General features: G+C 62.5%; 24 protein-coding genes, 2 long non-coding RNA genes, 1 pseudogene and 1 gene segment (V, D, J or C); 11 read left to right on the top strand and 17 right to left on the bottom strand.

The window, feature by feature from the left end:
- Window positions 1-2964: 2964 nt before the first annotated feature.
- LOC136789514 (interferon regulatory factor 9-like) lies at window positions 2965-4938 on the bottom strand (the record flags this gene model as incomplete). The annotated part of the gene is made up of 7 exons (XM_066989563.1): window positions 4843-4938; window positions 4468-4662; window positions 4143-4320; window positions 3644-3705; window positions 3516-3567; window positions 3255-3345; window positions 2965-3163 (listed from the first exon to the last, which is right to left on the bottom strand). Coding segments are annotated over exons 2-7 (750 nt in total), but the record flags the coding sequence as incomplete, so codon positions are not given.
- Window positions 4939-5125: 187 nt separating this feature from the next.
- LOC136789513 (E3 ubiquitin-protein ligase RNF31-like) lies at window positions 5126-23488 on the bottom strand. The gene is given in 20 exon segments (XM_066989562.1): window positions 5126-5269; window positions 5962-6075; window positions 6124-6203; window positions 7683-7796; window positions 8225-8343; window positions 8852-8966; window positions 9059-9148; window positions 9252-9350; window positions 10964-11137; window positions 11717-11926; window positions 12274-12456; window positions 13387-13666; window positions 15292-15968; window positions 17282-17983; window positions 20122-20211; window positions 21157-21200; window positions 21657-21707; window positions 23036-23069; window positions 23072-23190; window positions 23449-23488. Coding segments are annotated over 20 exon segments (3420 nt in total). The 3' UTR covers window positions 5126-5184.
- Window positions 6219-7647, bottom strand: LOC136789522 (shematrin-like protein 2; the record flags this gene model as incomplete). The annotated part of the gene is given in 4 exon segments (XM_066989573.1): window positions 6219-6664; window positions 6667-6969; window positions 6972-7043; window positions 7046-7647. Coding segments are annotated over 4 exon segments (1296 nt in total), but the record flags the coding sequence as incomplete, so codon positions are not given.
- A 4536-nt stretch (window positions 23489-28024) lies between the features above and the next one.
- On the top strand, window positions 28025-32628 carry LOC136789517 (mitochondrial inner membrane protein OXA1L-like; the record flags this gene model as incomplete). The annotated part of the gene is made up of 8 exons (XM_066989567.1): window positions 28025-28289; window positions 29177-29320; window positions 30062-30147; window positions 30250-30414; window positions 31127-31231; window positions 32035-32209; window positions 32321-32401; window positions 32491-32628. Coding segments are annotated over 8 exons (1122 nt in total), but the record flags the coding sequence as incomplete, so codon positions are not given.
- Window positions 32629-32756: 128 nt separating this feature from the next.
- On the top strand, window positions 32757-33991 carry LOC136789518 (large ribosomal subunit protein mL52-like). The gene is made up of 5 exons (XM_066989568.1): window positions 32757-32904; window positions 33251-33320; window positions 33423-33490; window positions 33614-33678; window positions 33784-33991. The coding sequence occupies exons 1-5, from the start codon at window positions 32772-32774 to the stop codon at window positions 33916-33918; spliced, it is 471 nt and encodes a 156-aa protein (XP_066845669.1). The 5' UTR covers window positions 32757-32771; the 3' UTR covers window positions 33919-33991.
- An 860-nt stretch (window positions 33992-34851) lies between these two features.
- On the bottom strand, window positions 34852-46608 carry LOC125181815 (matrix metalloproteinase-14-like). Its single transcript, XM_066989569.1, is given in 11 exon segments — window positions 34852-35982; window positions 37479-37527; window positions 37530-37596; window positions 38810-38960; window positions 39889-40027; window positions 40182-40339; window positions 40429-40590; window positions 41702-42009; window positions 43061-43183; window positions 44806-44954; window positions 46508-46608. Coding segments are annotated over 10 exon segments (2199 nt in total). The 5' UTR covers window positions 44862-44954; window positions 46508-46608; the 3' UTR covers window positions 34852-34996.
- Window positions 35989-37468, bottom strand: LOC136789519 (uncharacterized; the record flags this gene model as incomplete). Its single annotated transcript, XM_066989570.1, has 1 exon — window positions 35989-37468. A coding segment is annotated over exon 1 (1368 nt), but the record flags the coding sequence as incomplete, so codon positions are not given.
- A 2180-nt stretch (window positions 46609-48788) lies between the features above and the next one.
- LOC136789524 (probable RNA-binding protein 23) lies at window positions 48789-65318 on the bottom strand. Its single transcript, XM_066989576.1, is given in 18 exon segments — window positions 48789-48815; window positions 48817-48878; window positions 49537-49629; window positions 51195-51235; window positions 51237-51385; window positions 52810-52847; window positions 52850-52874; window positions 52975-53112; window positions 55179-55331; window positions 56998-57115; window positions 60280-60333; window positions 60428-60553; window positions 60651-60704; window positions 61370-61431; window positions 61549-61596; window positions 63018-63092; window positions 64629-64710; window positions 65207-65318. Coding segments are annotated over 17 exon segments (1299 nt in total). The 5' UTR covers window positions 64665-64710; window positions 65207-65318.
- Window positions 65319-67174: 1856 nt separating this feature from the next.
- LOC136789521 (protein arginine N-methyltransferase 5-like) lies at window positions 67175-84439 on the bottom strand. Its single transcript, XM_066989572.1, has 17 exons — window positions 84281-84439; window positions 84049-84167; window positions 82239-82324; window positions 81532-81666; window positions 81002-81114; window positions 80219-80268; window positions 79327-79490; window positions 77497-77658; window positions 76503-76580; window positions 76335-76393; window positions 74578-74700; window positions 72561-72738; window positions 71408-71518; window positions 70026-70119; window positions 69648-69764; window positions 69105-69169; window positions 67175-67351 (listed from the first exon to the last, which is right to left on the bottom strand). The coding sequence occupies exons 1-17, from the start codon at window positions 84397-84399 to the stop codon at window positions 67199-67201; spliced, it is 1926 nt and encodes a 641-aa protein (XP_066845673.1). The 5' UTR covers window positions 84400-84439; the 3' UTR covers window positions 67175-67198.
- Window positions 84440-85496: 1057 nt separating this feature from the next.
- Window positions 85497-88370, bottom strand: LOC136789538 (HAUS augmin-like complex subunit 4). Of its 2 annotated transcripts, XM_066989594.1 has the most exons (8): window positions 88262-88370; window positions 87326-87357; window positions 87021-87235; window positions 86840-86926; window positions 86497-86763; window positions 86289-86413; window positions 86127-86195; window positions 85497-85974 (listed from the first exon to the last, which is right to left on the bottom strand). In XM_066989594.1, exons 2-8 carry the CDS (start codon window positions 87351-87353, stop codon window positions 85737-85739), a joined length of 1029 nt encoding a protein of 342 aa, XP_066845695.1. In that variant the 5' UTR covers window positions 87354-87357; window positions 88262-88370; the 3' UTR covers window positions 85497-85736. The 2 variants fall into 2 exon arrangements, with proteins under 2 accessions (XP_066845695.1, XP_066845696.1); XM_066989595.1 differs by lacking the exon at window positions 88262-88370 and having other exon boundaries at window positions 87326-88089.
- A 694-nt stretch (window positions 88371-89064) lies between these two features.
- Window positions 89065-95464, bottom strand: LOC136789512 (proteasome subunit beta type-5-like). The gene is given in 7 exon segments (XM_066989561.1): window positions 89065-89205; window positions 90647-90825; window positions 90828-90967; window positions 92188-92379; window positions 92382-92493; window positions 95077-95297; window positions 95452-95464. Coding segments are annotated over 6 exon segments (828 nt in total). The 3' UTR covers window positions 89065-89205; window positions 90647-90675.
- LOC136789515 (RING finger protein 212B-like) lies at window positions 95379-100756 on the bottom strand. Its single transcript, XM_066989564.1, has 11 exons — window positions 100522-100756; window positions 99412-99464; window positions 98190-98258; window positions 97997-98112; window positions 97853-97913; window positions 96948-96973; window positions 96824-96870; window positions 96526-96568; window positions 96382-96434; window positions 95727-95754; window positions 95379-95639 (listed from the first exon to the last, which is right to left on the bottom strand). The coding sequence occupies exons 1-11, from the start codon at window positions 100637-100639 to the stop codon at window positions 95513-95515; spliced, it is 741 nt and encodes a 246-aa protein (XP_066845665.1). The 5' UTR covers window positions 100640-100756; the 3' UTR covers window positions 95379-95512.
- Window positions 98014-107607, top strand: LOC136789516 (dehydrogenase/reductase SDR family member 4-like). Of its 2 annotated transcripts, XM_066989566.1 has the most exons (9): window positions 98014-98138; window positions 102836-103103; window positions 103794-103971; window positions 104604-104705; window positions 104804-104874; window positions 104973-105024; window positions 106821-106955; window positions 107245-107300; window positions 107402-107607. In XM_066989566.1, exons 2-9 carry the CDS (start codon window positions 103054-103056, stop codon window positions 107514-107516), a joined length of 759 nt encoding a protein of 252 aa, XP_066845667.1. In that variant the 5' UTR covers window positions 98014-98138; window positions 102836-103053; the 3' UTR covers window positions 107517-107607. The 2 variants fall into 2 exon arrangements, with proteins under 2 accessions (XP_066845667.1, XP_066845666.1); XM_066989565.1 differs by lacking the exons at window positions 98014-98138; window positions 106821-106955 and having other exon boundaries at window positions 102947-103103.
- A 718-nt stretch (window positions 107608-108325) lies between these two features.
- Window positions 108326-113496, bottom strand: LOC136789511 (neuroguidin-like). Its single transcript, XM_066989560.1, is given in 12 exon segments — window positions 108326-108385; window positions 108469-108523; window positions 108603-108750; window positions 109306-109465; window positions 110435-110534; window positions 110618-110667; window positions 110797-110881; window positions 111977-112030; window positions 112032-112109; window positions 113247-113263; window positions 113266-113317; window positions 113446-113496. Coding segments are annotated over 12 exon segments (870 nt in total). The 3' UTR covers window positions 108326-108365.
- Window positions 113497-114590: 1094 nt separating this feature from the next.
- Window positions 114591-144422, bottom strand: LOC136789510 (apoptotic chromatin condensation inducer in the nucleus-like). Its single transcript, XM_066989559.1, is given in 24 exon segments — window positions 114591-114598; window positions 114994-115423; window positions 116332-116432; window positions 117163-117313; window positions 117316-117423; window positions 117426-117578; window positions 118876-118983; window positions 119342-119449; window positions 121032-121075; window positions 121078-121374; window positions 122454-122629; window positions 122950-123020; window positions 123076-123191; window positions 123194-123248; window positions 126610-126740; window positions 127159-127198; window positions 132018-132095; window positions 135810-135906; window positions 136000-136031; window positions 137488-138168; window positions 138258-138334; window positions 141200-141311; window positions 141423-141488; window positions 144138-144422. Coding segments are annotated over 24 exon segments (3378 nt in total). The 5' UTR covers window positions 144276-144422.
- LOC136789528 (shematrin-like protein 2) lies at window positions 117589-118594 on the bottom strand (annotated as a pseudogene).
- Window positions 144423-145877: 1455 nt separating the features above from the next.
- LOC136789525 (large neutral amino acids transporter small subunit 2-like) lies at window positions 145878-159222 on the bottom strand. The gene is given in 13 exon segments (XM_066989582.1): window positions 145878-146483; window positions 147784-147961; window positions 150063-150212; window positions 150953-151049; window positions 151883-151986; window positions 152073-152196; window positions 152270-152423; window positions 153735-153860; window positions 155552-155700; window positions 155983-156145; window positions 156148-156186; window positions 159083-159107; window positions 159109-159222. Coding segments are annotated over 13 exon segments (1596 nt in total). The 3' UTR covers window positions 145878-146310.
- A 6120-nt stretch (window positions 159223-165342) lies between these two features.
- On the top strand, window positions 165343-173346 carry LOC136789527 (polyadenylate-binding protein 2). Of its 2 annotated transcripts, XM_066989584.1 has the most exons (8): window positions 165343-165622; window positions 166834-166948; window positions 167097-167164; window positions 167324-167430; window positions 170697-170784; window positions 170869-171017; window positions 172188-172239; window positions 173337-173346. In XM_066989584.1, the coding sequence occupies exons 2-7, from the start codon at window positions 166867-166869 to the stop codon at window positions 172225-172227; spliced, it is 534 nt and encodes a 177-aa protein (XP_066845685.1). In that variant the 5' UTR covers window positions 165343-165622; window positions 166834-166866; the 3' UTR covers window positions 172228-172239; window positions 173337-173346. The 2 variants fall into 2 exon arrangements, with proteins under 2 accessions (XP_066845685.1, XP_066845684.1); XM_066989583.1 differs by lacking the exon at window positions 173337-173346 and having other exon boundaries at window positions 165344-165622; window positions 172188-172288.
- Window positions 173347-174315: 969 nt separating this feature from the next.
- On the top strand, window positions 174316-179959 carry LOC136789533 (CKLF-like MARVEL transmembrane domain-containing protein 5). 4 transcript variants are annotated; one of them, XM_066989588.1, is made up of 5 exons: window positions 174316-174415; window positions 176724-176863; window positions 179281-179356; window positions 179470-179554; window positions 179731-179959. In XM_066989588.1, the coding sequence occupies exons 1-5, from the start codon at window positions 174335-174337 to the stop codon at window positions 179754-179756; spliced, it is 408 nt and encodes a 135-aa protein (XP_066845689.1). In that variant the 5' UTR covers window positions 174316-174334; the 3' UTR covers window positions 179757-179959. The 4 variants fall into 4 exon arrangements, with proteins under 4 accessions (XP_066845689.1, XP_066845688.1, XP_066845691.1 ...); XM_066989587.1 differs by having other exon boundaries at window positions 176696-176863; window positions 179261-179356; XM_066989590.1 differs by lacking the exon at window positions 176724-176863 and having other exon boundaries at window positions 179261-179356.
- Window positions 179960-181588: 1629 nt separating this feature from the next.
- Window positions 181589-185457, bottom strand: LOC136789536 (uncharacterized). Of its 2 annotated transcripts, none has more exons than XR_010828228.1 (4): window positions 185194-185457; window positions 184966-185111; window positions 184779-184869; window positions 181589-181877 (listed from the first exon to the last, which is right to left on the bottom strand). It is a non-coding gene; the product is annotated as an uncharacterized lncRNA (long non-coding RNA). The 2 variants fall into 2 exon arrangements; XR_010828229.1 differs by having other exon boundaries at window positions 184794-184869.
- Window positions 185458-186586: 1129 nt separating this feature from the next.
- PCK2 (phosphoenolpyruvate carboxykinase 2, mitochondrial) lies at window positions 186587-206457 on the top strand. 2 transcript variants are annotated; one of them, XM_066989581.1, is made up of 10 exons: window positions 186587-186746; window positions 189560-189748; window positions 195783-195967; window positions 198517-198720; window positions 198811-198998; window positions 201423-201585; window positions 204527-204745; window positions 204826-204963; window positions 205050-205145; window positions 205867-206457. In XM_066989581.1, the coding sequence occupies exons 3-10, from the start codon at window positions 195910-195912 to the stop codon at window positions 206325-206327; spliced, it is 1527 nt and encodes a 508-aa protein (XP_066845682.1). In that variant the 5' UTR covers window positions 186587-186746; window positions 189560-189748; window positions 195783-195909; the 3' UTR covers window positions 206328-206457. The 2 variants fall into 2 exon arrangements, with proteins under 2 accessions (XP_066845682.1, XP_066845681.1); XM_066989580.1 differs by lacking the exon at window positions 186587-186746 and adding an exon at window positions 187047-187133.
- Window positions 206458-213291: 6834 nt separating this feature from the next.
- DCAF11 (DDB1 and CUL4 associated factor 11) lies at window positions 213292-216133 on the top strand (the record flags this gene model as incomplete). Its single annotated transcript, XM_066989558.1, is given in 6 exon segments — window positions 213292-213403; window positions 214755-214846; window positions 214952-215040; window positions 216015-216028; window positions 216031-216072; window positions 216075-216133. Coding segments are annotated over 6 exon segments (408 nt in total), but the record flags the coding sequence as incomplete, so codon positions are not given.
- A 9689-nt stretch (window positions 216134-225822) lies between these two features.
- On the top strand, window positions 225823-227359 carry LOC136789508 (spidroin-1-like). The gene is made up of 2 exons (XM_066989557.1): window positions 225823-226912; window positions 227331-227359. The coding sequence occupies exons 1-2, from the start codon at window positions 225850-225852 to the stop codon at window positions 227357-227359; spliced, it is 1092 nt and encodes a 363-aa protein (XP_066845658.1). The 5' UTR covers window positions 225823-225849.
- A 617-nt stretch (window positions 227360-227976) lies between these two features.
- LOC136789507 (spidroin-1-like) lies at window positions 227977-230850 on the top strand. Its single transcript, XM_066989556.1, has 2 exons — window positions 227977-229382; window positions 230838-230850. Exons 1-2 carry the CDS (start codon window positions 228013-228015, stop codon window positions 230848-230850), a joined length of 1383 nt encoding a protein of 460 aa, XP_066845657.1. The 5' UTR covers window positions 227977-228012.
- A 995-nt stretch (window positions 230851-231845) lies between these two features.
- LOC136789523 (mRNA decay activator protein ZFP36L3-like) lies at window positions 231846-242419 on the top strand. 3 transcript variants are annotated; one of them, XM_066989575.1, is made up of 3 exons: window positions 231846-231900; window positions 232255-232498; window positions 239285-242419. In XM_066989575.1, the coding sequence occupies exons 1-3, from the start codon at window positions 231861-231863 to the stop codon at window positions 240300-240302; spliced, it is 1302 nt and encodes a 433-aa protein (XP_066845676.1). In that variant the 5' UTR covers window positions 231846-231860; the 3' UTR covers window positions 240303-242419. The 3 variants fall into 3 exon arrangements, 2 of the variants coding, with proteins under 2 accessions (XP_066845676.1, XP_066845675.1); XR_010828227.1 differs by lacking the exon at window positions 231846-231900 and having other exon boundaries at window positions 232109-232498; window positions 239285-240781; window positions 240853-242419; XM_066989574.1 differs by lacking the exon at window positions 231846-231900 and having other exon boundaries at window positions 232109-232498.
- Window positions 242420-242839: 420 nt separating this feature from the next.
- LOC136789506 (proteasome activator complex subunit 1-like) lies at window positions 242840-253497 on the top strand. The gene is made up of 11 exons (XM_066989555.1): window positions 242840-242854; window positions 242969-243001; window positions 243135-243194; window positions 244657-244728; window positions 244865-244901; window positions 245697-245809; window positions 246210-246278; window positions 248104-248171; window positions 248269-248323; window positions 251390-251476; window positions 251586-253497. Exons 1-11 carry the CDS (start codon window positions 242840-242842, stop codon window positions 251664-251666), a joined length of 690 nt encoding a protein of 229 aa, XP_066845656.1. The 3' UTR covers window positions 251667-253497.
- A 1114-nt stretch (window positions 253498-254611) lies between these two features.
- On the bottom strand, window positions 254612-255029 carry LOC136789537 (uncharacterized). Its single transcript, XR_010828230.1, has 2 exons — window positions 254950-255029; window positions 254612-254883 (listed from the first exon to the last, which is right to left on the bottom strand). It is a non-coding gene; the product is annotated as an uncharacterized lncRNA (long non-coding RNA).
- A 285-nt stretch (window positions 255030-255314) lies between these two features.
- Window positions 255315-257199, bottom strand: LOC125181417 (immunoglobulin heavy constant gamma 2-like). The segment is given in 2 exon segments: window positions 255315-256320; window positions 256433-257199. Coding segments are annotated over 2 exon segments (393 nt in total).
- Window positions 257200-269229: the final 12030 nt, after the last annotated feature.

The following is a 269229-nucleotide window of genomic DNA, read 5'->3' as shown; positions in this document are numbered from 1 at the left end:
CGCCGGGTTTCGCCCCAAAGGCCTTCACCCAGCCCCGCACCGCCGCCTCCTGCCGCCGGTTAGCCCTAATTAGCCGTAATTAGCCGTAATTAGCCGTAATTAGCCCCAATTAGCGCTCAGGGAGCCTCAATCGGCAGCAAGGACCCAGCCCCCGGGGAGGTGCCGCCGGCGCTGAGAGGGCGCCCCGCGGCCGCCCGCTTTTATACCCGGCGCGGCGACCAATCGGCGGGCTGCTCGCCTCAGCGCCGCCAGCCAATCAGCGGCGCCGCTGCCGGCTCGCTAACCCCGCCCCTCTCCCGGTCGCGGCGGGAAAGGCGGCGGCCAATGGGGAGCACGCGGCACCTCACGCGGCGGTTGCCATGGGGTCGGCGCGGCCAATCAGAGCGCGCAGCGACTCGCGGGGGACTGTTCCCACGGAGACGGCGCGGCCAATGGGAGCGCGCAGCGCTTCCTGGGCAGTTTCCATGGAGACGGCGCGACCAATGGGATTGCAGCGCTTCACGGGCGGGTTTCCATTGAGACGGCGCGACCAATGGGATTGCGCAGCGCTTCACGGGCGGGTTTCCACGGAGACCGCGCGGCCAATGGGAGCGCGCAGCGCTTCCTGGGCGGTTTCCATGGAGACGGCGCGGCCAATGGGAGCGCGCAGCGCTTCCTGGGCGGGCCAATGGGAGCGCGCAGCGCTTCCGGGCGGGTTTCCATGGAGACGGCGCGGCCAATGGGAGCGCGCAGTGCTTCCTGGGCGGGTTCCCATGGAGACGGCGCGGCCAATGGGAGCAGCGCTTCACGGGCGGGTTTCCACGGAGACCGCGCGGCCAATGGGAGCGCGCAGCGCTTCCCGGGCGGGTTTCCATGGAGACGGCGCGGCCAATGGGAGCGCGCGGCGCAGAAACGGGGCGAAAACGGCGGAAAACGGGCAAAAAGGAGCGACAAAAAGCACCCGAGGGGGCGGGGCCGGCCTCGCGCCGGCGGCTCTTTAATTGGCGGGCTCCGCGGCGGACCCCAGGAGGCGCTGGGCCAGGGCCTGCTCCAGCTGGGGGCGGGGACAGAGGGAAGGGGGCGGGGCCTCAGCGGGACACGCCCACCCGAGGCCACGCCCACCTGAGGCCACGCCCCCCCCCGGAGGCCACGCCCCCGGAAGTCGAGGCCACGCCCACCCCGTGGGAGACCCATAGCCAGCCCCATAGCGCCCCATAACCTGCCCCATAGAGCTCCATAGAGCCCCATAGGGACCCATAGAGCCCCATAGGGACCCCATAGAGCCCCATAGCCCCATAGCCAGCCCCATAGCGCCCCATAGAGCCCCATAGCCAGCCCCATAGAGCCCCATAGGGACCCCATAGAGCCCCATAGAGCCCCATAGGGACCCCATAGGGACCCCCCATAGGAGACCCCATAGAGCCCCATAGGGACCCCATAGAGCCCCATAGGGCCCCCATAGCCCCCCATAGACCCCACAGCACCCCATAACCAGCCCCATAGCTCTATGCCCCCATAGAGACCCATAGAGCCCCATAACCAGCCCCATAGCCCCCCATAGCGCCCCCATAGCCCCCCGTAGAGACCCCACAGCACCCCATAACCAGCCCCATAGTGCCCCATAGAGCCCCCACAGCCCCCCCCGTGGCGCCCCCATAGCCCCTCTCAAATCCCACCCCCGCCTCCTCCCGCCCCTTAGTTCAAGCCCCCGCCCTTTCAAGCCCCGCCCCTTTCCGCCCCGCCCCCTTTGGCCCTTCCCCTTTAAGCCCCGCCCCTTTAAGCCCCGCCCCCTTTAAGCCCCGCCCCCTTTAAGCCCTGCCCCCTTTAAGCCCCGCCCCCTTTAAGCCCCGCCCCTTTAAGCCCCGCCCACTTGCCCCGCCCCCAAGCCCCGCCCACCTGCAGCACCGCCCCTGCCCGCCGGCCCCGCCCCTGCCCGCAGCTCCCCGGGGGTGGCCGCCAGCAGCACGCGGTGCTCGGGGGGGCGCCAGGCCCCCGGCGGTGCCGCTGCAGCTCTGGGGGGGGGGGGGAGGGGGCGGTTATGGGGCGCCGTGGGGTGGTGGGGGGGGGGTCATGGGGCGCTATGGGGCACGGATATGGGGCTAGGGTGGGTTACTGGGTGGGTGTGGGGTGTGGGGCGCTATGGGGCAGGGGCAGGGCCTCTGGGGTGACGTGGGGCCCCGTGGGGGTGCTGTGGGGTCTCACGGGCCTGACGGGGGCGCTGTGGGGCGCTACGGGGCAATATGGGGTGCGTATGGGGCGCCACGGGGTGTCTATGGGGCAGGGGGCCCACGGGGGGGGTTCTATGGGGCCCTGGGAGTCCCTATGGGGCCCTGTGGGTCCCTATGGGGCCCTGTGGGGCGCCATGGGGCGCTATGGGGCAGGGGGCCCACGGGGGGTTCTATGGGGCCCTGGGGGTCCCTATGGGGCCCTGTGGGGGCGCTATGGGGCAGGGGGCCCACGGGGGGGTTCTATGGGGCCCTGGGGGTCCCTATGGGGCCCAGTGGGGGCGCTATCATGGGCTATGGGGCAGGGGGCCCACGGGGGGGGGGCTGCTGTGGGGCGGGGAGTCCCTATGGGGCCCCAGCAGCTCCCCACCCCCTCCCAAGCCCCGCCCCTCCCTCAGGCCCCGCCCACCTCCCCCAAACCCCGCCCCCTTCCAAGCCCCGCCCCTCCCCGAGGCCCCGCCCCCCCCGAGGCCCCGCCCCCCGAGGCTCCGCCCCCTCCCCCGAGGCCCCGCCCCCTCCCCGAAGCCCCGCCCCCCGAGGCCCCTCCCCTCCCCCCGAGGCCCCGCCCCTCCCCCGAGGCCCCGCCCCCCCCGAGGCCCCGCCCCCTCACCCTCCCGGAAGCGCCGGCTGTCGAAGGCGGCCACCAGCGGCTCCTCCCCCGGGGCCAGGCCCCTCCCCCGGGCTCCCCGGCGTGGGGGCGCGCAGGGCCAGGCCCCGCCCCCGGGGGCGTGGCCTGAGGAAGAGGCCCCGCCCCCGCTGGCCGCAGCAGCCCCCGGCCCAGCCCCTCCCCCAGGGGCCCCCAGGGCCGGGGGCGGGGGCCGGGAGGAGGAGGCGGGGCAAGGGGGCGGGGCCGTGGGCGGGGCTTCCGGCGGGGGCCAGCAGGTATTCGCCGGCCGGGAGCCACGCCCTCCAGGCCAGGGCCCCGCCCACCCAGAGCGACAGCCCCAGCGCCGCGTCGCCTGCGAGGGGAGGGGGGCGGGGCTTGGGGAGGGGGCGTGGCTTCGAACCGAGGCCACGCCCCCTCGGCGTGGAGAAGGGGGCGGGGCTTACCTTCGGCCGGGGGGGAGGGGCTCCGGGCTGTCCAATAGGATCGCCAGCTCGCGGGAGGGGGGCGGGGTCACGGCGGCGGGAGGGGCTTCGGCTGCGGGAGGGGGCGTGGTCAGCGCGAGGCCACGCCCCCCTCCGACAAGCCACGCCCCCTCCGACAAGCCACGCCCCCTCCGACAAGCCACGCCCCCTCCGACAAGCCACGCCCCCTCGACAAGCCACGCCCCCTCCGACAAGCCACGCCCCCCGCCAAACCACGCCCACCTGGGCTCAGCGAATCAGCGCTCGGCTCCTCCTCGGGGCTGGGGGGCGGGGTCTGGGGGCAGAAGGGGCGTGGTCAGGCCCCGCGCCTCCAGCCCCGCCCCCTCCCTCCCTAGGCCCCGCCCCCTCACCGTGTCGTCGCCGCGTGGCTCCGCCTCCTCCTTCCGCCCCTTGCTGCCGCGCCGGGGGGGGCCTGCGGGGGGGGTGGGGGGGGGTGGGGGAGCACGCCCGGAAGTGGGGCCGGAAGTGGGCGGGGGGACCGGAAACGCGCCCCCCCCATGGTGAAACCGGAAGTCCGTACAGCAAACCCGGAAGTGAAACCGGAAGTACCCCAGGGGGCCGGTACGACGGGAACCACGGCCCCCCCATAGCAAGTACAGAACCCGAAAACGAAACCGGAAGTCCGTACAGCAAACCCGGAAATGAAACCGGAAGTGTGCGTAATAAGCGCAGAAGTGAAACCGAAAGTGCCGTGGGGAGGCGCGCGACATCTTAAAGGGCCCCCCCGGAACCACATGAGCAGGAACCAAGGTTCCGCCCCCCCAGGTTTCTGCCCTCTATAGCCCCGCCCCCTCACCTCCAGGCCCCGCCCCCCGCCCGCCCGCGGCCCCGCCCCCCCCGGCGACGCACCGTGGCGCGGGGGGCGGGGCCCCAGCAGGCGGTACACCTTGTAGGGCCGGGGCCCGTCGAGGCGGGCGCGCTCGGGCAGCTCCTGCAGCTCGGGGCTCTTGTGCAGGGCGCAGCGCAGGCGGGTCTTGCAGCTGGCCGGGCCCGGCGGGGGCGTGGCGCCTTTGTACTCCGCCCACGCCTGTGACGTCACACCGGGGGGGTGGGGTCAGACGGGGGGGCGGGGCCTCCGGAGGGCAGAGGGAGGGGGAAAAAGGAAGAGTGGGTGGAGGGGGCGTGGCTTGCCCAGGAAGGGGCGTGGCTTCCGGGAAGGGGGGGGCGCGGTCACCTGGCAGAGGGCGGCGGCGGCCCCGCCCCCGGCCCCGCCCCTCCCGGCCCGCTCCCAGGGCACCCTGAGGGCGCTGCGGGCGGCGTCGTCGAACTCCAGCCCCGGGAAGCGGCCGCTCTGCGCCTGCGCCAGCAGCCACGGCAGGAGGCGGCGCCGCCCTGACGTCATGTCCGCCGAAGCGCCTGCAAGAGGGCACTGAGAACCCGGAAGTGCCGCTGTGGGGACGCTGCGGGGCTTCGGGGGGGCTCCGGGGGGTCCCGGGGTGGGGTTTGGGGGGCTCGGGGGGGTCCCCCCGGTCCCGTTTCCCCTCCCCGCTTTCCCCTCCCCCCCCCCCCTCCGCCGCCCCCTCCCCGCCCGCCCGCCGCCGCCGCTCACCGCCGCTCCGCCGCCGCGTCACGTGACGCAGGAGCCCGCCCCCGCCACGTGACCGCTCCCCGCCCCTTTGCACCACGTGACCCCTCCTCACCCGCTCCCCCCCCCTCCCCTCCCGGACTCCCTGTAGCCCACGTGACCGCTCTCCCCGCTCCCCCTCCCCTCCCGCTTTAACCACGTGACCGCTCTCCCCCGCTCCCCCTCCCCTCCCGCTTTAACCACGTGACCCTCCCCCGCTCCCCCCCTACCCACGTGACCCCGCTCCCCGGAGACACAGGCGGTGGGCTGCGGGGGGGCGTGGCCTTTATTGCGCGTGCGCGGGGTGGGGGGGCGTGGCCTGCCCTTTTAGGGCCGCGGGGGCGTGTCCAGCGCCGCCGGGTCCAGCGCGTGCGCGTTGATGCGGGACACCAGGTACTCGGCGTAGTGCGCGCTGCGGGCACGTGACGCGGGAGGGGTCACGTGACGGGGGGGAAGCCACTCAGGAACCCGGCACGTGACGGGGGCAGCCGGGGACCCACAGGGGCCCCATAGGGACCCCCATAGGGACCCCAAGTGCCCCATAGGGACCCCCCCAGTGCCCCATAAGTGCCCCATAACCCCCCCAAGTGCCCCATAGGGACCCCAATTGCCCCATAACCCCCCCAAGTGCCCCATAACCCCCCCCAAGTGCCCCATAGGGACCCCAATTGCCCCATAACCCCCCCCAGCTGCCCCATAGGGACCCCCAAGTGCCCCATAGGGACCCCCAAGTGCCCCATAGGGACCCATAGCACCCCATAGGGACCCCCAGCTGCCCCATAGGGACCCCCCAGTGCCCCATAGCGACCCCCCAGTGCCCCATAGCGACCCCCAGTGCCCCATAACCCCCCCAAGTGCCCCATAGGGACCCCAAGTGCCCCATAACCCCCCCCAAGTGCCCCATAGGGACCCCCCAGTGCCCCATAACCCCCCCCAAGTGCCCCATAGAGACCCCCAGTGCCCCATAGGGACCCCAAGTGCCCCATAACCCCCCCCGAGTGCCCCATAGGGACCCCCAAGTGCCCCATAACCCCCCTCCCCACCCCATAACCCCCCCCCCACCCCACAGCGCCCCGTACCCGCCCCCCCAGCGCCCCCACTGACCGGCAGAGCCCCGCCTGCCCCTCGGGGGCGTCCCTGCCGCAGGCCTCGTCCCGCAGCCCCTCGGAGGTCTCCTTCTGCTCGGGCACCCCAGCACCCGCCTTGGGGGGGGGGGGGAGTCACGTGACCGGGAGCGCGTCACGTGACGGGGAGGGCAGGCGTCACGTGACACGGGGGGCGGGGCTTACCTTCGGCGGGGGCTGGGCTCCGGGCGGGGGCTCGGTCTCGAAGGTGACCCCGGCCTCCTGGGGGCACGGGGGGGCGCTGACCTCGAGTGACCCCGCGGCGCCCCATAGGGGCCCCATAGGGGCCCCATAGGGACCCCATAGGGACCCACGGCTGCCCCATAGCGCCCCCATAGGACCCCATAGGGACCCATAGGGACCCCATAGGGACCCCATAGGGCCCCATAGAGACCCATAGGGACCCATAGGGACCCCACAGGGACCCCACAGGGACCCACGGCTGCCCCATAGCGCCCCATAGAGACCCCATACGGCCCCATAGAGACCCATAGGGACCCATAGAGACCCCATAGGGACCCACAGGGACCCATAGGGACCCCACAGGGACCCCACAGGGACCCACGGCTGCCCCATAGCGCCCCATAGAGACCCCATACGGCCCCATAGAGACCCATAGGGACCCATAGAGACCCCATAGGGCCCCATAGGGACCCACAGAGACCCACAGAGACCCATAGGGACCCATAGGGACCCATAGAGACCCCATAGAGACCCATGGCTGCCCCATAGCGCCCCATAGAGACCCCATACGGCCCCATAGAGACCCATAGGGACCCATAGAGACCCCATAGGGACCCACAGGGACCCATAGAGACCCATAGAGAACCCATAGGGACCCACGACTGCCCCATAGCGCCCCATAGCGCCCCATAGAGACCCCATACGGCCCCACAGAGCCCCCAAAGAGACCCATAGAGGCCCCATAGAGGCCCCATAGAGGCCCCATAGGGGCCCACAGCTGCCCCATAGAGCCCCATAGGGACCCCATAGAGACCCCATAGAGACCCACGGCTACCCCATAGCGCCCCATAGAGACCCCATACGGCCCCATAGAGACCCATAGAGACCCATAGAGACCCCATAGGGACCCACAGGGACCCACAGGGACCCATGGCTGCCCCATAGCGCCCCATAAAGACCCCATACGGCCCCATAGAGACCCATAGGGACCCATAGAGACCCCATAGGGACCCACAGGGACCCATAGAGACCCATAGAGACCCCATAGAGACCCACGACTGCCCCATAGCGCCCCATAGCGCCCCATAGAGACCCCATACGGCCCCATAGAGACCCCAAAGAGACCCCATAGAGGCCCCATAGAGGCCCCATAGAGGCCCCATAGAGGCCCCATAGGGACCCACAGCTGCCCCCATAGAGCCCCATAGGGACCCCATAGGGACCCCATAGGGACCCCCATAGGGACCCCATAGGGACCCATAGGGACCCCATAGGGACCCCATAGGGACCCCATAGCGCCCCATAGGGACCCACAGCTGCCCCATAGGGACCCATAGGGACCCCATAGAGACCCATAGGGACCCTGTATCACCCCACAGAGACCCCACAGCACCCCCTAATGCCCCATAGCACCCCCATAGCGCCCCATAACCGCCCCAAATCGCCCCATAACCGCCCCATAGTGCCCCGTAGCGCCCCATAACCGCCCGTAGCGCCCCCTATCGCCCCCCAGCGCACCTGCAGCAGGCGCCGCAGCCGGGCGGGCTCCCAGTCGCGCAGGTAGAAGAGGCAGTCGCGGGGGTGGTGCCCGTGCAGGGAGCCCCGCAGGGGGCAGCCGGGCTCGGGGCAGCGCTGCCGGCACCATGACGTCATCATGATGTCATCGCGACGTCATCATGATGTCATCGTCCGCCTCCAACCCTCGGCGTCCCCCCGCAGCCCCACAGAAGGAGCCCAGCCCCATAGGACCCCCCCTTGCGCCCTGTAAGCGGCTCAGAGCACCGCAGCCCCCCCCACAGCCCCCCATATAGACCCCAGAGCCCCCAGTTCCGCCCCACGGCCGCCCCATAACCCCCCCACAGTCCCCCCATAGCCCCCCCAGAGCCCCCACGGCCACCCCGCATCACCCCAAAGCCGCCCCACAACCCCCCTATGGGGACCAATTCCGCCCCACAGCCCCCCCACAGCCTCCCCCCGGCCCCACATCCCCCCACATCCCCCCATAACCCCCCCACACCCCCCCACATCCCCCCCACACCCCCCCCCAGCCCCCCCCTCACCCCCTTGCCGTAGAAGGGCCCGGCGCAGGCGCTGCAGAAGTGGTGTGCGCACTGCGAGCACTGCAGGTGGAGGCAGCCGCCCCGCGCCAGCGCGAACCGGAGCCCGCACTGCGGGCACGCTGCGGGACGGGGGGGGTCGGGGGGGGCCGCGGGGGCACCGAGACCCCCCCCTTGGGCTGGGACCCCCCTCTATGGGGCTGGGACCAACCCCTATGGGGCTGGGACCAACCCCTATTGGGCTGGGACCCCCCTCTATGGGGCTGGGACCCCCCTCTATGGGGCTGGGATCAGCCCCCATGGGGCAGGAAGCCTTATGGGGCACCTGCTATGGGGCAGGGAGACCCCCCCCAGCTATGGGGCGGAGACCTCTATGGGACAGGGACCCACCTATTGGGCTGGGATCCCACTCTATGGGGCTGGGACCAGCCCCTATAGGGGAAGAGCCCCCTGCTATGGGGCAGGGAGCCCCCTATGGGGCTGGGACCCCCCTCTATGGGGCTGGGACCCCCCGCTATGGGGCTGGGGGGGGATCTGTGGGGCAGGGGGGGGATCCGTGGGGCAGGGGGGGGATCTGTGGGGCAGGGGGGGGGATCTGTGGGGCAGGGGGGGGGACCCGTGGGGCGGTACCGATGCGGCGCTCCTGCAGGAAGGCCGCCAGCCCCTCGGGGGGCTCCTGGGGGTCGCGGGCGCGCAGCCGGGCCTCGAGCTCGGCGCAGGAACGGCCGCAGTGCTGCGGGTCCCACTGCGGGGCGGGGTGGGGGGGGGGGTTAACCCCGCAGGGACCCCCCCGAGACCCCCCCCCCGCCGCCCCCCAGCCCCATAGCGGCCCCGTACCGGGCGCTGGCAGCGGGGGCAGAAGCGCTGCTGGCACTGGGGGCACTGGGCCGGGCCCTGCTCCGCCTCGAAGATGAACCCGAAGGAGCACTGGGGGGGGGGACAGGAGCCGGGGGTCAGCCCCATAGCGCCCCACAGAGCCCCCCCGGCCCCACAGAGCCCCCCCGGCCCCACAGGGACCCCCCGGCCCCACCTGGATGCACCAGAGGAACTTGGGGTCGCGCATCAGCTCGCGCTCCGTCAGCTTCTGGGTGAAGAGCTGGTACGTGCCCGCGTCCAGCACCTGCCGCAGCTGCGGGGAGCCCCACGGCGTCGCTGGCGGCCCCATAGAGCAGCCCCCGGCCCCACACATCGCCCTCGGCCCCATAGAGCAGCCCCCGGCCCCAATAACGCCCCCTAAACCTCCACAGGGCCCCAGCAGGACCTTAATAGGGCCCACCCCCCCCCCAAGGCCTCCTAGGACCCCTCAGGCTCCCGTCAAGGCCCCCGGCACCCCCCTAACACCCTTTAGGACCCCCCTAAGGCCCCGCAGGACCACACGGGTCCCCCTTAAGGCCCCCCAGGCCCCCAAAAGACCCCATTAGGGCCCCGTAGGCCCCCATTAAGGCCTCCCAGACCCCCATAGGGCCCCACTACGGCCCCACAGACCCTCAATAAGCCCCCCAGGAACCCGCTAAGACCCTTTAGGACCCCATAAGGCCCCCCCAGACCCCCAATAGCACCCCAATAAGGCCCCTTGGAGCCCCATTAAGGCCCCTTGGAGCCCCATAAGGCCCCCAGGACCCCCATAGGGCCCCACTACGGCCCCACAGACCCTCAATAGGCCCCCCAGGAACCCCCTAAGACCCTTTAGGACCCCATAAGACGCCCCAGGACCCCATAGGCCCCCATTAAGACCCCCCAAACCCCCAACAGCGCCCCACTAAGGCCCCCAGGACCCCCACTAAGGCCCCCAGGACCCCCACTAAGGCCCCCAGGACCCCCACTAAGGCCCCCATCAGGGCCCGCAGACCCCTTATAGGCCCCACTCCGGCCCTATAGGCCCCCATAAGGCCCCGTAGCCCCCCCCCAGACGCCATTAAGGCCCCCATCAGGGCCCGCAGACCCCCTATAGGCCCCATTATGGCCCTATAGGCCCCCATGAGGCCCCGTAGGCCCCCCCCAGACCCCATTAAGGCCCCCATTAGGGCCCACAGACCCCCTTATAGGCCCCATAAGGCCCTATAGGCCCCCATAAGGCCCCGTAGGCCCCCCCCAGACGCCATTAAGGCCCCCATCAGGGCCCGCAGACCCCTTATAGGCCCCATCCCGGCCCTATAGGCCCCCATAAGGCCCCGTAGGCCCCCCCCAGACGCCATTAAGGCCCCCATTATGGCCCGCAGACCCCCTGTAGGCCCCTATAGGCCCCATAAGGCCCTATAGGCCCCCATAAGGCCCCGTAGGCCCCCCCCAGACCCCATTAAGGCCCCCATCAGGGCCCGCGGGCCCCCTATAGGCCCCATAAGGCCCTATAGGCCCCCATGAGGCCCCGTAGGCCCCCATAAGGCCCCGTAGGCCCCCCCCAGACCCCATTAAGGCCCCCATCAGGGCCCGCGGGCCCCCTATAGGCCCCATAAGGCCCTATAGGCCCCCATGAGGCCCCGTAGGCCCCCATAAGGCCCCGTAGGCCCCCCCCAGACCCCATTAAGGCCCCCATCAGGGCCCGCGGGCCCCCCTATAGGCCCCATAAGGCCCTATAGGCCCCCATAAGGCCCCGTAGGCCCCTCCCAGACCCCATTAAGGCCCCCATCAGGGCCCGCAGACCCCCTGTAGGCCCCATTATGGCCCTATAGGCCCCATAAGGCCCTATAGGCCCCCATAAGGCCCCGTAGGCCCCCCCCGACGCCATTAAGGCCCCCCCCCCACCTGCACGTCGAGCGTGGAGAAGTAGCAGAGGCGCTGGGCCTCGTCGGCCAGGTCGGGGCGGCCGCAGGCGGGGCAGACGAGGTCGGCGACGCGGCGCTCCTTGACGCCGATGGTGAAGTGCTGGCGGAAGCACTCGGGGCAGATGGCGCACTCGCAGCCCGTCAGCGACCGCATCTGATTGGCCCGCGCCGCGCCACGTGGTCAGCGGCGCAGCCAATCCCCGCGAATGGCCCGCCCGCGTTGCCAGGGCGACGGGCGGGGGGGGGAGGGAGGGGCCGCGGTGACCGTTGCCGTGGCAACGCCCGCCGCGCTCAAGCTCCTCACGCGTTCCCATGGCAACTCCCGCCTCCCCCCCGCCTCCATAGCAACTGGCGCCGTCACTCACGCGTTCCCATGGCAACTCCCGCCTTTCCCCCCAGTCCCCATAGCAACTGGCGCTGTCGCTCAAGCGTTCCCATGGCAACTCCCGCCTCCCCTCACGCGTTCCTATGGCAACTCCCGCCTTTTTCCCCGGTCCCCATAGCAACTCCCACCTTTCCCCCAGCTCTCCATAGCAACTCCCGCCTTTTTCCCCGGTCCCCATAGCAACTCCCGCCTTTTTCCCCAGTCTCCATAGCAACTCCCGCCTTTTTCTCCGGTCTCCATAGCAACTCCCGCCTCCCCCCCGGTCTCCATAGCAACTCCCCGCCTTTTTCCCCAGTCCCCATAGCAACTCCCGCCTCCCCCCCCGTCCCCATGGCAACCCCCGCCCACCTGCTCCCTGGGCAGGGCCCAGCCGCACACGGCGCACTCGCAGCGCAGGCGCCGGCGGATGCTGGCGCGGTCGGGCGAGGCCCTCACGGCCTCCACCAGCGCCTCGAGCCCCGCACCCGCCGGCGCCAGCTCCCGGCCCAGCGCCGCCACCAGCTGCGCCCGGCCCCAGCTCGGCAGCGACAGCGACGCCAGCACGCGGCGCACCAGGGCCTAGCGGGGGGCGGGGGGGAAGCACGGTGAGGTGTCGGCACCCTCAGGACCCCCCAGTCCCCTCACAACCCCCCTCAGGACCCTCAGGACCCCCCTCAGGACCCCCCCAGTTCCCTCCCGACCCCCCTCAGGACCCCCCCGGTCCCCTCAGGACCCCCCCAATTCCCTCAGGACCCCCCCAGACCCCCTTAGGACCCTCCTGGACCCCCCCTGGACCCCCACACCCCCCCCCAGGACCCCCAACCCCCCCCCCAGGACCCCCCCCCACCCTCTAGGACCCCCCTTAGGACCCCCACACCCCCCCCAGGACCCCCCAACCCCCCCCCCAGGACCCCCCCCGCACCCACCTGCTGGTCGGGGCACTGGAAGTCGAGGGGGGGCTCGCAGGGCTCCCAGAGGCGCCGGGCGAAGCCCCCCAGGCGGGGGCGCTGCAGCTGGGCCAGCGCCGCCCCCAGCGCCCCCCCCCCGCGGCTCAGCGCCGCCGCCGCCGCCGCGCGCTCCGGGAAACCCAGCGCCGCCAGGGCCCGCAGCTGGGGGGGGACGAGGACGGGGACCAGTACGCACCAGTACGGGGAGCGGTACGCACCGGTACGGGTACCGCGACGCACCGGTACGAGCTGGCGCGCCCCGATAAACCACGCCCCCGCGAGCCACACCCCCCCGAAACACCACCGAAGCTCCCAATAAACCACGCCCCAATAAACCACGCCCCCATTAACCCCACCCCAATAAACCACACCCCCAACAAACCCATCCCCAATAAACCCTGCCCCCAGTAACCCACAGCCCCCAATAAACCACGCCCCCAACGCCCCCACCCAATAAACCACACCCCCAATGACCCCACCCCAATAACCCACACCCCCATTAACCCCACCCCAATAAACCACGCCCCCAACCGACCCCACCCCAATAACCCACACCCCCAATGACCCCACCCCAATAACCCACACCCCCAATGACCCCACCCCAATAAACCACGCCCCCAATGACCCCACCCCAATAAACCACGCCCCCAACGCCCCCACCCCAATAACCCACACCCCCAGTAACCCACAGCCCCCAATAAGCCACGCCCCCAACGCCCCCACCCAATAACCCACACCCCCAATGACCCCACCCCAATAACCCACACCCCCAATGACCCCACCCCAATAAACCACGCCCCCAATGACCCCACCCCAATAACCCACGCCCCCAATGACCCCACCCCAATAACCCACACCCCCAGCAAACCCATCCCCAATAACCCACGCCCCCAGTAACCCACAGCCCCCAATAAACCACACCCCCAAGCAACCCCACCCCAATAAACCACACCCCCAACGCCCCCACCCCAATAACCCACCGCCCTTCCACCTCCCCCCCCCTCCCACCCCCAGCCCCCTCCCACCCCCGGACCCCACCCCCCAACAACCCCCGCCCCCTTAAGCCCCGCCCACCCCCCAAGCCCCACCCACCTGCCTCCGGCGGGCGCCCAGGCAGGCCTGCAGGGCGCGCTGGGGGCGGGCGCGGGCGCGGAGCCAGGCGGCGGCGGCCTCGCGGGGGGAGGGGGCGCCCAGCCCCTCCCCCGCCCCGGCCCCCGCCGCCGCCCCCGCCAGCGCCGCGAGCTCCGCCCCCAGCCCCGCCCGCGCCGCCAGCACCGCCGCCTCCGGCCGGGCCCCGTCCCCTCCGGCCGGGCCCTGCCCCCGTGCCGCCTCCAGCACCGCCTCCGCCGGCACCGCCTGCGCCTCCGCTGCCTGGGGGGGGGGGGAAGGGGCGGGGACAGCGTCAGGGGGAGGGGCACCCCCGGGGGCCCTATAGGGCACCTGTGGGAACCTATAGGGCACATACGGGGCACCTATGGGGACCTATAGGGCATCTACGGGGACCTATAGGGCACCCAGGGGAGCCTACAAGAACCTGGGAGCATCTATAGGGCACCTGCGGACCCACAGAGCACCCCTGGGTGCCTACGGGGCATATACAAGAACCTATAGACGCCCATAGGGCACCTATACGTGCCTACGGAGCACGTACAATAACCTGTAGACGTCTATCGGGCACCTGTGGGGCGCCTACGTGAACCTATGGGGCACCTGCAGACCTACAGAGCACCCATGGGTGCCTATAGGGCACATACAAGAGCCTATAGGTACCTATAGAGCACCTCTGGGTGCCTATAGACCACCTGTAAGAACCTACAGGCGTTTATAGAGCACCTATGGGGCTCCTAGAAGAACCCACAGGAATCTATAGGCACCTACGGAAACCTACAGACCGCCTATAGATACCTATGGGAACCCATGCGTGGCTATAGGGCACCTATAGGACACTTCTGAAAACCTATGGATGCTTATAGGGCACCTATAGGTGCCTATAGGGCACCTATGGGACAACTATGGGCATCTCTGGGCAGCTAAAGTGCAATTATAAGGCCCTATAACGACCTGTACGCACTTATAGAATATCTGTGAGTATCTATAGGGTCTTAGACACAACTATACAGTACTCATGGGTCCCTATAGGGCACCTATAGACACCCATTAAGCACATATAGGGCACTTATGGGGCACCTATAGGACCTCACAGCCACCTATAGTGCATCTAAAGACTTATAACACCCTATAGACACCTATGGGGTATATATAGGACATCTATAGATCCTTGTAGGGCACCTAGAGGGACATATGGGGCACATATAGAGCAGCTATAGGTCCCCCAGACCCCAAGGGGCACCCAGGGACCCCCATAAGCACCATCTGTATGGCCCCAGCCCCGCAGGTACGGCCTGTAGGGTCCCCCACCCCATCTATAGGGTCTCCACCCCATCTATAGGGCCCCAGCCCCACTTCTATAGGGTCCCCAGCCCCATCTATAGGGCCCCAGCCCCATTTCTATAGGGTCCCCCACCCCACCTATAGGGTCCCCCCCCCATCTATAGGGTCCCCCACCCCATCTATAGGGTCCCCCACCCCATCTATAGGGCCCCAGCCCCACGTCTATAGGGTCCCCACCCCATCTATAGGGCCCCGCCCCATCTATAGGGTCCCCCACCCCATCTATAGGGCCCCCGCCCCATCTATAGGGCCCCAGCTCCATCTATAGAGCCCCAGCCCCATTTCTATAGGGTCCCAGCACCATCTATAGGGCCCCAGCCCCACTTCTATAGGGCCCCACCCCATCTATAGGGTCCCCACCCCATCTATAGGGCCCCAGCCCCATTTCTATAGGGTCCCCCACCCCATCTATAGGGTCCCCACCCCATCTATAGGGTCCCCACCCCATCTATAGGGCCCCCCCCCCACCTATAGGGTCCCCACCCCATCTATAGGGCCCCCCACCCCCTCTATAGGGTCCCCCCCCGTCTATAGGGCCGCTCACCCCGCAGCAGCTCCACCACGCGCTGCCCCTCGCGCCGCAGCCGCTCCTGGCGCCGCCGCTCGGCCTCGTGGGCGGGGCCGGGCGAAGCCACGCCCCCTCCGTGGGCGGGGCCGGGCTCTGGGGGCGTGGCCTCGGTGGGCGGGGCCTCAAGGGGCGGGGCCTCAAGGGGCGGGGCCTTGGGGGGGCGCAGGCACAGCCCGCAGCTCCCCGCCCCCCCCCGGTTCCAGTAGGTGCAGCGCCCGCAGCGCCAGCCCTGGGGGGGACAGCGGGGGGCAATTCGGGGGGGATTCGGGAAATTTGGGGAGTTTGGGGGAAATTCGGGGGAGTTCGGGGAATTTGGGGGAATTTGGGGGGTTTGGGGAAATTTGGGGAGTTTGGGGGAAAATTCAGGGGCGTTTGGAGGAAATTTGGGGGAAATTCGGGGAGTTTGGGGGAATTTGGGGGGAGTTTGGGGGGTTTGGGGAAATTTGGGGGGAATTCGGGGAGTTTGGGGGAAATTCGGGGGAGTTTGGGGAATTTGGGGGGAATTCGGGGAGTTTGGGGAAATTTGGGGGAAATTTGGGAGTTTGGGGGAAATTTGAGGGGAAAATCGGGGGAGTTTGGGGGAATTTGGGGAGTTTGGGGGAAATTTGGGGGGAATTCGGGGAGTTTGGGGGAAATCCAGGGGAGTTTGGGGAAACTTGGGGAAATTTGGGAGTTTGGGGGAAATTCAGGGGCGTTTGGGGGAAATTCGGGGGAAATTCGGGGAGTTTGGGAGTTTGGGGGAAATTTCGGGGGAATTCAGGGAGTTTGGGGGAAATTCGGGGAGTTTAGGGGAAATTCGGGGGAGTTTGGGGGAAATTCGGAGGAAATTCGGGGAGTTTGGGGGAAATTCGGGGAGTTTGGGGAAACTTGGGGGAAATTTGGGAATTTGGGGGAAATTCGGGGGAGTTTGGGGAAATTTGGGGGAAATTCGGGGAGTCTGGGGAAAGCTCTGGGGGAGCTTGGGAAAATTTGGGGGAGCTTGGAAAACTGGCGGGAAATTTGGGGAGTTTGGGGGAAATTCGGGAGAGTTTGGGAAATTTTGGGGAAACTCGGGGTAGTTTGGGAAAATTTTGGGGGAAATTTGGGGAGTTTGGGGGAGATTTGGGGGAGTTTGGGAAAATTTGGGGGAAATTCGGGGAGTTTGGGGGAAATTCGGGGGGAAATTTGGGGAGTTTGGGAAAAAAATGGGGGATTTTAAGGAATATTTAAAACAAATTGGAAAAAATGGGAAATTTTGAAAGAATTAGAAAAAATTTGGGGAGTTTGGGGGAAATCTGGGGGATTTGGCAAAGTTTCCAATAAATTTGAGGAACTTTGGAGAAACTTGGGAGAAATCCGAGCAAATTTGGGGGGGGGTTAAGCAAAATTATGAAAGAATTTGAAGAAATTTAAGGAAATTTTGGAAAAAAATAAAATTGGGGGAATTGGGGCAAAATTTAGACAAAATTTAAAGAATGTTGGGGACATTTTGGGAAATCAGAGGAGATTTGGGGACTTTGGGAAAAACTTGAAAGGAATTTGAGGAAATTTGGGGCAATCTTGGGGAAAATTAAAGGACATTTGGAGAGTTTGGGAGGAAATTGGTGAATTTGGGCAAAATTTAGAAGAAATTTCAATAACATTGGAAAAATTTTTAGGGAATCAGAAGGAAATCGGAGAGTTTTGGAGAAGTTTGGGAAAACTTGAGGAAAAAATTGTGGGAATTTGAAAATTGGGGAAAATTGGGGCAAATCAGAAAATTTGGGGAGTTTGGGAGCAATTTGGGGGAATTTAAGCAAAACTTGGAATAAATTTGAATAATTTGGGGAAGGTCGGGAGGATTTCAGGCCGATTTGGGGGAATTTCACCCAGATTCGGGTTGGGGCCGTCGTGGGGCGCAATTCACGGGGATTTGGGGGAAATTCACACCAATTTGGGGGCATTTGCGCCAACTTAGGGGAAAACTCAGCGATTTGGGGAAACTCTCGCCGATTCGGGGAAATTTGCCCAGATTTGAGTTGGGGCCATAAACGGGGGAAATTTGTGGGGTTTGCGGGGAAATTTGTGGGGTTCGGGGGGAAATTCGTGGGGTTTGGGGTGAAATTTGTGGGGTTTGGGGAAATTTGTGGGTTTGGGGGGAAATCTGTAGGGTTTGGGGGAAATTTGTGGGGTTTGGGGGAAATTTGTGGGGTTTGGGGGAAATTTGTGCGGTTTTGGGGGAAATTTATGTGGTTTGGGGGGAAATTTGTGCGGTTTGGGGGAAATCGCGGGGTTTGGGGGGAAATTTGTGCGGTTTGGGGAAATTCGCGGGGTTTGGGGGGAAATTCGTGCGGTTTGGGGGGAAATTTGTGGGGTTCGGGGCAAAATCCCCGGGGATTTGGGGGGAATTGGTGGGGTTTTGGGGGAAGCGCCCGAATTTGGGTGCAAATCCGGCGGATTCGGGTCGGGGCCGTACCTGCGGGGCCGGGGCGGGCGCGGGGCCAGGCGGGGCCGCTCGCAGACCGCGCAGAGGACGGCGGGGCCGGGGTTCAGGAAGGTGCAGGAGGCGCAGGCCCAGCCCCCGACGGGCTCCGTTTTTGGGGCGAATCCGGGCGATTTCGGGCGCGGCGCGGCCGCTGGCAGCCCCCGCACAGCACGGCCAGCCCCGCGTTCGGGGCGGCGCACGAGGCGCAGCGCCACGGGGGCGCCGAGCTGCGGGGCACGGCACAGCCCCAGACGGCCCTAAATGCCCCGAATCCACCCCAAAACAGACCCCCTGCCCCACGGCCACCCCAAAACCGCCCCGAATAGCCCCAAAACGCCGCGTATTGACCCCGAAATGCCCCAAAACGCCCCGTATTGACCCCAAAATGGCCCCAAATAGCCCCAAAACGCCGTGTATTGACCCCGAAACGCCCCAAAATGCCCCGTATTGACCCCAAAATGGCCCCAAATAGCCCCAAAACGCCGTGTATTGACCCCGAAACGCCCCAAAACGCCCCGTATTGACCCCAAAATGGCCCCAAATAGCCCCAAAACGCCGCGTATTGGCCCCAAATAGCCCCAAAACGCCCCGTATTGACCCCAAAATGCCCCAAAACGCCCCGTATTGACCCCAAAATGGCCCCAAAATGCCCCAAAACGCCCCGTATTGACCCCAAAATGCCCCAAAATGCCCCGTATTGACCCCAAAATGCCCCAAAACGCCCCGTATTGACCCCAAAATGCCCCAAAACGCCCCGTATTGACCCCAAAATGCCCCGTATTGACCCCAAAATGCCCCGTATTGACCCCAAAATGGCCCCAAATAGCCCCAAAACGCCGTGTATTGACCCCAAAATGCCCCAAACCGCCCCGTATTGACCCCAAAATGCCCCAAAATGCCCCGTATTGACCCCAAAATGGCCCCGAATAGCCCCAAAACGCCGCGTATTGACCCCAAAATGCCCCAAAATGCCCCAAAACGCCGCGTATTGACCCCAAAATGCCCCAAAACGCCCCAAAACGCCGTGTATTGACCCCAAAATGCCCCAAAGTGACCCAAACTGACCCAAAATGCCCCAAAAACGCCCCAAATCACCCCAAATGCCCCAACCCGCCCCAAAACCCTGCAAACCGCCCCAAACCTCCCCAAACTGCCCCGAAATGCCCAAAATGACCCCAAAGTGACCCCAAAATGCCCCAAACTGACCTAAAATGCCCCAAAGTGACCCAAAATGCCCCAAAAACGCCCCAAAACACTCCAAAACGCCCCAAAACCCCCCAAACCGTCCAGAAATGCCCGAAATGACCCCAAAGTGACCCAAAATGTCCCAAAGTGACCTAAAATGACCCAAAGTGACCCAAAATGCCCCAAAAACGCCCCAAATCACCCAAAATCCCCCAACCCGCCCCAAAACGCTCCAAAACGCCCCAAAACCCCCCAAACCGCCCCGAAATGCCCGAAATGACCCCAAAGTGACCCAAAATGCCCCAAACTGACCCAAAGTGACCCAAACTGACCCAAACTGATCCAAACTGACCCAAAACGCCCCAAATCACCCCAAATGCCCCAACCCACCCCAAAATGGTCCAGAACGCCCCAAAATCCCTCAAACTGCCCCAAAATGCCCCAAAATGCCCAAAGTGACCCAAAGTGACCCAAAGTGACCCAAAACGCCCCAAATCACCCCAAAATCCCCCAACCCACCCCAAAACGCTCCAAAACGCCCCAAACCTCCCCAAACCGCCCCGAAATGCCCGAAATGACCCCAAAGTGACCCCAAAATACCCCAAAGAGACCCCAAAATGCCCCAAAGTGACCCAAAGTGACCCAAAGTGACCCAAAGTGACCTAAAATGACCCAAAAATGCCCCAAATCACCCCAAAATCCCCCAACCCGCCCCAAAACGCTCCAAAACGCTCCAAAACTCCCCAAACCGCCCCGAAACGCCCGAAATGACCCCAAAGTGACCCAAAACGCCCCAAAATGCCCCAAAAATGCCCCAAAGTGACCCAAAATGCCCCAAAAACGCCCCAAATCACCCCAAATGCCCCAACCCGCCCCAAAACGCTCCAAAATGCCCCAAAACCCCCCAAACCGCCCCAAAATGCCCGAAATGACCCCAAAGTGACCCCAAAACGCCCCAAACTGACCCAAAATGCCCCAAAGTGACCCAAAGTGACCCAAAACGCCCCAAAACGCCCCAAAATGCCCCAAAACGCCCCAAAGTGACCCAAAATGCCCCAAAAACACCCCAAATCACCCCAAATGCCCCAACCCGCCCCAAACCGCCCCAAACGCCCCAAAACGCCCCAAAATGCCCCAAAACGCCCCAAACCGCCCCAAAGCGCCCCGCCCCGCCCCGTACCTGTCGCCCCCCTCCGGGGGGGCCGCGCGGCGCAGGCGGGCGCAGGCCCCGCAGGGCCCCGGGGCGCAGTCGGGGCAGGGGGGGGCGGCTCTGGGGGGGGCAGGGGCAGGGTCCCAAAACCGCCGCAAATCGCCCCAAAAACACGCGAGTCCCCCAGCGCCCCAGGAAGCGCCAGGAAATCCCCCCAAAACCCCATAATCCACCCCAAAACCCCAACAATCCCCCCCAAAATCCCGTAATTCACCCCAAATCCCCAATAATCCTCCCCAAAATCCCCGTAATTCACCCCAAATCCCCATAATCCACCCCAAAACCCCAATAAAGCACCCCAAAACCCCAATAATCCACCCCCAAATCCCCATAATCCACCCCAAATCCCCATAATTCACCCCAAATCCCCATAATCCACCCCAAATCCCCGTAATTCACCCCAAATCCCCATAATCCACCCCAAATCCCCATAATCCACCCCAAAACCCCCATAATTCACCCCAAATCCCCATAATCCACCCCAAATCCCCAATAATCCACCCCAAATCCCCATAATCCACCCCAAATCCCCAATAATCCACCCCAAATCCCCATAATCCACCCAAATCCCCCATAATCCACCCCAAATCCCCATAATCCTCCCCAAATCCCCAATAATCCCCCCCAAAATCCCCATAATCCACCCCAAAACCCCCATAATCCCACCCCAAATCCCCAATAATCCCCCAAAACCCCAATAATCCCCCCCAAAACCCCCATAATCCACCCCAAAATCCCCATAATTCACCCCAAATCCCCATAATCCTCCCCAAAACACCCATAATCCCCCTAAATCCCCAGTAATCCCCCCCAAAATCCCCATAATCCACCCCAAATCCCCAATAATCCCCCCCAAAATCCCCATAATCCACCCCAAATCCCCAATAATCCCCCCCAAAATCCCCATAATCCACCCCAAAACTTCCCCCCAAATTCCCTCAAAACCCCCCAAACCCCAATAAACCGCCCCAATTCACCCCAAAATCCCCCGCCCCCCCCCCCCACCTTCAGTCTCGGCCCCGTCCGCGTCCAGCGGCCTCCTCGGGGTCCTAGAAGACAAGCACCAGTAAGTACCAGTATAAACCAGTACGCACCGACATGAACCAGTACAGACCAGTACAGACCAGTACAGACCAGTACAGACCAGTACAGACCCATAAGGGCCAGTACAAACCAACAAAAAACAACGTAAACCAGTACAGACCAGTAAAAACCACTCAAACCCTGGGTGCTCCCAGTCCCTCCCAGTCCCCTCCCCAGCCCCTCCCAGTGCCCCCCAGTCCCCTCCCAGCCCCTCCCAGCCCCTCCCAGTCCCTCCCAGTCCCCCCCAGCCCCCTCCCCAGTCCCTCCCAGTGCCCCCAGTCCCTCCCAATCCCTCCCAGCCCCCTCCCAGTCCCCTCCCAGTGCCCCCCAGTCCCTCCCAGTCCCCTCCCCAGTCCCTCCCAGCCCCCTCCCAGTCCCTCCCAGTCCCTCCCAGTGCCCCCCAGTCCCTCCCAGTGCCTCACCTGCCCCCCCCGCAGGATGGCGGTGAAGAACTGGGGGTTCGGGTGCTTGTTCTGGAGGCGGGGGGGGGGATCCCATCAGCGCCGCCCAGTACAAACCAGTATAAACCAGTAACCCCCAGCAACCCCTAGTCCGCCCCAATCCCCCCAGCATCCACCAGGTACCTCCCAGTCCCTCCCAGTACCCCCCAGTCCCCCCCCACTACCCCTCCGGTACCGCCCCAGTACCTCCCGATCCCCTCCCCAGTCCTTCCCAGTACCCCCCAGTCCCCCTCCCACTATCCCTCCGGTACCGCCCCAGTCCCTCCCGATCCCCTCCCAGTCCCTCCCAGTACCCCCCAGTCCCCTCCCACTACCCCTCCCGGTACCGCCCCAGTCCCTCCCGATCCCCTCCCAGTCCCTCCCAGTATCCCCCAGTCCCCTCCCACTACCCCTCCAGTACCGCCCCCAGTACCTCCCGATCCCCTCCCAGTACCCCCCAGTCCTCCCACTACCCCTCCGGTACCACCCCAGCACCTCCCGATCCCCTCCCAGTCCCTCCCAGTACCCCCCAGTCCCCTCCCACTACCCCTCCGGTACCACCCCAGTCCCTCCCGATCCCCTCCCAGTCCCTCCCAGTACCCCCCAATCCCCTCCCACTACCCCTCCGGTACCGCCCCAGTCCCTCCCGATCCCCCTCCCAGTCCCTCCCAGTACCCCCCATCCCCTCCCACTACACCTCCAGTACTACCCCAGTACCTCCCGATCCCCTCCCAGTCCCTCCCAGTACCCCCCCATCCCCTCCCACTACCCCTCCAGTACCGCCCCAGTCCCTCCCGATCCCCTCCCCAGTCCCTCCCAGTACCCCCCAATCCCCTCCCACTACTCCTCCAGTACCGCCCCAGTACCTCCCAATCCCCCTCCCAGTCCCTCCCAGTCCCTCCCAGTCTCCCCCCAGTCCCTCCCCATTACCGAATTGTCCCCACAGACCCCTCCCACTCCCTAAGCCCCGCCCACCCCCAAGCCCCTCCCTCCCCATAAGCCCCGCCCACCCCATAAGCCCCGCCCACCCCTAAGCCCCGCCCACCCCCAAGCCCCTCCCTCCCCCTAAGCCCCGCCCACCCCCAAGCCCCGCCCACCCCCTAAGCCCCTCCCACCCCCTAAGCCCCTCCCACCCCCAAGCCCCGCCCACCCCAAGCCCCTCCCACCCCCAAGCCCCGCCCACCCCAAGCCCCGCCCACCCCCCTCAGGCCCCGCCCCCTCCCATGCAGCAGCCCCGCCCCTCCCACCCCTGTAGCCCCTCCCATCCTTAAGCCCCGCCCACTTCCGGCCCCGCCCCCTTTAGCCCCGCCCCTTCCGGCCCCGCCCCCCAAGCCCCGCCCCTTCCGGCCCCGCCCACTCACGGCCAGCAGCAGCCCCAGCTCGGCCCGCAGCAGCCGCCACGTCCGGCGGTGACGGCGGCCACGGTGGGGGGTGCGGGGCCGGCGCCCCCGGGGGAAGCTGAGCCCCTGCGGCCCCTCCTGCCGGTACCCCAGCAGCCGCAGCACCGCCCGGCCCCCTGCCCCGCGGAGGGGGCGGCGTCAGCGCCGGGGGGCGGGGCCTGGGGCGGGAGGGGGGCGGAGGGGGGCTATGGGGGGTGGGAGGGGCTTGGGAGGGTGGGAGGGGCCTGTGGGGAACGGAAGGGCACGTGCTGGGGCATACTGGGATGTACTGGGAAGGCGTTTAGAAGCATCGGGGTGTACTGGGGAAGGACTGGGAGAAGCGCCGGGGTATACTGGGGTGTACTGGGAGGGGACTTCGGGGCACTGGGATGTACTGGGGAGGGACTGGAAGGGCACCGGGCCGTACTGGGACATACTGGGATGTACTGGGAAGGCGTTTAGGAAGCATCGGGGTGTACTGGGGAAGGACTGGGAGAGCTCCGGGGTATACTGGGGTATACTGGGAAGGGATTTTGGGGTACTGGGGCATACTGGAGAGGGACTGGAAGGGCACCGGGCCATACTGGAGGCATACTGGGGTGCACCGCGAGGGATTTCCAGGGCACTGGGATGTACTGGGGAGGGACTGGAAGGGCACTGGGCCGTACTGGGATGTACTGGGATGGGATTAAGAACCATTAGGGCATACTGGAAAAGAATTTAGGAGCACTAGACCATAATGGGGAGGGACCAGCAAGGCCCGGGGGCGCACCGGGAGGGAACTGGGCCGTACTGGTTTGTACTGGTTTGTACTGGTGCTGACCTTGAGGGCGCCGACGGTGCTGCGGAAGACGGGGGTTGGTGGCGCGCACGCAGCGCCAGAAGGGGGGGGCCGCGGCTGCAGCAGGTTGCGGCCGTACTTCTCCAGGATGGCCAGGCGCCGCGCTCAGCGCCCCCGCCCCGCCCCGCCCCGCCCTGCGGGCGGAGCCGTCCCAGATTACAATCCTAATCCTTCAAATCTAAACCTAATCCTGCATAATCCCACATATTCAGATCATAATCCCACCAATCCGAACCGTAATCCCACAAATTCGCCCCCAAATCCTGTAAATCCAGCCCCAAATCCCAGACTACAGCCCTAATCCTTCAAATCTAAACCTAACCCTGCATAATCCCACACATTCAGATCATAATCCCACCGATCCGGACCGTGATCCCACAAATCCACCCCCAAATTCTGTAAATCCAGCCCCAAATCCTGTAAATCCAGCCCCCAAATCCCAGATTACAGCCCTAATCCTTCAACTCTAAACCTAACCCTGCATAATCCCACACATTCAGATCATAATCCCACCGATCCGGACCGTAATCCCACAAACCTCCCCAAACCCCCCAAGCCCAGCCCCAAACCCAACAAGCCCAGCCCTAATCCCACTCGCCCGCCCCGTAATCCCGCTAACCCAGGCCCCAATCCCACAAACCCACCCCCTCACCCCGCAAACCCGGGCCCAAGCCCCCTCAAATCCCCCCCCAATCCCACGTCCCCTGGCCCCGCCCACCCCTTAACCCCTCCCTCCCCTAGCCCCGCCCACCCCTTTTAGGCCCCCACCCACCCCCTTTAGCCCCGCCCCCTCTCTCGCCCCTCCCACCCCTTAGCCCCGCCCCCTTGTGGCCCCGCCCCCTTGTGGCCCCGCCCCCTTGCGGCCCCGCCCCCCGAAGCCCCCGCCCCCTCGTAGCCCCGCCCCCGAAGCCCCGCCCCCGAAGCCCCGCCCACCGGCGCCATGTTGTCCCGCAGCAGGCGCTCGCCGGGCACCAGGCGCAGCTTGGCGGGGGGGGGCAGGGGGAGGGCCAGAGCGGGCCCAGCTCCGGGGGGGCCGGGGTCCCCGGGGCCCGCAGCAGGGCGGCCTCCAGGGCCCCCCGCAGGGCGCCCAGGGACCCCGGGGGTCCCGGGGGGGTCCCGGGGTCCCGGGGGGGTCTGCGGGCGGCTGAGCCATGGCCTGGGGGGGAAAAAGGGGATTGGGGGGGTTAGGGGAATGGGGGGGTGGGGGGGTCCTGAGCCATTTTGGGGGGTCCCAGGGGGGATCTGGGGGGATCAGAGGATTTGGGGGTCCCAGCTCCACTTTGGGGGTCCCAGGGGGATTTGGGGGGGATCAGAGGGGATTTGGGGGGTCCCAGCTCCACTTTGGGGTCCCGGGGGGATTTGGGGGGATCAGAGGGGATTTGGGGGGTCCCAGCTCCACTTTGGGGGTCCCGGGGGGGATTTGGGGGGGATCAGAGGGGATTTGGGGGTCCCAGCTCCACTTTGGGGGTCCCGGGGGGGGGGATTTGGGGGTCCCAGCTCCACTTTGGGGTCCCCCAGGGGATTTGGGGGGGGATCAGAGAGGGGATTTGGGGGTCCCAGCTCCACTTTGGGGGTCCCAGAGGGGATTTGGGGGTCCCAGCTCCACTTTGGGGGGTCCCGGGGGGATTTGGGGGGATCAGAGGGGATTTGGGGGTCCCAGCTCCACTTTGTGGGTCCCGGGGGGATTTGGGGGATCAGAGGGGATTTGGGGGTCCCAGCTCCACTTTGGGGGTCCCGGGGGGATTTGGGGGTCCCAGCTCCACTTTGGGGTCCCCCAGGGGATTTGGGGGGATCAGAGGGGATTTGGGGGGTCCCAGCTCCACTTTGGGGGGTCCCAGAGGGGATTTGGGGGTCCCAAGCTCCACTTTGGGGTCCCAGGGGGATTTGGGGGGATCAGAGGGGATTTGGGGGTCCCAGCTCCACTTTGGGGGTCCCCGAGGGGATTTGGGGGGATCAGAGGGATTTGGGGGTCCCAGCTCCACTTTGGGGGTCCCAGGGGGATTTGGGGGGATCAGAGGGGATTTGGGGGTCCCAGCTCCACTTTGGGGGTCCCAGAGGGGATTTGGGGGGTCCCAGCTCCACTTTGGGGGTCCCAGGGGGATTTGGGGGGATCAGAGGGATTTGGGGGTCCCAGCTCCACTTTGGGGGTCCCCGAGGGGATTTGGGGGGATCAGAGGGGATTTGGGGGGTCCCAGCTGCACTTTGGGGGTCCCAGGGGGATTTGGGGGGATCAGAGGGGATTTGGGGGTCCCAGCTCCACTTTGGGGGTCCCAGAGGGGATTTGGGGGTCCCAGCTCCACTTTGGGGGTCCCAGAGGGGATTTGGGGGGTCCCAGGGGGATTTGGGGGGATCAGAGGGGATTTGGGGGTCCCAGCTCCACTTTGGGGGTCCCAGAGGATTTGGGGGTCCCAGAGGGGATCTGGGGGGATCAGAGGGGATTTGGGGGGTCCCAGCTCCACTTTGGGGGTCCCGGGGGGATGTGGGGGGTCCCAGGATGGGGTTGGGGGGGTCAGGAGGGGTTTGGGGGGTCCTGACCCGTTTTTGGGGGTCCCAGGAAGGATTTGGGGGGATCGGGGGGTTTGGGGGTTCTAAGGGGATCTGGGGGGTCCCAGCCCCATTTTGGGGGGCCCAGAAGGAACTGGGGTCCCAGGAGGAGTCTGGGGGGCCCAAGGGACACTGCGGGGGTCCCAGCTCCATTTTGGGGTCCTGGGGGTTTCGGGGGTCCCCAAAGGATTTTGGGGCCCCCAGCCCCATTTCGGGGCTCCCCGGGGGCTTTGGGGAGGTTTTGGGGCCGCCCCCCCCCCTCGCGCCCCTCCTCCCCCCCCCGTTACCTCAGCGCCCGCCGGCGGCGCCTCAAGATGGCGGCGGGGCCGCTTCCCGCCCGCGTGACGTCACGGCCCCGCCCCCCGACGGGCCGCCCGCCTCCAAGATGGCGGCGGGGCTTCAACCCCCCCCCGCGGGGGACAGCGCGCATGCGCAGGGGGCTGCGTATATAAGGAAGCCCCGCCCCTTCCGGTCTCCCCTCGGACGGCCAAGATGGCGGCGGCCCTGCGGCTCCGGCCGCTGCTGCGGGCCCTGCGGGAGCAGGTGGGGGGGGGTGCGTGACGTCACGGGAGGGGGCCGTGACGTCACGGGGGCTCTGACGTCAGGTCTCCCTTTCCGTTTCCAGTCCCTGCGGGGGCCGCTGTGGGCACGGAGCCCCCGGGGGTGCGGCCCCCGCGGCCTGGGCACGGCCGGGGCCCGGGTAAGGGGGGGGGGGGGGGGGCTATGGGGTGGCCATGGGGCAGCCGTGGGGCACTTAGGGGTGTTACGGGGCGGTTTTGGGGTGATACGGGGCGGTTTTGGGGCCGGGGGGCAGCTGTGGGGAGGGTATAGGGCACCTGTGGGGCATTCGTGGGGTGGTTGTGGGGTGGGGGGGGCTGGGGGGTGGTTATAGGGCTCCTATGAGGTGTCATGGGGTGCTGTGGGGCGGTTTTGGGGTGCTATGGGGCAGTTGGGGGGTCGTTCTTGGGTGTTACGGGGTGATATGGGGTGCTGTGGGGTGCTATGGGGGTTATGGGGCTGGGGGGGGGTTATGGGGGGCTATAGGGCACTTATGGGGCGCTTATGGGGTGTTATAGAGCGCTATGGGGTGTTATGGGGTGCTACAGGGCAGCTTTGGGGTGTTATGGGGGAGTTCTGGGGTGGTGTGGGGTGGTTATGGGGCGATATGGGGCTGTGGGGTGTCTGTAGGGTGGTTATGGGGCATTTATGGGGTGATATAGGGCACTATGGGGCAGTTATGGGCAATATGGGGCGTTATGGGGTAGTTATGGGATGGCTGCGGGGCTGGGGGGCAGCTATGGGGTATCTATGGGGCTGGGGGGCCACTTATGGGGCTGGGGGGCCACTTATGGGGGCTGGGGGGGGGGGCCACCCTTTTACCTCCCCCTTCCCTTGCAGGCAGCCAGCACGGCCCCCACAGCCGCTGTGGGGCTGGGATCCCCCACTACAGGGTCAGAACCTCACATTTTGGGACAAAATAACCCAATTTTAGGACAAAATAGCCCCATTTTAGGACAGAATAACCCCATTTTGGGACAAAATAATCCGGTTTTGGGACAAAACAGCCCCGTGATGGGGCAAAGTGAGCCTATAATGGTGCAAAATGGGCCGTTTTGGGGCAAAATGAGTCCATAGTGGGGCAAAACGCCCCTGTTTCGGGGCAGGGAGCCCCCGCTGCGGGGCAGGAGCCCGTTGTGGGGCCGGGCGACCCCGCCGTGGGGCCGGAGCCCCCCGAGGTGCTGCTGGAGGAGCTGGGGCTGGGGGCCTGGACCCCCGTGGGGCTGGTGCAGAGCGCGCTGCAGGGGCTGCACCTCCACGCGGGGCTGCCCTGGTGGGCCGCCATCGTCCTCGGTGAGCGGGGCGACGGGGGCGGGGAGGGGGCCTGGGGGGTCGGGGAGGGGGCCTGGGGGGTCGGGGAGGGGGGCTGGGGGGGATTTGGTGGGTAGGGAGGGGGGTTTTGGGGGTCTCGGAGGGGGTTTGGGGGGATTTGGGGGGAGAAAAGGGGGATTTGGGGGGGAAAAAGGGGGGGTTGGGGGGTTGTGGGGTCGGGGAGGGGGTCTGGGGGGGATTTAGGGGGGGGAAGGGGATTTGGGGGGAAAAAAGGGGGGTTTGGGGGGGGAAAGGGAGGATTTGGGGGGGAAAAGCGGGGATTTGGGGGGGGGAAAAGGGGGTTTGGGGGGGATTTATGGGGTGGGGAGGGGGTTTATGGGGCCAGGTACGGGGGTTGTGGGGTCGGGGAGGGGGCTTGGGGGGGATTTTTTGGGGAAAAAGGGGGATTTGGGGGGAAAAAAAGGGGTTGGGGGGGGATTTGGGGGGGGTTTATGGGGTGGGGAGGGGTCTTGTGGGGTTGGGGAGGGGGTTTGGGGGGGATTTGGGGGGGAAAATGAGGGGTTTGGGGGTGTAAAAGGGGGTCTGGGGGGTCGGGGAGGGGCTTGGGGGGGCGATTCGGTTGGGGAAAAGTGGCATTTGGGGGGGGAAAAGGGAGGATTTGGGGGGAGAAAGGGGGCTTTAGGGGGGATTTATGGGCCGGGGGGGCGGTTATGGGGCCTTGGGGGGGGTTATGGGGCCGTGGGGGGGTTATGGGGCTGGGGAGGGGGTGGAAAAAAGGGGTTGGGGGTGGGAAAAGGGGGGTGGGGAGGAATTTATAGGGTCAGGGCCAGACCCGGGGGCTCGGGCAGGACCTACGGGGCCGCGAGGACCCCTCGGGACCCTACAACCCCCCCCTGCGCCCCCCCCAGGCACGGTGGGCGCCCGCGTGGCGCTGCTGCCCCTGGTGCTGCGGGGCCAGCGCGAGGCCGCCCGGCTCGGCGCCCACCTGCCCCAGCTGCAGCGCCTGCACCAGCGCCTGGCCGAGGCCCGGCGGGGCAGCGACCGCCTGCGGGGTGAGGGCGGGGCCCAAAGGGGGCGGGGCCTAGCGGGGTGTGGCCGGGGGGCGGGGCTAAGGGGGGCGGGGAGGGGCTAAAGGGGGTGGGGAGGGGCTAAAGGGGGGCGGGGAGGGGCTGTGGGGGGAGGGAGGGGAAGGGAGGGGAAGGGAGGGGGGGTATTGGGAGGGGGAGGGGCTCCTAGGGGAGGTGGGAGGGGCTAAAAGAAGGGGGCGGGGCCTAAAGGGGGCGGGGCTTAATGGGGTGTGGTCAGGGGGTGGGGTTAAAGGGGGAGGGAGAGCCATGGGGGGAGGGAGGGGGGCGGGGAGGGGAAGGGAGGGGGGTTATCGGAAGGGGGAGGGGCTCCTAGGGGAGGTGGGCGGGGCTAAAAGAGGGGGGCGGGGCCTAAAGGGGCGGGGCTTAATGGGGTGTGGCCGGGGGGCGGGGCTAAAGGGGGTGGGGAGGGGCTAAAGGGGGAGGGAGCGGGGATAGGAGTCGGGGAGGGGGGCGGGGCTTAGGAAAGGGGCGGGGCTTATGGAGGGGGCGGGGCTTATGGAGGGGGCGGGGCTAATAGAGGGGGCGGGGCTATAGGAGAGGGGGCGGGGCTTCGTCTTGTGGGTGGGGCCTCAATGTGGGCAGGGCTTCGTGCAGGGGCAGTGGTGCTACCGGGGGGGGGGCCTTAAAAGGGGCGTGTCCCCACCCGAGGGGGCGTGGCCTCCCACCCGGGGGCGTGTCCCGCGCTAGCCCCGCCCCCTCCCGCAGTGACCCGCGCCTACGCGGAGCTGGCGGCCTACCAGCGGCGCCACGACGTGCACCCGCTGCGCGGCTTCCTCGTGCCCCTCGTGCAGGTACCGGGGGCGGGGGGCGGGGTCACGGGGTGTGGGAGGGCGCGGGGTCAAAGGTCGCGACCCCTCGCTGACGCCCCCCACCCGGGGGGGGGCTTCGCGCAGACCCCGCTCTTCGTCTCCTTCTTCCTGGCGCTGCAGAAGATGGCGGCGGCGCCGGTGCCGGGGCTGCAGCGGGGGGGGCTGGGCTGGTTCCCGGACCTCTCGGCCCCCGACCCGCTGTACGCCCTGCCCCTCCTCGTCACCGCCTCCACCTGGCTCGTCCTCGAGGTGGGCGGGGCCTAAAGGGGGCGGGGCTAAAGGGGGAGGGGCCTAAAAGGGCGGGGAAGGGGGGGCGGGAGGGGATTCATGGCCCCCGGCCCGCCGCATGTCCCGCCCCTGCTCGCCTACGTGGGGCGTGCTCGAGGTGGGCGGGACTAAAGGGGGCGTGGCTAAAGGGGGAGGGGCCTAAAGGTGGGTGGGAGGGGCTTAAAGGCGGTGGGCGGGGCTTAAATGGGGGTGGGAGGGGTCCCCGATGCGTTGTGTGTCTCGCTTCTACTCCCGTGTATGGGTTGTGCATGAGGTGGGCGGGGCCTAAAGGGGCGGGGCTTAAGTGGGAGGAGCCTCGGGGGGCGTGGCCTAAAGGGGGAGGGGCTAAAATCCGGGTGGGAGGGGCCTGAAGGGGGTGGGAGGGGACTCGGGGCCCCCGAGGGGCCGGATGTCCTGCCCATCACTGCCTCGAGGTGGGCGTGGCTTAAAGGGGCGTGGCCTAAGTGGGTGTGAACATCGGGGGGCGTGGCCTAAAGGGGGAGGGGCTTAAGTGGGCGGGGAATTGAAGGGGAGGGGTTAAGGGGCAACGTTTGGGTAGGGTCTGCGTAAACACACCGGGCTTACCCAAAGGCGGGCGGGGTCTTTGGGGGGGGGGAGGGGGGAGGGGGCGTGGCCTCCCCGCGCTGGCCCCGCCCCCTCCCCGTCGCTAGCCCCGCCCCCCTGCCCCTCCCAGCTGGGGGCGGAGACGGGCGTGTCCAGCCCGGGGGCGGGGGCGATGCGCCAGGCGCTGCGCGTGATGCCGCTGCTCGTCCTGCCCTTCGTGCTGCACTTCCCCACGGTGAGGGCGGGGCCGGAAGGGGCGGGGCTTGGGGGCGGGGGTGGGGCTTAGCCGGGCGGGGGGCGGGGCTTAGCCGGGCGGGGGGGCGGGGCTTAGCCGGGCGGGGCCGGGGGAGGGGCTTAGTGAAAGGGGAGGGGCCTCCTGGAAGGGGGAGGGGCTTGCTGAAAGGGGCGGGATCTCCCCAAAAGGGGGCGTGGCCTGATGGGGCGGGGCTCGGAGGGGGCGGGGCCTCAGCTGTTGCCGGGCAGATTCAGCCAATGGCGTTTCCCCGCTAAGCTGTTGCTAGGAAACTGGGGGCGTGGCCGTAGCGATGGGTCACCTGTTGCCGGGCAGATTTCTGTGCCCTGCTTGTAAGCTGTTGCTAGGCAACGGGGGGCGTGGCCCCACTACACGTCACCTGTTGCCGGGCAGATTTCTTTTTCAGTGCGCCTCCCTGCCAGCTGTTGCTAGGCAACAGTAGGCGTGGCTCTGGCACGCATCACCTGTTGCCAGGCAGAATTCCTTGCTGGTATAAGCCGTTGCTAGGCAACAGTAGGCCCCGCTCCTGTACGCATCATCTGTTGCTAGGCAGATTTACCTTGTAGCATCCCCACCTGCAAGCTGTTGCTAGGCAACAGCAGGCGTGGCCCTTGCACACGTCACCTGTTGCCAGGCAGATTTACCCAGCAGCGTCTCACCCCCAAGCCGTTGCTAGGCAACAGTAGGCGTGGCCCCGGTACGCGTCACCTGTTGCCGGGCAGATTTACCTGCCGGCACCAGCGGTGTGCGTGTCCCCGCGCTGAGTGGCCGTGTCCCCGCGGCAGGCGGTGTTCCTCTACTGGCTGACCTCCAACTGCTTCAGCCTGCTGCAGACCGGCCTCCTGCGCGTCCCCGCCGTCCGCGCCCGCCTCCGCGTCCCCGCCCCCCCGCCGCCCCCGCCCCCCGCTGGGCCTGGCTCTGCCCCCTCCGCCGAGGGGGTCCTGGCGAAGCTGCGGCAGAGTGAGTCTGGGGGGGGGGGGGGAAATCGGGGGGAAAAGGGGGAAAAAGGGGGGTGAGGGGGGTGGGGGAGGGGCTTGGGGGGTCTCACGTCGTTCTCCCCCCCCCGTTCAGACTGGCGGGAGGCGCAGGCGGCCCAGCGGGGCGAGGAGCGCGAGTGGCGGCTGCGGCACCACCTCGACCTGGCGGCCAAGGGTGAGCGGGGGGCGGGGCCTGAGGGGCGAGGGGGAGGGGCTTCCAGCAAGCCCCGCCCCCTGCTGACGTCACATGCCCCCCCCCAACAGGCCCCCTGCGGCAGACCTTCAGCCACAACCCGCTCGCCACCCCCGCCGCCCCCACGCCCCCGGCGCCCCCCAAGAGGCCGTGGAAGGAGACGCTGGGCTGAGGGGGGGGGGGGCCAATAAACCACTCCTTTACCCGAATTTCCGCCTCGTGCCTCTCATTTGCGGCGTTTTGGGCCATTTTGGGCGGTTTGGGGGGGGTTTAGGAGGGTCGGGGGGAGGTTTCCAAGCGCCTTTTTGGCCCCCCGCGGCCGCCGTCGCCGCAAAATGGCGGCCGCCACGAGATGGCGGCGGCGGTGCCGTACAACATGGCGGCGCCCGCGTGCAGCCGCGGCCACGTGGGGCGGAAGTGGGCGGGGCTGCGCCGCGAGCCACTTCCGGCGGCGGCCATGGCGGCGCGCAGGGCGCTGCGGCTCGGTACGGGGGGCCGCGGTTGCCAGGGGCGTTGCTAGGGGGCGGGGCCTGGGGGGTTGTGGGCGTGGCCAGGGGCTGTGGGCGTGGCCAGGGAGCGGTGGGCGGGGCCTGGGGGTCGGGTGCGGGAGGGGGAGAGAGACCGGGGGGGGTTGTGGGCGGGGCTACGGGGCGGTGGGCGGGGCTTGTGGGTGGTGGGCGGGGCTATGAGGTGGGCGGGGCTTGAGGTGGGCGGGGCTTGAAGGGAAGCCGGGGGGGGGAGGGAGGGGGGGAGATGAGGGGGGCGTGGCTTCGATTGGGGGCGTGGCCTGCGCGTGGCCACGCCCCCTTTTCCTCGCCCCGCCCCCCCCAGCCGAGCTCCAGGCCCGGGCCATGCGCCCCGCCCCCGCCCCCCCCGTCCGGATTGGCCAATGGCGCGTGACGTAAGCACTCCTTATATGGCGGTGGGAGGGGGAAGGGGGGGGGGGCGGGCTCCAAATAAGGAGTGGGCGGGGCTAAAGTGGGCGTGGCTTCGTCCCCCGTAGGCGTGGCCTCGCCCCCAGCGCCTCCGGCTACGGCCCGCTGCGCGACCTCCCGGATTGGTCCTTCGCAGGTAGGCGGGGCTTAGCGGAAAGGGGGCGTGGCCAGCACGGGGGGGCGTGGCCAGCACGGAGGGGGGCGTGGCCTGCTCGGTCTGACCCCGCCCCCTCCCTCTCTTTCACGGCCCCGCCCCCAGACGGACGCCCCGCCCCCCTCTGGCGGGGGCAGCAGCGGCGGCGCCGCGAGGACGAGGCCCTGGCGGTGAGTGGTCACGTGACCCCCCCCCATGGCCCCGCCCCTCCTCCCCGAGGCCACGCCCACCTGGCGGCCACGCGCAGCCTGACTCGGCCCCGCCCCCTCCCGCAGCGCCGCGCCCTCGCCCTGAGCCAATCCCTGGATGGGGCCCACGGCAGGGGGCGGGGCCTCGAGGCCACGCCCAGCCCCGCCCTGCGCCCCAAGGGGCCCCAGTACGGACCAGTACGGACCAGCAAGGAGCAGTAACCAGCGGTTTGGACCAGTTTGGACCGGTTCGGAGCGTCCTGGAGCGGAATAAAGCTGGGCCTTGAGAACTGAACTTGTGGTGATGTCATTGGTGATGTCATTGATGACGTCATCGCGTGGGGGAGGGGCTTGGAGCTCCCTCCCAGTGCCCTCCAGTCCCTCCCAGTCCTTCCTAGTTTGTCCCAGTTTATCCCAGTCCTCTCCAGTCCCTCCCACTCCCTCCCAGTCTCCCCCAGTACCCCCCCAGAAGCCCCCCAGCCCCCTCCCAGTGCCCCCCAGCCCCCTCCCAGTGCCCCCCAGTCCCTCCCAGTCCCTCCCAGCCCCCTCCCAGTCCTCTTCCAGTCTCTCCCAGTCCCCTCCCAGTCTCTCCCAGTCCTCTCCAGTCCCTCCCAGTCCCTCCCAGACTCCCCCAGTACCCCCCCAGAAGCCTCCCAGCCCCTCCCAGCCCCTCCCAGTCCCTCCCAGCCCCTTCCCAGTCTCTCCCAGTCCCCTCCCAGTCCTCTCCCAGTCTCTCCCAGTCCCCTCCCAGTCCCTCCCAGTCCTCTCCCAGCCCACCCAAGCCCCCTCCCAGTCTCTCCCAGTCCCTCCCAGTCTCTCCCAGTCCCTCCCAGCCCCTCCCAGTCCCCGTCCCCGCACCACACCCATTATCGTCCGTCAGTTCTTTATTAATTAATTAATTAATTAATTACCCCTCCCCAACCCCACCCCGGGGGCGGGGCCCGGTCGCCCCTCTCCCCCCCCACTCCCGCCCCGCAGGATTTGGGGGGGGGGGGGGTTGGGTCCCCCCCGGGCTCCCCTCCCCCACCCCCCCCCCCCCCCCCAAAAAAATTTCCCCAAAACGGTAAAAAAACAAGAAAAACGCGCGGCCCCTCCCCCCCCCTATATACACCGGGCCCCGCCCCCCTCGTTTGCATAGCCCCGCCCCTCCCTCAGAGCCCCGCCCCCTGCCATGCACCGCGCCTTGATATTTGGCCACGCCCCCCCTCCCTGCCGGCAGCCAATCGGAGGCCTCCGCTCTACGGACGGCCCCGCCCCCTCCGGCAGGCCCCGCCCCCCCGGTCCCGCGGCGGGGGCGGGGTCAGGGGGGAGGGGGCGTGGCCAAGCCGCTGACCTCGCCCAGCCAGGTCAGGGGGCGGGGCCTCGGGAGGAGGGGGCGGGGCCAAGGAGAGGCCCCGCCCAGAGCACCATGAGGGGGGCGTGGCCACGGGAAGCACCGCCCACAGCGGGCAGGAGAAAGGGGGCGGGGACAGGAGGGCGGGGGCGTGGCCTCGTGGTGGGCGGGGCCTCCGGGAGGGGGCGTGGCCTGGTGAAGTGGGCGTGGTCTTTGGGGGTGTGGGCATGGCCTGGTAAAGTGGGCGTGGCCTCCGGGAGGGGGCGTGGCCTCCCAGCCCCCGTTGCCTCCATATGTATTGGGGGGGGGGGGGTGGGGGGTGGGGGCAGGGCCATATATGGGAATGTGGGCGTGGCCTGAGTGATTGTGGGCGTGGCCTGATGAGAGTGGGCGTGGCCTTCCAGCCCCCATTGACTGGGAGGGGAGTAACGGAGGGGGGTGGGGGCAGTGGGCGGGGCTTGTGGCCGGGAAGGGGCGGGGCCTCCTGACGTGGGCGGGGCCTGTGTGCACGTGGGCGTGGCTTGCGAGGGCGTGGCCTGGGCGGGGTGGGCGTGGCCTGGGCGGCGTGGGCGTGGCCTGGGCGGCGTGGGCGTGGCCTAGACGCGGGGCAGCAGCGAGCGCTGGCAGCGCAGGAGCCGCTTCGGGGCCCCGCGGCGGCGGCAGAGCAGGGCCAGGGCCGCCAGGGCCCCCGCGCCCCCCAGCAGCGCCAGGGGGGCGGCGACGGCGCCGGGCCCCGCCCCCACCTCGATGACGATGACCTCGGTGTCCCCGCCCCCCGGCGGGCCGGGGGGGGGGCGGGCCCGAGGGGGCGGGGCCGGGGCCGGGGCCCGGGCGGGGCTCGGTGCCGCAGCCCAGCCAATCGCGCAGCGCCGACTTGGGGTAGCCGGGGGTGACGCGGAGCTGCTGGTTGTCGAACTGCCAATAGCGGCCGCCCTTGTAGAAGTAGGTGAAGGCTGGGGGGGTATATATCGCGATATGAGCCGCGGTGTCGCGATAGGGGCCTGGGTATCGCGATATGGGTCTGGGTATCGCGATACGGGCCCGGGTAGCGCGATATGGGCCTGGGTAGTGCGATATGGGCCCGGGTAGCGCGATATGGGCCTGGGTAGTGTGATATGGGCCCGGGTAGCGCGATAGGAGCCGGTATATCGCGATACGGGTGAGGGTATCACGATATGGGTGGGAGGGGGCATCGCGGTATGGGCCCAGGTAGCGTGATATGGGCCCGGGTATCGTGATAGGAGCCGGTATATCGCGGTATGGGCCCAGGTAGCGCGATATGGGCCCGGGTAGCGCGATATGGGCCTTGGGAGTGCGATATGGGCCTGGGTATCGTGATATGGGCCCGGGTAGCGCAATATGGGCCCGGGTATCGCGATATGGGCCCGGGTAGTGCAATATGGGCCCGGGTATCGCGATAGGAGCCGGTATATCGTGATATGGGTGAGGGTATCGCGATATGGGAGGGGGTATTGGGATACTGAAATATGGGCAGGGGTATTGCGATGTGGGTGGGGGTATCGGGGTGGGGGTGGGGGTATCGGGGTGGGGGTGGGGGTATCGCGATACGGGCGGGTATTGGGATACGGGGAGGTATCGGGGTCGGGGGAGGTATCGGGATACGGGGCGACATCGCGATATGGGATGGTATCGGGCTGGGGGGGGCACTGGGATGTGGCAGGATATCGCGATATGGGGGGGACATTGCGATAGCGGGGCATGGGGACGGAGATATCAGGATATAGGGATATCGGGATATGGGGATATGGGGATGTCGGGATATCAGGATATAGGGATATCGGGATAAGGGGATATCGGGATATCGGGATATGGGGATATGGGGATATCGGGATATCAGGATATAGGGATATCGGGATAAGGGGATATCGGGATATCGGGATATGGGGATATGGGGATATCGGGATATCAGGATATAGGGATATCGGGATAAGGGGATATCGGGATATGGGGATACGGGGATATGGGGATGTTGGGATATGGGGATATTGGGACGTGGGGATGTCGTGACATGGGGATATTGGGATATCGGGATATGGGGATGTCGGGATATGGGGATACCGGGATATGGGGATGTGGGGATATGGGGATACCGGGATATGGGGATATGGGGATATGGGGATATTGGGACATGGGGATGTCGTGACATGGGGATATTGGGATATCGGGATATGGGGATGTCGGGATATGGGGATATTGGGACATGGGGATGTCGCGACATGGGGATATGGGGATACCAGGATATGGGGATATCGGGATATGGGGATATTGGGATATGGGGATATCGGGATATGGGGATATTGGGACATGGGGATGTCGCGACATGGGGATATGGGGATATGGGGATATCGGGGTATGGGGCTACAGGGACACGGGGATATCGGGACACGGGGATATCGCGATATGCGCCCCTCCCCCCCCCCCCCCTCACCGTCGTCGGGCCCCATGAAGGCGCCGCGGGGGGACTCGGGGACCCCCCCCCCCAGACCTCGATGCCCTTCGGGTACTCGGGGTCCACAGCGCCGCGCTCCTCGCTGAAGCGGTAGTACCTGGGGGGGGGGGGGCGGGGGGGGTCACCGACGTCCTTACGGGGTTGGGGGCATCGTTACGGGGTCGGGGGCCTCGTTATGGGGTCAGGGGCCTCGTTACGGGGTCAGGGTGTCGTTACGGGGTCGGGGGCATCGTTATGGGGTTTGGGGGCCTCGTTATGGGGTCGGGGACCTCGTTATGGGGTCAGGGGCATCGTTATGGGGTCAGGGGCGTCGTTATGGAGTCGGGGACCTCATTACGGGGTCGGGGACCTCGTTACGGGGTCGGGGGCATCGTTACAGGGTCAGGGGTGTCGTTATGGGGTCGGGGGTGTTGTTATGGGGTCAGGGGCATCGTTATGGGGTCGGGGACCTCGTTATGGGGTCAGGGGCATCGTTATGGGGTCAGGGGCGTCGTTATGGAGTCGGGGACCTCATTACGGGGTCGGGGACCTCGTTATGGGGTCGGGGGCCTCGTTACGGGGTCAGGGGCGTCGTTATGGAGTCGGGGACCTCATTACGGGGTCGGGAACCTCGTTATGGGGTCAGGGGACGTTACGGGGCCAGGGACGCCGTTAACGGGACGGCCCGCGAAGAAGGTTCCAGAAGGCCCCAAAAGGTCCCAAGAAGAGGCCCCAGAAGGTTCCAGGAAAAGACCCCCAGAAGAGTCCAGAGGAGCCCAGAAGGTTCCAGAATGTCCCGGAAGGTCCCAAAAGGCCCCAGAAGGTTCTAGAAGGTCCCAGGTAGAGGCCCCAGAAGGTTCCCAGAAGATCCGGAAAGGCCCCAGGAGGTTCCCAAAGGCCCCAGAAGGTTCCAGAAGGCCCCAGAAGGTTTGCGAAGGTCCCAGAAAGTCCCAGAAGGCCCCAGAAGGATCCCAAAAGTCCCAGAAGACCCCGAAAGCTCCCAGACTGTTCCAGAAGACCCCAGAAGGCCCCAAAAGGTCCCGGAAGGATCCCAAAGGCCCTGGAAGGCTCCAAAAGGCCCCAGAAGACCCCAGAAGGCCCCAGAAGGTTCCAGAAGTCCCAGGAGGCCCCAGAAGGATCCCAAAGGTCCCAGAAGGTTCCAGAAGACCCCGAAAGCTCCCAGACTGTTCCAGAAGTTCCAGAAGACCCCCGAAGGCCCCAAAAGGTCCCGGAAGGATCCCAAAGGCCCTGGAAGGCCCCAGAAGGCCCCGAAAGGTCCCAGAAGGCCGCGGAAGGCCCCAGAAGGCCGCAGAAGGTTCCAGAAGACGCACTTGTTGCCCCGGAAGAAGTAGGTCTTGCCGCTGGGCAGCCAGAGCAGGGCGGCGTCGATGCGGTCGTGGGGCAGCCCCCGGCCCAGGTCCCGCAGCGGCCGCGGGTAGCCCGGCTCCAGCACGGCCTCGTCGAACACCCAGTGCTTGTCCCCTGCGGGCGGGGCGGGGGCGGGGTCGGCCGTGGACACGCCCCCCCCCCCCAAGGCCCCTCCCCCACGGCCTCCGTCCCCAAAACTCCGTCTTCACGGCCTCCACCCCAAATCTTCCGCCCCACGGCCTCCATCCCATGGCCTTCGCCCCATGGCCTCCATCCCCATGGCCTCCACCTCACAACCCCCACCCCACAACCTCCACCCCATATCCTCACCCCCACGGCCTCCACCCCACGTCCTCCTCACCCCCATGACCTCCACCCTACAACCTCCATTCCCACGTCCTCCACACCCCCTTATCCTCCAGCCCAAATCCTTCACCCCGCGTCCTCCTCACCCCCGCGTCCTCCATCCCCACGTCCTCCATCCCCACACCTTCCACCCCCGTGTCCTCCATCCTCACCCCCCACATCCTCCTCACCCCCGTGGCCTCCACCCCATGGCCTCTGCCCTACAACCTCCACCCCAAATCCTCCATCCCGCATCCTCCTCACCCCGCATCCTCCGTCCCCACGTCCTCCATCCCCACACCTTCCACCCCCGTGTCCTCCATCCTCACCCCCCACATCCTCCTCACCCCCGTGGCCTCCACCCCATGGCCTCTGCCCTACAACCTCCACCCCAAATCCTCCATCCCGCATCCTCCTCACCCCGCATCCTCCGTCCCCACGTCCTCCATCCCCACACCTTCCACCCCCGTGTCCTCCATCCTCACCCCCCACATCCTCCTCACCCCCGTGGCCTCCACCCCATGGCCTCTGCCCTACAACCTCCACCCCAAATCCTCCATCCCGCATCCTCCTCACCCCGCATCCTCCGTCCCCACATCCTCCACCCCGCATCCTCCTCACCCCCGTGGCCTCTGCCCCATAGCCACCCCCCCCCACCTCCTCCACCCCCCCCCCACCCCCCCAGCCCCTCCCCCACCTTTGAAGAAGACGAACTTCCCGTCCTTCCTCTCGTAGGCCGTGTTGATCCCCGCGGGCAGCCCCACCCAGAACTGCCCGATGGGCAGCGGGTACCCGTCCATCACCCGCCGGTCCCGCACGCGCCAGAACCACCGCTCCTATTGGCCGACAAACCCCCACCCCGCCCCATGACGTCACCGCCGTGGGGACACCCCCGCCGTGGGGACACCCCCACCGTGGGGACACCCCCACCATGGGGACGTCAAGGAGGGGGAGGGGGGGGTGGGAACGCTCCCCGCGCCCTGCCCCCACCTTGAAGACGAACATCTCCCCCCGCAGCATGGCGATGGTGTCAAAGTCCCCGTCGCAGATCCGGGGGCCGTACGGGGGGCCCGGGGGCCGCGCGGGGTCGTGGGGGCGGGCGGTGGTCCCGGGGCCGGCGGGCGGGAGGCTCGGGCCCATCACGGTCCCTGGGAAGGTCACAATTTGGGGAGGGGGGGGAGGGTCAGTGCCGAGGGCGGGGTTTTTTTTGGGGGGGGGGAGGGGGGTGGCGACCAACCGTAGAGCTGCTGGATGCCGCGTCGGTCGTCGTCGGGCAGGACGAAGGCCTCGGTGTCCATCCATTGGTAGAAGGGCGCCATGATGGCCGACGGGTCGCTGGAGTGCTCCAGGCCCAGCGCGTGGCCCAGCTCGTGCACGGCCACCAGGAACAGGTCGTTCCCTGGGGGGGGGGAGGGGTCGGCGGGGGTCAGCGGGGGTCGGCGGGGGTCGGCGGGGGTCAATGGGGGTCAACTGGGGTCAATGGGGGTCAATGGGGGTCATCGGGGGTCAGTGGGAGTCAATGGGGGTCATTGGGGGTCAACGGGGGTCATCGGGGGTCAATGGGGGTCAATGGGGGTCAATGGGGGTCAACGGGGGTCAATGGGGGCCAAAAGAACCCAATGGGGGCCAATGGGGGTCAATGGGAGTCAACGGTGGCCAATGAGGGTCAAAGGTGGCCAATGAGGGTCAGTGAGGGCCAATGGGGGCCCACGGGGACCAACGGGGGGGGGTCCTTAGGGGCCAATGGGGGTCATTGGGGGGGTCTGTGGGGGCCAACGGGGGTCAACAGAAGTCAACGGTGGCCAATGGGGGACTTAAAGGGGGTCAATGGGGCTCAAAGTGGGGCCAAAAGAGTCCGAAGGGGGCCAAAAGAGCTCCAAGTTGGCCAACAAAGCCCCAGGGTGGCCAATGAAGCCCCGAGGTGGCCAACAGGGGGCAATGGTGGCCAGCGGGGGTCAACAGAAGTCAACGGTGGCCAACTGGGGGGGAATTAATGAAGCTCAGAAAGGGCCAAAAGAGCTCAAAGGGGCCGAAAGAGCTCAAAGTGGGCCAAAAGAGCCCCAGGTAGACCAAGGAAGCCCCAAGGTGGCCAACGGGGGGGTCCATGGGGGCCAGCGGGGGCCAATGAGGGTCAACAGAAGTCAGCGGTGGCTGTTGGGAGGGATCAATGAAGCTCAGAAAGGGCCAAAAGAGCTCAAAGGGGCCGAAAGAGCTCAAAGTGGGCCCAAAGAGCTCCGAGTTGGGCCAAAAGAGCTCCAAGTGGGCCAAAAGAGCTCAAAGTGGGCCCAAAGAGCTCCGAGTTGGGCCAAAAGAGCTCCAAGTGGGCCAACAGAAGTCAACGAAAGTCAACGGTGGCCAACGGGGGAGAATCAACGAAGCTACGAAAGGGCCAAAAGAGCTGAAAGTGGGCCCAAAGAGCTGAAGGTGGGCCCAAAGAGCTCCGAGTCAACCAACGAAGCCCCGAGGTGGCCAACGGGGGTCTCCCAGCCCCCCCCCAAGCCCCTACTCACCGCTCAGGTCATCGTTGCGGGCGGTCCAGGGCTCGGCGCCGTCGAAGTGCGTGTCGCCGCCGATGTGGGGGCCGGGGAAGTAGGCGTGGGCCAGGAAGCCGCCCTCGCCGTCGAAGGGCGTGCTGTCGCCGTGGAAGCCCTCGGCGAAGAAGATGACGATGTCGGCCGGCGGCGCCCGGCCCCGCCGCACCTCGCCGTAGGGCACCTCGCGGAAGCGCAGCGGCGCGGCGCCCGCCCACACCGCGAAGGCCCGCCGGATGGCGCCCAGCGTGGCCGCCTCCCCCACCTTGGGGGTGTAGTTCTGGATGCTGCAGGGGCAGGGGGGGGGAGGGAGGACGGCCTCACCGCGGGTCCCCCCCCCGGCGCTCCCGGTGTCCAACGGCCACCGGAAGCGGGCCTCCCAGTGCTCCCAGTGCCCAAAAACCACCAAAAGGGGGCCTCCCAGTGCTCCCAATGCCCAAAAACCAATAGAAGGGGGCCTCCCAGTGCTCCCAGTGCCCAAAAAACAATAGAAGGGGGGTCCCAGTGGTCCCAGTGCCCAAAAACTATAGAAGAGGGCCTCCCAGTGCTCCCAGTACCCAACAACCACCAAAAGGGGGCCTCCCAGTGCTCCCAGTACCCAATATCCACCAAAAGGGGGCCTCCCAGTGCTCCCAGTGCCCAAAAACCAATGGAAGGGGGCCTCCCAGTGCTCCCAGTACCCAATATCCACCAGAAGGGGCCTCCCAGTGCTTCCAGTGCCCAAAAACCAATAGAAGAGGGCCTTCCAGTGCTCCCCGTGCCCAAAAACCAATAGAAGGGGGCCTCCCAGTGCCCAACGACCACCAAAAGGGGGCCTCCCAGTGCTCCCAGTACCCAATATCCACCAAAAGGGGGCCTCCCAGTGCTCCCAGTGCCCAAAAACCAATAGTAGGGGGCCTCCCAGTACCCAACGACCACCAAAAGGGGGCCTCCCAGTGCTCCCAGTACCCAATATCCACCAAAAGGGGGCCTCCCAGTACCCAAAAACCAATAGAAGGGGGCCTCCCAGTGCTCCCAGTGCCCAAAAACCAATAGAAGGGGCCCTCCCAGCTCTCCCAGCACCCCTCACCCCCCCCCCTCAGGCTGCCCTTCCAGTGCCTCCAGTACTCCCAGTATCTGCCCCAGTGCTCCCCGCAGCCCCTCCCAGTGCTCCCAGTAACCCCAAGGGTTCCAGTAACCACCCCAGTGCTCCCAGTGTCCATCCCAGTGCTCCCAGCAGCCCCCTCCCAATGCTCCCAGAACCCTCCCAGCGCTCCCAATGCTCCCCAGTGCTCCCAGTATCCGCCCCAGTGCTCCCAGCGGCCCCCTCCCAGCGCTCCCAGTGCCCCCAGTGCGCACCAGTAGGTGACCTCGCGCTGCTCCCACTTCATGCCCTGGATGGCGTAGCGCCGCCGCCGCACGTTGGCCTTCAGCTCGGCCCCGAACTTGTCGGGGACCCCGCAGCGGGGGCGGCGCATGGCCCTGGGGGTTGGAGGACCCGCGCTGGAGGACCAACACCCCCACGGCCATAGAGAGGACCCGCGGCCCCCCCAGAACCATAGAGAGCTGGGGGGACCCACACCCCAGTGACCGCGGAGGGTTGGAGGACCAGCGGCCCAGTAACCATAGAGGGCTGGAGGACCTCCGCCCCACCCACCTACCATAGGTGGCGTTTGGAGGACCAACAGCCCAACGACCATAGAGACTCGGAGGACCAACAGCCAGAGAGAGCTGGAGGACCAACAGGCCAACACCAACGACGGTTGGAGGACCCACACCCCAAGGCCCAACCACGGTTGGAGGACCCAAGTCCCAGCAACCGTAGGTGACCTCTGGAGGACCAACACCCCAACGACCATAGAGGGTGGTTGGAGGACCCACAGCCCCGCCAACAGCCATGGTTGGAGGACCAACAGCCCCAAAACCATCGAGGAGTGGAGGACCCACAGCCCAGCAACCACTGATAACGTGTGGAGGACCACCAGCCCAACAGCCATAGGTGATATTTGGAGGACCCACACCCCAAGACCCAGCCACGGTTGGAGGACCCAAGTCCCAGCAACCGTAGGTGACGTCTGGAGGACCAACACCCCAACATCGACAACGCTCGGAGGACCAACACCCCACCAACCAACAGGAACTCTTGGAGGACCAACACCTCTACTGTTATTAGTGAGGTTTGGAGGACCTACACCCCCCCAAAACCAACGCTGGTTGGAGGACCAACACCCCACCGGCCACTGGTGACATCTGGAGGACCAACACCCCGACGGCCACCAAGGTTTGGAGGACCAACAGCCCCAAAACCATCGAGGAGTGGAGGGCCAACCCCTCTACTGTCATTACTGGTGTCTGGAGGACCAACAGCCCATCAACCATCGGTGACGATTGGAGGACCAACAGCCCCAAAAACAACGACGACATTTGGAGGACCAACACCCCAACAACCATAGAGGCTGTTTGGAGGACCAACACCCCAAGAACCATAGAGGCTGTTTGGAGGACCAACACCCCAACAACCATAGATGATATTTGGAGGCCCAACGCCCCAAGAACCATAGAGGCCGTTTGGAGGCCCAATACCCCAAGAACCATAGAGGCTGTTTGGAGGACCAACACCCCAAGAACCATAGAGGCCACTTGGAGGACCAACACCTCAAGAACCATAGATGATATTTGGAGGCCCAACACCCCAACAACCATACAGGCCGTTTGGAGGCCCAACACCCCAAGAACCATAGAGGCTATTTGGAGGACCAACACCTCAAGAACCATAGAGGCTGTTTGGAGGACCAGCACCCCAAGAACCATAGATGATATTTGGAGGCCCAACACCCCCCACAACCATAGAGGCCGTTTGGAGGCCCAACACCCCAACAACCATAGAGGCTGTTTGGAGGACCAACACCCCAAGAACCATAGAGGCCGTTTGGAGGCCCAACACCCCAACAACCATAGATGATATTTGGAGGCCCAACACCCCAAGAACCATAGAGGCCGTTTGGAGGCCCAACACCCCAAGAACCATAGACGATATTTGGAGTCCCAACACCCCAAGACCGCAGAGGCCCTCTGGCGGCCCAGCGCCCCCCGGCCGTGCCCACCTGATGGTGTCGGGGTCGGCGGTGCCGGTGACGCGCAGGCCGTAGAAGCGCTGCATGGCCGCCAGCGCGGCTGCCAGCGAGTGCGGGGGGCGCTGGGGGTGGGCGCGCAGGTCCCCGGGGGGGAGGTACCCGTACTGCTGCAGCCAGGCCTGGGCGGGATTACGGGGGATTAGGGGGGGATTGGGAGGGAGATATGGGGGATTGGGGGGGCAATATAGGGAGCTATGGGGGTGATTGGCGGGATTATGGGGGGGGTATAGGAGATTATGAGAGGGTTATGGGGGATTGGGGGGATTATGGGGGGGCTGGGGGGGGATTATGGGGCATTATAGGGGGACATGGGGGTATTGGGGCAGGATATGGGGGGATTAGAGGAGATTAGGAGATGGTTATGGGGGATTATGGTGGGGCTGGGGGGATTATGGGGGGATTTGGGGGATACGGGGGGTTATAGGGGATTATGGGGGGGGGGTGGAAGGTTGTGGGGGATTATGGGGGATAGAGGGGGGATATGGGGGATTACAGGGGAGATTTGGGGGGGGGATTGTGGGGGGTTAGGGAGGCTTATGGGGATTATGGCGGGGTTATATGGGGGTTGTGGAGAGCTATGGGGGTGTTTGTAAGGGGACACAGGGCTTATAGGGGATTTTGGGGGAGGTTATGGGGGGCATGGGGGGGCTACGGGGGATCTGGAGGGGCTATAGGGGATTATAGGGGATATGGGGGGGGCATACGGGGGGGTTAGGGGGCGGATTATGGGGGATTTATGGGGATTATGGGGGATTTATGGGGATTTGGGGGGGTTATAGGGGATTGTGGGGGGATTTGGGGGGCTATGGGGTTATGGGCGGGGGTCTGGGGGGGGTTCTGAGCCCCCCGCCCCTCCCCATGCCTCTTTCGGGCGCGTCCGTCCCGTGACAGCCCCCCCCCCCGCCTCCCGCCGCCGCCTGTCCCGTGACTGGGGGGAGGGGCGGAAAATTGGGCGGGGGGGGGGGGTATGGGATTGGGGGGATTAGGGAGTTTTGGGGGGATTGGGGGGTTTGGGGGGATTAGGGGGTTTTGGGGGGGTTGGGGGGATTTAGGGGATTGGGGGTTACGGGGGGATTACGGGGTGGGGGGGATTAGGGGATTGGGGGGGATTAGGGGATTGGGGGATTAATGGGATTGGGGGGGGGGTTATGGGGTGGGGGAGGGGTTGTGTGGGGGTGTTGCGGGGGGGGGCAGGGAGAGCCGGCAGCCGGGACAAAGGGCCGGGGGCGGCCGGACACGTCCCGTGCTTTTTTTGGGCCGAAAAAGGGCGGAAAAGGGCAAAAAGCCAAAAAAAAACCGGGAAAGGGACCGAAAAAAAAAAAACAAAAAACGAGGAACGGGGAAAAAAAAAAAAAAAAAAAAAAAAGGGGAGAAAAAGGGAAAATTTGGGAAAAGGGAGGGGGGAGGGGGGCAACGTGGCTCGGGGGGGAAGGGACAAAGAAGGGGGGGGGAGACCCAAAAAGGGGAGAATCGGCCCCAAAATTGGGGGGTGGGGGGGGATTGGGGGGGGGGGGGGGGGAGGGGTTTGGGGGGGGGTCAAAGGGGGCAAAGGGGGGGGGTAAAGGGGGGGGGGGGGGTCCCTAAAAGTTTGGGGGGGAGGGAATTGAGGGGGGGGGGGCTGAGGGTGGGTGATGACGTCACGATGACGTCACCGCGGGGGGGGGGTCCTCACCTCGGGGCTGAAGCGGGGCTGGGGGGCGGCGGGGGGGGGGCAGCGCCCCCAGGAGCAGCCCCAGCAGCAGCGGCCGCGCCATGGCCGAATGCGGGGGGGGGGGGCGGGGGGGGATGAAGGCAGAGGGGGGGAGGGGCTTGGGGAGGGGGAGGGGATAAAGGGGGGAGGGGCCTGGGGGGGAGGGGCCTGGGGGGGGTAAAGGGGGAGAGAGAAAGGATGGGGGGGGTGAAATTGGGGGGGGGGCCCTAAAATGGGAGGGGGGTCCCTAAATATGGGGGGGGGGGCCTAAAATGGGGAGGGGGACCCCAAAAATGGGGATGGGGGGGGGTCCCTAGAAGGGGGAGGGGGTCCCTAAATATGGGGGAGGGGGTCCCTAAATATGGGGGGGTCCCTAAATATGGGGGGTCCCTAAATATGGGGGGGGTCCCTAAATATGGGGGGGGTCCCTAAATATGGGGGGGGGTCCCTAAATATGGGGGGGGGTTAAAATGGGGAGGGGGACCCCAAAATGGGGGAGCAGGGGGGGGGGTTCCCTAGAAGGGGAGGGGGTCCCTAAATATGGGGGGTCCCTAAATATGGGGGGGGTTAAAATGGGGAGGGGGGACCCCAAAATGGGGGGGGGGGCCTAAAATGGGAGGGGGGTCCCTAAATATGGGGGGGTCCCTAAATATGGGGGGTCCCTAAATATGGGGGGGGGTCCCTAAATATGGGGGGTCCCTAAATATGGGGGGGGGGTCCCTAAATAGGGGGGGGGGTCCCTAAATATGGGGGGGGTCCCTAAATATGGGGGGGGTCCCCAAATATGGGGGGGGGGGCCCTAAATATGGGGGGTCCCTAAATATGGGGGGGTCCCTAAATATGGGGGGGGGGCCCTAAATATGGGGGGGGGTCCCTAAATAGGGGGGCCCTAAATATGGGGGGTTAAAATGGGGGGGGGTCCCTAAATATGGGGGTCCCTAAGGGGGGGGTCCCTATAAAGGGGGACCCCAAAGTGGGGGGAGGGGACCCCAAATGGGGGGGGGGGACACCAAAAGGGGGGGGGGGCAAAATGGGGGCGATGGGGGTCCCCAAATGGGGGGGTCCCCAAATCTGGGGGTGTTGGGCCCCCCCCCCGCCCTGGGGACCCCGAAATTGGGGAGACCCCAAAAAGGCCCCGGGGGGGGGGGGGGGGGGGGGGGGGGGGGCCGGATGCTCTTCCCCCCCCCCCCCGCTGACTCAGCGCCCGGTGACGTCACCGTGACGTCATCGCGTCCCTCAGGAAGAGCGGCGGCGCTCGGGAAGTGCCCGGGAAGGGGGGGGAAGGGAAATTTTGGGGCCATTTCGGGGCTTTTTGGGGCCCTTGGGGGGGGGGGGGGGGGGGTTGGGGGGACCCCGGCCCGAAATCGGCGTTACCCCTTTAAGAAGCGGGCCGGTGGGCCCCACGCCGGGCCGGCATCGCCCTTTTAAGAGCGGGTCGGCGCGAGAGGCGTCGCCCCTTTAAGACTGACAGCGGTGGCCCCGCCCCCCCCCCCCCTTTCCCCATATTTGGCGTTTCCGCTTTAAGAGCGGGAGGCGGCAGCGCGCGCGGAGGGCGGGGGCCGGCTCTTAAAGCGGCGATGCCGCCCCCTCCCTTAAACGGGCAATGACATCACAGGGCGGGGCCGCCCCTTCCCTTAAAGGGGCCACGGCAGGGGTGAGATGGGGGGCGGGGCCCCCCCGGAGGCGCGAAAACGAGGCTGTGGGCGGGGCCTGTCGGAGTTTTTGTGGCTTTTTGTTTTTTTATTATTATTTCGAGTCCGAAAAAGAAAAAAAAAAAGGAAAAAAAAAAAAAAAAAAACCAATCCCGATTTGGAGATAAAAGGGGGAGGGGGGGGGAGGGGGGAGAAGGGGGCGGGGCCAGCGCCGGCCCCTCCCCCCGCCGCCCGGGCCCCGCCCCCCCCCCTTTTCCCCGCGAGGGGGCGGGGCCAGGCGGCGGGCAGGGGGCGGGGCTCCGTTACCTGCGGGGGGCGGAGAGCAGAGTTAGGCCACGCCCCCTCCCCCTTTAGCCCCGCCCCTCCCCTTTAGCCCCACCCCCTCCCCCAGGCCCCGCCCCTCCCCTTAGCCCCGCCCCCTTTAACCCCGCCCCCTCCCCTTTAACCCCGCCCCCTCCCCTTTAACCCCGCCCCCTCCCCCTTTAGCCCCCCTCCCTCCAAGCCCCGCCCCCTCCCCCTTTAGCCCCGCCCCCTCCCCCAGGCCCCGCCCCCTCCCCCTTTAGCCCCGCCCCCTCCCCCAAGCCCCGCCCCCTTTCCGCAGCCCCGCCCCCTCACATGGTCTGGGGGCTGAAGAGCCCCCGAGAGCTGCAGGCACTGCGAGGCCAGCGTCTGCGAGGCCAGGTTCAGCGCCGGGCTCAGGGCTGGGGGGAACGGGGGCACTTGGGGGGCGGCCCCACAGCGGGGACCCCCCGGCCCCACAGCGACCCCCCGGCCCCACGGCGGGACCCCCGGCCCCACAACGGGACCCCCGGCCCCATAGGAAGAGCCCGACCCCATAGGGAACCCCATAAAGGACCCCCCTTTAGGGGCCCCCAGCCCCATAGCGACCCCCCCAGCCCCATAGCACCCCAGCCCCATAGCACCCCCCAGCCCCATAGGAACCCCCCAGCCCCATAGGGACCCCTCCAGCCCCATAGCGACCCCCCCAGCCCCATAGGACCCCCCCAGCCCCATAGGAACCCCCCAGCCCCACATAACCCCCCCAGCCCCATAGCGACCCCCCCAGCCCCCCAATGCCCCCCTCAGGGACCCCCTCCAACCCCAAAGCTCCCCCAAAACCCCCTTAAGGCCCCCCCCCCGACCTCCCCCGCCCCATAACCCCCCCCAGCCCCATAGATCCCCCCGCCCCATAGATCCCCCCCCCCCCACACATTCCCCCCACCCAGCCCCCCGTAGGGACACCGCAGCCCCGCAGCCCCACAGCCCCCCCCCCCGGCCCCACAACCGCCCCCCGGCCCCACAGCGCCCCCCGGCCCCATAGCGCCCCCCCGGCCCCATAGCGCCCCCCCGGCCCCGTACCGGTGAGGGCGGCGGGGTTGAGGGCGCCCAGGGGCAGGGCCCCGTTGAGCTGCAGGGCGGCCTGGGCCGTGCTGGGGAGCTGCAGCCCCGAGCCTGGGGGGGGGAGGGGGAGAAAAGTGGGACCCCTGCCCCATAAGTGGCCCCCCCCCGGCCCCACAAGTGCCCCCCCAGCCCCATAACTCCCCCCCGCCCCATAACCCACCCCCAGCCCCATAACTCCCCTTATAGCCCCCCAACCCCATAAGTTCCCCCCAGCCCCATAACCAGCCCCATAACTCCCCCCACACCCCCCAGCCCCATAACTCTCCCCCCAACCCCACAACTCCCCCCCAGCCCCATAACCCCCCAGCCCCATAACTCCCCCCCAGCCCCACAACTGCCCCCCAACCCCATAACCACCCCCATAACCGCCCCCCAGCCCCATAACCAGCCCCATAACTCCCCCCACACCCCCCAGCCCCATAACCCCCCAGCCCCACACCCCCCAGCCCCATAACCAGCCCCATAACTTCCCCCCAGCCCCACACCCAGCCCCATAACCGCCCCCCAGCCCCATAACTCCCCCCCAGCCCCATAACTCCCCCCACCCCCATAACCACCCCCATAACCGCCCCCCAGCCCCATAACCACCCCCATAACTTCCCCCAGCCCCATAACTGCCCCCCCAGCCCCATAACCGGCCCCCAGCCCCATAACCCCCCCCCCATAACTGCCCCCCCACCCCCATAACCGTCCCCCCAGCCCCATAACCAGCCCCATAACTCCCCCCAGCCCCATAACCAGCCCCACAACCCCCCACACCCCCCAGCCCCATAACCAACCCCATAACTCCCCCCAGCCCCATAACTCCCCCCAGCCCCATAACTCCCCCCCAGCCCCATAACTCCCCCCAGCCCCATAACCACCCCCATAACCGCCCCCCAGCCCCATAACCACCCCCATAACTCCCCCCAGCCCCATAACTGCCCCCCACCCCCATAACCGTCCCCCCAGCCCCCCATAACCAGCCCCATAACTCCCCCCAGCCCCATAACCAGCCCCACACCCCCCACACCCCCCCCCCCAGCCCCATAACCAACCCCATAACTGCCCCCCAGCCCCATAACCACCCCCCAGCCCCATAACCGCCCCCCCAGCCCCATAACCGCCCCCATAACCGCCCCCCAGCCCCACACCCCCCAGCCCCACAACCCCCCCCCAGCCCCATAACCGCCCCCCCAGCCCCATAACTCCCCCCCCAGCCCCATAACTCCCCCCAGCCCCATAACCACCCCCATAACCGCCCCCCCACCCCCATAACCGTCCCCCCCAGCCCCATAACCAGCCCCATAACTCCCCCCTGCAGCCCCCCAACCCCGTAAGTTCCCCCCAGCCCCACATCTCTCCCCCAGCCCCACACCCCCAGCCCCATAACCCCCCCAGCCCCATAACTCCCCCCCCACCCCCATAACCACCCCCATAACCGCCCCCAGCCCCATAACTCCCCCCCCAGCCCCATAACTCCCCCCCGCCCCATAATCCCCCCCAGCCCCATAACCCCCCCATAACCCACCCCCAGCCCCATAACCCCCCCCCCAGCCCCATAACCCCCCCATAACCCCCCCCACCCCCCATAACCACCCCCCCCCAGCCCCACAACCCCCCCCCCCCAGCCCCACCTTCGGCCAGCTTGGCCATGAGCTGCAGGCGCCCGGCGGCCCCCCAGCTCGGGCTCGTCGCCCTCGGGGCAGGCGGCGTCGGCGGCGCCGTCGGGGCGCTCGCCCAGGGGCCCCACGCGCATCGCCCGCCCCGCCAGCTCGAAGCCGTTCAGCTGCTCCAGCGCCCGCCGCGCGCACTCGGCCTCCGCGAACTGCGGGGGGGGGACGGGGGGGGGCGTCAGGGGCATCTGTGGGGCTGGGGGGGTTGTGGGGTGATCCATGGGGCTGGGGGGCATCTGGGGGCTGGGGGGGGTGGGGGGATGTGGGGCTGGGGGGGGTGGGGGGGGGGGGGCATCGGGGGTGGGGGGATGTGGGGGTGTGGGGGGATGTGGGGGGTGGGGGGATTATGGGGGGATGTGGGGCTGGAGGGGGGTGGGGGGCTGGGGGCATCGGGGGGGATGGGGGGGTGGGGGGATGTGGGCCTGGGGGGATGTGGGGCTGGGGGGGCTGGGGGTGTGGGGGGATGTGGGGGGATGTGGGGCTGGGGGGCATCAGTGGGGTGATGTGGGGCTGGGGGTGTGGGGCTGGGGGAGACCTGGGGGGCTGGAGGGTTGTGGGGTGATCCATGGGGCTGGGGGCATCTAGGGGGCCAGGGGGATGTGGGGCGATGTGGGGCTGGGAGGGGGGTTGTGGGGCTGGGGGGCATCTGGGGGCTGGGGGGGGTGGGGGGATGTGGGGTGTGGGGGGATGTGGGGGTGGGGGGATTATGGGGGGATGTGGGGCTGGAGGGGGGTGGGGGGCTGGGGGGCATCGGGGGGATGTGGGGTGGGGGCTGGGGGGCATCTGTGGGGGGATGTGGGGCTGGGGGGTGGGGGGATGTGGGGCTGGGGCAAAGTGTGGGGCTGGGGGGCATATACGGGGCTGGGGGGCATCAGTGGGGGCATACGGGGCTGGGGGGATGTGGGGCTGGGGGAGGTGTGGGGCTGGGGGGGGGTCTGAGGAGCATCTAGGGGGCTGGGGGGACGTGGGGCGATGTGGGGCTGGGAGGGTGATGTGGGGCTGGGGGAAAGACGGGGGTCTGGGGAGCATCTGTGGGGCGGTGTGGGGCTGGGGGGTATGGGGATGTGTGGGGCTGGGGGAGATCTGGGGGGCTGGGGGGACGTGGGGCAGGGGGCTGTGGGGCGGTGTGGGGCTGGGGACGTGGGGCCGGGAGATGGGGTGAGGCGTGGGGCTGGGGGGCGAGGTGTGGGGCTCGGACACGCGTGGGGCTGGGGGGATGGTGTGGGGCTGGGATGTGGGGCAGGGCCGCGGGGGGCAGCCATGGGGCGCTGTGGGGCGCTATGGGGCAGTTATGGGGCGCTATGGGGCAGTTATGGGGCGCTATGGGGCGCTATGGGGCAGTTATGGGGCGCTATGGGGCGCTATGGGGCAGCTATGGGGCAGTTATGGGGCGCTGTGGGGCGCTATGGGGCAGCTATGGGGCACTATGGGGCGCTATGGGGCGCTGTGGGGCGCTATGGGGCAGCTATGGGGCAGCTATGGGGCGCTATGGGGCAGCCATGGGGCGCTATGGGGCAGCTATGGGGCAGCCGTGGGGCGCCATGGGGCGCTATGGGGCAGGCCGTGGGGCGCGCACCGTGATGAAGCCGTAGCCCTTGGACTGCCCGGTGTCGGGTCGCGCACCAGCACGATGCTGTCGATCTGGGGGCGGGAAGGGGCGTGTCCAGACGAGGCCACGCCCACCCCCTTTAAGCCCCGCCCACCCCTTTAAGCCACGCCCACCCCTTTAGGCCCCGCCCACCTTGCCGAAGGGCTCGAAGATGCCGCGCAGCATCTCCTTGGTGATGTTGCAGTGCAGGGCGCCCACGTAGAGCCGCATGGGGCCGCCGCTGCCCTTCTGCAGGTTGTTGGCCATGGCCGCCAGCCGGTTCTTCTCCGCCTGCGGGGGGTGGGGACGCGTCGGGGAACGCCCCCCCGGGGGCGGGGACGCGCCCCGGCGTCGCCCTCGGGAATTTGCGTGGGGACTCCGGGGATTTTTACAGCCCTTCCGGGGACTTCACAACCCTTCCAGGACCTCCTCATCCCTTCCAGGACCTTCCCATCCCTTCCAGGACCTTCCCAAACCTTCCAGGACCTCCTCATCCCTTCCAGGACCTTCCCATCCCTTCCAGGACCTAACTCTTCCAGGACCTTCCCATCCCTTCCAGAACCTTCTCATCCCTTCCAGGGCCTTCACAACCCTTCCAGGATCTTCCCAACCCATCCAGGACTTCCACATCCCTTCCAGGACCTTCCCATCCCTTCTCCAGGACCTCCCCATCTCTTCCAAGACCTTCCCAACCCTTCCAGGACTTTCTCATCCCTTCCAGGGCCTTCACAACCCTTCCAGGACCTTCCCATCCCTTCCAGGACCTTCCCGTCCCTTCCAGGACCTATCTCTTCCAAGACCTTCCCAACACTTCCAGGACCTTCTCAAAGCCTCAAGGGCCTTCACAACCCTTCCAGGACCTTCCCGTCCCTTCCAGGACCTTCCCAACCCTTCCAGGACCTTCCCATCCCTTCCAGGACCTCCCCATCTCTTCCAAGACCTTCCCAACCCTTCCAGGACTTCCTCATCCCTTCCAGGACCTTCCCATCCCTTCCAGGACCTTCCAAACCTTCCAGGACCTCCTCATCCCTTCCAGGACCTCCCCATCCCTTCTAGGACCTATCTCTTCCACGACCTTCCCATCCCTTCCTGGATTTTCCAACCCTTCCAGGACCTATCCCTTCCAAGACCTTCCCATCCCTTCCAGGACCTTCCAAACCTTCCAGGACCTCCTCGTCCCTTCCAGGACCTTCCCATCCCTCCCAGGACCTTCCACACCTTCCAGGACCTATCTCTTCCAGGACCTTCCCAACCCTTCCAGGACTTTCTCATCCCTTCCAGGGCCCTCACAACCCTTCCAGGACCTTCTCATCCCTTCCGGGGCCTTCACAACCCTTCCAGGACCTCCTCATCCCTTCCAGGACCTTCCCATCCCTTCCAGGATCTTCCACACCTTCCAGGACCTTCCCATCTCTCCCAACACCTTCCCAACCCTTCCAGGACCTTCCCAACCCTTCCAGGACTTCCTCATCCCTTCCAGGACCTTTGAATCCCTTCCAGGACCTTTGAATCCCTTCCAGGACCTTTGAATCCCTTCCAGGACCTCCACAATGCCTCCTCCACAACCTTCCTCTCCCTTCCAGGACCTTCCCAACCCTATCATGTCCCTTCCAGGACCTTCCCATCCATTTCCAACCCCACCGGGCCCCTTCCAGGACCTGCCCAACCCCCACTGTCTCCACGAGGCTCTTCCTCTATCTTCCAGGACCTTCCCAACCCCCAAGCATTCCCTTAAAAATACTCCTTCCCCTTCTAGGACCTTCCCAACCCCGCTGTGTCTCTTCCAGGCCCTTCCCTCCCTTCCAGGACCTTCCCAACCCCTTCCAGGACGTTCCCAACCCCCAAGCATTCCCTTAAAAATACTCCTTCCCCTTCCAGGACCTTCCCAACCCCACTGTGTCTCTTCCAGGACCTTCCCAACCCCTTCCAGGACCTTCCCAACCCCTCCCAGGCCCTTCCCAACCCCTTCCAGGACCTTCCCAACCCCTTCCAGGACCTTCCCAACCCCTTCCAGGACCTTCCCAACCCCTCCCAGGCCCTTCCCAACCCCTTCCAGGACCTTCCCAACCCCTTCCAGGTCCTTCCCCTCCCTTCTAGGACCTTCCCAACTCTATACCACCTCCTCCAATCCCCTCCCAGGCCCCTCCCCTTCTCCCTAAGCCCCTCCCCCTTTAGGCCACGCCCCCTTTAGGCCCCGCCCACCACCTGGAAGCCCAAAACGATGCCGGGAACCTCAAGGAGGCCGCGCGGCGAAGGCCGTTGGCCAACGTTGACCCTTCCAACCTCCTCCAATCCCCTCCCCCTTTCCCTAAGCCCCTCCCCTTCAGGCCACGCCCCCTTTAGGCCCCGCCCCCCACCTGGGAGGCCTGGACGATGATGGGGACGCCGAGCAGGCGCTGCCCGGTGAGCCCGATGGCCAGCGGCACCGACTGGATCTCGCAGAACTCCACGTAGGCGATGCCCTTGGAGCGCCGCGAGTTGCGGTCCGAGATGATGCGCACGTCCCGCACCTGGGGGGGGCGGGGCCTCGTCAGGGGGCGGGGCCTCGCCCCCGGGGGGAGGGGCTAGGGGATAAGGGGAGGGGCGGGGCTGTCGGGGCGGCGGCGGGCTGGGGGAGGGGAAATCCTATAAAGGTCCCGGCGGCCCTATAAGGGGCTGGGGGCCCTATAAGGGGGTTTTGGGGGGCCTATGGGGGTTTTGGGGGCCCTATGGGGGTTTTGGGGGGCTTATGGGGGTCCCGGGGGGCCTATGGGGGTCCCGGGGGTCTTAGAAGGGTCCTGGGGGCTTATAGGGGTCCCTATAAAGCTCTTGGGGGCGCTATAAGGGTTTTGGGGGCCCTATAAGGGTCCTAAAAGGGTTTTGGGGGTCCTATGGGGTTCCTGGGGGTCCTAAAAGGTCCTGGGGGCTTAAAAGGGTCCTGGGGGCTTAAAAGGGTCCTGGGGGCTTACAGGGGTCTGATAGGGGTCTTGGGGTCCCTATAAAGCTTTTGGTGGCCCTATAAGGGTCCTGGGGGCCCTATAAGGGTCTGGGGGCCCTATAAGGGTCTGGGGGTCTTACGGGGGTCCTGGGGGTCCTAAAGGGCCCTCGGGGTCTCATAGGGGTCTTGGGGGTCTTATAAAGGTCGTGGGGGTCCTGTAAAGCCCTTGGTGACCCCGTAAGTCTATTGGCGGCCCTACGAGGGTTTTGGGGGCCCTATAAGGGACTAGGTGACCCCATAAAGATCTCAGCGACCCCATAAGGGTCCCGGTGACCCCACAAGGATATTTATGGCCCCATAAGGGTCCCAATGAACCCATAAGAGTATTTATGGCCCAATAATGGTTTTCATGGCCCCATAAGGGTCCCGGTGACCCCATAAGGGTCCCGGTGACCCCATAAGGGTATTTATGGCCCCATAAAGGTCCCGGTGACCCCATAAGGGTATTTATGGCCCCATAAGGGTCCCAGTGACCCCATAAGGGTATTTATGGCCCCATAAAGGTCCCGGTGACCCCATAAGGGTATTTATGGCCCCATAAGGGTATTTATGACCCCATAAGGGTCCCAGTGACCCCATAAGGATATTTATGGCCCCATAAGGGTATTTATGGCCCCATAAAGGTCCCAGTGACCCCATAAGTGTATTTACGGCCCCGTAAGGGTCCCGGTGACCCCACAAGGGCTTTTATGGCCCCATAAAGGTCCCGGTGACCCCATAAGAGTATGTAAGGCCCCATAAGAGTATTTATGACCCCATAAGGGTATTTACGGCCCCATAAGACTCCTGGTGACCCCATACGGGTATTTATGGTCCTGTAAGGGTATTTACGGCCCCGTAAGGGTCCCAATGACCCCACAAGGGTATTTACGGCCCCGTAAGGGTCCCAATGACCCCACAAGGGTATTTACGGCCCCGTAAGGGTCCCGGTGACCCCATAAGAGTCCCGGTGACCCCATAAGGGTATTTATGGCCCCGTAAGGGTATTTATGGCCCCGTAAGGGTCCCAATGACCCCACAAGGGTATTTACGGCCCCATAAGGGTCCTGGTGACCCCATAAGGGTCCCGGTGACCCCATAAGGGCATTTATGGCCCCGTACGGGTATTTACGGCCCCGTACGGGTATTTACGGCCCCGTACGGGTACTTAGGGCCCCGTAAGGGCCCCGGTGACCCCGTGGGGGCGCTCCCGGCCCCACCTTGCCGACGGCGGAGAAGAAGTCCTCGAGGTCGCGGGGCCGGATGCGGGCGGCCAGCTGCATGCAGAACACCGTGCGCGCGTCCCGCTCCTCGGGGCTCAGGCTGCCCAGCGGCTCCCTGCGGGGTCGGGGTCACGCCGCGGCCCTCTAACCGCCCCCGAGCCCCCCGTAGCCCCCCGTGGCCCCCCATAACCCCCCACGGCCCCCAGGGCCCCCCAGGACCCTATATCCCCCCGTATCCCCCATAAAGCCTACAAAACTCCCAAATCCCCTATAAAACCCCAAATACCCCATAACTACCCCATAACCCCCATAAACCCCCATATCCCCTATAAAACCCAAAAATCCCCTATAAAACCCCAAAATCCCCTATAAAACCCCCAAAACTCCCTATGAAACCCCCAAAATTCCTTAAGAAATCCCCAAATCCCCTATGAAACCCCCAAAATCCCTTAAGAAATCCCCAAAATCCCCTATGAAACCCCCAAAATCCCCTATGAAACCCCCAAAATCCCTTAAAAAATCCCAAAAATCCCCTATGAAACCCCCAAAATCCCCTATGAAACCCCCAAAATCCCCTTTAAAACCCCCAAATCCCCTTATAAAACCCCCAAAACCCCTATAAAACCCCAAAATCCCCTATAAAACCCAAAAACCCCCTATGAAACCCCCAAAATCCCCTATGAAACCCCCAAAATCCCCTATGAAACCCCCAAAACTCCCTATGAAACCCCCAAAACTCCCTATGAAACCCCCAAAACTCCCTATGAAACCCCCAAAACTCCCTATAAAACCCCAGAATCCCCTATAAAACCCCAAAATCCCTTAAGAAATCCCAAAATCCCCTATGAAACCCCCAAAATCCCTTAAGAAATCCCAAAAATCCCCTATGAAACCCCCAAAATCCCCTATGAAACCCCCAAAACTCCCTATGAAACCCTAGAAATCCCCTTTAAAACCCCCAAATCCCCTATAAAACCCCCAAAACCCCCTATAAAACCCCAAAATCCCCTATAAAACCCAAAAAACCCCCTATGAAACCCCCAAAATCCCCTATGAAACCCCAAAATACCCTATGAAACCCCCAAAACCCCTATAAAACCCCCAAAACCCCCTATAAAACCCCCAAAACCCCCTATGAAACCCCCAAAATCCCCTATGAAACCCCAAAACCCCCCTATGAAACCCCAAAACCCCCTATGAAACCCCCAAAATCCCCTATGAAACCCCCAAAATCCCCTATGAAACCCCCAAAACCCCCTATGAAACCCCCAAAATCCCCTATGAAACCCCCAAAATCCCCTATGAAACCCCCAAAATCCCCTATGAAACCCCCAAAACTCCCTATGAAACCCTCCAAATCCCCTTTAAAACCCCCAAATCCCCTATGAAACCCCAAAATCCCCTATGAAACCCCCAAAATCCCCTATGAAACCCCAAAACCCCCTATAAAACCCCCAAAACCCCCTATGAAACCCCAAAATCCCCTATGAAACCCCCAAAAATCCCCTATGAAACCCCAAAACCCCCTATAAAACCCCCAAAACCCCCTATGAAACCCCAAAACCCCCCTATAAAACCCCCAAATCCCCTATGAAACCCCCAAAACCCCCTATAAAACCCCCAAATCCCCTATGAAACCCCCAAAATCCCCTATGAAACCCCCAAAACCCCCTATGAAACCCCCAAAATCCCCTATAAAACCCCCAAAATCCCCTATGAAATCCCAAAATCCCCTATGAAACCCCCAAAATCCCTTAAGAAATCCCAAAAATCCCCTATGAAACCCCCAAAACCCCCTATGAAACCCCAAAATCCCCTATGAAACCCTCCAAATCCCCTTTAAAACCCCCAATCCCCTATAAAACCCCCAAAACCCCCTATAAAACCCCAAAATCCCCTATAAAACCCCAAAAACCCCCTATGAAACCCCCAAAATCCCCTATGAAACCCCAAAACCCCCTATGAAACCCCCAAAATCCCCTATGAAACCCCAAAACCCCCTATGAAACCCCCAAAACCCCCTATGAAACCCCAAAATCCCCTATGAAACCCCCAAAACCCCCTATAAAACCCCAAAATCCCCTATGAAACCCCCAAAACCCCCTATGAAACCCCCAAAACCCCCTATAAAACCCCAAAATCCCCTATGAAACCCCCAAAATCCCCTATGAAACCCCCAAAACCCCCTATGAAACCCCAAAATCCCCTATGAAACCCCCAAAATCCCTTAAGAAATCCCAAAAATCCCCTATGAAACCCCCAAAACCCCCTTGAAACCCCCAAATCCCCTATAAACCCCCCCAAAATCCCCTATAACCCCCCCAAAATCCCCCATAACCGTTCCGCATCCCCCATAAACCCCGATATCCCCCATACATACCCCAAACCCCCCCAAAACCTCCCATATCCCCCAAATCGCCCTATATCCCCCCAAAATCCCAGAAATCCCCCCATAACCCTCAAAATTCACCCCTATAGCCCCAAAATCCCCCCATAACCCCCCAAAATCCCCCAAATCCACCCTATAACCCCCTAAATCCCCCCTATACACCCCAAATCCTCCCCAAATAAACCCCAAATCCCCAAATTTCCCCCCAAATCTCCCCCTATAACCCTCAAATCTCCCCTATAACACCTGAACCCCCCCCCAAATCCGCCCCAAATACCCCAAAATCCCCCAAATCCCCCCCAAAATCCCCCAAATCTCCCTATATTCCCTTAAACCCCTCCAACGACCCCAAAATCCCCCCAATCCCCCCCCAAATCCCCCGAACCTGCCCCAAATCCTCCCCATATTCCCCCAATGACCCCAAAATCCCCCCAAAATCCCTGAAATCCCCCAAAATCCCCCCCAAATCCCCCAACAACCCCAAAATCCCCCAAATTCCCCCAAAATCCCCAAATTCCTCCTCTACATCCCCTTATATTCCCTCAACCCCCCCCCATGACCCCATAATCCCCCGAAGGGTCCCCAAAACCCCCCAAATTCTCCCAAAAATCCCCCAGATCACCCCAAATTCCGCCGAAAATCCCCCAAATCCCCCGACGACCCCCAAAATCCCCCAAATTCCCCCCAAAATCCCCAAATTCCTCCTCTACATCCCCTTATATTCCCTCAACCCCCCCCCCAATGACCCCATAACCCCCCGAAGACCTCCAAAACCCCCAAATTCTGCCGAAAATCCCCCAAATCGCCCCAAACTCCGCCGAAAATCCCCCAAATCCCCCCGACAACCCAAAATCCCCCGAATTCCCCCCAAAACCCCCCCCGATGCTCACCGCACGGGGCTCTTCTCCCGGTAGAGCGGGCTCTTGCTGTGCCCGAAGCGGCGGCTGAAACGGGGCCGAAAGCGGAGAAATCGGTGAAAAAGGGACGGGAGTAGTTAAAAACCGGCATTTTGGGGCGAAAAAGGGGGAAATCGGGTACCGGGATCGCTCGTCGCGCCGGCGCTCGCGGCTGCGGGATCGGCGGCGCTCGCGGCTGCGGGATCGGTGGCGGCTGCGGCGGTCGCGGCTGCGGCTGCGGCGGCGCCGGTCCCGGTCCCGGCTGCGGCTGATTTGGGGGTTTTTAGCCCCAAAATGGGAACGGGGGAGGGGGTGGAGCGGTTGGAATCCCGAAACCCCGAGGTTCGGCCCCAAAACGCGCTCACCTGTGTCTGTGGTCGCGGCTCCGGCTCCGGCTCCGGCTCCGCTTCTTCCGGCTGCTGTTTGGGGGAGGGAAATCCTAAAAGCTGGGTCCCAAAATCCCCCTTTTTCACCCCAAATCCTCTCTGTCTCTCACCAGAAGCTCCTGGCCTCATTACCGGCCCCAAAACCCCCGGGTTTGGCCCCAAAACCCACCCCAAAACCTCCGAGATATACCCATAACCCCTTATCGTCCCCCAACCCGTCCTTTATCACCCCAAAAATTGCCTCCAAACACCTCGTATCCACCCCAAAACCCCCAATACCTTCCTATAACCCTTTATTACCCCCCAAAATCCCTTGTTTTTCCCCCCAAAATCGCCCCCAAACCCCTTAAATCCACCCCAAAACACTCAATGTTTACTCACAATCCCTTATTGACCCCAAAATCCCCCGTTTTTCCCCCCAAAATTGCCCCCAAAACCCCTTAAATTCACCCCAAACCCTTCGATGTGTACTCATTATCCCCCATCACCCCCAAAATCCCCCTTTTTCTCCCCAAAATCAACCCCAAATCCCTTAAACCCACCCCAACACCTTCGATCCATTCCCATTACCCCTCGTCGCCCCCAAAATCCCCATTTTTCCCCCCAAAAAACCCCCCAAACCTCTTCGAATCCCCCCGCAGGCCGCGGCCAAGGCCCCGGCGGCCCCAAAATCGCCGTTTTTCGCCCCAAAAACTCACCTGCTGCTGCTGCTGCCGCCGCTCTCCTTCTTCGCCTCTTTGCTCTGCTCCTCCGCCGGCGGCTGCGGGGCCAAAATCCCCCAGATTTGCCCCAAAATCCCCCAAATCTGCCCCAAAATCCCCCAGTTTCCCCCTCCCGGACCCAAAATCGCCCTTTTTGACCCCAAAAGCGGCCTCACCTGCGGGGGGGGGGGCTCCGTCTGCGGCTTGGAGGGGCCGGGCTGGGCCTGGAACGAGGGGGGGTGTCAGGGGGCGACCCCAAAACCCCAGGAATGGCCCCAAAATCCCTTTAAATGGCCCCAAAACCCCTTTAGGGATTCCAAAGCCCCTTTAAAAGGCCCCAAAATCCCTTTAAACGGCCTCAAAACTCCTTTAGGAAACCCCAAAACCGTTTAAATACCCCCAAAATGCCTTAAAGCGGTCCTAAAACCCCTAAAGGTGACCCCAAAACCCTTTACATTGCGTCAAAACCCCTTTAAATGACCCCAAAACCCGTTCAGATGACCCGAAGACCCCTAAAATCACCCCAAAAATCCTTTAAGTGACCCCAAAACCCCTTTAAGTGACCCCAAAACACCCTCAAACGACCCCCAAACCCCTAAAATGGTCCCCAAACCCCTTTAGGTGGCCCCAAAACCCTTTAAATTGGGCCAAAACCCTTTTAGATCACCCCAAGGCCTCTTTAAGTGACCCCAAAAACCCTTTAGGAACCCCAAAAACCCTTTATATGGCTCCAAAACCCCTTTAGGGGACCATAAAGCCCTTAAATGACCCCAAAAGTCTACTTAGGTGACCCTAAAAGCCCCAAAACGACCCCAAAACCCCTTTAGGAGACCCCCAAACCCTTCTAACTGACCCCAAAACCCCTTAAACAACCCCAAAATCCCCTTAAATGACCCCAAAACCCCTTTAGGGATCCCAAAACTCCTCTAACCGACCCCAAAACCCCTTAAACAACCCCAAAATCCCCTTAAATGACCCCAAAACCCCTTTAGAGATCCCAAAACTCCTCTAACAGACCCCAAAGCCCCTTAAATAACCCCAAAATCCCCTTAAATGACCCCAAAAACCCTTTAGGGATCCCAAAACTCCTCTAACTGACCCCAAAACCCCTTAAACAACCCCAAAATCCCCTTAAATGACCCCAAAACCCCTTTAGGGATCCCAAAACTCCTCTAACAGACCCCAAAACCCCTTAAACAACCCCAAAATCCCCTTAAATGACCCCAAAAACCCTTTAGGGATCCCAAAACTCCTCTAACTGACCCCAAAACCCCTTAAACAACCCCAAAATCCCCTTAAATGACCCCAAAACCCCTTTAGGGATCCCAAAACTCCTCTAACCGACCCCAAAACCCCTTAAACAACCCCAAAATCCCCTTAAATGACCCCAAAACCCCTTTAGGGATCCCAAAACCCCTCTAACAGACCCCAAAACCCCTTAAAGAACCCCAAAATCCCCTAAAACGCCCCCAAACCCCCCATAAATGCCCCCAATACCCTTCAAAAGCGCCCCCAAATCCCCCGGAATTGCCCCCAAAACCCCTTTAAAGGACCCCACCCCAAGCCCCGCCCCTCCCGACCCAGGCCCCGCCCCCCCTCCAGGCCCCGCCCCCCCAGGCCCCGCCCCCTCGCGGGCCCCGCCCACCTCCTCCTTCTTGTAGGGCGCCTCCAGCATGGCCTCGATGACGATGTCGAAGTCGTCCGACGTCATGGCGTCCGCCTGCGCCCCGGAAACCCCAAAATGGACCCAAAACGAGCGGGAACGGCCCCAAAACCGCCCCCAAAACCCCAAACGGCCCCGAAACGGACATAAAGGGCCCCGTAGTGGCCCCCAAAACCCCGAAATGGACCCAAATGGCCCCAAAACGGACCCAAAACAGACGTGAAATGACCCCAAAACAGCCCCAAAAACCCAAAATGGACCCAAAAATACCCCAAACGGCCCCAAAACCCAAAAACAGACCTGTAATAACCCCCCCCCAAAAAATGGACCCAAAACAGACCCAAAACGGACCCAAAACAGACCCAAAACGGACCCAAAACGACCTCAAAATGGCCATAAAATGACCCCAAAACAGACCCAAAATGGACCCAAAATAGACCCAAAACGACCTCAAAATAGACCCAAAACGACCCCAAAATGGCCATAAAATGACCCCAAAACAGCCTCAAAACCCCCAAATGACCCCAAAATGGCCCCATAATGAGCCCCAAAACCCACCAAACAGACCCAAAACAGACCCCAAACAGCCCTAAAGTGGCCATAAAGTGGCCCCATAATGGCCCTGAAAACCCCAAAATGGACCCAAATAGCCCCAAAACGGGCCCAAAACAGCCCCAAAACCCCCAAATGACCCCAAAATGGCCCCATAATGACCCCAAAACTCCAAACTGGCCCCAAAACAGCCCCAAAATGACCCCAAAATGGCCCCAAAACCCCCAAATGACCCCAAAACAGCCCCATAATGGCCACAAAACCCCCAAACGGACCCAAAATTGCCCCAAATCCCCCCCATCGGACCCCAAATGGCCCCAAAACCACCCCAAAACCCAAAAATGGACCCCAAAATCCCCGAACAACCCCAAAACGGACCCAAAATGAACAAAAAATGGCCCTGTTGTGGCCCCAAGAAAACCAAAATGGATCCCAAATGACCCCTAAAACCCCCAAAATGGCCCCAAAACGGCCCCAAAGCCCCAAAACCTCCCCATAAGGACCCCAAAAAGGACCCAAACGGCCTCAAAACAAACCCCAAAGCATCCCCAAACCCCAAACCGGCCCCACAATGACCCCCCGAAACCCCCAAACGGCCCCGAAACGGCCCCAAAACAGACCCCGAATGGCCCCGAAATGCCCCCAAAACAGACCCAAAGCCCCGAAGCGGACCCACAATGACCCAAAACACCCCAAAATGACCCCAAAACAGCCCCAACCCCCCCGAATGCCCCCGAGACGTCCCAGTAAACCCCACGGTGACCCCGTGACGCCCCCACAGCCCCCCCGTGACCCCGTAACCCCCAGCGACCCCGTGACCCCCCGTGACCCCGTGACCCCCCGTGACCCTGTGACCCCCCATGACCCCGTAACCCCTCCCTGACCCCCCACCCCCCTATATCCCCCCCCAACCCCATAACCCCCCCTACCCCCCCACCCCCCACCCCCATGACGTCACCCCGTGACATCACGCCCCCCCCCCATGACATCACGCCCCTCCCCCCCGTGACGTCACGCCCCCCCCCCCCCCCCCCCACTCACCGGGTCCGGCAGCGGGTTCGAGCCCCCCGCCTCCATCCCCGCCCGCTCCTGGGGGGGGCTCTCCCCCCCGACGGCTCCCCTCCTGCCGGGAAGTGACGTCACGCAACCCCCCCGTGACGTCACCCCCCCGGTGACGTCACAGGCCCGGTAGTGACGTCACACCCCCCTTTACACCTCCCCCCCCCCCCCCCATGGGCTAAGCCCCCTCCTCCCCCTCCCCTCCCGGGCCCGGCCAGGAGGCCACGCCCCCTCCAAGCCCCGCCCCTTTAAGCCCCGCCCTCCAGGCCCCGCCCCTTTAAGCCCCGCCCCCTCCAAACCCCGCCTCCCTCCCCCTCCCCTACCCCCCTCCCCTACCCCTAAGCCCCGCCCCCTCCCCAAGCCCCGCCCCCCTCCCTAAGCCACGCCCCCTCCCCAAGCCACGCCCCCTCCCCTTTAGCACCTCCCCCCGCGCATGCGCGCCCCGCTCCCCCCCCCCCCCACCGCCTCCGGGCCCCCTCCCGCTCCCCCCCCCGGCTCCCCCCGCCCCCCCAAGCGCTGACGTCACGCCGGGTGACCGTGACGTCACGCCCTCCCCTCACCGGGCCCCTCCCGGCTGTTGGCGGCGGCGGCGGCGGCCGGGACGCGGCGCTAAGATGGCGGCGGCCTCCAGAACCTTCCCCCCGCCCCCCTCGCCGCGCAGGCGCGGCCCGAGCCCCGCCCACGCCGCGCGCCCATTGGCCGCCGGCACCGCCCCGGCGCCCTTCCATTGGCTGCGGGCGCCGGCGGGGGCGGGGCGGCGGAGCGGCGCAGCCGATTGGCCCGCGCGGAGAGGGGGCGGGGCTAAGGGGGAGGAAGGGCCTGCGCGGTCGCCTTGGAGACGCGGCCCCGCCCCTACCGGTGCGCGGTTGCTATGGAGACGGCGCCCCGCCCCTCCCCTTGACGGCGCTCAGCCCCTCCCCGCGCGCTGTTGCCATGGAGACCGTGCCCCCGCCCCTCCCCTTGCGCTGTTGCTATGGAGACCGCTCTCCCGCCCCTCCCCGCGCGCTGTTGCCGTGGAGACCGTGCCCCCGCCCCTTCCTTGGCGCTGTTGCTATGGAGACGCGGCCTAGTCGCCCAGGTCGAAGCCTGAGCAAGGTGGCGGCGGCTCTGGGGGGGGGCAAAATGACCTCCCACCCACCCCAACCCCCCCAGCACGTCCTGGTGAACCCCCCAGTGTTGAAAACAGGCACAAAAACCCCACAAAACCCCCTTAAAACCCCCCAAAAAGCCCCCCACAAGATGGCCACTGCCCCCCCAAGATGGCCACTGCCCCTTCTTGCTTCCCCCCACCCAAAACCCCTCCAATTACCCCTTATAACCCACCCAGCGTTGAAAACAGTCCCAAAAATCCCTCAAAACCTCCTTAAACTCCCCCCAAAAGCCCCCCACAAGACGTCCACCCCCCTCCCAAGATGGCCACCGCCCCCTCCTGCTTCCCCCCACCCAAAACACCTCCAACCAGGACCCAAGCCCCCCCCAACAATCCCTGATGAACCCCCCAGTGTGGAAAATGGGCACAAAACCCCCCCAAAACTCCCTTAAAACCCCCGAAAAGCCCCCCACAAGATGGCCGCCACCCTCCCGAGATGGCCACTGCCCCACCAAGATGGCTACTTCCTCCTCCTGCTTCCCCCCACCCAAAAACGCCTCCAATTATCCCTTAGAAACCCCCCCAGTGGTTAAAACACTCACAAAAATCCCATAAATCCCTCATAAAACTCCCCAAAAAGCCCCCGCAAGACGGCCGCCCCCCTCCCAAGATGGCCGCCCTCCTCCCAAGATGGCCACCGCCCCCCCAAGACGTCCACCGTCCCCTCCCGCTTCCCCCCAGCCAAAAACGCCTCCAATTATCCCTTAGAAACCCCCCCCAGTGGTTAAAACACTCACAAAAATCCCATAAATCCCTCATAAAACCTCCCAAAATCCTCCCCCAAAATGGCCGCCACCCCCCCAAAATGGCCACCGTCCCCCCAAGATGTCCACCGCCCCCTCCCGCTTCCCCCCACCCAAAAACCTCTCCAATTATCCCTTAGAACCACCCCCAATGCTTAAAACACTCACAAAAATCCCATAAATCCCTCATAAAACCCCCCAAAAAGCCCCCGCAAGACGGCCGCCCCCCTCCCAAGATGGCCGCCCCCCTCCCAAGATGGCCGCCCCCCTCCCAAGATGGCCGCCGCCCCCCCAAGACGTCCACCGCCCCCTCCCGCTTCCCCCCACCCAAAAACCCCCAAGACGGCCGCCCCCCTCCCAAGATGGTCGCCCCCCTCCCAAGATGGCCGCCCCCCTCCCAAGATGGTCGCCCCCCTCCCAAGATGGCCACCGCCCCCCCCAAGACGTCCACCGCCCCCTCCCGCTTCCCCCCACCCAAAAACCCCCAAGACGGCCGCCCCCCTCCCAAGATGGCTGCCCCCCTCCCAAGACGGCCGCCCCCCTCCCAAGACGGCCGCCCCCCTCCCAAGATGGCCGCCCCCCTCCCAAGATGGCCGCCGTCCCCCCCCCAAGACATCCGCCGGGAGGCCGGGGGGTGCAGTGAGGGCGCTTTATTGGGCTCAGAGGCCGATGGTGTAGGAGCGGCCGGTGGGGTTGTGCAGGGCCGAGCAGGCGGGCGCCGTGACGGCCCACTCGTACCACACCTTCTTCGGGGTGGCGCAGCGCCAGAAGGCCACCGCCACCTCCTCGCCCGCCCGCACGGCCAGCGGCTGCTGCGGGGAGAGAAAAAAGGGGGGGGGGTTACGGGGGGGCGTCCCCAAGATGGCCGAACTCATGGAGAGCCCGATGGGGTCAGCACAAGATGGCCACCGTCACCCTGATGGTCAACGCAAGATGGCCAACGTCAAGGGGAACCCAATGGGGTCAGCACAAGATGGCCGACCTCTTGGGGAGCCCGATGGGGTCAGCACAAGATGGCCGACCTTATGGAGAACCCAATGGGGTCAGCACAAGATGGCCGACCTCTTGGGGAGCCCGATGGGGTCAACACAAGATGGCCACCGTCACCCTGATGGTCAACACAAATGGCCAACATCAAGGGGAGCCCAATGGGGTCACCACAAGATGGCCGACCTCTTGGGGAGCCCAATGGGGTCACCACAAGATGGCCGACCTCATGCAGAACCCAATGGGGTCAGCACAAGATGGCCGACGTCTTGGAGAACCCAATGGCGTCAGCACAAGATGGCCGACGCCAAGGGGAACCCAATGGGGTCACCACAAGATGGCCGACCTCTTGGGGAGCCCGATGGGGTCAGCACAAGATGGCCGACCTTATGGAGAACCCAATGGGGTCAGCACAAGATGGCCACCGTCACCCTGATGGTCAACGCAAGATGGCCAACGCCAAGGGGAGCCCAATGGGGTCACCACAAGATGGCCGACCTCTTGGGGAGCCCAATGGGGTCACCACAAGATGGCCGACCTCATGGAGAACCCAATGGGGTCAGCACAAGATGGCCGACATCTTGGAGAACCCAATGGGGTCAGCACAAGATGGTCGCCATCATGGGGAACCCAAGGGGATCAGCCCAAGATGGCCGCTGTGATGGGGGGGAAGATCAAGGGGGTCAACCCAAGATGGCCGAGCTCATGGGGGACCCAACGGGGTCACCACAAGATGGCCACCATCACCCTGATGGTCAACACAAGATGGCCGACCTCATGGAGAACCCATTGGCACCAACCCAACATGGCCGCCTCAAGGGGAGGAGGAGGAGGGGGTCAACACAAGATGGCCGCCATGATGATGGGCGAGCTCGAGGGGGTCAACCCAAGATGGGCGACCTCACGGGGAGCCCAATGGGGTCACCACAAGATGGCCAACGTCAAGGGGAACCCAATGGGGTCAACCCAAGATGGCCGCCAACCCAAGATGGCCACCAAAACAAGATGGCCGCCAACCCAAGATGGCCACCAAAACAAGATGGCCGCCAACCCAAGATGGCCGCCAACCCAAGATGGCCGCCGTGATGGGGGGAGAGATTAAGGGGGTCAGCCCAAGATGGCCGCCATCATGGGGAGCCCCAGGGGATCGGCCCAAGATGGCCGCCCTGGGGACTGGGATGTACTGGGAGGAGACTGGGAGGTACTGGGAGGGGCTGGGAGGGGCTATAGGGGGGTTGTGGGGGGCTGCTGGGGGGTTATGGGGGTGATATGGGGGGTTATGGGGGGTCTGGGGGGAACTGGGAGGGACTGGGAGGGGACTGGGAGGTACTGGGAGGGGACTGGGAGGTACTGGGAGGAGCTGGGATATACTGGGAGGGGTTCTGGGGGGTTATGGGGGATTATTGGGGTGTCATAGGGGGTTACGGGGGTGATGTAGGGGGGCTATAAGGGGTCTGGGGGGGACTGGGAGGGAAGCGGGGTGTACTGGGGGGGACTGGGAGGGACTGGGAGGGACTGGGAGGCACTGGGAGGGACTGGGAGGTGCCGCCCCCGCCCCGCCCAAGATGGCCGCCGCACCTTGATGGGGAAGAAGATGGGGAACCAGGAGAACATCCCCGGGGAGTGCGTCTCGGGGCGGATACCTGCGGGGCCCCGCCCCCGTCACCGCAAGCCCCGCCCCCCTCCACCCCCCATTGGCCGCGCCCCCTTTAAGCCCCGCCCCCCGTGACCACACCCCTTTAAGCCCCGCCCCTTTTGCCCCGCCCCACCCCCCAACCCACCCTCATTGACCCAACCATTGACGACCCTCAAGCCCCACCCCCTTCAGACCCCACCCCCTTAGGCCCCACCCATTGAGGCCCCGCCCCTTTAGGCCCCACCCCCTTAGACCCCACCCCCTTTAGCCCCGCCCCCTTTAGCCCCGCCCCTTTTCGCCCCGCCCCACCACCCACCCCACCCTTGACCCAACCATTGACGACCCTCAAGCCCCACCCCCTTTAGACCCCACCCTCAAGCCCCACCCCCTTCAGACCCCACCCCCTTAGGCCCCGCCCCCCGGGACCCCGCCCATTTAGGCCCCGCCCCCCGGGCCACGCCCACCCCAAGCCCCGCCCCCCTCACTGAGCGTGATGTCGCCGTAGAGCGTGGTCTCGAAGTAGCCGGCGAAGCCGTGCAGCACCGTGTTCACCCCCACGCGGAACGCCAGCCGCCGGTACCGGTTGTTGTCCTGGGCGGGGTCTGGACGAGGAGGGGGCGTGGTCAGCGAGGGCCACGCCCCCTTTCCTTGAGGCCCCGCCCCCCTCGTGACGTCACGGGGGGGAGGAGCCGACGCGGCGTCGAGCGGCCGCGCCGCCCCCCCAGAATCCCGCCCTTTTGTGGGCGTCGTCCGGGCGGCCCCGCCCCTTTGTGGGCGTGGTCGGGGAGGCCCCGCCCTTTTGTGGGCGTGGTCCTGGAGGCCCCGCCCCTTTGTGGGCGTGGTCCGGGAGGCCCCGCCCCTACCTGGCTTGGGGTGCCGGAAGGAGAAGCAGGGCTGGGGCGGGGCCAGCTGGTGGAAGTTGTGCAGGCGCACCACGTACGGCATCTCGAACTGCGCCTGCGGGCGGGGGGGGGACACGGGGGCAGCCCGCGGCCACAAACGGCCCCCCCGAGACCCCAAACACCCCCCCGAGACCCCAAAGAGCCCCCTGAGACCCCAAAGACCCCCCCGAGACCCCCAAGACCCCCCCGAGACCCCAAAGACCCCAAAGAGCCCCCTGAGACCCCAAACACCCCCCCGAGACCCCAAAGACCCCCCCGAGACCCCAAAGACCCCAAAGACCCCCAAGACCCCGAAGACCCCCCCGAGACCCCAAAGACCCCCCCGAGACCCCCAAGACCCCCCCGAGACCCCAAAGACCCCAAAGAGCCCCCTGAGACCCCAAAGACCCCCCCGAGACCCCAAAGAGCCCCCTGAGACCCCCAAGACCCTGAAGACCCTCCCAAGACCCCAAACACCCCCCCAAGACCCCCAAGACCCCGAAGACCCCCCCGAGACCCCAAAGACCCCCCCCGAGACCCCCAAGACCCCAAAGACCCCCCCAAGACCCCAAAGACCCCCCCAAGACCCCAAACACCCCCCCAAGACCCCCAAGACCCCCCTGAGACCCCAAAGAGCCCCAAGACCCCCAAGACCCCCCCGAGACCCCAAACACCCCCAAGACCCCCAAGACCCTGAAGACACCCCCAAGACCCCAAAGACCCCCCCGAGACCCCCAAGACCCTGAAGACCCCCCCGAGACCCCAAACACCCCCCCGAGACCCCAAAGACCCCAACACCCCCCCACGCCCGCCCAAAGACCCCCCAAAGCCAACCCAAGACCCCAAAACCCCCCTATGCCCACCCAAAGCCCCCCCATGACCACCCAAGGACCCCCCAAAGACCCCAAAACCCCCCCGTGGCCCCCCAAAGATCCCCCACAACTCCCCCAAGACCCCAAAGCCCCCCCATGACCACCCAAAGACCCCCCATGGGCACCCAAAGACCCCAAAGACCCCTCAAGGCCCCAAAACCCCCCCGACGACCAATCCTGAGACCCCCCCACACCCCCCATGCCCACCCAAAGACCCCCGTGACCACCCCAAGACCCCAAATCCCCCCCACGACCCCCTAAGACCCCCCAAAGACCCCAAAGACCCCCCAAGACCCCCAAAAGACGCCAAAACCCCCCCACGGCCAACCCAAGACCCCGAAGACCCCTCCATAACCATCCCAAAGCCCCCCCACAACCTCCCCAAGACCCCAAAAGCCCTCCCAAGACCCCGAAAGCCCCCCCAGGACCCCGAAAGCCCCCCCGGGACCCCCGAAGCCCCCCCCCGGGACCCCCAAAATCCCCCCGCTGTACCTCGGGGTCGCGGTCGCGCTCGCGGCAGGCCCGCACCTCGTTGTAGAGCTTGGAGGAGGAGAGCGGGGCCAGGAAGGAGGTGTAGGCGCACGGGATGCTCACCCCCCCCCTCTGTGGGGCGGCCCCGTCAGCACCGGCCCCACCACCCCGAAAACCCGGCCCCACCACCCCGAAATCCCGGCTTCACACCCCGAAACCCGGCCCCGCACCCAGCGGCCCCAAAACGCGTCCTCCGGGCGCCCAACGGCCCCAAATCCCGTTCCCGCAGACCCCAAACCCCCCAATCCCGGCCTACTGACCCCAAAACCCACCCCCACGGACCGCCAGACCCCAAAAATATTCCTGTGGACCCCCAGACCCCGTAACTCATCCCAATGGACCCCAAAATCCATCCCCAAGCCCCCCAACGTCAAACGAAGACGTCCCAAACTCATCCCATCGACCCCAACGCCCCCAAAACCCCTTCCCGTGACCCCCAACACCCCAAATCCCATCCCTATAGACCCAAACACCCCAAATCCCATCCCTATAGACCTAAATACCCCAAAACCCATCCCTACTGACCCCAAAACCCATCCCTGAAGACCCCCAGACCCCAAAACCCACCTCTGGAGCCCCAAAGTTGGGTCAAACCTCAAATGACGACCTCCAACACCCACCCCATCGCCCCAATGCCCCCAAAACCCCTTTTTATGGCTCCCAACGCCCCAAAAGCTGTTCCTATTGACCCCGAACACCCCAAAACCCGTCCCTGTTGACCTCAAAACCCATCCCTAAAGACCCCCAGACCCCAAAACCCATCTCTGGAGCCCCAAAGTTGGGTCAAACCTCAAACGAAGACCTCCAACGTCCACTCCATCAACCCCAACGCCCCCAAAACCCGTTCCCATGACCCCCAACACCCCAAATCCCATCCCTATAGACCCAAACACCCCCAAACCCATCGCTACTGATGTCAAAACCCATCCCTAAAGACCCCCAGACGCCAAAACCCACCTCTGGAGACCCAAAGTCGGGTCAAACCTCAAACGACCACCTGTAGCGCCCACCCCATCCCCCCCGTACCGCCCTCCCGCACCCCAAACCCCACTCCCCCGCCCCCCCCGGCCCCACAACCCGGCCCCACATACCCCCCTCCCCCAAGCCCTGGCGCACCCTTGAGGCAGGGCTGGGCGCCGTCCAGGCACTCGGGGGACAGCTCGTTGTCCCCGAAGGAGCCCAGCAGCTCCGACACCAGCAGGTCGGCGGCCTCGGGCGCCCGCCACTCTCGCATGTCCCGCGGCACCACCGTCACCTGCGCGCCCCACTCCTCGTACTGCCAGCTCTCCAGCCTGCGGGGCGGGGGGCGGGGTGAGGGGCGGGGTCACGGGGTCAGGGGCGGGGTCATGGGGCGAGGGGCGGGGCTTAGGGGGCGGGGGTAGGGGGTCTGGGGTAGGTATAGGGGGGTTACGGGGCGGTGGAGAGGATTAAGGGGCAGCGGAGTGGGTTATGGGGTGGTATGGGGTATATATAGGGTGGTTATGGGGTAATGGAGTGGATTATGGGGCGGTATGGGGCGTATATAGGGTGGTTATGGGGTGATGAAGGGGGTTATGGGGCAGTATGGGATAAATATAGGGTGGTTATGGGGTGATGGAGTGGGTTATGGGGTGGTATGGAGTAAAAAGAGGGCGGTTATGGGGTGATGCGATAGGTTATGGGGTGGTATAAGGTATGTATAGGGTGGTTATGGGGTGATTAAGTGGGTTATGGGGTGGTATGGGGTGTATATAAGGTGGTTATGGGGTGATGGAGTGGGTTATGCGGTGGTACGGGGTAAATATAGGGCGGTTATGGGGTGATGTAGTGGGTTATGGGGTGGTATGGGGTAAATATAGGGTGGTTATGGGGTGATGGAGTGGATTATAGGCTGGTATGGGGCATATATAGGGTGGTTATGGGGCAATGGAATAGGTTATGGGGTGGTATGGGGTATATATATGGTGGTTATGGGGCGATGGAATAGGTTATGGGGTGGTGTGGGGTATATATAGGGTGGTTATGGGGTGATAAACTGGGTTATGGGGTGGTATGGGGTATATACAGGGTGGTTAGGTGGTGATGGAGCGGGTTATGGGGTGGTATAGGGTAAATATAGGGTGGTTATGGGTTGATGGAATAGGTTATGGGGTGGTATGGCGTCTATATAGGGTGGTTATGGGGCGATGGAGTGGGTTATGGGGTGGTATGGGGTATATATAGAGTGATTATGGGGTGATACAGTGGAATATGGGGTGGTGTGGGGTAAATATAGGGTGGTTATGGGGTGATGGGATAGGTTATGGGGTGGTATGGGGTCTATATAGGATGGTTATGGAGTGATGAAGTGCATTATGAGGTGGTATAGGCTATATATAGGGTTGTTATGGGGTGATTGCGTAGGTTATGGGGTGGTATGGGGTGTACATAGGGTGGTTATGGGGTGATGAGATACGTTATGGGGTGCTATGGGGTGTATATAGGGTGGCTATGGGGTGATGAAGTGGGTTATGGGGTGGTATGGGGTAAATATAGGGTGGTTTTGGGGTGGTTGAGTGGGTTACGGGGTGGTATGGGGTATATATAGGGTGGTTATGGGGTGATGGAATGGGTTATGGGGTGGTATGGAGTATATATAGGGTGGTTTTGGGGTGATTGAGTGGGTTACGGGGTGGCATGGGGTATATATAGGGTGGCTATGGGGCGATAAAGGAATCTAGGGGGCACTATGGGGTGTATATAGGGTGGCTAGGGGGCAATGGGGCGGGTTATGGGGCGGTGTGGGGCGTATACAGGGGGGCTATGGGGCGACGGAGGGGTTTAGGGGGTGCTGGGGGGCCTCTATGGGGTACTTAGGGTACTTTGGGGTGTCTATGGGGCAGCTGTGGGGCAGCTGTGGGGCGCTGTGGGGGATCTATGGGGCAGCCATGGGGCAGTTGTGGGGTGCTACGGGGAATCTACGGGGAATCTACGGGGAACCTACGGGGAACCTATGGGGAATCTATGGGGCAGCCATGGGGCAGCTATGGGGCAGCCACAGGGAATCTATGGGGCAGCCATGGGGCAGCTATGGGGCAGCCACAGGGAATCTATGGGGCAGCCATGGGGAATCCATGGGGCAGATATGGGGCAGCCATGGGGCAGCAGCTCACGTGACCACGGCGTTGGGGTTCTTCTCCACGGCGTAGACGCGGACGCGGCGGGCGGCCTGGCGGGCGGCCCTCAGCGTGGCGTTGACCAGCGGCCCCCGGCCCGCCCCCAGCACCAGCACCACCCTGTGGGGCGGGGGGCGGCGCTCAGCCCCATAGCCGCCCCATAGCCGCCCCACGGCCGCCCCACGGCCGCCCCGCGGCCACGACGTCGAGGTTCGGGGGCGCCCCGTCGGGAAACGGCGGCGGCGGAAAGGGTGTGGGGCGCCCCCCGTGGGGAGTTGGGGTGTCCCACGGGGACGTGGGGCGCCCCATAGATGTGTGGGGCACCCCGTGGAAGTATAGGGTGCCCCATAGCGCCTATGGGGCGCCCCGTAGGGAAACGCGGGTGTCGAGAGGGGTGTAGGGCGCCCCCCATGGGGATGTGGGGTGCCCCATGGGGATGTGGGGCGCCCCATTGAGGATATAGGGTGCCCCATAGAGGATATAGGGTGCCCTGTGGGGATTTGGGGCGCCCCATGGGGATTTGGGGTGCCCCATAGATGTGTGGGGCACCCCATAAAGATATATGATGCCCCATAAGAATATAGAGCACCCCATTGGGATTTGGGGTGCCCCATGGGGATGTGGGGCGCCCCATAGGTGCATGGGGCACCCCATAAGGATATCGGCACCCCATAGGGGATATAGGGCGCCCCATAAGGATGTGGGGCACCCCATAGATATGTGGGGCACCCCATAAAGATATAGAGTGTCCCATACAAATATAGACCAGCCCATGGGGATTTGGGGTGCCCCAGGGGGATGTGGGGTGCCCCATAGATATGTGGGGCGCCCCATAGGGATATAGATTGCCCTATAAGAATATAGAGCACCCCATTGGGATGTGGGGTGCCCCAGGGGGATGTGGGGCGCCCCATAGATGCGTGGGGCACCCCATAAGGATATCGGCACCCCATAGGGGATATAGGGTGCCCCATAGGGATGTGGGGTGCCCCATAGATATATGGGGCGCCCCATAGGGATATAGGTTGCCCCATAAGAATATAAAGGACGCCATTGTGATTTGGGGTGCCCCATTGGGATGTGGGGCGCCCCATAGGTGCGTGGGGCACCCCATAAGGATATCGGCACCCCATAGGGGATATAGGGCGCCCCATAAGGATATAGGGTGCCCCATAACAATATAGATCACCCCATTGGGATTTGGGGTGCCCCATGGGGATGAGGGGCGCCCCATAGATGTGTGGGGCACCCCATAAGGATATTGGCACCCCATAGGGGATATAGGGCGCCCCATATGGACGTGGTGTGCCCCATAGATGTGTGGGGCGCCCCATAAGGATATTGGCACCCCATAGGGCATGTAGGGCGCCCCATATGGACGTGGTGTGCCCCATAGATGTGTGGGGCGCCCCATAGGGATATAGGGTGCCCCATAAGAATATAGAGCACGCCATGGGGATGAGGGGCGCCCCATAGATGCGTGGGGCACCCCATAAGGATATTGGCACCCCATAGGGGATATAGGGCGCCCCAGGAGGATGTGGGGCGCCCCATAAGGATATAAGGTACCCCATAAGGATGTGGGGCGCCCCATAACAATATAGAGCACCCCACTGGGATTTGGGGTGCCCCATGGGGATGTGGGGCGCCCCATAGGTGCGTGGGGCGCCCCATAGATGCGTGGGGCACCCCATAAGGACGCAGGGCACCCCGCGGCGCTACGGGGCGCCCCACGGCGGGCGCGGGGCACTCACTGCACGTTGGTGTCCTTCTCCTCCTCGGGGACGCGGTCCAGGAGGCACTTGTAGATGGCCTTTTAAGGAAAAGGGGGCGGGGCCAAAAAAAGGGGGGCGTGGTCACGTGCGGCCACGCCCCCCTCGGCGCGGCCACGCCCCCCCACTTCCGGCGCAGGCCCTGCCCACCTGCTGGTACTGGGAGTATTTGATCGGGTCCTTCTCGAAGACCTCGTAGGTCTGCGACTCCAGGTTGTCCATCAGCGGCTGCGAGGGGGCGGGGCCAGCGGGGGACACGCCCACCCGGGGGTCAAGCCACGCCCCCCTCGCTGACCACGCCCACGTTTGGCCACGCCCCCTCGCCGAGCCCCGCCCCCTCCCTGTCCCCCCCTTTTGGTTAGCCCCGCCCCTTTTTGGGGTTAATCCCGCCCCTTTTTGTTAGCCCCGCCCCTTTTGTGTTAGCCACGCCCCTTTTGGGTTAGCCACGCCCCTTTTGGGTAGCCACGCCCCCTCTCGGGTTAGCCACGCCCCTTTTAACCCTTTCCTCCCCCCTCCCATCCGCACCCACCCCCTCTCTCCCCCTACCCCGCCCCATTTTTGGGTTAGTCCCCCCCCCTTTTGGGGTTAACCCGCCCCTTTTTCTTAGCCCCGCCCCTTTGGGTTAGCCACGCCCCTTTAAACAAGCCACGCCCCTTTTAACCCTTTCCTCCCCCCCTCCCATCCGCACCCACCCCCTCCATCCCCTACCCCGCCCCATTTTTGGGTTAGTCCCCCCCCCTTTTGGGGTTAACCCCGCCCCTTTTGGATTAACCCCGCCCCTTTTGATTAGCCACGCCCCTTTAAACAAGCCAGCCCCTTTTAACCCTTTCCTCCCCCCTTCCGTCCGCAACCACCCCCTCCCTACCCCTACCCCTCCCCATTTTTGGGTTACGCCCCCTTTTAACCCCGCCCCCTTTGGGGTTAGCCTTTGGGTTAGCCCCCCCCTTTGGGGTTAGCTTTGGGGTTAGCCCCGCCCCCTTTGGGGTTAGCCCCGCCCCCTTTGGGGTTAGCCCCGCCCCCTTTGGGGTTAGCCCCGCCCCCTTTTGGGGTTAGCCCCGCCCCTTTGGGGTTAGCCCCGCCCCTTTGGGTTAGCCCCGCCCCCTTTGGGGTTAGCCCCGCCCCCTTTGGGGCTAGCCCCGCCCACCTGCAGGGGGGACTGGAGGTAGTCCTCGTAGCCGCGGGCGAAGAGCTCGTAGGCGGAGGGGGGCGGGCGGCTCTGCCCCAGGTACTCCAGGTACTGCAGGTACGCGCCCAGCGGCTTCCCCCCGTGGTGGGGGGCGCCCCACAGCACCACCTGCACCTCCAGCTGGGGGGCGCCCCGCGGTGTCAGGCCCACGCCCGCCCCACCGAGCCGCTGCCGGGACCCACCGACCCACAGCCTGCCCCATAGAACCCGGACCGGGACCCACAGATCTGATACCGGGACCCACGGACCCACAGCCTGCCCCATAGACCCACAGCCTGCCCCATAGAGCCCAGACCGGGACCCACAGATCTGATACCAGGACCCACGGACCCACAGCCTGCCCCATAGAGCCGCTACCGGGACCCATAGATCTGATACCCGGACCCACCGACCCACAGCCTGCCCCATAGACCCACAGCCTGCCCCATAGACCCACAGCCTGCCCCATAGACCCACAGCCTGCCCCATAGAGCTGCTACCGGGACCCATAGATCTGATACCCGGACCCACCGACCCACAGCCTGCCCCATAGACCCACAGCCTGCCCCATAGACCCACAGCCTGCCCCATAGAGCCGCTACCGGGACCCATAGATCTGATACCCGGACCCACCGACCCACAGCCTGCCCCATAGAACCCGGACCGGGACCCATAGACCCACAGCCTGCCCCATAGAGCCACTACCGGGACCCATAGATCTGATACCCGGACACACAGACCCACAGCCTGCCCCATAGATCTGGGACTGGGACCCATGGACCCATAGCCTGCCCCATAGACCCACAGCCTGCCCCATAGACCGCTACCGGGACCCATAGATCTGATACCCAGACCCACGGACCCACAGCCTGCCCCATAGACCCACAGCCTGCCCCATAGACCCACAGCCTGCCCCATAGAGCTGCTACCGGGACCCACAGATCTGATACCGGGACCCACAGACCCACAGCCTGCCCCATAGATCTGGTGCCGGGAGCCACAGACCCATAGCCTGCCCCATAGAGCCCAGACTGGGACCCACAGACCCACAGCCTGCCCCATAGACCCACAGCCTGCCCCATAGAGCCCGGACTGGGACCCATAGACCCCATAGCCTGCCCCATAGAGCCGCTACCGGGACTCATAGATCTGATACTGGGACCCAGGGACCCACAGCCTGCCCCATAGATCTGGTGCTGGGACCCATAGCCTGCCCCATAGAGCCGCTACTGGGACCCATAGATCTGATACCGGGACCCACGGACCCACAGCCTGCCCCATAGAGCCCGGACCGGGACCCACAGACCCCACAGCCTGCCCAATGGAGCCTCTACCGGGGCCCGGAGACCCACAGCCTGCCCCATAGAGCCCGGACTGGGACCCATAGATCTGATACTGGGACCTACGGACCCACAGCCTGCCCCATAGAACCCGGACTGGGACCCATAGACCCCATAGCCTGCCCCATAGAGCCGCTACCGGGACCCAGGGACCCATAGGCTGCCCCACAGATCTGATACTGGGACCCACGGACCCACAGCCTGCCCCATAGAGCCCAGACTGGGACCCATAGATCCCATCCCAGCCCCACAACCGCCCCATAACCCCCTCCCCACCCCCACAACCCCCTCCCTGTCCCAATAACCCCCTGTTCCAGCCCCTCAGCCCCCTCCCCAGCCCCACACCCACCCCATAACCCCCTCCTCCACCCCCAATAACCACCCCACAGCCCCCTCCCCACCCCATAACCCCCTCCCCGTCCCAATAACCCCCTCCCCGTAACCCCCCCGGCCCCCCCCCCCTTGGCACCCTGAGCAGGCGGCCGAGCAGGCGCTGGTGGGGGCGGGAGAGCACGGGGAAGCCCTTCTTGTTGGTGAGGAAGACGCCGGTGGGCAAGATGGCCGCCCGCACCGGCTCGCCCAGCCACCGGTCGATGGCCGCCCCCGACGGCAGGTCCGGGCCCACCTCCAGGGCTGCGGGGGGGGGCGGGGGCGCTCAGGCCACGCCCCCTCCGCGAGGCCACGCCCCCTCCGCGAGGCCACGCCCCCTCGGTTAGGCCCCGCCCCCTAGGTTAGGCCCCGCCCCCTAGGTTAGGCCCCGCCCCCTCGACACCCCCCTATGGCCCCCCTACATGCCCATACCAAGGGTTAGGCCCCGCCCACCATGCTCTGGCCACGCCCCCCTCGGTCAGGCCCCGCCCCCCTCGGTTAGGCCCCGCCCCCTAGGTTAGGCCACGCCCCCTTGACACCCCCCTACGGTCCCCATCCATGCCCATACCAAGGGTTAGGCCCCGCCCACAACACCCTGGCCACGCCCACAACCCCTAAAGCCACGCCCACACCCCCAGGCCACGCCCACCCCATAGCCACGCCCCCTCCGTGGCCACGCCCCTTCAACAGCCCCCGCCCCCTCCAATAACCCCCCCCCCCTCAGACCCGGTTCTACCCCTTTAAGCCTTAAGCCCCGCCCCCTTTCCACCGAGGCCACGCCCCCAAGACCCGTGGCCACGCCCTCTTTTCGGCCACGCCCCCCTGTAGCCCCACCCCCTCGAACCCTCCTGTCCGTCTACCCCCTTAAGCCCCGCCCCCTTTGCGTCGTGGCCACGCCCCCACCCACGAGGCCACGCCCCCACCACGAGGCCACGCCCCTTTAAGCACCGCCCCCTTTAGGCCACGCCCCTTTAGGCCCCGCCCCCACTCACCGACGCCCACCCGCTTGTTGTAGTCGCAGAGGGTGCGGAAGTTGTGCCACCTGCGGCCCCAAAAGCGGCGCTTTTAGCCCCGAAACGGGGCCCCGCCCGCCCCCAAAACCTCCTCTTCTCGCCCCGGATCCTTCCCGGCGCCCCAAACGGCTCCTTTTGGCCCCAAAATCCCACTTTTTGGGCCCCAAATCCCCCTCCTGACCCCCCGAAGACGAGGTTTTGACTCAAAACCCAGGGTTTTGGCCCAAAACGCCGCTTTTTGACCCCAAAATCCCCATTTTTCCCCCCAAATCCCCCCTTTTAATCCCAAATCCCCCCTTTTTGGCCCCAAAATCCCCCCCTTTTTGGCCCCAACCCCCCCCTTTTACCCCCAAATTCCCCTTTTTAACCCCAAAATCGCATTTTTGACCCCCAAACCCCGTTTTTTGCCCAAAATCCCGGATTCTGACCCCAAAATCCCCATTTTTCCCCCCAAAACCCACCCGGCCCCTCCCGTCTCCCACTCCTCCCCCCGATTCCGGCCCCCAGATCCCCGCTTTTCACCCCAAAAGCCTCCCAGTCCCTCCCAGCGCCCCCAGTCCCCCTCCCAGTATATCCCAGTACGTCCCAGTATATCCCAGTTCCCTCCCAGTCCCTCCCAGTGTCCCCCAGTTCCCTCCCAGTGCCCCCAGCTCCCCCCCCAGTCCCTCCCCACCCCTCCCAGCCCCCTCCCTGCCCCCTCCCAGTCCCTCCCCGCCCCCTCCCAGTCCCTCCCAGTCCCTCCCAGTATATCCCAGTGCCCACCAGTGCCAGGTGCGCTCCTCGGCCGCCCCCTCCCCCTCCCCCACGGGGCTCTCGTTCTCGATGACGTCGTCACGCGAGTCCTCGGGGGCCACCAGCGGCACCCGCACCCAGAACTGCACCAGTACGGACCAGTAAGAACCAGTACGAGCCCCCCCCGCCGCCTCCCTCAGCCCCCCCAGTACAGCCCAGTGCCCTCCCAGTACGTCCCAGTGCCTCCCCAGAGCCCCTCAGCCCCCTCCCAGTGCTCCCAGGCCCCCCCCAGCGCCCCCCGGTTCCCTCCCAGTGCCGCCATTTCCCCTCCCAGCGCCTCCCAGTATATCCCAGTTCCCTCCCAGTATATCCCAGTGCCTCCCAGTTCCCTCCCAGTGCCCCCCAGACCCCCAATAACCCCTTACAGCCCCCCCATAAGCCCCCCAAAGCCCCCCACAACCCCTCCCAGTCCCCGCCAGCCCCCTCCCGGTATATCCCAGCCCCCTCCCAGCGCCTCCCAGTTCCCTCCCAGTGCCTCCCAGTCCCCCCCCAGTGCTCACGGCGGCGCTGTGGTGCCCGCTGTGCAGGTGGGCGCTCAGCACCCGCGCCAGGTTGGGGCTGTGGGGGCCGCGCAGGGGCAGCAGGAAGGCCGGCAGCCCCAGGTACGCCCCGAAGTCCAGCTCCTGCAGCATGGCCTGGGGGGGGGCGGGGCTTCGGTGGGCGGGGCTTCGGTGGGCGGGGCCCCCGGGGGCGGGGCCCCCGGGGGCGGGGCTTGAGGGGGCGGGGCTTTGGGGGAGGGCGGGGTGGGGGGGGGTTGGAGGAGGTGGGCGGGGCTCAAAGGGGGCGGGGCTTAAGGTGGGCGGGGCTCGGGGGCGGGGCTTAAGTGGGCGGGGTGTGGTGGGCGTGGCCTAAGGGGGCGTGGCCTAAGGGGGCGTGGCCTAAGGGGGCGGGGCTCAGAGAGGGCGATGGGGTGGGAAGGGGGCGGGGCAACAGGGTGGGCGGGGCAACAGGGGGCGTGGCTTCAGCAAGGGGGCGTGGTTTAAGCCAGGGGGCGGGGCTTCGATGGGGCGGGGCTTCGACAAGGGGCGGGGCTTCGATAGGGGGCGGGGCTTCGGTAAGGGGGCGGGGCTTCAACAAGGGGGCGGGGCTTCGGCCCCCGGGTGCGTGTTATTGGCCGGGGCGGGGTTTGGGGGCGTGGCTTCGGGGAAGGGGGCGGGGCTTCGGGGAAGGGGGCGTGGCCTCGGGGAAGGGGGCGTGGCCTGCTGACCGCCTCGGAGTTGCGGCGCACGTGCTCCAGGGGGGAGTCGGGGCGGATCCACGGGGACAGGCGGCCCACGATCAGCGTCGTCCAGTCTGGGGGCGCGGGGGGGGCGCTATAGGGGCCTGCGGCCCCCCCCCGGCACCTATATCCCCCCCCCGGCCCCTATATCCCCCCCCCCAGCCCCTACAGCCCCCCTATAGCCCCTATACGCCCCCTATACCCCCTATACCCCTATATATTCCCTATGAACTCTCCACATCCCATATAGACCCCCCATATCCCCCCCCAAAGCCCCTTATAGCCCCTACAGCCCCCCACGTCCCCCTCCCCAGCCCCTATACACCCCTATAGACCCCCCACAGCCCCCCTGTAGCCCCCTATACCCTCTCCCTAGCCCCTATACCCCCTACATATCTCCTATATGCTCCCTATACATCCCCTATACATCTCCTACATCCCTATATATCCCCCATATCCCCCCTAAAACCCCTTACAGCCCTTATACCCCCCCACATTCCCCTCCCCAGCCCCTATACCTCCTATATATTCCCTATACATCCCCTATACACCCCCTATGCCCCCCCTAAAGGCCCTTATATCCCCTATAGCCCCCCAAATCCCCCTCCCCAGCCCCTATACACCCCCTCAACACCCCCTACAGCCCCTCCCCAGCCCCTATAGACCCCCTATATACTCCCTATATCCCCTATACATCCCCCGTACACCCCCTATATACTCCTAAAGCCTTTTACGGTCCCTATAGCCCAACACACACCCCTCCCCAGCCCCTACACCCCCTATATATCCCCTACACACCCCCTATACATACCCCCTATATATTCCCCATATCCCCCCTAAAACCCCTTTAAGCCCCTATAGCCCCCCCACATCCCCATCCGCAGCCCCTATAGACCCCCTATAGACCCCCTATATCCCCTCTACATCCCCTATAGCCCCCCTAAAGCCCCTTACAGCCCCTACAGCCCCCCCATATCCCTCTCCGCAGCCCCTACAGACTCCTATAGCCTCTATACACCCCCTACATCCCCTATACACCCTCTATATCCCCCCTAAATCCCCTTACAGCCCCTACAGCCCCCCCACATCCCCTCTCCCCAGCCCCTATACCCCCTATATATCCCTATACACCCCCTATACATCCCCCATACACCCCCTACGTCCCCCCCCCTACGTCCTCCCTAAAGGCCCTTATATCCCCTACAGCCCCCCACACCCCCCTCCCCAGCCCCTATACCCCCCTATATCCCCTATAGACCCCCTACATCCCCTATAGACCCCCCTATGCCCCCCTAAAGCCCCTTACAGCCCCTATAGCCCCCCCACACCCCCCTCCCCAGCCCCTATACCCCCTATATATCCCCTATAGACCCCCTACATCCCCTATAGACCCCCCCATATCCCCCCTAACATCCCTTACAGCCCCTATAGCCCCCCCACATCCCCCTCCCCAGCCCCTACAGCCCCCCTATAGCCCCTACACACCCCCTATATCCCCTATACATCCCCCATACACCCCCCATATGCCCCCTAAAGGCCCTTACAGCCCTTATAGCCCCCCCACACACCCCTCCCCAGCCCCTATACCCCTTCTATATCCCCTATAGACCCCCTACGTCCCCTATAGACCCCCCTATATCCCCCCTAAAGGCCCTTACAGCCCCTATAGCCCCCCCACACCCCCTCCCCAGCCCCCCCAGCCCCCCCACAGCCCCCCTACACCCTCCCCACCCCCTATAGGCCCCCCGTAGCCCCCCCCATACACGTATATGTACGTATAGGCCTATAGGGCCCTCACCCCTGCCGTTGAGCAGCAGGTCCGAGCGCGTCTGCGGCCCCGGCCGCCCCCTGGCGGGGCTGGCCCCGAACTCGCGGCGGTGCCGGGGGTGGAAGAGCGGCGCCGCCAGGAAGTCGAACCTGCCCCGGGGGTCAGGGGTCAGGGGTCAGGGGTCGGGGGTCAGGGGGCGCCGGAAGCGCTCCCCCGCCCCCCCCCCCCCACCGCCACCGGGGCGCTTAAAGGCGCCGCTCACCCCTGGCGGGCCACGGCCCCCAGCGCCGCCGCCACCTCGGGCACGCAGCCCAGCTCCCGCCCGCTCGACACCCGCGCGGCGCCCGCCGCCCCCGGCCCGGCCGCCGCCGCCGCCGCCATCTTCGCGCCTCTCCCCCGCGCTCCTCCTCTTCCGGCCGCCGCCCAATGGCGACGCGGCGTCGGCGGGCGGGGGCCCGCCCACTCCGCCGGCGGGTAGGCGGAGGCGGCTGTCCGTCAAGGGGTTGGGCGGGAAAAGGGGTCCCGCCCTCGTTGGGCGGAGAGCCAATCGCCGCGCGGCCCCGCCTGTCAATCAAACGGCTGAGCGGGGTCCCGCCCTCACTGCGCTGTGAGCCAATGGCTGCGCAGCCTCGCCTGTCAGTCAAGGGGTTGGGCGGGAAAACGGGTCCCGCCCTCTTTGGGCGGTGAGCCAATCGCCGCGCGGCCTCAGTTGTCAATCAAGCGACTGAGGGAGGCTGAGGGGAGGTCCCGCCCGCCTTGGGCTGTGAGCCAATGGCTGCGCGGCCCCGCCTGTCAGTCAAACGGCTGAGCGGGGTCCCGCCCACATGGTGCCATGCGCCAATGGCTGTGCGGCCCTGCCTGTCAATCAAACGGCTGAGCGGGGTCCCGCCCTCACTGCGCTGTGAGCCAATGGCTGCGCGGCCCCGCCTGTCAATCAAACGGCTGAGCGGGGTCCCGCCCTCACTGCGCTGTGAGCCAATGGCTGCGCAGCCTCGCCTGTCAGTCAAGGGGTTGGGCGGGAAAAGGGGTCCCGCCCTCGTTGGGCGGCGAGCCAATCGCTGTGCGGAGTCGACTGTCAATCAAGCGGCTGAGGGAGGCTGAGGGGAGGTCCCGCCCCCATTGGGCTGTGAGCCAATGGCTGCGCGGCTTCGCCTGTCAATCAGACGCCCATGAGGGAGATTCTGGACCCACCCCCGTGGCCAACCGCTGCGCGTTCCCGCCTGTCAATCAAACCTCCGATGGTCTCCATAGCCCCGCCCCCTTACCAATCACCTCCCGCCCCTGCCTGTCAATCAATTCCCTGAGGGAGCCCTAAGCCCCGCCCCATAACCAATCGCTGAGTGCCCTCGCCTGCCAATCACCCGTCTGTAGAACCCTCCCCCCACCCCCGCAACCAATCACCACCCACCACGAGCTGCCAATCACTTAGGCCACGCCCCTCGCTCCCACCCCCACAGACCAACCAATCAGAGGCCAGAACTGGGTACAAAAGGGGAGGGGTAATTTATTGGGGGCGGGGCTTCACGGGGGCGGGGCCTCGTCGTGGGCGGAGCCACCGCGGTCACCATGGCAACAAGGGGGTGGAGCTGAAGTGGCGGCCATTTTGTTGCCATGGAGACCTCGTGGTTGCCATGGAGACCTCGTGGTTGCCCCGGCGGCCATCTTGCCCCCCCCGGCGGCCATCTTGTCCCGCGACGGCCATCTTGAGGCCTTCCCTCTCACGCCGGGCCTCCGTCGCCGTCGTCATCGGTGACGTCATCGGCGACGTCGCCCCCTCCGTCATGGCCGCGGAGCTGGCGCAGGGCCCAGCGGCGGTGGCGGAGGCGCTCGCGGAGCCGCCCGTACTCCTCGGCCGCCGCCTGGAAGCCGGGGCCCAGCGCCTGCAGCGCCTCCAGCGCCGCCCGCGCCCCCGACAGCTCCGCCCCGGCCCGCGACAGCTCCGCCTCCAGGCGCGACCTGCGGGGGGGGCCATATCGGGGCGATATCGGGGGGCATCGGGATAGTATGACGTGATGGGGGCAATATGGGGGGATATTGGGGGGATATGGGGCGATATCGGGGCGTATCGGGATAGCGTGGGGCGATCCGGGGCCGACGGGGGGCCGCACCTGATGACGCGATGCGCCTCCACCACCGTGGGGCTGTAGGTGTCCAGCAGCACCGTCAGCTCCTCCAACCTGCGGGCGTCACCGTGACGGGGTCGCGCTCGACGGACGACGTCATCGTGACGTCACCGCGACGACGTCACCGCGATGACCGCCATCACCCACCGGATCTTGAGCAGCATGGCCGCCCCCTTGGCCTCCAGGTAGCGCCCCCGGCGCCGCTCCAGCTCCGCGCCCGCCGCCCGCTCCTCCTGCAGCCGCCCCAGCAGCGCCCCGCAGCGCCCCAAAACCTTCGCGGAGAGGCGGCGGCGTCACCGGTGACGTCACCGGTGACGTCGCCGATGACGTCACCGCCGCCGGCACGGCGCGGTACCTGCGGGTAGAGGCGGCGGTGGCGCTCCAGCTGCTCGGCCAGGCGGCGGCGCCGGGCGGCGGCGGCCTCCAGGCGGCGCCGCTCGGCCGCCAGCTCCCGGGCCACGGCGGCGACGTCGGCGGTGACGTCACGGGGCCTCTCGGTGACGTCACCGGGGCCGGCGGTGACGTCACGGCCCCCCCGGTGGTAGGCGGCCAGCTCCCGCGCCTTCCCGGCCAGGCGCCGCTCCAGCGCCGGCAGCAGGCGGCGGCGCAGGGGGGCGGGGTCCTGCTGGGCGGAGGGGCGTGGTCGGTGACGTCACGGGGCGCGGCCGTGACGTCGCGGAAAGGGGGGCGGGGCTCACCTGGGGCGGCGGCAGCAGAGCGGCCAATGGGGGCGGGCCGCGGCGCAGCTCGGCCAATGCCAGCGCTTCCTCCACGGTGGGCGGGGCCTGGGGGGGGGGAAATAAGGGGGAGGGGCCTTCCCATGATGCTTTGGGGCCCCGTTAGGCCCCGCCCCCTTTAAGCCCCGCCCCCTTTTCTCACCCCCTGGGGGCGGGGCTCGCGCAGCAGCTCCAGCACCGCCCTCCAGAGCCCCTCGCGGGCCAACCAGGCGGCTCGCTGCCGCGCCAGCCCCGCCTCCGCCCGCCGCAGGCTCCGCCCCCCGGCCGCGCCGAGCCCCGCCCCCAGGGCCGCCAGCAGCCGGCACAGCCCCGGGTGGGGGCCGAGCTCCTCGGGGGGGGGCAGGGGCAGCGCCGGGCCTGCGGAGAGGGAGGGGCTCGTTAGCATCTCATTAGCATATCAGTTAACGCGATCGCTGGCCCCGCCCCCTTTGGCCCCGCCCCTCTCACCCAGAATCTCCGCCTCCAGGTCCGTCATGGCGCTAAGTGGGGGGCAAGGGGGGGGGTTACCCACGACGCACTGGTGTGTTTTACCCCAAATCCCCCTTTTTCGCCCCAAAACCTCCCACGTTTCGCCCCAGATCCCCCTTTTTTCACCCCACGCCCCCCCTTTTCACCCCAAACCTCCCTTTTTCACCCCGAGTTCCCCATTCCTCACCCCACAATCTGCCTTTTTTCACCCCAAATTCCCATTTTTCACCCCCGAGCTCCCTTTTTGACCCCAAATTTCAAATGTTTCACGCCAAAATCCCATTTTCTGACCCCAAACCCCCCCCTTTTCACTCCAAATCCCCCATTTCTCACCCCGAATCTCCCTTTTTAACCCCAAACTCCCCATTTCTCACCCCAAAGTCCCCAGTTTTCACCCCAAGACCCCCATTTTTTACCCCAAAACCCTCGTTTTTAACCCCAAATCCCATTTCTCACCGCAAATCCCCCATTTATTACCCCAAATCTCCCTTTCTATCCCAAATTCCCTATTTTCCCCCTAAATTCCCTATTTTTTTTACCCCAACCCCCCGTTTTTCACCCCCAAATCCCGTTTTTCACCCCAAATCCCCCACTGACCACCCAAAATCTCCCTTTTTTACCCCAAATCCCCCATCTTGAACCCCAAATATGCCTTATGTATGCCCAAATTCCCCCTTCACGACCCCAAATCTCCCCTTTTTGCCCCAAAATCGCGTTTCCTACCCCACATCCCCCATTTTTTACCCCAAATCCCCGTTTTTCCCGTTTCACCCCAAATCCCCCCATTTCCCGCCCCAAATCCCCCATTTTTCACCCCAAACCCGCCATTTCCCGCCCCAACACCCCCATAACCCCCCCCAGCCCCTCCACACCCCCCCCAGCCCCAATCCCCCCCTTTTTCACCCCAAAACCGACCCCCCTCCGGGCCCGGCCCCTCCTGCCGCTCCCTTCCGCGCGCTTCCCGCGTGGCCACGCCCCCCCCGCGCCCTCCAACCAATCAGCACGCGGCGGGGGCGTGGCGACGCACGTTGCGCACGGCGCGGCCCCACCCCCGCTCCCCCTCCCCTCCCGGAGCGCGCCGCGCATGCGCAGCCCCGGCCCCGCCGCTCCCCTCGCTCCCCCTCCCCTCTCGGAGCTCTCCCCTCTCTCCCCCCTCCCCTCCCTGAACCCCGACGCATGCGCAGTGCTCTCCGCGCTCCCCCTCCCGTCCCCGTTCTCCCCGCGCATGCGCGTTGCCGTCCCCGCGCCCCCTCCCCTCCCCGTTCACTCTGGAGCCTACTGACGGCCCCCGGCGACTCAAAAACGCCGGAAACGCCCCAAATTTAACCAAAACTCCGCGGTTTTTTCGCGAGGCGGCCCCAGCCCGCCCTCCCCTCCTCCCCCTGAGGCCCCGCCCCTTTGTTTTTTACCTTATTTGGCTGTGGGGGGCACAAAATGGCCAATGGGATGGGGTGAGGAAGGGGCTTTCGGCCAACCAGCCTCACAGGGGGCGGGGCCAAGCGGTCACGTGCCCCCCACCGCCCACCACCATTGGCTGAGGCCCCCCGTCCAAGATGGCCGCCCCCCTCCCCGTCCCGCTCCCTCCATCAATGAGAGACAGGGGCTGGAACCAATCAGAAAGCTTTATGGGATGCGGGGGCGGGGCCACTGCAGAGGGGGCGGGGCCATCTCTGCAGTGGCCCCGCCCCCCCTGCAGTGGTTGGAGGCCTCCGCGGCCTCGGCCAATGGGAGCCTCCGAAATGGATCACGGCCTCCGCCTCCTCGGCCAATGGGGCGCTCCGGACGGCCGCGGCCTCCGCTTCTCCAACCAATGGGATCGCCCGAGCGCGGCCTCCGCCTCGTCAGCCAATGGGAGCCTCCTAAAGAACGACAAAACCGGCCTCCACCAATTAAAAAACCCCGCGGCCTCCGTTTCCTTAACCCAGCCCCGGCCTCCGCCCCCCCGACCAACGGGAACCTCCAAAAAACCCCGGCCTCCATCTTTTAAACCCATCAAGCCCCGGCCTCCGCCCCAAAAACCCCGGCCTCCACCCCCTGAATCAACAAAATCCCCCCCAAATCCCCCGTGGCCTCCATTTTGTTAACCCCACGCTGGCCTCCACCCCCAAAACCCCCCCAAACCCCCCAAAAACCCCAGCTTCCACCCCCTAAATCAACCAAATCCCCCCCAAATCCCCCGTGGCCTCCATTTTCTTAACCCCATGCTGGCCTCCACCCCCTCACCCCCCCAAATCCCCCCAAAACCCCAGCCTCCACCCCCTAAATCAACAAAATTCCCCCTAAAGCCCCTGTAGCCTCCACTTTCTTAACCCCACGCTGGCCTCCACCCCCAAAATCCCCCCAAAACCCCCCAAAACCCCAGCCTCCACCCCCTCACTCCCCCAAAAACCCCGGCCTCCACCCCCTAAATCAACAAAATCCCCCCCAAACGCCCCCGTGGCCTCCATTTTCTTAACCTGATGCCGGCCTCCACCCCCTCACCCCCCCAAAACCCTCCAAAAACCCTGGCCTCCACCCCCTAAATCAACAAAATCCCCCCCAAACCCCTCATGGCCTCCACTTTCTTAACCCCCGCTGTCCTCCGCCCCCAAAACCCCCCCAAAACTCCCCAAAAACCCCAGCCTCCACCCCCTAAATCAACCAAATCCCCCCCAAACCCCCCCGTGGCCTCCATTTTCTTAACCCCATGCTGGCCTCCACCCCCTCACCGCCCCCAAAACCCCTCAAAAACCCCGGCCTCCACCCGCTAAATCAACAAAATCCGCCCCAAACCCCCCGTAGCCTCCATTTCCTTAACCCAACCGCAGCCTCCACCCCCTGAACCCCCCAAAAACCCCGGCCTCCACCCCCTCATCCCCCCAAACCCCGGCCTCCACCCCCTAAATCAACCAAATCCCCCCCAAACCCCCGGTGGCCTCCATTTTCTTAACCCAACCGCAGCCTCCACCCCCCAAACCCCCCAAAAACCCCCGGCCTCCACCCCGTCAATGAACAAAATCCTCCCTAAACTCCCTGTGGCCTCCATTTTCTTAACCCAACCGCGGCCTCCACCACCCAAAACCCCCCCAAAACCCCCCAAAACCCCAGCCTCCACCCCCTCTGCGCCCCAAAACCCCGGCCTCCACCCCCTAAACCAAAAAAACCCCCCCCAACCCCCCCATGGCCCCCATTTTCTTAACCCCATGCCGGCCTCCACCCCCTCACCAACCCCAAATCCCCCCCAAAACCCCCGGCCTCCACCCCCCTCACCCCCCCAAATCCCCCTCACCCCCCCCAAAACCCCCCCCCGTACCCCCTCACCCCCGCTGTCCTCCTCCGGCGCGGCCTCCTCACTCCCGCCCGGCCTCCCCGTAGAGGCCCTGCAGCTCGGCCACGTCGTGGCGCGAGACGCGGCGCCAGCCGCCGGCCCCCACGTGGTAGACGGCCACGCGGCCCCCCGAGTAGGCGTCGCGCCGCGCCGCCTGGAAGATGGCGCGCCGGGGCCCAGCTCGCAGGCGGCCTCCACGCCGAGGCCCGGGCGGAGGCCGCGGTCCAGGACCCCGTAGGCGTAGGGGGCGCCCGAGCCCACGGCGAAGGCCGGCCCGGGGACGCGGGTGCCCTCGCTGTCCACGTAGTAGAGGCCTGGGGGGGGGGGGGGGGGAGGAAAAAAGGAGGTTGGGGGGAGGCCGGCGGGGTTTGGGGGGCCTCTGCCCCGAGGATGGGGGCGGTGGGAGGCCTCCAGCCCAAAAAGAACGGCCTCAACCCCACCCAAACCCCCCCCCCAACCCCCCCCCCCAACCCCTCCAATCCCACCCCAAATCCCCCCAAACCCCCCTCAAATCCCCCCAAACCCCCCTTAAACCCCCCAATGTCCCCAATCCCCCCTCAAACCGCCCCCAACCCCCCCCGAAACCGCCTCAAACCCCCCCAAAGCCCCCCAATCCCCCCAACCTCCCCAAAGCCCCCAATCCTCCCTCAACCCCCCCCCAAATCCCTCCAACCCCACCCCAAACCCCCCCAATCCCCCCAACCTCCCCAATCCCCCTCAAACCCCCCCAAACCCCCCTCGAACCCCCCAAACCCCCCTCAACCCCCACCCAAATCCCCCTCCAACCCCCCAAACCCCCCTCAATCCCCCCCCCCCAACCCCCTCAATCCCCCCCCATAACCCCCCCCAAACCCCCCCAAACGCCCCCAATCCCCCCTCAAACCCCCCCTCAAACCCCCCCAAACCCCCCCCAAACTCCCCCAAAGCCCCCCAATCCCCCTTAATCCCCCTCAACCCCCCCAACCCCCCTCAACCCCCAAACACCCCCCAATCCCCCCCAACCCCCAAACCCCCAACCCCCCCAATCCCCTCTTAATCCCCCCCAACCCCCCTCAATCCCCCCATAACCCCCCAAACCCCCCAATCCCCCTCAAACCCCCCAAACCCCCTCAACCCCCCAAACCCCCAACCCCACCCCAAACCCCCCAACCCCCCCCAATCCCCCCCCTCAACTCCCCCAATCCCCCCCAAACCCCTCCAACCCCACCCCAAACCCCCCTCAATCCTCCCAACCCCCCTCAATCCCCCCATAACCCCCCAAACCCCCCCAAAACGCCCCCAATCCCCCCCTCAAACCCCCCCAAAGCCCCCCAATCCCCCCTTAATCCCCCTCAACCCCCCCCAACCCCCCTCAACCCCCCCAAACACCCCCCAATCCCCCCCAAACCCCTCCAGCCCCACCCCAAACCCCCCTCAAACCCCCCAACCCCCCTTAATCTCCCCCAAACCCCCCTCGAACCCCCCAACCCACCCCAAACCCCCCTCAAACCGCCCCCAACCCCCCCAACCCCCCAGCCCCCCGCAGCGGCCTCACCCGGCCCCCTCTTGTCCCAGCCGCAGATCATGGTGCCCATGCTGAGCCCCAGCCCCTTGTACTGGTACACCATGTTGGCCAGCAGCTTGGAGGCGGCGGCCACCGAGATGGGCTCCTTGTTGCGCAGCTCGTAGACGCGGCACTGCCGCGCCAGCAGCCGCTCCCAGAAGCCGCAGTCGGCCGCGCCCCCGCCATGGTGCCCAGCAGCGCCGCGTTGATCTCGATCACCTTCTGCACCGACTGCGACGCCACGTACGAGCCCGCCGTCGCCCGCGAGTCCACCGCCACCACCACGCCCTCCTCGAACTGCGGGGGGGACGGGAGTTTGGGGGGCGCCGAGAGGACGGGGAGGGGCCCCAGGCGGACTCGGAGGCCGCTACGTGGCTTTGGAGGCCCACCACGAGGTCCCCAAGTGGCCCTGGAGGCCCTTAGGTAGACTTGGCGACCCCTAGGTAGACCTGGAGGCCCACCACCGGGTCCCCAAGTGGCCCTGGAGGCCCTTAGGTAGACTTGGCGACCCCTAGGTAGACCTGGAGGCCCACCACCAGGTCCCCGTGGCCCTGGAGGCCCTTAGGTAGACTTGGCGACCCCTAGGTAGACCTGGAGGCCCACCACCAGGTCCCCAAGTGGCCCTGGAGGCCCTTAGGTAGACTTGGAGACCCCTAGGTAGACCTGGAGGCCCACCACCAGGTCCCCGTGGCCCTGGAGGCCCTTAGGTAGACTTGGAGACCCTTAGGTAGACCTGGAGGACCACCACCAGGTCCCCAAGTGGCCCTGGAGGCCCTTAGGTAGACTTGGCGACCCCTAGGTAGACCTGGAGGCCCACCACCAGGTCTCCAAGTGGCCCTGGAGGCCCTTAGGTAGACTTGGAGACCCCTAGGTAGACCTGGAGGCCCACCACCAGGTCCCGAAGTGGCCCTGGAGGCCCTTAGGTAGACTTGGAGAGCCCTAGGTAGACCTGGAGGCCCACCACCAGGTCCCGAAGTGGCCCTGGAGGCCCTTAGGTAGACTTGGCGACCCCTAGGTAGACCTGGAGGCCCACCACCAGGTCCCCAAGTGGCCCTGGAGGCCCTTAGGTAGACTTGGAGACCCCTAGGTAGACCTGGAGGCCCACCACCAGGTCCCCGTGGCCCTGGAGGCCCTTAGGTAGACTTGGAGACCCCTAGGTAGACCTGGAGGCCCACCACGAGGTCCCCAAGTGGCCCTGGAGCCCATTAGGTAGACTTGAAGACCCCTAGGTTGACTTGGAGACCCCTAAGTAGACTTGGAGGACCACCATGAGGTCCCCAAGTGGCCCTGGAGGTCCTTAGGTGGCTTTGGAGGACCACCGTGAGGTCCCCAAGTGGCCCTGGAGGCCGTTAGGTGGCCCTGGAGACCCCTAGGTTGACTTGGAGGACCCTAGATAGACTTGGAGGCCCACCACAAGGTCCCCAAGTGGACTTGGAGGCCCTTAGGTGGTTTTGGAAGCCCACCACGAGGTCCACAAGTAGACTTGGAGGCCTTTAGGTGGCTTTGGAGGCCCACCATGAGGTCCACAAGTGGCCCTGGAGTCCCCTAGACTGACTTGGAGGACCCTAGGTTGACTTGGAGGCCCACCACGAGATCCCCAAGTGGCCCTGGAGACCCTTAGGTGGCCTCAGAGACCCCTAAGTTGACTTGGAGGACCCTAGGTAGTCTTGGAGGCCCACCACGAGGTGTCTACGTGGCTTTGGAGGCCTACCACAAGATCCCCAAATGGCCCTGGAAACCGTTAGGTAGACTTGGAGGCCCACCACAAGGTCCCCAAGTGACCCTGGAGACCGTTAGGTGGCCCTGGAGACCCCTAGGTTGACTTGGAGGACCCTAGGTAGACTTGGAGGCCCACCACGAGGTCTCTAGGTGGTCCTCAAGTGACCTTGGAGGCCATTAGGTGGCCTTGGAGGTTCACCACGAGGTCCCTAGGAGACCCTCAGGTGGCCTTGGAGACCCCTAGGTTGACTTGGAGGACCCTAGGTAGACTCAGAGACTCACCACGAGGTGTCTACGTGGCTTTGGAGGCCCATCATGAGGTCCCCAAGTGGCCCTGGAGGTCCTTAGGTGGCTTTGGAGGACCACCGTGAGGTCCCCAAGTGGCCTCGGAGGCCCCTACGTAGACTCGGAGGCCCACCACGAGGTCTCGAGGTGGCCTTGGAGGCTCCCTGTCTGCAGAAATCAGCCCCACAAGGGCTTCATTCAGGTTTTGGGGTCCCTCCAGGGGCTTTGGGGTACCCCCAAGGGGATTTAGGGTCCCAAAAAGGGACTTTGGGGTCCTCCTAGGGGTCTTCGGGGTCCCTCCTTGGGGATTTGGGGTCCCTATGACCAAACACCCACCCCAGAGAAGCTTTTATAAGGTCTCAAAATTCCACCCGCGCAATTTGGGGTCCCCTCCATGGGGTCTGGGGGTGGCTACGGACCTAACCCAGACCCGCAAGGGCTTCTATATGACGGCGGGGTCCCCAAAAAAGGCTTTGGGGGTCCCCCCACGGGGCTCTGGGGTCTCACCAGGGGGTTTTAGGACCCTCCAAAAAATTTTGTGCCCCCCAAGCGGTTTTGGGGTCCCATAACGGGACTTTAGGCCCCCGCAAGGGGCTTTAGGGTCCCCCCAAGGGGCTTTAGGGCACCCCAAGGGGCTTTAGGGTACCCCCAAGGGGTTCTGCGGTCCCCCTAAGGGGTTTTGGGGTCCCGTAAGGGATCTTTAGGCCCCCCCCCCGGATTTTGGGTCCCCCCACGAGTCTTCAGAATCCCTATAACCAAACACCCCTCATAAAACCCTTCCGAAGCTCTCCCGTGCGCTCTGTGCTCCCCCCACGGGGCTTGCGGACTCCCCAACCCCCCAAACCCCCCCAAAGACCCCTCAACCCCCCCCCCCACCTTAAAAGCCAGCGTGGTGGTTCCGTGCAGGAGCTGCAAACCGGGTCCGGGGGGCTCCGCGGTGCCCCAGGGCGGCGCCGCGAGGCTCTGCGGGGGGCCGGGGGGGTCCCGGGGGGCTGCGAGGAGCGGGAAGGCGGCGGGGGGCGGCGGGGGCTCGGCGGGGAGCCGCAGGGACGCTGGCCAGCGCCATCTTGCCTCCCAAGATGGCGGCGGGGGGGGCGCTCAAGATGGCGCCGGTTGCCGGGCAACGCGGCGGGGGCGCGCGCAAGATGGCGCCGGTTGCCGGGCAACGCGAATGGGCGCGCGCAAGATGCGCCGGTTGCCGGGCAACGCGGCGGGGGCGCGCGCAAGGCGGCGCCGGTTGCTAGGGGCGACGCGGCGGCGCCATCTTGCTTGAGGGCGTGACGCGGCGGCTTCCGCCCGGCGGTGACGTCACCTAGCGGCCTCCTCCTCCTCCGCCGCCGGGCCGGAAGTGGGGGGGTTGCCGGGACAAGATGGCGGCGGGGAGAGGCCGGGGGGCGGGCGGGGCCCAGGGGGGCGTCGGGGGAGCCGGGGGGGCGGCCCTGGAGGGGGGAGGGGGGCGGTGGGAGCGGGAAGCCCCCCCCGGAGCGCCCCGAAATGGACGCGCCCCCCCCCCCCCCGGGGCTTACCTGTGGTGGGGCAGGCTGGGGGCGGGGCCTGGGGAGAGGGGGCGGGGTCAGAAGGGGGCGGGGTTAAGCGGGAGGGGGCGGGGCTTGGGGTAGTGGAAGCCAATGGGGGGCTGGGGGCGTGGCTTGGGGAAGGGGCGGGGTTTGTGGCGGAGGGGGCGGGGCTTGGGGTGGGGGTGGGGCGAAGGGGGGCGGGGCTTGGGCGAGTGGGCGGGGCTTCTGGGCTACTGGTGTTCCAATGGGAGCTGGGGGCGTGGCTTAGGTGGAGGGGGCGGGGCTTAGGTGGAGGGGGCGGGGCTTAGGTGGAGGGGGGCGTGGCTTAGGTGGAGGGGCGGGGCTTAGGGGAGGGGGCGGGGCTTAGGTGGAGGGGGCGTGGCTTAGGTGGAGGGGGCGGGGCTTAGGTGGAGGGGGCGGGGCTTAGGGGAGGGGGCGGGGCTTAGGGGAGGGGGCGGGGCTTAGGTGGAGGGGGCGGGGCTTAGGGGAGGGGGCGGGGCTTAGGGGAGGGGGCGGGGCTTAGGTGGAGGGGCGGGGGGCTTAGGTGGAGGGGGCGGGGCTTAGGTGGAGGGGGCGGGGCTTGTGGGTGGCTTAGGGTGTATGGGGAAGGGGGGGGGGGGGGGTTGGATTTTTGGGGTGAAACCCGGGGATTTTGGGGGCTCACCCGGCCACGTGGGGGTCCCACGGAGCGGGGGCCGCTCCAGCGACGCCGAGCGGCTGCGGTGGGTGGGAGGGGCACGTTTTTGGGGGGGAAAACCCCAAATTTGGGGGCGTTCCTGGATTCTGGGGGGGGGGGGGTCTCGCTCACCTCACCACCTGCCCGCTGAGCTGCCGCCGGGGCTGGGGGGTCACTGGGGGGGGGGGTGGCGAGTTTTAGGGTGAAAAACCTTAAAATTGGGGCTCCCCAAAAATGGGGGGGGTCCCAAAAAATGGGAGAAAAAGGGGGGGTTGGGGAAAAGGGGGGGGTTGGGGGAAAAAAGGGGGATTTGGGGGAAAAAAGGGGGATTTGGGGGAAAAAAGGGGGATTTGGGGGAAATGGGGGGGGAGGGGGGGAAGGGTGGTTTTGGGGAAAAAATGGGGGTTTTAGGGAAAAAGGGGGGTCCTACCTGTCTCCACTGGGGAGGTGATGCCGACGGGCCTGGGGGTGCTGTTCCTGGGGGGGGGGGAATTGGGGTGCTGAGCACCTGGGGGGGGGGACCCCAAAAATTAAGGGGGTTGGGGGGGGCTCACCTGCTCGACCGCCAGCCTGGGGAGACCTGGGGGGGGAATTTGGGGGGAGAAAGGGGGAAATTGGGGGTTAAAGGGGGAAATGGGGGGTTGAAAGGGGAAATTGGGGGGGAAATGGGGAATTGGCGGGGTAAATGGGGGAAAAAAGGACAAATGGGGGGGGTTAATGGGGAAAGGGGGGGGTAAATAGGGAAAACTGAGGAGGAATGGGGGGGTTAAACAGGGAGAAATGGGTTAAATAGAGAATAAATAGGTAAAATACGGAAAAGTGGGGGTCTTAAATGGGGAAGGATTGATTAAATAGGGAAAAATTAGGGTAAATAGAGGGAAATGGGGGGGTTAAATGGGGAAAATGGGTTAAAAAGGATAAAAAGGGGGGAAATGGGGGTCAAATAAGGAAAAAGAGAGTCGAAGAGGAGGATAAATGGGGAAAAAGGGTCTTAATTGGGGTAAAACGGGGAAAAGGGGGGTTAAATGTGGGAGAAGGGGTTTTTAAAGGGGGGTTAAATAGGAAAAAAAGGGGGTTGAATAGGGACAAAGGGGGTTAAAAGGGGAAAAGGGAGGGTTAAAAAGGGAAAAGGGAGGGTTAAAAAGGGAAAAGGGAGGGTTAAAAAGGGAAAAGGGAGAGTTAAAAGGGGAAAAAGGGGGTTAAGAGGGGAAAAAGGGGGTTAAATGGGGAAAATGGGTGGCCAAATGGGGGAAAATGGTGGCCACATGGGCGAAAAGGGGGGTTAAAAGGGGAAAAAGGGCGTCCAAATGGGGAAAAATGGGGGAAGGGGGATTTAAATGGGGAAAAAAGGGTGGTAGAAAGGGGAAAAAGGATAGAACGGGGAAAAGGAGGACTGAACGGGAAGAGGGGGGAGTTAAATGGGGAAAAAAGTGGGGTAAAAGGGGGAGATCTGGGGGACCTCGGCCTCCCGCAGGTGCCTCCGGAGCTCCCCGTTCTCCCTGCGCAGCGCCTCGGCCTCCCTGCGGGGCGGCAGCGGTGAGGCCGGGGGGTGGGGGAGGCCGAAGGCGGGGGGAGGCCGCCCCCCCAAGATGGCCTCGCTCACCTCTCCTTGGCCTCCAGCGCCCGGCGGGCCTCCCGCAGCGCCGCCTCGGCCCGGCGCGCGGCGTGGCGCTGGGAGGCCAGCAGCAGCTCCGCCTGCGCCCGCTGGAAGCGCCAGGCCTGCGGGGAGGAGCTCAGAAGAAAGGGTAAGGGGGGGGAAGGGTTTTTTGGGGGAAAATCCGCCGGATTTGGCTCACCTGGGAGATGTGCGCCAGGCGCTGGCGGGCGACGGCGGCGGGGCTTTTGAGGAAAAGCGCCTCGTGGGGCTGGGGGGGGGGGGGGATAAGGGGTAAATCGGGCCGCCGGCAGGGCGGCGCTCGCTGTCAAAAGGGGGGCGCGAGGGGCGGGGAGGCCGCGAAATGGCGGCCGTTGGGCGGGGGGACAAAATGGCGGCCCCCATGGGGGGGGGTATTCAAAATGGCGGCCCAATGGGTTAGTATGGGGGGATCCAAGATGGCGGCCCCCATTGGAGGGGAACAAAATGGCGGCCCTATGGGGGTGAATGGGGGAGCCAAGATGGCGGCCCCCATGGGGGGATCCAAGATGGCGGCCCTATGGGGGTGAATGGGGGATCCAAGATGGCGGCCCTATGGGGGTGAATGGGGGATCCAAGGTGGCGGCCCTATGGGGGTGTATATGGGGGATCCAAAATGGCGGCCCCCATGGGGGGATCCAAGATGGCGGCCCTATGGGGGTGGATATGGGGGATCCAAAATGGCGGCCCCCATGGGGGGATCCAAGATGGCGGCCCTATGGGGGTGTATATGGGGGATCCAAGATGGCGGCCCCCAGTGGGGGGATCCAAGATGGCGGCCCTATGGGGGTGAATGGGGGATCCAAGATGGCGGCCCCCAGTGGGGGGATCCAAGATGGCGGCCCTATGGGGGTGAATGGGGGATCCAAGATGGCGGCCCTCAGTGGGGGGATCCAAGATGGCGGCCCTATGGAGGTGTATATGGGGGATCCAAGATGGCGGCCACCATGGGGGGATCCAAGATGGCGGCCCTATGGGGGTGGATATGGGGGATCCAAGATGGCGGCCACCATGGGGGGATCCAAGATGGCGGCCCTATGGGGGTGGATATGGGGGATCCAAGATGGCGGCCCTATGGGGGCGAATGGGGGATCCAAGATGGCGGCCCCCAGTGGGGGGATCCAAGATGGCGGCCCTATGGAGGTGAATGGGGGGATCCAAGATGGCGGCCGCCTGTGGGGGTTATCCAAGATGGCGGCCAGCCCTATGGGGGTGAATGGGGGGATCCAAGATGGCAGCCCCCAGTGGGGGGATCCAAGATGGCGGCCCTATGGAGGTGAATGGGGGATCCAAGATGGCGGCCTCCATTAGGGGGGAAACAAAATGGCGGCCCTATGGGGGTGAATGGGGGGGATCCAAGATGGCGGCCCCCAGGGGGCACTCACCTGGTCGGGGAGGGGGAAGCGGCGGCAGGCGGCGGCGCAGACGGGGCAGGGACCTGTAAGGGTAAGGGTTAATTATTGAGCACCCCCTTTTTTAAAAAAATGTTTTGTGGGGTTAAATTGTACGGGGGCCCCTTTTTGTAAATGTTTTTTGGGGTTAAAGCACCGAAGGGCCCTTTTCTGCCATTGTTTTATGGGGTTAAAGCATTGGGGGACGCTGTCTGCTGACATTTTATGGGGTTGGGGATTGAGGGACCCCTTTTTACAAACGTTTTGTGAGGTAAAAGCATTGGCGAACCCCTTTATAAAGCCATTTTTTGAGGTAAAACCATTCACGGACCTTTTTCTGCCACCATTTTATGGCATTAAAGGATCAGAGGACCCCTTCCTGCCACCATTTTATGAGGTAAAACCATTTCTGCTGCCATTTTATGGGATTAGGGACTGAGGGACCCCCTTTTACACGCATTTTATGAGGTAAAACCATTGGGGACCCCCTTTCTGCCACCATTTTATGGCGTTAAAGATTGAAGAACCCCTTTTTATACCCATTTTATGGGGTCACCATGAAGGGACCCCCCCCTTTTCCAGCCTCCCGGGGCCCCTACCTGCTCCCAGGCCACGTTGTGAGGTAAAAACGTTGGCAGACCCCTTTTTAAAACGATTTTGTGAGGTAAATGTGTCCGGAGACGCCTTTCTGCTGCCGTTTTGTGGGATTAGGGACCGAGGGACCCCCCTTTTACACCCATTTTGTGAGGTAAAACCATTGGCAGACCCCCTTCTGCTTCCATTTTATGGGATTAGGGATTGAAGAACCCGTTTTACAGCCATTTTGTGAGGTAAAACCATTGGCAGACCCCCTTCAGCCGCCATTTTATGGGATTAGGGATTGAAGAACCCGCTTTACACCCATTTTGTGAGGTAAAACCATTGGCAGACCCCCTTCAGCCGCCATTTTATGGGATCAGGGACCGAGGGACCCCCCTTTTACACCCATTTTGTGAGGGGAGACCTTTCACAGGCAACTTTTATGACCATAAAGGATCGGGGGACCCCTTTTACACCCATTTTATGGGCCCCCCCGTGAGGGGAACCCCCCTTTCCCAGCCCTACCTGCCCCCAGGCAGCGCTGGCAGAGGAGGTGCCCGCAGGAGGTGAGGCAGAAGCCGGCGCCCTCCTGCCGGTAGCAGCGGTTGCAGTGGAACCAGTCCTGCCCGGGGGGGGCCGCCATGGCCCCGGGGAAGGGGGCGGGGCCTAAAAGGGCGGGAAGCGCGGGGGCGGGGCCTAAAAGGGCGGGAAGCGCGGGGGCGGGGCCTAAAAGGGCGGGAAGCGCGGGGGCGGGGCCTAAAAGGGCGGGAAGCGCGGGGGCGGGGCCTAAAAAGGGCGGGAAGCGCGGGGGCGGGGCCTAAAAGGGCGGGAAGCGCGGGGGCGTGGCCTAAAAGGGCGGGAAGCGCGGGGGCGGGGCCTAAAAAGGGCGGGAAGCGCGGCCTAAAAAGGGCGGGAAGCGCTGAGGAGAAAGGGCGCGAGGCGGCTAAAAGGACCGACAAAAAGGTGAGAATCGCCTTAAAACTACCATCAAAGCGTGTGAGAAACGTTTAAAAACAGCTTTAAAATGGTGAGAGGCGTTAAAAAATACCTCTAGAAGGGTGAGGAACGTTAAGAAATGCCTATAAACGTGGCGGAAAGCGTTTAAAGTTACCATTAAAAGGGTGAGAAACGTCCGAAAGGGTGAGAAACGTCTGAAAGGGTGAGAAACGTCTGAAAGGGTGAGAAACGTCTGAAAAGAAACGTCTGAAAGGGTGAGAAACGTCTAAAAGGGTGAAAACGTCTGGTGAGAAAAGTCTAAAAAACGGTGAGAGACATTTAAAATAAGCATTGAAAAGGTGAGAGACGTTTAAATTGCCATTAAAAAACGTGATAAACGTTTAAATTGTCATTAAAAAGAATACAAAATGTCTAAATTACCATTAAAAGGGTGAGAAACGTTTAAAAATGCCTTTAAAAGCGGCAATAAATGCTTAAAATTACCATTAAATGGGTTAATAAAGGTTTAAATTACCATTAAGACGGCGAGGAAGGTTTAAAATTACCCTCAATACACTATTACCATCCCATAATGCCTCAGGAACCCCCCCAAAAAACCTCAAATATCCCCCAACACCTCGCGACCCCCCCTCATATATCCCATAATGCTTCAGAAACCCCTCCGACACCCCCCCAGTGCCTCAGGAACCGTTCCCCAAACCCCCAAATATCCCGTACTACCTCAAATTTCCCCCAAAAAAACTCACATATCCCATAATGCCTCAGAACGTTCCCCCAAAGCCCCCCCAATATCCCCCAATTCCTCAAAATTTCCCCGCTAAAACCCCGAATATCCCATAATTTCCCAGAAACCCTCCCAAAATCCCACAGTACCTCAAGAACTCCCCCTAAAGCCCCTTAAATATCCCATAATGCATCAGGATCTCCCTCAATGTCCCCAGATACCTCAAAATTCCCCCCTAAAACCCCATAAATATCCCGTAATCCCCAGAAACCCCCAATAAACCCCTCAAAAATCCCATAATCCCCCGGAAACCTCCAATAACCCCCCCCAATATCCCAAAATACCTCAAAATTTCCCCAATAACCCCCCTCAAAAATCCCACAATCCCCCAGAAACCCCAATAAACCCCTCAAAAATCCCAAAATACCTCAAAATTTCCCCAGTAACCCCCCCTCAATATCCCATTATCCTCCAGAAGCCCCCAATAAAACCCTCAAAAATCGCCAAATACCTCAAAATTTCCCCAATAAACCCCTCAAAAATCCCATAATCCCCCAGAAACCCCCAATAAACCACTCCAATATCCCATAATCCCCCATAAACCCCAATAAACCCCTCAAAAATCCCCAAATACCTCAAAATTTCCCCAATAACCCCCCTCAATATCCCATTATAATCCAGAAGCCCCCAATAAACCCCTCAAAAATCGCCAAATACCTCAAAATTTCCCCAATAAACCCCTCAAAAATCCCATAATCCCCCAGAAACCCCCAATAAACCCCTCAGAAATCCCAAAATACCTCAAAATTTCCCCAATAAACCCCTCAAAAATCCCAAAATTCCCCAGAAACCCCCAATAAACCCCTCAAAAATCCCAAAATACCTCAAAATTTCCCCAATAAACCCCTCAAAAATCCCATAATCCACCAGAAACCCCCAATAAACCCCTCAAAAATCCCAAAATACCTCAAAATTTCCCCAATAAACCCCTCAAAAATCCCATAATCCACCAGAAACCCCAATAAACCCCTCAAAAATCCCAAAATACCCCAAAATTTCCCCAATAACCCCCCCAATTCCCCATAATCCCCCAGGAACCCCCAATAAACCCCGGGGGGCGGAGCCTTCCCTTTAGCCCCGCCCCCTTTCCTTCCCCAGCGTGGGCGGGGCCTAGCAGGAGGCCACCGGAAGTGGGGGCTACCAGACCCGGAAGTGAGGCTACCAGACCCGGAAGTGAGGCTACCAGACCCGGAAGTGGCCGCCGGAAGTCCCACAGAGGACGCGTCCCCCGAGGCCTTTGCCCTCCATTTTTGCTGGCCCCGCCCCCTCGCGGTGACGTCACATCCGGCCCCGCCCCCCCCCTGCAGAGGGGCGCGATGGCGGCGCTGGCCGGGAAGGTGGCGCTGGTCACGGCCGCCACCGACGGGTGAGGGCCCGGAATCCCCCCCAGCACCCCTAATCCCCCCTAATCCCCCGTAATCCCCCGTAATCCCCTCACCCCACAGCGCCCCATAACCCCCCATAATCCCCCATAACCCCCATAATCCCCCCATAACCCCCCATAATCCCCCATAACCCCCATAATCCCCCCATAACCCCCCATAATCCCCCATAACCCCCCATAATCCCCCATAACCCCCCATAATCCCCCCATAACCCCCCATAATCCCCCATAACCCCCCATAATCCCCCATAATCCCCCCATAACCCCCATAATCCCCCATAAATCCCCACAGCGCCCCCTAATCCCCTCATACTCCCCGCGTAATCCCCCCTAACCCTCCGTAATCCCCCATAATCCCCTATAACCCCCTCACCCAATTGTGCCCTGTATCTCCCCTGGCCCCACGGACCCAAACCCCATAAGCCCCTTGCCCCATAGCCCCCCCCATAATCCCCCACAGCGCCCCATAATCCCCCATGACAGCCCCATAGTGCCCCATAGCAGCCCCATATCACCCCATAGCCCCCCCATATCACCCCATAACCCCCCATAGAGAGCCCCCAGCGCCCTGCTGCCCCCCATAGAGACCCCCCAGCACCCCATAGCCCCCCGTAGCCCCCCGTAGAGACCCCATAGCCCCCCCCAGCGCCCCGCTGCCCCCCCCCCCCCCAGGATCGGGCTGGCGGTGGCGGAGGCGCTGGGGGCGGCGGGGGCGCGCGTGGTGCTGAGCTCGCGGCGCCAGCCCCGCGTGGAGGCGGCTGTGGGGCGGCTGCGGGGCCGCGGGCTCGAGGCCACCGGGGTCGTGTGCCACGTGGGGCGGCCCCAGGACCGGCAGCGCCTGGTGCAGGCGGTGAGCCGGGGGCTACGGGGGGGGGGGGTGTGGGGCCGGGGGGTGGTTGTGGGGTCGGAGGGGTGGTTATGGGGTCAGGGGGAGGTTATGGGGTCGGGGGGAGGTTGTGGGGCTGGGGGGAGGTTGTGGGGTCAGGGGGGAGGTTATGGGGTCGGGGGGAGGTTATGGGGTCGGGGGGAGGTTATGGGGTCGGGGGGAGGTTATGGGGTCAGGGGGGAGGTTATGGGGTCAGGGGGGAGGTTATGGGGTCAGGGGGGAGGTTATGGGGTCAGGGGGGAGGTTATGGGGTCGGGGGGGAGGTTATGGGGTCGGGGGGAGGTTATGGGGCTGGGGGGGAGGTTATGGGGTCAGGGGGTGGTTGTGGGGCTGGGGGGGGTGTTGTGGGGCCAGGGGGGAGGTTATGGGGCCAGGGGGGAGGTTATGGGGTCAGGGGGTGGTTGTGGGTCCAGGGGCAGGTTATGGGGCCAGAGGGGTGCTATGGGGTTGGGGGGTGGTCCCGTGGATCTGTGGGGCGCTGTGGGGCTTTTTGGGGATCCCTTGGATCTGTGGGGCCCTACGGGGGTTCTACGGCCCTGTGGGTCGCCGGGGGGGCCCCACGGACTTATGGGGCGCCCCACGGCCCTATGGGGCAGGCCCTGGACACGTACGGCGCCATCGACATCCTGGTGTCCAACGCCGCCGTCAACCCCGTCATGGGCAGCGCCCTGGAGGCCGAGGAGGAGGCCTGGGAGAAGGTGCGGCCCCGCCCCCTCCCTTTTAAGCCCCGCCCCCTGCCCGACCACGCCCTCCCAAGCCCCGCCCCCCTTTGTCTGACCACGCCCCCCCCCCAAAGATCTTCCAGGTGAACGTGACGGCGGCGGCCATGCTGGTGAAGCTGGTGGTGCCCCACATGGAGCGCCGGGGGTGAGCCGGGAGGGGGCGGGGCTTGTGGGGGAAAGGGGGCGGGGCCTGGCGGTGACCACGCCCCCGCCGGTGACGCCCCGCCCCCTTTTGTCGCGCAGGGGCGGGGCCATCGTGCTGGTGTCCTCGCTGGCCGGGTACATGCCCTTCCCGGTGAGCCGGGGCGAGGGGGCGGGGCTTGGGGAGGGGGCGGGGCTTGGGGAAAGGGGGCGGGGCTTGGGGAGGGGCGGGGCTTGTGGGGAGGGGCTTGGGGGGAGGGGGCGGGGCTTGGGGAGAGGGGGCGGGGCTTGTGGGGTTGTGGGAGGGGCTTGATGGGGAGGGGGCGGGGCTTGATGGGGAGGGGGCGGGGCTTGGGGGGAGGGGGCGGGGCTTGGGGGGAGGGGGCGGGGCTTGGGGGAGGGGGCGGGGCTTGGGGGAGGGGGCGGGGCTTGGGGGGAGGGGCGGGGCTTGGGGAGAGGGGGCGGGGCTTGATGGGGAGGGGGCGGGGCTTGATGGGGAGGGGGCGGGGCTTGATGGGGAGGGGGCGGGGCTTGGGGGAGGGGGCGGGGCTTGGGGAGAGGGGGCGGGGCTTGATGGGGAGGGGGCGGGGCTTGATGGGGAGGGGGCGGGGCTTGATGGGGAGGGGGCGGGGCTTGAGGGAGAGGGCGGGGCATGGGGAGAGGGGGCGGGGCTTGTGGGGTTGTGGGAGGGGCTTGTTGTCGAGGGGCGGGGCTTAGTGGGGAGGGGGCGGGGCTTGATGGAGGGGGGCGGGCTTAGGGGAGGGGCGGGGCTTGGGAGAGGGGGGCGGGGCTTGAGGGGGAGGGGGCGGGGCTTGGGGTGGGATTGTGGGGTGGGGGAGGGGTTGTGGGAGGGGCTTGATGGGAAAGGGGCGGGGCTTCATGGAAGGGGGCGTGCTTTATGGGAGGGGGCGGGGCTTGTGGGGTTGTGGGCGGGGCTTGAGGGGGAGGGGCTTGGGAGGTGGGGGCGGGGCTTGGGGGAGGGGCGGGGCTTGGGGGGAGGGGCGGGGCTTCGGGAAAGGGGGCGGGGCTTGGGGGGAGGGGCGGGGCTTCGGAGAGGGTGCGGGGCTCAGGGTGGGGGCGGGGCTTGGGGAGTGGGCGGGGCTTGGGAGAGGGGGCGGTGTTTGGGGAGGGGGCGGGGCTTGTGGGGTTATGGGAGGGGCTTGATGGGGAGGGGCAGGCTTGATGTCGAGGGGCGGGGCTTGGTGGGGAGGGGGCGGGGCTTGGGAATGGGGCCTGTGGGTGGGGGAGGGGTGGTGGGAGGGGCTTGATGGGGAGGGGGCGGGGCTTGGAGATGGGGGCGGGGCTTGAGGGTGGGGTTGTGGGAGGGGTTTGATGTGGAGGGGGCGGGGCTTGTGAGTTGGGGGCGGGGCTTGGTGGGGAGGGGCTTAATGGGAGGGGGCGGGGCTTGTGGGAGGGGCTTGATGTCGAGGGGCGGGGCTTGACGGGGAGGGGGCGGGGCTTGGGAGTGGGGCTTGTGGGGTGGGGGAGGGGTTGTGGGAGGGGCTTGATGGGAAAGGGGCGTGGCTTGTTGGGAGGGGGCGGGGCTTGGGAGGTGGGGGCGGGGCTTGATGGGAAATGGGCGGGGCTTGAGGGTGGGGTTGTGGGAGGGGTTTGATGTGGAGGGGGCGGAGCTTCAGAGTTGGGGGCGGGGCTTGGGGGAGGGGGCGGGGCTTGGGGGCTTGTGGGAGGGGCTTGATGGGGAGGTGCTTGATGGGAGGGGGCGGGGCTTGACGGGGAGGGGGCGGGGCTTGGGGGCGTGGCTGGGTAGTGGGAGGGGCTTGACGGGAAAGGGGCGGGTCTCGGGGGTGGGGTTTTGGGGTGGGGGCGGGGGTTGTGGCGTGGGGGCGGGGCTGTGGGTGTAGGGGCGGGGCCTGGTGGGGGCGGGGCTTGGTGTGGGGGCGTGGCCGGGCCCCGCCGGTGACGTCACGGCCTATGATGGGGTGCCGGCAGGCGCTGGGCCCCTACAGCGTGAGCAAGGCGGCGCTGCTGGGGCTGGTGAAGGCGCTGGCCCCGGAGCTGCGCCCCCGCCGCGTCCGCATCAACGCCGTCGCCCCCGGCCTCGTCCGCACCCGCTTCAGCGCCGCCGTGAGGGGGCGGGGCCTCGGGGAGGGGGCGGGGCTTCGGGGAGGGGGCGGGGCTTCGGGGAGGGGGCGGGGCTTCGGGGAGGGGGCGGGGCTTCGGGGAGGGGGCGGGGCCTCGGGGAGGGGGCGGGGCCTCGAGGGGTGTGGGCGGAGGGGGCGGGGCATAAGTCACGTGAGGGTTCTGGGTGGGGCTAAGGAAGGGGGCGTGGCCTCGGGGTGGGGGCGTGGCTAATGGGGTGGGCGGGGCTTATCGGTGGGCGTGGCCATGACGTCACCCCCTTTCCGCCTTGCAGCTGTGGGAGGACGAGGCCAGGCGCCAGCAGGTGATGGCCGCCATGGGCATCGACAGGTGGGCGGGGCTACGGGTCACGGGGGGCGGGGCCAAACCCCAAAGGGGGCGTGGTTAACGCGAGCCACGCCCACTTTACCCCTCCCCCCCCCCCCCCCCAGGCTGGGGACGCCATCGGACGTGGCCTCGGTGGTGACGTTCCTCTGCTCGCCCGCCGCCGACTACGTGGTTGGGGAGACCGTGGTGGTGGCCGGGGGCGCCCCCTCCCGCCTTTAGGGGAGATTTGGGGACGTTTCGGGCGGTTTTGGGGCCATTCCGGGCGGATTTGGGGGCGTTTCGGGGCCAATAAACCCCCCTCTGACTGGTGCCGTGGAGCCGAGACAAGATGGCGGCCGTGGGGGGCCGCCATTTTGTGGGGGGGAGGAAGGTCTCGGGGCAAGATGGCGGCACCCGCAGGGGGCGGCCATCTTGGGGCCTGCCCATTGGTGTCAACGGGGGTGGGCGGCCATCTCGGGCCGCCATCTTGTGCCCCGTGGGGGCAGCCATGTCGGGGGCAGGCAGCCATCTTGGGGCGGTCACCATAGCAACGGTGAGGGGTGGGCGGCCATGTTATATGCTGGCAGCCATCTTGAGACTGTTACCACGGTAACCCCAGGGGCCTGGCAGCCATCTTGGGACCTGGCAGCCATCTTGGTGGCGTTGCTATAGCAACAGTGAGGGCCAGGCAGCCATGTTGGAAGCTGGCAGCCCTCGTGGCGCCATCACCATGGCAACGCTGAAAGCCTGGCAGCCATCTTAGAGCCTGGCAGCCATCTTGAGACCATCGCCATGGCAACCCTGAGGCTCAGGCAGCCATCCTGGCGCCATTGCCATGGCAACATGGAGGGCTGGGAAGCCATCTTGGAGCCTGGCAGCCATCTTGGAGCCTGGCAGCCATCTTGGAGCCTGGCAGCCATCTTGGAGCCTGGCAGCCATCTTAGAGCCTGGCAGCCAACCCCTTGGTGCCATCCCCGTGGCAACGCTGAGGCTCAGGCGGCCATCTTGGAGCCTGGCATCCCCAGTTCCCCCAATTACCACTAACGAGCCTCCTCCCAACGAGCCCCTTTATTCCCGGGGGGGGCGGGCTCAGCGTCGCCGCCGGAAACCTGCAGGGAGGAGGACAGACGAGATGAGGAAGCGGCGGCGCGAGCGGCACCCGCAAGGGCTGCTGGGACGTTGGAGGACTCACCGCGCCGCCTGCCCGCCCTCCTCTTGGCCGCCACCTTCCTCCTCTTGGGCGCCACCTGGAGGGGAGGGGAGGTGAGAAAGGGGCACCCATGGGTGCTGGGGGGTGCGGGGGAGGGGGTTTGGGGGGGCTCCCACCTGCTCGGGGGCTCCCAGGAGGGCGGCGGCGGCCCCGAAGTGGGTGATGGAGGCCAGGGGGGGCGCCGCCAGGGCCCGGCGGCGCCGCTGCGCCCGCTGCCGCCGCGTCTCGCCCAGGCGCACCAGCAGCGACTCCTCCAGCCGCGTTCTAAAATGGCCGCCGGGGGGCGGGGCTTAGAGCGGGGGGGCGTGGTCTGCGGGAGGGGGCGGGGCCTGCGAGGGGGCGGGGCCTGCGAGGGGGCGGGGCTTCGGTGGGGGCGGGGCTTCGGTGGGGGCGGGGCCCCTGCTGGGACATGGGGTGGCTTGGAGGAAAGGGGGCGTGGCTTAAAGGGGGCGTGGCTTAAAGGGGGCGTGGTCGGGGTGGGCGTGGCCTAAAGGGGTGTGGTCATAATGGAAGGGTGTGGCTCTATGGTGGGCGTGGCCTAATGGGTGCGGTCAGGTGGGCGTGGCTTAAAGGGAGGGGCGTGGCTTTAAGTGGGCGTGGCCTAAAGGGAGGGGGCGTGGCCTAGGGGCACGCCCAGCCTCAACTTACCCCCTCCCCCCCCCGGCAAGGAAATGGGTCCGGCGGTGCCAAATATGGAGCTGGGGGCGGGGCTACGGGGTAAGGGGCGGGGCCACGGGGCTGGGGGCGGGGCCACGGGGCTGGGGGCGGGGCCACGGGGCTGGGGGCGGGGCCACGGGGCTGGGGGCGGGGCCTACTCACCGCTGCTCCTCCTCCCGCGAGGGGCGGTCCCCGTAGGCCCCGCCCAGCTCCTCGGGGGCGTCGCCCAGCTCGTCCCGCAGCTCCCGCACCAGGGCGCTGCCCAGGGCCCGGCGCCGCGCCGCCGCCGCCGCCCGCTGCTCCCGCTCCGGGCCCGCCTCGTCTGGGATTAGGGCGGGATGACGGGAGGTTAGGGGGGGGATTACGGGGGGGTTGGGGGGAAAAATGGGGGAATTATATGGCGGGATTATGGGGGATTAAAGAGGGATTAGGCGGGATTATGGGGGATTAAAGAGGGATTAGGCAGGATTATGGGAGGATTAGGAGGGAAAGTGAGGGAAACGGGAATTACGGAGAGATTAGGGAGATTTAGGGGGAAAACGAACGGATTATCGAGGGATTATAGGGAATTTGGAAAAAATTAAGGAGATTAAGACAGGATTAAGAGGGATTAAGGAGATCAGGGGACATCATGTTGGATTACGGGAGGATTACGGTTGATTGTAAGGGAGTAGGGGGAGAAATGGCGGGATTATGTAGGATATGGGGGGGAAAGATTGGGAGGTTTTATAAGGGATTAGGGGGATTATGGAGGGATTAGGGGAAAATGAGGGAATTATAGAGGAATTATGGGGGATTAGGGGGTGTTAGGAGGATTTAGGAGGGATCGTGGGGGATTACGGGGTATTTAGCAGGAAAATGAGAACATTATAGGGGATTATGGAGGATTATAGAGCATTAGGGAGAGTTAGGGTATAAAATGGGGGATTTTGGAGAGATTTGGGGGTATTTAATGGGAAAACAATTACAGAAGGATTATAGGGGATTTTGGAAGAATTACGGAGGCATTGGGGGGGATTTAGGGAAAATATGCAGGGAATATGGGGATTTAGGAGGGATTGGGGGAAATTATAGGGATTTATGGGGGATTATGGGGGAAATTGTGGGATTATGGAGGTTTACAGCAAGAATGGGGGGAAACAGTGGCGTTATGAGGGGATTTTGGTGCATTTAAGGGGAAAATAGGGAGATTAAGGAGGAATTGGAAAAAATTAAGGGGGATTGGGGGGAAAATGAAGGATTATTGAGGGATTATGGGGGATTAAGGAGGATTATGGGGGATTAGCCTTACCGTACTGCACGGGCACGAGGCGCGGGGGCACGTAGCGCCGCCCCCCGCCCAGCCCCGGGGCCTTCGTCGCGTGCGGCCCCTCCTCCTCCTCCTCTTCCTCCTGCGGGAACCCCAAAAACCGCCAAAATCCCCCCAAGAATTGACCAAATCCCCCCGAAATCCCCCCAAAACGCCCCCGCTCACCCCCGCCATGTTGCCGGGCTCGGGGCGGAAGCGCAGCGGGTCGCTGTCTCCTGGGGGCGATGGACAGCTGTCAATCAATCAGGCGCCGCCGGGATTGTTCGGGGCGAGTTTAGGGGTCAGGTGTGGGGGGGGGGGGGGGGGGGGGATTTTTGGGGTGAATCGGGGGATTTTGGGCCCACCCGGCGCCCCGGCGGCGGCCGCCCGCAGGAGCTTGTCCAGGTGGTAGCGGAGGCGCAGCTCCATGGGGCGCGACTTCTCCAGCACCTGCGGGGCACGAAAACGCCCGGATTTACCCCAAAATGTGGCCCGGGGGGGGGGGCCGCTTCCTCGGGGCCACGCCCCCTTTGCCCGAAGCCACGCCCCTCCACTAGGCCACGCCCTCCGCTAGGCCACGCCCCTTACCCGAGGCCACGCCCCCTCCTCCCCTCAAGGAGCAGCGGGGCCATGGGGTCCTTCCTTATATGGCAATGAGGCCACGCCCCTTGGGTGAAGCCACGCCCACCCCAGGCCACGCCCCCTCACTTAGGCCACGCCCCTCGCTCAGACCACGCCCCCTCCGTTAAGCCACGCCCCTTTTAACCCTTTAAGAACCGGATAACCCCCCACCCCCCGCCCCCCACCCGTGGTATATCGGCCAATCCCAACCTCCCCTTCAGGCCCCGCCCCCCACAGGCCACGCCCCCTCGCCAGGCCACGCCCCTCACCCAGACCACGCCCCCCAACCTCAAGCCACGCCCCTTTTAACCCTTTAAGAACCAGATAACCCCTCACCCCCCGCCCCCACACCGTGGTATATCAGCCAATCCCAACCTCCCCCTTCAGGCCACGCCCCCACAAGCCACGCCCCCCTCGCCAGGCCACGCCCCTCACCCAGACCACGCCCCCTCCATTAAGCCACGCCCCTTTTAACCCCTTAAGAGCCAGATAATCCCCCACCCCCCGCCCCCCACCCGTGGTATATCAGCCAATCCCAGCCTCCCCCTTCAGCCACGCCCCCACAAGCCACGCCCCCTCGCCCAGACCACGCCCCTCGCCCAGACCACGCCCCCTCCATTAAGCCACGCCCCTTTTAACCCTTTAAGAACCGGATAACCCCTCATTCCCACCCGTGGTATATCAGCCAATCCCAACCTCCCCCTTCAGGCCACGCCCCCACAAGCCACGCCCCCTCGCCAGGCCACGCCCCTCACCCAGACCACGCCCCCTCCATTAAGCCACGCCCCTTTTAACCCTTTAAGAGCCGGATAACCCCTCACCCCTCGCCCCCACCCGGGGTATATCAGCCAATCCCAACCTCCCCCTTCAGGCCCCGCCCCCTCCCACAAGCCCCGCCCCCTCCCGCAGGCCCCGCCCCCTCACCAGGCGGGTCTCCAGCAGGCGGGGCAGGGCCGGCAGCGCCCCAGGGCCCCCGGCACTTGGCGGCCAGCAGCAGCCCCAGGTCGCTCAGGTACTGCAGCAGCGCCTGCGCCCGCACCCCCAGCAGGGACAGCCCCTGGGGGGGTCAGGCACCCTGGAACGCCCCAAAGCGCCCCAAATCCCCCCAACGCGCCCCAAATCCCGCCCGAAACGCCCCAAATCCCGCCCGAAACGCCCCAAATCCCGCCCGAAACGCCCCAAATCCCGCCTGAAATGCCCCAAATCCCCCCAAAACCACTCCAAAATATCCCCAAACAGCCCCAGTCCCCCGGACCCCCAATTCCCCCCAGGACCCCCCAGCTACCCCCCAGGCCCCCCATAACCCCCCAATTCCCCCAATAACCCCCCAGGACCCCAATTCCCTCCCAGACCCCTTTATTTCCCCCACAGCCCCCCAGTATCCCCCTCCAGAACCCCCAATTCCCTCTTTAACCCCCCCAGGACCCCCATAACCTCCCACAGAACCCCAAACCCCCCATATCCCCCCAGGACCCCCATAACCCCCCAATATCCCCCCAGGACCCCCGTAACCCCCTCACATCCCCCCCAGGACCCCCAAAACCACCCCAAATCCCCCCATACACCCCAAATATCCCCCCAGGACCCCCATAACTCCCCCAGTGCCCCCCTCAGGACCCCCACAGCCCCCTAAATCCCCCCAGGACCCCCAACCCCCCCAATCTCCCCCCATAACCCCCCCAGCACCCCCAAATCCCCCCAATTCCCCCCAGACCCCTTTATTTCCCCCCAGGCCCCTTTAATCCCCCTCAGGACCCCCATTCCCCCCATAACCCCCCAGTATCCCCTCCAGGACCCCAAATCCCCCCAGGACCCCCAAAGCGCCCCCAATCTCCCCCAAAAAAACCCCAATTCCCCCCAGGACCCCCAATTCCCCCCAAAAGCCTCCTATTTCCCCCGTAACCCCCAAATCGCTCCCGGACCCACTTAATCCCCCCAGGACCCCCATAACCCCCTTATATCCCCCCAGGACCCCCAAATCCCCCCCAAATCCCCCTCAAGACCCCCAAAACCCCCAAATTCCCCCAATTCCCCCCCCCCAAAAGCCTCCTATTTCCCCCATAACCCCCCAAATCGCTCCCGGACCCACTTAATCCCCCCCAGGACCCCCATAACCCCCTTATATCCCCCCAGGTTCCTAAATCCCCCCAAATCCCCCTCAAGACCCCCAAAACCCCCAAAATCCCCCCGGTACCTTCTCCGTGCGCAGCCCCCGCCCCGCACCCTCCTCAGCAGCCCCCGGCCGTGCTCCGTCACCGCCGCCACCTGCGGGGGAGAGGGGGGGTAAAAACACCCATTTTGGGGCCGTCTCGGGCCTTTTTGGGGTCCCGGGAAGGATCCCGCGGGGATTTTGGGGCATTTCGGGGGGATTTGGGGCGGTTTCGGGGCCCCACCTGCTCCCTCAGCGCCCCCAGCAGCGCCACGGCCTCCGCCACCTCCGCCATCTTGCGGCCGGCCGCTGAGGGGAAGGGCGGCGGCCAATCGGAGCGCGCGGCCGCCGCGGCTCGGCCAATGGGAGGGCGAGGCGGGCGGAGAGGGTCCCGCCCACTTCTCCTCGTGGGGGAAGGCGGGGAGGAATGAGGCGGGGCGGCCAACGGGAGGGCAGAGCGAGGTGATTGACGCGCGGGTCGACCAATGGGAGGGCGGGGCGGGCCGACAGGGTCCCGCCCACTTTCCCTCGTGGGAGGGCGGGGAGCAATGAGGCGCGGCGGCCAATGGGAAGCCACGGGGAGGTGATTGACGCGCGCGTCGGCCAATGGGGGGCGGAGGCGGGAAATGCCTCACAGGGGAAGGGGCTGAGGGTCCTGAGGGGGCTCAGTGACCCCAAACCCCCCCCCCCGGGGACCCCAAAACCCCCCCCAGGACCCTATAGGGCCCCCCAAAACCCCCCAACCCCCCATAACGCCCCCATAACCCCCCCGGACCCTATAAGGCCCCCCAAAACCCCACAACCCCCCCATAACCCCCAAGACCCCCCAACCCGCTTTTAAGACCCCATAACCCCCCCCAGGACCCTATAGGCCCCCCAAACCCCCCAACCCCCCATGACCCCCCAAGACCCCAAGACCCCCCCACGACGCCCCCATAAGCCCCCCCAGGACCCTATAAGGCCCCCCAAACCCCCCAACCCCCATAACCCCCCCCCAGGACCCTATAGGGGCCCCCCCCAAAACCCCATAAGCCCCCCATAACCCCCCCAAGATCCCCATAACCCCCCTAGGACCCCATAACCCCCCCATAACGCCCCCATAACCCCCCCCCCAGGACCCTATAGGGCCCCCCAAACCCCCCAACCCCCCCATAATGCCCCCATAACTCCCCCCGGGCCCTATAAGACCCCCAAAACCCCATAACCCCCCCAAGACCCCCCCATAACGCCCCCATAACCCCCCTGGACCCTATAAGGGGCCCCCAAACCCCACAACCCCCCCAGGACCCCCCGCTAGGACCCCATAACCCCCCCAGGACCCTATAGGCCCCCCAAACCCCCAACCCTCCCCCCGACCCTATAGGGCCCCCCCAAACCCCATAACCCCTCCTAGGACCCTACAGGGCCCCCCAAAACCCCATAACCCCCCAAGACCCCCCCAACCCCCCAGGACCCTACGGGGCCCCCCCAAACCCCCCAACCCCTCCATAACCCCCCCCAAGACCCCATAACCCCCCTAGGACCCCATAACCCCCCCATAACGCCCCCATAATCCCCCCATAACCCCCCAGGACCCTATAAGGGCCCCCCAAACCCCATAACCCCCCAGGACCCCCCAAGACCCCATAACCCCCCCCCCCCCGGACCCTATAGGGCCCCCCAAACCCCCCAACCCCCCCATAATGCCCCCATAACCCCCCCAGGACCCTACAGGGCCCCCCAAACCCCCCAACCCCCAGGACCCCCCGAGACCCCCCAACCCCCCCCCCCCCCCCCCAAAAACACACCGCACCCCCTCCGTGCTCCGCTCTCCGCGTTTTTATTCCCGACCGCGGGGGCGGGGCCGCGACGCGCGACCCGGGGGGGGAGGGGGCGGGCGGGCGGGGCACCGTCGGGGCCGTTTTGGGGTAAAAAAGCCGGGATTCGGGGGCTTTCAGCGGCGCCCCCGGTCCCGCAGCGGGGTGCTGCGGCTGCGGCTGCGGCGCTTGGGGGGGGGGGTCGCGGCGGGACGGGGGAGGGGGGGGCGGGGCGGAGGAGGAGCCTTGGGAGGGGCGGGCGAGGGGCGGGGGCGGGGAGGGGGGCGGGGGGCGGTCCCTGGAGCCGGCCCCGCCCCTTTTGGGGCCGGCCCCGCCCCGCAGGCGCTGCTCCTCCTCCTCCTGCTCCTTGCGCCGCCGCTCGCGCTCCCGGGCGCGCGCCGCTCGCTCCGCCTGCTTCTGGATGAACTGCGGGGGGCGTGGCCGGAAGTTAGACACGCCCCCCGGCCGGCCACGCCCACTTCCGGCCACGCCCACCCGACTCAGGCCACGCCTACCCGCTTTAGGCCACGCCCACCCGCCTCAAACCCCGCCCACCCCCCTTATATGGAGGCTTGGGGGGGGGCTGCGGGCACAAAGAGGCCCCGCCCACCTCGTGGCCACGCCCACCGCGAGCAACGCCCACCCCTGGCCCCGCCCACCCCAAGCCCTGCCCACCAGCCCCAAGCCCCGCCCACCAGCGCCCAGCCCCAAGCCACGCCCACCAGCCCCAAGCCACGCCCACCAGCCCAAGCACCAGCCCCAAGCCCGCCCACCAGCCCCAAGCCCCGCCCACCAGCCCCAAGCCCCGCCCACCACCCCCAAGCCCCGCCCATCACCCACAAGCCCCGCCCACCAACCCCAAGCCCCGCCCACCAGCCCCAAGCCCCGCCCACCAGCCCCAAGTCCCGCCCACCCCCCTAAAACCCCGCCCCCTCCCATACACGGGGCCGGGGGTGAAAACGAGGCCACGCCCCCTCCGTAGCCACGCCCCCGATAGGCCCCGCCCCCGACTGGCCCCGCCCACCGCCCTTAAGCCCCGCCCACGTGCTCTAAGCCCCGCCCACCCCCTTATATAGGAGCGCAATGGGGAAGCCCCGCCCCCGACTAGCCCCGCCCCCGCCGTGACCACGCCCCTTTACGCTAACCACGCCCCCACAAGCCACGCCCCCTTCCCCTTAAAGGCGCGGCGCGCCTCCGCCTCCCCCAATCACCGTTCCCCCAAACCCCGCCCGCCCCGAGGCCCCGCCCACCGCCTGACCACGCCCACCGCTTGGCCCCGCCCCCTCGAGGCCACGCCCACCCCGAGGCCCCGCCCACCCCGAGGCCCCGCCCACCTGGCTGTCGGTGAGCGGCAGCCAATAGATGCACGGCGCCGCCTTGGTCTTGCGGAAGAGGTCGTCCAGGAGCTTGGCGGGGGCTCCTCGGGGGCTTCTCTGGGGAGGGGGCGGGGCCACGTCGGGACACGCCCCCTCCATCCTCGATAGCCCCGCCCCCAACCCCTAAGCCCCGCCCCTTCCCCTTTAGCCCCGCCCCTTCCCATTTAGCCCCGCCCCTCCCCTTTAGCCCCGCCCCTTACCCCTAAGCCCCCGCCCCTAACCACTAAGTCCCGCCCCCTTCCCTTTAGCCCCGCCCCTTCCCTTTACGCTGCGCCCCTGCCTGTCCAACCAAGCGATTAAGCCCCGCCCACCTCCCCTTAGGCCCCGCCCACCTCCCCCTAAGCCCCGCCCCTTCACCCTTAGCCCCGCCCCTACCCCTTTAGCCCCGCCCCTAACCCCTAAGCCCCGCCCCAACCCCTAAGCTCCGCCCCTGCCCATCCAACCAAGCGATTAAGCCCCGCCCACCTCCCCCTAAGCCCCGCCCCTTCACCCTTAGCCCCGCCCCTCCCCCTTTAGCCCCGCCCCTCCCTTTTACCCCCACCCCTTTCCCCCCTCCCCCTCCCTTACCCCCTCCCCCCCCATAACCCCCCCTTAGGCCCCGCCCCCAAGCCCCGCCCCTTAAGCCCCGCCCCTTCCGGTCCCCGCCCCCTTAAGCCCCGCCCCCTCCAAGCCCCGCCCCCTCAGGTGCAGCCCCTTAAGCCCCGCCCCTTCCGGTCCCTGCCCCCTTAGGCCCCGCCCCTTCCGGCCCCGCCCCTTCCGGCCCCGCCCCCTCAGGCCCCGCCCCCTCACCTCTCTTGTCCGCCCGCGCCTCCCGGGGCCGGGCCCTGTCCCTGTCGCCGGGCCGGGGGCGGGGCCTGGCGGAAGGGGCGGAGCCTCCGGCGGCGGGGTGGGCGTGGCCGCCCCCGGGGTGGGCGTGGCCCGCGGGGGCGGGGCTCGGGGAGCGGGGGCGGCGGCGGCGGCGGCGGGGCGCCCCTTGTCGCGGTCCCACTCCCGCTCCCCCCGCGCCCGCTCCCGCCGGGCCTGCGCCCGCTCGCGCTCCGCCCGCAGCCCCGCCCCCCCGCCGGCCCCGCCCCGGCCCCGCCCCGCCCGGGCCCCGCCCCCTGCTGGGCGGGGCCGTGGGGGTGCGAGGGGCGGAGCTTCCGCAGGCCACGCCCCCCGGGCCCGCCCACGTGCTGCCCTCGGGGGAGGCCCCGGTGGAAGTCCAGCTGCGGGGGGAGGTGGGAAAAGGGGGCGGGGTCAGCGCGGGCTCCGCCCACTCGCCGAGGCCACGCCCCCTACGGTTGGCCACGCCCCCCCGGGGTGGCTCCGCCTCCACGGGGACCCACGGGGACCCCATAGGGACCCATAGGGACCCCATAGAGACCCCATAGAGCCCCATAGCGCCCCATAGCGCCCCATAGCGCCCCATAGCGCCCCATAGGGACCCATAGGGCCCCATAGAGACCCCACAGCGCCCCCCAGCGCCCCATAGGGACCCCATAGCGCCCCATAGAGACCCCATAGAGCCCCATAGCGCCCCATAGGGACCCATAGTGCCCCATAGGGACCCCATAGTGCCCCATAGAGACCCCATAGAGCCCCATAGTGCCCCATAGAGACCCCATAGAGCCCCATAGCGCCCCATAGAGACCCCATAGAGCCCCATAGTGCCCCATAGCCCCCCACACCACCCGTAACCCCCCATAGCCACCCCACAGCCACCCCACAGTGCCCCATAGAGGCCCCATAGCACCCCATAGAGACCCCATAGTGCCCCATAACCCCCCCACACCACCCCATATTGCCCCATAGCTGCCCCATAGCACCCCATAGAGACCCCATAGTGCCCCGTAGAGACCCCATAGCACCCCATAACCCCCACACCGCCCCATAACCACCCTGTATCACCCCACAGCCACCCCACAGTGCCCCATAGAGACCCCACAGTGCCCCAAATCACCCCATAACCCCCCGTATCACCCCATAACTCCCCCGTGTCACCCCATAGCCACCCCATAGCCACTCCATAGCACCCCATATAGGCCCCATAGCACCCCATAGAGACCCCATAGTGCCCCATAACCCCCACACCACCCCATATTGCCCCATAGCTGCCCCATAGCACCCCATAGAGACCCCATAGCACCCCATAGAGACCCCATAGCACCCCATAGCCCCCCCACACCGCCCCATAACCCCCGTATCACCCCATAGCCACCCCATAGCCACCCCACGCACCCCATATCCCCCCATACCCCCCATACCCCCCAAATCCCCCCACACCCCCCCATACCCCCACACCCACCCCATAACCTCCACCCACCCCACACCCCCCCCCCCCCCCCCATACCCACCCCATACCCCCCCACACCCCCCCATACCCCCCAAATCCCCCCACACCCCCCCACACCCCCCAAATCCCCCCCACCCCCCCACACCCCCCCATAACCCCCCCCACCCCCCCCCATAACCCCCCCCACACCCACCCCATAACCCCCCCGCACCCCACAGCCCCCCCCGCACCTCGTCCTGCTCGGCGAAGTCGGCCGCCAGCACCTTGGGGTTGGACTGGGGCCACTTGACCCCGTGCAGGGCGTTGCGCGTGGCCAGCGCCTCCTCCACCGACGAGTACTGGGGGGGGGCGTCACACCACTGCGCCCCACAGCGCCCCAGGGATACCCCACAGCCACCCCACAGCGCCCCATAGCTGCCCTATAGCGCCCCATAGCGCTCCCCAGCACCCCATAACCACCCCATAGCACCCCATAACTGCCCCCCAGAGCCCCATAACTGACCATAGTGCCCCATAACTGCCCCATAGCCACCCCTCATCACCCCCCAACACCCCATAACCGCCCCATATCACCCCATAACCGCCCCCCAGCGCCCCATAACCCCCCCATATCACCCCACAACCCCCCCATATCACCCCATAACCGCCCCCAGCGCCCCACATCACCCCGTATCGCCCCCCCGCGGCGCCCCGCACCGTGACGTAGCAGTGGGACTTGATCTTGTCGATCCAGAAGCCGTCCTCCCGCAGCGTCCCCGTGCGCCCCAGCAGCTCCTTCAGCTGCCCCAGCGTGAACGGCCGCACCTGCGGGGGGGAGAACCCCTTTTTTGGCGGTTTTTCCCCAAAAAACCCGGGTTTGGGGGCGTTTCCAGGCCCCCCGAACCCCTTTACGGCGGTTTTAAGACCCCAAATCCCCATTTTAGGGTCTCAAGACCCCCCAAATCCCCCCAACCCCCCCATTTTAGGGGCCTCAAAACCCCCAAATCCCCATTTTGGGGTCTCAAGACCCCAAACCCCCAAATCCCAATTCTAGGGGCCTCAAGACCCCAAATCCCCCCAACCCCCCCATTTTAGGGCTTTCAGGACCCCAAAAACCCCGTTTATGGCAATTAACCCCCCCAAATCCAATTTTAGGAGCCCCAAGACCCCCAAACCCCGATTTGAGGGGTTCCGAGACCCCCAAACCCCATTTTAGGAGTCTCAAGACCCCCCAAAAAACCCCAAATCCCCCATTTTTGGGGTCTCAACCCAGACCCTATTTTAGGGCTTCCAAGACCCCCATTGAAACAATTTTAGGGGTCTCAGGACCCCAAAAACCCCCAAACCCCCCGATTTTCCCAGTTTCAGGCCCCCCAAGCCCCATTTTAGGGGTTTCGAGGCCCCAAAATCCCCGTTTTAGGCCTTCCCAGACCCCAAAAAACCACAATTTTAGGGGTTCCGAGCCCCCAACCCCCAAACCCCCCCATTTTAGGGCTTTTAAGACCCCCCCCCAAAAAATTTTAGGGGTTCCGAGCCCCCAGACCCCGTTTTAGGGCTTTTCGGGCCCAAAACCCCCCTTCAGGGCTCCCCACGCCCCCAAAACCCCCCAAAAACCCCCCAATTTGGGCCGTTCCCAGCCCCCCCCGCCCCTTAGCCCCGCCCCGCCCCGCCCCTTAGCCCCGCCCCTTCCCCTTAGCCCCGCCCCCTGCCCTTAGCCCCGCCCCCGCCCCTTAGCCCCGCCCCCGGCCCCTTAGCCCCGCCCCCTGCCCCTTAGCCCCGCCCCTGCCCCTTAGCCCCGCCCCCTGCCCCTTAGCCCCGCCCCCTGCCCCTTAGCCCCGCCCCCGCCCCTTAGCCCCGCCCCGCCCCCTTAGCCCCGCCCCCTGCCCTTAGCCCCGCCCCCTTCCCCTTAGCCCCGCGCCTGTCCCTTAGCCCCGCCCCCTGCCCCTTAACCCCACCCCTGCCCCTTAGCCCGGCCCCCATTGGCCACACACCCTCCCTCAGGCCCCGCCCCCTCTGACCACCCCCTCTGACCCCGCCCCCTCCCTCAGGCCACGCCCCCTCCCTTAGGCCACGCCCCCTCCCTGTGACCCCGCCCCCTGTGACCCCGCCCCCTCCCTCAGGCCACGCCCCCTCCCCGTGACCCCGCCCCCTCCCTCAGGCCACGCCCCCTCCCTGTGACCCCGCCCCCTCCCCCAGGCCACGCCCCCTCCCTTTAGGCCCCGCCCCCTCCAACCTCCCCCTTACCCCCCAGCCCCACTCCCTCCCTTAGCCCCGCCCCCTGTGACCCCGCCCCACGTGACCACGCCCCCCTCATGCCCCGCCCCCTCCGACCACGCCCCCTCAGGCCCCGCCCCTCCCTCAGGCCCCGCCCCCTCCGACCACGCCCCCTCAGGCCCCGCCCCCTCACCAGGTTGCAGAGGTGCAGGATGGGGGTGGGGCGGGCGCGGGGGGAGGGCCGGGGGCCGCCCGCACGGGGTCGTCGATGGTGATGGTGACGCCGCGGCGCTGCTGGGACACCGAGCGCCGCCCTGGGGGGCACCGGGCACTCCCAGTACGGACCAGTACAGCCCAGTTCCCCCCGGTAACCCCAAGGCCCTTCCCAGTAAGTCCCAGTACCTCCCAGTAACCCCAGTGCCTCTCCCAGCACCTCCCAGTAACCCCAAAGCCCCTCCCACTACCCCCAAAGCCCCTCCCACTACCCCCAAATCCCCTCCCAGTCCATCCCAGTACCTCCCAGTCCATTCCAGTAACTCCCAGTTACTCCCAGTACATCCCAGTATAACCCAGTCCCCCTCCCGGTACCCCCAAGGTCCTTCCCAGTAACTCCCAGTGCCTCCCAGTAACCCCAGTGCCTCCCCCAGCCCCTCCCAGTACCCCCAAAGCCCCTCCCACTACCCCCAAATCCCCTCCCAGTACCTCCCAGTACCTCCCAGTTACTCCCACTACATCCCAGTATAACCCAGTCCCCCTCCCAGTACCCCCAAGGTCCTTCCTAGTAAGTCCCAGTACCTCCCAGTAACCCCAGTGAGCCTCCCAGCGCCTCCCAGTACCCGCAAAGCCCCTCCCACTACCCCCAAATCCCCTCCCAGTCTATCCCAGTACCTCCCAGTACCTCCCAGTCACTCCCAGTACATCCCAGTATAACCCAGTCCCCCTCCCGGTACCCCCAAGGCCCCGCCCAGTAAGTCCCAGTACCTCCCAGTAACCCCAGTGAGCCTCCCAGCGCTTCCCAGTACCCCCAAAGCCCCTCCCAGTATACCCCAGTACATCCCAGTCCGTCCCAGTCACTCCCAGTACATCCCAGTATAACCCAGTCCCCCTCCCGCTACCCCCAAGCCCCTTCCCAGTAACTCCCGGTACCTCCCAGCAACACCAGTGCCTCCCCCAGTGCCTCCCCCAGCGCTCCCCACTACCCCCAAATCCCCTCCCAGTCCATCCCAGTACCTCCCAATAACTCCCAGTACATCCCAGTACAACCCAATACCTCTCCCAGTCCCCCCCAGGCCCCCCATTTCCCCTCGCAGTCCCCTCCCAGCCCTCCCAGTCCCCTCCCAGCCCCTCCCAGTCCCCTCCCAGTCCCCTCCCAGTCCCCCCCAGTCCCTCCCAATCCCCCCCAGTCCCCTCCCAGCCCTCCCAGTCCCCTCCCAGCCCCTCCCAGTCCCCCCCAGCCCCCTCCCAGTCCCTCCCAGTCCCCTCCCAGCCCCCACTCCCCCCAGTCCCTCCTAGTCCCCCCAATCTGCCCCCACTCCCCTCCCAGCCCCCTCCCAGTCCCTCCCAGTGCCCCCCAACCCCCCCAGTCCCTCCCAGTGCCCCCCAGTTCCCCCAGTACCCTTCTGCTCCTCCTCTCCGCCCTGCAGGGAGGGGCCCCCGCCGGCGGGGGGCGGGGGCTGGGCCCGCGCCCGGGGGGCGGGGCCAGCGGCGGGGGGCGGGGCCTGGGGGCGGGGCTCCGCGGAGGCCCCGCCCCCTCCCTCCTCCCCCTCCCCCCCGCCCGTTCTCCGGCACCACCTGGGGGGGGGGGGGCACAGAGTCAGGGGGCGGGGCCTGCGCCGGGGGGCGGGGCTTGGGGGAGGGGGCGGGGCCTGATGAAGGGGGCGGGGCCTGAGGAAGGGGGCGGGGCCTGCGGCAGGGGGTGGGGCCTGGGGAGGGGGCGGGGCCTGAGGAAGGGGGCGGGGCTTGGGGGCAGGGGGCGGGGCCTGGGGCAGGGGGCGGGGCCTGAGGAAGGGGGCGGGGCCTGAGGAAGGGGCGGGGCCTGCTGCAGGGGGCGGGGCCTGAGGGAGGGGGTGGGGCCTGCGGGCAGGGGCGGGGCCTGAGGAAGGGGGCGGGGCCTGAGGAAGGGGGCGGGGCCTGGGGGCGGGGCTCCGCGGAGGCCCCGCCCCCTCCCGTTCTCCAGCACCACCTGGGGGGGGGGGGGATTTTTGGGGGCGAAAGCGGGGTTTTGGGGCTGGCGGTACCTGGGTGACGGTGCGGCAGATCTTGAGGGGGGGCGGGGCGTGGGGCTCCGCCCCCGGTGACGTCACGGCCGAGGCCCCGCCCCCGCCCTCGTCGTCCTCGGAGATGGGGGCGTCCTCGGGGGGTGCAGCTCCACCACCGCCTCCTGCGGGGGCGCCCGCGCCGCGATCAGGCCCTGCGGTTTGGGGCGAAAACGGCGGCTTTGGGCAAAGCGGGGTAAGGGGGGGGGGTGGGGGGGGGGTGGGGGGTGAGGGGTGGGGGAGGGTGGGGGGGTTTTGGGGGAGTTTGGGGGATTTTGGGGGTTTTGGGGTCTTTTGGGGGGCTTTTGGAGTCATTTTGGGGTGTTTTTGGGTCTTTTGGGGTCTTTTGGGGTCTTTTGGGGTCTTTTTGGGGGTCTTTTGGAGGTCTTTTTGGGGTCTTTTGGAGGCTTTTTGGGGTCTTTTGGGTCTTTGGGAGTCTTTTGGGGGCTTTTTGGGACCTTTTGGGACCTTTTGGGGTCTTTTGGGGCCGTTTGGGGTCTTTTCGGGGTCTTTGGGGGTCTTTTGGGGTCTTTTTGGGGTCTTTTTGGGGTCTTTTGGGGTCTTTTGGAGGCTTTTTGGGGTCTTTTGGACGCTTTCGGGGTCTTTTTGGGTCTTTTGGGTCTTTTGGGGGCTTTTTGGTGGCTTTTGGGGTCTTTTTGGGGTCTTTTGGGGTCTTTTGGGTCCCTTTCAGGGGTCTTTTGGGGTCCATTTTGGGGTCTTTTGGGGGCTTTTGGAGTCTTTTCGGGATCTTTTTGGAGGCTTTTGGGGCTTTTTGGGGTCTTTTGGGGTCTTTTTGGGGACTTTTTGGGGTCTTTTGGGGTCTTTTTGGGGACTTTTTGGGGTCTTTTGGGGTCTTTTTGGAGCCTTTTTAGCTCTTTTAGCTCTTTTGGGGTCTTTTTTGGGGTCTTTTGGAGGCTTTTGGGGTCTTTTTGGGCTTTTGGGGTCTTTGGGTCTTTTGGGGGTCTTTTGGGGTCTTTTGGAGTCTTTTGGCGTCTTTTGGGGCCTTTTTGGGGTCTTTTGGGGGCCTTTTGGGGGCTTTTGGGGGCTTTTGGGGATTTTTGGGGTCTTTGGGGGCCTTTTGCGGTCCTTTGGGGTCTTTTGGGGTCTTTTTGGGGTCTTTTGGGGCCTTTTCGGGTCTTTTGGGGTCTTTGGAGTCCTTTTGGGGTCTTTTGGTGTCTTTTTAGGTCTTTTGGCGTCTTTTGGGGGTCTTTTGGGTCCCTTTCGGGGTCCCTTTCAGGGGTCTTTTGGGGTCTTTTGGGGGCTTTGGGGGTATTTTGGGGAGCTTTTTGGGGTCCTTTTGGGGGCTTTTGGGGGCTTTGCCGACTTCTCGGGTCTTTTGGGGATCTTTTTGGGGTCTTCTGGGAGTGTTTTGGGGGTCTTTTGGGGGCTTTTTGGGGTCTTTTGGGGTCTTTTGGTGAATATTCAGGACTAATTTGGGGTCTTTTGGAGTCCTCTGGGGTCTTTGGGGTCCTTTTGGGTCACTTCTGGGTGTTTGGGGGCTTTTGGGGTATTTTGGGGACTTTTGCAGTCTTTTGGAGTCTTTTGGGGTCTTTTGGGGTCTTTTCGGGTCTTTTGGGGGTTTGGGGTCTTTTTGGGCTATATTCAGGGCCGATCTGGGTCAATTTGTAGGATTTAGTGCTTTTGGGGTCTTTTAGGGCAATTTGGGGTCGATTTGTAGGATTGGGTCTTTTGGAGTCTTTTGGGGTCCTTTGGGGTCTTTTGGGTTCTTCTGAGGTCTTTTGGGGTCTTTTGGGTCCCTTTTGGGGTCTTTTGGGAGCCTTTTGGGGTATATTCAGGGCCGATTGGGGGTCAATTTGTAGGATTTGGTGCTTTTGGGGTCTGTTTTGGGAGGCAGTTTAGAGTGGATTTGGGGTCAATTTGTAGGATTTGGTGCTTTTGGGGTCTTTTGCAGTATATTTAGGACCAATTTGGGGCCAATTTGTAGGATTCGGTGTTTTTGGAGTCTTTTGGGGTCTTTTGGGGTATATTGAGGGCCGATTTGGGGTCCAATTTGTAGGATTGGGTCTTTCTGGGGTCCATTTTGGGGTCTTTTTGGGGCAGTTTGGGGTCAATTTGGGGTGGATTCGGGGTCAATTTGTAGGATTTGGTCTTTTGGGGGTACATTTGGGGCAATTTAGGGCAGATTTGGGGTGAATTTGTAGGATTTGGTCTATTTGGGGTTATTTTGGGGTCAATTTGGGTCTATTTAGGGCCAGTTTGGGGTGAATTTATAGCATTTGGTCTCTTTAGGGTCTATTTGGGGCCACTTGGGGGCAGATTTGGGGTGGATTTGGGGTCAGTCTGTAGGATTTGGTCTATTTTGGGTCTATTTGGGGCCATTTGGGGGCAATTTGGGGCGGATTTGGGGTCAGTTTGTAGGATTTGCTCTATTTTGAGTCTACTTCTGGTCAATTTGGGGCGGATCCGGGGTCACTCTGCAGGATTGGGTCTTTTGGGGTCAACTTTGGGACCGGTTTGGGTCAATTTAGGGCGGATTTGGGGCTGATTTGCAGTCAAATTGTAGGGTTTGGTCTTTTTGGGGCCAATTTGGGTCAATTTGGGGCGGATTTGGGGTCAATCTGTAGGACCGGGTCTCTTTGGGTCTATTTAGGGCCACTTTGGGTCCGATTTGGGGTGAATTCGTAGGATTTGATCTCTTTGGGGCTGTTTTAGGGCCAGCTTGGGTCTATTTAGGGCCAATTTGGGATGAATTTATAGGATTTGGTCAATTTAGGGTCAAAGCGGGTCAAATCTGGGATGATTTGGGGTGGATTTGGGCCCTATTTGGGGCCAATTTCTGATATTTGACCTTTTTGGAGTCATTTTGATCCAACTAGGGTCTATTTAGGACCAATTTAGGATGAATTTATAGGATTTGGTCAATTTAGGGTCAAATTGGGGCCATTTTGGGGCAATTTGGGGCAGATTTGGGTTGCATTTGCGTCCAATTTTTGGTATTCGATCTCTTTGGGGCCGTTTGGGTCCAACTTGGGACTGTTTAGGGCCAACTCGGGTCCGCTTTGGGACGAATTTATAGGATTTGGTCAATTTAGGGTCAAATTGGGGCCATTTTGGGGCAATTTGGGGCGGATTTGGGTTGGATTTGGGTCCAATTTTCGGTATTTCATCTCTCTGGGGGCCGTTTGGGTCCAACTTGGGTCCGTTTAGGGCCAATTTAGGACCAATTTAGGATGAATTTATAGGATTTGACCAACTTAGGGTCAAATTGGGACCGTTTTGGGGCAATTTGGGGCGGATTTGGGTTGGATTTGGGTCCAATTTTTGGTATTTCAGCTCTCTGGGGCTGTTTGGGTCCAACTTGGGTCCGTTTAGGGCCAATCCGGGCCCGCTTTGGGGCGAACTTACAGGATTTGCTCAACTCGGGGCCACTTCGGGATGTATTTGGGCTGTTTCGGGGCGGATTCGGGCCCGGTTTTGGGACCCGAGCCCCTTTGGGGTCCCGCAGCCCAGCCCCGGGCGCGTTTGGGGCGGGCTTCGGGGCCTTTCGGGGCTCACCTTGAGCGACTCGGTGCTGATGCTGATGCAGGGCCTCCGCGCCCCGCAGGCCGTGCTCGCCCCCCAGCGCCGCTTCCGCCCGGCCCCCGCCGCCGGCCCCGCCTCCGCCGCCTCCGGCCCCGCCCCCTTGGCTGCCATTGGTGGGAAGGGCACGCGGGGGGCGTGGTCAGCGCTGGCCACGCCCCCTTTAGTTAACCACGCCCCCTCCCTTGACTCATCACCACCTAATTTGCATACAACGCCCCGCCCACCTTCCAAACCCCGCCCCCTTCCCTTAAGCCCCCGCCCCTTCCCTTAAGCCCCGCCCCCTCCCTTAGGCCCCGCCCCCTCCCTTAGGCCCCGCCCCATCCCTTAGGCCCCGCCCCTCTCAAACCACGCCCCACGAAGCCCCCGCCCCCTCCCGCTAAGCCCCGCCCCTTCCGGCTCCACCCCTTCCGGCTCCACCCACTTCCGGCCCCGCCCACTTCCGGCCCCGCCCACTTCCGGCCCCTCCCACTTCCGGCCCCTCCCACTTCCGGCCCCGCCCACTTCCGGCCCCGCCCCTCTCACCCAGGAGCGCGATCTTCCTCTTGAAGGCCTTGGGCTGGGCCTGGGGGGAGGAGGGGAGGGGGGGGAGGGAGGACCCGGAAGGGGGCGGAGTCACCACGGGGGGCGTGGCTTAAGGAGGCCACGCCCCCTTGCGGGTGGCTCCTCCCCCTGTGGGTTATCGGGGGAGGGGGCGGGGCTGTGACGTCACAATGAGGGGGCGGGGCTGTGACGTCACAATGAAGGGGCGGGGCCGCCCCATAAGTGTGGGGCTGGGGGAGGGGCTATGGGGCGGGGAGGGGGGCCGTGGGGCGCCCCACAAGTGGGGCTGGGGGTGGGGGGCAGGGCCAGAAATCCGTGGGGCGCCCCATAAGTGTGGGGCAGGGCCCCATAAGCTGTGGGGCAGGGGCCCCATAAGTGGCACTCGGGGGTCCCGGGGTCTGTGGGGCGCCCCATAAGTGGGATTTGGGGGGGGGGGGGTTCCTGAGGATCTATGGGGCGCCCCCAAGCGGCACCAGCGAGCCGGGCAATCCGTGGGGCGCCCCACAAGTGGCGCTCGGGGCTCCTGGAGTCCGTGGGGTGCCCCCTAAGTGAGATTGGGGGGTCCTCAAGTCCGCGGGGTGCCCCACAAGTGGCGCTGCGGGGCCCTAGAGTCCGTGGGGTGCCCCATAAGTGAGATTTTGGGGCGCCCAAGTCCGTGGGGTGCCCCATAAGTGGCGGTCTGGGGTCCTGAGGATCTGTGGGGTGCCCCATAAGTGAGATTTTGGGGTCCTCGAGTCCGTGGGGTGCCCCATAAGTAGCAGCCGGGGGTCTTGAAATCTGTGGGGTGCCCCATAAGTGAGATTTCGGGGGGTCCCGGAGTCCATGGTGTGCCCCATAAGTGGCGGCTGGGGGTCTTTAGGATCTGTGGGGTGCCCCATAAGTGAGGTCTCGGGGTGCTGAAGTCCGTGGGGTGCCCCATAAGTGGCGGTCGGGGGTCCTGAGGATCTGTGGGGTGCCCCATAAGTGAGGTCTTGGGGTCCTTGAGTCCGTGGGGTGCCCCATAAGTAGCAGCCAGGGGTCTTGAAATCTGTGGGGTGCCCCATAAGTGAGATTTTGGGGGGTCCCGGAGTCCATGGTGTGCCCCATAAGTGGCGGTTGGGGGTCTTGAGGATCTGTGGGGTGCCCCATAAGTGAGGTCTTGGGGTCCTTGAGTCCGGGGGGTGCTCCATAAGTAGCAGCCGGGGGTCTTGAAATCTGTGGGGTGCCCCATAAGTGACATCTTGGGGTGCTCGAGTCCGTGGGGTGCCCCATAGGTAGCAGCCGGGGGTGTTGAAATCTGTGGGGTGCCCCATAAGTGAGATTTTGGGGTGCCCAAGTCCGTGGGGTGCCCCATAAGTGGCGGTCGGGGGTCGTGAGATCTGTGGGGCGCCCCATAAGTGAGGTTTTGGGGGTCCCGGAGTCTGCAGCGTGCCCCATAAGTGAGGTTTCGGGGGGGCTGAGGTCCGTGGGGTGCCCCATAAGTGAGCAGTTTCGGGGGGGGCTGAGGTCCGTGGGGTGCCCCATAAGCAGCAGTTGGGGGTCCCGGCGTCCATGGGGTGCCCCATAAGTAGCAGTTGGGGGTCCTGGAATCTGTGGGGCGCCCCATAAGTAGGATTTGGGGGGTCCCGGAGTCCGCGGCGTGCCCCATAAGCGGCGCGGTCGGGGGGCCTGAGAGCTGTGGGGCGCCCCCTAAGTGAGGTTTTTGGGGGTCCCGGAGTTCGCGGTGTGCCCCATAAGTGGCGGCTGTGGGTCCTGAGATCTGTGGGGCGCCCCCTAAGTACAGCTTTCAAGGTTCCATGGGGTGCCCCACAAGTGATTCGTCGAGTGGGGCGCCCCCTAAGTAGCGGTCGGGGGTCCCAGCGATCTGTGGGGCGCCCCACAAGTGAGATTTGGAGGTCTTCCGTGGGGCGCCCCATCACTTGTGGGTCCGGAGATCCGTGGGGCGCCCCCTAAGTGAGATGGGGTGTGGGCGTGCCCCACAAGTGGCAGGATCCGTGGGGCGCCCCATAAGTGGCGCTGTGGGGCCCCTGAGTCCGTGGGGTGCCCCATAAGTGAGATCTTGGGGGTCCTGAGTTCCGTGGGGCGCCCCATAAGTGGCACTTGTTGATCCGGGGGCGCCCATAAGTGAGATTTGGGGGTCCTTGGGGGGCGCCCCCTAAGTAAGTGGGGGTCCCGGCGATCTGTGGGGCCTGAGATCAGTGTGGGGTGCCCCATAAGTGGCACTTGTGGGTTGAGATCCGGGGGTCCCCCATGTGAGATCTTGGGGGTCCCGAGTTCCGTGGGGTGCCCCATAAGTGGCACTTGGGGGTCCCGGAGATCTGTGGGGTGCCCCATAAGTGAGATTTGGAAGTCCCAGACTTCTGTGGGGTGCCCCATAAGTGGCACTTGGGGGTCCTCGAGTGGGGTGCCCCCTAAGTGAGCATCTTGGGGGTCCTGAGTTCCGTGGGGCGCCCCCTAAGTAGCAGCTGGGGGTCCCGGTGATCCGTGGGGTGCCCCACAAGTGAGATTTGGGGGTCCCGAGTTCTGTGGGGTGCCCCATAAGTGGCACTTGGGGGTCCCGGCGATCCGTGGGGCGCCCCCTAAGTAGCAGTTGGGGGTCACCGAGTTCTATGGGGTGCCCCATAAGTGAGACTTGTGGGTCACGGAGATCTGTGGGGTGCCCCCTAAGTAGCAGTTGAGGGTCCTCGAGTTCCATGGGGCGCCCCCTAAGTAGCAGTTGGGGGTCCCGAGTTCCATGGGGTGCCCCATAAGTGAGATTTGGGGGTCCTGGAATCTGTCCCGTAGCAGTTGGGGGTCACAGCGATGGGGTGCCCCATAAGTGGCACTTGTGGGTCACGGCAATCCGTGGGGCGCCCCATAAGTGAGATCTCGAGTCCTTGGGGCGCCCCCTAAGTAGCAGTTGGGGGCCCGGTGATCCGTGGGGCGGTAGCATCCCGGCGATGGGGGTGCCCCACAACTGAGATTTGGGGGTCCCGACTTCTGTGGGGTGCCCCCTAAGTGGCACTTGGGGGTCCGGCGATCCGTGGGGCGATCCTCGAGTGGGGCGCCCCCTAAATAGCAGTTGGGGGTCCCGATGATCTGTGGGGTGCCCCCTAAGTAGCAGTTGGGGGTCCCAGCCGATCTGTGGGGCGCCCCATAAGTGAGATTCAGGAGTCCCGCCGATCTATGGGGTGCCCCATAAGTGAGATCTGGGGGTCCCGGAGATCTGTGGGGTGCCCCATAAGTAGCAGTTGGGGGCCCCGGCGATCCGTGGGGCGCCCCACAAGCGGCTTTTCGAGGCCCGGGCTCCTTCAGGGCGGCCGACGGGAGGCCGAGGCCCCCAAGTCCTTCGGGGGGGGCGCCGTGGGGCGGCCGTGGGGCGGCCGCAGGGCACTTGTGGGTGCGGGCGCGGGACGCCGCGGGGCGCCGTGGGGCGGGGCGCGGGGCGCCGGCTCCTCCGTGGGGCGTCGGGGGGGGCCCCCGGGGGGGGGCACTGGGGGGGTCCCGGGGTCCCCCAGGATGGCCGCGTCGAGGTCCCGGGGGTGCCCAGCGGGAGGCACTTGGGGGTCGCGGAGCTCCGGCCGTGGGGCGCCCCCCAAGTGTGGGGCGGGGGCGGCGGCGGCGGGGGGGGGCTCCGTCAGCCAGCGCTGGGTGCCCAAAAGAGAGACGTTGGGGGGTCCCGGAGCGCCGTGGGGGCCGCCCCACACGTGTGGGGCGCGCGGGGAGGGGTGGGGGGGAGGTTGGGGGGCTGCCCCCCAAGTGGGGGGGGGGGGCGCGGATGTGGGGCACCCCCTAAGTGGCGTGGGGGGCGGGGGGTAAAAAGGGGGGGCGGGGGGAGATGGCGGGGGCGGGGCTTCGGGCCCCACAAGTGTGGGGCGCCCCCCAAGTAGGCGTGGGGCGCCCCCCGAGGGGGTCGTGGGGCTGCCCCCCAAGTAGCCGTGGGGCAGGCAAAGATCTATGGGGCTGCCCCCCACGTAGCCGTGGGGCGCCCCCCAAGTCCCTATGGGGCGCCCAGGGCGCTATGGGGCGCCCCCCAAGTATGGGGCTGCCCCCAAGTCCCTACGCTACTCAAGGGGGGGCTGCCCCCCAAGTCGTTACGGGGGTATATGGGCTGCCCCCCAAGTCGCCTACACTATGGGGCCCCCCAAGTCGACGGGGCCCGCAGGTACTCAAGAGCTATGGGGCTGCCCCCAAGTCGTTACGGGGTGCGCAGGGCGCTATGGGCTGCCCCCCAAGTAGCTGCGGGGCGCACAAACATCTATGGGGCTGCCCCCCAAGTAAACGGGGGGGGCCCGGAGATGCTGGAGGCGCTGTGGGGCTGCCCCCCAAGTAGCTGTGGGGCACCGGAGTCGCTATGGGGCGCCCAAGTATCTATGGGGCTGCCCCCCAAGTAGCTGTGGGGCGCCCCCCAAGTCCCTATGGGGCACCCAGGTATCTATGGGGCTGCCCCCCAAGTATCTATGGGGCACCCAAATATCTATGCCCCCCAAGTAGCGCACTGAAGCCGCTATGGGGCTGCCCCCCAAGTCCCTATGGGGCCCCCAAGTATCTACGGGGCGCCCCCCAAGTATCTATGGGGTGCCCAAGGCGCTATGGGGCTGCCCCCCAAGTCCCTATGGGGCGCCCCCCAAATCGCTATGGGGCTGGAAGTATCTATGGGGCTGCCCCCCAAGTCCCTATGGGGCCCCCAAATATCTATGGGGCTGCCCCCCTAAGTCCCTCTGGGGCACCCAAAACCCCTATAGGGTGCCCCCCAAGTATCTATGGGGCTGCCCCCCAAGTCCTCTGGGGCCCCCCCAAGTGCCCCCCCCCCCAACCCCCCCCCCGATGTGGGGCTGCCCCCCAAGTGCCCCCCCCCCCCCCCCACGCGCGGGGGTCGTTACCTCGGGGTCCGGGGGGCGCTCGGGGGGGGGCGGCCCCGGGGGGGGGGCCCCAGCTCCATGGGCGCCGGCGGCTCCTCGCTGGGGGGGGGGGGGATCAGTGGGGCTGCCCCATAGTGGGGGGGGGTAAGGGGGGGGGGTGCCCGGCCCCATAGCGGGGGGTTGGGGGGGGAGGGGGGGGCCCCGCACTTGGGGGGCTGGGGGTAACCGGGGGCGCCCTGCCCCATAGAGCGGCCCTGGCCCCATAGATTTTACCCCTGGCCCATAGATCCTCCCCCCAGCCCCATAGATTTTACCCCCAGCCCCATAGGAGCCCCCCCAGCCCCATAGATTTTACCCCCAGCCCCACAGATCCTCCCCCAGCCCCATAGGAACGCCCCCAGCCCCACAGATCTCCCTCCAGCCCCATAGGGACGCCCCCCCGGCCCCATAGATTTTTCCCCAGCCCCATAGATCCTCCCCCCGGCCCCCTAGACTTCACCCCCAGCCCCATAGATTGGCTCCCAGCCCCATAGGAATGCCCCCGCCCCACAGATCCTCTCCCAGCCCCATAGATCCCCCCCCAGCCCCACAGATCCTCCCCCCAGCCCCATAGGGACGCTCCCCTGGCCCCATAGATTTTTCCCCAGCCCCATAGGAATGCCCCCAGCCCCACAGATCCTTCCCCCAGCCCCACAGATCCCCCCCCAGCCCCATAGATTTTTCCCTGGCCCCATAGAAGCCCCCCCAGCCCCACAGATCCTCTCCCAGCCCCATAGATTGGCCCCCCAGCCCCACAGATCCTCCCCCCAGCCCCATAGATCCCCCCCAGCCCCACAGATCCCTGCCCCACATCCCCCAGCCCCACAGCTCCTCCCCTGGCCCCACACATCCCTCACCCCACATCCCCAGCCCCACATCCCCCAGCCCCACATCCCCCAGCCCCACATCCCCCAGCCCACACCCCCCAGCCCCACATCCCAGCCCCACATCCCCAGCCCCACATCCCCCAGCCCCACACCCCCCAGCCCCACACCCCCCAGCCCACACCCCCCAGCCCCACACCCCCCAGCCCCACATCCCCAGCCCACAGATCCCGGCCCCACATCCCCCAGCCCCACATCCCCAGCCCACACCCCCCAGCCCCACACCCCCCAGCCCCACACCCCCCAGCCCCACACCCCCCAGCCCCACACCCCCCAGCCCCACATCCCCCAGCCCCACACCCCCCAGCCCCACACCCCCCAGCCCCACACCCCCCAGCCCCACATCCCCAGCCCCACAGATCCCGGCCCCACATCCCCCAGCCCCACATCCCCCAGCCCCACACCCCCCAGCCCACACCCCCCAGCCCACACCCCCAGCCCCACATCCCCCAGCCCCACACCCCCCAGCCCCACACCCCCCAGCCCCACACCCCCCAGCCCCACAGATCCCGGCCCCACATCCCCCAGCCCCACATCCCCCAGCCCCACATCCCCCCAGCCCCACATCCCCCAGCCCACACCCCCCAGCCCCACACCCCCCAGCCCCACACCCCCCAGCCCCACATCCCAGCCCACATCCCCCAGCCCCACACCCCCCAGCCCCACATCCCAGCCCCACATCCCCCAGCCCCACACCCCCCAGCCCACACCCCCCAGCCCCACATCCCCCAGCCCCACAGATCCCGGCCCCACATCCCCCAGCCCACATCCCCCAGCCCCACACCCCCAGCCCCACACCCCCCAGCCCCACACCCCCCCAGCCCACACCCCCCAGCCCCACACCCCCCAGCCCCACATCCCCAGCCCCACATCCCCCAGCCCCACACCCCCCAGCCCCACACCCCCCAGCCCCACACCCCCAGCCCCACACCCCCCAGCCCCACACCCCCAGCCCCACATCCCCCAGCCCCACATCCCCCAGCCCCACATCCCCCAGCCCCACACCCCCCAGCCCACACCCCCCAGCCCCACACCCCCAGCCCCACATCCCCCAGCCCCACACCCCCCAGCCCCACACCCCCAGCCCCACACCCCCCAGCCCCACATCCCCCAGCCCCACAGATCCCGGCCCACATCCCCCAGCCCCACATCCCCCAGCCCACACCCCCCAGCCCCACACCCCCCAGCCCCACACCCCCCAGCCCCACATCCCCCAGCCCCACACCCCCAGCCCACACCCCCCAGCCCCACACCCCCCCAGCCCCACAGATCCCGGCCCCACATCCCCCAGCCCCACATCCCCCAGCCCCACATCCCCCAGCCCCACATCCCCCAGCCCCACACCCCCAGCCCCACACCCCCAGCCCCACACCCCCCAGCCCCCACATCCCAGCCCCACATCCCCCAGCCCCACATCCCCCAGCCCCACACCCCCCAGCCCCACACCCCCCAGCCCCACACCCCCCCCCCACACCCCCAGCCCCACATCCCCCAGCCCCACAGATCCCGGCCCCACATCCCCCAGCCCCACATCCCCCAGCCCCACACCCCCAGCCCCACACCCCCCAGCCCCACACCCCCCCAGCCCCACACCCCCCAGCCCCACACCCCCCAGCCCCACATCCCCCAGCCCCACACCCCCCAGCCCCACACCCCCCAGCCCCACATCCCCCCAGCCCCACAGATCCCGGCCCCACATCCCCCAGCCCCACATCCCCCAGCCCCACATCCCAGCCCCACATCCCCCAGCCCCACATCCCCCAGCCCCACACCCCCCAGCCCCACACCCCCCAGCCCCACATCCCAGCCCCACATCCCCCAGCCCCACATCCCCCAGCCCACACCCCCAGCCCCACACCCCCCAGCCCCACATCCCCCAGCCCCACAGATCCCGGCCCCACATCCCCCAGCCCCACATCCCCCAGCCCCACACCCCCAGCCCCACACCCCCCAGCCCCACACCCCCAGCCCCACACCCCCCAGCCCCACACCCCCCAGCCCCACACCCCCAGCCCCACATCCCCCAGCCCCACATCCCCCAGCCCCACATCCCCCAGCCCCACATCCCCCAGCCCCACACCCCCAGCCCCACACCCCCCAGCCCCACATCCCCCAGCCCCACAGATCCCGGCCCCACATCCCCCAGCCCCACACCCCCCAGCCCCACACCCCCCAGCCCCACACCCCCAGCCCCACACCCCCCAGCCCCACACCCCCCAGCCCCACATCCCCCAGCCCCACATCCCCCAGCCCCACACCCCCCAGCCCCACACCCCCCAGCCCCACACCCCCCAGCCCCACACCCCCCAGCCCCACACCCCCCAGCCCCACATCCCCCAGCCCCACATCCCCCAGCCCCACATCCCCCAGCCCCACACCCCCCAGCCCCACACCCCCCAGCCCCACACCCCCCAGCCCCACACCCCCCAGCCCCACACCCCCCAGCCCCACACCCCCCAGCTCCACACCCCCCAGCCCCACAGATCCCGGCCCCACACCCCCAGCCCCACACCCCCAGCCCCACACCCCCCAGCCCCACACCCCCCAGCCCCACACCCCCCAGCCCCACACCCCCCAGCCCCACATCCCCCAGCCCCACACCCCCCAGCCCCACACCCCCCAGCCCCACATCCCAGCCCCACACCCCCCAGCCCCACACCCCCCAGCCCCACACCCCCCAGCCCCACACCCCCCAGCCCCACACCCCCCAGCCCCACACCCCCCAGCCCCACACCCCCCAGCCCCACAGATCCCGGCCCCACATCCCCCAGCCCCACAGATCCCGGCCCCACATCCCCCGGCCCCACATCCCCCAGCCCCACATCCCCCAGCCCCACATCCCCCCGCCCCACACATCCCAGCCCCACAGATCCCCGCCCCCCGCCCTCACCCCGGCCCTATTGTGGGGCCCGGCGCCGTCTCGGGGGCGGCCATCTTGCCGCTTACCCAGCAGCCCCCGCGCGGGGAGGGGCGGGGCCGGGAGGGGAGGGAGGGAGGGAGGGAGGGAGGGGGGAGGGAGGGAGGGAGGTGGGAGGGAGGGAGCCCCCCCCCCCCCCCCCCCCCCCCCCCCCCCCGCTCACCCCTGGGGCCGCGGCGGCTCCTGGCGGGCGTCCTGCGGGGGGGGGGGGGGGGTCAGGGGCGCTCCCAGTAACACCAGTAACACCCACCAGTAACACCAGTAACGGCCCCTCTCCCCCCCAGTCCCTCCCAGTATATCCCAGTCCCTCCCAGTACCGCCCAAACCCCTCCCAGTACATCCCAGTGCCCCCGATCCCCCCAGTCCCTCCCAGTAGCCCCCAGTGCCCCCCAACTCCCTCCCAGTTCCCCCCAGTCCCCCCATTTCCCCTCCCAGTCACCCCCCAGTCCCCTCCCAGTAGCTCCCAGTCCCTTCCCAGTCCCCCCCAACCCCCTCCCAGTCCCCCCATTCCCCCCCAGTCCCCCCCCCAGTCCCCCCCAACCCCCTCCCAGTCCCCCCATTTCCTCCCCCAGTCCCTCCCAGTAGCCCCCAGAGCCCCCAGTCCCCCCCCCAGTCCCCCCATTTCCCCTCCCAGTGCCCCCATTTCCCCCCCCAGTCCCCCCCATTTCCCCCCCAGTCCCTCCCAGTAGCCCCCAGTGCCCTCCAGTCCCCCCCCCAGTTGCCCATTCCCCCCCCACTGCCCTCCAACCCCTTCCCAGTCTCCCCCAGTCCCCCCATCTCCCCTCCCAGTCCCCTCCCAGTACCCCCACTGCCCTCCAACCCCCCCAGTACCCCCCCAGTGCCCCCATTTCCCCCCCCACACCCCCCCCAGTACCCCCCCGACCCCCTCCCAAGTCCCTCCCAGTCCCCCCCAGTGCCCCCCAACCCCCCTCCCAGTCCCTCCCAGTCCCCCCCAGTGCCTCCCAAACCCCTCCCACTCCCTCCCAGTTCCCCCATCTCCTCCCCCACTCCCCCCCCCCAGTGCCTCCCAACCCCCTCCCAGTCCCTCCCAGTCCCCCCATTTCCCCCCCCAGTCCCTCCCAGTAGCCCCTAGTGCCCCCAACCCCCCCCCCAGTCCCCCCATTTCCCCTCCCAGTGCCCCCCAGTCCCTCCCAGTAGCCTCCACACCCCCCCCCATTTCCCCCCCAGCCCCCCCAGTCCCTCCCCAGCCCCCCCCCCAGTGCCCCCCAGTCCCCCCATTTCCCCTCCCAGTGCCCCCCAACCCCCTCCCAGTCTCCCCCCAGTCCCCCCCATTTCCCCTCCCAGTGCCCCCCAGTCCCTCCCAGTAGCCCCCACACCCCCCCATTTCCCCCCCAGTGCCCCCCAACCCCCCCCAGCCCCCCCATTTCCCCCCCCAGCGTCCCCCAACCCCCCCCCAACCCCTCCCAGCCCCCTCCCAGTGCCCCCCAGTCCCTCCCAGTAGCCCCCAACCCCCCCCATTCCCCCCCAGCCCCCCCAACCCCCCCCCATTTCCCCCCCAGCCCCTCCCAACCCCCTCCCAGCCCCCCCCAGCCCCTCCCAGCCCCCCCTTTTCCCTCCCCAGCCCCCCCCCAGCCCCCCCCAGCCCCTCCCAACCCCTCCCAGTCCCCCCCAGTGCCCCCAGTGCGCTCACCGTGGGGGCGGGGGGGGAGGCGGCGCTGCCCGGGGAGGAGGCGGGGCCGGGCGAGGAGGAGCCCGAGGGGGAGGGGGAGGGGGGCGGGGCCTGGCCACGTGACCCCGCCCCCGGGGGCGTGGCCTCGGCGTCGGGCCCCGCCCCTTCCGCGGAGGGGGGCGGGGCTTCGGAGGGGGGCGTGGCCTCGGGAGGGGGCGTGGCTTTGGTGGGCGTGGCCTCGGTGGGCGGGGCTTCGGGAGGGGGCGTGGCCTCGGTGGGCGGGGCTTCGGGAGGGGGCGTGGCCTCGGGAACAGGCAGGGCATCGGCAGGGGGCGTGGCCTCAGAAAGGGGCGGGGCTTCCGCAGGGGGCGTGGCCTCTGCGGGGGGCGTGGCCTCGGGTTGGGGCGCGGCCTCAGGGGGCGGGGCTTCGGCAGGGGGCGGAGCCTCGGGAGGGGGGGCGGGCTCGGAAAGGGGCGGGGCTTCGGAAAGGGGCGGGGCTTCGGAAAGGGGCGGGGCTTCGGAAAGGGGCGGGGCTTCCGCGGGGGGCGTGGCCTCGGCGGGGGGCGGGGCTTCGGGCTCCTCCTCCTCCTCGTCTTCCTCCTCCTCCTCCTCCTCCTCCTCCTCTTCCTCCTCCTCCTCCTCCTCCAGGGGGGGCCGGGCCCCGCGGCGGCCCCGGGGGGGTCCCTCGGGGGGCTTCCGGCCCTGCTCCCGCCAACAGGAAGCGTGAGGAGCCCCGAAATCGCGGGGTTCGGGCCCAAAAGCGGAGGGGGGGGGTGTGGGGGGGGGGTTACCTGGCGCACCCGCTCGCTGCGCCGCTCCGGCCTCCGCCCGGGCTCCTCGTCCGAGTCCTCGCAGCTGCGGCCCGAGGCTGCGGCGGGGAAGGGGTTAATTTTGGGGGGGCTCCGGGGGGTTTTAGGGGGAAGGGCGGCGGGGATTGGCCCCCAGGCGGGGGTGAAACTGCTGTAAAATTAACCAAACGCCACCAAAATGGGCCCAGGTTCGCCCTAGTTGCTCTGAATCCCCGCAGAACGGCCCCGAATTCCCCTCGATTTCCCCCAAATCCCCTCAAAATGGCCCCAAATCCACTTAATTTCCCCCAAATCCCCTCAGAACGACCCCAAATTCCCCTCAATTTCCCTCAAATCTCCTCAAAATGGCCCCAAATTCCCCTTAATTTCCCTCAGATCCCCTCAGAACAACCCCAAATCCCCTCAAAATGGCCCCAAATCCACTTAATTTCCCCCAAATCCCCTCAGAACAACCCCAAATCCCCTCCGAACGACCCCAATTTCCCCTTAATTTCCCCCAAATCCCCTCCGAACGACCCCAAATCCCCTCAAAATGACCCCAATTTCCCCTTAATTTCCCCCAAATCTCCTCAAAATGGCCCCAAATTCCCCTTAATTTCCCCAGATCCCCTCAGAACGACCCCAAATTCCCCTTAATTTCCCCAAATCCCGTCCGAACGACCCCAAATTCCCCTTAATTCCCCCAAATCCCCTCAGAACAACCCTAATTTCCCCTTAATTTCCCCCAAATCCCCTCAGAACAGCCCCAAATTCCCCTCAATTTCCCTCAAATCCCCTCAAAATGACCCCAAATTCCCCTTAATTTCCCTCAAATACCCTCAAAATGGCCCCAAATCCACTTAATTTCCCCCAAATCCCCTCAAAATGACCCCAAATTCCCTTAATTTCCCTCAAATACCCTTAAAATGGCCCCAAATCCACTTAATTTCCCCCAAATCCCCTCAGAACAGCCCCAAATTCCCCTTAATTCCCCCCAAATCCCCTCAAAATGGCCCCAAATCCACTTAATTTCCCCCAAATCCCCTCAAAATGGCCCCAAATCCACTTAATTTCCCCCAAAACCCTCAGAACAACCCCAAATCCCCTCCGAACGACCCCAATTTCCCCTTAATTCCCCCAAATCCCCTCCGAACGACCCCAAATTCCCCTTAATTCCCCCAAATCCCCTCAGAACGACCCCAAATTCCCCTTAATTCCCCAAATCCCCTCAAAATGGCCCCAAATTCACTTAATTTCCCCCAAATCCCCTCAAAACGACCCCAAATCCACTTAATTTCCCCCAAATCCCCTCAAAATGGCCCCAGATTCCCTTTAATTTCCCCAAATCCCCTCAGAACGACCCAAAATTCCCCTTAATTTCCCTCAAATCCCCTCAGAACGACCCCAAATTCCCCTCAATTTCCCTCAAATCCCCTCAAAATGGCCCCAAATTCCCCTTAATTTCCCTCAGATCCCCTCAGAACCCCAAATCCCCTCAAAATGACCCCAAATTCCCCTTAATTTCCCCCAAATACCCTCAAAATGGCCCCAAATCCACTTAATTCCCCCAAATTCCCTCAGAACGACCCCAATTTCTCAATTTCCCCCAAATCTCCTCAAAATGGCCCCAAGTCCACCTAATTTCCCTCAGATCCCCTCAGAACAACCCCAAATCCCCTCAGAACGACCCCAATTTCCCCTTAATTCCCCCAAATCCCCTCAGAACGACCCCAAATTCCCCTTAATTCCCCCAAATCCCCTCAGAACGACCCCAAATTCCCCTTAATTCCCCCAAATCCCCTCAGAACGACCCAAAATTCCCCTTAATTTCCCCAAATCCCCTCAGAACGACCCCAAATTCCCCTTAATTTCCCCAAATCCCCTCAGAACGACCCCAAATTCCCCTTAATTCCCCCAAATCCCCTCAGAACGACCCCAAATTCCCCTTAATTTCCCCAAATCCCCTCAGAACGACCCCAAATTCCCCTTAATTCCCCCAAATCCCCTCAGAACGACCCCAAATTCCCCTTAATTTCCCCAAATCCCCTCAGAACGACCCCAAATTCCCTTTAATTCCCCCAAATCCCCTCAGAACGACCCCAATTTCCCCTTAATTCCCCCAAATCCCCTCAAAATGGCCCCAAATCCACTTAATTTCTCCCAAATCCCCTCAAAACGACCCCAAATTCACTTAATTTCCCCCAAATCCCCTCAAAACGACCCCAAATCCACTTAATTTCCCCCAAATCCCCTCAAAATGGCCCCAGATTCCCTTTAATTTCCCCAAATCCCCTCAGAACGACCCAAAATTCCCCTTAATTTCCCTCAAATCCCCTCAATACGACCCCAAATTCCCCTTAAATCCCCCAAATCCCCTCAGAACGACCCCAAATTTCCCTTAATGCCCCCCAAATCCCCTCAGAACGACCCAAAATTCCCCTTAATTTCCCTCAAATCCCCTCAATACGACCCCAAATTCCCCTTAATTTCCCCCAAATCCCCTCAAAATGGCCCCAAATTCCCCTTAATTCCCCCAAACCCCATCAAAACCACCCCAAATTCCCCTCAAATTGCCCTCGATTCCCCCTAATTTCCCTCAAATCCCCTCAAAATGTCCCCAAACCTCCTCAAAACCCCGCCAAAACGCCCCCAAAGACCCCTAACTCCCCCCAAACACCCCCAAATCCTCCCAAATCCCCTCAAAACAACCCCCAAATCCTCCCAGATTTCCCCCAAATCCCGTTAACCTCCCCTAGTTTTCCCTAAAACACTCCCAATTCCCCCTAATTTCCCCCCAAATCCCCTCAAAACACCCCAAATCCCCCCTAATTCCCCATAAAACCCCCCGAAGCGCCCCCAAATCCCCCCAGAATCCTCCCCAAACCCTCCCCGTCCCCGTTTTGGGGAAGAAAACCCCAAAATCCCCCGAATTTCCCCCAAACCACCTTCGAGCTCGGCGGCCTCGCGCGCCTCCCGCTCCAGCCGCTGCTGCAGCAGCTCCTGCTGCTTCTCCAGGTACTGCTTGATGAAGCTGTTCTGGCTCATCTCCTCCCCGATCTGGGGCAAAAAAAGGCAGTTTTGGGAAAAACGACGCTCGGTCAAGGGCCTGGGAACGTTTTCGGGGGGGTTCTGGGTTTTTTTTTGGGGTGGTTTTGGGGTTTTTTTTACCTGGGAGTTGGGCTGGAAGGTGGCGTGGGGCGTGGAGTGCTTCTGGAGGTTCTCCAGCATCAGCGCCTGGGGTTTGGGGGAAAAAGCAGGGATTTTGGGGCAGCCCCACAATTAAAACAACCCTCCCCGTTTCCTTGATCCTTTACGCCCCCAAATAACCCCAATTTACCTCAAAAAATCCTTACAATGCTCCAAAACCACCCCAAACCCCTCAAAACTCATTGTACTCAAATCTCTGTAACATCCCCACAAACAAAACCCCCAAAACCCACAAAATTCACCCAAAATATGTCAAATTTCCCTCCCAAAGCTTACTGTTAAGGGTTATCCTAATTTTCCACCCCAAAATCTCCTCACAAAACCCCAAAATTCTTTCAAATCGCCCCAAAATCTCATCGAGCTCACAAAAATAGGAGTCTCTGGGGTGTTTCCACCTCAAAACCTCCTTAAAAAAAACCAAATCACCTCAAAACACCCCAAAAAAATAACATTTGGGGGTCTCCACGGGTCCCTGCACCTAAATCTCCTCAGAAAAAGCCAAATTTTCCTCAAAAAAACCCAAAATCTCCTCATGATCCCCCCAAAACTCACTATAGGAGGGTTTCTAGGGGTTTCTCTACAAAATCTCCTCACAAAACCCCCAAAACCTCCTCACAAAACCCCCAAAATCTTACTGCGGAAGCTTTCTATGGGTCCAACTAACCCCAAACCACCAAAAAATCCCACAAAACCCCCAAAAAATCTCCTCAGATCAACCCAAAAAATCATAATTTAAAAGTTTTCCCTAAATCTCCTCACAAAACCCCAAAATCTCCTCACAAAACCCCAAAATCTCCTCACAAAAGCCCCCCAAACCCCTCATATTGGGGTTTTCTATAAATTTTTCCATAAATTCTCCTCATAAAACCCCAAATCTCCTTAAAACCACCCCAAACCTCACTTCAGGATTTTTCTACAGGTCCCCATAACCCCCAGTGTCCGCAAAACCCCCAAAATATCCTCAGGACCACCCTAAAAATTGCCATGCGAATATCACGTAGAGCCTGCCCATAAAATCTCTTCAAAATGATTCTAAATCCTCTCAAAAATACCCCAAATCCCCTCACAAAAATCCCAACTAACTCTTAAAACCTCAAATCCCATCAGGACCGCCCAAAACCCCCTCAGGACCCCCCACATCCCCTCAGAAGACCCTCAAAAATCCCACGATCCCCAAAATCTCAGAAAAAATAAACATCGGGACCCCCAAAAGACCCCAAATCCCCTCAAAAGCCTCCAAACCCCCTCAAAAGCACCCCAAATGCCATCAGAAACCCCCAAAACCCCTCAGAAAGATCCCAAATCCCCTGAGGGCCCCCAAAATCTCCTCAGAAGCCCCCAAAAAACACCTCAAAACCACCCCAAATCGCCTCAAAACCACCCCAAATACCCTCAGGAAACCCAAAATCTCCTCAGAATTGCTCAAAAACCCTTCAAAAACACCCAAAACCTCTTCATAAACGCCCCAAATACTCTCGAGGCCCTCCAGATCCCCTCAGGACCCCCCAAATCCCCTCATAAACACCCTAAGCCGCCCTCAAAGCCCCCAAAATCTCCTCAGGACCCCCGAAATTTTCTCGAAAGCCTCCAAAACTACCTCAAAAATACCAGAAATCTTCTCAGGACCCCTAAATCTCCTCAGAAGCCCTCAAAAATCATCTCAAAAGCACCCCAAATCCCCTTGAAATTCACCAAAACCCCTCAGAAAGACCCCAAACCCCCTCAGGACGCCCAAAATCTCCTCAGGACCCCCCAAGCCCCCTCAGAAACCCCCTAAGCCCCCCTCAAAACCCCCTAAATCCCCTCAGGACCCCCCAAAACTTCCTCAAAAACACCCCAAATCCCGACAAAACTCTCCAGATCTCCTCACGACCCCTTAAAATTTCCTTGGGACCCCCAAAATCCCATCAGAACCCCCCCAAATCTCCTCAGAACCCCCAAACCCCCCCATAAAAACCCAAATCCCCTCAAAAACATCCTAAGCCCCTCTCAGAACCCCCAAAATCTCCTCAAAAGCCCCCAAAACTACCTCAAAAACACCACGAATCTCCTCAAGACCCCCAAAATCTCCTCAAAAGCCCCCCAAAAAACACCTCAAAAAGACCCCAAATCTCCTCGGAACTCCTCAAAACCCCTCAGGACCCCCTAAATCCCCTCAGGACCCCCCAAGCCTCCCTCAAAGCCCCCCAAATCCCCTCAGAATCGCCCCAAATCCTCTCAAAAACACCCCAAATCCCCTCGGGGCCCCCCAAATCCCCTCAAAACACCATAAATCTCCTCAGAATCGCCCCAAAACCCCCTCAGGAGCCCCGAAATCTCCTCAGGACCCCCCCCAACACCCCCTCAAAAACACCCCAAATCCCCCCGAAACTCCTCGAAACCCCTCAGAAAGACCCCAAACCCCCCTCGGACCCCCCGAACCCACTCAGAAACGTCCTAAACCCCTCTCAAAACCCCCAAAATCTCCTCAAAACACCCAAAGTCTCCTCAGGAACCCCAAAGTCTCCTCAGAATCGCCCCAAACCGCCCTCAAAACACCCCGAAACCCCCCAAATCCCCTCAGGACCCCCAAAATCTCCTCAGGATCTCCTCGAACCCCCCCCCCCGGCCCCCTCTCCCCCCGCCGCCATCTTCCCCCTTCCCCCTCCCCCCCCCCCGCCGCAGCCCCGCGCTCACCCCCCGCAGCCGCTTGACCAGGGCGCTCTTCTGGCCGCTCTTGGCCAGCCCCCGGCGCTCCAGGGCCGCCTTCAGGTCGGCCACGCGCAGCAGATGCAGCGGCCGCCCGTCCAGCGTCACCTCCTCCCCGTCCGCCATCTTGCGCCTGCCTCCGCCCCGCCGCCCGCTTCGGCTCCTTCCGGACCCGCTTCGGCTCCTTCCGGACCCGCTTCGGCTCTTCCCGGACCCGCTTCGGCTCTTCCCGGATCCTTTCGGCTCTTCCCGGAACACTTCGGCTCTTCCCGGAGCCGCTTCGGGCGTTTCCGGAGCCGTTCGGCTCTTCCCGGACCCCTTCCGGTGTTTCCGGAGCCCGCTCGGCTCCGCCCCGCCCCCTCCCTTCGGCTACTTCCGGCAGACTTCGGCTACTTCCGGTAAGCTTCGGGTGTTTCCGCCCTGACCTCGGCAACTTCCGGAAATCTTCGGCAACTTCCGGCCAGGCTTCGGCTCCTCCCGCTCCCCCCCCGCCCCTCGGGGTCCCCTTCGGCAATTTCCGTCAATTTTCGCCAATTTTCGCCGATTTCCGCCCAAACTTCGGCTTTTTCCGCCAATTTCCGCCAAATTTCGCCCCCTCCCGCCCCCTCTCGCCCTCCCCCTTTCTCCCCCCTCCCCTCTGCTAACCCGGATGTGACGTCATCCCGCCCCACCGGAAGTGGCGGCCTGCTTCCGGGTCGTGGGTGGGCGGGGTTACGGCGGATGTGGCGTCACGGGGCGTGCCGGAAGTGGGGGGGGGGGGGCGTTGGGGGTAGGGTCGCCTCCAAGGGGTTTGTTTACGTCAGGAGGGGTTGTTTATGTAGGGTCTACCGGAAGTGGGCGTGTTTACATCCCGCGGGTTTGTGTAGGGCCTACCGGAAGGCCCCTTGTTTGTGTAGGGCTTACTCAAAAGGGGGTTGTTTACATAGGGCCTACCCTAAAGGGCATTGTTTACGTTGTGTTCTTGCCCGTGGGTTTATGCAGGGCCTACCAGAAGGCCCCTTGTTTACATAGGACCTACCAGGAAGGGGATTGTTTACATATGACCTACTGGAAAGCCCATTGTTTATGTAGGGCCTACTCAAAAGGGGGTTGTTCACGTAGGGCCTACCACAAGAGGCCTTGTTTACATGGTGTTCTCGCCCCTGGGTTTATGTAGGGCCTACCAGAAAGCCGACTGTTTACGTAGGACCTGCCAGAAGTGGAGTTGTTTCCATAGGACCCCCCAAAACCACCTTCGTTTTGGTAGGACCTACAGAAACGCTCTAGTTTGCATAGCACCCCCACGTGGATTTGTTTACATAGGAGCTACAAAAACAAGCTTGTTTACGTAGGACCCCCAACAAAGGGGTTTGTTTATGTAGGCCCTACAAAAAGGGGCTTGTTTACTTGGGACACCCAAGCTGGTTTACGTAGGACCTACAGCAAGGCGTTTGTTTACATCGGACCCCCCCCCAAATCCCTCTTTGTTTGGGTAGGACCTACAGCAACGCTCTCGTTTACGTAGCACCCCCCCACATCGGTTTGTTTACGTAGGACCTACCGAAACAGCTCTGTTTACATAGGACCCCCCCCCCACAACGGGTCTTGTTTACGTAGGACCTACAAAAACTTGTTTACATCCCCCCCCCCCCAAACCTTCTCCGTTTACGTAGGCCCTACAGAAACGCCTTTGTTTACGCGGCCCCGCCCCCACCCCCCGTGGCCCCGCCCCCACACGGCCGGCACGGCTGCCAGGACCTCTTTATTTACGTCGGGCCCTACAAAAACGCCCCCGCGCTATGGGGCAGCCCCACGGCGGGGGGGGTGGGGGGCGAGGGGGGAAGGCACTGGGCGGAGTGTGGGGGGCGGCCCCATAGAATGTGTGGGGCAGCCCCATAGGGTGTGGGGCAGCCCCATAGTGAGGAGGTGTGGGGCAGCCCTATGGGGCTGGCTTGTGGGGCAGCCCCATAGGATGTGTGGGGCAGCCCCTTAAGGCCGACGTGTGGGGCTGCCCCATAGCGAGGACGTGTGGGGCAGCCCCCCAGGGCTCAGGTGTGGGGCAGCCCCATAGCGAGGAGGTGTGGGGCAGGCTTGTGGGGCAGCCCCATAGGGAGGTGTGGGGCAGCCCCATAGGGAGGTGTGGGGCAGCCCCATAGCGAGGTGTGGGGCAGCCCCCCAGGGCTCAGTTGTGGGGCTGGGCGGCGAGCGGCTGCTGCTCCTCGCCGGGGGGCTCGGGGTCGCCGTGGGGCTCGGGGTCGCCGCCGTGGGGCTGGGGGTCGCCGCCGTGGGGCTGGGGGTCGCCGCCGTGGGGGTAGACGACGAGGCAGAGCTGCTGGCCCAGGCGCGTCAGCGAGGCTGCGGGGAGAGCGGCCGGGAGCCAAAAAGCCCCGAAACGGCCCCAAAACGGGCCCCCAAGAGCCCAAATGGAGTCCAGGGACCCCCGAATGGAGCCGAAATCCTCCCAAATCACCCCAAAATGGCCCCCAAAGACCCCAAAATGGCCCCCAAAGACCCCAAAATGGCCCCCAAAGACCCCAAAACAGCCCCTAAAGACCCCAAAGTGGCCCCAAAACGGCCCCCAAAGACCCCAAAGTGGCCCCAAAACGGCCCCCAAAGACACTCAGTGGACCCCAAAGGCCCCCAGATGGCCCCAAACTCCCCTAAACGGCCCCAAAATGGCCCCCAAGGACCCCGTGATGGCCCCAAAATGGACCCAGAGACCCCAAACGGACCCGAAATCCTGCCAAATCACCCCAAAATGGCCCCCAAAGACCCTAAATGGACCCCCAAGACCCCCAAATGCCCCCCAAAGCCCCCAAATGACCCCAAAACTGGCTTCTAAAGACCCCAAACCAGCCCTGAAAGACCCCAAAAAGGCCCCAAAATGGCCCTCGAAGACCCCAAATGGATCCCTGAGACCCCAAAATGGCCCCCAAAGACCCCAAAATGGACCCCAAATGGCCCTCAAAGACCCCGAATGGATCCTTGAGACCCCCAAATATCCTCCAAAGACCCCCAAATGTCCCCCAAAGCCCCAAAATGTCCCCAAAATGGCCCCTTGAGACCCCAAAATGGAACCCAAAGACCCTAAAGTGGCCCCAAAATGGCCCTCAAAGACCCCAAATGGACCCCAAGGACCCCAAAGTGGACCTAAAATGGCCCCTAAAGACCCCAAAATGGCCCCTAAAGACCCCAAAATGGCCCCTAAAGACCCCAAACCAGCCCTGAAAGACCCCAAAGTGGCCCCAAATCCCCCAAGTGACCCCAAATCCCCCAAGCGACCCCAAATCCCCCAAAATGACCCCAAATCCCCCAAGCGACCCCAAATCCCCCCAAGCGGCCCCAAATCCCCCAAGTGACCCCAAATCCCCCCAGCGGCCCCAAATCCCCCCAAAATGACCCCAAATCCCCCAAGTGACCCCAAATCCCCCCAAGTGACCCCAAATCCCCCCAAGCGACCCCAAATCCCCCCAAGTGACCCCAAATCCCCCCAAGCGGCCCCAAATCCCCCCAAGCGGCCCCAAATCCCCCCAAGCGGCCCCAAATCCCCCAAGCGGCCCCAAATCCCCCCAAGCGGCCCCAAATCCCCCCAAGCGGCCCCAAATCCCCCAAAATGACCCCAAATCCCCCCAAGCGGCCCCAAATCCCCCCTTACCGACCGCCCTGCGCAGGGCCGGGGGCTTCGTGCGGGGCCGCAGGGCCAGCAGGTAGATGGGGGCCCCGGCCGCCGTCACCGCCAGCCCCACGCCGCAGGCCAGCGGCTCCCGCAGCAGCGCCAGCGCCCCCAGGGCCCCCCACAGCAGCAGGTAGAGCCCCGGCAGCACCAGCGGCACCTGGGGGGGCGAGAAACGGGGAGCAATTAACGGGGGGGCGCTAATTAGGGGACGGGGTCCGGGGGGGGGGCGCTGGGAGGGGGCTGGGGTTAAGGGGGGGAGCCCGGGAGGGGAGCGGGGTTAAGGGGAGGGGGCGGAAAGGGGGCTGGGGTGAAGGGAGGGGGGTAAAAGGGGGGAATAATTAAGGGGGGGCGCTAATTAGGGGGAATAATTAAAGGGGGGAGCTAATTAGGGGGAATAGTTAATGGGGGAAGAGGAAAAGGGGGAAATGATTAAGGGGGGAAGCCAAAAAGGGGGTTAAAATGAAAGGGGGGGGAACTAAAGGGGGGAATAATTAAGGGGGGGCGCTAATTAGGGGGAATAATTAAAGGGGGGGCGCTAATTAGGGGGAATAGTTAATGGGGGAAGACAAAAAGAGGGAAATGATTAAGGGGGGAAGGCAAAAAGGGGGTTAAAATGAAAGGGGGGGGAACTAAAGGGGGGAATAATTAAGGGGGGGCGCTAATTAGGGGGAATAATTAACAGGGGGGCGCTAATTAGGGGGAATAGTTAATGGGGGAAGAGGAAAAGGGGGAAATGATTAAGGGGGGAAGGCAAAAAGGGGGTTAAAATGAAAGGGGGGGAACTAAAGGGGGGAATAATTAAGGGGGGGCGCTAATTAGGGGGAATAATTAACGGGGGGGCACTAATTAGGGGGAATAATTAAGGGGGGAGCTCCAAAAGGGGGGGGAAAAGGGACCCAAAAACGCCCAAAAGTGACCCAAGGGAGCCAAAGAGACCCCAAAAGGCCCAAAAGAGAGCTGAAAGTGAGCCAAAGGGACCCAAAAAGCCCCGAAAGTGACCCAAAAGGACCCCAAAAGCCTGAAAGGGACCCAAAAAGCCCCCAAAGTGACCCAAAAGTCACCCAAGTCACCCAAAGGGACCCAAAAGGGACACAAAGAGACCCAAAAGTGAGGAAAAGGGACCAAAAAGACTCAAAAAGGACCCAAAAAGGCCCAAAAGTGACCCTAAGAAACCCCAAAAGACCCAAAAAATCACAGAAGTGACCCAAAACCAGCCAAAAAGACCCAAAACTGAAATAAATTGACCCAAAAGTGACCCAGAGAGACACAAAAAGACCCAAAACCGAGGTAAAGGGACCCAAAAGGGAAGAAAAGGGACCAAAAAAGGCCCAAAAGGGACCCAAAGGGACCCAAAAGTGAGGGAAAGCGACCCAAAAAGACCCAGAACTGAAACAAATTGACCCAAAAGTGACCCAGGGAGACTCAAAAACACCCAAAAGTGACCCAAAAGAACCCGAAAGTGACCCCAAAAGGCCCAAAAGGGACCCAAAGGGACCTAAAAGGACCCCAAAAAGACCCAAAAAGACCCAAAAGGGACCCAAAAAGGCCTGAAAGTGACCTGAAAGGACCCAAATAGGACCCAAAAAGCCTGAAAGGGACCCAAAAAGACCCAAAAAGACCCAAAAGGGACCCAAAAAGACCCAAAAGGGACCCAAAAGGGACCCCAAAACCCCCTAAAGTGTCCCAAAAAGACCCAAAAATCAGGTAAAAGGGACCCAAAAAGCCCCAAAAGCGAGCCTAAGGGCCCACGTTGACCCCGCCCACTTTGACCCCACCCCCTTAAGCCCCGCCCCTTCCGGTCCCCGCCCCCTTAAGCCCCACCCCTTCCGGACCCCACCCCCTTAAGCCCCGCCCCTTCCGGACCCCACCCCCTTAAGCCCCGCCCTTCCGGCCCCCACCCCCTTAAGCCCCGCCCCTTCCGGTCCAACCCCCCTTAAGCCCCGCCCCTTCCGGTCCCCGCCCTCTTAAGCCCCGCCCCTTCCGGTCCCCGCCCTTAAGCCCCGCCCCTTCCGGTCCCCGCCCCCTTAAGCCCCGCCCCTTCCGGCCCCCACCCCCTTAAGCCCCGCCCCTTCCGGTCCAACCCCCTTAAGCCCCCGCCCCTTCCGGTCCCCGCCCTCTTAAGCCCCGCCCCTTCCGGTCCCCGCCCCTTAAGCCCCGCCCCTTCCGGTCCCCGCCCCTTAAGCCCCGCCCCTTCCGGCCCCCACCCCCTTAAGCCCCGCCCCTTCCGGCCCACGCCCCCTTAAGCCCCGCCCCCTCACCCGGATGGGGCGCGGCCTGCGGGGCTCCCTCCAGCGCAGCACCAGCAGCCCGGCCACGGCCACCCCGTACCAGAGGTGGTTGGCGAAGCCCACGTAGCTGATCAGCGTGTACGTGTCGCCCGTCACCAGCATCAGCAGCGTCGACACGCACTGGGGGGGGCGTGGCCAGCCCTTAAAGCCACGCCCACAAGGCCACGCCCATCCCAAGCCCCGCCCACCGCCCCATAACCCCGCCCATTTCGCCATAAACCCCGCCCACCCCCCACAAGATGGCCTCCACGGCCTCTAAACCCAATTAACACCCACTTTGGGGGCGTGGCCAGCCCTTAAGGCCACGCCCACAAGGCCCCGCCCACCCCAAGCCCCGCCCACCGCCCCATAGCCCCGCCCACACACCCGTTAGCCCCGCCCACCCCCCACAAGATGGCCTCCACGGCCTCTAAACCCAATTAACACCCACACAGGAGGAGTGGCTAATAGGAAAGGGGGCGTGGCCACCCCTCAAGGCCCCGCCCACAAGGCCACGCCCACCCCAAGCCCCGCCCACCCCCCGTTAGCCCCGCCCACCCCCCACAAGATGGCCGCCACGGTCTCTACACCCACGTGGGGGGCGGGGCTTATCCGAAAAGGGGGCGTGGCCACCCTTCAAGCCCCGCCCCCTTTGACCCCGCCCACTGAAGCCACGCCCCTTTAGGCCCCTCCCACCCAAGCCCCACCCCTTTAAGCCCCTCCCCTTTCAAGCCCCGCCCCCCGCAGTTACCAACCAAGTGGGCGTGTCCCCCCAAGCCCCGCCCCCTCAGGCCCCGCCCCCTTTGGCCCCGCCCCCTCAGGCCCCGCCCCCTTAAGCCCCGCCCCCCTAAGCCCCGCCCCCCTAAGCCCCGCCCACTGACGGTGACGAGCAGGGCGGGGATGGGCGTGCGCCGCTCCAGGTGGATCATGGCCAGCAGGGCCGGCAGCTGCCCCTCGCGCGCCCCCGCGTAGAACAGCCTGGAAGGGGGGCGGGGCTTAGAGGGGGCGGGGCTTAAGGGGGCGGGGCTTAAAGGGGGCGGTGCTTAGAGGGGGCGGGGCTTATGGGGCGGGGCTTTTTTTTAAAGGGGCCCCGCCCGATTTCCGCCGACCTCCCCCACCCCGACGTGTGCGGCCCCCGAAAAGTGGGCGGGGACGGAGCTTAAAAGGGGGCGTGGCCAAGCAGGAGGGGGCGTGGCTAATCAGAAGGGGCGTGGCCTCTTTTTAAAGGGGCCCTGCCCAATTTCCGCCGACCTCCCCCACCTTATGGGGTGAGACCCCCCCCAAAGTGGGGCGGAGCTCTGACTTAAAGTGGGCGTGGCCAAACAGAAAGGGGCGTGGCTAATCAGAAGGGGCGTGGCCTCTTCTTAAAGGGACCCTGCCCAATTTCCACCAACCTCCCGCACCCTACCGCGTGCATCCCCCCAAAGCGGGCGGGGCCCGGTCTTAAAGGGGGCGTGGCCAAACAGAAGGGGGCGTGGCTAATCAGAAGGGGGCGTGGCCTATTTTTAAAGGGGCCCTGCCCGATTTCCACCAACCTCCCACACCCTACTGCGTACATCCCCCCAAAGTGGGTGGGGCCCGGTCTTAAAAGGGGGCGTGGCCAAACAGAAGGGGGCGTGGCTAATCAGAAAGGGGCGTGGCCTTATTTAAAGGGGCCCGGTCCAATTTCCACCAACCTCCCCCACCCCAATACAGCGCGACCCCCCCAAAAGTGGGCGGAGCTCTGACTTAAAGTGGGCGTGGCCAACCGGAAGGGGGCGTGGCTTATCGGAAGGGGGCGTGGTTTATCGGAAGGGGGCGTGGCCTCTGACCTGGAGCAGGTGAAGAGGGAGCCGTTGACGCCGCCGAAGGTGGAGAGCGCCACGGCCGCCGGCATCAGCCAGGCGAGCGGCCCCAGCGCCTTCTCCCCGAAGGTCTATGCAAATGAAGGGGGCGGGGTTAAAGAGGGCGGGGTCCGACGGAGGGGGGCGTGGCTTGTGCGGAGGGGGCGCGGCCTCTCACCACGGCGACGGCGTCCGATTGGAGGAGCTCGCGGGGGGTCATGGCGGTGACGTAGGCGACGTTGGCCAAGACGTAGACGGCGGTGACGAGCGGGATGGAGATGAAGATGGCGCGGGGCAGGTTCCTTAGAAGGAAAAAAGGGGCGTGGCCATGCAAATCCATGCAAATGAGGGGGGCGTGAGGGGGGCGGGGCTTACCGCTCGGGCTCCACCAGCTCCTCGGTGACGTAGTTGAGGAAGTTCCAGCCCCCGTAGGCGAAGGAGCCCTGCAGGAAGGCCAGCGCCACCCGGCCGGCCTCGGGGGGCTGCAGCCACGAGAAGGCCAGGGGGGGCTGCAGCCAGGCCCCGTGGCCTGGGGGGGGAGGCGACGTTAATTAGGGAGCCCCCGGTCTTAATTAGGGCCCCCCCGGTCTTAATTAGGGTCCCTCGATTTGAGTTACGCCCCCTTGATCTGCATTGGGGCCCCTTGATTCGAATTGGGCGATCCCGGCGCTGATTTGGGAGCTTACCCCTATTAATTAAGCCCTCCCGGTCTTAATTAGGGCCCCCCGGTCTTTATTAGGGCCCCCCCGGTCTTAATTAGGACCCCTCGGTTTTAATTAGGGTCCCTTGATTTGCACTAGGGCCACCCAATTTGAATTAGGGCCCCTTGATTTGAATTGGGCAATGGCGGCCCTGATTTGGGGGGTTACCCTATTAATTAAGCCCTCCCGGTCTTAAATAGGGCCCCCCAGTTTTAATTAAGCCCCCCCGGTTTTAATTAAGCCCCTCCAGGTTTAACTAAGGCCCCCCGGATTTAATTAGGGTCCCTTGATTTGAATTGGGGCCGCCCGGTTTGAATTAGGGCGATCGCGGCGCTGGTTTGGGGGGTCCCGGGGTCAACCTGGGGGGGGTCCCATTATTAATTAAGGGTTCCCGGTGCTAATTAAGGGTCTTGGGGTGCTAATTAGGGCCTCCCAATGTTAATTAGGGTCTCCCAGTGCTAATTAGGGGGTCCTGACAATAACTGAAGGGTCCCTGGTGTTAGTTTGGGGTCAACTTCTTGGGTCCCAGTGTCAATTTGGGGGTTCCCGTTGCTAATTAAGGTCCACAGTCACTAAGGGTCTCAAGGCACTAATTAAGAATGCCATGTGACTAATTAAGGGTTCCTGATGTTAATTAGGGTCTCCTGGTGCCAACTGGAGGGCTCCCAGTGTTAATTTGGGCCAATCTGTGGGGTCAGGCTGTTAATCTGGGGGGCTCCCGGCGCTAATTAAGGTCTCCCATCACTAATTAAGGGTCTCAAGGCACTAATTAGAGTCCCCTGATGTTAATTAGTGCTCCCCAGCGCTAATTAGGGTCTCCTGGCACTAACTGAAGGGCTCCCGGTGTCGATTTGTGGGGTCCCGGTGTCAATCTCTGGGGCCGGGGTGTCGATTTCTGGGGCTCCCGTCGCTAATTAAGCTCTCCCATCGCTAATTAAGGGTCTCAAGGCACTAATTAGAGTCCCCTGATGTTAATTAGTGCTCCCCAGCGCTAATTAGGGTCTCCTGGCACTAACTGAAGGCCTCCCGGGGTCGATTTGTGGGGTCCCGGTGTGAATCGGGGTGCGGATTTCTGGGGCTCCCGGCGCTAATTAAAGCCCTCGCGGCGCTAATTAGGGCTGCTCGCTAATTACACGGACCGGTGGCGAGGCGCCAGGCGCCGGCGGCCACGATGATGGCGAGGGCCAGCAGCTTCCCGGCCGTGCAGGCGTCCTGCAGGCGCGTGGCCGCGCGCACGCTGGCGGAGTTCAGCCAGGTCAGCAGCACTGCGGGGGCGGGCGTGCAACGGGTGTGCAAGGGTGAGTGTGCAGGGGGGGTGGGGGGAGGGGGAGGGGTCGGGGGGGGCGGGGGAGTGGGGGGTGGGCAAGGGAGGGGGTGGGGAGTGGGGGGGGGTGGGGAGGGGGGTGGGTGTGCAATGGGTGTGCAAGGGGGAGTGTGCAAGGGGGGTGAGTGTGCAAGGAGGCAGGCAACGGGCTGGGAAACAGGGTCGGGTGGGTGGGAAACGGGGCAGGGAACGGGATGAGTGTGCAAGGGGTGGGTGTGCAAGGGGGATGGGCAACAGGCTGGGAGTAGGGTCGGGTGGGTGGGAGATGGGGGCGGGGAACAGGGTGGGCGTGTGAGGGGGACAAGTGTGCAAGGGGGCGAGTGTGCAAGGGGCGTGCATGCAAGGGGGCGAGTGTGCAAGGGGGCGGGCAACAGGCTGGGAAACAGGGTTGGGCGGGTGGGAGATGGGGGCGGGGAACGGGACGAGTGTGCAAGGGGGCGAGTGTGCAAGGAGGTGGGCGTGCAAGGGGATGAGTGTGCAAGGGGATGGGCAACGGGCTGGGAAACAGGGTCGGGTGGGTGGGAGACGGGGGTGCGGAAGGGGGTGGGGAATGGGGTGAGTGTCTGAAGGGGACGAGTGTGCAAGGGGGTGAGTGTGCGAGAGGACGAGTGTGCAAGGGGCGGGCGTGCATGGGGGGTGAGTGTGCAAGGGGGACGGGCAACGGGCTGGGAGTAGGGTTGGGTGGGTGGGAAATGGGGCGGCGAACGGGGTGGGCATGTGAGGGGGACGAGTGTGCAAGGGGTGAGTGTGCAAGGGGTGAGTGTGCAAGGGGCGAGTGTGCGAGGGGACGGGCAACGGGCTGGGAAACAGGGTCGGGTGGGCGGGGAGACGGGGGTGGGAAACAGGACGAGTGTGCAAGGGGGATGGGTGTGCAAGGGGCGTGTGTGCAAGGGACGAGTGTGCAAGGGACGAGTGTGCAAGGGACGAGTGTGCAAGGGGGCGGGCAACGGGCTGGGAAACAGGGTCAGGTGGGTGGGAGATGGGGTAGGAAACGGGACGAGTGTGCAAGGGGTGAGTGTGCAAGGGGCGGGCGTGCAAGGGGGATGAGTGTGCAAAGGGGATGGGCAACGGGCTGGGAAACAGGGTCGGGTGGGTGGGAGAGGGGTGGGGAACGGGGCGGGCGTGTGAGGGGACGAGTGTGCAAGGGGTGGGTGTGCAAGGCGACGGGCAATGGGCTGGGAAACAGGGTCGGGCGGGTGGGGAGACAGGGTGGGGGATGGGACGAGTGTGCACGGGGACGAGTGTGCAAGCGGGACAAGTGTGCGAGGGGAATGAGTGTGCAAGGGGATGGGTGTGCAAGGGGGACGGGCGTGCAAGGGGGACGAGTGTGCAAGGGGGACGAGTGTGCAAGGGGGACGAGTAATGGGCTGGGAAACAGGGTTGGGTGTGTGAGGGGGACGAGTGTGCAAGAGGGACAAGTGTGCAAGGGGGCGAGTGTGCAAGGGGCGGGTGTGCAAGGGACGAGTGTGCAAGGGGATGAGTGTGCAAGGGGGCGAGCAACGGGCTGGGAAACAGGGTCGGGTGGGTGGGAGACGGGGCGGGGAACGGGACGAGTGTGCACGGGGACGAGTGTGCGAGGGGTGAGTGTGCACGGGGTGGGCGTGCAAGGGGGGGGGGCGGGGCCCCACTCACGCAGGCAGGCGGCCGCCAGCAGGCGCAGGGCGGGCTCGGGGGGCGGCCCGGGGCAGAGCGGGCGCAGGACGTAGGCGGCGAAGGTGAGGGCGATGACGGCCTGGTTGGTCGGGTACACCACCAGCACCGCCATCCACAGCCGCAGGAACCTATCGGCAGCGAGGGGCGGGGCCTCGAGACCACGCCCCCTTTAAGCCCCGCCCCTGTGGTTTATCGCCCCGCCCCCGTGGGTTATGGCCCCGCCCCCCGTGGGTTATGGCCCCGCCCCCGTGGGTTATGGCCCCGCCCCCCGTGGGTTATGGCCCCGCCCCCGTGGGTTATGGCCCCGCCCCCCGTGGGTTATGGCCCCGCCCCCGTGGGTTATGGCCCCGCCCCCCGTGGGTTATCGGCCCCGCCCCCGTGGGTTATCGCCCCGCCCCCCGCGTGCTCACCCCGCCAGGCCGCCGAAGATGTCCTTGACGTAGGCGTAGTCGCCGCCGGCCTTGGGGATGGCGGCGCCCAGCTCGGCGTAGCACAGCGCGCCCAGCGCCGTCACCGCCCCCGTGGCCGCCCACACCGCCAGCGCCAGCCCCACGCTGCCCGCGTTGCCCAGCACCCCCGCGGCGACACGAAGATGCCCGAGCCGATGATGTTCCCTGCGGGGCAAGGAGAGAAATTTGAAAGTTAAATTTTCGAAATTTTGAAATTTTCGGATGTTTGAATTGGGGGGGAGAAGCGTGGGGGTAGGCATAGGGGAGATATTTGGGGAGGGGGAAGTAGGGGGGACACGAAGATGCCCAAGACGATGAAGTTCCCTGAGGGGGCACGAAAATGTATTGAAATTTTAAAGTTAAGTTTTCGAATTTTGAAATTTTCAGATTTCGAAATTTTGGGTAGTTGAATTACAGGGGGGAGAAGCATGGGGGTAGGTATAGGGGAGATATCTGGGGGGGGGAGATTAGGGGGGACACGAAGATCCCCGAGCCGATGATGTTCCCTGCGGGGGGGAAAGAGAGAAATTTTAAAGTTAAATTTTCGAAATTTTAAAATTTTCAGATTTCGAAATTTTGGGTAGTTGAATTACGGGGGAGAAGCGTGGGGGTAAGTAAAGGGGGGACAAATCTGGGGAGGGAAAGTAGGGGGGACACGAAGATGCCCAAGACGATGAAGTTCCCTGGGGGGCACGAAAATGTATTGAAATTTTACATTTAAATATCTGGATTTTGAAATTTTGGATATTTGAATTATGGGGGGAGAAATTTGGGGACGAAAGATGTGGGGGAGAAGTTTGGGGAGAGAAATCGGGGGACACGAAGATGTCTGAGTCGATGATGTTCCCTGGGGGGCACGAAAATATGTTTAAATAAATTTTAAATTTAAATTTTCGGATTTTGAAATTTTGGATATTTGAATTATGGGGGGGAGAAGCGTGGGGGTAAGTAAATGGGGGACAAATCTGGGGGGGGGGGAAGTAGGAGGGACACGAAGGTGCCCGAGGCGATGATGTTCCTGGGGGGCACAAAAATATATTGAAAAATTGAATTTATTCAAATTTTTAAATTTTAAAATACCTCAGTTTTTAAAACACGTAAATGTATAGAGAGAAAACATGGGGGTAAAAATACAGGGGAGAGATTTGGGGGTAAAAAGAGGGGGTAAAAATGTGGAGGAGAAATCTGAGGGTGAAAATATGGAAATGAAAAATTAATGTTAAATGTTAAAATAATTAAATAGCTCAATTTAAATATCTGAATATCTTAATATTTAAATTTATACAGGTTTAAATGTATTGGAAGGAGATGTGGGGCGTGAAAATCTGGGGGAGAAATTTGGGGAGGGAAAATCGGGGGACGCGAAGATCCCCCAGCCGATGATGTTACCTGGGGGGGGGGGGGCACAAATATTCGATTTTAAATATTTAAATTTAATTATTTGAATATTTAAATATTTAAATATGCAGAGAGAAAACGCGGGGGTGAAAATATGGGGGAGGAATTTGGGGGGGGGGAAACGGGGAGGGAAAAACGTGGAGGAGAAATTTGGGGGGGGGGGGGGAACGCGGGGGTAGAAAATACGGAAATTAAAATTTAAATATTTAAATTTATTTTAAAATGTCTTTGGGAGAAGTTGGGGCTGAAAATGGGGGGGTAAATCCCTGGGGGAAATGCACGGGGGGAGGAAATTTGGGGGGAGAAATTTGGGGGAGGGAATCGGGGGGGAAATTTCGGGGTGTGAGAAATCGGGGGTGAAAACCCGGAAATTTAAATTTAAATACAATTAAAAATGCGAATTTTAAAAAGGGGGGGGGGGGGGGGGAACGTGTGGGGGAGAAATTTCGGGGTAAAAATGGGGGGGGATAAAAGGGGGGGGGGGGGGGGGGGAAACGGGGGGAGCAAATAAACGGGGGGGGAACACGCAGGTGTAAACCGAGGGGGTAATTGGGGGGGGTAATTAGGGGGGGCAATTAACAGGGAGGGGCAATTAACAGGGGGCAAGGGGCAGGGGTGTGGGGTACGAAGGTCCCGGGGTTGTTACGGGGCGCCCCCAACCCCCTAAAAACACCCCCCCCAAAAAAACACCCCCAAATCCCCCCGAACCCCCCGAACCCCCCAAATCCCCTAAAAAAACCTAAATCCCCCCCAAAAAACCTAAATCCCCCCAAAAAACCTAAATCCCCCCAAAATCCCTAAATCCCACCCCAAAAAAACTAATTCCCCCAACCCCCCAAAAAACCCTAAATCCCCCCCCAAAACCCTAAATCCCCCCCCGACCCCCCTAAAGCCCCCGTAACCCCTCTACACCCCCCCATAACCCTCCAAGCCGTCCCCGAATCCCCTAAAAAATCAACTAAACCCCCCAAAAAATCCTAATTCACCCCCAAACCCCCCAAAAAAACCCTAAATCCCCCCCCCCCCCCAAAACCCTAAACCCCCTAAAAACCCCCCATAACCCCTCCGAACCCCCCGAACCCTCCAAAAACCCCTAAACCCCCCCCCCCAATTTTTCCCGATTCCCCCCTCCCAACCCCCCAAAAAACCCTAAAACCCCCCAAAAACCCCAAAACCCCCCAAAAACCCCAAAACCCCCCAAAAACCCTAAAACCCCTCCCAAAAACCCCAAAACCCCCCAAAAACCCCAAAACCCCCAAAAACCCCAAAACCCCCCAAAAACCCTAAAACCCCCCAAAAAAACCCTAAATCCCCCCCCTCAATAAAAAAACAACCAAAAAAATCCTAAATCCCCCCCGAAACCCCCCTAAACTCCCCCCACCCCCCCAACCCCTCAAAAACAACCCCCAAAACCCCCCGAATCCCCCCAAAACCCCTTTGGGGTAGCTCGGGGGTCGACCCCAAACCCCCCCCCCAAAATAAAAATTTGGGGTTTATTTTTTATATTTAGGCCCCCCCCCCCCCCGCTCGGTGCCAGGCGGCGAGCGGCTCAAGGTGACAGCGGCGCTGGGGGGGGGGGGGGGGGGGGCACAAAAATGGGTGGAAAAAGGTGAAATTAAATGGGGGGGTTAATTATTGGGGTTTTTTTTTGGGGGGGTCTCACCCACGATGATGCCGCAGGCGCTGAGGCAGCCCGATCTCCTTCTTCAGGGCCACGCCGCCCCCCGCCTCGTCGCTGGGGGGTCCCTCTTTGGGGGGGGGGGCTCCTTTGGGAGCCCCCCGCTGCCGGGAGCCCCCAGCCATGGGTTATTGGGGGGGGGTTGGTTATTGGGGGGGGGGGAGGGGGGAGGGGTTTTGGGGGGAGGGGTTTTTGGGGGGGGTGGGGTTTTGGGGGGGGTGGGGATTTGGGGGGCCCTGGGGGCACCCCTAGGTGGGGGGGGGGGGGGGGGGGGGGGGAAGGGGGGAAAATGGGGAAAATTCTGCGAAATGGGGGGGGGAAGGGGGGTAAAAAGGGGGAGACGTGGTTAAGGAATGGGGGGAAATGGGGAAAATGGGGAAAAAGGGGTAAAATGGGGGGGCGGCGCTAAAAATAGGGGAAAAGGGGGAGAAAGGGGTAAAATAAGGGGGTGAGCCGGAAAAATGGGGCGTAAAATGGAGGGGGAGGCCTGAAAAGCGGGGAAAAGGGTTTAAAAGGGAGAGGGGAACGCTGTAAAAATGGGGAAATGGGCTTAAAATGGAGGGGGCTCAAAATGGAGGGGGGCTCAAAATGGAGGGGGGCTAAAAATCGGGAAATGGGCTTAAAATGGAGGGGGGGCTCAAAATGGAGGGGGGCTCAAAATGGAGGGGGGGCTAAAAATCGGGAAATGGGCTTAAAATGGAGGGAGGAAAGCGTAAAAAAACAGGAAAGTGGGCTTAAAATGGAGGGGGGAGCCTTCAAAAATGGGGAAACGGGCTTAAAACGGAACTGGGAAACCCTAAAAAAGAGGAAAATGGGCTTAAAATGGGGGGGCCTTCAAAAATGGGGGAAAAGTGCTCAAAATGGAGGGGGAGCCCCTAAAAGCAGGGAAATGGGCTCAAAATGGAGGGGGAGCCCCTGAAGAATGGGGAAAAAGGCTCAAAACGGGGGGAAACCCCCCAAAAACGAGGGAAAATCCCCGAAGGTTGAGGCGAACCCCACAAAATGGCGGAGGGCCCCTCGAAACTGAGGAGAAAACCCGCCAAAAAACACGGGGGGACCCCCGAAAGCGGCGAGGAAGGCCCGAAAGGGGCGGAAAGCCCCCCAAAAGGGGGAAAAAGGCGGTTTTTTTTTAAAAAAAAATGGGATTTTAACGGAGAAGGGACCCCCCCCGCCCCCCGGCGTCTCCTCGGCGCCCGCGGGCCCTCCTTGCCCGCCGACCTTCGGCCTCGCCTCCGAGACGCTGATAACGGGGCCCGGACCTTCGGCCCCGAGAAGGGGGGGGGGTGACGATGACGAGGGTGGCGAGGAGGGGGTGGGGACGCCACGGGAACCCCCCCCGGTTTGCCCGATTCCCCTCGTTTTTAGCCCAAAGCCCCGCTTCTCGCAGGTCTCCCCCGGTTCACCTCGGCTTCGCCCCGGAGCGCGTCAAAGGTGCCCCCAAATCCAAGGTTCCCCCCCATTTTACTCTCAAATCCCCCCCGTTCTCCCCAATTTCCCTTCAAATCCCCCATTTTTCTCAAATTCCCCTGAAATTTCCTCAAATCCCCCCGAAATTCCCTCAAATTCCCCCATTCTCCCCTCAAATCCCCCCCATTCTCCCCGTTTTCCCTTCAAATCCCCCATTCTCCCCAGTTTCCCCGATCTCCCTTCAGATTGCCCCATTCTCCTCATATTTACCCCAAATTCCTCTGATTTCCCTTCAAATCCGCCCTATTTTTCTCAAATCCCCCCATTTTTCTCAAATCCCCTGAAATTCCCTCAAATCCCCCATTCTCCCCTCAAATCCCCCCATTCTCCCCAGTTTCCCTGATTTCCCTTCAGATTGCCCCATTCTCCTCATATTTACCCCAAATTCCTCTGATTTCCCTTCAAATCCCCCCTATTTTTCTCAAATCCCCCTGAAATTTCCTCAAATCCCCCCGAAATTCCCTCAAATCCCCCATTTTCCCCTCAAATCCCCCCATTCTCCCGTTTCCCCTCAAATCCCCCATTCTCCCCAGTTTCCCTGATTTCCCTTCAGATTGCCCCATTCTCCTCATTTTTACCCCAAATTCCTCTGATTTCCCTTCAAATCCCCCCATTTTTCTCAAATCCCCCCGAAATTCCCTCAAATCCCCCCATTCTCCCCTCAAATCCCCCCATTCTCCCCAATTTCCCCTCAAATCCCCCCATTCTCCCCAGTTTCCCTGATTTCCCTTCAGATTGCCCCATTCTCCTCATATTTACCCCAAATTCCTCTGATTTCCCTTCAAATCCCCCCATTTTTCTCAAATTCCCCTGAAATTTCCTCAAATCCCCCGAAATTCCCTCAAATTTCCCCATTTTCCCCTCAAATCCCCCCTTTCTCCCCAATTTCCCCTCAAATCCCCCCATTCTCCCCAATTTCCCCTATTTCCCTTCAGATTGCCCCATTCTCCTCATATTTACCCCAAATTCCTCTGATTTCCCTTCAAATCCCCCTCCATTTTTCTCAAATCCCCCGAAATTCCCTCAAATCCCCCCAATTTCCCCTCAAATCCCCCTTTCTCCCCAATTTCCCCTCAAATCCCCCATTCTCCCCAGTTTCCCCCCATTTCCCTTCAGATTGCCCCATTCTCCCCAGTTTCACCCCAAAATTCCCTTGATTTCCCCCCAAACTCCCCCTTTTCTCCCCATTCTCCCTTCAAATCCCGATTTCCCTCCCTTTCTCCCCTTTTCCCAATTCCCCGCTCTTTCACCCCAATTTCCCCCAACCTCTCCCTCGTCCCACCCCAAACCACCCCCAACTCCCCTCCTCCACCCCAATCTGGGCCCATTTCCTCCCGTTCCCCCCTCCAATCTCCCCGCTTTTACCTCAGTTTCCCCCAATTCCCACACAATTTTGCCCAATTTCCCCTCTATTTCACCCAAACCCCCCGGCTTCCTTCAGCTCTCCCCACTTCTCCCTCTTTTTGCCCGTTTCCCCCAAATTTCCCTCATTTCCCCCTAAATCCTGTCAGTTTTCCCCGAATCCCCCCAATAACCCGGTTTTCCCTCCGTTTCCCCCAAATCCCCCCAAATTCCCCCCAAATCCCCCAAATTCACCCAAATCCCCCCAAATTCCCCCCCCAAATCCCCCCAAATTCCCCCAAATCCCCTCACTTTTCCCAATTCCCCTCACTTTTCCCCCAATTCCCCTCCCTTCCCCCACGTTTTCCCCCAGTTTCCCCCCGATTCCCCCAAATCCTTTCATTTCGCCCCAATTCTCCCCCTTTCCCCTCGCCCCCCGACCAAAACCCCGATTTTGCCTCGTTTCACCCCAAAATCGCCTCATTTCGCCCCTCATCCCCCCCCTCCATTTCCCGCCGTTTTCCAGCGGCCGCCTTCGAAAGCGGCTTAAAAAGTAAAAATTTAGGTTTTTTGTGGAAATGTGTCACTAATTATTAATTAATTAATTAATAATTATTAATTAATTAATTAATAATTTGTACGAACGCAATTAGTGATTGAAACGGGGAAGAAAAGGGGTTTTTGGGGCGGGAAAAAAGGGGTTTTGGGGGGAAATGGGCGTCATCGCTCAGCAGCCTGCTTTGCTCCTGCCTTTTTACAAACCAATGTAAAAAAATTAATTAATTAGTGAAGAAATGGGTGCTTAATAATTAAAATTTGGGTACAAACGCAATTAATGATTAAAACGGTGAGGAAAAGGGGTTTTTAAGGGCAGGAAAGGGCTGTGAGGGGGAAAGAGCGCCGTCGGCAGCGCTCTTTGCTCCTTAAAGCCGGCGTAAAAGTGAAAAATTTACGCTAAAAGAAAACATTTGCATAATAATTAATTAAAATACGGAGAAAGACGTAATTAATGAGAGAAACCGTGAGGAAAAATTGTTTGTTTTTTTTTTTTTGTTAAGGGTAGAAAATGGGCCCCGAGCGGGAAACTTGCGCAGTCGGCCAGCGGCGCGCTTCGAAAAGAGCTCAAAGTTTGAATTGAGTAAATACCTGCAAAATAATTAATTAAAAGAAATTAATTAAATAAAAAAATTAATAACGATAAAGATTTCGATAATGACGTAATTAATGAGGAAAACGGTGAGGAAAAGGGGTTTGAGGGGCACGTGAGGGCTTTGAGGGGGCTCTGAGAGGCGCTCGGCACGGCCTCGCACACCGCACAAAGACGGCAAACAATTAAATTCTGAGGAAATCTGTAAATTAATTAATTATTGGGGGTATATTTTAATAGAACGGGTAATTAATAATGAAACGAGGGAGGAGATTGTGAGGGAAAGGGGCTTTTAGGGGCAGGGAGGGGGAAGTGAGAGCTGTCAGCTCTGGGTGCGCGTTGCGCGTGGCGTTAAAACGGACAAAAACGCAAAATTAACTGAATTATCAGGCAAAAAAATGCATAATTAGTAATTAAAATACAGACAGCGACGTAATTAGTGACGGAAACGGTGGAGAAAAGGGGTTTGAAGGGGGGAGAAGGGGCTCGGAGGAGGGAACGAGCGCCGACGGGCGGCAGCGTGCTTTCCTCACCGCTCTAAAGCCAAATAAACACCAAATTAATTAAGTTCTGAGGTTACGCACGCATAATAACGAGTTAAAATACGGCTAAAAAACACAGTTTATGGTTAAAATGGGGAAAAAGTGGTTTTTTTGAGGGCTGAAGAGGGCTCTGAGGGGGAGACGAGCGCCGTTACCCATCCGCGCTCTCCCCCAACCCCTCAAAAACCCACAGAAACACAAAATTACTTAAATTCTGAGGTAATATATACAGAATAACAATATAAAATACGAACAATTACAAGATTAAGGGTAAAACTGTGGAAAAAAACGTTTTTTTAGGGCCGAGAAGGGCCGCGAGGGGAAACGAGCAGTTACCCGTCCGCGCTCTCCCCCAACCCCTCAAAAACGCACATAAACACAAAACTACTTAAATTCTGAGGTAACATTTACACAATAGCTATTTAAAATGTTAATATTAACAAGATTAGGGATAAAACTGTGGAAAAAAACGTTTTTTGAGGGCCGAGAAGGGCCGCGGGGGAAACGAGCACCGTTACCCATCCGCGCTGTCTCCCTAACCCCTCAAAAACCCACATAAACCCCAAAACTACTTACATTCCGAGGTAGAACTTACGCAATAACTACTTAAAATAGTAATAATGACAATATTAAGTATAAAAACGAGGAAAAAAAAAACGTCTTTTCAGGGCCAAGAAAGGCTGCGAGGGGAAACGAGCAGTTACCCGTCCGCGCTCTCCCTAACCCCTCTAAACCCCGCATAAACCCCAAAGTACTTAAATTATGAGGTAACATTTGCTCAATATCCATTTAAAAATCTCAATAACAACAAGATTAAAGTTAAAACTGTGGAGAAAAACGTTTTTTTGAGGCCCAGAAGGGCTGCAGGGGGAAACGGCCACCGTTACCCATTTGCGCTCTCCCCCAACCCCTCAAAACCCCATATAAACACAAAACTACTTAAATTCTGAGGTAACATATACACAATAGTTTTGAATAATATTAATATTAACAAGATAAAGGGTAAAACTGTGGAGAAAAACGTTTTTTTGAGGCCGAGAAGGGCTGCGGGGGGAAATGAGCACTGTTACCCATCCACCCTCTCCCCCAGCCCCTCAAAAACCCACATAAACACAAAACCACTTAAATTCTGAGGTAACATATACACAATATTTTTGAATAATATTAATATTAACAAGATAAAGGGTAAAACTGTGGATAATTTTTTTTTTAGGGGCCGAGAAGGGCTGCGGGGGGGGGGGGAACGAGCAGTTACCCGCCCGCGCCCTCCCCCAACCCCTCTACACCCCACCGAAACCCAAGCCGCCACGAATTCGGAGCTCACAGCGCCCCGCGGCGCTGCCGGAAGCCGTTAATAACGCCAAAAAACGACTAAAACAAAAAAAAAAACAATAAAAAACGGGGATTTCGTTTCCCGGGCCGCGTCCCCGGGGCGCCCCCCCGCCCCGCCCCTTCGGCCCCTCTCGGCCAATCAGCGGCCGGCGGCGCCGCGCAGGCGCCACGGGGCGGGCGGCGATGGCGGCGGCGCTGCGGGGCGGCGGCGGCTCCGGGCAGCGCGGCGGGGCCGAGGCGGCGGCGGCGGCCGCGGAGCCGGGCCCCGGGCCGGGGCCTTACGGGAACGGGCCGGGCTCCGCCGGCCACCACCACCACGGGGACGAGGGGCGGCGGGGGAAGCCGGGGCTCGCGGCAGGGGCGGCCGAGGAGGAGGAGGAGGAGGGGGAGGGGGGGGGGTGGGGGGAGGGGGGGAGCAGCGGCGGAGCGGCCCTGGGGGCTCCGGGGGAGGCCCGGGGGGGCCGCCGGAGGAGCCGCCGCCTCCTCCTCGTCGTCGTCGGCCGGGGGAGCCGCTGCCGGTTCGTCGGCCGGGGGGTCGCCGGGGGGGGGGCCGGAGTGTCCGCCGCCGTCGCCGCCGCCGCCGCCGCCGCCGCGGCGGTCGCCGGCCCGCAGGCGCCGCACGAGGGCCACGAGGAGCTGGAGGAGGAGGCCGGGCTGGGGGACGGGGACGCGGGGGACTCCGCCATCGAGGACCCGGTGAGGGGAATTGGGGGGGGGGGGTGGGGAGGGAGGGGGGGGGGCTGCGGTCACGTGGGAGGGGGCTGGGGGGTGGGGAGGGAGGGGAGGGGGGCTGCGGTCACGTGGGAGGGGGTTGGGGGGTGGGGAGGGGGCGGGAGGGGAGTTGGTCACGTGGGAGGGGGCTGGGGTCACGTGGGGAGGGAAGCGGCGGGAAATGGGGGGCGTTGGGGGGGTCTCGGGTCACGTGGGGTGGGGGGAAGGGGGTCCCGGGTCACGTGGGGTGGGCTAGGGTCACGTGGTGGAGGGAAATGGCGGGAAGAGGGGGTGGGGGGTGGGAATGGGGTTGTGGGGGGGGGGGGTCCTGGGTCACGTGGGGGGGGGGTGAGGGAGGGGATGGGGGGACGGGAAGAGGAAGGGGAGGGGGCTGGGGTCACGTGGGGTCGGCGGGGGTCACGTGGGGGAGGGGAATGGCGGGAAAATGGGGTTTGGGGGGGTCGCGGGGGGTGCGAGGGGGTCCTGGGGTCACGGGGTGGGGTCCTGGGGTCACGCGGGGGGTGGGTCACGTGGGGGGGTCTGGGGTCACGTGGGGAGGGGAAACGGTGGGAAAATGGGGTTTGGGGGGGTCGTGGGGGGTGCGAGGGGGTCTGGGGTCACGGGGGGGGTCCTGGGTCATGGGGGGGGGTCTGGGGTCATGTGGGGGGGGTTGGCGGGAAAAGGGGGTTTGGGGGGTCTGTGAGGGGGGGTGAGGGGGGTCCTGGGTCACGTGGGGGGGGGTCTGGGGTCACGTGGGGAGGGAATTGGTGGGAAAAGGGATTTGGGGGGTGAGGGGAGTCTGGGGTAACGTGGGGGGGATGGGGAGGGGGTTTTGGGTTAGATGGGGTGGATTTTGGGGGTTCCTGAGTCTCGTGAGGGGGTCCGGGGTCACGTGAGGGGGGAATCTGGTGGGAAAATGGGGTTTGGGGGGGGTCGCGGGGGTGCGAGGGGGTCTGGGGTGGGTTGGGGTCACTTGGGGGGGTCCTGGGTGACGGGGGGTGGCCTGGGGTCACGGGAGGAGGGAGGGGGGGCTTTGGGGTCATGGGGGGTGGATTTGGGGGGTCTGGGGTCACGGGGGGTCTGGGGTCATGTGGGGGGGTCTGGGGTCACAGGGGGGGTCTGGGGACAGGGGCGGGGCCACGCGGGGGTGGGCGGGGCTTATCTTACCCTTTGCCCCCCCCCCGCCCCCACGACAGGAGCTGGAGGCCATCAAGGCCCGGGTGCGGGAGATGGAGGAGGAGGCGGAGAAGCTCAAAGAGCTGCAGAACGAGGTGGAGAAGCAGATGAACATGAGCCCCCCGCCGGGCAACGGTCAGGCCCCGCCCCCTTTGCCCCAGGCCCCGCCCCCTTTGCCCCAAGCCCCGCCCCCTTTGCCCCAAGCCCCGCCCCCTTTGCCCCAAGCCCCGCCCCTTTTACCCCCAAGCCCCGCCCCCTTTCACCCGAGGCTCCTCCCCCGCAGCCGGCCCGGTGATCATGTCCTTGGAGGAGAAGATGGAGGCTGACGCCCGCTCCATCTACGTGGGCAACGTGAGTTGGGGGGGGGGGCCGCGGGGGCGGGGCTTAACGCCCCGCCCCGCTAAGCCCCGCCCCCTGTGCGTTAAGCCCCGCCCCCGCGCGTTAAGCCCCGCCCCCCGCGCGTTAAGCCCCGCCCCCTCGGTTTAACCCCGCCCCCCTCCCTTTTTTTAGGTGGACTACGGGGCGACGGCGGAGGAGCTGGAGGCCCACTTCCACGGCTGCGGCTCCGTCAACCGCGTCACCATCCTGTGCGACAAGTACAGCGGGCACCCCAAGGGTGAGCTCCCGCCCCCGAAACCCCCAAAACTCGCCCCAAAAATACCCCGCGGCTCAGCGAAGACCCAAAACGACCCCCGAGACCCTTAGAAAGCTCCCCGAAGAGCCCCAGAAGGACACAGAAAGGCCCCGAAACGCCCCAAAAGACACCTCAAAACAACCTGAAAAGCCCCAAAAGGCCCCGAAACACCCCAAAAGAGACCCAAAACGCCCCAAAAGACACCCCAAAACAACCTGAAAAGCTCCAAAAGGCCCCGAAACACCCCAAAAGAGCCCCAAAACGCCCCAAAAGACGCCCCAAAACAACCTGAAAAGCCCCAAAAGGCCCCGAAACACCCCAAAAGAGCCCCAAAACGCCCCAAAAGACGCCCCAAAACAACCTGAAAAGCTCCAAAAGGCCCCAAAAACGCCCCAAAAAAAGATACCCCAAAACAACCTGAAAAGCCCCAAAAGGCCCCGAAACACCCCAAAAGAGCCCCAAAACACCCCAAAAGATACCCCAAAACAACCTGAAAAGCCCCCAAAAGGCCCCGAAACACCCCAAAAGAGCCCCAAAACGCCCCAAAAGACGCCCCAAAACAACCTGAAAAGCCCCAAAAGGCCCCGAAACACCCCAAAAGAGCCCCAAAAGACCCCAAGGAGCCCCTGAAAGACTTGAAACAGCCCCAAAACACCCCCAAAATGGTCCAAAAAGATCTAAAAGAACCAGTAAGAAAATCCAGAAGCCCCGAAAGGGCCCAAAAAGAGCCCCGAAAGGCCCCAAAAGAGCCCAAAAAGGCCCCGAAAGGCCCCAAAAGAGCCCAAAAAGGCCCCGAAAGGCCCCAAAAGAGCCCCAAAACAGCCCGAAGAACCTCAGAAAACACCAAGGAGCCCTGAAAGACTCAAAAGAGCCCCAAAACACCCCCAAAATGGTCCAAAAAGACCCAAAAGAACCAGTAAGAAAATGCAGAAGCCCCGAAAGGCCCCAAAAGGACCCCAAGCACCCAAAAGAGCCCCAAAAGACCCCAAAGAACCTCAGAAGACCCCAAGGAGCCCTAAAAGACTCGAAACAGCCTCAAGACACCCCCAAAACGGTTCAAAAAGACCCAAAAGAAACAGTAAAAAATCCAGAAGCCCTGAAAGGCCCCAAAAGACACCCCAAAACAACCCGAAAAGCTCCAAAAGACCCTTAAAGACCCCCAAAAGGGCCCGAAAAGACCCTGAAACACCCCAAAAAATCCCAAAAGACCCCAAGGAGCCCCAGAAGACCCCTGAAAGACTCGAAAGAGCCCCAAAACACCCCAAAATGGTCCGAAAAGACCCAAAAGAACCTGTAAGAAAATCCAGAAGCCCCCAAAAGCCCCAAAGAACCCCAAAAAGTTGCCAAAGAAACCCCTAAAGACCCCCAGAAGTCCCCAAAAGACCCCAGGGAGCTCCCCGAAGCCCTAAACCCCCCCCGAAGGACCCTAAAACGTTCAAACACCCCTGAGAGAAACCCCAAATAGCCCCAAAACACCCCCAAAAACCCCTGAAATGCCCCCAAAAGCCCCTAAACCCTAAAACAGCCCTGGAAAGACCCCAAAAGCTCCTAAAACCTTAAAACTCCCCCGAAAGCGCCCCAAGAAAACGGAAACACCCCGAAAAATCCCTAAATACACCCCACAAAAATGCAAAGACCCCCAGAAAGGTCCTCAAACCTTCAAGGTTCCCCCTGAAAAAAAACCCAAATACCCCAAAAAGCCCCAAAACCTTGAAAAGCTCCTAAAACCTTCAAACGCCCCCACAAGAACCCCGAAACACCCCCTAAAAAACCCCAATTCCCCTAAAAAAAACCCAAATCCCCCTTAAGAACCCCAAAACACCCCCCAAAATCCTAAAATATGTCAAAAAGCCCTAAAAAGCCCCAAAAGCCCCCAAAAAAGCCCCAAAACGTTGAGAAGCTCCTAAAGCCTTCAAACGCTCCCGAAACAACCCCGAAACATCCCCTAAAAAATCCCAAATCCCCCTAAAAACTCCCAAGCACCCCAAAACCCTAAAATACCCCAAAATACGCCAAGAAGCCCCAAAATAACCCTGAAAATCTCCTAAAAGCCCCGAAACACCCCCAAAAGAAGCCCTGGAACACCTCCTAAAAAACGCAAATCCCCGTAAAAAATCCTAAATCCACCCTAAAAACCCCAAAACACCCTGAAAAACCCTAAAATACCCCAAAAAGCTCTAAAAGGCCCCAAAACCTCGAAACACTCCTAAAGCCTTCAAGCACCCCCAGAAGAAGCCCCGAAACACCCCCTAAAAACCCCAAATCCTCCAAACAAACCCCACCCGAATCCCCCTAAAAACCCCCAAACACCCCCAGAACCCCAAAGACCCCAAAATACCCCAAAAAGCCCCAAAACCTCGAAACACTCCTAAAGCCTTCAAGCACCCCTGAAAGAAGCCCCGAAACACCCCTAAAAACCCCAATCCCCCCCCAAAAACCCCACCCGAATCCCCCCTAAAAACCCCCAACACCCCCAGAATCCCTAAAAGACCCTAAAAAGCCTAAAATACCCCAAAATACCCCAAGAAGCCCCAAAACACCTCAAAAAGCTCCCAAAACCTTCAACGCCCCCAGAGGAACCCCCGAAACCCCCTAAAAAACCCCAAATCCTCCAAAAAAAAAACCAAACCCAAATTTCCCTAAAAAGCCCCGAATCCCCCTAAAAACCCCAAAACACCCTGAAAAACCCTAAAAGACCACAAAAAGCCCCAAAACCTCAAAAAGCTCCCAAAACCTTCAGACGCCCCCAGAAGAACCCCCGAAACCCCTAAAAAACCCAAATCCCCCCAAAACCCCCACCCGAATCCCCCTAAAAACCCCCGAACACCCCCAGAACCCCCAAAAGACCCCAAAAGACCCCAAAATACCCCAAGAAGCCCCAAAACCCCTCAAAAAGCTCCCAAAACCTTCAAACGCCCCCAGAAGAACCCCTGAAACCCCCCTAAAAAACCCCAAATCCTCCAAAAGAAAACAAACCCAAATTTCCCTAAAAAGCCCCAAATCCCCCTAAAAACCCCAAAACACCCTGAAAAACCCTAAAAAGACCCCAAAAAGCCCCAAAACACCTCAAAAAGCTCCCAAAACCTTCAAACGCCCCCAGAAGAACCCCGAAACACCCCCTAAAAAACCCCAAATCCTCCCCAAAAACCCGACCGAATCCCCCTAAAAGCCCCCAAACACCCCCAGAACCCCCAAAAGCCCCGAAAAGCCCCAAAAAGCCCCGAATTCGCCCCCCAAAACCCCCCGCAGGTTCGCCTACATCGAGTTCTCGGACAAGGAGTCGGTGCGCACCTCCATGGCGCTGGACGAGTCGCTCTTCCGCGGGCGGCAGATCAAGGTGAGAAAAGGGCGTGGCTTATGGGGGGCGTGGCCTAACGGGCGTGGCCCCTTAACCCCGCCCCCCTGTGACGTCACGGGTCAGGTGATCCCGAAGCGGACCAACCGCCCGGGGATCAGCAGCACCGACCGGGGCTTCCCCCGCGCCCGGTACCGGGGCCGCGGCGGCGGCTACAGCGCCGCTCGCGCCCGCTTCTACAGCGCCTACAGCCGGCCCCGCGGGAGGGCCTACAGGTGGGGGCGGGGCCTAAGGGGGGCGGGGCTTAGGTGGGTGGGGCCTAAGGGGGCGGGGCTTAAAGGGGTGGGGCCTAAGGGGGCGGGGCTTAAAGGGGTGGGGTCGGAGGGCGGGGTTTGGGAGGGAGGGGGGCTGGGTCTCCTGTAGGGCCTACGGGGGGCCATGGGGGAGTAGGGGAGGGGGCGTGGCCTAAAGGGGGCGTGGCTTAAGGGGGCGGGGTCGGAGGGGGCGGGGCTTAGGTGGGTGTGGCTTCAGGGGGCGGGGCCTAAAGGGGTGGGGCCAAAGGGGGAGGGGTTTAACGGGAGGGACCAATGGGAGGGCCCGCGGGGTAGGGGGGTGGGGCTTAAGGGGGGCGGTGCCCAATGGGGGCGGGGCCTGAAGGGGGTGGGCGGGGCTTCAAGGGGGCGGGGCTTAGGTGGGAGGAGCCTCGAGGGGGCGGGGCCTAGCAGGGTGGAGCCAATGGGGGCGGGGCATAAAGGGGGGACCAATGGGAGGGCCCGCGGGTAGGGGGTGGGGCTTAAGGGGGCAGTGCCCAATGGGGGCGGGGCCTGAAGGGGAGGTGGGGCGGGGCTTGGGTGGGAGGAGCCTCGAGGGGGCGGGGCCTAGCAGGGTGGAGCCAATGGGGGCGGGGCATAAAGGGGGGACCAATGGGAGGGCCCGTGGGTAGGGGGTGGGGCTTAAGGGGGGCGGTGCCCAATGGGGGCGGGGCCTGAAGGGGGTGGGGCCTAAAGGGGTGGGGCCAAAAAGGGAGGGGTTTAACGGGAGGGACCAATGGGAGGGCCCGCAGGTAGGGGGTGGGGCTTAAGGGGGCGGTGCCCAATGGGGGCGGGGTCTGAAGGGGGTGGGCGGGGCTTAAAGGGGGGCGGGGCTTAGGTGGGAGGAGCCTCGAGGGGGCGGGGCCTAGCGGGGTGGAGCCAATGGGGGCGGGGCATAAAGGGGGGACCAATGGGAGGGCCCGCGGGTAGGGGGTGGAGCCAATGGGGGCGGGGCCTCGAGGGCCTCGAGGGGGTGGGTGGGGCCTCAAGGGGGGCGGGTGGGGCCTGGCCCCCCAGCTCCGCCCCCTTGGCCCCCCAAGCCCCGCCCCTTCCGGTCCCCAAGCCCCGCCCCTTCCGGTCCTCCAGCCCCGCCCCTTCCGGTCCTTTAACCCCGCCCCCTTTCCCCCCCCGCAGGGGCCGCGCCCGCGCCACCTCCTGGTACTCCCCCTATTAACCCCGCGCCGCCGTGCCGCCCGCCGACAGCCGCGCCCGCTTCCGCCTCCTGGGAGGGGGGGGGGGGGGGGCGGGGCTCCCCCTCCAGCGAGGCCCCGCCCCCCTCCAGCGAGGCCCCGCCCCCTCCAGCGAGGCCCCGCCCCCTCCCCTTGGGCCCCGCCCCCTCCCCCGGTCTCAGTCTCTTTGTATCGTTGCAGGTGGCGCCGGAGGCACGACGTCGCCGGGGGGAGGGAGGGCGGGGCTTAAAGGGGAGGGGGGCGGGGCTTAGCGAAGGGGGGAGGGGCCTCGAGGGAGGGGGCGGGGCTTGGGGGAGGGGCGGGGCTTTTTTCCCCACCCCGAGGGGGTTTTGGGGGATTTGGGGGGGGGGGGGTAATAAAAGAGGCTCCCCGGGGAAGATGGCGTCCGCCTGTCATGTGACCCGAGGGGGCGGGGCTTAAAGGGGGCGGGGCTTAAGGGGGGCGGGGCTTGCGGCCAGGGGCGTGGTCAAGGAGGGGGCAGGGCCATAAATGGGTGGGGGTCACACGAGGCCCCGCCCACTCCCAGAGGCCCCGCCCACTCCCAGAGACCCCGCCCCCATTGGTTACTGGGTGGCTCCGCCCCCACGAGGCCCCGCCCACCCCACGAGGCCCCGCCCACTCCCAGAGGCCCCGCCCACTCCCCGAAGCCTGCCCCCCATTGGTTACCGGGTGGCTCCGCCCCCACGAGGCCCCACCCACCGCACGAGGCCCCGCCCACGACGAGGCTCTGCCCCCATTGGTTACCGGGTGGCTCCGCCCCCACGAGGCCCCGCCCAACACGAGGCCCCGCCCCCATTGGTTACTGGGTGGCTCCGCCCACCACGAGGCTCTGCCCACCATGAGGCCCCGCCCCCATTGGTTACCGGGTGGCTCCGCCCCCAAGAGGCCCCGCCCACTCCCCGAGGCCCCGCCCCCATTGGTTACTGGGTGGCTCCGCCCCCAAGAGGCCCCGCCCACCACACGAGGCCCCACCCCCATTGGTTACTGGGTGGCTCTGCCCCCACGAGGCCCCGCCCACCCCACGAGGCTCTGCCCCCATTGGTTACTGGGTGGCTCCGCCCCCCAGAGGCTCCGCCCCCCCCCCCCCCCCCCACGCGCCGCCGGGGGCCACCCAGTTCGGCCCAGTTTGGCCCCAGTTCACTCCCAGTCGCCTCCCGGTCGCCTCCCCAGTTTTCCCCGTTGCCTCCCAGTATAGCCCAGGGCCCTCCCAGTTAGCCCCAGTTCGGCCCAGTTTGCCCCCAGGCTCTCCCAGCCGCCTCCCAGTTCCCCCAGTTCCTTCCCAGTATAGCCCAGTTCGCTCCCAGTTTGCTCCCCAGTTGCTACCAGTTCCCCTCCAGTTCGCCCCCAGTCTCCTGGTCACCTCCCAGTTCCCCCCGTTCCGTCCCAGCATAGCCCAGTTCCCTCCCCAGTCCCTCCCAGTTTGGCCCAGTTCACTCCCAGTCGCCTCCTGGTTGCCTCCCCTTTCTCCCTGTTGCATCCCAGTACATCCCAGTCCCCCCAGTTCGCTCCCAGTCCCTCCCAATTCCCACCCAGTGCCTCCCAGTCTCTCCGAGCTGCCTCCCAGTTCCTTCCCAGTAGCTTCCAGTATATTCCAGTTCCTCTCGGTCCGTCCCAGTTCGCTCCTGGTTGCCTCCCAGTTCCCCCAGCTCCTTCCCAGTATAGCCCAGGGCCCTCCCAGTTGCTCCCAGTACATCCCAGTCCTTTGCAGTTCCCCACCACTTCCCCCCAGCCCCCCAGTCCCTCCCAGTCCCCCCAGCCCCCTCCCAGCCCCTCCCCAGTCCCCCCACTCCCTCCCAGTCCCCTCCCAGTTCCCCCCAGTCCCTCCCAGTCCCTCCCAGTCCCCCCCAGCCCCTCCCAGTTCCCCCCAGTCCCTCCCAGTCCCCCCTCCCAGTCCCCCCCAGCCCCTCCCAGTCCCTCCCCAGTCCCTCCCAGTGCCCCCAGTCACACAAGGCCCCTTTGTCCCCGTCCCTTCGGTGCCAGCCACGGGGGAGGGGGGGACACCCACACGTGCGGCCCCCCCAACACCCCCCCCCCAATCACGTGACCCCCCCCATCACGTGACCCCCCCCCCCCCCGTCACGTGACCCCGCCATGGGGCAGCCGCAGGCGCAGGGGCTCTGGGACCTGGGGGTCCTGCGCACCCCCAAGGGGCGGCTGCTGGGGGCACAGCTGGTACGGGGGGGGCTGGGGGGGTTGTGGGGGGCGCTATGGGGCGGGGGGGGATATGGGGGGGTTATGGGGGGTTATGGGGGGGGAATGGGGGGGTTATGGGGTCATATGGGGGGGGATATGGGGGGTTGTGGGGGGTGTGGGGGGGGTTATGGGGGGGGGTATGGGGGGTTATGAGGGGGATGTGGGGGGGTTATGGGGGGGTATGGGGGAGATATGGGGTGGCTATGGGGTGGGTTATGGGGTCTGGGGGGCGTTATGGGGGGTTATGGGGCAGCTATGGGGTGCTGGGGGGCAGTTATGGGGGGTATGGGGCGCTATGGGGGCGGTTATGGGGTCTGGGGGGTGTTATGGGGGTGCTATGGGGTGCTATGGGGTGGTTGCGGGGGGTTATGGGGTGCATATGGGGCCCTATGGGGTGGCTATGGGGCAGCTATGGGGTGCTGGGGGGCAGTTATGGGGGGATATGGGGTGCTATGGGGCGGTTATGGGGTGCTATGGGGCAGCTATGGGGTGCTGGGGGGTGGTTACGGGGGGTTATGGGGTGGTTATGGGGGGGGTTGTGGGGGGGGTATGGGGGGTTATTGGGACGCTATAGGGCGCCGGGGGGCTGCTATAGGGCGCTATGGGGCATTATGGGGTCGCTATGGGGCGCTATGGGGCGCTATGGGGTGGGTATGGGTCAGCTGTGGGTCGCTATGGGGCTCTGGGGTCCCTATGGGTCCCTATGGGGTGCTATGGGGCTGGCTATGGGGCACTGGGGGTCCCTATGGGGTTTCTGTGGGGTTTCTATGGGTATTTATGGGGTCTCTATGGGCCGCTATGGGGTGCTGTGGGGCCCCTATGGGTCCCAATGGGGTCGCCATGGGTCCCTATGGGTCTGTGGGGTCCCTATGGGGTCCCTATGGGGTCCCTGTGGGTCTCTATGGGGGTTATTGGGGTGCTATGGGGCTTGGGGGGGTCCTATGGGGTCCCTATGGGGTTTCTATGGGTCCTTATGGGGGTCGCTATGGGTTGCTATGGGTCCCTATGGGTCGCTATGGGGTCCCTATGGGGTCTCTATGGGGTCCCTATGGGTCCCTACGGGTCTCTATGGGGCCCTACGGGTCTCTATGGGGGCTCTATGGGGTCCCTATGGGTCCCTATGGGTCTATGGGGTCCCTATGGGGCACTATGGGTCCCTATGGGGTCCCCCTGCCCCCCCGGCCCCATGCGGCCCCATACGGCCCCATACAGCCCCATACGGCCCCATACGGCCCCATGCGGCCCCGCCCATACAGCCCCATACAGCCCCATGCCTGACCCCATGCGGCCCCATACGGCCCCATACAGCCCCATACGGCCCTACGGCCCCATACGGCCCCATACAGCCCCATACAGCCCCATACGGCCCCATACGGCCCCATACGGCCCCATACGGCCCCATACAGCCCCCATACGGCCCCATGCGGCCCCATACGGCCCCATACGGCCCCATACGGCCCCATGCGGCCCCATGCAGCCCCATACGGCCCCATGCGGCCCCATACAGCCCCATACGGCCCCATGCGGCCCCATGCGACCCCATACAGCCCATGCATACAGCCCCATACGGCCCCATGCGGCCCCATGCGGCCCCATGCGGCCCCATACAGCCCCATACGGCCCCATGCGGCCCCATACGACCCCATACAGCCCCATACAGCCCCATACGGCCCCATGCGGCCCCATACAGCCCCATACAGCCCCATACGGCCCCATGCGGCCCCATACAGCCCCATGCGGCCCCATACGGCCCCATACGGCCCCATACAGCCCCATACAGCCCCATGCAGCCCCATACAGCCCCATACGGCCCCATACAGCCCCATACAGCCCCATACAGCCCCATGCGGCCCCATACAGCCCCATACAGCCCCCGCCACAGCCCCATACAGCCCCATACAGCCCCATACAGCCCCATACAGCCCCATACGGCCCCCCATACAGCCCCATACGGCCCCATACGGCCCCACGGCCCCATACGGCCCCATACAGCCCCATACGGCCCCATACGGCCCCATACGGCCCCATACAGCCCCATACAGCCCCATGCCACAGCCCCATACAGCCCCATACGGCCCCATACAGCCCCATACAGCCCCATACAGCCCCATACGGCCCCATACAGCCCCATACAGCCCCATACAGCCCCATATACAGCCCCATACGGCCCCATACGGCCCCATACGGCCCCATACGGCCCCATACGGCCCCATACGGCCCCCCATACGGCCCCATACGGCCCCATACAGCCCCATACAGCCCCATATGGCCCGTCTCTGGGGTGCAGGCGCTGGGGGCCCTGCTGCTGGCCCTGCTGGCCCCCGCCGCCCCCACGCTGGGCCCGGCCCTGCTGCAGGCGCTGGGGGCGGCGGCGCTCGGGGGCGCCTCCTGCGCACGGCCCCCGCCCTGCCCCACGGCGCCTGCCTGGTACGGGGGGGGATGGGGTCGGGGGGTCATGGGGGGGTTGTGGGGTCATATGGGGGGGGCTGGGGGGGTTATGGGGGGGATATGGGGGGTTATGGGGTCGGGGGGGGCTATGGGGGGGGATATGGGGTCGGGGGGGGTCATGGGGGGGGTTGTGGGGGGTATGGGGTCATATGGGGGTTATGGGGTCGGGGGGGTTATGGGGGTCGGGGGGGGTTATGGGGTTATGGGGGGGGGTTATGGGGTCATATGGGGGGGCTGGGGGTATGGGGGGGTTATGGGGTCATGGGGGGGTTATGGGGTTATGGGGGGCAGGGGGGGGATATGGGGGGGGGGGGGTTATGGGGGGGTTGTGGGGTCTGGGGGGGCAGGGGGGGGTTATGGGGTCGGGGGGGGTTGTGGGGTCATGGGGGGTTGTGGGGTCATATGGGGGGGGGTGTGGGGGGTATGGGGTCATGGGGGTCATATGGGGGGGGGGGTTATGGGGGGTATGGGGTGGGGGGGTTATGGGGTCAGGGGGGTTATGGGGGCGGGGGGGATGGGGGGTCATATGGGGTCATATGGGGGGTTGTGGGGGTTATGGGGGGTTATGGGGTCATATGGGGGGCTGGGGGGGGGTATGGGGGGGTAGAAGGGGGGATGTGGGGGGGGGTTATGGGGGGGGGTTATGGGGTCGGGGGGGGTTATGGGGGGGTTGGGGGTCATGTGGGGGGATATGGGGGGGGTATGGGGTCATGGGGGTTATGGGGGGGGGGGGGGGTTATGGGGGGATGGGGTCATATGGGGGGTTATGGGGTCATGTGGGGGGGCTGGGGGGGGTTGGGGGGGGATATGGGGGGGTTATGGGGTCATATGGGGGGTTATGGGGGTTATGGGGTCATATGGGGGGGGGGTTATGGGGGGGTTATGGGGTCATATGGGGGTTATGGGGGGGATATGGGGTTATGGGGTCATATGGGGGGGCTGGGGGAGATATGGGGGGGTTATGGGGGGTTATGGGGTCATATGGGGGGGTTATGGGGTCGGGGGGGGTCATGGGGGGCTGTGGGGGGGTTGTGGGGTCATATGGGGGGGTTATGGGGGAGATATGGGGGTTATGGGGGTTATGGGGTCATATGGGGGGGTTATGGGGTCGGGGGGGGTTATGGGGGCGTATGGGGTCATATGGGGTCATATGGGGGGTTGTGGGGGGTTATGGGGGTTATGGGGTCATATGGGGGGGCTGGGGGGGTATGGGGGGGTATAAAGGGGGGATGTGGGGGGGTTATGGGGGGATGTGGGGGGGCTGGGGGGGGTTATGGGGTCATATGGGGGTTATGGGGGGGTTATGAGGTCGGGGGGGTTATGGGGCCGGGATTGGGGGGGTTATGGGGGGGTTATGGGGTTATGGGGTCATGGGGGGGGCTGGGGGGTTATGGGGTCATTTATGGGGGGTTATGGGGTCGGGTTATGGGGGTGGGGTCGGGGGGTTATGGGGGGGATATGGGGGGGTTATGGGGGTCATATGGGGGGGCTGGGGGGTTATGGGGTCATATGGGGGTGTGGGCGGGGGTTATGGGGGGGTCATATGGGGGGGTTATGGGGTCGGGGGGGTTATGGGGGGGAGTCATGGGGGGGTTGGGGTCATATGGGGGGGTGTGGGGGGGGGTCATGGGGGTTGGGGGTTATGGGTCATGTGGGGGGGTTATGGGGTGGGGGGGTTATGGGGGGATATGGGGGGGGTTATGGGGTCATGTGGGGGGGCTGGGGGGGTTGGGGGGGGGGTTATGGGGGGGTTATGGGGGGGTTATGGGGTCGGGGGGGGTGGGGATGGGGGGGGGTCATATGGGGTCATATGGGGGGTTATGGGGGGTTGTGGGGGGATATGGGGGATATGGGGGGGGGTTATGGGGGGATGGGGGGGTTATGGGGGGGTTGTGGGGTCATATGGGGGGGGTTATGGGGGTTATGGGGTCATATGGGGGGGTTATGGGGTCGGGGGGGGGTTATGGGGGCATATGGGGTCATATGGGGGGGCTGGGGGGGTATGGGGGGGGTATAAGGGGGGTTATGGGGGGGGATACGGGGGGTTATGAGGTCGGGGGGTTATGGGGGGGGGGTTATGGGGTCGGGGGGTCATGGGGGGGCTGTGGGGGGGTTGTGGGGTCATATGGGGGGGGTTATGGGGGGGGGGTTATGGGGTCGGGGGGGTTATGGGGGGGGATATGGGGGGGGTTATGGGGTCATGTGGGGGGGCTGGGGGGGGGTCAGGGGGGATTTGGGGGGATTTGGGGAGGTTTTGGGGTCATATGGGGGGGCTGGGGGGTTATGGGGTCGGGGGGTTATGGGGGGGGCTGGGGGGGGGGGTTGTGGGGGGGATTTGGGGGGTTTTGGGGTCCCCACCCCGCCCCCCCCCCCCAGGACCTGCTCCGCGCCTGCAGCGGCGTGGCCGTCTCGCTGCTGGTGGCCCTGGTGGCCATCGCGGGCTCGCGCCAGGCCCTGCCCGTGGCCACCTTCGTGAGTGCCCCCGGAGCCCCCTCCCCCCTCCCCTTAAGCCCCTCCCCCTCCCATTAAGCCCCGCCCCCTCCCATTAAGCCCCGCCCCCTCCCTCCCCCTCCCCCCCCCCCCAGACCTTCGGCCTCATCCTCGCCCTCCTCTTCGCCTACGACGCCTTCGCCACCTTCCGCGACGACGTCCGGCCCCTGGCCGCCTGCGGTGAGCCCCGCAGCGCCGGGGGGCTGCCCCATAGCGCGCCCCCCCCCGGGGGCTGCCCCATAGATCCCCCCGCCGTGGGGCTGCCCCATAGCTCCCCCGCCGTGGGGCTGCCCCATGGCTCCCCGCCGTGGGGCTGCCCCATAGATCTGACCCCCCCCCCCCCCTTTCTCTTCCAGACCCCCCGGAGGCGACCACGACCTGATGGGGACCCCCAATCCTGCCCCACAGCGCCCCCCAAGTGCCCCCAGCGCCCCACAAGTGCCCGCCCCACGGATCGACGCGCTCCTGGGGCCCCCCCCCGCCGCCCTCTCCCTCCTCCCGCCGATTAACGACCGCGGTTTGTTAATTAGGGGGCGATGTAACCGCCCGCGCGCGCGGACGCTAATTAATGTCTCGTTAAGGGCTGCTGATTAAGCTTTATTAGCGCCGTCCCCGACGCCATCTTGGTGGGGCAGGTGTGGGGCAGATTTGGGGTGGATATGGCGGGGGGGGGGGGGGGGGGAGTTGGGGGCGGGAATGTGTGGGGCAGCCCCATAGGAACCCGGCCGGGTTCTAGGTCACCCAACGGAATCGGTCGTGGAGGCTGGAGGCGGCCTTGGGCACCCATCTCCACGTGGCCACCAGGTCAACCGGGTTCTAGACCACGCTACGGCACGGGACTTGGGGGTGGGAGGTGGCCACCAGGTCAACCGGGTTCTAGGTCACCCAACGGAATCGGTCATGGAGGCTGGAGGTGGCCTCGGGCACCCATCTGAGGTGGCCACCAGGTCAACCGGGTTCTAGGTCACCCAATGGAATTGGTCATGGAGGCTGTAGGTGGCTTTGGTCAGCCATCTCCACGTGGCCACCAGGTTAACCAGGTTCTAGATCATGCTACAGCACGGGACTTGGGGGTGGGAGGTGGCCTTGGGCATCTGTCTCAGGTGGCCACCAGGGCAACCGGGTTCTAGGTCATGCAATGGAATTGGTCATAGAGGCTTCGGTCACCCATCTGAGGTGGCCACCAGGTCAACCAGGTTCTAGGTCACCCAATGGCATCAAAGAGGCTGGGGGTGGCTTAGGACAGCCATGACCACGTGGCCACCAGGCCAACCACGTTCTAGGTCATGCAATGGACATAGAGGCTGTAGATGACCTTGGTCATCCGTTTGAGGTGGCCACCGGGTCAACCACGTTCTAGACCACGCAACGCCATCGGACGCAGAGGCTGTAGACGGCCTCGGCCACCCATCTCCACGTGGCCACCAGGTCAACCGTGTTCTAGGTCATCCTACGACACTGGACATGGCAGATGGCCTCGGCCACCCGTCTCCACGTGGCCACCGTGTCAACCGGGTTCTAGGTCATGCGACGGCATCGGCCACAGAGGCTGTAGACGGCCTGGGCCCCCGCCTCCAGGTGGCCGCCGGCCCGGCCGCGTTCTAGGCGGCCGCCCCACCCGGTAGCCCAGCTCCTTGCCGAGGGCTGAAACATCTCAAGGTGGGGGTTCTCGGTAGCCCAACCCAGAAGATGCCTGCACCCACCAACTACAGAGGGATGAAGCCTCTCCAGGTGGAGGTCAGGTTCTAGGTAGCTCAACCCAGAAGACACCAGCACCCATCAACTACAGAGGGATGAAGCCTCTCAGGGTGGAGGTGAGGTTCTAGGTAGCTCAACCCAGAACGTTCCTCCACCTTTTATCCCCAGAGGACTGAAATGTCTCCAGGTGAACGTCAGGTTCTAGGTGGCTCAACCCGGAAGATGCCTCCGCCCATCGAGTACAGAGGGATGAAACACCTCCAGGTGGAGGTCAGGTTCTAGGTAGCCCAACCCAGAAGGTGCCTCCACCCTTTTATCTCCAGAGGAATGAAACCTCTCCGGGTGCAGGTCAGGTTCTAGGTAGCTCAACCCAGAAGAAGCCTTCACCGATCAACTACTGAGGAACGAAACCTCTCCTGGTGCAGGTCAGGTTCTAGGTAGCCCAACCCAGAACGTTCCTCCACACATGGACTACAGAGGGCCGAATGCTCTCCAGGCGGAGCCGAGGTTCAGAGGGCCGAAACCTCTCCCGGCGGAGCCGAGGTTCTAGGTAGCCCAACGCCGCGGGCTCCCCGTCTCGTTGAGGTCGCCCTCCGTCTCCTTCTTCAGGCGCAGGGCCTGGCCCCGGCTCCGCGTCTCGGCCTCCAGCGTGGCCTGCAGGGCCTCCAGGGCCCGCGGGTGGCCGCGCCTGGGCCTGCTCCGGCTCCTCGCCCTTCCCGGCCGCCCTGCGCTCGGCCTCCGCCCGCGCCTGGGGGAGCTCCAGCTGCGCCCGCAGGATCTTGGCCTCCTCGTGCTCCAGCGAGGCCTGGGGGGGGGGGGGGGGGGGGACAACAGGACGTCGGGGAGGAGGTTGTGGAGGAGGCCAGGAGGTCGGGGAGGAGGCCAGGAGGAGGTCATGGAGAAAGGCCAGGAGATCGGGGAGGAGGACAGGAGGTCGGGGAGGAGGTTGTGGAGGTTGGGGAGGAGGTCAGGGAGGAGGACAGGAGGTTGGGGAGGAGGCCAGGAGGTCATGGAGAAAGCCAGGAGGTCGGGGAGGAGGTCAGGGAGGAGGCCAGGAGGTCAGGGAGTAGGACAGGAGGTCGGTCGAGGAGTAGGACAGGAGGTTGGGGCCGGGGAGGTTGTGGAAGAGCCAGAAGGTTGTGGAGGGGGACAGGAGGTCGGGGAGGAGGCCAGGAGGTTGGGAAGGAGGAGAGGAGGTCATGGAGAAGGTTGGGGAGGAGGCCAGGAGGTCAGGGAGGAGGCCAGGGGGTTGGGGAGGAGGTCATGGAGGAGGCCAGGAGGTCAGGGAGGAGGTTGTGGAGGGGGACAGGAGGCCGGGGAGGAGGCCAGGAGGTCAGGGAGGAGGTCAGGGAGGTGGACAGGAGGTCGGGGAGGAGGAGAGGAGGTCGTGGAGGAGGTTGGGGAGGAGGCCAGGAGGTCGTGGAGGAGGACAGGAGGTCAGGGAGGAGGACAGGAGGTCGGGGAGGAGGACAGGAGGTCGGGGAGGAGGTCGTGGAGGAGGACAGGAGGTCATGGAGGGGGACAGGAGGCCGGGGAGGAGGCCAGGAGGTCGGGGAGGAGGCCAGGAGGTCGGGAGGAGGTCGGGGAGGAGGCCAGGAGGTCGGGGAGGAGGCCAGGAGGTCGGGGAGGAGGTCGGGGAGGAGGCCAGGAGGTCGGGGAGGAGGTCGGGGGAGGAGCCAGGAGGTCGGGGAGGAGGAGGCCAGGAGGTCGGGGAGGGGGACAGGAGGTCGGGGAGGAGGCCAGGAGGTCGTGGGGGAGGTCGGGGAGGAGGCCAGGAGGTCATGGAGGGGGACAGGAGGCCGGGGAGGAGGCCAGGAGGTCGGGGAGGAGGCCAGGAGGTCAGGAGGCCGGGGCCTCACCCTGGAGGTTCTCGTTCTCCTGCCGGGAGGTCTCCAGGTGCTCCGGGGCCTCCTCGGGGCGTTCCTCAGCCTCCAGCTTCCTCCTCCTCCTCCTCCTCCTCCTCCCTCCTGATCTCGTCCTCCTCCTAATGGTGTCCTCCTCCTCCTCCTCCTCCTCCACCTTCTACTCTACCTCCCGTCATCCTCCTGCTCCTCCTCCTCCTCCTCCTGGTGTCCTCATCCCCCTGGTGTCCTCCTCCTCCTCCCTCTCCTTCCTCCTCTTCCTGCTCCTCCCCCCTCCTTCTTCCTCCTCTTCCTCCTCCTCCTGGTCTCCTCCTCCTCCTCCTCCTTCTCCTCCTCCTCCTTCTCCTGATGTCTTCCTCCTCCTCCTCCTCCTCTTTCTTCCTCCTCCTCCTCCTCCTGGTGTCCTCCTCCTTCTCCTTCCCCTCCTCCTCCTCCTTCTACTCTTCCTCCTCCTGGTCTCCTCTTCCTTCTCCTCCTTCCTCCTGGTGTCCTCCTTCTCCTCCTGCCCTCCTCCTCCTCCTCCTCCTCCTCCCCCTTTACTTCCTCCTGGCGTCCTCCTCCTCCTCCTCTTCCTTCTTCCTCCTCCTACTGATCTCCTCCTCCTCCTCCTCCTCCTCCCCCTCCTGGTGTCCTCCTCCTCCTGCTCTCCCCCTCCCCCCCTCCCCTCCCCCACCCCCCTCCTCTAGGTGGCCCCGACCCCCTCTAGGTGGTCCCGACCTCCACCAACCCCACCTCTTGAGGACCAACCCCACCTCTTGAGGACCCAACTCAACTCAACTCAACCCAACCCAACTCAAAAAATGGAGACCCTTCAACCCAACCCAACCCAACCCAACCCAACTCAACCCAACCCAACCAATGCTCAGCTTCAGCCCAACCCCAACCCAATGGAGACTTCAGCCCAACTCGACCCAACCCAACCATCTGGGAGACCCTTCAACCCAGCCCAACTCAACTCAACCCAACCCAGCCAACCCAAGCTAATACAAATGGAGAATCTTCAACCCAACTCAACTCAACCATCTGGAGACCCTTCAACAAACTCAACTCAACCCAACTCAACCTAACCAACTAACCTCAACCCAACCCAACCTAACCCAACCCAACTCAATTCAACTCAACCCAACCCAACCAATGGAGACTCTTCAACCCAACTCAACCCAACCCAACCCAACTCAACCCAACCAATGGAGACCCTTCAACCCAACCCAACCCAACTCAACCCAACCCAACCAATGGAGAATCTTCAACCCAACTCAACTCAACTCAACCCAACACAACCAATGGAGACCCTTCAACCCAAACCCAACTCAACTCAACCCAACCCAACCCAACTCAACCCAACCCAACCCAACCAGATGGAGACCCTTCAACCCAACTCAACCCAACTCAACCCAACTCAACCCAACTCAACCCAACTCAACCCAACTCAACCCAACTCAACCCAACCCAAAAAATGGAGACCCTTCAACCCAACCCAACTCAACCCAACCCAACCCAACCCAATGGAGAATCTTCAACCCAACCCAACCAATGGAGACCCTTCAACCCAACCCAACCCAACTCAACCCAACTCAACCCAACCAACAGAGACTCTTCAACCCAACCCAACCCAACCAGTGGAGACAACCCAACCCTCTTCAACCCAACCCAACCCAACTCAACGGAGACTCTTCAACTCCAACCCAATCCCACCAGATGGAGACTCTCCAACTCAACCCAACCCAACCCAACCACCTGGAGACCCCTCAACCCAACCAATGGAGACTCTCCAACCCAACCCAACCCAACCCAACCCAACCACTGGAGGTTCTTCCCCCCAGCCCCTCCCCCTCGCCCCCGACCTGGAGCTCCTTGACCTTCTTCCGGAGCTGCCCGGCCACCGCTTGCTCGTCCTCGATCCTGCCGTTGAGCGCGTTCAACTCCAAGTCCTTCCTGCAGGAGGACGCGTGCCGCCCCGTCACGGCCCCAGCAGAAAGGGATCATGGGAAAGGGGCCCGGGAGGGGGAGGGGAGGCGGCTGGGGCCCGACTTTTTCAGCCTCTCGTCTAGCTGCTGCTTGTCGTTCTCCAGGTCCACGATGCTCTCCCGCACCAGGTTCAGGTCGCCCTCCAGCTTCCTCTTGGCCCGCTCCAGGTCCACGCGGATCTTCTTCTCCTGCTCCAGCGAGCTCTCCAGCTGCCGGCGGGGCGGGGACCTCCCATCAGCCCCCAAATGTCCGCCCCGGCCAGGACCTTCTGCCCCCAGAGCCACGACTCACGTCGTCCGCTTGCTGTTCCGGCTTGACCTTGGCCTTGGCCAAGGTGTTGACCTTGTCCTCCTCCGCCTGGAGGTCATCCAGGAGCTTGCTGGTGAGCCTCCTGCAGGGCCTTCTCCTCCTTGGTCAGCTTGGCGATGATCTTGTCCAGCCAAGCAATCTCCTCGGTCAGGTTCCTGACCTGCGTGGGGAGGAACAGCACCCTTGGGGCATCTCCACCCACCCTTGGGGCATCTCCACCCAACCTTGGGGCATCTCCACCCAACCCTTGGGGCATCTCCACCCAACCCTTGGGGCATCTCCACCCAACCCAACCCCCCTTGGGTCATCTCCACCCAACCCAACCCCCTTGGGTCATCTCCACCCAACCCAACCCCCTTGGGTCATCTCCACCCACCCTTGGGGCATCTCCACCCAACCCAACCCCCCTTGGGTCATCTCCACCCAACCCTTGGGGCATCTCCACCCCCTTGGGTCATCTCCACCCAACCCAACCCCCCTTGGGTCATCTCCACCCAACCCTTGGGGCATCTCCACCCAACCCAACCCCCTTGGGTCATCTCCACCCAACCCAACCCCCTTGGGTCATCTCCACCCAACCCTTGGGGCATCTCCACCCAACCCTTGGGGCATCTCAACCCAACCCGACTTGGGTCATCTCCACCCAACCCAACCCCCTTGGGTCACCTCAACCCAACCCAACCCCCCTTGGGTCATCTCCACCCAACCCTTGGGGCATCTCCACCCACCCTTGGGTCATCTCCACCCAACCCAACCCCCTTGGGTCACCTCAACCCAACCCTTGGGTCATCTCCACCCAACCCAACCCCCTTGGGTCATCTCCACCCAACCCAACCCCCCTTGGGTCACCTCAACCCAACCCTTGGGTCATCTCCACCCAACCCAACCCCCCTTGGGTCATCTCCACCCAACCCAACCTTGGGTCATCTCAGCCCAACCCTTGGGTCATCTCCACCAACCCAACCCCCCTTGGGTCACCTCCACCCAACCCAACCCCCCTCGGGTCATCTCCACCCGACCCAATATTCATAACCCCTCATTAACACGCCCAAAGCTCATTAATATGAAGAAGCCACGCCCCCTCCCACCCCCAACAAAATGGCGGCGCCCCCGTGCCCTCACGCCACGCCGCCGCGCAGGCGCGCTCCCCCTCCCTGAAGCCGCCGGCCGGGCGCCGCGCATGCGCAGAGCCTTGCCCTCACCCGCGCCGTGCCCTCGCTTTCGCGCACTGCGCATGCGCGCCGCCTTCCCGCCCTTCCCGCCCCCCCCCCTCAGGCTCCTGAGGGAGCCCCGGCGCCGCCATTAGCGCCCTGAGCTTAATTAGCGCCTTTAATTAACAACCGGCTAATTAACCCCGCCGGAAGCACCCAGGGCCAGCCCCCGGAGGGGAAAAGAAGGGGAAAAGGGGCGAAAAAAGGGGAGAAAAGGGAAAAAAAGGGGAAAAAAGAGAGGAAAAAGGGGGCGGGGGCTGCCCTCAGGGGGCCACAAAATGGCGGCGGGGGGCGCAGCGGCGGCTCCGGGCGGCGAAACGTGAGGTAAAAAAACCCCGGAATCGGCTTTTTTAGGGATTTTAACTTTTTTTTCGTCAGAACCGGGGCTTTTTGATGGCTTCGAGGTGGTTTTTTTTGGTCAGGGTCGGGTTTAGGGAGGGAACCGGGGGGGAGTTCACAGCCACGGCGGGGGGGGGGGGGGGGGTTCATCACCCAGGGGCCGGGCTTGGAGGGTCCCCGCCCCCTCCCCCCACCCCACCCCCACCCATGGGTGCCCCTCCCCCACCCCCACCCATGGGTGCCACCCGGATCCTGGGGTCCTTCCCCCCCCCCACCCCCCCCCAGGAGGTAAAAGGGAGCCGCGAGGGGGGAGGAGGGGGGGGGGGGGGACGCGGAGATGCAGAAAGCGATCGGCTGCTTGCGGGGCTTCGGGTGGGTTTTGGGGGAAAAAAGGGGGATTTTGGGGCTGGGGGGGGGGGTTTGGGGGAAGGTAGCGGGATTTTGGGGCCCTTTTGGGGGGCTGGGGGGGGGTTTGGGGGGCAGAGAGGGGGATTTTGGGGCTGGGGGGGGTTTGGGGCTGGGGGGGGGGTTTGGGGCTAGTGGGATTTTGGGGCTGGGGGGGGGTTTTGGGGGAAAATAGTGGGATTTTGGGGCTGGGGGGGGGGGTTGGGGGTAGGCAAGGAGATTTGGGGGCTCGAGAGGGGTTTTGGGGTGAGACAGCGGGGTTTTGGGGCTGTAGGGGGGAGGATAGTGGGGTTTTGGGGGCCGTACGGGGGTTTTGAGGGCTGTGTGGGGTTTTGGGGGAAAATAGCGGGGTTTTGGGGCCGTGGGGGGGATTTGGGGGGGATAGGGGGATTTTGGGGGTAGATGGGGAGATTTGGGGGCTACAGGGGGGTTTTGGGAGAAAATAGTGGGATTTTGGGGCTATGGGGGGAAGTAGTGGGGTTTTGGGGGAAAATAGTGGGATTTTGGGGTTGTGTGGGGGTTTTGGGGGGAAATAGGGGGGTTTTGGGGGGAAATAGCGGGGTTTTGGGGCTGAGTGGGGGAAGATAGCGGGATTTTGGGGGGAGATAGCGGGATTTTGGGGCTGTGTGGGGGATATGTGGGGTTTTGGAGTTGTTTTGGGGAAGAAATGTGGGGGTTTGGGGGTAATAAGGGGTTGTTTGGGGGAAGATACCGGGATTTTGGGGTTCTGTGGGGTTTTCGGGGATAAACGGGGTTGTTTTGGGGGGCGTGTGGGTTTTTGGGGGAAGATATTGGGATTTTGGGGTTCTGTGGGGTTTTAGGAGCCGTATGGGGTTGTTTGGGGTGATTTAGGGTTGTTTGGGGGGGGCATGGGGTTCTTTTGGGGGAATACATTGGGATTTTGGGGTTACGTGGGGTTTTGGGGGGCGTGTCGGGTTTTTGGGGGAAGATAGGGGGATTTTGGGGCCGTACGGGGTTGTTTGGGGGGAGATACAGGGTCACGGGGGGGGTGGGGGGGCTGTGGGGGTACAGGAGCTGTGTGGGGTTTGGGGGGGGGGTTATGGGATTTTGGGGACCATTTGGGGTCGGGGGGGGTCGGGGGGGGGTCTGTGGGGTCGTGGGGGGGTTATAGGGGTTGGGGGGGGTCTTTATGGCCAGAGGGGGGGTCTATGGGGTCGTAGGGGGGGTCTATGGGGTCATGGGGGGGGGTCTATGGGTCTGGGGGGGTCTGTGGGGTCGTGGGGGGGTCTGTGGGGTCGTGGGGGGGGGTCTGTGGGTCTGGGGGGGTCTGTGGGGTCATGGGGGGGTTATAGGGTCTGGGGGGGATCTATGGGTCTGGGGGGGGTCTATGGGGTCGTGGGGGGGGGTCTATGGGGTCATGGGGGGGGGTCTATGGGTCTGGGGGGGTCTGTGGGGTCGTGGGGGGGTCTGTGGGGTCGTGGGGGGGGGTCTGTGGGTCTGGGGGGGTCTGTGGGGTCGTGGGGGGGTTATAGGGTCTGGGGGGGATCTATGGGTCTGTGGGGGGTCTATGGGGGTGGGGGGGGGTCTGTGGAGCCCCATAGCGCCCCCATGGGGGGCGTTTATAGGGCAGCACGGGGGGGGGGGGGGGGGGGGGTCAGTGGGGCGTCCACGTCCCCTCGCCCTTTGCCCCCCGCGGCGGCCACCAAGGGGGGGGGGGAGGGGGGGTCACAAGGGGGGGGGGGGCACGGGGCCACTTCCCAGCATCCCCCAGGGGCCAAAGGCCACCGCGGGGGGGGGCGAGGGGGGGGGCGATGACCTGGCTGCTTTTTCCCCGTTTCTGCCCTTTTTTGCCCCGTTTTTTAAATTTTTTAAACTCTTTAAATTTTTTTAAGTTTTTTAATTTTTTAAATTTTTAATGTTAAATTTTTAAATTTTTAAATTCTTGTTTTTAGGTTTTTAGGTTTTTAGGTTTTTTAATTTTTAATTTTTTAATTTTTTAATTTAAATGTTTTTTTAGATTCTTAAGTTTTTAGATTCTTAAGTTTTTAGATTCTTAAGTTTTTAGATTCTTAAGTTTTTAGATTCTTAAGTTTTTAGATTCTTAAGTTTTTAGATTCTTAAGTTTTTAGATTCTTAAGTTTTTAGATTCTTAAGTTTTTAGATTCTTAAGTTTTTAGATTTTTTATTTTTTTAATTTAAATGTTTAAATTTTTAAATTTTTAAGTTTGTAAGTTTTTAGATTTTTAATTTTTAATTTAAATGTTTAAATTTTTAAATTTTTAAGTTAAGTTTTTAGATTTTTAATTTTTAATTTTTTAATTTTTTAAATTTTTTATTTTTTTTAATTTTTAATTTTTTAATTTTTTATTTTTTATTTTTTAATTTTTTAATTTTTATATATATTTTTAAAATTTTGTTCCTTTTCCCCGCAGGCGGGGGCTGCACGGGGGGGCCCTGTCGGCGCTGCCCCCCCCGGCGCGGGCCTTCGTGGAGGAGGGGGCGCGGCTGTGCCGGCCCCGCGCCGTGCGGCTCTGCGACGGCTCCGCCGCCGAGGGCAGCGCCCTGCTGGAGGGGCTGCGCCAGGAGGGCCTGCTGCTGCCCCTGCCCAAGTATGAGAACTGGTGAGTGCGGGGGGGGCCCGAAATTTACAGGGGGGGGGCTTAAAATTCGGGGGGAAGGACCCGTAAAATTTGGGGGCGATCCTGTAAGGTTTTGGGGGCGATCCTGTAAGGTTTTGGAGGGGATCCTATAAGGTTTTGGAGGGGATCCTATAAGGTTTTGGAGGGGATCCTATAAGGTTTTGGAGGGGATCCTATAAGGTTTTGGAGGGGATCCTATAAGGTTTTGGAGGGGATCCTATAAGGTTTTGGAGGGGATCCTATAAGGTTTTGGAGGGGATCCTATAAGGTTTTGGAGGGGATCCTATAAGGTTTTGGAGGGGATCCTATAAGGTTTTGGAGGGGATCCTATAAGGTTTTGGAGGGGATCCTATAAGGTTTTGGAGGGGATCCTATAAGGTTTTGGAGGGGATCCTATAAGGTTTTGGAGGGGATCCTATAAGGTTTTGGAGGGGATCCTATAAGGTTTTGGAGGGGATCCTATAAGGTTTTGGAGGGGATCCTATAAGGTTTTGGAGGGGATCCTATAAGGTTTTGGAGGGGATCCTATAAGGTTTTGGAGGGGATCCTATAAGGTTTTGGAGGGGATCCTATAAGGTTTTGGAGGGGATCCTATAAGGTTTTGGAGGGGATCCTATAAGGTTTTGGAGGGGATCCTATAAGGTTTTGGAGGGGATCCTATAAGGTTTTGGAGGGGATCCTATAAGGTTTTGGAGGGGATCCTATAAGGTTTTGGAGGGGATCCTATAAGGTTTTGGAGGGGATCCTATAAGGTTTTGGAGGGGATCCTATAAGGTTTTGGAGGGGATCCTATAAGGTTTTGGAGGGGATCCTATAAGGTTTTGGAGGGGATCCTATAAGGTTTTGGAGGGGATCCTATAAGGTTTTGGAGGGGATCCTATAAGGTTTTGGAGGGGATCCTATAAGGTTTTGGAGGGGATCCTATAAGGTTTTGGAGGGGATCCTATAAGGTTTTGGAGGGGATCCTATAAGGTTTTGGAGGGGATCCTATAAGGTTTTGGAGGGGATCCTATAAGGTTTTGGAGGGGATCCTATAAGGTTTTGGAGGGGATCCTATAAGGTTTTGGAGGGGATCCTATAAGGTTTTGGAGGGGATCCTATAAGGTTTTGGAGGGGATCCTATAAGGTTTTGGAGGGGATCCTATAAGGTTTTGGAGGGGATCCTATAAGGTTTTGGAGGGGATCCTATAAGGTTTTGGAGGGGATCCTATAAGGTTTTGGAGGGGATCCTATAAGGTTTTGGAGGGGATCCTATAAGGTTTTGGAGGGGATCCTATAAGGTTTTGGAGGGGATCCTATAAGGTTTTGGAGGGGATCCTATAAGGTTTTGGAGGGGATCCTATAAGGTTTTGGAGGGGATCCTATAAGGTTTTGGAGGGGATCCTATAAGGTTTTGGAGGGGATCCTATAAGGTTTTGGAGGGGATCCTATAAGGTTTTGGAGGGGATCCTATAAGGTTTTGGAGGGGATCCTATAAGGTTTTGGAGGGGATCCTATAAGGTTTTGGAGGGGATCCTATAAGGTTTTGGAGGGGATCCTATAAGGTTTTGGAGGGGATCCTATAAGGTTTTGGAGGGGATCCTATAAGGTTTTGGAGGGGATCCTATAAGGTTTTGGAGGGGATCCTATAAGGTTTTGGAGGGGATCCTATAAGGTTTTGGAGGGGATCCTATAAGGTTTTGGAGGGGATCCTATAAGGTTTTGGAGGGGATCCTATAAGGTTTTGGAGGGGATCCTATAAGGTTTTGGAGGGGATCCTATAAGGTTTTGGAGGGGATCCTATAAGGTTTTGGAGGGGATCCTATAAGGTTTTGGAGGGGATCCTATAAGGTTTTGGAGGGGATCCTATAAGGTTTTGGAGGGGATCCTATAAGGTTTTGGAGGGGATCCTATAAGGTTTTGGAGGGGATCCTATAAGGTTTTGGAGGGGATCCTATAAAATTTGGGGGGGGGGGATCTCGTAAAATTTGGGGGGAAGGACCCATAAAAACTCGGGGGTGGTCCTAGGAAGTTTGGGGGCGATCCTATAAGGTTTTGGGGGCGATCCGATAAAGTTTGGGGGGAATCCCTATAAGGTTTTGGGGGCGATCCTATAAAATTGGGGGGGGGGAGCCTATAAAGTTTTGGGGGGCGATCCTATAACGTTTGGGGGGAATCCTATAAGGTTTTGGGGGCGATCCTATAAAACTGGGGGGGGGATCCCGTAAAATTTGGGGGGAAGAACCCATAAAGTTTTGGGGGCGATCCTATAAAGTTTGGGGGGAAGAACCTAAAGAATTTGGGGGCGATCCTGTAAAGTTTTGGGGGCGATCCTATAAAGTTTGGGGGGAATCCTATAAGGTTTTGGGGGTGATCCTATAAAATTGGGGGGGGGATTCTGTAAAATTGGGGGGAAGGACCCATAAAAATTTGGGGGCGGTCCCGGGAAGTTTGGAGGCGATCCTGTAAAGTTTTGGGGGGAATCCTATAAAGTTTGGGGGGAATCCTCTAAGGTTTTGGGGGCAATCTTATAAAATTGGGGGGGGGAATTCTGTAAAATTTGGGGGGAAGGACCCGTAAAGTTTTGGGGGTGGTCCTAGGAAATTTGGGGGGGATCCCATGAAGTTTTGGGGGGGATCCTATAAAAATTTGGGGGGAAGAACCTATAAAAATTTGGGGGTGATCCTATAAAGTTTGGGGGGAAGAACCCATAAATATTTGAGGGGGATGCTACAAAAGCTTGGGGTGATCCTATAAAAATTTGGGGGGATCCCGTAAAATCTGGGGGGAAGAACCTATAAAAATTTGGGGGCGGTCCTGGGGAATTTGGGAACGACCCTATAAAGTTTGGGGGGGGGACCCCATAAAATTTGGGGGGAAGAACCTATAAAATTTTGGGGGGAATGCTATAAAAATTTGGGGGGATTGCACAAAATCTTGGGGTGATCCTATAAAAATTTGGGGGGGCTCCCTTAAAATCTGGGGGGAAGGACCCGTAAAAATTTGGGGGCGGTCCCGTGGAGTTTGGGGGCGATTCTATAAGGTTTTGGGGGCGATTCTATAAAATTGGGGGGGATCCCATAAAATTTGGGGGGAAGGACCCATAAAGTTTTGGGGGCGATCCTATAAGGTTTGGGGGGAATCCTATAATGTTTTGGGGGCAATCTTATAAAATTGGGGGGGGGATTCTGTAAAATTTGGGGGGAAGGACCCATAAAAATTCGGGGGCGGTCCTGTGAAGTTTTGGGGGGATCCTATAAGGTTTTGGGGGTGATCCTATAAAGTTTGGGGGGAATCCTATAAGATTTGAGGGGAAAAACCCATAAATATCTTGGGGGGATCCTATAAAAATTTAGGGGGTAATGCCATAAAATTTGGGGGGAAAGACCCGTAAAAATTTGGGGGCGGTCCTAGGAAATTTGGGGGCGATCCTATAAAGTTTGGGGGGAATCCTATAAGGTTTTGGAGGGAATCCTATAAAATTGGGGGGGGGATCCCATAAAATTTGGGGGGAAGGACCCATAAAAGTTTGGGGGGATCCTATAAAGTTTGGGGGAAATCCTATAAAAGTTTGGGGGGAAGAACCTATAAAAATTTGGGGACAGTGCTAGGAAATTTGGGGGGGATGCTGCAAAATTTGGGGGGAAGAACCCATAAAAATTTGGGGGCAATCCTATAAAACTGGGGGGGGATTCTGTAAAATTTGGGGGGAAGGACCCGTAAAAATTTGGGGGCGGTCCTAGGAAATTTGGGGGCGATCCTATAAAGTTTGGGGGCGATCCTATAAAAATTTGGGGGGAAGAACCTAAAAAATTTGGGGGCGGTCCTGGGAAGTTTGGGGGGGAACCTGTAAGGTTTTGGGGGCGATCCTATAAAAATTTGGGGGGACAAACCCATAAAGTTCTGGGGGCGATCCTATAAAGTTTGGGGGGAAGAACCTAAAAAATTTGGGGGCGATCCTATAAAATTTGGAGGGAATCCTATAAGGTTTTGGAGGGAATCCTATAAAATTGGGGGGAGGGGGGCGATCCCATAAAATTTGGGGGGAAGGACCCGTGAAGTTTTGGGGGTGATCCTATAGAGTTTGGAGGGAATCCTATAAGGTTTTGGGGGCGATCCTATAAAATTGGGGGGGGGATTCTGTAAAATTTGGGGAGAAGATCCTGTAAAAATTTGGGGGCGGTCCTATAAAGTTTGGGGGGATCCTATACGGTTTTGGGGGGGGATCCCGTAAAATTTGGGGGGGATCCCGTAAAATTTGGGGGGAAGGACCCGTAAAAATGTGGGGGCAATCCTATAAAGTTTGGGGGCGATCCTATAAAATTGGGGGGGGGATTCTGTAAAATTGGGGGGGAAGGGCCCATAAAAACTCGGGGGCGGTCCTAGGAAATTTGGGGGCGATCCTATAAAAATTTGGGGGGAAGAACCTGAAAAGTTTGGGGGCGGTCCTAGGAAGTTTGGGGGGCGATCCTATAAGGTTTGGGGGGCGATCCTATAAAACTGGGGGGGGATCCTATAAGGTTTGGGGGGAAAAACCCATAAATATCTTGGGGGGATCCTATAAAAATTTAGGGGGGAGTCCCTTAAAATGTGGGGGGAAGGACCTGTAAAAATTTGGGGGGGATCGTACAAAATCTTGGGGCGACCCTATAAAAATCTGGGGGGGGATCTCGAGTTTTTGGGGAGAACCTTTTGGGGTTCGCAAGTAATTCTCGGTTAATTTGTGGGTCCTTTTTGGGGTCTTTTGGGTCCTTTTTGGGGTCTTTTGGGTCCTTTTTGGGGTCTTTTGGGTCCTTTTTGGGGTCTTTTGGGTCCTTTTTGGGGTCTTTTGGGTCCCCTTGTGGTTCTCAGATAATTCAGGGGGAAATTTTGGGTCCCTTTTGGGGTCGTTAGGGTCGCTTTTGGGGTCTTTTGGGTTCATTTTGGGGTTCTCAGGTAATTCAAGGTTAATTTTTGGGGTCTTTTGGGTCCCTTTTGGGGGTCTCAAGTAATTCATGGTTAATTTTCGGGTCCCTTTTGGGGTCTTTTGGTTGCTTTTGGGGTTCTCAGGTAATTCAAGGGGAACTTTTGGGTCCCTTTTGGGGTCTTTTGGGTCCCTTTTGGGGTCTTTTGGGTCCCTTTTGGGGTCTTTTGGGTCCCTTTTGGGGTCTTTTGGGTCCCTTTTGGGGTTCGCAAGTAATTCTCGGTTAATTTTTGGGTCCTTTTTGGGGTCTTTTGGGTCCTTTTTGGGGTCTTTTGGGTCCTTTTTGGGGTCTTTTGGGTCCTTTTTGGGGTCTTTTGGGTCCTTTTTGGGGTCTTTTGGGTCCCCTTGTGGTTCTCAGATAATTCAGGGGGAAATTTTGGGTCCCTTTTGGGGTCGTTAGGGTCGCTTTTGGGGTCTTTTGGGTTCATTTTGGGGTTCTCAGGTAATTCAAGGTTAATTTTTGGGGTCTTTTGGGTCCCTTTTGGGGGTCTCAAGTAATTCATGGTTAATTTTCGGGTCCCTTTTGGGGTCTTTTGGTTGCTTTTGGGGTTCTCAGGTAATTCAAGGGGAACTTTTGGGTCCCTTTTGGGGTCTTTTGGGTCCCTTTTGGGGTCTTTTGGGTCCCTTTTGGGGTCTTTTGGGTCCCTTTTGGGGTTCTCAAGTAATTCTAGATTAATTTTTGGGTCCTTTTTGGGGTCTTTTGGGTCCTTTTTGGGGTCTTTTGGGTCCTTTTTGGGGTCTTTTGGGTCCTTTTTGGGGTCTTTTGGGTCCTTTTTGGGGTCTTTTGGGTCCTTTTTGGGTCTTTTGGGTCCTTTTTGGGGTTCTCAAGTAATTCAAGGTTAACTTTTGGGTCCCTTTTGGGGTCTTTTGGGTCCCTTTTGGGGTCTTTGGGTCCCTTTTGGGGTTCTCAAGTAATTCAAGGTTAACTTTTGGGTCCCTTTTTGGGGACTTGCGGGTCTTTCGGGGTCTTTTTGGGATTCTCAACCCCCTCAAAAAGACCTTTAGGGCCCTTTTGGGGTTTCGGGACCTCCCGGGGGGGTGGGGTCCGACCCTATTGTCCCCGTGTCCCCGCAGCTGGCTGGCGCGCACGGACCCGCGGGACGTGGCGCGGGTGGAGGGCCGCACGGTGCTGGTGACGGAGCGGGAGCGGGACGCCGTCCCCCCCCGACCCCAAAACGGGGCCCCCCAGCTGGGCAACTGGATGAGCCCCGCCGAGCTCGAGAGGGCCGTGCAGGAGCGCTTCCCGGGCTGCATGGAAGGTGGGCAATCCCGTAAAAAAAAAAAACCCCAAAAGGGGAGAAACCCTATAAAAGAAAGAGGGGGAAAGATCCTATAAAAGATAGAAGAGAAAATCCTGTAAAAGAAAACAAAGAATGAGGGGAAAAACCCTATAAAACAAGGAGGGGAAAATCCTATAAAAGAAACAAAGAGGGGAAAATCCTATAAAAGAAAGGGGGAAAATCCTATAAAAGAAAGAAAGAGGGGCAAAACCCTATAAAAGAAGTAAAGAGGGGGAAAATTCTACAGAAGAAAGAAAGGGGGAAAATCCTACAGAAGAAAGAAAGGGGGAAAATCCTACAGAAGAAAGAAAGGGGGGGAAAATCCTACAGAAGAAAGAAAGGGGGGGAAAATCCTACAAAAGAAAAGAAAGAATGAGGGAAAATACCTTATAAAAGAAAGAAAGAGGAGAAAATCCTATAAAAGGGAAAATCCTACAAAAAAAAGAGGGGGAAAATGCTATAAAAGAAAGAAAGAGGGGAAAATTCTACAAAAGAAAGAATGCAGGGAAAAAACCCTATAAAAGAAGAAGGGAAAAAGCCCTATGAAAGAAAGAAAGAGAGGAAAACCCTAAGAAAGAAAGAAAGGGGGAAAAACCCTAAGAAAGAAAGAAAGAAAGAATGGGGGAAGAAACCCTATAAAAGAAGAAGGGAAAAGGCCCTATAAAAGAAAGAAAGAGAGGAAAAAACCCTATAAAAGAAAGAAAGGGGAAAATCCTATAAAAGAAAGAAGGAGGGGAAAATCCTATAAAAGAAAGGAAGAGGGGAAAACCCTATGAAAGAAAGAAAGGGGAAAACCCTAAAACGAAGAGCGGAAAAAATCCCATAAAAGAAAGCAAAACGGGAAAATCCTATAAAAGGAAGAAAGAGAGGAAAAAACCCTAAAAAGAAGAACGGAAAAAACCCTATAAAAGAAGGGAAGAGGGGGAAAATCCTATAAAAGGAAGGAGGACAGAAAACAGAAGAAAAATGCTATAAAAAAAAGGAGGAGGAGAAAAATCCTATAAAAGAAAGAAACAGGAAAATCCTATGAACGGGAGAAAAATCCCATTAAAGAAAGAAAGAGGGGAAAAACCCTACAAAAGACAGGAAGGGGGGGGGGGAATCCTAAAATCCTATCGGTTTGGCCTCTGGCCACCCCAAAATGCCGTGGGTTTGGGGTCTTCGCTTCAGGCTTTTATGGGGTCTCCGCCTCTCCTCCTTCCGCAGCCCTTTTTGGGGTCTCCAAGCCTTCAACTCAGTCCTTTTTGGGGTCTTCTTCCTCAACCTTTTTGGGGTCTCCACCTCTTCTCCTTCCTCAACTGCTTTTGGGGTCTCCTTCCTCAACCCTTTTGGGGTCTCCAAGCCTCCTCCTTCCTCAACTCTTTTTGGGGTCTTCATGTGTTCAACTCAACCCTTTTTGGGGTCTCCACTTCTCCTCTTTCCTCAGCTACTTTTGGGGTCTCCTCCTTCCGCAGCCCTTTTCGGGGTCTCTGTGCCTTCAACTCAACTCTTTTTGGGGTCTTCTCCTTCCTCAACCTTTTTGGGGTCTTCTCCTTCCTCAACCCTTTTTGGAGTCTCCAAGCCTTCAACTCAACCCTTTTTGGGGTCTCCACTTCTTCTCCTTCCTCAACTGCTTTTGGGGTCTCCTTCCTCAACCCTTTTTTGGGGTCTCCAAGCCTTCTCCTTCCTCAACCCTTTTTGGGGTCTCCTCCTTCCTCAGCCCCTTTTTGGGGCCTTCTCCTTCCTCAACCCTTTTTGGGGTCTCCTCCTTCCTCAGCCCCTTTTTGGGGCCTTCTCCTTCCTCAACCCTTTTTGGGGTCTCCTTCCTCAACCTTTTTTGGGGTCTCCTTTGTCAACCCTTTTTTGGGATCTCCAAGCCTTCTCCTTCCTCAGCCCTTTTTGGGGTCTCCTGTGACTTCTTCCTCAACTGTTTTTGGGATCTCCAAGCCTTCAACTCAACCTTTTTGGGGTCTTCTCCTTCCTCAACCTTTTTGGGGTCTCTGTGCCTTCAACTCAGCCCTTTTTGGGGTCTCTTTCCTCAACCTTTTGTGGGGTCTCCAAGCCTTCTCCTTCCTCAGCCCCTTTTTGGGGTCTCCTCCTTCCTCAACCTTTTTGGGGTCTCCAAGCCTTCAACTCAACCCTTTTTTGGGGTCTCCAAGCCTTCTCCTTCTTTAGCTGCTTTTGGGGTCTCCACTTCTCCTTCCTCAACCCTTTTTGGGCTCTCCACATCTTCTCCTTCCTCAACCCTTTTTGGGGTCTTCTCCTTCCTCAACCCTTTTTGGGGTCTCCGAGCCTTCTCCTTAGCCCTTTTTGGGGTCTCCAAGCCTTCAACTCAGTCCTTTTTGGGGTCTTCTTCCTCAACCCTTTTTGGGGTCTCCACCTCTTCTCCTTCCTCAGCTGCTTTTGGGGTCTTCTTCCTCAACCCTTTTTTGGGATCTCCAAGCCTTCTCCTTCCTCAGCCCCTTTTTGGGGCCTTCTCCTTCCTCAACCCCTTTTTCGGGGTCTCCCCCGCCCCCTTTTCGGGGTCCCCCCCTGCCTTGTCCCCGCAGGCCGCACCATGTACGTCATCCCCTTCAGCATGGGCCCCCCGTCGTCCCCGCTGGCCAAGCTGGGCGTGCAGCTCACCGACTCGCCCTACGTCGTGGCCTCCATGCGCATCATGACCCGCGTGGGCCAACACCTCCTCCCCGCGCTGGCCCGCGGCGACTTCGTCCGCTGCCTCCACTCCGTCGGCCGGCCCCTGCCCCTCCGCGGTGAGCCCCGGGGCGGTGGTGGGGGACCTCGGGGACACCCCAAAACCCCACAAACCCCCCGGTTTGACGCCCCCCCCCGATCTCTTGAAGAGCCTTTGGTCAACGGGTGGCCCTGCGACCCCGAGAGGACCCTGGTGGCCCACGTCCCTGACCGCCGCGAGATCATCTCCTACGGCAGCGGCTACGGGGGCAACTCGCTGCTGGGCAAGAAGTGCTTCGCCCTGCGCATCGCCTCCCGCATGGCCCGCGACGAGGGCTGGCTGGCCGAGCACATGCTGGTGAGACGGGGGTTTTGGGGACGGATCCCTTCTTTTCGGGGTTTTCTTCCACTTTTCGGGGCGGTCCTGCTGGTTTTTGGGGTGTTTCAGACGTGTTTTGGGGTCTCTGGGTGGTCTCCTTGGGTTCTCGGTGGTCATCCTGGTGGATGGGAGTGAATTGTGGGTTTTGGAGAAGATCAGGTGGGTTTAAGCAGGTTTTGGGGGTGGATCCCTTTTTTTTAGGGTTTTCCTCTGCTTTTTGGGGTGGTCACATTCTTTTTCGGGGTGTTTCGGACGTGTTTTGGGGTCTCCGGGTGGTCTCCTTGGGTTTTCAGTGGACATCCGGGTGGATGGGAGCGGACTGCGGGTTTTGGAGAAGATCAAGAGGATTTGAGGAGGTTTTTGGGGTGGATCCGTTCTTTTTGGGGTTTCCTTTCGCTTTTCGGGGCGGTCCCGCTCTTTTTCGGGGCGTTTTGGACGTGTTTTGGGGTCTCCGGGTGGTCTTCTTGGGTTCTCAGTGGACATCCTTGTAGATGGGAGAGAATTGGGGATTTTAGAGAAGATCAAGAGGGTTTGAGGAGGTTTTTGGGGTGGATCTGTTCTTTTTGGGGTTTTCCTCTGCTTTTTGGGGTGGTCGCATTCTTTTTTGGGGCGTTTCGGACGTGTTTTGGGGTCTCCGGGTGTTCTCCTTGGGTTCCCAATGGGTCTTGTGGTGGACGGGAGTGAATTGTGGGTTTTGGAGAAGATCAGGTGGGTTTAAGCGGGTTTTGGGGGCGGATCCCTTCTTTTCGGGGGTTTTCTTCCGTGTTTTGGGGTGATCCCACTCTTTTTCGGGGTGTTTTTGACGTGTTTTGGGATCTCCATGGGGTCTTGTTGAGTTCCCAATGGGTGTTGTGGTGGTTGGGAATGGATTATGCTTTTTTTGAGAAGATCAGGTAGGTTTAGGGAGCTTTTTGGGGCGGATCTGTTCTTTTTGGGGTTTCCTTTTGCTTTTTGGGGTGGTCGCATTCTTTTTCGGGGCGTTTCGGACGTGTTTTGGGGTCTCCGGGTGGTCTTGTTGGGTTCTCAGTGGACATCCGGGTGGATGGGAGAGAATTGTGTGTTTTGGAGAAGATCAGGTGGGTTTAGGGAGCCTTTTGGGGGCGGATCCCTTCTTTTTGGGGCTTTCTTCCTCATTTTGGGGCTGTCCCGCTGGTTTTCGGGGCTTTTCGGACGTGTTTTGGGGTCTCTGGGTGGTCTTGTTGGGTTCCCAATGGGTGTTGTGGTGGTTGGGAATGGATTATGCGTTTTTTGAGAAGATCAGGTAGGTTTAAGGAGGTTTTTGGGGTAGATCCCTTCTTTTTGGGGTTTTCTTCTGCTTTTTGGGGTGATCCTGCTGGTTTTTGGGGCGTTTTGGACGTGTTTTGGGGTCTCCGGGTGGTCTTGTTGGGTTCCCAATGGGTGTCGTGGTGGCTGGGAGTGAATTGTGGGTTTTGGAGAAGATCAGGTGGGTTTAAGCGGGTTTTGGGGGCGGATTCCTTCTTTTTGGGGTGATCCCGGTGGTTTTTGGGGCATTTCGGACGTGTTTTGGGGTCTCCGGGTGGTCTTGTTGGGTTCTCAGTGGACATCCTGGTGGACGGGAGCGGACTGTGGATTTTGGAGAAGATCAGGAGGGTTTGGGGGCTTCTCGGGGTGTCCACCTTGGGGTTTGGGGCTGTTCCCGGTGGGTTTGGGGCCATTTCCGGTGGATTTGGGGTTCTGGGGGTGTTTGTGGTGGGTTCCTGGTGGGTTCTGGGGCCGTTCCCGGTGGGTTTGGGGTTCTGGGGCTGTTCGTGGTGGATTTGGGGCCATTTCTGGTGGATTTGGGGTTCTGGGGGTGTTTGTGGTGGGTTCCTGGTGGTTTTGGGGCCATTTCCGGTGGGTTTGGGGTTCTGGGGGTGTTTGTGGTGGATTCCTGGTGGGTTTTGGGGCCATTTCCTGTGGATTTGGGGCCGTTCCCGGTGGATTTGGGGTTCTGGGGGTGTTTGTGGTGGGTTCCTGGTGGGTTTGGGGCCATTTCTGGTAGATTTGGGGTTCCGGGGGTCTTTGTGGTGGTTCCTGGTGGGTTTTGGGGCCGTTCATGGTGGGTTTTGGGGTTCCGGGGGTCTTTGTGGTGGGTTCCTGGTGGCTTTGGGGCCATTTCCGGTGGGTTTGGGGCTGTTCCTGGTGGGTTTGGGGCCATTTTTGGTGGGTTTGGGGCCGTTCCTGGTGGGTTTTGGGGCCATTTCCGGTGGGTTTGGGTTTCTGGGGGTGCTTTCGGTGCCTCCACGGCGGCCATCGTGGCGCAGCACAGAGCAGGCTCTCCGTTTTGGGCCAACTCCCGCCGGTTTTGGCTACTTCCGGGAGCGGTGGGGGAGGGGGGGACCTTTGGGGTCGGTGTCGCCCCGTCCCGGTGACCACCTCGGTCCCTTCTCCTTCCCCCCCCAGATCCTGGGGGTGACGTCCCCGAGCGGCCGCAAGCGCTACATGGCCGCCGCCTTCCCCAGCGCCTGCGGCAAGACCAACCTGGCCATGATGAGCCCCGCCCTGCCCGGCTGGCGCGTCCACTGCGTGGGCGACGACATCGCCTGGATGAAGTTCGACGCCGAAGGTGGGCCTCCCGCCCGGGCCTTCTCCTGGCCGGCCACCGGGTTTTGGGTTTTGGGGTCTTCTTGGTCGGCTTCTTCATGGTGACCACGGGGGGTTGGGTTCCTGGACCTCAAAGACCCCAAAACTTCCATCCCTGATGTCCTGAACTTGGTGGATCTCCATATTTTGGTGGTTCTTGGTCTTCCGCTTCATGTTGACCATGGGTTTTGGGGTCTTCTTGCTCTTCTTCTTCATGGTGACCATGAACATTTGGGTTCTTGGACCTCCAAGACCCCAAAACTTCCATCCTAGATGTCCTGAATTTGGTGGATCTCCATATTTTGGTGGTTTTTGGTCTTGCTCTTCATGTTGACCATGGGTTTTGGGGTCTTCTTGGTCGGCTTCTTCATGATGACCATGGGTGGTTGGGTTTTGGGGCCTTCTTGGTCTTCTTCTTCATGGTGACCATGAATATTTGGGTTCTTGGACCTCCGAAACCCCAAAACTTCCATCCTTGATGTCCTGAAGTTGGTGGATCTCCGTATTTTGGTTCTTCTTGGTGGTCTTCTTCATGTTGACCATGGGTTTTGGGGTCATCTTCTTCATCATGACCATGGACACTTGGGTTTTGGGGTCTTCTTGGTCTTCTTCTTCACGAAGACCACGGACTTTTGGGGTTATGGAGGTCCAAGACCCCAAAACTTCCATCCTTGATGTCCCCAAGTTGGTGGATCTCCATATTTTGGTTCTTCTTGAGGTCTTCCTCTTTATGTTGACCATGGATATTTGGGTTTTGGGGTCATCGTCTTCATCATGACCATGGACACTTGGGTTTTGGGGTCGTCTTCTTCACGAAGACCACGGACTTTTGGGGTTATGGAGGTGCAAGACCCCAAAACTTCCATCCCTGATGTCCCCAACTTGGTGGATCTCCATATTTTGGTTCTTCTTGGTGGTCTTCTTCATGACGGCCATGGGTTTTTTGGTCGTCTTCTTCATGATGACCATGGACACTTGGGTTTTGGGGTCTTCTTGGTTGGCTTCTTCATGGTGACCACGGACATTTGGGTTCTAGGACCTCCAAAACCCCAAACCTTCCACCCCTGATGTCCCCAACTTGATGGATCTCCGTATTTTGGCTCTTCTTGAGGTCTTCCTCTTCATGACAACCATGGGTTTTGGGTTTTTGGGTCGTCTTCTTCATCATGACCATGGACACTTGGGTTTTGGGGTCTTCTTGGTCGGCTTCTTCACGGTGACCATGGGGGGGTTGGGGTCTTGGACCTCCAAGACCCTGAAACTTCCATCCTTGATGTCCTGAAGTTGGTGGATCTCCGTATTTTGGTTCTTCTTGGTCTTGCTCTTCATGTTGACCCTGGGTTTTGGGGTCTTCTTGGTCGGCTTCTTCACGAAGACCACGGGGGGTTGGGTTCCTGGACTTCCAAGACCTCAAAACTTCTATTCTTGATGTCTCCAACTTGGTGGATCTCCATTTTTTGGTTCTTCTTGGTCTTCCTCTTCATGTTGACCATGGGTTTAGGGGTCTTCTTCTTCATCATGACGATGGACACTTGGGTTTTGGGGTCTTCTTGGTCGTCTTCTTCATGGTGACCATGAATATTTGGGTTCTTGGACCTCCAAGACCCCAAAACTTCCACCCCTGATGTCCCCAACTTGGTGGATCTCCATATTTTGGTTCTTCTTGAGGTCTTCCTCTTCATGACGACCATGGATTTTGGGTCTTCTTCTTCATGATGACCGTGGACACTTGGGTTTTGGGGTCTTCTTGGTCGGCTTCTTCACGGTGGCCATGGGTGGTTGGGGTCTTGGACCTCAAAGACCCCAAAACTTCCATCCTTGATGTCCTGAACTTGGTAGATCTCCATATTTTGGTGGTTTTTGGTCTTCCTCTTCATGTTGACCATGGGTTTTGGGGTCTTCTTGGTCTTCTTCTTCATGGTGACCATGAATATTTGGGTTCTTGGATCTCAAAGACCCCAAAACTTCCATCCTTGATGTCTCCAACTTGGTGGATCTCCGTATTTTGGTTCTTCTTGGTCTTCCTCTTCATGTTGACCATAGGTTTCGTGGTCGTCTTCTTCATCATGACCATGGACAGTTGGGTTTTGGGGTCTTCTTGGTCGGCTTCTTCATGGTGACCATGGGGGGTTGGGGTCTTGGACCTCAAAGACCTCAAAACATCCATTCTTGATGTTTCCAACTTGGTGGATCTCCATATTTTGGTTCTTCTTGGTCTTCCTCTTCATGTTGACCATGGGTTTTTGGGTCGTCTTCTTCTTGATGACCATGGGTGGTTGGGTTTTGGGGTCTTCTTGGTCTTCTTCTTCATGGTGACCATGAATATTTGGGTTCTTGGACCTCTGAAACCCGAAAACTTCCATCCTTGATGTCCTGAACTTGGTAGATCTCCATATTTTGGTGGTTTTTGGTCTTCCTCTTCATGACGACCATGGGTTTCGGGGTCTTCTTGGTCGGCTTCTTCATGATGACCATGGGTTTTGGGGTCTTCTTCTTCACGAAGACCACGGACATTTGGGTTCCTGGACCTCCAAAACCCCAAACCTTCCACCCCTGATGTCCCCAACTTGGTGGATCTCCATATTTTGGTGGTTTTTGGTCTTCCTCTTCATGACGACCATGGGTTTTTGGGTCTTCTTCTTCATCATGACCATGGGTGGTTGGGTTTTGGGGTCTTCTTGGTTGGCTTCTTCATGGTGACCATGAACATTTGGCTTCTTGGACCTCCAAAACCCCAAACCTTCCACCCGTGATGCCCCCAACTTGGTGGATCTCCATATTTTGGTCTTCTTAATGGTGGCTCTCCATATTTTGATCTCCTTAACGCTTCCCACCGCCATCTTCTCAACCCCCCCACCCCACCCCTCACCTCCTAAACCCCCTCGCGACGCCCCCGACGTCTCCTCACGCCCCCTCCCCCGCAGGCCGCCTGCGGGCCATCAACCCCGAGAGCGGCTTCTTCGGGGTGGCGCCGGGGACCTCGGAGCGCACCAACCCCAACGCCATGGCCACCGTCGCCCGCAACACCATCTTCACCAACGTCGGCCACACCAGCGACGGCGGCGTCTTCTGGGAGGGCATCGACCAACCCCTGCCCCCCGGCGTCACCCTCACCTCCTGGTTGGGCCAGCCCTGGACCCCCGGTAAGCTCCGCCCCCTTCCTTTGCCCCGCCCACGTCACCTCCCCCGGTCCCGTTAACGGCGTTTTTGGCCCCAAAACCAGGCGACCCCCAGCCCTGCGCCCACCCCAACTCCCGCTTCTGCGCCCCGGCCCACCAGTGCCCCATCATGGACCCGGCGTGGGAGGACCCCGAGGGCGTCCCCATCGACGCCATCATCTTCGGGGGGCGGAGACCGGAAGGTGAGCCCCGCCCCCTTTTTTTGGGGTGTCCCCTCCCCCCGATTGTCCTCCTGATGACGTCATCGGTGTCACCTTCCGGTCCCCAGGGGTGCCGCTGGTCTACGAGGCCTTCAACTGGCGCCACGGGGTCTTCGTGGGCAGCGCCATGAGGAGCGAGGCCACCGCCGCCGCCGAGCACAAGGGTAGGTCCCCCATGGGTCCTCCGGGGTCCCCCATTGGCCCACCGGGGTCCTCCTAGGTCCCCCATTGGTCCACCGGGGTCCACCGAGGTCCCCCATTGGCCCCCTGAGGTCCTCGAGAAGCTTTGGTCCCGGCAGCGATGGCCGCGGTGTCCCCGGAACCCTGGAGGTGGTTGACCCCGTAACCACGTTCTGCCACCCCACAAGGGTGTCCACCAACCCCATAACTCCCTATTTCCACCTAAAAAGCCCCAAAATCACCCAAAATCGTACAGTGACGCCCCGAGACCCCATAACTACGTCTGATGACCTCATCACCCTCTCGGCCAATCCCGTACCTCCATCTTCCGACCCCATAACCACGTTCTACCACCCCATAACCGTGTCCACCAACCCCATAACTCCATCTTCCCCCCTAAAAACCCCAAAACCCCCCAAAATTGTCCAATGACGTCCCGAGACCCCATAACTACGTCTGATGACCTCATCACCCTCCCGACCAATCCCGTACCTCCCTCTTCCGACCCCATAACCACGTTCTCCCACCCCATAACTGTGTCCACCAACCCCATAACTCCCTATTTCCACCTAAAAACCCCAAAACTCCCCAAAATCGTCCAATGACGTCCCGAGACCCCATAACCACGTCTGATGACCTCATCATCCTCTCGACCAATCCCGTGGCGCCCTTCTTAACCACGCCCCCCCCCCCCCTTCCCTGCAGGCCGCCGCCTCCTCCACGACCCCTTCGCCATGCGGCCCTTCTTCGGCTACAACGCCGGGCGCTACCTGGCCCACTGGCTAGCGGTGGGCGAGCGGGCGGGGGCCCGCTTGCCCCGCCTCTTCCACGTCAATTGGTTCCTGCGCGACCCCGCCCGCCCGCGTCACTTCCTGTGGCCGGGCTTCGGCCACAACGCCCGCGTCCTCGCCTGGATCTTCGGCCGGGTGGAAGGAGAAGACACCGCCCAGGCCACCCCCGTGGGGTTGGTGCCCCGCGAGGGGGCCTTGGACCTCCGGGGGCTCCCCGGGGTGGCCCACCGGCAGCTCTTCGAGGTGCGCAAGGACTTCTGGGAGCAGGAGGCGCGCGAGCTGCGGGCCTACTACGAGGAGAACTTCGGCGAGGACCTGCCCCGCGAGGTCATGGCCGAGCTGGAGGCGCTGGAGGGGAGGCTGAAGAAGATGTAGGAGGGGCCGGGCCACCGTCTTCGGGGCTGTGGCTACCGAGAAATGGCGGCCATCTTGGTTGGCGGCCATCTTGGCGGGCGGAGCGGCATAAAATGGTGGTCGTCCTCTTGGTTGGCCTTCACAAAATGGCGGTCGGCGTCTTTGTTGGCCTTCGCAAAATGGCGGTCGTGCTTTTGGTTGGTTGACCGTCACGAAATGGTGGCCGTGGGGGTGGTGGCTACCATCCTGGTGGGGTTGGCTACCGAGAAATGGCGGCCATCTTGCTTGGTGGCCATCTTGGGTGGTCGGTGGCCGCAAGGCGGCGGCGGCCGGGGGGTTTGGTTGCCCGCCTCAAGATGTGGTGGCCGCCGCGGGGCGGTGGCTACCATCCTGGGGGGGTTGGCTACCGAGGGGTGGCGGCCATCTTGGCCGGCAGACCCTGGCGAAGTGGTGGCCATCTTGGCTGGCAGCCATCTTGGGCTGGTGGGTGTCCCCCCCCTCTCCCCCCCTTGGGGTGGCCACCAGCTGGGGGGGAGTTGGCTACCAGGAGGCCACGGCGGCCATCTTGGCTGCCCCCCCAACCGTCGGCCATCTTGGCTGCCCGTCACGTGACCCCCGCCCCCCCCCCCCCCATTGGCAGCTGGCCACCATCTTGGCTCCTTGGCCTGCCTCCTGATTGGCTGCCTGCCCCACCCTGCCTCCTGATTGGCTGCCTGCCCCCCCCTCCCCGGATTGGCTGCCTGCCTCCCCTCCTATTGGTGGGGTCCCCCCCACGGGGGCCATCTTTGCTGACGTCACTTCCCATGCGGCTCCTTCCTTCCTATTGGCCTGTCGGATCGAGCGCCAGGCTCTCATTGGCCGATCCCCCGCCCTCATTGGCCAACCGCAGCCTCTCATTGCCCGCCCACGTGACCTCCTTGGCCAATCCCCGCCCCCCCCAACGGGCCGAACCCTCCCCCAACCAATCGGCGGCGACTTCCTGGACCAACGCCCTCCTTCCATTGGCTGCTGCGCGCCCCGCCCCCCTTCCCGCCCCTCATTGGCCGCCCTTTCGCTGACCTCGCTTCCTGCTCCCCCATTGGCCGCTGCCCCGGCCGCAAGCCCCGCCCCCTGGGGGAGGGGGGAACGGACCAATAAAATCGTCCCGGAAGGGGCCGGATGTGACGTGCGCGTGACGCGTGACGCCCTTCCGGGTTCGGCCAAGCGGCGCGGGCGGGGGCGCTATACACCACGTGGCTCCCGCGAGCCAATCAGCGCGGCCCTCCGGGCAGCCAACCGGCGCCTCCCCCGCGGCAGCCAATCAGCGCCCCTCCCTCCGCCCCCCCCCCTCCGCTAAGCCCCGCCGCCCCCCCGGGCGCGCGGCGTAAACAAGCGGCGGCGGCTGAGGTGAGGAAGGGGGGAGGAGGGGCGGCAGCGCCGCTCCCGATTGGCTGCGCGGCCGGGCTCGGCGGGAAGCGAGGCCGCTCTCTGATTGGCCGGCGGGGCGGGGGGAGGCGCCGCGAGACCCCCGCCCCACGTGGGGCAGGGGGCTGGGCCGGGCGGGGGGGGGGGTTGGGCCCTCCGCGGCTTCCCATTGGCTGCGGGGTTGCCGTGGCTACCGGGGAGGGGGGTTGCCATGGCGACTCGCGCCCCGGCCCGCGGCGCGGCGGCGGTTGCTATGGTGACGGGTAGGGGCGGGGGCAGCGCGCGGTCGCCATGGTTACGGGTAGGGGCGGGGGCAGCGCGCGGTCGCCATGGTTACGGGTAGGGGCGGGGGGAGCGCGCGGTCGCCATGGTTACGGGAAGGATGCTCTGGAAAAAGGGGGGGGGGAGGTTTCCAGCCCGGTTTCCACGGCAACCGCGGGGGGGGGAGGGGGACCCCGCGGTTGCCATGGTAACCGCGGGGTCCCCCCTCCCCCCCCCGCAGATGGGGTCCCGCAGCAGCAGCAGCGCGGGGGAGGGGCGGCCCCCCCCCGAGGAAGAGGAGGGAGGAGGAGGAAGAGGAAGGGGGGGAGGGGGAGGGGAGGGGGGGCGACGTGGACCTGGCCCAGGTGCTGGCGGCGCTGCTGAGGAGGTGGGGGAGGGGGCTGGGGGGAGGGGGAGGGGCTGGGGGGGGGAGGGGCTGGGGGGTTGGGGGGAGGGGCTGGGGGGGAGGGAGGGAGGGGAGTGGGGGAGGGGCTGGGGGGGAGGGGCTGGGGGGAGGGGGGAGGGGCTGGGGGAAGGGGGAGGGGCTGGGGGGAGGGAGGGGAGGGGGGAGGGGAGGGGCTGGGGGGGTGGGGGAGGGGCTGGGGGGAGGGGAGGGGCTGGGGGAGGGGGAGGGGGAGGGGGAGGGGGAGGGGCTGGGGGTGGGGGGAGGGGCTGGGGGGAGGGGGGAGGGGCTGGGGGGTGGGGGGAGGGGCTGGGGGTGGGGGAGGGGGAGGGGAGGGGGAGGGGAGGGGAGTGAGGGAGGGGTTGGGGGAGGGGGGAGGGACTGGGGGAAGGGAGGGGGGAGGGGGGGGGGAGGGGCTGGGGGGGGAGGGGGGAGGGGCTGGGGGGTGGGGGGAGGGGCTGGGGGGGAGGGAGGGGCGGGGGGAGGGGGAGGGGCTGGGGGGAGGGGGGGGGAGGGGCTGGGGGGGGGGGGAGGGGCTGGGGGGTGTGGGGGAGGGGGTGGGGGTGGGGGAGGGGCTGGGGGGAGGGGGAGGGGGTGGGGGTGGGGGAGGGGCGGGGGGGTGGGGGGAGGGGCTGGGGAGGAGGGGCTGGGGGGAAGGGAGGGGGGGGAGGGGAGGGGGGAGGGGCTGGGGGGAGGGGGAGGGGCTGGGGGTGGGTGGGGGAGGGGCTGGGGGGGGAGGGGTTGGGGGTAACGGGTGGGGGGGAGGGGAGGGGTTTTTGGGGGAGGGGCTGGGGGGGTGGGGGAGGGGGTGGGGGGAGGGAGGTTGGGGGAGGGGAGTGGGGGAGGGATTTGGGGTGATAATGGGGCTGGGTTTGGGAGGCGGATTTGGGGGGCTGGGGTCTTTATGGGGGATTTGGGAGGGGAGGGAGTGGGGGAGGGGTTTGGGGTGATGAAGGGGGAGGGCTGGGGTTCATTTGGGGGATGGGGTGGGGGGATTTGGGGGGGTAAATGGGGTTTTGGGTTAATCGGGGGGTTTGGGGTCTTTATGGGGGGGGGCTTGGGGGGTTCTGGGGGGTTTGGGGGGTAAATGGGGTTTTGGGGTGGATTTGGGGGTTTTGGGGTCTTTATGGGGGATTTGAGGGGGATCTGAGGGGGATTTGGGGGGATTTAGGGGAATTTGGGGGCTTTGGGGGCGTTTCTGGAGGATTTGGGGTCCTTATGGGGGGTTTGGGGGGGATTTGGGGGGGGTTGGGGGATTTGGGGTTATTAATGGGGAATTTGGGGTCCTTACGGGGGGTTTGGGGGGTTTATGGGGGCTGTGGGAGGGGTAAATGGGGGATTTGGGGTCCCTATGGCAGATTTGGGGGGATTTAGAGGGATTTTGGGGTCCTTGGGGGGGGGGGGGGATTTGGGGTAATAAAGGGGGATTTGGGATCGTAAATGGGGGTTTTGGGTATAATTTGGGGGTCCCTGGGGGATTGATTTGGGGTATTTAGGGGGATTCGGGGTCTCTGGAGGTGGTTTGGGGGTGATTTGGGGGGGTACTGGAGGTTTTGGGGTCAATTTGGGGGGATTTTGGGGTAATTTGGGGGGGATTTTGGGGTAATTTAGGGGGATTTTGGGGTCCTTTGGGATTTTGGGGTCCTTTGGGGGGGATTTTGGGGTTCCCTTGGGTGGGGATTTTGGGGTAATTTAAGGGGATTTTGGGGTCCCTTCTTGGGGGGGATTTTGGGGTCCCTTGGGGGGATTTTGGGAGGGTAATTTAGGGGGATTTTGGGGTCCTTGGGGGATTTTGGGGTCCTTGGGGGGATTTTGGGGTAATTTGGGGGATTTGGGGGTCCTGGGGGATTTTGGGGTAATTTAAGGGGATTTTGGGGTCCCTTGGGGGATTTTGGGGTCCCTTGGGGGGGGATTTTGGGGTCCCTTGGGGGGATTATTTTTAAGGGGGGGATTTTGGGGTCCCTGGGGGATTTTGGGGTCCTTTAGGGGTTTGGGGTCCTTGGGGATTTTTGGGGGTAATTTAAGGATTTTGGGGTCCCTTGGGGGGATTTTGGGGTCCCTTGGGGGGATTTTGGGGTCTCTTGGGGGATTTTGGGGTCCTTGGGGGGATTTTGGGGTCCCTTGGGGGGATTTTGGGAGTAATTTAGGGGATTTTGGGGTCCCTTGGGGGGGATTTTGGGGTCTCTTGGGGGGATTTTGGGGGATTTTGGGGTCCCTTGGGGGGATTTTGGGGTAATTTGGGGGATTTTGGGGTTCCTTGGGGGGATTTTGGGGTTATTTGGGGGATTTTGGGGTCCCTTGGGGGGATTTTGGGGTAATTTAGGGGATTTTGGGGGTCCTTTGGGGGGATTTTGGGGTAATTTAGGGGGAATTTGGGGTTTTTCTGTTTTTTGGGGGGTCACAAATGGGGATTTGGGGTCAATTTGGCGGGATTTGGGGGTCTCTTTGGGATTTTGGGGTGATTTGGGGGATTCGGGGGCCGCAAAGCATCTTGGGACCCCCCCCCCCCCCCCCCCATGGGCCAGGGCCAGGACCCCCAGGACGACGAGGACAGCGACGACGCGACCGCCGATGACGTCATCACGGATGGGGCCCCTGCAACTCCACGCCCCGCCCCCGGCGGCAACACAAGCGGTGGGATGAGGGAGAGGGGGGCGGGGCCCGCCGTGGCCACGCCCCCCAACCCTTTCTTCGTCCAATCAGCGCTGCAGGGGCACGAGCTGTGAGGGCGGAGCTTGAGTATGGGGGGGCTGGGGGGGGTATGGGGGGGGTATAAGGGGGGTTATGGGGGGATACGGGGGGGTTATGGGGGGGGGTTATGAGGTCGGGGGGGGTCATGGGGGGGCTGTGGGGGGTTGTGGGGTCATATGGGGGGGTTATGGGGGGTTATGTGGTGGCAGGTGGGGTCGGGGGGGTTATGGGGGGATATGGGGGGGGTTATGGGGTCATGTGGGGGGGCTGGGGGGTTGGGGGGGTTATGGGGTGGGTTATGGGGGGTTATGAGGTCGGGGGGTCATGGGGGGGCTGTGGGGGGGTTGTGGGGTCATATGGGGGGGTTATGGGGGTTATGTGGTCATATGGGGGGGTTATGGGGTCGGGGGGGGGTTATGGGGGCATATGGGGTCATATGGGGTCATATGGGGGGATGTGGGGGGTTATGGGGGGATATCGGGGGGTTGGGGGGTTATGGGGGGGTTGGGGGCGGATAGGGGGGGTTGGGGGGTTATAGGGGGATTTGGGGGGCTTTGGGGGGGGGTCATGGGGGGGATATGGGGGGGGTCGGGGGGGGGATTTGGGGGGATTTGGGGAGGGGCGTCTAGGGCGGAAGAATGGGGTTTGGGTGGTCTCGGGGCAAAAAAGTGGGGATTTGGGGGTCTTGGGGTGAAAAAGGGGGATTTTGGGGTTTTGGGGGGTGGTTTGGGGGGTTTTGGGGGGATTGGGAGGTTTTGGGGTCGGGGGGTTCTGGGGGGCTATGGGGGGATTTGGGGGGTTTGGGGGGTTTTGGGGTCCCCACCCGCCCCCCCCCCCCCCCCCAGGTTTTGGGGGGAGTTTGGGACCTGCAGCGGCGTGGCCGTCTCGCTGCTGTGGGGTTGAAGAATTGGTATTTTGGGGAAAAATTTGGTAGTTTGGTGGTAAAAAGGGTATTTTGGGCCCCCTCCCCTCCCCTTAAGCCCCGCCCCCTCCCATTAAGCCCCGCCCCCTCCCCATTAAGCCCCTCCCCTTCTCTTCCTCCCCCCCCTCCCCCCCCCCAGACCTTCGGGAAAATTGGGGTATGGGGGTGGAAAAACTGGTATTTTGGGGGAAAATGTGGTATTTTGGTGGTAAAAAGGGTGTTTTGGGCGGGAGAAGTGGTATTTTGGGTGGGAAAAGGGCTGTTTTGGTAGGAAAATATCATATTTTGGGTATTTTCATGGGAAAAAGCGGTATTTTGGGCAAAAAGCTGTTATTTCGTGGGGGAAAACGGTGGTTTTTGGTATTTAGCGCCCCCCCGGGGGGCTGCCCCATAGCGCCCCCCGGGGGGGCTGCCCCATAGCGCCCCCGCCGTGGGGCTGCCCCATAGATCCCCCCCGCCGTGGGTTTTGGGTCCTTGCAGCTGGGGACCCCCAAGCCTGCCCCATAGCGCCCCCAAGTGCCCCACATCCCCCCCAGCGCCCCACAAGTGCCCGATGTCAGAGAGACATTGGGTTGACCATAGAGATGTTGACCATAGAGAGGTTGGGATGACCATAGAGACGTTGGGATGACCATAGAGACGTGGGGTTGACCATAGAGAGTTTGGGGTTGACCATAGAGAGGTTGATGTTGACCATAGAGACGTTGGGTTGACCCGCGCGCGGACGCTAATTAATGTCTCGTTAAGGTTTGGGGTTGACCATAGAGAGGTTGATGTTGACCATAGAGATGTTGGGATGACCATAGAGACGTTGGGTTGACCATAGAGACGTTGGGTTGACCATAGAGACCTTGGGATGACCATAGAGATGTTGACCATAGAGACGTTGACCATAGAGATGTTGGGATGACCATAGAGATGTTGGGTTGACCATAGAGACCTTGGGATGACCATAGAGATGTTGACCATAGAGTTGTTGACCATAGAGACGTTGGGTTGACCATAGAGACGTTGGGATGACCATAGAGATGATGACCATAGAGGCGTTGGGTTGACCATAGAGACATTGGGTTGACCATAGGGACGTTGGGATGATCATAGAGATGTTGACCATAGAGATGTTGACCATAGAGACTGTGGGTTGATCATAGAGACGTTGACCATAGAGTTGTTGACCATAGAGACGTTGGGTTGACCATAGAGACGTTGGGATGACCATAGAGACGTTGGGTTGACCCCTGGAGGTCTCGAGGCGGTGCGGGTGGGCGGGGCTTGCCGAGGCCCCGCCCTGATTAAGCTTTATTAGCGCCGTCAGCTTCCTGCCCAATCACGTGGCGGCGGTGGAGTCCTACCCGCAGAAGGCGTTCTGCGGCATCTTCTCCGACGACGGCAAGCTCTTCGTGTCCGCCTGCCAAGGTTTTCGGGGGGGGGAGTTGGGGGGCGGGAATGTGTGTTGTTTTGGGGGGAAATGAGGGGTTTGGGGTAGGAAACGGTTTTGGGGTGAAAAAGCGGAATCGGTCATGGAGGCTGGAGGCGGCCTCGGGCACCCGTCTCCACGTGTATTTCGGTTGGAAAGAGGCAGAAAAGGATATTTGGGGCAGGAAAATTGATATATTGATGGCCTCGGCCACCTATATCCACGTGGAAAAAATGCACTTTCGGGTGTTTCAGAGTGTAAAAAGTGGTATTTTTAGAGAAAAAAATGTTTTTTTTTAGGTATTTTGGGTGGGAAAAGTGGGGTTTTGGGCAAGCAAAACACTTTTGGTTGGAAAAAGCACGTTTTTGGGTATTTGAGAAAGGGAAAGCGCTTTTTCGATTGAAAAGAGTGGCTTTTGGGGGTATTTTGGGTGAGAAAAGCTCTCTTTTGGGTGGGTAAAGGACTTGTTTGGTCGGGAAAATGCCTTTTGAGCTATTTTGAGCAAGAAAAGCCTGATTTTGGGTGGGAAAAACTCAGTTTTGAGTCGGAAAAATGCCTTTTTGAGCTATTTTGGGTGGGAAAATCTCTAATTTGGGCATGCAAAGCGGTATTTTGAGTGGGGAAAGTGCTTTTTGAGGTAATTTGGGTGTGAAAGCCCCACCCGGTAGCCCAGCTCCTTGCCGAGGGCTGAAACATCTCAAGTTGAGTGGGAAAAGTGCCTTTGAGCTATTTTGGGTGGGAAAATCTCTATTTCGGGCATGCAAAGCGGTATTTCGATTGGGGAAAGTGCTTTTCGAGGTATTTTGGGTGAGAAAAACTCCATTTTGGGTGGGAAAAGCTCAATTTTCAGTGGGAAAAGTGCCTTTTGAGCTATTTTGGGCGGGAAAATCTCTATTTTGGGCATGCAAAGCGGTATTTTGATCGGGGAAAGTGCTTTTTGAGGTAATTTGGGTGAGAAAAACTCCATTTTGGGTGAGAAAAACTCCATTTTGGGTGAGAAAAACTCCATTTTGGGTGGGAAAAGCTCGATTTTGAGTGGGAAAAGTGCCTTTTGAGCTATTTTGGGTGGGAAAATCTTTATTTCGGGCATGCAAAGGGGTATTTTGATTGAGAAAAGTGCTTTTTGAGGTATTTTGGGTGAGAAAAACTCCATTTTGGGTGGGAAAAGCTCTATTTTGAGTGGGAAAAGCTCAACTTTGAGTGGGAAAAGTGCCTTTTGAGCTATTTTGGGTGGGAAAAATCTCTATTTCGGGCGCGCGAAGTGGTATTTCGGCGGGGAAAAACGGCGTTTGTGGGGATTTGGGTATTTTGGGGCTTGCCGTGACCACCCCCCGCGCGGTGCCGCCGCAGACCAGACCCTGCGGGTGTACACGTGCCGGGGCCGGGCCCTGCGGCTGCTGCGGTCGGCGCGGGGCCGCGACGTCGGCTGGAGCATCTTGGACGTAGATGCCTGCACCCACCAACTACAGAGGGATGAAGCCTCTCCACCACGGGACCCAACGCCGTCGACCTCCTTGCGCTGGGGCAATGTGATGAAGCCTCTCAAGGTGGAGGTCAGGAGGCGGGGCTAAAGACGTTCCTCCACCTTTTATCTCCAGAACGGGGACGGAGACAACCACACGGCGCTCGACCTCAGGTGGGCCGTGGGGCAGGGCGGAGGTCCCTGGAGGTCCCTGGGGTGGGGTGGAGGTCCCTGGAGGTCCGTGGGGCAGGGTGGAGGTCCTTGGAGGTCCATGGGGTGGGTTGGAGGTCAATGGGGTGGGTTGGAGGTCCCTGGAGGTCCCTGGGGCGGGTTGGAGGTCCCTGGAGGTCCATGGGGCGGGGTGAAGGTCCATGGGGCAAGATGGAGGTCCATGGGGCAGGTTGGGGGTCACTGGGGTGGGTTGGAGGTCCTTGGAGGTCCTTGGGGCGTGGTGGAGGTCCATGGGGCATGGTGGAGGTCTGTGGAGGTCCATGGGGCAGATTGGAGGAAGAAGCCTTCACCGATCAACTACTGAGGAACGAAACCTCTGGAGGTCCATGGGGCAGGGTGGAGGTCCCTGGATAGCTCAACCCAAAAGCTGCCTTCGCCCACCAGCTATGGAGGTCCATGGGGCATGGTGGAGGTCCCTGGAGGTCCATGGGGCGGGTTGGAGGTCCCTGCTGCTCCGGCTCCTCGCCCTTCCCGGCCGCCCTGCGCTCGGCCTCCGCCCTGGAGGTCCACGGGGCGGGTTGGAGGTCCCTGGAGGTCCATGGGGCAGGGTGGAGGTCCCTGGAGGTCCATGGGGCGGGTTGGAGGTCCCTGGACGTCCATGGGGCGGGTTGGAGGTCCCTGGAGGTCCATGGGGCATGGTGGAGGTCCGTGGGGCGGGTTGGAGGTCCCTGGGGTGGGTTGGAGGTCCCTGGAGGTCCATGGGGCAGGGTGGAGGTCCGTGGAGGTCCGTGGGGTGGGGTGGAGGTCCCTGGGGTGGGTTGGAGGTCCCTGGAGGTCCGTGGGGCAGGGTGGAGGTCCGTGGAGGTCCGTGGGGCAGGGTGGAGGTCCGTGGAGGTCCGTGGGGCGGGGTGGAGGTCCGTGGGGCGGGCCGGAGGACTCGTGGGGCCAGCTGTGGGTCTCGCCCTGGCACCCCGCAGGCCGGAGGAGCGCCGCTCGCCGTCTTCTCCTTGGCGGTGGGGCCGGACGGGCGCGAGGTCCTGGGGGCGCCAACGACGGCTGCGTCTACGTCTACGACCGCGAGGTCCAGCGCCGCGTGAGGTCAGGGAGGAGGACAGGGAGGAGGACGGTCGTCCGGTGGCCCCGTGGGTCGTTACGGGGTCGTGGTGGCCCCGTAGATCTCGTGGTGGCCCCATAGGTGATGGTTGGGTGGTGGTGGCCCCATAGATCGTTATGGGGTCGTGGTGGCCCCATAGGTGATGGTTGGGTTGAGGTGGCCCCATAGATCTCCAGGTGGCCCCATAGGTCGTTATGGGGTCATGGTGGTCCCATAGATCGTGGTTGGGTGGTGGTGGCCCCATAGATGATGGTTGGGTGGTGGTGGCCCCATAGATCATCAGGTGGCCCCATAGATGGTTATGGGGTCGTGGTGGCCCCATAGATCATGGTTGCGCTCTGGTGACCCCATAGATCATGGTCGGGGTGGTGGTGGCCCCATAGATCGTGCGGTGGCCCCATAGGTTGTTATGGGGTCGTGGTGGCCCCATAGATGATGGTTGGGTTGCGGTGGCCCCATAGATCGTCAGGTGGCCCCACAGATCTTCAGGTGGCCCCATAGATCGTTATGGGGTCGTGGTGGCCCCATAGATCTTCAGGTGGCCCCATAGATGATGGTTGGGTTCTGGTGGCCCCATAGATCATCAGGTGGCCCCATAGATCCAGGAGGTCGTCGAGGGGGACAGGAGGTTGACCTTCAGGTGGCCCCATAGATGATGGTTGGGTTCTGGTGGCCCCATAGATCATCAGGTGGCCCCATAGGTCGTTATGGGGTCGTGGTGGCCCCATAGATCATGGTTGGGTGGTGGTGGCCCCATAGATCATCAGGTGGCCCCATAGATGATGGTTGGGTTGAGGTGGCCCCATAGATCTTCAGGTGGCCCCATAGATCGTTATCGGGTCGTGGTGGCCCCATAGGTCATGGTTGGGTGGTGGTGGCCCCATAGATCATCAGGTGGCCCCATAGATCATGGTTGGGTGGTGGTGGCCCCATAGATCGTGTGGTGGCCCCATAGATGATGGTTGGGTTGAGGTGGCCCCATAGATCTTCAGGTGGCCCCATAGATCGTTATCGGGTCGTGGTGGCCCCATAGGTCATGGTTGGGTGGTGGTGGCCCCATAGATCATCAGGTGGCCCCATAGATGATGGTTGGGTTCTGGTGGCCCCATAGATCATCAGGTGGCCCCATAGGTCATTATAGGGTTGAGGCGGCCCCATAGATCATGTGGTGGCCCCATAGATCGTTGGGGGTTGTGGTGGCCCCATAGGTCATGGTTGGGTTCTGGTGGCCCCATAGATGTTTAGGTGGCCCCATAGATGCTGGTGGGGTGGTGGTGGCCCCATAGATCATCAGGTGGCCGAGGTTGTGGAGGGGGACAGGAGGTCCTCCTGGAGGTCGGGAGGAGGCCAGGAGGTCGGGGAGGAGGCCAGGAGGTCGGGGAGGGGGACAGGAGGTCGGGGAGGAGGCCAGGAGGTCGGGGAGGAGGTCGCCACCTCCTCCTGTCGGGGGGCGACGACGCCGTGTGCCGGGCCTGGGACCGCCGCTGGAGGTCAGGGAGGCCGGGGCCTCACCCTGGAGGTTCTCGTTCTCCCGCCGGGAGGCGTGGGGCTCCTGGCGAGCTCCGCCCGCGCCTCCGCCAGCTCCCGCCTCCGCTCCGACAGCACCGGGGGGCCCCGCCACTGCCAGCCTTCCTCCCCCTCCTCCTCCTCCTCCTCCTCCTGGTCTCCTCCTCCTCCTCCTCTTGCTCCTCCTCCCCCTCCTCCTCCTCCTTCCTCCTGATCTGGGACTGGGAGGGGCTGGGCCCCGCGGCTCCTCCCGCCGTGCCGGTTCCTCGCTCCTCCTCCTCTTTCTCCTCCTCCTCCTTGACGTTCTCCATGGTTCCATCGACCACTCCTCTTCTTTCTCCTCCTCCTCCTCTTCCTGGTGTCCTCCAATCTTGACGTTCCCCATGGTTTTATCATCCTTGGTGACCCTGTCCGTGACGTTCCCCACCCCGTTGACCCCATCCTTGACGTTCTCCATGGTTCCATCGACCACGATGACCCCAATCGTGACGTTCCTCACCCCGTTGACCCCAATCTTGACGTTCCCCGTGGTTCCTCACCCCGTCGACCCCATCCCTGACGTTCCCTCCTCCTCCTCCTTCCTCCTCCTGTTCTCCTCCTCCTCCTCCATGGTGACCCCGATCCTGATGTTCCTCATCGTGCTGACCCCAATCTTGACGTTCCTCATGGTTTTATCATCCTTGGTGACCCCAATCTTGACGTTCCTCACCCCGTTGACCCCATCCCTGACGTTCCCCATGGTTCTAGCGACCTTCCTCAAGGTTCCACCATCCATGGTGACCCCGACCATGATGTTCCTCACCCCATTGACCCCATCCTTGATGTTCTCCACGGTTCCGTCGACCACGATGACCCCAATCCTGATGTTCCTCATCGTGTTGACCCCAATCTTCCTCCTCCTGCTCTCCCCCTCCCCCCTCCCCTCCCCCACCCCCCTCCTCTAGGTGGTCCCGACCTCCACCCCACCATCCATGATGACCCCAGTCCTGATGTTCCTCACCCCGTTGACCCCATCCTTGATGTTCTCATGGAGACCCTTCAACCCAACCCAACCCAACAATCTTGATGTTCCTCATTGTGCCTCTTCAGCCCAACCCAACCCAACCCAAACCAACTCAACCCAACTCGACCCAACCCAACCACCTGGAGACCCTTCAACCCAGTACAACCCAACCCGACCCAAGCAATGGGTTTTATCATCCACGATGACCCCAATCTTGACGTTCCTCATGGTTTTATCATCCTTGGTGACCCCAATCTTGACGTCAACGATCTGGAGACCCTTCAACCCAACCCAACTCAACGCGACCTTCCTCAAGGTTCCACCATCCATGGTGACCCCGACCATGATGTTCCTCACCCCATTGACCCCATCCTTGATGTTCTCCACGGTTCCGTCGACCACGATGACCCCAATCCTGATGTTCCTCATCGTGTTGACCCCAATCTTGACGTTCCCCATGGTTCCTCACCCCGTTGACCCCATCCCTGACGTTCCCCATGGTTCTAGCGACCTTCCTCAACGTTCCACCATCCATGATGACCCCAGTCCTGATCCCAACCCCACCCAACTCAACCCAACCCAACCCAACCGATGGAGACCCTTCAACCCAACTCAACCCAACTCAACCAATGTCAACCCAACTCAACCCAACTCAACCCCCCATGCACCCAACCCAAAAATGGAGACCCTTCCCGGCGGCTTGGAATGGAGACCCTTCAACCCCAAAACCAACTCAACCCAGCTCAACCCAACCAACAGAGACTCTTCAACCCAACCCATATGGGGTGGTTATGGGGCTCCAGGGGTCATTATGGGTCCCTATGGGGTGGTTTTGGGTGGTTATGGGGGATTATGGGGTGGTTTGGGGTGGTTATGGGGTCTTGGGTGCCTATGGGGTGGTTGTGGGGTGGTTGGGGGTCACTATGGGGTGGTTGGGGTGGTTGTGGGGTGGGTGGGGGTGGTGATAGGGTGGTTGGAGAGGTTTTTGGGGTGGTTATGGGGTCTTGGGTGCCTATGGGGTGGTTTGGGGTGGTTATGGGGTGGGTAGGGGTCCCTATAGGCCCAAAACCAACTTAACCCAACCGTCTGGAGACCCTTCAACCCAACCCAACTCAACCCAACCCAACCAAACTCAACCCAACCCAACCCAACCCAACCATCCTCGATCGGTGGTTTGGGGTGGGTGGGGGTCACTAAGGGGTGGTTGGGGTGGTTATGGGGTGGGTGGGGGTCCCTAAGGGGTGGTTGGGGTGGTTATGGGGTGGGTGGGGGTCACTGTGGGGTGGTTGGGGTGGTTATGGGGCTCCATGGGTCATTGTGGGTCCCTATGGGGTGATTTGGGGTGGTTATGGGGTGGTTATGGGGTCTTGGGTCCCTATGGGGTGGTTTTTGGGGCCAGGTCCACAATGCTCTCCCGCGCCAGCTTCAGGTCGCCCGTGGTTATGGGGTGGCCGGCGGGGCAGGGACCTCCCATCAGCCCCCCAAAACGTCCGCCCCGGCCAGGACCTTCTGCCCCCGGGTGATTATGGGGTCTTGGGTGCCTATGGGGTGGTTTTGGGGTGGTTGGGGATGGTTGGGGTGGTTATGGGGCTCTGTGGGTCATTATGGGTCCCTATGGGGTGGTTATGGGGTGATTATGGGTGGTTATGGGGTCTTGGGTGCCTATGGGGTGGTTGTGGGGTGGTTGGGGATGGTTATGGGGTGGTTTTGGGGTGGTTTTGGGGTGGTTATGGGGTGGGTGTGGGGCACTATGGGGTGGTTATGGGGCTCTGTGGGGTCATTACGGGTCCCTATGGGGTGGTTGGGGTGCCTATAGGGTGGTTATGGGGTGGTTGGGGGTCACTATGGGGTGGTTATGGGGCTCTATGGGTCATGTCATCCAGGGCTTGCTGCTGCGCCTCCTGCAGGGCGTGGTCATGGGGTGGGTAGGGGTCCCTATAGGGTGTCGTCCAGCCCGGCCATCTCCTCGGTCAGGTTCCTGACCTGCGGTTTGGGGTCCCTATGGGGTCCCTATGGGTCCCTATGGGTCCCTATGGGGTGCTATGGGGCAGCTATGGGGCTCTATAGGGTCCCTATGGGTCCCTTCTCCACCCACCCTTGGGGCATCTCAACCCAACTTTGGGGCATCTCGCTGATGACACCCAACCCCCTTGGGTCATCTCCACCCAACCCAACCCCCTTGGGTCATCTCATGGGGTGGGGTATCAGGTCACCTCCACCCAACCCAACCCCCTTGGGTCATCTCCACCCAACCCAACCCCCTTGGGTCATCTCCACCCACCCTTGGGGCATCTCCACAGGTATCGGGGGCGGGGCCTCAAATCTCCACCTAACCCTTGGGGCATCTCAACCCAACCCTTGGGGCATCTCCACCCAACCCAACCCCCTTGGGTCACCTCAACCCAACCCAACCCCCTTGGGTCATCTCGCGTGGCCTCGAAGCCCAACCCCCTCGGGTCATCTCCACCCGACCCAATGGCGGGAGGGGCCTTTGGGGGCGTGGCTTTATGAAGAAGCCACGCCCCCTCCCACCCCGGGGCTTAGAGGTTGGGGGCGGGGCTTGCCGCCGCGCAGGCGCGCTCCCCCTCCCCGAAGCGGCGGGGCTTAGAGGTCCGGCCGGGCGCCGCGCATGCGCAGAGCCTTGCCCTTACCCGCGCCGAAAGGTTGGGGGCGGGGCTTAAAGGTTGGGGGCGGGGCTTAAAGGTTGGGGGCGGGGCTTACCCCCCCCCTCAGGCTCCTGAGGGAGCCCCGGCGCCGCCATTAGCGCCCTGAGCTTAATTAGCGCCTTTAATTAACAAGGGGGCGTGGCTTATCGGCAGGGGGCGTGGCCTCACGGAGGGGGCGTGCCGGAAGCACCCAGGGCCAGCCCCCGGAGGGGAAAAGAAGGGGAAAAGGGGCGAAAAAAAGGGGAGAAAAGGGAAAAAAAGGGGAAAAAGAGAGGAAAAGGGGGCGGGGGCTGCCCTCAGGGGGCCACAAAATGGCGGCGGGGGCGCAGCGGCGGCTCCGGGCTCGGTGGGCGGGGCTTCGGGGAGGGGGCGGGGCCTGAGGGGGCGGGGGGGGGGGCTTCGGGGAGGGGGCGGGGCCTGGGGCGGGCGGGGCCTGAGGGGGAGGGGGCGGGGCCTGAGGGGGCGGGGCTTCGGGAAGGGGGGCGGGGCCTGGTAAAAAAACCCCGGAATCGGCTTTTTTAGGGATTTTAACTTTTTTTTCGTCAGAACCGGGGCTTTTTGATGGCTTCGAGGTGGTTTTTTTGGTCAGGGGGCGGGGCCTGAGGGGAGGGAACCGGCGGGAGCCCAAAGGGGCGGGGCTTCGGGGGAGGGGGCGGGGCCTGAGGGGTGGGGCCTGAGGGGGTGGGGGCTGGGAGGGGGGCGTGGGCTCCAGTGGGGTGGGCCTGCGGGGCTGGGATCTATGGGGTGGGGGGGATATGGGGGTGGGGGGGACGGCGGGGCAGGGATCTATGGGGCAGGGATCTATGGGGCGGGGATCTATGGAGGGTGGGAGCCCCCTCCCCCACCCCACCCCCATCTATGGGTGCCCCTGGGAGAGATCCATGTGGGGTGGGAGGTCTGTGGGGCGGGATCTATGGGGCTGGGATCTATGGGGCTGGGGATCTGTGGGGCCGGGATCTATGGGGCAGGGAGCTATGGGGCTGGGATCTATGGGGCCGGGGCACGCTGGGGCTGGGCACTATGGGGCAGGGATCTATGGGGCGGGTCCTTCCCCCCCCAGGAGGTAAAAGGGAGCCGCGAGGGGGGAGGGGGGGGGACGCGGAGATGCAGAAAGCGATCGGCTGCTTGCGGGGCTTCGGGTGGGTTTTGGGGAAAAAGGGGGATTTTGGGGCTGGGGGGGTTTGGGGGAAGATAGCGGGATTTTGGGGCCCTTTTGGGGGGCTGGGGGGTTTGGGGGCAGAGAGGGGGATTTTGGGGCTATGGGCTTGGCGCTATGGGGAACGGATCTATGGGGCCGGGGCGCTATGGGGCAAGGATCCGGTGGGGCCGGGTGCTATGGGGCAGGGATCTATGGGGCAGGGGATCTATGGGGCAGGGATCTATGGGGCAGGGGGAGCTATGGGGCGGGGAATCTATGGGGCAGGGATCTATAGGGTGGGGAAGATCTATGGGGCGGGGGATCAATGGGCTGGGGATCTATGGGGCAGGGATCTATGGGGCTGGGATCTCTGGGGCTGGGATCTATGGGGTGGGAGATCTATGGGGCTGGGGATCTATGGGGCAGGGATCTATGGGGCCGGGCGCTATGGGGCTGGGCGCTATGGGGAGGGATCCATGGGGCCGGGTGCTATGGGGCAGGGGATCTATGGGGCGGGGTCTGTGGGGCTGGGGATCTATGGGGCAGGGATCCATGGGGCTGGGCGCTATGGGGCAGGGATCTGTGGGGCAGGGATCTATGGGGCAGGGATCTATAGGGTGGGAGATCTATGGGGCGGGGGATCAATGGGCTGGGGATCTATGGGGCAGGGATCCGTGGGGCTGGGGATCTATGGGGCAGGCTGTCGGTGGGGCTGGGCACTATGGGGCAGGGATCTATGGGGTGGGACATCTATGGGGTGGGGGTCTATGGGGCGGGGGATCTATGGGGCTGGGATCTATGGGGCTGGGATCTATGGGGCTGGGATCTATGGGGCTGGGCATCTATGGGGCTGGGATCTATGGGGCGGGGATCTTTGGGGTGGGAGATCTATGGGGCTGGGGATCTATGGGGTGGGGGATCTATGGGGCAGGGATCTATGGGGCAGGGATCTATGGGGTGGGAAATCTATGGGGTGGGAGATCTATGGGGCTGGGGATCTATGGGGCTGGGGACCTGCGTGGCTGGAATATGTGGGGGGGGGGGGATCTGGGGCAGGCTGTCGGTGGGGGGATCTATGGGGCAGGGATCTATGGGGCTGGGATCTATGGGGCTGGGGATCTATGGGGCAGGGATCTATGGGGCTGGGGATCTATGGGGCGGGGGATCTATGGGGCAGGGATCTATGGGGCTGGGGATCTATGGGGTGGGACATCTATGGGGTGGGGGTCTATGGGGCGGGGGATCTATGGGTCTGGGATCTATGGGGCTGGGGATCTATGGGGCTGGGATCTATGGGGCTGGGATCTATGGGGCGGGGATCTATGGGGCTGGGGATCTATGGGGCTGGGCATCTATGGGGCTGGGATCTATGGGGCAGGGGATCTTTGGGGTGGGAGATCTATGGGGCTGGGGATCTATGGGGTGGGGGGATCTATGGGGCAGGGATCTATGGGGCAGGGATCTATGGGGCAGGGATCTATGGGGTGGGAGATCTATGGGGTAGGAGATCTATGGGGCTGGGGACCTGCGTGGCTGGAATATGTGGGGCGGGGGGATCTGTGGGGCTGGGGGGATCCGTGGGGCAGGCTGTCGGTGGGGCCGGGCGCTATTGGGCAGGAATCTATGGGGCAGGGATCTATGGGGCAGGGATCTATGGGGCTGGGGATCTATGGGGCTGGGATCTATGGGGCTGGGGATCTATGGGGCGGGGGATCCGTGGGGCCGGGCGCTATGGGGCTGGCATCTATGGGGCAGGGATCGGTGGGGCTTGGCGCTATGGGGCAGGGATCCGTGGGGCCGGGTGCTATGGGGCAGGGATCTATGGGGCTGGGCCCTATGGGGCAGGGGTCTATGGGGCTGGGGATCTATGGGGCAGGGATCTATGGGGTGGGAGATCTATGGGGCTGGGAGCTATGGGGCTGGGGGCATCTATGGGGTGGGATCTATGGGGCTGGGGTCTATGGGGCCGGGCGCTATGGGGCAGGGGATCTATGGGGCAGGGATCCGTGGGGCTGGGCGCTATGGGGCAGGGAGCTATGGGACTGGGGATCTGTGGGGCAGGGATCCGTGGGGCCGGGATCTATGGGGCAGGGCGCTATGGGGCTGGGATCTATGGGGCAGGGCGCTATGGGGCTGGGATCTCTGGGGCTGGGCGCTATGGGGCAGGGATGTGTGGGGCTGGGCGCTATGGGGCAGGGAGCTATGGGACTGGGGATCTGTGGGGCAGGGATCCGTGGGGCCGGGATCTATGGGGCAGGGCGCTATGGGGCTGGGATCTATGGGGCAGGGCGCTATGGGGCTGGGATCTCTGGGGCCGGGCGCTATGGGGCAGGGATCCGTGGGGCCGGGCGCTATGGGGCTGCCCCACAGTGGGACGGGAGCGTGCGCCTCTGGGACTACCGGGAGCCGCAGGACGAGGACGAGGCCGAGGCCGGGGGCGGCCGCCCCACGGCGCCGCTGCCCCACGGCCAATAAAAGCCCCGGGACCCCCAAGTGCCGGGCAGCGTCTGTGGGGCGGGGGCGGGGCGGGCGGGGGGGACACGGGCGGCGCCTGCCCTACATCTGCCCCACATCTCCCCACATCTGCCCTATATCTGCCCCACATCTGCCCCATATCTGCCCCATAACCCCATATCTGCCCCATAGCTGCCCCACATCTGCCCCACATCTCCCCACATCTGCCCCATATCCCCCTTTTCTGCCCCATATCTGCCCCACATCTGCCCCGCATCCCCCCACATATCTGCCCCATAACTGCCCTTCTGCCCTCACATCTGCCCCATAACCCTGTCATCTGCCCCACATCTGCCCCACATCTGCCCCACATCTGCCCCATGTCCCCATTTCTGCCCCACATCTGCCCCATAACCCCCCAGGTCTGCCCCAAATCCCCCCCAAACTCAAACTCTGGGGGTCTATGGGGCAGGGATCTATGGGGCAGGGATCTATGGGGCAGGGATCTATGGGGTGGGGGTATCTATGGGGCGGGGTATCTATGGGGCGGGGGATCTATGGGGCGGGGGATCTATGGGGGCAGGGATCTATGGGGCTGGGGATCTATGGGGCTGGAATCTATGGGGCGGGGGATCTATGGGGCAGGGATCTATGGGGCTGGGGATCTATGGGGCTGGAATCTATGGGGCTGGGGATCTATGGGGCTGGGGATCTATGGGGCTGGGATCTATGGGGCAGGGATCCATGGGGCAGGGATCTATGGGGATGGGGATCTGTGGGGCAGGGATCTATGGGGCAGGGATCTATGGGGCTGGAATTTGTGGGGTGGGGGATCTATGGGGCTGGGTATCTATGGGGCAGGGATCTATGGGGCGGGGGATCTATGGGGTAGGAGTTCTATGGGGCGGGGGATCTATGGGGCAGGGGATCTATGGGGCTGGGATCTATGGGGCTGGGGATCTATGGGGTGGGAGATCCATGGGGTGGGAGGTCTATGGGGCGGCATCTATGGGGCTGGGATCTATGGGGCAGGGATCTATGGGGCAGGGGAGATCTATGGGGTAGGGGATCTATGGGGCTGGGGATCTGTGGGGCAGGGATCTATGGGGCTGGGGATCTGTGGGGCAGGGGATCTGTGGGGCTGGGATCTATGGGGAGATCTATGGGGCAGGGATCTATGGGGCTGGGGATCTATGGGGCGGGGGATCTATGGGGCAGGATCTATGGGGCTGGGATCTATGGGGCTGGGGATCTATGGGGCAGGGATCTATGGGGCTGGGATCTATGGGGCTGGGGATCTATGGGGCTGGGATCTGTGGGGCTGGGATCTATGGGGCGGGGGATCTATGGGGCGGGGGATCTATGGGGCAGGGATCTATGGGGCAGGGATCTACGGGGTGGGAGATCTATGGGGCTGGGAGCTATGGGGCTGCGGGCATCTATGGGGTGGGAGCTATGGGGCTGGGGTCTATGGGGTGGGAGTTCTATGGGGCTGGGAGCTATGGGGCTGGGGGCATCTATGGGGTGGGATCTATGGGGCAGGGATCTATGGGGCCGGGCGCTATGGGGCAGGGGATCTATGGGGCAGGGATCCGTGGGGCTGGGCGCTATGGGGCAGGGAGCTATGGGACTGGGGATCTGTGGGGCAGGGATCCGTGGGGCCGGGATCTATGGGGCAGGGGCGCTATGGGGCTGGGATCTCTGGGGCCGGGCGCTATGGGGCAGGGAGCTATGGGACTGGGGATCTATGGGGCTGGGATCTCTGGGGCCGGGCGCTATGGGGCAGGGATCTCTGGGGCCGGGGCGCTATGGGGCAGGGAGCCGTGGGGCCGGGCGCTATGGGGCTGCCCCACAGTGGGACGGGAGCGTGCGCCTCTGGGACTACCGGGAGCCGCAGGACGAGGGACGAGGCCGAGGCCGGGGGCGGCCGCCCCACGGCGCCGCTGCCCCACGGCCAATAAAAGCCCCGGGACCCCCAAGTGCCGGCGGCGTCTGTGGGGCGGGGGGGCAGGGGGGGACGGGGGGGGGGGCGGGGGGGGACGGCGGCGGCGTCTGCCCCACATCTGCCCCACATCTCCCCATATCTGCCCCATATCTGCCCCACATCTCCCCATATCTGCCCCATATCTGCCCCACATCTGCCCCACATCTGCCCCCATAACCCCCATATCTGCCCCATATCTGCCCCACATCTGCCCCACATCTGCCCCATAACCCCCATATCTGCCCCATAGCTGCCCCACATCTGCCCCACATCTCCCCACATCTGCCCCATATCCCCCTTTTCTGCCCCATATCTGCCCCACATCCCCCATATCTGCCCCATAACTGCCCTTCTGCCCCACATCTGCCCCATAACCCTGTCATCTGCCCCACATCTGCCCCACATCTGCCCCACATCTGCCCCATAAGCCCCTTTCTGCCCCACATCTGCCCCATAACCCCCCAGGTCTGCCCCAAATCCCCCCCAAACTCAAACTCTGGGGGGTCTATGGGGGCAGGGATCTATGGGGCAGGGATCTATGGGGCAGGGATCTATGGGGTGGGGGTATCTATGGGGGCGGGGGTATCTATGGGGCGGGGGGATCTATGGGGGCGGGGGGATCTATGGGGCTGGAATCTATGGGGCGGGGGGATCTATGGGGCAGGGATCTATGGGGCTGGGGATCTATGGGGCTGGAATCTATGGGGCTGGGGATCTATGGGGCTGGGGATCTATGGGGCTGGGATCTATGGGGCAGGGGATCTATGGGGCTGGGATCTATGGGGCAGGGGGATCTATGGGGCTGGGATCTATGGGGCAGGGGATCTATGGGGCTGGGGATCTATGGGGCTGGGGATCTATGGGGCTGGGGATCTGTGGGGCAGGGATCTATGGGGCAGGGATCTATGGGGCTGGAATTTGTGGGGTGGGGGATCTATGGGGCTGGGTATCTATGGGGCAGGGATCTATGGGGCGGGGGGATCTATGGGGCAGGGATCTATGGGGCGGGGGATCTATGGGGTAGGAGTTCTATGGGGCGGGGGATCTATGGGGCAGGGGATCTATGGGGCTGGGATCTATGGGGCTGGGGATCTATGGGGTGGGAGATCCATGGGGTGGGAGGTCTATGGGGGCGGCATCTATGGGGCTGGGATCTATGGGGCAGGGGATCTATGGGGCAGGGATCTATGGGGCAGGGGAGATCTATGGGGTAGGGGATCTATGGGGCTGGGGATCTGTGGGGCAGGGATCTATGGGGCTGGGGATCTGTGGGGCAGGGGATCTGTGGGGCTGGGATCTATGGGGAGATCTATGGGGCAGGGATCTATGGGGCTGGGGATCTATGGGGCGGGGGATCTATGGGGCAGGATCTATGGGGCTGGGATCTATGGGGCTGGGGATCTATGGGGCAGGGATCTATGGGGCTGGGATCTATGGGGCTGGGGATCTATGGGGCTGGGATCTGTGGGGCTGGGATCTATGGGGCGGGGGATCTATGGGGCGGGGGATCTATGGGGCAGGGATCCGTGGGGCCGGATCTATGGGGTAGGGATCCGTGGGGCTGGGATCTATGGGGCAGGGATCCGTGGGGCCGGGCGCTATGGGGCTGGCATCTATGGGGCAGAGATCGGTGGGGCTTGGCGCTATGGGGCAGGGATCCGTGGGGCCGGGTGCTATGGGGCAGGGATCTATGGGGCCGGGCCCTATGGGGCAGGGGTCTATGGGGCTGGGGATCTATGGGGCAGGGATCTACGGGGTGGGAGATCTATGGGGCTGGGAGCTATGGGGCTGCGGGCATCTATGGGGTGGGAGCTATGGGGCTGGGGTCTATGGGGTGGGAGTTCTATGGGGCTGGGATCTATGGGGCAGGGATCTATGGGGCCGGGCGCTGTGGGGCAGGGGATCTATGGGGCAGGGATCCGTGGGGCTGGGCGCTATGGGGCAGGGAGCTATGGGACTGGGGATCTGTGGGGCAGGGATCCGTGGGGCCGGGATCTATGGGGCAGGGCGCTATGGGGCTGGGATCTCTGGGGCTGGGCGCTATGGGGCAGGGATGTGTGGGGCTGGGCGCTATGGGGCTGGGATCTATGGGGCTGGGATCTATTGGGCTGGGATCTATGGGGCTGGGATCTATGGGGCAGGGATCTATGGGGCCGGGAGCCGTGGGGCCGGGTGCTATGGGGCAGGGAGCTATGGGACTGGGGATCTGTGGGGCAGGGATCCGTGGGGCCGGGATCTATGGGGCAGGGCGCTATGGGGCTGGGATCTATGGGGCAGGGCGCTATGGGGCAGGGAGCCGTGGGGCCGGGCGCTATGGGGCTGCCCCACAGTGGGACGGGAGCGTGCGCCTCTGGGACTACCGGGAGCCGCAGGACGAGGACGAGGCCGAGGCCGGGGGCGGCCGCCCCACGGCGCCGCTGCCCCACGGCCAATAAAAGCCCCGGGACCCCCAAGTGCCGGCGGCGTCTGTGGGGCGGGGGGCAGGGGGGGACGGGGGGGGGCGGGGGGGGGGACGGCGGCGGCGTCTGCCCCACATCTGCCCCACATCTGCCCCACATCTCCCCATATCTGCCCCATAGCTGCCCCACATCTGCCCCACATCTCCCCATATCTGCCCCACATCTGCCCCACATCTGCCCCACATCTCCCCATATCTGCCCCATATCTGCCCCACATCTCCCCATATCTGCCCCATATCTGCCCCACATCTGCCCCACATCTGCCCCATAACCCCCTTTCTGCCCCACATCTGCCCCACATCTGCCCCACATCTCCCCACATCTGCCCCATAACCCCCTTTTCTGCCCCATATCTGCCCCACATCTGCCCCACATCCCCCCATATCTGCCCCATAACTGCCCTTCTGCCCCACATCTGCCCCATAACCCTGTCATCTGCCCCACATCTGCCCCACATCTGCCCCATAAGCCCCTTTCTGCCCCACATCTGCCCCATAACCCCCCAGGTCTGCCCCAAATCCCCCCAAACTCAAACTCTGGGGGGTCTATGGGGCAGGGATCTATGGGGCAGGGATCTATGGGGCAGGGATCTATGGGGCAGGCATCTATGGGGTGGGGGTATCTATGAGGCGGGGGATCTATGGGGCAGGGATCTATGGGGCAGGCATCTATGGGGTGGGGGTATCTATGGGGCTGGGAATCTATGGGGCAGGGATCTATGGGGCAGGGATCTATGGGGTGGGAGTTCTATGGGGCGGGGGATCTATGGGGCTGGGGATCTATGGGGCGGGGGATCTATGGGGCTGGGGATCTATGGGGCTGGGGATCTATGGGGCGGGGGATCTATGGGGCTGGGGATCTATGGGGTGGGGGTATCTATGGGGCTGGGAATCTATGGGGCTGGGATCTCTGGGGCTGGGAATCTATGGGGCTGGGAATCTATGGGGCTGGGGATCTATGGGGCAGGGATCTATGGGGCTGGGGATCTATGGGGCAGGATCTATGGGGCTGGGAATCTATGGGGCTGGGGATCTATGGGGCGGGGGATCTATGGGGCTGGAATCTATGGGGCTGGGGATCTATGGGGCGGGGGATCTATGGGGCTGGAATCTATGGGGCTGGGATCTGTGGGGTGGGAGATCTATGGGGCAGGAGACCCCCCAAGACCCCCCCAAAGCCACCCGGCGCCATGGCGGGGGCCCCTTATAGGGCCGCGGCCGCTATAGGGCCCGATAACGGGGCTGACCCTATAGGGCCCCCTAACGGGGCACCCCCTATAGGGCCCGCTTATGGGGCCGCGGCCGCTCTGGGGCCTAGTTATGGGGCGGCCGCCATGGGGCCTGCTCACGGGGCGGCCCCTATAGGGCCCGGTTATGGGGCCGCAGCCCCTATAGGGCCCCGTAAGGGGGTTCCCCGCTGTGGGGCCTGGTTATGGGGTTCCCGCTACGGGGCCTGGTTGTGGGGCGGCCCCTATAGGGCCCGGTTATGAGGCCGCAGCCGCTATGGGGCCCGGTAACGGGGCAGATCCTATAGGGCCCGGTTATGGGGCGGCCCCTATAGGGCCCGGTTATGGGGCGGCCCGTAACGGGGCCTGGTTATGAGGCCGCAGCCTCTATGGGGCCCGGTAACGGGGCAGATCCTATAGGGCCCGGTTCCAGGCCAGGCTTTATAGGGCCCCGTAACGGTGCAGGCCTTATAGGGCCCGGTTATGGGGTCCCCGCTACGGGGCCTGGTTATGGGGCGGCCCCTATAGGGCCCGGTTATGAGGCCGCAGCCGCTATGGGGCCCGGTAACGGGGCAGATCCTATAGGGCCCGGTTCCAGGCCAGGCCTTACAGGGCCCAGTTATGGGGTCCCCGCTATGGGGCCTGGTTATGGGGCGGCCGCCATGGGGCCTGGTCACGGGGCGGCCCCTATAGGGCCCGGTTATGGGGCCGCAGCACCTATAGGGCCCTGTAAGGGGGTTCCCCGCTGTGGGGCCTGGTTATGGGGTTCCCGCTACAGGGCCTGGTTGTGGGGCGGCCCCTATAGGGCCCGGTTATGGGGCCACAGCCGCTATGGGGCCCGGTAACGGGGCAGATCCTATAGGGCCCGCTTCCGGGCCAGGCTTTATAGGGCCCCATAACAGGGCAGGTCTTATAGGGCCCGGTTATGGGGCGGCCCCTATAGGGCCCGGTTATGGGGCAGCCCGTAACGGGGCCTGGTTATGGGGCCGCAGCCTCTATGGGGCCCGGTAACGGGGCAGATCCTATAGGGCCCGGTTCCGGGCCAGGCTTTATAGGGCCCCGTAACGGGGCAGGCCTTATAGGGCCCGGTTATGGGGCGGCCCCTATAGGGCCCGGTTATGGGGCAGCCCGTAACGGGGCCTGGTTATGAGGCCGCAGCCGCTATGGGGCCTGGTAACGGGGCAGATCCTATAGGGTCCGGTTCCAGGCCAGGCCTTATAGGGCCCGATTCCGGGGCAGGCCTTAAAGGGCCCCGTAACGGGGCCGCAGCCGCTATGGGGCCCGGTAACGGGGCAGATCCTATAGGGCCCGGTTCCAGGCCAGGCCTTATAGGGCCCGATTCCGGGGCAGGCCTTATAGGGCCCGATTCCGGGGCAGGCCTTATAGGGCCCCGTAATGGGGCAGGCCTCACCGGGCCCGGTTCCAGGCCAGGCCTTATAGGGCTGGATTCCGGGGCAGGCCTTATAGGGCCCCGTAACGGGGCAGGCCTTATAGGGCCCGGTTCCAGGCCAGGCCTTATAGGGCCCGATTCCGGGGCAGGCCTTATAGGGCCCCGTAACGGGGTAGGCCTCAGAAGGCCTGGTTACGGGGCCGCAGCCGCTATGGGGCCCGGTAACGGGGCAAATCCTATAAGGCCCGGTTACGGGCCAGGCCTTAGAGGGCCCAGTTATGGGGTCGCCGTTATAGGGCCTGGTTACGGGGCGGCGGCCGTGCGCTACGGGGCGGCCGCGGGGCGCGCTCTCGGGGCGGCGGCGCGGGGGCTGAGCCGGGGGGCGGCGGCGCTTTTGGGGTCCCCCGGGTTCGGGCGGGCCCACGCGGCGGCCGTGGCGGCCCTGGTGGGGCTGGGGCCGGCCCTGCGGCACGCGGCCGACCCCAAAAGCCTCCTGGCGGCACCCCATAACCTGCTGGAGGCGTGAGTTATGGGGTCGGGGGGGTTTGGGGTCACGGGGGGGGTTATGGGGTCGGGGGGGTTATGGGGTCGGGGGGGGTTATGGGGTCGGGGGGGAGTTATGGGGTTTGGGGGGGTTGTGGGGTTTGGGGGGGGTTATGGGGTTTGGGGGGGGTTATGGGGTTTGGGGGGGTTATGGGGTTTGGGGGGGTTATGGGGTTTGGGGGGTTATGGGGTTTGGGGGGGTTGTGGGGTTTGGGGGGGTTATGGGGTCGGGGGGGGTTATGGGGTCGGGGGGGAGTTATGGGGTTTGGGGGGTTGTGGGGTTTGGGGGGGGTTATGGGGTTTGGGGGGGGTTATGGGGTTTGGGGGGGTTATGGGGTTTGGGGGGGTTATGGGGTTTGGGGGGTTATGGGGTTTGGGGGGGTTGTGGGGTTTGGGGGGTTATGGGGTTTGGGGGGTTGTGGGGTTTGGGGGGTTGTGGGGTTTGGGGGGTTATGGGGTTTGGGGGGTTATGGGGTTTGGGGGGGTTATGGGGTTTGGGGGGGTTGTGGGGTTTGGGGGGGTTGTGGGGCTGGGGGGAGATGTGGGGCCAGGGGGGTTGTGGGGCTGGTTATGGGGTTTTGGGGTGTGTGGGGTTTTGAGGGGGGTTATAGGGTTTGGGGGGGTTGGGGGGGGTTGTGGGGTTTGGGGGGTTCAGGGGGTTTTGGGGTCGGGGGGGTTGTGGGGTTTTGGGGGGTTGTGGGGCTGGGGGAGCCGCTATGGGGCTGGGGGCTATGGGGCAGCAGGGGTGCTATGGGGGGGGGCTCAGGGGCGCTATGGGGCCCCTATGGGGTCCCTACGGGGTTTCTATGGGGTCCCTATGGGATTTCAGTGGGGTTTCTATGGGGTTTCTATGGGGTTTTAATGGGGTTTTTATGGGGTTCCTACGGGATTTCTATGGGGTTTTTATGGTTTTTTTTATGGGGTCCCTATGGGATTTCTGTGGGGTTTCTATGGGGTTTTTATGGGGTTTCTATCGGGTCTTTATGGGGTTTCTATGGGGTCCCTACCGGGTTTTTATGGGGTCCCTACAGGGTCCCTATGGGATTTCTATGGGGTTTTTATGGGGTTTCTATGGGGTCCCTACGGGATTTCTGTGGGGTTTCTATCGGGTCTCTATGGGGTTTCTATGGGATTTCTATGGGATTTCTATGGGATTTCTATGGGGTTTCTATGGGGTTTTTATGGGGTCCCTACGTGGTTTTTATGGTTTTTTTGTGGGGTTTTAATGGGGTTTCTATGGGATTTCTATGGGGTCTCTATGGGGTTTTTATGGGGTCCCTACAGGGTCCCTATAGGATTTCTATGGGGTTTTTATGGGGTTTTTATGGGTTTTCAATGGGGTTTCTATGGGGTCCCTATGGGGTTTCTACGGGGTCCCTATGGGATTTCTGTGGGGTCCCTATGGGGTTCCTATAGGATTTCTATGGGGTTTTTATGGGGTTTTTATGGGTTTTCAATGGGGTTTCTATGGGGTCCCTATGGGGTTTCTACGGGGTCCCTATGGGATTTCTGTGGGGTCCCTATGGGGTTCCTATAGGATTTCTGTGGGGTTTCTATGGGGTCCCTACAGGGTCCCTATAGGGTTTCTATGGGGTTTTAATTGGGTTTTTATGGGGTCCCTACAGGGTTTTTATGGGGTCCCTACAGGGTTTCTACGGGGTCCCTATGGGGTTTCTATGGGATTTCAATGGGGTTTCTATCGGGTCTCTATGGGGTTTCTATGGGGTCCCTACGGGATTTCTGTGGGGTTTCTATGGGGTTTCTGTGGGGTCCCTATGGGGTTTCTATGGGATTTCTATGGGATTTCTATGGGGTTTCTATGGGGTTTCTATGGGGTTTTTATGGGGTCCCTACATGGTTTTTATGGGGTTTTTGTGGGGTCCCTACAGGGTCCCTATGGGATTTCTATGGGGTTCCTACAGGGTTTCTATGGGGTTTTAATGGGGTTTCTATGGGATTTCTATGGGGTCTCTATGGGGTTTCTATGGGGTCCCTACGGGGTTTTTGTGGGGTTTTTATGGGGTCCCTACAGGGTCCCTATGGGATTTCTATGGGGTTTCTATGGGGTTTTTATGGGGTTCCTACAGGATTTCTATGGGGGTTTTATGGTCTTTTTATGGGGTCCCTATGGGATTTCTGTGGGGTTTCTATGGGGTCCCTACAGGGTTTCTATGGGGTCCCTATGGGGTCCCTATGGGGTTTCTATAGGATTTCTGTGGGATTTCTATGGGATTTCTATGGGGTCTCTATGGGGTTTCTATGGGGTCCCTACGGGGTTTTTATGGGGTCCCTACGTGGTTTTTATGGTTTTTTTGTGGGGTTTTAATGGGGTTTCTATGGGATTTCTATGGGGTCTCTATGGGGTTTTTATGGGGTCCCTACAGGGTCCCTATAGGATTTCTATGGGGTTTTTATGGGGTTTTTATGGGTTTTCAATGGGGTTTCTATGGGGTCCCTATGGGGTTTCTACGGGGTCCCTATGGGATTTCTGTGGGGTCCCTATGGGGTTCCTATAGGATTTCTGTGGGGTTTCTATGGGGTCCCTACAGGGTCCCTATAGGGTTTCTATGGGGTTTTAATTGGGTTTTTATGGGGTCCCTACAGGGTTTTTATGGGGTCCCTACAGGGTTTCTACGGGGTCCCTATGGGGTTTCTATGGGATTTCAATGGGGTTTCTATCGGGTCTCTATGGGGTTTCTATGGGGTCCCTACGGGATTTCTGTGGGGTTTCTATGGGGTTTCTGTGGGGTCCCTATGGGGGTTTCTATGGGGTCCCTATTTCTATGGGATTTCTATGGGGTTTCTATGGGGGATTTCTGTGGGATTTCTATGGGATTTCTATGGGGTCTCTATGGGGTTTCTTCTATGGGGTTTTTATGGGGTCCCTACATGGTTTTTATGGGGTTTTTGTGGGGTCCCTACAGGGTCCCTATGGGATTTCTATGGGGTTCCTACAGGGTTTCTATGGGGTTTTAATGGGGTTTCTATGGGATTTCTATGGGGTCTCTATGGGGTTTCTATGGGGTCCCTACGGGGTTTTTGTGGGGTTTTTATGGGGTCCCTACAGGGTCCCTATGGGATTTCTATGGGGTTTCTATGGGGTTTTTATGGGGTTCCTACAGGATTTCTATGGGGGTTTTATGGTCTTTTTATGGGGTCCCTATGGGATTTCTGTGGGGTTTCTATGGGGTCCCTACAGGGTTTCTATGGGGTCCCTATGGGGTCCCTATGGGGTTTCTATAGGATTTCTGTGGGATTTCTATGGGATTTCTATGGGGTCTCTATGGGGTTTCTATGGGGTCCCTACGGGGTTTTTATGGGGTCCCTACGTGGTTTTTATGGTTTTTTTGTGGGGTTTTAATGGGGTTTCTATGGGATTTCTATGGGGTCTCTATGGGGTTTTTATGGGGTCCCTACAGGGTCCCTATAGGATTTCTATGGGGTTTTTATGGGGTTTTTATGGGTTTTCAATGGGGTTTCTATGGGGTCCCTATGGGGTTTCTACGGGGTCCCTATGGGATTTCTGTGGGGTCCCTATGGGGTTCCTATAGGATTTCTGTGGGGTTTCTATGGGGTCCCTACAGGGTCCCTATAGGGTTTCTATGGGGTTTTAATTGGGTTTTTATGGGGTCCCTACAGGGTTTTTATGGGGTCCCTACAGGGTTTCTACGGGGTCCCTATGGGGTTTCTATGGGATTTCAATGGGGTTTCTATCGGGTCTCTATGGGGTTTCTATGGGGTCCCTACGGGATTTCTGTGGGGTTTCTATGGGGTTTCTGTGGGGTCCCTATGGGGTTTCTATGGGATTTCTATGGGATTTCTATGGGGTTTCTATGGGGTTTCTATGGGGTTTTTATGGGGTCCCTACATGGTTTTTATGGGGTTTTTGTGGGGTCCCTACAGGGTCCCTATGGGATTTCTATGGGGTTCCTACAGGGTTTCTATGGGGTTTTAATGGGGTTTCTATGGGATTTCTATGGGGTCTCTATGGGGTTTCTATGGGGTCCCTACGGGGTTTTTGTGGGGTTTTTATGGGGTCCCTACAGGGTCCCTATGGGATTTCTATGGGGTTTCTATGGGGTTTTTATGGGGTTCCTACAGGATTTCTATGGGGGTTTTATGGTCTTTTTATGGGGTCCCTATGGGATTTCTGTGGGGTTTCTATGGGGTCCCTACAGGGTTTCTATGGGGTCCCTATGGGGTCCCTATGGGGTTTCTATAGGATTTCTGTGGGATTTCTATGGGATTTCTATGGGGTCTCTATGGGGTTTCTATGGGGTCCCTACGGGGTTTTTATGGGGTCCCTACGTGGTTTTTATGGTTTTTTTGTGGGGTTTTAATGGGGTTTCTATGGGATTTCTATGGGGTCTCTATGGGGTTTTTATGGGGTCCCTACAGGGTCCCTATAGGATTTCTATGGGGTTTTTATGGGGTTTTTATGGGTTTTCAATGGGGTTTCTATGGGGTCCCTATGGGGTTTCTACGGGGTCCCTATGGGATTTCTGTGGGGTCCCTATGGGGTTCCTATAGGATTTCTGTGGGGTTTCTATGGGGTCCCTACAGGGTCCCTATAGGGTTTCTATGGGGTTTTAATTGGGTTTTTATGGGGTCCCTACAGGGTTTTTATGGGGTCCCTACAGGGTTTCTACGGGGTCCCTATGGGGTTTCTATGGGATTTCAATGGGGTTTCTATCGGGTCTCTATGGGGTTTCTATGGGGTCCCTACGGGATTTCTGTGGGGTTTCTATGGGGTTTCTGTGGGGTCCCTATGGGGTTTTTGTGGGGTCTATGGGATTTCTATGGGATTTCTATGGGGTTTCTATGGGGTTTCTATGGGGTTTTTATGGGGTCCCTACAGGGTCCCTATGGGATTTCTATGGGGTTTCTATGGGGTTTTTATGTTCCTACAGGATTTCTATGGGGGTTTTATGGTCCCCTACATGGGGTCCCTACAGGGTTTCTATGGGGTCCCTATTTATGGGGTTTCTATAGGATTTCTGTGGGATTTCTATGGGATTTCTATGGGGTCTCTATGGGGTTTCTATGGGGTTTTTTTATGGGGTCCCTACGTGGGGTTTTTTTGTGGGGTTTTAATGGGGTTTCTATGGGATTTCTATGGGGTCTCTATGGGGTTTTTATGGGGTCTACAGGGTCCCTATAGGATTTCTATGGGGTTTTTATGGGGTTTTTATGGGTTTTCAATGGGGTTTCTATGGGGTCCCTATGGGGTTTCTACGGGGTCCCTATGGGATTTCTGTGGGGTCCCTATGGGGTTCCTATAGGATTTCTGTGTTTCCCTACAGGGTCCCTATAGGGATTTCTATGGGGTTACAGGGTTTCTACGGGGTCCCTATGGGGTTTCTATGGGATTTCAATGGGGTTTCTATCGGGTACAGGGGTCCCTACGGGATTTCTGTGGGGTTTCTATGGGGTTTCTGTGGGGTCCCTATGGGGTTTCTATGGGATTTCTATGGGATTTCTATGTTTCTATGGGGTTTCTATTTTTTATGGGGTCCCTACATGGGGGGTTTTTGTGGGGTCCCTACAGGGTCCCTATGGGATTTCTATGGGGTTCCTACAGGGTTTCTATGGGGTTTTAATGGGGTTTCTATGGGATTTCTATGGGGTCTCTATGGGGTTTCTATGGGGTCCCTACGGGGTTTTTGTGGGGTTTTTATGGGGTCCCTACAGGGTCCCTATGGGATTTCTATGGGGTTTCTATGGGGTTTTTATGGGGTTCCTACAGGATTTCTATGGGGGTTTTATGGTCTTTTTATGGGGTCCCTATGGGATTTCTGTGGGGTTTCTATGGGGTCCCTACAGGGTTTCTATGGGGTCCCTATGGGGTCCCTATGGGGTTTCTATAGGATTTCTGTGGGATTTCTATGGGATTTCTATGGGGTCTCTATGGGGTTTCTATGGGGTCCCTACGGGGTTTTTATGGGGTCCCTACGTGGTTTTTATGGGTTTTTTGTGGGGTTTTAATGGGGTTTCTATGGGATTTCTATGGGGTCTCTATGGGGTTTTTATGGGGTTCCTACGGGATTTCTATGGGGTTTTTATGGTTTTTTTATGGGGTTTCTATGGGATTTCTGTGGGGTTTCTATGGGGTTTCTATGGGTTCCCTATGGGGTTTCTACGGGGTCCCTATGGGGTTTCTGTGGGGTTTTTGTGGGGTTTCTATGGGGTCCCTATGGGGTTTCTCCAGGGTTTCTATGGGGTTTTTATGGGGTTTCTGTGGGATTTCTATGGGGTTTTAATGGGGTTTTTATGGGGTTCCTACAGGATTTCTATGGGGTTTTTATGGTTTTTTTATGGGGTCCCTATGGGATTTCTGTGGGGTTTCTATGGGGTTTTTATGGGGTTTCTATCGGGTCTTTATGGGGTTTCTACCGGGTTTTTATGGGGTCCCTACAGGGTCCCTATGGGATTTCTATGGGGTTTTTATGGGGTTTCTATGGGGTCCCTACGGGGTTTTTGTGGGGTTCCTACAGAGTTTCTATGGGATTTCTATGGGGTTTCTATGGAGTTTTTATGGGGTTTCTGTGGGATTTCTATGGGTCCCTATGGGATTTCTGTGGGTCCCTATGGGATTTCCGTGCGGTTCCTATGGGGTTTCTATGGGGTCCCTACGCTTTTCTACGGGGTCGCCACGTGTCTGGGGGATTTCCACGGGCCCGCGGGCTTTCTACGGGATTTTTACGGGGTGCCCCGCCCCCCCCGCCCCACACCTCACCCCCCGCCCCCCCCCCGTACCCCCGACAGCCGCCTCGTCGCCTCGGCCGGCCGCTGGACGGCGCTGCTCCTGGGGGCCCTCCTCATCGCCTCCCTCCCGCTGGCCCAGCCGGGGGGCGGCCGCCGGGGGGCGGTGCTGCGGGCGGCCGGCCGGCTGGCCGTGGGGGCCACCGTCATGGCCGCCGCCGCCCCCCGCCTCTTCGCCGCCCTCGAGGCCGCCGCCGGCCTCCGCCCTTCCCCGCAGGCCTTCGGCCTCGTCCTCTGCGGCCTGGGGCTGGGCGAGGAGCTGGGGGCGCTGGCGAGGCTCCTGCACCCGCCCCGGGTGGCCGGCGGGGAGGGCAGGGTGGCTAGCGGAAGAGGGACGGCTAGCGGGGACGCCTGGCTGGCTACCGGAAGAGGGATGGCTACCGAGGACGCCTGGTTGGCTACTGGAAGAGGGATGGCTACCGAGGACGCCTGGTTGGCTACTGGAAGAGGGATGGCTACCGAGGACGCCTGGTTGGCTACCGGAAGAGGGATGGCTACCGGGGAGAGGAGGATGGCTACCGGAAGAGGGATGGCTACCGAGGACGCCTGGTTGGCTACCGGAAGAGGGATGGCTACCGGGGAGAGGAGGATGGCTACTGGAAGAGGGATGGCTACCGGGGAGAGGAGGATGGCTACCGGAAGAGGGATGGCTACCGAGGACACCTGGATGGCTACCGGCAGCGGGATGGCTACCAGAGAGAGGAGGATGGCTACCGGCAGCGAGATGGCTCCCGGGGAGGCCAAGATGGCCGCCGCCGCCCAGCCGGCCACCGGCGAGGCCCGGCCGGTGGCCACCACCCCGCTCTGCCTCCTCTTCCTCCTCAACGCCGGGCTCCTCGTGCTGTGGCAGGGGGCGCTGGCGGCCATCTTGGCTTACCGGTGCCACTGGGCCGCCAACGCGGCCGGCGCCGGCCTGGGCTGGGCCGCCTGGGCCTTCACCTACCGCCTCTGGTACCGCTGCCCCTGCTCCCCGGGGAGGCCCGGCCTGGGGTTGAGGCCCCGGGGGGGTTGGGGGGGGTGAGGGGGAGGGGGTGGGGGGGGGCCCCCCAAAATATTTCGGGGGGGGGGGGCCCAAAGTTTTGGGGGGAACCCAAATTTTTCGGGGGGGAACCCGAGGTTTTGGGGGGGAACCTAAATTTTTAGGGGGGGACCCAAAATTTCGGGGGGGACCCAAATTTTTTGGGGGGGGACCCAAATTTTTAGGGGGGGACCCAAATTTTTAGGGGGGACCCCAAAATTTGGGGGGGGAGGCCCCGAATTTTTCTGGGGGGACCCCAAATTTTTCGGGGGGACCCCAAATTTTCGGGGGGACCCCAAAATTTTCGGGGGGGACCCCAAATCTTTTTGGGGGGAAACCCTGAAATTTTGGGGGGGGGAAGGCCTAAAATTTGGGGGGGAGGTCCTGAAATTTTAGGGGGGGGGAGGTCGAGGGGAGGAAGGAGGCCTCGGGGGGCATTGGGAGGCTGTAGAACTCTACAGGACCCCAGTAGGCCCCAGTAGGCCCCCAGTATGCCCCACTAGGCCCCAGTAGGCTCCAGTAGGCCCCAGTAGGCCCCAGTAGGCCCCAGTAGGCCCCAGTAGGCTCCAGTAGGCCCCAGTAGGCCCCAGTAGGTCCCAGTAGACTCCAGGAGGCCCCACTAGGGCCCAGTAGGCTCTAGTAGGTCCCTGTAGGCCCCACTAGGCTCCAGTAGGCCCCAGTAGGCCCCAGTAGGCTCCAGTAGGCCCCAGTAGGCCCTAGTAGGTCCCAGTAGACTCCAGTAGGCCCCACTAGGGCCCAGTAGGCTCTAGTAGGTCCCTGTAGGCTCCACTAGGCTCCAGTAGGCCCCAGTAGGCCCCAGTAGGCTCCAGTAGGCCCCAGTAGGCCCTAGTAGGTCCTAGTAGACTCCAGTAGGCCCCACTAGGGCCCAGTAGGCTCTAGTAGGTCCCTGTAGGCCCCACTAGGCCCCACTAGGCCCCAGTAGGCCCCAGTAGGCTCCAGTAGGCCCCAGTAGGCCCCAGTAGGTCTCAGTAGACTCCAGTAGGCCCCACTAGGGCCCAGTAGGCTCTAGTAGGTCCCTGTAGGCCCCACTAGGGCCCAGTAGACCCCAGTAGGCCCCAGTAGGCTCCAGTAGGCCCCAGTAGGCCCCAGTAGGTCTCAGTAGACTCCAGTAGGCCCCACTAGGGCCCAGTAGGCTCTAGTAGGTCCCTGTAGGCCCCACTAGGCTCCAGTAGACCCCAGTAGGCCCCAGTAGGCTCCAGTAGGCCCCAGTAGACCCCAGTAGGTCTCAGTAGACTCCAGTAGGCCCCACTAGGGCCCAGTAGGCTCTAGTAGGTCCCTGTAGGCCCCACTAGGCTCCAGTAGGCCCCAGTAGGCCCCAGTAGGCTCCAGTAGGCCCCAGTAGACCCCAGTAGGTCTCAGTAGACTCCAGTAGGGCCCCACTAGGGCCCAGTAGGCTCTAGTAGGTCCCTGCAGGCCCCACTAGGGCCCAGCAGGCTCTAGTAGGTCCCTGTAGGCCCCACTAGGCTCCAGTAGGCCCCAGTAGGCCCCAGTAGGTCCCAGTAGACCCCAGTAGGTCCCAGTAGGCTCCAGTAGGCTCCAGTAGGCCCCAATAGGCTCCAGTAGGCCCCAATAGGCTCCAGTAGGCACCAGTAGGCTCCAGTAGGCTCTAGTAGGCTCCAGTAGGCCCCAGTAGGTCCCAGTAGGCCCCAGTAGGCTCCACTAGGCCCCAATAGGCTCCAGTAGGCCCCAATAGGTCCCCAGTGCAGGCGCCAGTAGGCCTCAGTATGCCCCAGTAGGCTCCAGTAGGCTCCAGCAGCCCCCAGTAGGCTCCACTAGGCTACTGTAGGCCCCAGTAGACCCCAGTAGGCCCCAGTAGTTCTCAGTAGGCCCCAGTAGGGCCACAGTAGGCCCCAGTAGGGCCCCATTATGCCCCAGTAGGCTCCAGTAGGCCCCAGTAGGCTCGAGTAGGCCCCAGTAGTTCTCAGTAGGCTCCTGTAGGCCCCAGTATGCCCCAGTAGGCCCCAGTATGCCCCAGTAGGCTCCAGTATGCCCCAGTATGCCCCAGCAGACCCCAGTAGGCCCCAGTATGCCCCAGTATGCCCCAGGAGACCCCAGTAGGCCCCAGTATACCCCAGTAGCCCCCAGTGTGCCCCAGAAGACCCCATTATGCCCCAATGGGCTCCAGTAGGCCCCAGTAGGCCCCAGCAGCCCCCAGTGTGCCCCAGTAGACCCCAGTAGGTCCCAGTAGACCCAGTGGGGGGGCCCCCCAAATCAGGGGGGGAGGGGGGAGGGGCGCCATGTTTCGGGGGGGACCCCGGTGCCGGGGGGGCCCAGGAGGGCCAGGGCACCCCGGCACCGGCGTCCGCCATCTTGGTCCCCCCCCCCAATCATTTTCCCTCAATAAAAGCTGTTTTTGGGGCCGGAAACTCGTTTTTTTTTTAAGGGGGCGGGGCTGAGGAGGGAGGGGGCGGGGCCGGGGGGCGGGGCCACGCCCCCTTTTCGCGGGGGCGGGGGAGGAGGGAGATTCCCCCCCCCTTCCCTCCCCCGGCGCCACTTTCGCTTTCGCTTCTGGATCCCCGATGGACGCCGCCGAGGTGGGGGGCAGGTGGGGGGGGACACGGGGTGGGGGGGGGGGGTCCGGGGGGTGTCACGTGACCTGGGGGGCACCCACGTGACCCCTGCAGACCCCCCCCCCCCCAACCAATCAGGTCGACGCTTTCCGGAGCCGGGTGGGCGCCCAGGTGAGGCCCTGCCCTCGACCCCCTTCTATGGGGCGGTTGAGGGCGGGGGGGGGGTTTTGGGGGGGGGGGTTGTGGGGCGGCTATGGGGCAGCCCCACACCCCCCCACACACCCCCCCCCCGCCTGCCCCACAGATGACGGAGCTGCTGAAGGGCTTCCCGGCCAAGGTGGCGGAGCTGGAGGCGCTGCTGGAGGTGGGGCTGCGGGGGGTCGCTGTGGGGCTGGGGGTGCTATGGGGCTGGGGGGGGTCGCTATGGGGCTGGGGGGTCGATGTGGGGCTGTGGGGGTCGCTGTGGGGCTGGGGGTCGATGTGGGGCTGTGGGGGTCGCTGTGGGGCTGGGGGGGCCCTGTGGGGGATCTACGAGGTTGGGAAGGGAATTTGGGGAGGGGGCTATGGGGCTGGGGGGTCGCTATGGGGCTGGGGGGGGGCTGCTGTGGGGCTGGGGGGTCGCTATGGGGCTGGGGGGTCCCTGTGGGGGATCTATGAGGTTGGGAAGGGAATTTGGGGAGGGGGCTATGGGGCTGGGGGGGTCGCTATGGAGCTGGGGAGGCCGCTATGGGGCTGGGGAGGCCGCTATGGGGCTGGGGGGGTTGCTGTGGGGCTGGGGGTCGCTGTGGGGCTGGGGGAGGTCGCTATGGGGCTGAGGAGGTCGCTATGGGGCTGGGGGGCTGCTATGGGGCTGGGGGTTCGCTATGGGGCTGGGGGGGCTGCTATGGGGCTGGGGGGCTGCTATGGGGCTGGGGGGTCGCTATGGGGCTGGGGGGGTCTCTATGGGGCTGGGGGGGTCGCTGTGGGGCTGAGGAGGTCGCTACGGGGCTGGGGGGGCCACTAGGGGGCTGAGGGGTCGCTATGGGGCTGGGGGGGTCGCCATGGGGCTGGGGGGTCTCCATGGGGCTGGGGGGGTCGCTATGGGGCTGGGGGGGTCTCTATGGGGCTGGGGGGTCGCTGTGGGGCTGAGGAGGTCGCTATGGGGCTGGGGGGGTCGCTGTGGGGCTGGGGGGGTCTCTGTGGGGTGTCCCTTAGGCTGGGAAGGGAATTTGGGGAGGGGGCTATGGGGCTGGGGGGTCGCTGTGGGGCTGAGGGGTCGCTATGGGGCTGGTGGAGGCCGCTATGGGGCTGGGGGGGCTGCTATGGGGCTGGGGGGTCGCTATGGGGCTGGGGGGGTCGCTATGGGGCTGGGGGATGTCGCTATGGGGCTGAGGAGGTCGCTATGGGGCTGGGGGGTCGCTATGGGGCAGGGGGCCGCTATGGGGCTGGGGGGTCTCTATGGGGCTGGGGGGCTGCTATGGGGCTGGGGGGTCGCCATGGGGCTGGGGGGGGTCTCTATGGGGCTGGGGGGTCGCTGTGGGGCTGAGGAGGTCGCTATGGGGCTGGGGGGTCGCTGTGGGGCTGGGGGAGGTCGCTATGGGGCTGAGGAGGTCGCTATGGGGCTGGGGGGGTCGCTATGGGGCTGAGGGGGTCGCTATGGGGCTGGGGGAGGTCGCTATGGGGCTGAGGAGGTCGCTATGGGGCTGGGGGGGTCGCTATGGGGCTGGGGGGTCGCTATGGGGCAGGGGGGCCGCTATGGGGCTGGGGGGTCGCTATGGGGGCTGGGGGGTCACTATGGGGCTGGGGGGTCGCTATGGGGCCGGGGTCACTATGGGGCCGCCCCCCAGGACCCCGTTTTCGCCGTGGGGCCGGAGGAGCTGCGGGCGCCGCTGGACATTCCCCTGCCGGACCCGGCCCAGGTGAGGACCCCCCCCCCCAACAAAAAGTGTGGGGCCGGGACCCCCAAGTGTGGGGCCGGGACCCCCAAGTGTGGGGCTGGGACCCCCAAGTGCCCCGTTCTCACCCCCCCCGGCCCCGTTTCTCCTCGCCCCATAGAAGAAGAAGAAGAAGGAGAAGGACGAGGAGGAGGAGGGTGAGCTGGGGGCGGGGGTTGGGGGTCGCTGTGGGGTGGTTGGGGGTCGCTATGGGGCAGTTGTGGGTCGCTATGGGGCAGTTATGGGTCCCCATGGGGTAGTTATGGGTCGCTATGGGGTAGTTCTGGGTCCCAAGGGGTGGTTATGGGTCCCGTGGGGCAGTTATGGGTCCCTATGGGGCAGTTATGGGTCCCGTGGGGTAGTTATGGGTCCCTATGGGGCAGTTATGGGTCCCGTGGGGCAGTTATGGGTCCCCATGGGGTAGTTATGGGTCCCTATGGGGCAGTTATGGGTCCCCTGGGGTAGTTATGGGTCCCTATGGGGCAGTTATGGGTCCCTATGGGGTAGTTATGGGTCCCATGGGGTAGTTATGGGTCCCCATGGGGTAGTTATGGGTCCCCATGGGGCAGTTATGGGTCGCTATGGGGCAGTTATGGGTCCCTCTGGGCAATTATGGGTCCCATGGGGCAGTTATGGGTCCCTATGGGGCAGTTATGGGTCCCATGGGGCAGTTATGGGTCCTTTTGGGGTAGTTATGGGTCCCGTGGGGTAGTTATGGGTCCCATGGGGTAGTTATGGGTCCCGTGGGGCAGTTATGGGTCCCCATGGGGCAGTTATGGGTCGCTATGGGGCAGTTATGGGTCTCTATGGGGCAGTTATGGGTCCCTATGGGGTAGTTATGGGTCGCTATGGGGCAGTTATGGGTCCTATGGGTTATTTCCACATCCCATATATGGTCATGGCTCTTGGGGGGGGGGCGTGGCTTCGGGTCACGTGCCTGACCACGTGACCCCCCCCTCCACCAATCAGCGCCCCCTGCCCCCCCATCCCGAGCCACCCGGCCCTGCTGGCCCTGCTGGAGCGCTGGCGCCCCCTGCTGGCGGAGGCCCGGAACCACGTGGCCCAGGCGAGGGGGGGGCGGGACTTCCGGGGAGGGTGGGCGGGGCTTCCGGTTTGGGGGGGCGTGGCCTATGAGGGGGCGTGGCTTCCGAAATGGGGGCGTGGCCTAAGGAGGGGGGTGGTGCGGGGATGGGGGAGGGTGGGCGGGGGGAGGGGGCGTGGCTTATAAAGGGGGCGTGGTCTATAAAGGGGCGTGGTCAAAGGTGGGCGTGGTCTTGGGGTGGGCGGGGCTTCGGGGTAGGGGGTGGGGGGGGGTGAGGGCGGGCTACGAGGGGGCGTGGCCTAATGGGGCGTGGCCTAAGGGGGCGTGGCCTAATGGGGGCGTGGCCTAAGGGGGCGGGGTCCCGGGGGGCGTGGCCTGCGAGGGCGAGGTTTTTTGGGGCGAAAAAGGGGGATTTTGGGTGCAGGTGGCCCTCTGGCTGCAGCTGCAGGTGCCGCGCATCGAGGACGGGGACAACTTCGGGGTGGCCGTGCAGGTATGGGGGGGGGACCCCAAAATCCCCCTTTTTTGCCCCAAAATCCACCCCCCCCCCCCTCCCGGGAGACCCAAATCCGCCCGTTTTAGCCCCAAATCCCCCTCCCCCCCCCGTTGACCCCGAATTCCCACCAAAAATCCGGCCCAGGCTCCCGAAATCCCACCCAGGGACCCCCAAAATCCTCTTTTTTTACCCCAATTCCACCCCAAGTATTGCCAGGGTCCCCAAAATCCCCGTTATTTCACCCAATTATCCCCTGGAGACCCCAAAATGCCCCCAAATCCTCCCCTAACCCCCCCAAATCCTCCCTTAAATCCCCTAAATCCATCCCATTTTACCCAAATCCCCCCAAATCCCCCAAATCCCCCCAATCCCCCCTAAATCCCCCAAATCCTCCCCATTTCCCCCCAAATCCCCTCAACTCCCCCAAATCCCCCCAAATGCCCAAATGCCCCCCTAAATCCCCCAAATCCTCCCCATTTCCCCCAGCCCCCCCCAAATCCCCCAAATCCCCCCAAATCCTCCCCATTCCCCCCAAATCCCCTCAACTCCCCCAAATCCCCCCAAATCCCCCCTAAATCCCCCAAATCCCCCTAAATCCCCCAAATCCCCCCAAATCCCCCAAATCCCCCCTAAACTCCCCCAAATCCTCCCCATTCCCCCCAAATCCCCTCAACTCCCCCAAATCCCCTCCAAATCCCCCAAATCCCCCAAATCCCCCCTAAATCCCCCAAATCCCCCCAAATCCCCCTTAAATCCCCCAAATCCTCCCCATTCCCCCCAAATCCCCTAAACTCCCCCAAATCCCCCTAAATCCCCCAAATCCTCCCCATTTCCCCCAAATCCTCCCCATTTCCCCCCAAATCCCCTAAACTCCCCCAAATCCCCCAAATCCTCCCCTAAATCCCCCAAATCCTCCCTAAAATCCCCCTAAACTCCCCCAAATCCTCCCCATTTCCCCCCAAATCCCCTAAACTCCCCAAATCCTCCCCAAATCCCCCAAATCCTCCCCATTTCCCCCCAAATCCCCCCAAATTCCCCCCAAATCCCCCAAATCCGCCCTAAATCCCCCAAATCCTCCCCATTCCCCCCCAAATCCCCTAAACTCCCCATATCCCCCCAAATCACCCAAATCCCCCAAATCCCCCTAAATCCCCCAAATCCCCCCAAATCCCGCAAATACCCCTAAATCCCCCAAATCCTCCCCATTCCCCCCAAATCCCCTAAACTCCCCCAAATCCTCCCCTAAATCCCCCAAATCCTCCCCATTTCCCCAAATCCCCTAAACTCCCCCAAATCCCCCCAAATCCTCCCTAAATCCCCCAAATCCTCCCTAAAATCCCCCTAAATCCCCCAAATCCTCCCCATTCCCCCAAATCCCCTAAACTCCCCCAAATCTCCCCAAATCCCCCAAATCCTCCCCATTTCCCCCAAATCCCCTCAGCTCCCCCAAATCCCCCCAAATCCCCCTAAATCCCCCAAATCCCCCCATTCCCCCCAAATCCCCTAAACTCCCCCAAATCCCCCCAAATCCCCCCTAAATCCCCCAAATCCCCCCTAAATCCCCCAAATCCTCCCCATTTCCCCCCAAATCCCCTAAATCCCCCAAATCCCCCCAAATCCCCCAAATCCCCCTAAATCCCCTAAATCCCCCAAATCCCCCCATTCCCCCCCATTCCCCCCTAAATCCCCTAAATCCCCCAAATCCCCCCCCAAAATCCCCCTTAAATCCCCCAAATCCCTCCCCGTTTTTCCCCCGACCCCCGCCCCGCGGACCCCTAAAACCCCAAAACACCCCAAAACCCCAAATTCCCCCCAAAACCAGGAGAAGGTTCTGGAGCTCCTGACCGCGTCCCGCACCCAACTCGAGGGGCTTCAGGGCCGCCTCCCCAAGTGAGTCTACGGGGTTTTTTTGGGGTCCCCCTCCCCACCCCACCCCACCCCAAATCCCGTGACCCTAAATCCCGTCGCCTCACCCCAAAACGCCCAGGTACCTGTCGGAGCGGGGGCGACGCCGTCTCCAAGGCGGCCAAAACCCCCACGTGGTGAGATTTTTTTTTGGGGTGAATTTGGGGTTTTTCGGGGTTTTATTGGGGTCTGTAGGGTGGATTGGGGTCCGGGGGGGATTTTTGGGGTGGATTTGGGGGGTTCTTTGGGGTGAATTCGGGATTCTTTGGGGTCCGGCGGGTGCAATTGGGGGTCGATTGGATCGCATTGGGGTCCGGGGGGCTCATTGGGGTCGTATTGGGGTCCGTGGGGGCATTTTGGGGTCCTTTGGGGGCACTTTGGGGTCCTTTGGGGTCCTTTTGGGGTCTATTGGGGTCTATGGGGTCACATTGGGGTCTATGGGGTCCCATGGGGGTCTATGGGGTCCCATGGGGGTCCGTTGGGGTCTTTGAGGTCACATTGGGGTCTATGGGGTCACATTGGGGTCTATGGGGTCCCATGGGGGTCTATGGGGTCCCATGGGGGTCCATCGGGGTCTTTGAGGTCACATTGGGGTCTATGGGGTCTATGGGGTCCCATTGGGGTTCATGGGGGACAATGGGGGTCTACTGGGGTCTACTGGGGTCCATGGGGGTCTGTTGGGGTCACATTTGGGACTATCGGGGTCTATAGGGGCACACTGGGGTCCATTGGGGTTTATTGGGGTCCAATGGGATCTATTGGGGTCTAATGGGGTCTGTTGGGGTCCACTGGGGTTCATGGGGGACAATGGGGGTCTAATGGGGTCTATTGGGGTCTAATGGGGTCTTTTGGGGTCCACTGGGGTCTTTTGGGGTCCGTTGGGGTCTGTTGGGGTCTATTGGGGTCTTTTGGGGTCCACTGGGGTCTAATGGGGTCTATTGGGGTCCACTGGGGTCTAATGGGGTCTATTGGGGTCCGTTGGGGTCCATTGGGGTCTATTGGGGTCTAATGGGGTCCATTGGGGTCTATTGGGGTCTAATGGGGTCCATTGGGGTCTATTGGGGTCCATGGGGTCTATGGGGCCACACTGGGGTCTAATGGGGTCCAATGGGGTCTATTGGGTCCCATGTGGATTCATGGGGGTCCAATGGGGTCTAATGGGGTCTGTTGGGGTCTACTGGGGTCTATTGGGCTCTGCTGGGGTCTACTGGGGTCTAATGGGGTCCATTGGGATCCATTGGGGTCCATGGGGTCCGTTGGGGTCCATGGGGTCCCCTGGGGTCCAATGGGGTCTAATGGGGTCTAATGGGGTCCATTGGGGTTCATTGGGGTCTATTGGGGTGTAATGGGGTCTATTGGGGTCTGTTTGGGGTCCACTGGGGTCTATTGGGGTCCATGGGGTCTATGGGGCCACACTGGGGTCTGCTGGGGTCCAATGGTGTCCATTGGGTCCCATGGGGATTCTTGGGGGTCCATGGGGTCCATTGGGGTCTATTGGGGTCCATGGGGTCTATGGGGCCACATTGGGGTCCATTGGGGTCCATTGGGGTCCATTGGGGTCTTTTGGGGTCTGTTGGGGTCCATTGGGGTCCATTGGGGTCTAATGGGGTCTATTGGGGTCTAATGGGGTCTATTGGGGGTCCATTGGGGTCCATTGGGGTTTATTGGGGTCCATTGGGGTCTATTGGGTTCCACTGGGGTCTATTGGGGTCTAATGGGGTCCATTGGGGTCCATTGGGTCTAATGGGGTCTATTGGGGTCTGTGGGGTCTATTGGGGTCCATTGGGGGTCTAATGGGGTCTATGGGGTCCATTGGGGTCCGTGGGGGTCCATTGGGGTGTGTTGGGGTCCATTGGGATCCATTGGGTCCCATGGGGATTCTTGGGGGTCCATGGGGTCTATTGGGGGTCTATTGGGGTCCATGGGGTCTATGGGGCCACATTGGGGTCCATTGGGGTCCATTGGGGTCCATTGGGGTCTTTTGGGGTCCGTTGGGGTCTGTTGGGGTCCATTGGGGTCTATTGGGGTCTAATGGGGTCTAATGGGGTCTATTGGGGCCCACTGGGGTCCATTGGGGTCCATTGGGTTCCATTGGGGTCTATTGGGGTCTATTGGGGTCTAAAGGGGTCTAATGGGGGTCCATTGGGGTCCATTGGGGTCCATTGGGGTCCATTGGGGTCTAATGGGGTCTATTGGGGTCTAATGGGGTCCATTGGGGTCCACTGGGGTCTTTTGGGGTCCATTGGGGTCTCTTGGGGTCCATTGGGGTCTATTGGGGTCTAATGGGTCTAATGGGGTCTGTTGGGGTCTATTGGGGTCTAATGGGGTCTATTGGGGCCCACTGGGGTCCATTGGGGTCCATTGGGTTCCATTGGGGTCCATTGGGGTCTATTGGGGGTCTAAAGGGGTCTAATGGGGTCCATTGGGGTCCATTGGGGTCCATTGGGGTCTACTGGGGTCTTTTGGGGTCTATTGGGGTCTAATGGGGTCTAATGGGGTCTATTGGGGCCCACTGGGGTCCATTGGGGTCCATTGGGGTCTTTTGGGGTCCATTGGGGTCCATTGGGGTCTATTGGGGTCTAATGGGGTCTAATGGGGTCCATTGGGGTGTGTTGGGGTCCATTGGGGTCTGTTGGGGGTCTGTTGGGGTCTATTGGGGTCCATTGGGGTCTAATGGGGTCTATTGGGGTCTAATGGGGTCTATTGGGGTCCATTGGGGTCCATTGGGGTTTATTGGGGTCCATTGGGGTTTATTGGGGTCCATTGGGGTCTATTGGGTTCCACTGGGGTCTATTGGGGTCTAATGGGGTCCATTGGGGTCCATTGGGTCTAATGGGGTCTATTGGGGTCTGTGGGGTCTATTGGGGTCCATTGGGGGTCTAATGGGGTCTATGGGGTCCATTGGGGTCCATGGGGGTCTATGGGGTCTATTGGGGTCCACTGGGGTCCGTTGGGGTCCGTTGGGGTCCGTTGGGTTCCATTGGGGTCTAATGGGGTCTATTGGGGTCTAATGGGGTCCATGGGGTCCATTGGGGGTCTATGGGGTCTATGGGGTCTATTGGGGTCTAATGGGGTCTTTTGGGGTGTACTGGGGTCTACTGGGGCCTACTGGGGTCCATTGGGGGTCTGTTGGGGTCTATGGGGTCTATGGGGTCTATCGGGGTCCCCGGGGGTCTCCCATTACCCCCCCCCCTGCCCCCCAGCTGGACTACCGGGCCCTGGTGCACGCCCTGGACGCGGCCGAACTGGGGGCGACGCGCCTGGCCCTGGCGGAGCTCCGGGACCTCTACGTGAGTTTTGGGGTCCCCATCCCCGACCCTACAACCCCCACCCCGACCCCATAAATCCCACCCCCCTCCCTTCACCCCCCCCCTCCCTTTTTGTCCCCCCCCCCCGCAGGCCGTGCTCCTCGACGTCCTGCAGAAGAACATGGAGAAGCTCCGCAAGCCCCGGGGGGAACCCAAGGCCATGATTTTCTGAAGGGGGCCAAAACCCGCTCTTTTCGCCCCAAAAAGAAAAAAAAAAATGAGCGGGTTCCTGGCCCCGAGCCCTCTCCCGCTCCCTTTCAAAAAATGGAAGGTCCTTTTTTTGACCCGTTTCCCGCTCAAAAGAGTGAGTTTTTACCGTTTCGTGCCCCGTTCCCACGCCAAAAAAAAATGAAACCCATTCTTTTTGACCCAATTCCACCCCAAAATAATGGGATTTGGGGTTTCGTTGTCCCATCCCAATCCCCCCAAAACTGGAATTTCCCTTTTCTGACCCAATTCCTCCTCGAAATACTACAACTTCCCCAAAGTCCCCAAAACGGGACTTCAATGTCCCATTTCCACCCCAAAAAAATGGGGATTTGGGGGTTCAGTGTCCCATTTCCGCCCTAAAGTAGTGGGATTTGGGGTTTCATTGTCCCATCCCAATCCCCCAAAACTGGAATTTTCCTTTTTTTGACCCAATTCCTCCTCGAAATACTACAACTTCCCCAAAGTCCCAAAAATGGGACTTCAGTGTCCCATTTCCGTCCCCCCAAAATTGGGATTTGGGGTTTTGACCTGTTTCCACCCCATAAAAATGGGGATTTTGGGGTTTCAATGTCCCATTTCCACCCCAAAATAGTGGGATTTTGGGGTTTTGACCCATTTCTACCCCCAAAAAAGTAGGACTTTGGGTTTCAGCGTCCCATTTCCACCCCCAAAAATGGGATTTTTTTGGTTTCAAAGTCCTGTTTCCACCCCAAAAAACGGGGATTTTAGGGTTTCAGTGTCCCCTTTCCACCCCAAAATAGTGGGATTTTGGGGTTTTGACCCATTTCTACCCCCAAAAAAGTAGGACTTTGGGTTTCAGCGTCCCATTTCCACCCCCAAAAATGGGATTTTTTTTTTGGTTTCAAAGTCCTGTTTCCACCCCAAAAAACAGGGATTTTGGGGGTTTCAGTGTCCCGTTTCCACACCAAAATAGTGGGATTTTGGGGTTTTGACCCATTTCTACCCCCAAAAAAGTAGGACTTTGGGTTTCAGCGTCCCATTTCCACCCCCAAAAATGGGATTTTTTTTTGGTTTCAAAGTCCTGTTTCCACCCCAAAAAATGGGGATTTTGGGGGTTTCAGTGTCACCTTTCCACCCCAAAATAGTGGGATTTTGGGGTTTTGACCCATTTCTACCCCCAAAAAAAGTGGGACTTTGGGTTTCAGCGTCCCATTTCCACCCCCAAAAATGGGATTTTTTTGGTTTCAAAGTCCTGTTTCCACCCCAAAAAACGGGGATTTTAGGGTTTCAGTGTCCCCTTTCCACCCCAAAATAGTGGGATTTTGGGGTTTTGACCCATTTCTACCCCCAAAAAAGTAGGACTTTGGGTTTCAGCGTCCCATTTCCACCCCCAAAAATGGGATTTTTTTGGTTTCGAAGTCCTGTTTCCACCCCAAAAAACGGGGATTTTGGGGGTTTCAGTGTCCCTTTTCCACCCCAAAATAGTGGGATTTTGGGTTTTGGCCCGTTTCCACACAAAAAAATCAGGACTTTGGGGTTTTGAACCGTTTCCACCTAAAAAAAAAGCGGGATTTTGCCTTTTGATCCAATTCCCCCCCAAAACGTGGGATTTCCCCGTTTTCCCCCATCCTTCCCCCAAAACCAAGGCGGGTGACCAATCACGGTGCAGAGGAGGCGGGGCTTCCTTGCCACGGGTGACCAATCACGTCGCTCCGTTGCCCCCCCCGATGCGGGGGCGGGGCTTCCCGGTCCGGCCGCCGCCGTTTCGGGGTGATTTGATGCTTTTTGGATACTTTGATTAAAAAAAAAATCGATGCTTTGATTGAGATTGAGCTGAAATTGTTATTTCGAGTTCTTTCTGCCCAATTTGGGGCCGGATGACGTCATTCGGCCCCCGGCCAATCGGGGAAGGGCGAGGAGAGGCTCCCGCGCTGCTATTGGCTGCGTGATGTCAGCGCGGCCTCGACCAATCAGGTGAGAGGAGGGCGGTGCGCGGCTCGGCCGCGTGGGGGCGCCCTCACCCCGCAGCTCCTTTTTGGGGCAAAACCCGGCCCTTTGGGGATTTTCCACCGGGGTGGTGCCAAGTGTTTTAATTTTGGGCCGAGAATCGAAACTTTGGGGCCCAGCGGCTCGCCTGTTTGCGCAAAGGCGGCCAGGCGAAACGAGGCGGAAAAGGGTTTTTTGCATAAAAAGCTAAAAGTGGCCGTTTTCGGTGGCGGGGGAGGCGTTTTGGGGAGAAAAAGAGGACAAACAGGGCATTTTGCATCCACAAAGAGATTGGGTTTTAAGCTATTTTTTAAAAAAATCCTTATAAATGTGATTTAAAATGAAGAAAATGGTGGGATTTGCCATAAAATATATTTTTTTTTCCATAAAATGCTTTTTTTTTTCCTAAAAGATGCGTGTTTTTTTTTTTTTTGCCATAAAATGCCCTTTTTGTCATAAAACTATTTTTTCCCATATACGGATTCTTTCGCCCTAAAATCTTCATTTGTTATGCCGTAAAACAGTGGGTTTTTTTTTTCCATAAAAATGACGTATTTTGGAAAACAAAAAGATTATTTATTTTGCTGTAAAATGGCGTTTTTTTGTCATAGAATGGTGGGGTTTGCCTTTTTTTTTAATCATTTTTTTTCCCATAAAATATTTTTCCATATAACGTTTTTTTTTTTTGCTGTAAAACGTTTCTATATTTTTTCCGTTAAAAAAAAAAAAAAGTTTATTTGCCATAAATTGGTGTTTTTCACCATAAAATATTTTATGTTGCCATAAAAATCGCTAAAGGCTTTTTTCTTCTATAAGAAGTAATTTTGGACATAAAACGCATTTTTTTTTTTAACTCCCCAAAAAAACGTGCGTTCCTTCAGCCTTAGGTGAAAGGGAAGATTCTGGGGACAAAATGCAAGAAAATACCCAAAGTTTTGGGGTAAATTAGGAAAAATAACGTACATATTTTTTTAATTTAATTTAACTTTTGCAACCGGCAGAAAACGGTGAAAAATGAGGGGAAAAAAGGGAGATTTGGGGGTTAGGGTCAGCGAAAACCCGTCGAGACGCTCGTGCAGACGCGCTGGGGGTTGGATTTGGGGGGATTTGCACTAAATTTGCAGGTTTTACGGGAAAAAGAACCGGAGGTGGTGCTATGGGTAGACCTGGCGGCTGGAGGTTTTTTTCTATGGGTAGACCTGGTGGCTGGAGTATTTTCCCTATGGGTAGACCTGGCGGCTGTAGTTGTTTTTCCTATGGGTAGACCTGGCGGCTGGAGGTTTTCCCTATAGGTAGACCTGGCGGCCGGTTGCCTATGGGTAGACCCCTACCCCATACGAGGTCCCTGCCCCATAGGGACCCCCTGCCCCATAGCGACCCCCTGCCCCATAGCGACCCCCTGCCCCATAGCGACCCCCTGCCCCATAGGGACCCCCTGCCCCATAGGGACCCCCTGCCCCATAGCGACCCCCTGCCCCATAGTGACCCCCTGCCCCATAGGGACCCCCTGCCCCATAGCGACCCCCTGCCCCATAGGGACCCCCTGCCCCATAGGGACCTCCTGCCCCATAGCAACCCCCTGCCCCATAGCTTCCCCCCCCCGCCCCACGGCCCTTTGTGCCCCATATTTTGCCCCACTGCTCCCCATAGCACCCCATAACAACCCCACTGCACCCCCACAGCGCCCCATAGCGCCCCACTGTGCCCTATAGCACCCCACAGCACTCCACAGCACCCTATAGCACCCCATAGCGCCCCACTGCACCCCCTATTGCTCTATAGCGCCCCACAGCACCCCATTGTGCCCTATAGCACCCCATAGCACCCCACTGCACCCTGTTGTGCCCTATAGCGCCCCTTGGCACCCCATTGTGCCCTATAGCACCCCACAGCACCCCACTGCACCCTGTTGTGCCCTATAGCGCCCCATAGCACCCCACAGCACCCCACTGTGCCCTATAGCACCCCATTGCGCCCCACCTCACCCCACAGCACCCCACTGCACCCTATAGCACCCCATAGCGCCCCACTGCACCCTGTTGTGCCCTATAGCGCCCCACAGCACCCCACTGTGCCCTATAGCACCCCACAGCACCCCACTGCACCCTGTTGTGCCCTATACTGCCCCATAGCACCCCATAGCACCCCACTGTGCCCTATAGCATTCCATAGCACCCCACTGCACCCTGTTGTGCCCTATAGCACCCCATAGCACCCCCACAGCACCCCACAGCACCCTATAGCACCCCACGTCACCCCATCGTGCCCTATAGCACCCCATAGCGCCCTATTGTGCCCTATAGCACCCCACAGCACCCCACATCACCCCACTGTGCCCTACAGCACCCCACGACACCCCATAGCACCCTATAGCACCCCATAGCACCCCATTGTGCCCTATAGCACCCCACATCACCCCATAGCACCCCATAGCGCCCTATTGTGCCCTATAGCGCCCCCCAGCACCCCCCAGCGCCCCACAGCACCCCGCTCCCCCCCCCACCCCTTTATATTTTTCCCCCTTAAGTCCTTTTTTTTTGTTTTTGGGGCGAAAAGCGGCCGTTTCGGGGTCCCCCCACTCACGCCGCCTCCTTGAGGACGTTGCGGTAGGGCCCGCCCCCGCCGCCGGCGCTCTTCAGCTGCAGGACGGTGGAGAAGAGCCACTTGACCTGGGGTGGGGTGGGGAGGAGAGGACACAAGATGGCCGCCGGGGAGGTCACGGCCACCCCCCATTGGCCGTCCCACCTCCGGGGCGAGGGGGACGTGGTTACGGAAGCCCACCTTGAAGAAGGTGACGGTGGCGCTGTAGCAGACGCTGAGGAGGAAGAGGGTGATGAAGACGGCGATGGTGGCCCAGAGGCCGTCCAGCTCCTGGTCGCCGGCGTCCGGGCAGAGGGCGGTGGAGATGTCCAGCTCTGGGGGGAGGGGGAGAAGAAGACACGGTGGAGGTGGTGGTGGTGGTGGTGGGGAGGTCAAGGGGGGGGTTGGGTCCCGCCTCCCCGCGGGGGTCTGTTGGGGGTAGGTTGGGTGGGGAGGTGGGTCAGTCAGCCGTCTGCTCGTCCATCCAACCATCTTCTCATCCATCCAACCATCTTCTCATCCATCTTCTCGTCCATCCAACCATCTCCTCGTCCATCCAACCATCTCCTCATCCATCTTCTTATCCATCCAACCATCCAACCATTTTCTCAACCATCATCTCATCCATCTCAACCATCCAACCATCTCCTCATCCATCTCCTCGTCCATCTCCTCATCCATCTTCTCATCCATCCAACCATCTTCTCAACCATCTCCTTGTCCATCCAACCATCCAACCATCTTCTCAACCATCATCTCGTCCATCCAACCATCTTCTCATCTCCTCACCCTTCCATCTCCTCACCCATCATCTTCTCATCCATCTTCTCATCCAACTCCTCATCCATCATCTTCTCATCCATCCAACCATCCGTCATCTCCTCATCCATCTCCTCTCCTCATCCATCTCCTCATCCATCTCCTCCATCTTCTTGTCCATCCAACCATCCAACCATCTTCTCATCCATCCAACCATCATCACCTCATCCATCTTCTCATCCATCCAACCATCCATCCCTCATCTTCTCATCCATCTCCTCATCCCTCTCCTCATCCTTCCATCTTCTCATCCATCCATCCACCATCATCTCATCCATCTTCTCATCCATCCAACCATCTTCTCAACCATCTCCTCATCCAGCCTCCATCTCCTCATCCAGCCTCCATCTCCTCAGCCTCCTCCTCATCCATCCAACCATCTCCTCGTCCATCCAACCATCTCCTCGTCCATCCAACCATCTCCTCGTCCATCCAACCATCCATCCAACCATCCATCATCTTCTCATCCATCTCCTCACCCTTCCATCTCCTCATCCATCATCTTCTCATCCATCTTCTCATCCATCTCCTCATCCATCCAACCATCCATCCATCATCTTCTCATCCAACTCCTCATTCATCTCCTCATCCTTCCATCTTCTCATCCATCCAACCATCCATCCATCATCATCTCATCCATCTTCTCAACCACCTTCTCATCCAACCATCCATCTCCTCACCCATCATCTCCTCACCCATCATCTCCTCACCCATCATCTCCTCACCCATCATCTCCTCACCCATCATCTCCTCACCCATCATCTCCTCACCCATCATCTCCTCACCCATCATCTCCTCACCCATCCATCCAGCCATTCCCAGACCTTCCCAAACACCTCCAGAACATCTCCATCCATCCATCCTCTCGCCCATCCGTCCACCGCAGACTCCAGCCAACCCAACCGCCTGTCCACCAACCCTTCCGTCATCTCCGTCGACATCCAAAGTCCACCCGACCAACCTTCCGGCCTTCTGTCCCACCCCATTGTCCATCTGTCCACCTCGAGGGCTTCCATCCACCCATCTTCTCATCCATCCATCCATCCGACCAACCATCTGACCAACCATCTGACCTCCTAACTGTCCGTCCAACCAACCGACCAATTAATCTGACCTCATCTGTCCCCCGAGAAGATGGTTGGATGGGTGAGAAGATGGGTGAGAAGATGGTTGGGTGAGAAGATGGATGGTTGGGTGAGAAGATGGATGGTCGGACGGCCGTCCCACCTCAATCAACCGTCCACCCAACGATTGTGGCCGGCGTCTCTCCAACCATCTACCCATCAAGCCTGGTGTCCACCCATCCAGCCATCGAGGCTGGTGTCTCTCCATCCTTCCATCAATCTTCTCGTCCATCCAGCCAACCACCCACCAAGCCATCCATCCATCTTCTCGGCCATCTTCTCATTCATCCATCAAACCAACCATTCAGCCATCAAGTCTGGTGTCCCTCCGTCCATCCATCTTCTCAACCCACCATCCATCTTCTCAACCAACCATCTTCTCATCCATCCATCTTCTCAACCAACCATCTTCTCATCCATCCATCTTCTCATCCAACCATCCAACCATCCATCCATCAAGCCTGGTGTCCCTCCATCCATCCATCCATCCAACCATCCATCTTCTCATCCATCCATCCATCCAACCATCCCATCTGGTGTCCAACCATCCAACCATCAAGGCTGGTGTCCCTCCATCCATCCACCCGTCTTCTCATCCATCCACCCAACCGACCATCCAACCATTCGACCATCAAGGCTGGTGTCCCTCCATCCATCCATCTTCTCAACCAACCATCCACCTTCTCCACCAGCCATCCACCCCTCCACCTTCTCCTCCATCTTCTCATCCAACCATCTTCTCATCCATCCATCCAACCACCTCCTCGTCCACCCACCCCAATGTCCCCCCCCCCCCCCCCCGGAGACCCCCGAAGACACCACTCCGCGGAGACCAGGCGGTGCGAGACGAGGCCGGTGGGCTTTATTAGAAGACCAGGAGAACTTCAGGCCACAGAAAGTTATTTACAAAAAAAAAGGAGGGGTGTGGTGGGGATTTTTGGGGCGAAAAACCTATTTACCGGGGGTCTTCTGGAGAGGACGTTGGGTGAACCTCATGGGCAACCCTTCGTGGACCACCATGCAGGCGTAGGACACGCCCCCCTGCCAGCTGGCCTTGGGGACGGTCATCTTGCTGTAGAGGAAGAAGGTCCCGTCCCCGTTGGCCTCCTTGAGGGGTGGGGTGGTGACGAACTCGGTGGCCGGGACGCTGTTGTGGTTCCTCAGCCACTGGACCTCCACGTTCTCGGGCTGGAAGCCCCTCACCAGGCAGGTGAGGGTGACCTCGGCCAGGGCCATCTCCTCGGCGTGGGGTGGGAAGGTGAAGATGTGCGGCGGGGTGACCTTGCCTGGAAAGGAGGCCCGGGGTTAACCCAAAGGGGGCGGTTTTGGGGCGGGGTTGGTGGTGGGGCGCCATCCCCACGTGGTGGTGGGACTCCATTCCACATGGTAGGACTCCATCCCCACGTGGTGGGACACCAAACTACGTGGTGGGTCATCAAATTACGTGGTGGGACGCCAAATTACATGGTGGGACTCCATCCCACGTGGTGGGACTCCATCCCACGTGGTGGGACACCAACCTACGTGGTGGTGGGACTCCATTCCACATGGTAGGACTCCATCCCCACGTGGTGGGACACCAAACTACGTGGTGGGTCATCAAATTACGTGGTGGGACGCCAAATTACATGGTGGGACTCCATCCCACCTGGTGTGGCACCAAATTGTGAGGTGGGACGCCAAACTACGTGGTGGGTGGCCAAACTATGTGGTGGGACGCCAAATTCCGTGGTGGTGGGACATCAACCAACATGGTGGGACATCGGCTGTCATGGTGAGACCCCAAATTACATGGTGGGACACCAAATTACATGGTGGTGGGACATCAACCAACATGGTGGGACATCGGCTGTCGTGGTGAGACCTCAAATTACGTGGTGGGACACCAAATTATGAGGTGGGACGCCAAACTACGTGGTGGTGGGACTCCATTCCACATGGTAGGACTCCATCCCCACGTGGTGGGACACCAAATTATGAGGTGGGACGCCAAATTACGTGGTGGTGGGACTCCAAACTACGTGGTGGGTGGCCAAATTATGTGGTGGGACACCAAATTATGAGGTGGGACACCGACCTACGTGGTGGTGGGACTCCATTCCACACGGTAGGACTCCATCCCCATGTGGTGGGACACCGAACTACATGGTGGGTGGCCAAACTATGTGGTGGGACTCCAAACTACGTGGTGGGTGGCCAAATTATGAGGTGGGACGCCAACCTACGTGGTGGTGGGACTCCATCCCCACGTGGTGGGACACCGACCTACGTGGTGGGACTCCATCCCCACGTGGTGGGACCCCAACCCCACGTGGTGGTGGGACATCAGCCTAGGTGGTGGGCCCCCACCCCCGCGCGGCGGGCCACCAACCTGCGTGCTTGGAGATGCTCTTGCTGATGGGCTCGGGGAGGTCCTCGTGTTGCACGGTGCAGGTGAAGCGCTCGCCGGCCACCCAGTCCTGGGTGGAGACGGCCAGCGAGCTGCTGGCCGTGAAGGTGCTGTTGAAGTGCTCGCTGAGCACCATGGGGTCCGGCCGGAGGACGCCGCTCTTCTCACGGGTCCAGGAGATGCTCAAGCTGGCGTCGCTGGGCAGGTTGACCACCACGCAGTGGACCTTGGCGTCCTGGCGGACGTAGAGGCCACCGGGGCTCGGTGGGACCACGAAGATCTGGATGGGGCTGCAGCTCTGGGAGCCCGGGCCTGTGGGGCGGGAGGAGGGCGCTGGAGGTGGCCACCACCACCACCACCACCCCTGGGGGCTGGTGGCCACGGAGGGGGTTGGAAGGCGGCGAGGAGAAGCGCGGTCGGGCGAGCTGCTGGGGTGGTGGAGGCCGTGGTGGGCTTAGGACCTTCTAGAAAGGTCCAAAACATCACGGTCCTACAACCTTCTAGATGTTCTAGAAGGTCCTACAACCTTCTAGAGGTTCTAGAAGGTCCTACAACCTTCTAGGTGACCCGTCACACCACGGTCCTACAACCTTCTGGAGGTTCTAGCCCATCATGGTCTTGAGACCTTCTAGAAAGGTCCAAAACATCACGGTCCTACAACCTTCTAGATGTTCTAGAAGGTCCTACAACCATCTAGGTGACCCGTCACACCATGGTCCTACAACCTTCTGGAGGTTCTAGCACTCCCTGGTTGTAGAACCTTCTGGAATGGTCCTACACATCATGGTCCTTCAACCTTCTAGGCTGGTAGGACCCATCACGGTCACGCAACGTCCTCCACCGTCACGGTCGTGCGACCTTCACCGCGGTCACGCGAGCTTCTACACCTGGTAGGACCCACCATGGTCATCCAACCTTCTACACCTGGTAGGACCCATCATGGTCATCCAACCTTCTACACCTGGTAGGTCCCGTCATGGTCATGGAACCTTCTACACCTGGTAGGACCCACCATGGTCATCCAACCTTCTACACCTGGTAGGACCCACCATGGTCATCCAACCTTCTACACCCGGTAGGACCCACCATGGTCATCCAACCTTCTACACCTGGTAGGACCCATCAAGGTCATGGAACCTTCTACACCTGGTAGGACCCATCATGGTCATCCAACCTTCTACACCTGGTAGGACCCGTCATGGTCATGGAACCTTCTACACCTGGTAGGACCCACCATGGTCATCCAACCTTCTGCACCTGGTAGGACCCATCATGGTCATCCAGCCTTCTAAGCTGGTAGGACCCATCATGGTCTTGGAACCTTCTACACCTGGTAGGACCCATCATGGTCATCCAACCTTCTACACCTGGTAGGACCCGTCATGGTCATGGAACCTTCTACACCTGGTAGGACCCACCATGGTCATCCAACCTTCTGCACCTGGTAGGACCCATCATGGTCATCCAGCCTTCTAAGCTGGTAGGACCCATCATGGTCCTGGAACCTTCTACACCTGGTAGGACCCACCATGGTCATCCAACCTTCTACACCTGGTAGGACCCACCATGGTCATCCAACCTTCTGCACCTGGTAGGACCCATCATGGTCATGGAACCTTCTAGGCTGGTGGAACCCATCACGGTCACGGAACCTTCTAGGCTGGTGCCACACACCGCAGTCACGTGATTCTGATTCTTTTTTATTGTTATTTTTTTTGGGGTTTTCACCAAAATCTCCGTTTTTTTTTTTTTTCTCCCCACCGGTCCTCGGGTTCCGGAGAGGTCCCAGGGCGACGGGAAGGTGGCCACCGATGTCCCGAGGGTGGGGGGAGGAGAAGGACCTGCTGGGGTTGTCCGCCCCCGCCAGGTTTCGGAGGTGGGGGGGGGGGGTGGTTCCTCGAGGAACGTTTGGAGGACCTCGCGGTCGACGGTCGTGGCCAGCAGGGGGGTCAGGAGGACAACCAAGGTGGTCAGAATTCTGGGGGGGGGGCAAGAGGCGGAGATGTTCTCCGGTTCCTAGGCTGGAGGAACCCACCGCGGTCGTCCGACCTTCTAGGCTGCTGGAACCCACCATGGTCATCCAACCTTCTAGGCTGGTGGAACCCATCACGGTCATCATCATCCTCCACTAGTAGGACCCACTATGGTCGTGGAACCTTCTCCTACCCTGCTAGAACCCACCATGGTCATCCAACCTTCTAGGCTGGTAGAACCCATCATGGTCATGGAACCTTCTCCTACCCTGGTGGAACCCATCTTGGTCACCCAACCTTCTAGGCTGGTAGAACCCATCATGGTCACGGAACCTTCTAGGCTGGTAGAACCCATCATGGTCATGGAACCTTCTACACCTGGTGGAACCCATCATGGTCATCCAACCTTCTGCACCTGGTAGGACCCATCATGGTCATGGAACCTTCTAGGCTGGTAGGACCCATTGTGTCCTTCACGGGTAGAACCCGTCATGGTCATGGAACCTTCTCCTACCCTGGTGGAACCCATCATGGTCACGGAACCTTCTCCTACACTGGTAGGACCCGTCCTGGTCACGGAACCTTCTACCCCTGGCAGAACCCAACGAGGTCCTGGAACCTTCTAGGCTGGTGGAACCCATCATGGTCGTATATCAACCTTCACTGGTAGAACCCATCATGGTCATGGAACCTTCTCCTACCCTGGTAGGACCCGTCCTGGTCATGGAACCTTCTCCTACCCTGGTGGAACCCATCATGGTCACGGAACCTTCTCCTACACTGGTAGGACCCGTCCTGGTCATGGAACCTTCTACCCCTGGTGGAACCCATCATGGTCATCCAACCTTCTAGGCTGGTAGAACCCATCATGGTCATGGAACCTTCTCCTACACTGGTAGGACCCGTCCTGGTCATGGAACCTTCTACCCTGGTGGAACCCAACCAGGGCCTGGAACCTTCTACCCCGGCGGAACCCCCCCCGAGATCCCACCACCACCACCTCCGCGCCGCCCTTGTCCTCCTCACCTGGGCAGAAGCGGCTGTGATCCTGCGCCTTGGTGCCGGTCGCGGGGTGCTTGACCTGGCAGGTGATGGCCTTGCCCTCCTTCCAGTCTTCTAGCGACACGTTGGTGCGGCTGGTGGCCGTGTAGGTGGTGGCCCCGGCGTCGCGCCGCGGCGGCGTCAACGTCCCCACCAGCAGGCCCGGCACGCCGTTCACCAGCCACTCGACCTCCACGGTGGCCGGCGAGAAGCCGGAGATGACGCAGAGGAACTCCAGGGAGTCACCGCCCGTGGCGCTGCAGGCGGAGCTGTGGAGGAGCTGGACCTCGGGGGGGGTGGGGACCTCTGGGGCGGTGCAAACTGGGGGGGGGAGGGGGGGGGAGATTGGAGGTGTTATGGGGTCTCGAGGTGGTCCTCAGAGGTTCTGGGGGTCTCCTGGAGGTCCCGCCCCATTGGGTGGCTTGTGGGGTGAGGTGGGGACGTGGTATGGGCCAAGGAACCTCACATCTTGGACGAGTTATGGGGTCTCGAGGTGGTCCTGAGGGGTTCTGGGGGTCTCCTGGAGGTCTCGCCCCATTTGGGGAGTTGTAGGGTGAGGTGGGGACCTTCTGTGGGCCAAGGAACCTCACATCTTGGAGGTGTTATGGGGTCTGGAGGAGGTCCTCAGAGGTTCTGGGGGTCTCCTGGAGGTCCTGCCCCATTTGGGGAGTTGTAGGGTGAGGTGGGGACCTTCTGTGGGCCAAGGAACCTCAAATATTGGACGAGTTATGGGGTCTGGAGGAGGTCCTGAGGGGTTCTGGGGGTCTTCTGGAGGTCCTGCCCCATGAAGGGAGTTGTAGGGTGAGGTGGGGACCTTCTGTGGGCCAAGGAACCTTGGGGACTCCCCAAATATTGGACGAGTTATGGGGTCTCGAGGTGGTCCTGAGGGGTTCTGGGGGTCTTCTGGGGGTCTTCTGGAGGTCCTGCCCCATTGAGGGAGTTGTAGGGTGAGGTGGGGACCTTCTGTGGGCCAAGGAACCTCAAATCTCGGAGGTGTTATGGGGTCTGGAGGAGGTCCTCAGAGGTTCTGGGGGTCTTCTGGAGGTCCCACCCCACGGGGTGGCTTGTGGGGGGAGGTGGGGACGTGGTATGGGCCAAGGAACCTCAAATCTTGGAGGTGTTATGGGGTCTCGAGGTGGTCCTGAGGGGTTCTGGGGGTCTCCTGGAGGTCCCACCCCATTGGGTGCCTTATGGGGTGAGGTGGGGACGTGGCGGGACCCCGGGGACCTCTTGGCCAATCGCAGGGGAAGGGGAGGTCCTCGCACGGTCCAACGGAGGTCGGGGCCCTCCCACCCCAACCGACGGGAGGTCCCCGCGTGGTCCAACCGGGGGGGCTCGGGGAGGTCCCGTCCCACCCCACCCAGAGCTATGGGGTGAGGGGAGGAGCTCCCACGGCCCTATGAGCTTCAGGGACCTCCCACCCCACTGCAGAAGCTGTGGGGCCAGGGGTGGGCTTCGCCTTCTCCAGGTCTTCGGGACCTCCCACCCCCATTGGACGGGTTGTGGGGTCGGGCGGGAACCTGAAGGTATTTATGGGGTCCTGAGGACCTCCCACCCCATTTGACCACTTATGGGGCCTGGTGGGACCTCCAGATGTTCTCGAGGTCTTGTAGGAACCTCACGATCTCCAAGAGGTCTTGAGGACCTCCTGCCCTATTAGACCAGTTATGGGGTCTGGTGGGAACCTGAAGGTATTTATGGGGTCTTGGGGACCTCCCACCCCACCCGACCACTTATGGGGCCTGGTGGGACCTCCAGAAGTTCTCGAGGTCTTGTAGGAACCTCCAGATATCCAAGAGGTCTTGAGGACCTCCTGCCCTATTAGACCAGTTATGGGGTCTGGTGGGAACCTGAAGGTATTTATGGGGTCTGGAGGCCCTCCCACCCCACCCGACCACTTATGGGGCCTGGTGGGACCTCCAGATGCCCAGGAGATCTTGAGGACCTCCTACCCTATTAGATGACTTATGGGGTCTGGTGGGAACCTGAAGGTATTTATGGGGTCTGGAGGCCCTCCCACCCCACCCGACCACTTATGGGGCCTGGTGGGACCTCCAGAAGTTCTCGAGGTCTTGTAGGAACCTCCAGATATCCAAGAGGTCTTGAGGACCTCCTACCCTAGTAGATGAATTATGGGGTCTGGTGGGAACCTGAAGGTATTTATGGGGTCTTGGGGACCTCCCACCCCACCCGACCACTTATGGGGCCTGGTGGGACCTCCAGAAGTTCTCGAGGTCTTGTAGGAACCTCCAGATATCCAAGAGGTCTTGAGGACCTCCTACCCTAGTAGATGAATTATGGGGTCTGGTGGGAACCTGAAGGTATTTATGGGGTCTTGGGGACCTCCCACCCCACCCGACCACTTATGGGGCCTGGTGGGACCTCCAGATGTTCTCGAGGTCTTGAGGACCTCCTGCCCTAGTAGATAAATTATGGGGTCTGGTGGGAACCTGAAGGTATTTATGGGGTCTTGAGGCCCTCCCACCCCATCCAACCACTTACGGGCCCCGCCGCCCCCCCAAACCCCCCCCCCGCCCCCCAAAAAAACCCCCGCTACGGGGTTCGGCCCCTTCCGTACCTTCCACCTCCTTGGTCAGGGTGACGCCGGTGGCCGGGTGGTTGACGCTGCAGGTGAAGGAGTCCCCCCGGGAGGCGCGGGGCGGGCGCAGGAAGCCGGCGCGTTGGTGGGGCCCGGCGCCGACGGTCTCGGGGACGGCGAGGGCGGCGCCGGCGGCGGCCCCGGTCCACGAGAAGGTGACGGGGCCGGGGACGAAGCCCGTGGCCAAGCAGCCCAGGACGGGCCTGTCCTGGGTGGAGCCGCAGCAGGAGGAGATGGGGAAGACGGAGGGCGCCGTGGGGCTGGCTGTGGGGCGGGGGGAAGAGGTTGGGGGGCGGCGATGTGGGGCGGGGAGGTTGGGGGGCGGGGTGGTTGTGGGGCGGGGAGGTGGGTACGTAGAGAGCTCCAGCCCCACAGATGTCCCTGCCCCACAACTGTCTCCAGCCCCACAGATGTCCCCCCCCTGCCCCACAAGTGCTTCTAAGGACATGTAGACATCTGCAGCCCCACATCTATCTCCCTGCCCCACATCTATCTCCAGCCCCACAGCAAACTCCAGCCCCACATCTGTCCCCCCTGCCCCATAGCGATCTGCCCACAAGTGGTTCGAAGGACACGTGGAGATCTCCAGCCCCACATCTATCTCCAGCCCCACAACTGTCTCCCTGCCCCATAGCAAACTCCAGCCCCACATCTGTCCCCCCTGCCCCATAGCGATCTGCCCCACAAGTGGTTCGAAGGACACACGGAGATCGCCAGCCCCACATCTATCTCTGCCCCACATCTATCTCCCCCCTGCCCCATAGCGATCTGCCCCACAAGTGCTTCTAAGGACATGTAGACATCTGCAGCCCCACATCTATCTCCAGACCCACAGATCTCCCTGCCCCACATCTATCTCCAGCCCCACAACTGTCTCCCTGCCCCATAGCAAACTCCTGCCCCACAACTGTCTCTGCCCCACAGCTATCTCCCCCCTGCCCCATAGCGATCTGCCCCACAAGTGGTTCGAAGGACATGTGGAGATCTCCAGCCCCACATCTATCTCTGCCCCACATCTATCTCCAGCCCCACATCTATCTCCAGCCCCATAGCAAACTCCTGCTCCACAACTGTCTCTGCCCCATATGTAGCTCCAGCCCCACATCTATCTCCCCCCTGCCCCATAGCGATCTGCCCCACAAGTGGTTCGAAGGACACATGGAGATCTCCAGCCCCACATCTATCTCTGCCCCACAACTATCTGTGCCCCACAACTATGTCCAGACCCACAGATCTCCCTGCCCCACATCTATCTCCAGCCCCACAACTGTCTCTGCCCCATAGCAAACTCCAGCCCCACAGCTATCTCTGCCCCACATCTATCTCCCCCCTGCCCCATAGCGATCTGCCCCACAAGTGGTTCGAAGGACACGTGGAGATCTCCAGCCCCACACCTATCTCTGCCCCACATCTATCTCCAGCCCCATAGCGATCCCAGCCCCACAAGTGCTTCTAAGGACACGTGGACCTCTCCAGCCCCACAGCTCTCCCTGCCCCACAGCTAGCTCAGCCCCACAGCTCCCCCGACCCATAACTAGCTCAGCCCCACAGCTAAGTCAGCCCCACAGCTCTCCCTGCCCCACAGCTCTCCACAGCTCTCCCTGCCCCACCGCTAGCTCTGCCCCACAGCTTTCCCCAGACCCACAGCTAGCTCAGCCCCACAGCTCTCTCCTGCCCCACAGCTAGCTCTGCCCCACAGCTCTCCCCTGCCCCATAGCTCTCCCTGACCCACAGCTAGCTCAGCCCCACAGCTTTCCCTGCCCCATAACTAGCTCAGACCTACAGCTCTCTCCTGCCCCACAGCTCTCCCTGCCCCATAGCTAGCTCAGCCCCACAGCTGGCTCAGCCCCACAGCTCTCCCTGACCCCCAGCTCTCCATAGCAAACAGCTCTCCCTGCCCCACAGCTGGCTCTGCCCCACAGATCCCCCTGACCCACAGCTTTCTCCTGCCCCACAGCTCTCCCTGACCCCCAGCTAGCTCTGCCCCACAGCTCGCTCTGCCCCACAGCTCTCCCTGCCCCACAGCTCTCCCTGACCCCCAGCTCTCCCTGACCCCCAGCTATCCATAGCAAACAGCTCTCCCTGCCCCACAGCTGGCTCTGCCCCACAGCTCTCCCTGACCCACAAATCCCCCCTGCCCCACAGCTAGCTCAGACCCACAGCTCTCTCCTGCCCCACAGCTCTCCCTGACCACAGCTAGCTCAGACCCACAACTAGCTCTGCCCCATAGCTCTCCTGACCCACAGCTAGCTCAGCCTCACAGTTTTCTCCTGCCCCATAACTAGCTCAGCCCCACAGCTCTCTCCTGCCCCACAACTATCCATAGCAAACAGCTCTCCCTGCCCCACAGCTAGCTCTGCCCCACAGCTTTCCCCCGACCCACAGCTGGCTAAGACCCACAGCTCTCTCCTGCCCCACAGCTCTCCTGCCCCACAGCTATCCTTAGCAAACAGCTCTCCCTGCCCCACAGCTAGCTCTGCCCCACAGCTAGCTTAGACCCACAAATCTCCCCTGCCCCACAGCTCTCCCTGACCCACAACTAGCTCAGACCCACAGCTCTCCCTGACCCACAGCTCTCCCTGCCCCACAGCTCCCCGACCCACAGCTAGCTCTGCCCCACTGCTCTCTCCTGCCCCACAGCTCTCCCTGCCCCACAGCTCTCCCTTGCCCCACAGCTAGCTCTGCCCTACAGCTCTCCCTGCCCCACAGCTCTCTCCTGCCCCACAGCACTCCCTGACCATAGCTAGCTCAGACCCACAGCTAGCTCTGCCCCATAGCTCTCCTGCCCCACAGCTAGCTCAGCCCCACAGCTCTCTCCTGCCCCACAGCACTCCCTGACCATAGCTAGCTCAGACCCACAGCTAGCTCTGCCCCATAGCTCTCCTGCCCCACAGCTCTCCCTGCCCCACAGCTCTCCCTGACCATAGCTAGCTCAGCCCCACAACTAGCTCAGCCCCACAGCTAGCTCTCCTGCCCCACAGCTAGCTCAGCCCCACAGATCCGCCTGCCCCATAGCTCTCCTGACCCACAGCTGGCTCAGCCCCGCAGCTCTC

Source organism: Anser cygnoides, unplaced genomic scaffold (assembly GCF_040182565.1).
Source record: "Anser cygnoides isolate HZ-2024a breed goose unplaced genomic scaffold, Taihu_goose_T2T_genome scaffold_52_1, whole genome shotgun sequence".
NCBI lineage: Eukaryota > Metazoa > Chordata > Aves > Anseriformes > Anatidae > Anser > Anser cygnoides.
This window is presented reverse-complemented; position numbering and strand designations above follow the sequence as displayed.

What these genes read in the sequence shown, in the direction of transcription:
- LOC136789518 (XM_066989568.1), top strand. Translation starts at nt 32,772, where the DNA reads ATGGCGGCGGCGGTGCCGTACAACATGGCGGCGCCCGCGTGCAGCCGC. An exon ending in ATTGGCCAATGGCGCGTGAC is followed by an intron (nt 33,321 to 33,422) that starts GTAAGCACTCCT and finishes CGTCCCCCGTAG; the next exon opens with GCGTGGCCTCGCCCCCAGCG. An exon ending in CCCGGATTGGTCCTTCGCAG is followed by an intron (nt 33,491 to 33,613) that starts GTAGGCGGGGCT and finishes CCCCGCCCCCAG; the next exon opens with ACGGACGCCCCGCCCCCCTC.
- LOC136789521 (XM_066989572.1), bottom strand. Translation starts at nt 84,399, where the DNA reads ATGGCGGCGGCGGCGGCGGCCGGGCCGGGGGCGGCGGGCGCCGCGCGG. An exon ending in GGGGCCGTGGCCCGCCAGGG is followed by an intron (nt 84,168 to 84,280) that starts GTGAGCGGCGCC and finishes CCCCCGGGGCAG; the next exon opens with GTTCGACTTCCTGGCGGCGC. An exon ending in AGCGCGACCGCGACCCCGAG is followed by an intron (nt 70,120 to 71,407) that starts GTACAGCGGGGG and finishes CCCCGCCCGCAG; the next exon opens with GCGCAGTTCGAGATGCCGTA.
- LOC136789538 (XM_066989594.1), bottom strand. Translation starts at nt 87,353, where the DNA reads ATGACGGACCTGGAGGCGGAGATTCTGG. An exon ending in GCCATGCTGCTCAAGATCCG is followed by an intron (nt 86,196 to 86,288) that starts GTGGGTGATGGC and finishes TGACGCCCGCAG; the next exon opens with GTTGGAGGAGCTGACGGTGC. An exon ending in GAGGCGCATCGCGTCATCAG is followed by an intron (nt 85,975 to 86,126) that starts GTGCGGCCCCCC and finishes CCCCCCCCGCAG; the next exon opens with GTCGCGCCTGGAGGCGGAGC.
- LOC136789515 (XM_066989564.1), bottom strand. Translation starts at nt 100,639, where the DNA reads ATGGCGGCCCCCCCCGGGCAGGACTGGTTCCACTGCAACCGCTGCTAC. An exon ending in GCCTGGCGCACATCTCCCAG is followed by an intron (nt 98,113 to 98,189) that starts GTGAGCCAAATC and finishes TCCTCCCCGCAG; the next exon opens with GCCTGGCGCTTCCAGCGGGC. An exon ending in GCGCTGGAGGCCAAGGAGAG is followed by an intron (nt 97,914 to 97,996) that starts GTGAGCGAGGCC and finishes GCCGCCCCGCAG; the next exon opens with GGAGGCCGAGGCGCTGCGCA.
- LOC136789516 (XM_066989566.1), top strand. Translation starts at nt 103,054, where the DNA reads ATGGCGGCGCTGGCCGGGAAGGTGGCGCTGGTCACGGCCGCCACCGAC. An exon ending in GGCAGCGCCTGGTGCAGGCG is followed by an intron (nt 103,972 to 104,603) that starts GTGAGCCGGGGG and finishes CCTATGGGGCAG; the next exon opens with GCCCTGGACACGTACGGCGC. An exon ending in CCGGGTACATGCCCTTCCCG is followed by an intron (nt 105,025 to 106,820) that starts GTGAGCCGGGGC and finishes GGGTGCCGGCAG; the next exon opens with GCGCTGGGCCCCTACAGCGT.
- LOC136789527 (XM_066989584.1), top strand. Translation starts at nt 166,867, where the DNA reads ATGGAGGAGGAGGCGGAGAAGCTCAAAGAGCTGCAGAACGAGGTGGAG. An exon ending in GAGCCCCCCGCCGGGCAACG is followed by an intron (nt 166,949 to 167,096) that starts GTCAGGCCCCGC and finishes CCTCCCCCGCAG; the next exon opens with CCGGCCCGGTGATCATGTCC. An exon ending in TACAGCGGGCACCCCAAGGG is followed by an intron (nt 167,431 to 170,696) that starts TGAGCTCCCGCC and finishes AACCCCCCGCAG; the next exon opens with GTTCGCCTACATCGAGTTCT.
- LOC136789533 (XM_066989587.1), top strand. Translation starts at nt 174,335, where the DNA reads ATGGGGCAGCCGCAGGCGCAGGGGCTCTGGGACCTGGGGGTCCTGCGC. An exon ending in GGCTGCTGGGGGCACAGCTG is followed by an intron (nt 174,416 to 176,695) that starts GTACGGGGGGGG and finishes AGCCCCATACAG; the next exon opens with CCCCATATGGCCCGTCTCTG. An exon ending in TGCCCCACGGCGCCTGCCTG is followed by an intron (nt 176,864 to 179,260) that starts GTACGGGGGGGG and finishes CCCCCCCCCCAG; the next exon opens with GACCTGCTCCGCGCCTGCAG.
- PCK2 (XM_066989580.1), top strand. Translation starts at nt 187,099, where the DNA reads ATGCAGAAAGCGATCGGCTGCTTGCGGGGCTTCGG. An exon ending in CCGGCCCCTGCCCCTCCGCG is followed by an intron (nt 198,721 to 198,810) that starts GTGAGCCCCGGG and finishes GATCTCTTGAAG; the next exon opens with AGCCTTTGGTCAACGGGTGG. An exon ending in CGCCGCCGCCGAGCACAAGG is followed by an intron (nt 205,146 to 205,866) that starts GTAGGTCCCCCA and finishes CCTTCCCTGCAG; the next exon opens with GCCGCCGCCTCCTCCACGAC.
- LOC136789508 (XM_066989557.1), top strand. Translation starts at nt 225,850, where the DNA reads ATGGGGCTGGGATCTATGGGGCTGGGGATCTATGGGGTGGGAGATCCA. An exon ending in CCCAAGTGCCGGCGGCGTCT is followed by an intron (nt 226,913 to 227,330) that starts GTGGGGCGGGGG and finishes CTGCCCCATAAG; the next exon opens with CCCCTTTCTGCCCCACATCT.
- LOC136789507 (XM_066989556.1), top strand. Translation starts at nt 228,013, where the DNA reads ATGGGGTGGGAGGTCTATGGGGGCGGCATCTATGGGGCTGGGATCTAT.
- LOC136789523 (XM_066989574.1), top strand. Translation starts at nt 232,188, where the DNA reads ATGGGGCCCGGTAACGGGGCAAATCCTATAAGGCCCGGTTACGGGCCA. An exon ending in CCCCATAACCTGCTGGAGGC is followed by an intron (nt 232,499 to 239,284) that starts GTGAGTTATGGG and finishes TACCCCCGACAG; the next exon opens with CCGCCTCGTCGCCTCGGCCG.
- LOC136789506 (XM_066989555.1), top strand. An exon ending in CCCGGAACCACGTGGCCCAG is followed by an intron (nt 245,810 to 246,209) that starts GCGAGGGGGGGG and finishes TTTTGGGTGCAG; the next exon opens with GTGGCCCTCTGGCTGCAGCT. An exon ending in GCGGCCAAAACCCCCACGTG is followed by an intron (nt 248,324 to 251,389) that starts GTGAGATTTTTT and finishes CCTGCCCCCCAG; the next exon opens with CTGGACTACCGGGCCCTGGT.